Source organism: Diplodia seriata (genome assembly GCF_021436955.1).
Source record: "Diplodia seriata strain FDS-637 chromosome Unknown scaffold_8, whole genome shotgun sequence".
In the NCBI taxonomy this organism is placed as follows: Eukaryota; Fungi; Ascomycota; class Dothideomycetes; order Botryosphaeriales; family Botryosphaeriaceae; genus Diplodia; species Diplodia seriata.
In genome coordinates, this window is record NW_027117315.1 from 2,551,278 (window position 1) to 2,766,881 (window position 215,604).

Below are 215,604 nucleotides of genomic sequence, written 5' to 3' on the forward strand. Positions count from 1 at the left end.
AGCCATTTAACCTATTCTTCTAGTTCTACTACGTCTCCCGTAGAAAGCGTAATAGAAGTCGAACGGGATTTCGAATCTTTCTTAAAAGAACGGGCGAAGTGTATAAGTTCCGTCTTCTTTAGATCGAATTCGATATAGTTTTCCTTTCCTCGCGTATAGAGTTTACCCGCCTTCTTCTCTAAAATCGTCTTATTGCGTTTCCAGCTACCGGAGCTAGCTATAACCGCAATATCGTCGATATAAGAGAGAAAAGAAGCTTTAGAGGCGGGAAATAACTCTCGAAGATAAATTAAGAAGAGAATAGGCGAGACCGGGCTTTCTTACGAAATATCCGTCTCTATCGGGCTAAACTCTTCTTCTTCTTCGTTAAACGCGAGGCTTAATGTTCGTATAGATATAAACGATTTTACCTACGCGAGTAGGTTAACCGGCATGCTAATTCGAGCTATTATAGCTAGAAGTTATTCTTCGGCGACGTGGTTAAAGGCGCTTTTAACATCGAGAAAGAGTACGGAGGTCTTACGTTTAAGACGGCGGTTCTTCTCTACTTTACTCGATAATAGTATTACGGCATTAATTACGAATTTCTTTAATCTTTCTCCGATTTAAGTGTAGTGTAGAAGGTCGGAGGTCTCCGCTAGATAACCTAGCCTTTTAGCCGTAATCCGTTCTAGTACTTTTCCGAGGCAGTTAAGTAAAGAGATAATTCGATAGAACTTCGGGTCCGCGGTATCTTTTTTTTCTTTACTTAGAATTGCTTCGGTAGCCGTACGCCAGCCTATAGAGTGATACCCGTAGGCGAATAGCGTAGAGAAGACCTTATTAAAGGCGCCGGGCTCCGCTCTAAACGCGAAGAAAATAATTTCCTACGTAATAGCGTCTAGTCCCGGCGTTTTTTCTTTAATTTGCGTAGAGCACGCGTCCTCGACTTCCCTTAGACTTAGCTCTAGCTAGTCCTAGCGTTTAGGGACGTAGCTTTGCTAGTTAAAAGGGGCGGCAGAAGGAGGCGGCGGAAAGAGCCTCTTTTTAAGGGCTAAACACTTTCCCTTAAAACTACCTTCTAGACGTTTTCCCGCATGCGTCTCGTGGCTAATCTCGGGGATTCTAGCATGCGTTCTAGGCTTAGTATAAGCTATAGCCTTAAAGATAGTCTCGAGGGTCTCTTTTTCTAGAAAAGAATTTTAGTACTCGCGTTTAGCTCTTTTTACCGCTTCGAAGTAGGTATTTCGGCTATATAAGTACCGCCGCTTATTCTCTTTCGTGCGTAGAGATTTAAAAGCGTCGGCCTCTCTTCGTACTCTTCTTCGTTCTTCTAAAAGCTCGTCCGACTACTAGGGTTTAGATCGAGCTCCTAGTTTTAATTAGGAAATAGAAAGGTCCGCCGCGATAGATATAGCCTAGTTAAGACTTACCCCTAGGGCATTTAGCTCGGATATTTAGCGGATCGAACCTTCTATTAAGTCTCTAGAGATATCTTCGGGTAGGGGGTTTAATTCTAAGCTTTTTAGGGCCTCGAATACCACCGTCCCTACCTACTGTCTAAAGATTTCTTAAAACTTAGGCCAGTCGGCCTTTCTCGTATTAAATCTAGCGGTAGTGGCTACCGTAGAGGGTCCCGAATATTCTACCGGTTCTAGGCTAAATAGAATTACCTTATAATCGGAACCGAAGTCCGCAATCGTTTGCTAGTTAGTAATTCTATTAGCTAAGGCCGGTATAGCTAGCGTAAGGTCGATAACCGTTTCTCTCTCTAGATAGAGGCGGTAAAAGATACCCTCTTCTTCTTCGTTTAAGAGAGATAGGTCGTTTTCTTCGAATTATTCGACTAGCCGGTTAGCGCTAGACGAGGAGGAAGATTCCGGATCCTACTAGAGATAATAAATATTAAAGTCCCCGGCAACTATAGCCTGCGTTCTAAGGGGTTGCTATTATAGAACGCGTTCTAGAGTATATCGGAGATCGTTACCCGTTTAATCCTTCTAGTTATATAAGTTAAGTAGCTTAAACTTAGACTTTCGCTGCTCTATACTTAAAACTATTAGATCGGAACTTTACCGGGATCCGGCCTCTAAATTTACCTCCGTTCCTCTAAGAAAGCGGGAAACGTAGGTTAATATTTAAGGCCTTAGATCGGAAGGATAGACCGGTAAAATTTAGACGAACGAGAGGTAATTAATCGATCGAAAGCCTAAGTTCTCGTAGGGTAAGATATACGGTTTCTAGTATAGAACTAGGTCTATCTTTAACTCTACTGCGATGTCTAGAATAGATTCCGTTACCGGAATACTTCTATTTAAGTTGGCTTATAGAACTCGTAAAGAACTTATTTAAAACGGATTTAAATAGAGTTCTTTAGGCTATTTCTCGACCCCTTAAGCTTTTCTATCTTATAGAAGACGCTAGCGAGAAAGAAGTATCTCGAAATAGCCTAACGGGCCTCGTCTTCGATTTCGAAGGCTAGAACGAGCGAGAATCTCTATCGTTCTTCTCTTACTACCTTAGGCGTAAGCTAGTAAGGGGTGCCGATAATCTTAAACCCGAGGTTAAAGGTCGTAACTTCGGACCGAATAGTCTCTCTAAACTTCTCGCGGAAGAAGATAGAGAAGGGCCGCGTAGACACGCCGTGTACTACTACTTTAAACTACGTACGGTTCTCTATAATCGACCGGGTAGAAATAACCCGATTAATTATAGCCGTATTCTTTAGAAGAAATTCGGCCGAGAAGGGCTCGTACGCGGTAAGTACGAGGTTCTTTTTCGGGGAAATAGAAACCGTAGTAACTACGGGCTCGTTCTTATTTCGCTAGTCCGAAAACGCCTTATTAAAGATATTTCGTAGGCCGTAGGGCGAGAGGTCTTCGATTTCCGTAGCCGGGGAAAGAACTATCTAGCGGGTAGTTCTTTTAGACGCGGGGTTCTTCTACACGGGGTTCTTCTACTTTTTCTCTAAAACGAAGGTAAATCCTTTCGCGTTTATTGAGGCTCTTACCGCCGCAGAGACGTACGTAGGCGTAGGTTAATTCGATACTACGGTAGGCCTTTACGTAGGGCGGGTCGACTACGTATTCTCGTACGTAGACCCCTACGAGGGCTACTTCGAGGGGGAAGTAATAAAAGGCTTCGAGAAGATCTTCGTCGTCTTCGCGAGGTTTACCGCGGTCTTTTCGAGGGCCCGTACCTACGTAGCTAGAATCGAGCCGGCCTTATCTACGGCTTTACCGATTTCGGTATATTTCCGCATAATCTTAATTAGGTTTAAGATAGACCTTTATTCTTCTTCGATCTTCGAGAGGTTCGCAGCCGTAACGAGGAGGCTAAGAGACCGGTCGATAGCCTTCTACGTAGTTTTTAGGGCTCCGAGAAAGGGGGTTTTCTCGATAGAAGCCTCGTAGGTAAAGCGAGAGTATAGTAGGTACGAGGCTTTATTCTTCTTAGCCGAGAAAGTCGAAACGACTATCGAGGCGCGCCGTTTAAGTATTTTCTCGCGGGTAAACGGGTTCTCCGTAGGTTTAGAGGCCGAGAGTTCTAGCGTGTCTACTATCGAAAGAGAGGTAGGCGTAGCCGGAGGTTTCTCGAAGTTTTCTATAGCCGTATCTATAGCCTCGGAGTTCTCTACCTGCGTTACTAGTAGTATGGTAGGGTCCGGAGGAGGTAAATCCTGCTTCGAAGAAGCCATCCTAGGTCCGAATAGGGATTTTTAAGCTCTTTCTTAAAGGAAAACGTGCTAGGGGGGTGTAAATAAAAGAAAAAGACTAGAAAATAAATTATCGGCTTTAGTTTCGTCTAAACTAAGCCGTAAATAAAAGAAACCCGGGCCGAAGCGAGGATTTTTCTTAATTACTTACTCTCTAGAAGTAAACGAAGGGGCCGATAGGGCCGACACGGGCGTTAGAAGTTTCGAGGGGCCGAGAGAAGTCTTAGCGTTAAGCTCGGGCCGGTCGAGGTATCTATGCACGCAAAACTCTTTAGTAAGGCCTAGAAAAGAGGCTTTTAGTAAGCTTTAAAGTAGAATTCCCGGGCGTAGAGAAGAGCTATCGTAATATAACTTCGAAAACGGATTTCTTAGTGCCTTACGGTTCTCTATACGAAGTTTAGTGCGGATTCGAGTGGTTTTTAAGGATAAAGAAAGCTGCGGAGCTCTAGCTAGCCTAGCACTATCTAGGGCACCTCTTCTTCTACGTACTACGTAATAGCGCGTACGTCTACGAAGCTAAGAATCGAGATTCTAGCTAAGAGAATCGAGGGCTTTCGAACGGTACCGGTCTTAGCGTAATTCTCGAGGGTCGAATTCGAAGGTATTATTATATCGGTAGTCTTAGCTAATAGAATTACCGACTAGCAAACGATTGCGGACTTCGGTTCTAATTATAAGGTAATTCTATTTAGCCTAGAACCGGTGGGCTATTCGAGATCTTCTACGGTAGCTACTACCGCTAGATTTAATACGGGAAAGGCCGACTAGCCTAAGTTTTAAGAAATCTTTAGATAGTAGGCAGAGACGATAGTATTCGAGACTCTAAAAAGCTTAGAATTAAACCCCCTGCCCGAAGATATCTCTAGAGACTTAATAGAAGGTTCGATCCGCTAAATACCCGAGCTAGATGCCCTAGGGGTAAGTCTTAACTAGGCTATATCTAACGCGGCGGACCTTTCTATTCCCCGATTAAAACTAGAAGCTCGATCTAAACCCTAGTAGTCGGACGAGCTTTTAGAAGAACGAAGAAGATTACGAAGAGAGACCGACGCTTTTAAATCTCTACGCACGGAGAAGAATAAGCGGCGGTACTTAAATAGCCGAAATATCTACTTTAAAGCGGTAAAAAGAGCTAAACGCGAGTACTAGAATTCTTTTCTAGAAAAAGAGACCCTTAAGACTATCTTTAAGGCTATAGCTTATACTAAGCCTAGAACGTATGCTAGAATCCCCGAGATTAGCCACGAGACGCATGCGGGAATACGTCTAGAAGGTAGTTTTAAGAAAAAGTATTTAGCTCTTAGAAAGAGGCTCTTTCCGCCGCCCCCTTCTGCCGCCTCTTTAAACTGGCAAAGCTATGTCCCTAAACGCTAGAACTAGCTAGAGCTAAGTCTAAGAAAAGTCGAGAACGCGTGCTCTACGCAAATTAAAGAAAAAACGCCGAGACTAAACGCTATTACGTAGGAAATTATTTTCTTCGCGTTTAGAGCGGAGCCCGACGCCTTTAAGAAGGTCTTCTCTACGCTATTCGCCTACGGGTATCACTCTATAGGCTAGCGTACGGCTACCGGAGCAATTCTAAGTAAAGAAAAAAAAAGATACCGCGGACCCGAAGTTCTATTAAATTATCTCTTTACTTAACTATCTCGAAAAAGTACTAGAACGAATTACGGCTAAAAGGCTAGGCTATCTAGCGAAGACCTCCGACCTTCTACACTATACCTAAATCGGGGGAAGGTTAAAGAAATCCGTAATCGATGCCGCAATACTATTATCGAATAAAGTAGAGAAGAACCGCCGTCTTAAACGTAAGATCTTCGTACTCTTTCTCGATGTTAAAAGCGCCTTTAACCACGTCGCCGAAGAATAACTTCTAGCTATAATAGCTCGAATTAGCATGCCGGTTAACCTACTCGCGTAGGTAAAATCGTTTATATTTATACGAATATTAAGCCTCGCGTTTAACGGAGAAGAAGAAGAGTTTAGCCCGATAGAGACGGATATTTCGTAAGAAAGCCCGGTCTCGCCTATTCTCTTCTTAATCTATCTTCGAGAGTTATTTCCCGCCTCTAAGGCCTCTTTTCTCTTCTATATTAACGATATTGCGGTTATAGCTAGCTCCGGCAGCTAGAAACGTAATAAGACGATTTTAGAGAAGAAGGCGAGTAAACTCTATACGCGAGGTAAGAAAAACCATATCGAATTCGATCTAAAGAAGACGGAGCTTATATACTTTACCCGTTCTTTTAAGAAAGACTCGGAACCCCGTTCTATTTCTATTACGCTTCCTACGGGAGACGTAGTAGAACCAAAAGAATAGGTTAAATAGCTAGAAATTTACTTCGACTACGGGTTTATCTTTAAGATATACGTATCTAAAAGAGTTAGCTAGGCCCGTTCGGCCTTCTATCGCCTCTCTAGGCTAGCTAACGTCGAGAGAGGGCTCTCTTCCTACGTAGTCCGCTAGTTATATCTAGCCTACGTTACTACGGTTGTAGACTACGGCTCCGAAATCTACTAGAAAAACTAGGGGCGGTTTACTCGTTAATTAAGAGTTCTTTAGAATCTTACCCTACGGAAGATTCTAGGGGTTTTTAAAACCGCCCCTATAATTTCTCTAGAAATAGAGAGTGAAATCCTACTAGCGGACATTCGTCTAAACGAGCGGTTACGGAAATACGCTCTTAGAACGAATTTACTCGGAGGATCCCACCCCCTTCGAATCGAACTAGAGAAGATAAATCTAGACTAACGGAAAATAGAGACGCCTACGCAGTTAGAGAAGATTAAACTTCTTCTTAGAGAGTAACCTACTCTCTTAGAAGAAGTCGACTCCTTCTACTTTCCGCCGTAGGCTACCGACCTTCCCTACGCGGCTACGGTTAGCCCTCTAAATAAAGAGAAGTAGGCTTCGGCCTACGCACTCGATATTAAGAAGGTACTCTCTAATCGAATAGCTATCTACTCCGACGCCTTAGTTCTATCTCCGGGTAGAAATATAGGCGTCGGAGTAGTAGTTTTCGACTTTAGCCAATCTAAAGAGGACCCGACGCGCTAGATTTATAAGAACCTTAGTTTAGAGAATCTAGTATATAATGGCAAGGTAGAAGAACTAGTAATAGCCCTTAACTTCGCCGTTAAAAGTCGGGTCCGCGATAAAGATATAAGAATCTACGCGGATAACTAGGCCGCGATTCTTAGGCTAAAGAAGCCCTCTAATACGTCCGAATAAGGTCGATAAGTTCGGGCTATTAGTCTAGCGGAAAAGCTAAGGGATAGAGAAAATATCGTCTCTCTAGAATAATACCCCGGCTATAAGAACGTTTTAGGCAACGAATACGCCGACCGGCTCGCTAAAAGTGCTATAAAGTACCCTATTAGAAGGGCTTCTACTTCTCTAAGCTTCTACCGAAGCAAGGTTAAGTAGAAGACCTACGAAGAGTAGAAAACGAAGCTTAAATCGGCGGCGGACTCGTCCTATAAACGTACCTTCGGTTTAGAGATAGGGCGGCGGCTTAAATCTTCTACGAAAGTAAGAGAAATAGCCTCCGCCTTTTACTAGTTAAAGATAGAATACGGCTACTTTAAGTCTTATCTTTACCGCCTCGACCACGCCGAAAACGATTAGTATAAGTGTAGCCGTACGGCTAGATAAATACCGCGCCATCTACTTTTAGACTGCCGCTTATATAGAGGCCCCCGGGTCTCTATTAAAGACGGCCTAAAGAAGTATCGACTCGAACTTTCGAATCTCTTCTCGTTAACTCTAGAAGCTAGCCTAACGGCTAGATTCTTAGAATAAATAAAGATTACTACGAGGCGGTAGTAATTAAACGAATTACCTAACAAGGTTTAAATACGTACCGCCGGACGCTTCTTTTACTTTCTTTTATTACTCTTTTCCTACTATACTCGCTTTTAAGCACGCTATTTCTAGTATTCTTCTAGAAAAACCCTCTAACACGCATGTATATAAGATATATAGATAGAAGCGGACCCTCTAGAGAGGTCCCGTCTCTAATAGTCTTAGACTCTAGAGAGACGTTAAACTAAATAAATAAATAAATATTAGCTAAGGTCGGTATAGCTAGCGTAAGGTCGATAACCGTTTCTCTCTTTAGATAAGGGCGGTAAAAGGTGCCCTCCCCTTCTTCGTTTAAGAGAGATAGGTCGTTTTCTTCGAATTATTCGACTAGCCGGTTAGCGCTAGATAAGGGGGGAGATTTCGAATCCTACTAGAAATGATAAATGTTAAAGTCCCCGGCTACTATAGCCTGCGTTCTAAGAGATTGCCATTATAAAACGCGTTCTAGAGTATACCGGAAATCGTTGCCCGTTTAATTCTTCTAGTTATATAAGTTAAGCAGCTTAAACTTAGACTTCCGCTGCTCTATACTTAAAACTATAAGGTCGGGGCTTTGCTAGAATTCGGCCTCTAAATTTACCTCCGTTCTCCTAAGAAAGCGGGAAACGTAGGTTAATATTTAAGGCCTTAGATCGAAAGGACATACCGGTAGAATTTAGACGAACGAGAAGTAATTAATCGATCGAAAGCCCGAGTTCTCGTAGGGTAAAATATACGGTTCTTAGTAAAGAACTAGGTCTATCTTTAACTCTACTGCGATGTCTAGAATAGATTCCGTTGCCGGAATACTTCTATTTAGGTTAGCTTGCAGAACTCGTAAAGAACTTATTTAAACCGGATTTTAAATAGAGTTCTTTAGACTATTTCTCGGCCCTTTAAGCTTTTCTACCTTATAGAAGACGCTAGCGAGAAAGAAGCGCCTTAAAATAGCCCGTCGGGCCTCGTCTTCGGTTTCGAAGGCTAGAACGAGCGAGAATCTCTGCCGTTCTTCTCTTATCGCCTCGGGCGTAAGCTAGTAAGGGGTGCCGATAACCTTAAACCCGAGATTAAAGGTTATAACTTTAAATCGAATAGTCTCTCTAAACTTCTTACGAGAGAAGATAGAGAAGAGCCTCGTAGACACGCCGTATACTACTACTTTAAACTACGTGCGGTTCTCCGTAATCGACCGGGCAGAAATAACCCGATTAATTATAGCCGTATTCTTTAAAAGAAATTCGGCCGAGAAGGGCTCGTACGCGGTAAGTACGAGGTTTCTTTTCGGAAAAATAGAAACCGTAGTAACTACGGGCTCGTTCTTATTTCGCTAGTTCGAAAACGCCTTATTAAAGGCATTTCGTAGGCCGTAAGGCGAGAGGTCTTCGATTTTCGTAGCCGGGGAAATAACTACTTAGCGGGTAGTCTTTTTAGGCGCGGGGGCCTTCTATACGGGGTTCTTCTACTTTTTTTCTAAAACGGGGGTAAATTCTTCCGCGTTTATTAGGGCCCTAGCCGCCGTAGAGGCGTACGTAGGCGTAGGTTAGTTCGGTATTACGATAGGCCTTTACGTAGGGCGGGTCGGCTGCGTATTCTCGTGCGTAGGCCTCTGCGAGGGCTACTTCGAGGGGGGAGTAGCGATAGGCTTCGAGAGGGTCTTCGTTATTTTTACGAGGTTTACCGCGGTCTTTTCGAGGGCCCGTACCTACGTGGCGAGAATCGAGCCGGCCTTATCTACGGCTTTATCGGTTTCGGTATATTTCCGCATAATCTCGATTAGGTCTAGAATAGACCTTTATTCTTCTTCGGTCTTAGAGAGGTTCGTAGCCGTAACGAGGAGGCTAAGAGATCTATCGTAGTAGTAGATAATACTATCTACTAGCTAACTACGCTAAGCCTACTCGAGTATATTAACCCGCGGTAACCTTAAGAACTAAATATATCTATTAATATACTAATTAGTATAAGTTACGTTAATATAGCGATATAGCCTTTATTTAGCTATATATATATAGTACGAGACCTACGTTAGTAGTCTTAATTACTCTTTACTAAATTCTTTACTAAGTCGGTCGATATTCTATAATTAGCAAATAATATAACATCTAGAAGCCTAATCTAAAACATCGACTAAGATTTTACGTAGGGCCGGCGCTAATTCGTGGTAAATAATATTTAGAGTTACTTAATCTTATAGAAAGGGGCCTTAGAGGTTCTAGCTACTATTAGAAGAAGAAGAGGACTTAGCGTACGGCCGGATTAGAGTAAGCTTATATAAAGATAGCATATGTAATCTAGTTTATAATCTTAGTAGTGCCGGTTACTGCTTACAATTAAAACCGCCGTAAGAGAAGAGAGAGAAAAGTTACGTAGAAGTGGACAATGATTGGATTACTACGGCTTATGTAATCATACGCCCCACCTTTTGGCCACAGCTGGTAAGCCTGGACCTGCCCTGCACACCATCCGCGCGCCACCGCCATCTCCCTTGCTTCTCACGGCGATGCCACAATCTGAGCTCGCCAAGCGATCCTGCAGCCGATGCCATTCGAAGAAGATCAAGGTTCGCCTGGAATTCCTAACCACGTGACGTCGTGCTGACCAAAGGCGAAAAGTGCAACAAAGAACTGCCGCAATGCTCGCCCTGCCGTCGGACCCGGGAAAGATGTGTGTACGAGCAGCGGAATAGGACTCCGCTGACCAGAAAGTGAGATCACGTACCGCTGGCGACGGATATGACCCTTACACGTCTCAGATACCTCACCGAAGTCGAGCAGCAGCTGGCAGAAGCCCGCGCACTCGTGCAGCAGTACGCTTCTGTCCCCATTCTGAACTCCAGTCTTGCCATCGCAGATACAACGGGGTTTGATGCCAACAGTGCGCTGCCGAATGCCCCCTTCCCGCATCTGGCCGAGGCCCGAGTTGCACCGCAAGTACCCAACCCGGCGAGCGTGTCTGCGTCATCGCCGTCCAACACTTTTGCAGTCGCTTCGAGCCATGAGAGCAGTAAAAACCCGCCCTCGTCGGCGGGGGAAGTCCCAGCTACCGATAACCTGAACGACAAACCACAAAAGCCATCCAATTCAAAAGCAATCACATTTCCTCTTGAGCCAACACCCGCATCCGTCTCCGGCAATCTGGAATGGGATGAACGGAGTGCCGCCAAGAATCAAGCACCGGCAGATGGAATGGGCAACTTGGTCAATGGTGGAAATGAGGGCTATCTCGGTGGGTTCAATCAATCCCCTTCCAATAATCTTGTTCTTGCTGATGTATTTTGACCAGGCGTGGCATCGGGCGCGTCTTTCTTACATCTCACTGACGCAGGCCCGCTCGATAATGAACAGACTGATGATCTAGGTCTATCAAACGCTACAAGCGAACATGTGTCTGCTCCCTCCGTACAGCAGAGTCTCCCACCCTCTCGACTCGACCCCTTCATCGATGACTACTTCAGCATCTACCACCCTTCCTACCCTCTCATACACGAAGCAACCTTTCGAGCCGAGTACATGGAAGTTATTCCGAGGCCACCCGGTACCCTTTGGCACGTCCTTCTATACGTCGTCTCGGCTCTCGGCGCGTGCATATCTGGGAAGTATCCACCGGGGACAGATGTTGCGCTCTTTGAAGCGGCGAAAAGCAGACTCACCTTCGACATATTGGAGACAGGGAGCATGATGCTCGTGCAAGTGCTCGTCCTCGTCGCCAACTACGTTCAAAAGGCCAACAAGCCGAATTCCGGCTACAACTACCTTGGCCTGGCCAAGCGTGTCGCCGTGGGCATTGGGCTCCACAGGGAGTATTCCGACTGGACTGTCAGCCCCTGGCAGATGGAGATGCGCCGTCGGGTGTGGTGGGGCCTGGTCATCTTCGACACCGGCGCGTCCATTACATTCTCGCGGCCCATCGATTCGCCCACAGGTGTAGACGTCGGATTGCCCAGGAACTTCCGAGACACGGTGTGTGTACCTTGCTCACATTTATAAGTCTACGCGACTAACCTCCAGCGGTCCAGGACCTGACGAGGGCATCCACACACTTCCCCGCCGAAGCCGCAGAGACGACCATCTACACCAGTTTCCGCTGCCAAGCACTCTTCAACCTCGCCATCCAAGACATCTTCGCGGCGCTCATCAGCGGGTCCTATCCTTCGCCCGAGGCGCTCCTCCAACTCGACGACTCGCGCATCGGGAGCTGGCTGGCCAATCTCCCCCCATACTTCAACCAAGACGCAGTGCAAGCGCCCAAGTTCGCCCTCTGCCACGCCGTCCTGCACCTGCGCTGCCGCAACTTCAAGATCATCATGTACCGGCCATTCGTCATCCGGACCGCGGTGCTCCAGAACCGTGCCCGCGCCGCCACCGCCGTCGCCAGGTCTCAGCAGCAGCAGCAAGAAAGCGACGTCGACGAGCAGCCCTCCTCGCAGCGCACCGCCGACCCATCGTCCCCCATCAACCTCGCCATCCAGCGCTGCCTGCAAGCCGCCGCCGAAACCATCACCGTGATGTCGGCGTTCTGGTTCGGCGAGGGCGCCACCACCAACCGCTCCCCCATGGCGTGCTGGTACGGCATCTACTTCGTCTTCCAGGCCGTCATCATCCCGATCGTGTCGCTGCGCAACGAGCCGCACGCGTCGTCGGGACGCGCGGACGAGTGGCGGCGGCAGGTGCGGCAGGCGGTGCGGACGCTGGAGGACATGGCGCGGGTGAACGCGACGGCGACGCGGTGCTTGCGGGTGATTGCGCGGCTGTGCGGGCCGTTCCTGTTGGGTGACGATGGGGTCATCGCGACGGAGGAGAGCCCGCAGACGCAGCTGAACGAGTTGAATTCGTTGCTGTGGCCCCTGGATTCGGAGCAGTTTGGGTACGGGGCTGTGCCGTAAGTGTCTCTCTCTTTTCTTTTCGGCTCTTGTTGCTGCCCGATGCTGCGAGAGTGGAGCTGATATGGTGGCATGGCAGTGGCGACGGGGGGATCACGGATTTCTTCAATCAGCTCCCGGGATTCCAGTGGGAGTGACCCACTCTGTGTGTACATCCTTCGCCGTCAAGGTGAGTGAATGGTGGAGTCCTGTCGGAGGTCGCTACGGCGCGGTGGATCTCTCCGGTGCCCCCTGCTTTTGCGGCGCGCGGCTCAGCTCTTCTTCTCCCGTCTCTATATTCGGAACTGTCGGCTGCCAAAGCCATGTTGTTTATATCCCTTGGCATCGCCTTTCTTTTTCTCTCTTCCCAATCCTTCTGCTCATCTCAATCCGTACCTCTGAAGATACACAATCCGGGATCTCGGCTGTAGTGGCGACGCCCCGCCCGTCAGCAGGGGGCTTATCTTGTGAAGACCTACGATGCGTGGCCGGAGCTCGCTCCAGCTGCCACCACGCCCCCTTCCATTTCACCGCAGCCCAATTGCAACTCGTAGCTTGGCACACAACCAACGTATCCGTAGCAAAATACGAAATCCTTCTTCCTGTGGACGACAGCAATCATTCAGCCGCACCCCCCGCCCCGCATTATTCGCGATTCTCGTTCGTGCTTCATTGGCCGGGGTCCATCGGAACGCGTCGACGGCGATCCCGATACAACTTTACATACCTGCTGCTCATCAGCCGCTTTGTCGGGCCTGGCCTTGCTCCGTCCCAAATCGCGACAGAGGATCCGCACTGCATTGCTCATCATCACCATCCGTCATCTCGCCTCGCTCGGATAGGTGCACTTCCGCTCCCCATGCCACGGTGCCGGGAAGGGAGTGCGGAGATCGCTGGCATGCTGCTGATGTCGGGTTGCTTGTTGTCTCTCGTTCTGATGTTGTGGCTGCGATGTTTTTTTTTTGTGTGTATGTATGTACGTGCCAAAGGTCGCGCCCTTTTTTTTTTTTGACACCCCGCCCTAATTAGCAACCGGATGGCTTGGTGCCGACGGTTTCATGCGTTGGGCGGGCGGGCGGGCACGACCCCACGGATGGATGCGAGGATGTGGGCAGCTGAAAAAAGCGCAGATCTCGGCTCGTTAGTTCTCGACGTATGATTGCGCAGGGGAGGGAGGAGCCGCTTCGCTGATGAGCAGAGGGGCGTTGTGGGCTACGGGAGAGGCTTGCAGACGAGAAGAAAACCAGGGGCCAGGTGGCACAAATGCAAATCAATCCATAGGTACCCGACGACCCCACCCGTGCGCGCGCTATTATTACGACACTCAGTAGCGGAAGATGCGGCCAGCTCGAAGCTATCATGGCGCTAAGCCGACGCGCCAGCACGAGTCACGCCTCTCGATAGCGGATTGGACGGTCGATATCAATAATGCAACGCTCAGATCTGCGGTGCGAAGGGAGAAGGAGAAATCGTTGCGATGGATGGTACGAAAGTACTTCAGCGGGAATGATGGCGTGAATGATGCCCAAGCAGCCGCCCGCCTCCCGCAGGATTCCAAGTCCCGGCCGGTCTCGAACGCCTTGCCGGGGATGGAGGTGCTTGTCAAATTTTGCGGCCGGCGCGTGATATGGTAGGGATCATGGCCGCAGAACAGGCCTTTGCGGACCGGTTTGCTCTCTTCCCCCCGAAAGCTTATTGCGTTGATCATTCCGCATTGACACTCCCGGCGCGTGATCATTGGCCGGACGGGCTGCGGGAAAAAGCAGGCCACTCGGAAAACGGGGCTGCAGACTTCGCGGTCCACGGGTCTACGTCAACAAGCTCGGCACTTGACTACTGCGGGCGCGGCTGATGACAACAGCAGCAGCAGTATGCAGCCACATACACCTCTTGTTTGGCCCCCTCCCCGGCAGAGGCGGTATTATTCGTGGGACTACCCAGCAGCGACGGGGAAGCGAATGCTAGCATGCTGCCGGACGTACTTCCGGGGTACGTGCTGCGTCCACCACCAACTCTAATCTTGCGACGCTAACCCGGTGCACCCGCTCTTTCCCCCCGCGAACGGAAACCAACACGGACGGCGTTGCCTTGGCCGGCTTGCTGCTCCGCTGCCCTGTATGAGTCCCTGTACTGCTCGTCTCCCACCCCTGGAGAGGGCAAGAAAACGGGGCGGAAGGCTGCTACAGCTTCACGCTACGTGACGCAAGCCGCGGCCGGCATATGTAAAGATGGCGTCCAACCCATTGCTTTTTGCGTTGCTTTCGCATCCCTGTCCCCGTTCTTCAGCGGCCCGCCGGGAGTCGTTTCTTTTTTGATCTCTCTCTCGTCCACTCCTCCACCCTGTCCCCTCCTCTCCACTCGCTGCGACAGACCCTGGTCGTCAGATCTTGTCGATCGTTTCATGCAAGAAGGGACCCATTGATATAACACATCCGTGGACCCCGATCTCCTCTTCCGCTCACACCCCCGCCGCCCTGCGTACTGCTGCCGCGGCCCCCCCTTTCCATTTACAGGCACCCTTTCCGCCGGTGCAGCGTCGACTACACAAACCTCGCACTTCAACACCACGGCCATGTCCTGCGTGCTGTAGGCCCGCCGTACCGTACCGATGACTTCATTCAGTGACAGCTACCAGCTGGACGGCAGGCAGAAGGTGCTCCGCGCCGTCATCATCGCCTCCATCTGCGTAACTGGCGTTTTCGTCGCGACGAGATGTTGGATCCGCGTAAGGCTGCAGGCAAAGTTCAGCAGCGACGACTACCTGCTCGTCGCCGCGCTGGTACGTGTCTTTTCTCTTTTTTGGGGGGGGCTGTGCAATATGGGAGGGACGGCATCTCGCTGACGATGGGAGAGGGGCGATACAGGTGGCTTTTGCCGTCCAGACGGGCTTCGGTCTGTACTCGATGGACCACGGCGGCTTCGGGCGGAAGACAGCTGACCTGCCAAGGGACGTGTATGTCTTGGGCTTGAAGGTGTGTGTGTACCCGCAATCTCTCTGTCTCTCTCTCTCTCTCCATGACAACGCCCGACTAACAGCCGCCGTCCCCTTCCCGCCCTCCCCAGTGGATGGTCCTCACACAATGCACCTACACCCTCGCCCTCATGTTCGCCAAACTCAGCATCGGCCTCCTCCAACTGCGCGTCATGGGGCTCTCAACGTCGACCCTGCGGCGCATGCACCACGCCACCATCGCCCTCACCATCCTCGTCAGCATGTACGAGTTCTTCACGCTACTATTCCAATGCTACCCGGGGCCGGAAGACAACAACTCCGTCTTCCAACCCGTCATCATCGCCACCGCCGATCACTCTTGCCAGGCCCGCCGCGCCCCCATCCTCGTCAGCGTGTACGTGTATTCCGCCGTCAACATCGCCCTCGACTGGTACTACTCGCTCGCCATGGTGCCGCTCATCACGGGCTTGCAGAACATGAAGGCCGTCGTCAAGGCCACCGCGATCGTCATCCTCGGCATGGGCGTCTTGTGCGTTTTTTTTTTTCCTTCTCTCCCCTCCCCCTTCTGCCTGATCCTCCCTGCCTCCCGTCGTCCCCAAGGACGCTCGGTCGGTCGTTCGAAACTGACACCGGCAACGCAAAACAGCGCATCCATCGCCACCATCATCCGTCTCAAGTACCTCGTCGGCTTCGCCGACTCGCGAGACCCCCTGCTCGCCATCGTTCCCGTCGGCTTGTGGTCGTGGGTCGAGGAGTGCCTCGGCATGTGCGCCGCGTGCATCGTGACGTTTCGCCCGCTGACGCGGTTGATTCCCGGGACGGATCGGAGCGGGAGTACTGGGGGCGGCAGTGGTGATGATGGCGGGTTGTTCGTGACGTGGAGGAGTCGGTTGGATTGCGTTGCTGATGGGGAGAAGGGGATGGGTCGGCGTGGGCGGAAGAAGGGGACCGGCGGGCCGGATGGGGTGGGGATGGAGGTGTTGGAGGATGAGGATGAGGAGGAAGATGAGGAGGAGGAGTGGGATGATGGCGTTGGTGATGAGGAGTGTGGGGGGAGGAGGGCGGCAAGGGCGAGGGCGGGGACGAAGACGGATCCGGGAGTGGGCGGAGGGGTCGTCGAGTACGTTTCCGACGTGGACGACGGCGGCGGCGATGTTGCTGTCCGCTCGGATAATCGCTTCCATCACCACCATGACGGTATCGACGACGGAACGACGACTATAATGACGACCCGGACGACGAGCAGTGGCGGCAAGGATAATGTCGACGTCCAGACCGTGCTGAGCGATGCGGATAGCCAGAAGAGCTTTCTGCAGCAGAAGTCTGCGGATTCGTGGCGGGCTTGATGTTTTGGTTTGGTTTCGCGCTTGCCACGACTGACACTGAACGTCTGCTCTCGTCTTCTTTAAGACATGTATAATGGACAGAGGTGTGTGTACAAGATCTTTTATTTGGGATACGGGCGGCGTTAAGCATCATATTGGCACCGGAGTTTCAGCGTCGGGATCTCGAGCCGTTGTCCACGTCTGTCGCATTGTTTCCTAGATACCCCATCTTCTGCAGCTGTAAGCTACTCCGATGAACCTTTCTCGTAGTCCATATCGATCTGCATGACTTGCTGGGAAACCCCGCCATGGTCAATATTGCCCAGTAGTTCCATTATTTGAAACCAGACTCGTATTGATCGACATGGCCGCCGAAGGAGCCGGCGCTGTTCTTAGTGTGTGAGTGCTAGTACGTAGGAGCCGTCCCGTCCAGCCGCTACCCGTACCGCATCGCCGTCTGGACCGAGCGCCCAACGTCACTACTAGGTACTTGGGCTTTTAGCTCTCCCCTTTTGACGCCTGGCCGCCGTAGTAGTGCTGCTGCACTTAGCACCTGCATATCATGAAACCTTGAGTAGTAGACGAGAAAACTAGTCATGGCGTCGTCCTACAGAAACATGCCACTTCCACCCCATAACCAAGTCCCTTCACTATCCTCGCTTTCCATGACTGCGCGCCGTCCAGTTCGACATTGCTCGGTATTACGCCCCCGGCGTCCCGTCGCATACGGATAAGATGAAACGACACAAGGACCACCACATCGTCACAACCTCCATCCGTCGTCCTCGACATGGCCACGGCGGGGGAAAAAAGAAATTGTCCACTGGATTTACCTCATAGAACAATTCTACATGGGATAGGCAGTTGAATATAAGATCCGGATGTAAATGTAAGTTTTGAATTCGTGCATTCACGTCTGGATCTTGTATTCAACTACCTACCTAAATACTTTGTTTCGGAATCTGTATGAATGGCACATGGGGGTGTGCAATTTCCTTTGTCACCCACCGTGAGGCCATCGTTCGTACCTTGTACGCAGGGCGCCTTCCGGAGAAGCAAGCAAGGTTTACGCGTTCCCCGTTCGGTGGGCGCGCGGCGCAACGCCACGCCACTACATATATACTTAACGCCGACCGCCGCCCGCTACGTTGTTCGATGGCGTTCGCAACCGCAACGTACGCAAGCTCAAGCTACAGTGTGAGATTGCCTCCCGCCAGTCAATTTCCTTCGATGATCCCACCGACGAGATGAGGGCGGAGATCGAAACCATGACCTTGCGAGACTCCTTGACTGGGTCAGCCCGTGTTTACTTCGAAACACTCGTCGGCAGCGATGACATGGACCTTACTACAAAACTACATTCCCGTCAATCCTCGGCCAGTATGCGTACCAGCGAATGGGGATGGGACTGACTGGAGCACCTGCCACCTACAGCATGTTAAAGGACCTTGTTATGGGCCCGATCCCGGAACCATATTCGGAACCTGGGCTGTCCTCGTCATCAGTTGTCACATCGTCCATCCATCGGGTCGGACCGGGCAACTGAGTGACCTTAGGCTTGTCGGTAAGGTACTGGTTGTAACGTGGGAGGCTGACAATGCGGCCTCGGTCGTCCTCGATCTCCACGGATTGTCCACCATGCCTTTCCGTAGCCCTCACTGAGTTGAGCCACGTTGAAGCAGAAGGGAATCTCATCGAAGTCCCAGCGAGAGGCCACATCAACAACTTCTACACGACCTCGGAAGTGAGGAACAACGTACCGCTACTACTCGTCGTCGAAAGTCATTTCGCGCCGAGACGCGCCGAAAAGAAATCACCCACCTACATCTATCTCATGTAATTTCAATACGGTATGGCTAGTTGAATACAAGATCTAGACCTACGTAACTTCGTAATGGATGTCGTAGTATCATATTCTGGATCACACCGACGTAGTAGGGGGTAGAAGCCGCCTCTACGGAGGTGTCTTCGGGGAGATATGGGGACCGCCTTAGACCCGAGCTGCTGCGGCACAGCTGTTTTGCATCGTTTGACTGAAGTGTTGTTTAACTGCTCACGCACAATCGAGGTAGTCGCATGCCTTTTTGCACTCCTGGGCTCAAACTCGAACTGTTGGAGAGATGCATGAGACCGCTCAGCTCGAAGTCGAAGCCAACGGCTCGAACGCGAGCCTCTGCCGATGAGCACGGCCAGTCGGTAAAAGAACGCAAACGGTATTCTCAGCCTCGAAGCCGTCACCCATCGTCAAAAGCCCAGCCGAGAGATCCAGCCGCAATGCGAGAGAAAAGCAGGAAAGGAAGAATAAGGCACACCATCGCTATCTCTACAACGCAAGACGAATCACGATTGTCGAAATCGACCTCGTCATCGGAGAACAGCGCACGCACTCGACTACCTTTGATATCTGCAGTCCGGAGCCAGTGGAACGACATGCTCGGCGGAGATGTCCGCTCCTTATGGGCGACCCATCGCGGAAACCCGACGGGGTGGGGTTGCAACGTGCATCGCCCCGCGACAAATGAGAGCAAAGCTGCATACGCAGTGTAATAATGCGGCAGGCAGATTAAGAAGGACACGAAAAAAAGGCCTGCGTAAGCAGCCGACGGCCGTCCGTCCCTTTGCCTACTTCAACACCATTGCCACCACTGCCCATCAACCCACTCTCACTACCAACCGCCTGCCACCCTTCCATCGATCCATCGCACCTCTCCACCCCCCAAGCCCCGCTACCCAACATGTCCGCCACCCCTCCCAGCTCGGGCCCCGGCCCGCTCACCTACACCCTCACCCCCACGCCCGCCCTCGCCCTCGCCATGATCCTCCTCCTCCTCTTCCTCCTCCACACCCTCTACACCCACGCCTACACGACCGACCACCCCCGCATCCCCGGCATTCCCGAGCCGGCGGGCGCCGTGGCCTTCTACGGGCACCTGCGCGCTCTCGGGGATGACCACCCGTCGGCGTTCCAGCGGTGGGCGGTCGACAACGGGTGGGGAGTGCTGCAGGCGCGGCTGGGGCGGCGGCGGGTGCTGGTGCTGAACACGTTCGCGGCGGCGGAGGGGTTCATGAGGAAGAATGCGGGCGCGACGGTGGATCGGCCCGTGTTCGAGACGTTTCATGGGGTGGTCAGTGGGTCGCAGGGTATGTTCTTTGGACTCTCTTTGTTTTTCTGCGTTTGTGGCTTTTTTTTTTCTTCTTTTTTTTTTCGGAGAAGGGGAGGGGGAGGGGAAGGAGGAGGAAAAGGCGAGGCGGAAGAAAGAACGTCGGGAGAGCAAACAACCAAGCCCGCACAGTACAAGCCCCAGCCACGCACCAAACAGGACTAACCCCCCCTCTCCATCCAGGCGCCACCATCGGCACATCACCCTGGGACCCGTCATGCAAGCGCAAGCGCACCGCCGTCGGCGCCTTCATGACGCGGCCCGCGATCCAGTCCCGGGCGGCCCCCCTCATCGACCTCGAGACGCGCGGGCTCATCGCCGGGCTGCTCTCTGCCTCTGCCTCTGCCTCCACCAACAACGAAGTCGACCCCCGCCTCCTCTTCCTCCGCGCCACCCTCAACTTCACCACCCTCCTCTGCTACGCCGCCCGCTTCGACGACCCCGCCGACCCGCTCCTCGCCGACATCCTGACCACCGCCCACGCCGTCTCGACCTTCCGCAGCACCGCCGGCAACGACCACGACCACGTGCCCCTGCTGCGGCACCTGCCGAGCAGCGCGCCGCGGCGCCGGCTGGCGCGGGAGCTGGCGGCGCGGCGCGACGTGTGGCTGGACGCGTTGCTGGGGCGCGTGCGCACGGCGGTGGATGCGGGCGCGGCGGTCGAGTGCATCGCCGAGGGACTCCTAAAAGGCGGGGACGTCGAGGGGGCAAAGTTGACGGAGGCTGAGATTCGGTCGATCAATGTGGGGTTGGTGAGCGGGGGGTTCGAGACGTTGGCGACGACGGGGATCGCGGGGCTGGGGTTCCTGTGCTCGGACGAGGGGAGGGAGGTGCAGGGTAAGGCGTACGACGCGATCATGGAGGCGTATGGCGGCGATGTGGGGGAGGCGTGGGAGGGGTGTTTGAGGGAGGAGAAGGTCGAGTATGTCGTCGCGCTGGTGAGGGAGATGTTGAGGTATTATTGTGCGATTCAGCTGTTGCCGCCGAGGCAGACGTTCAAGGAGATGGAGTATGAGGGCGTGCGCATACCGAAGGGCGTGACGGTGTATGTGAATGCGCAGGCTGTTAACCACGGTGAGTGAATCGGCGGATGGGGGGGAGGGTGAGGAGATGGCTGACTGGCTGGTAGATGAGACGGCGTATGGACCCGACGCCCATGTCTTTCGTCCGGAGCGTTGGCTCGATCCCGACAACAAGTTCAAGGTCCCGGCTCCGTACCACTATTCGTACGGCGCTGGGTCGAGAGCGTGCACCGCGATTGCGCTTTCCAACAGGATCTTGTATACCATGTTCGTGAGGCTCATCATCCACTTCAAGTTCACCGCTAGCAAAGAGGCACCGCCCACCACCGACTACATTGACTTCAATGAGAATCGGAAGGATGCTTCGGTCCTGCCGAAGAGGTATAGGGTTAAGCTAGAGGAGAGGGAGCCAAGAGAGGTTCTCGAGAGGAATCTGGAGCAGAGCAAGAACGCGACGTCCCACTTGGTTCTGGCATGAGGAATCTTACTCGGCAATGATAGATAGTCAATCGAACTAAACCAAGATTCCGTGCTGGCTGTGGTAGCTGGACGAAGCTCTTCTTTGTAGAATACACACAGATTCCGAAACGAAATACTTTGGTAGGTAATTGAATACAAGATCCGGACGTAAATGGAAATTTTAAATTCATGCGTTTACGTCCGGATCTTGTATTCAACTACTTACCTAGATATTCTGTTTTATGAGACAGATCCGGGTGGATTTTCGTAGAGCATCTCTGCAAATGCCTCCCAAGCCTGCAAATAGTTGCGGCCAGGCTTCCATCGCTCGGCGAATGATGCCAACAGAGTGGAACATTGCAGCAGAGGCTCCATCAATGATCCCGACCCTGATACATTGACAGATCGAGTCTGGAGGAGGTTGGATTCGTCCTGTTTGCTGAGGATCAAATAAGCACCCCACACTGCGCCTGCCTGAATAACCAACTCGGCGGTCGTCCAGATGCTGATGATGCGGTGTTCTTTGTTCAGCTTCGACGTACATGCTATGAAGGCAGAAGCAGCACCAGCAATGTTGCTCAAGAGCTCCGGGGAGCAACTGTGAGGACCGGCAGAAGGTGATGTGAAGAGAGGATGGAGAGCGAGGTAGATCTGCGCCTGCGCCAATGACATTTCTGAAGGATGCGTGCTCATCGGGATACGGAAGGCTGGGGGTATGAAGGCTTCCACTGCGACAGGGGAGGGATCGTGGTCCAAAATGAAGTGCTGGTTGATGGAATACATTGCGCGGAATACCTGGAGTGATGGCGAGAGGAACTCGTACTCGGGCGAAAATGCGCCGAGGCGAGATGGAGCGGAATTGCAGAAGAGCGAAGGCCGATGGAAGTGGCAGGCTAACGTGCTCTCAATTACAAAGAGACAGAAGCCTATGCGCTGGTGATCATCATCAAATTTATCTGTCTCCTCACACAATGCGGCGTAATTGCCTGAGGCGGAACCAATGATTTCCCAGGCCGAGCCTCTGGAAGCGCCCGGCGAGATCAGGTCCAACAAGACAAGAAAGCATTGGGTTAGGATGGTTTGTTTTCCGGCAACGGCTTCCAACGCAGAGGGTGAAAAGGTGCGGTTGATATGCTCGAAAAGCTTCTCGGTCCATAAAGACGCGGCGATGGTCTGGTCCCTGTCCAAGTCACGGGCAACCAATTGGGAAGAGACAGCAAGCATGCCGTGGATCGAAAGCCTTTCAAAATCGTTGGCAGATTGACGGAGGGGGTTCTCGTAACCAAGAAGGAGCCTGAGCTGGTCGGGGGACAGCAGTGGGAAGCTCGGCTGGACGGCCTTGGCGTAATACTCGACAAGGGCGCGCTGGACTTGAGGGTGCTGCAAGGATTGGGTGTCAAGCTTCCCTGGGTTTATTTTCAAGTTTAGAGCGGGAAACGCGAGGGTATGCTCGTCGTTGCCATCGCGAAATGTCGACACGAACTTGGGCAGGCGTGCATGCTCGCTTGACAACTTGCGGCGCACTAGAGTGGTGAGGAGGTTGTCCAGGAGCTCAGCCGAGCTTCCAGGACCAAGATACGAATCGGACGAGGCATATCGCGGGCTGGCGGCGTCTTGCTCGCGCGGCTGCAAATTGTAGTCATCGAGCAGTTTCACCGGGTTGTTGGGCTGCGGCGATCTGAGAGCTCGGATCTCGGCCTCGAGCTCCTCCACCTTGACGTTGAGGGCATGCAAGTAGCTGCAGGCACATCAATTGGCGTCACTGAGCGCTTCCAGAGGGCCGTCCTTACCTGCGCGGCACCTCGTGGCCGAGGGAGTCGTCGAAGAAGAGGCATTCGGCATCGGCGAGCTGGCACGAGCTGCACGCGGGCAACTGCAGGTCGCACTGACGGCGGTTAGCGCAAGCATGGAGCGGGGACGGCGTGGGCGTGGCACCTTGATGCGTCTCTTGCGACAGCGCTTGCATGTCTGGAGCGCCATGCGGAGAGAGCAAAGCGGGCGGCGATGGAGACGAGAGCCGATGCCGACGCGGCCGCGCGAGATTGCGATAAGGAATGTCGTGGCCGCGCCGTCCCTACAGCCCCCAACCTTCCTCCACCTCGCCCGCCCAGACATGCCTCCCGTCCGCACCTCCAGCACCAATCACCGCATCACCAAGGCCTGCTACCGCTGCCGCCATCGCAAGTCCAAATGCGACCTGCGCTTCCCCACCTGCAGCGCCTGCCAGCGCGCCAACGTGCCCTGCGTCGGCTACGATGCCGTCGAGGGCCGCGAGCGCCCGCGCAGTGACGTCGCCTATCTCGAGGACAAGGTCGCCCAGCTGGAGATCGAGCTGCAACGTCTGCGCGCCGAGCAATCCGTCGACTCGTCCAAACTCGTCGACACCGCCATTTCCACCCTGACCCAGTCGCTGGCCACGACTATCAGCCACCCTCACCACCCACCGACCCGCGCCCTCTCCCACTCTTCACGCACTGCCGCTCTGGCCCGTCATCCCCTCGTCTCTCTTCACTCGCCCGTTTTCCTGTCGCAGTCGCCTGCTCCTCCGTTGCACGCGGTAGCGGAATCCCCGCCGTCTCGGCCGGAGAACACGCGGTGCAGCACCATCGCTCTCATCCCCCGCCATGTCATCGACATCATGCTCAAGAACTATACCGACATCTACCTTCCCCAGGCTCCTTATATCGAAGAGTCTCAGCTGCGTGCCTCGTGCGAAATGGTCTTTGCTCAGAACGGCGCCACAGCTTCTCATTTTGACATCTTCCTCGTTGCCATCTGCCTGGCCGTGAGCGTGAGACCATCCTCCCTCGACCATTTCGGTCCGTCGTTAACTCTGCTAGGCCACCACGCTCATCCGACATGATGAGGGGAGAGCTACGGCTGCTGCTGAGGAGTTCTGGAACACAGCCAAGAGCCACCTGGTCTACATCAACGATGAACAGCCTTGGCAGCGTCTTCGCGCTCTCCTGATGTTGACCCACTACGGCTTTGTGAACCCACGCGCTGTCAACTTGGTGAACACGATCGGTGCCGCCCTTCGCTTGGCTGTCCAGCTCGGTCTCCACCAGGAACTTCCCGTGCAAGAACAGGCAAAGCTTGACTGGAAAACCATTGACGTCCGCCGGAAGCTGTTCTGGGCCATTTACAGCGTTGACGCGTGGGTGATGCAACTCCATCTTGGTCCCACAAGGCTAATGACAGACCAGCGCCTGCCATTTCGTTCTATATCGAGCCTTTGTCTTCCCGCGCAACACCATTACCGCAAAAGTAAGCAGTCCATCCAAGCCTTTGACCTTCTTGCTGACGTGATCCAGTACCCCGAGTCTATATTCAGCCCACAGGATCCTTCTGGTGCGGAACAATCGCCTGTCACGCACATATGGCCCCTGCGTCAGTACGAGGCTGAGGTATCGGGCATGTTATCCCGGAACGGCTCCTCTTCACTTTCGCCGTGCCCACTTCCTCTCGAGGTCTGGCGGAAGCGGGCTGTACAACGCATCGAAGAGTGGTATGCCGCCACCCACACCAGTGGCAATGGCCGTCCTGGTGAGAGGATCGAATTCCGTGAGCTGATGTACCAACACAATATCTTTCGCCTCAACTGCCCATCCATCAGGTTCCCTGAACCTACTTCGGAAATGAGGAAAAACTCGCTGAACGCAGCCATTGCCATGGCCAGCATCTACTCGCGCAATACTCGGTTAGGAAAGTTGTTCTACATCTGGCACGCACTGTTTCAGCTTTTTGACGCGGGCGTATGTCTCCTGGAGACTATCATCTTTGCAACCCGACAAGCAGCAATAGGAGAGCCCTGTTGCCTGACTGGCTTCGATTCAGCCGTCCTTACACGTACTGTTCGGACAATCCCGCAACTCCTTCGTGGGATATCCCAACGGTGGCCCAAGGTATCTATGCATGCGAGGTTTCTAGAAGACCACTCCCCGGTCGCGTTGGAATGCATCTCGCATTGGAGCAGTGGCAATGTCCAAGCCCTCCAGGACATGGATTTGAGCGCCGAGACTGCTCTTCGTCGGATCATGGTACCGGCAGAAGGATCGCAGCAACAACAACCAGTGGATTCCATTACAGACCTGCTTGCTTCTGCGGCCACTCCAGCCCCGCAGCGTGTCACTCTTGATTCATTCCAGGATGGTCAACTGCCGCCAATCTTGGAACGTGTCAATATGGATGAGATGCAAAGTATCCAAACTCCCATTGATACCTCGTGGAACCTGGAACTTTTCTGGAATCAGTCGTCTAGTGGTGCTGCCCCCAGCCTCAAAAGTGATGAACTGAGCTGGGATTTTCCCGGTGTAGATCTTGACCAGATTTTTGCTGCTTTCAAGGATGGTCAGAGCCTTTGACTGGCAGCCTCGGTCATGTAAAGCATGTCTACTGCTTCAAGGCTTGCTTCTTGATACAGCCCCCGCTTATTTCCTTGCATCATATCCATTTGAATCGAAGATACCCAACTATATCATGCCGACAGCCTCTCCGTCTTGCTTCCAAACCTTTGCGTCTTTCATGACAAAGCTGACCCTCCTGAGCGCGCCGAGATCTTCCCGCGGATCACCGTCCAGTGCAATGATGTCGGCCCTGCATCCAGGCTCGAGCCAGCCAAATTTGACTCCACACCAGTCGCCCCCGCACGCTTCCCAACCTCCAACCATGCACGACTCGAGAGCATCCTCAAGCGGCATACCGGCCTCAATCAACAGCTCCACCTCCCTTATATTCTCACCGTGCGGAAACGTCCCAGTATCACCACCCGCCGCGAACCTCACGCCCATCCTGTACGCAAGCCCGGCATTGGCCAAAATCTCGCCGAACCTGTGCTGATGCAGCCTCTCACAAACCGCCAGCGTCGGCACAAACACGACCTTCCTCCGCACCATCTCCCCGTACAGCTCCTCGCTCCCAAAATACCCGTGTTCAACCGTCGTCGCCCCCGCCCTCACCGCCGCCAGCCCGGCCTCGACCGTCCCGCAGTGCGCCGCGACCGGACACCGCGCCAGCCGCGCCTCGCGCACAATCGCCTCCATCTCCTCGCCCTCAAACACCAAGACATCCGGATTCGGCGCCTCGGGCGGACACAGCACGCCGGCGACGTACGGATGCTGCTGCGCCGGCGGCCAGCGCATGACGCGCCGCCGGTAGTCGGCGTAGAACTTGACCACATCCGCGCCCGCCGCGACGCGCCGGCGCACCGCCTTCCGGCACTCGAGCACCCCATCCACCGCCTCGCCGCCCGCGGGGAGCGTCACCCCTCCCCCTCCACCGCCGCAACACGACCCCGCCCCGTTCTCCGTCCTCAACTCATACGCCCCCGTCCCCGCCAGCGCCCGCGTCGCCACGAACAACCGCGGCCCGGGTATCAGTCCCCGCGCGACGGCGTCGCGCACCCCGGCGTCCGCCTCGCCCATCCCCTCGGAGCCGAGGTCGCGGTACGTCGTGTACCCCGCCAGCAGCGCCGCGCGGCAGTGGTTCGCCGCGCGCAGGATGCGTTCCGGCGCGGATTCGTCGCGCTTCTGCGTCGATCCCGGCGTCTCGGTGTAGGCGTGCAGGAATATGTGGGTGTGGGCGTCGACGAGGCCGGGGAGGGCGACGAGGCCGCGGAGGTCGACGATGGTGTGGGTGGTGGGGGTGGAGGCTGGGGGCGGGGGGATGGAGTGCGATGGGCGTGTGTGCAGGGTGGTGATGAGGCCGGTGTGGCGGCAGGCGGTTAGGGTGATGTTGGGGAGGAAGGTCTTTTTGCGGGGGCAGAAGAGGAGGGAGGTGTGGATTGTGATGGTTGAGGGGGCGGGGGCGGGGTCGGGGTCGGGCATGGTGGTGTTGGTCGGGTTTGGTTGGTTGGGTTTCTTTTTTTTTTTTTTTTGGTCGGCGTTGGAGGGTGGTGGAGGGAGGGAGTCGGATGAGTGTGTGTGTTTTATGTTGGAGATGTTGTCGTTTAGATGTGCGGTTTGTGCGTGTGTATGTGTGTTATATTCTCCCTCGCTGCGAGAACATGCCCGTCTTATTGATGTGACATGCTTAATCTTCTCCACTCGACCATCCGGTATCATCTGCAGCTGTGCCGCTCCTCCAACAGCACATCTTTTTCCGCATCGACGCATGCTCTTCTCCGCTCGCCGTTGTCGATCGGAGATGTGCTATCAGGTCCCCGTCCTCGAGCGGGGTCTTCCGCTCCAATGGATTCACATCTAAAGACAAGGGAAATGATTCCTGTATATCTCTCACACACTCTCTCTCTCTCTTCTCCGCCGCCGTCATGCATGTGATTGAATGGAGCGAACATCACGCCGCTGCTTATCCCTAAAGCCGATATGCGTTCATACTTCTCCCGTCTTTTTCCACTCGTGATACCCCGGCAAACAAACAATCGAAACCCTCCCCGCTTCTCCGATGATGATTTGGATGGGTGGAAAAGAAAACAAGATATTGCGATCGCGACAACTGCTCTAGTTGGCTGTCTCGGTAGAGCCGTTGCTAACAGCCTCCCAATTCAGCATTATGCTAGTCAGAATCTGCATTGGCACTCTCCACAGCCGCATACATGCTAAATGGCTTCCAAGCAACTTAAGTTTGATGACGAACTGCTAGTAGAGCAGCAGTGAGATGGAGAAGATGGTTGAGAAAGGCTCGGGATGGAGTTGAAGCGTACGCTGGGTAGTGCCTCGGTTGATAGATGGATCGCAACTACAGCGTTCCGATTCTCTTCCCGACCCCGGGCTAGCACTGCAGACGGCAAGCACGTCGGCGGGTGTCGGATCGCCGAATGTGGGGAAAGGGTTTGCGTGATGGCGGCTAAAAGAGAAGCCGAAGAAGTGGTGGCCGGGCCCTCCACCACCGCTTAATCAATATACCGTCGTCAAAGCTATTTAAATCAGTCGACTCCATCTCGACTGTTTCTCTCCTCACAAATCCACCATGTCTCCCTCCGCACTGCCGTCGCAGCCCACCTACAAGATCGCGTCCATCCCCGCCGACGGCATCGGCCCGGAGGTCGTGGACGCCGGCATCGAGGTTCTCAACGCCCTGGCCAACACCCTCGGCACCTTCAAGCTGGACTTCACCCACTTCGACTGGAGCTCCGAGACGTACAAGAAGACCGGGAAGTACATCCCCGATGGCGGTCTTGATAAGTTGAAGAAGCACGATGCCATTCTCTTCGGCGCCGTCGGCGCACCAGGTATGCCCATTCCCAAACCCATCCCTCTCCGGGTGACGTCGCAGTTTCCTCCATCTTACAATTGGGATATTCCTCATATCATTTTGACCATTCCACAACCACGCATTTCCGTCCTCTCTCCCCCCACCACCTCCCTCCCCCCCACAAAAAACCTCCATCCCCGCAAAACTAACCCCCACCACCCGACAGACGTCCCCGACCACATCTCCCTCTGGGGCCTCCGCCTGGCCATCTGCCAACCCTTCCAACAATACGCCAACGTGCGGCCCACCAAAGTCTTCCGGGGCACCTCATCCCCCCTGCGCTCCTGCGCCGCGGGCGATCTCGACTGGGTCATCGTCCGCGAGAACAGCGAGGGCGAGTACGCCGGCCAGGGCGGCCGCTCGCACCGCGGCAAGCCGTGGGAAATCGCCACCGAGACGAGCATCTTCACCCGGCACGGCGTCGAGCGCCTGCTGCGTTTCGCGTTCGAGACGGCGAGAAGCAGGCCCAGGAAGTTGCTGACGGTGGTCACGAAGAGCAATGCGCAGAGGCATGGGATGGTGCTTTGGGACGAGGTGGCGAGGGAGGTGGCGCGGGAGTTTGAGGATGTGAAGGTGGATAGGATGTTGGTGGATGCGATGACGGCGAGGATGGTGATGAGGCCCGAGAGCATTGATACGGTTGTGGCGACGAATTTGGTGAGGGCCCCGCAAACCCCCCATCCCCCCGGGTCCGCTTTTGTGGCGCGAGTGAGTGTGGCTGACTCTGGCTTGTGTACTGCAGCACGCCGACATCCTGAGCGACCTGGCCGCCGCCCTCGCCGGCTCCATCGGCATCGCGCCCACGTCCAACCTCGACCCCACCCGCGAGAATCCGTCCATGTTCGAGCCCATCCACGGCTCCGCGTTCGACATCACCGGCAAGGGCATCGCTAACCCCGTCGGCACTTTCTGGACCGCCGCCGAGATGCTGGCGTGGCTGGGCGAGAAGGACGCCGCCAAGGCCCTGCTTGACGCCGTGGAGAATGTGTGCGAGAGCGGTGTTGTTACGGCGGATTTGGGTGGTAAGGCGACGACGAAGGAGGTGACGGAGGCGGTGGTGAGGGAGGTTGGCAAGTTGGGTGCTGGGAAGAAGTGAGGAAAAGAATGGTCGTTCTGTATATACCTACTTTCTGGAAATGGTCTAGATGTGGCATTGATTGCTAATGTTTTCGGACTTGGAATGTATCATTCTGTAAGAAGTATTTGCTTTCCACGCGGATCTGAGAGAGCCCTTTGCGCTCCTTAACTGGCTTCCATCCTCCAACTTCTGAGCTGTTCCTCGGGCTGAACAATGTCCCAGATCATAGTTCCTGGCACACTATCTCCAGCCATCCACAGCCAAAACCCCTTGTTGGAATATAAGGGAGGTTACCGAGTTCTGCATTAAGTGCAGTCGGCTGTGTTTTTTGTTCCAATACCCCTCCAAATCCCTCCGACCGCTAAACGCCACCAGCCCCTCCTCCTCCTCCTCCGGCCTGAACCCTCACCCACCTATCCCTCAGCAACCTCGCACGCCTGCCAGCGTTAAGTACAAGACCTTATTTGCATAGAACTGTATATATGTCGCTTCGCATGTGCGGGATGTGCTTCGTCGCAGCCAAGTATTGCCAAGACTCATGTCAGTTGGTAAGGATTTTTAGCCCGTCCAGAGTTGTATAGAAGCCAAGCCGTCCATCTGGAACACGTTCAAAATGGTCTGGGTAGGCGCCATCGAACAAAGGAAAGCACTGGACACCATCATTGTTAGCATAACTTAGAAAAGAGTGCTGCAGTTCAGAGGATGATCGAAGTCGTCTCATGATTCCTGAGGGTTTGTGAATAATTGCCTGGTGAGCTCGTTCTGGATGTTCGGCTAAGGAAGCGGGGGAGCGGCAAGCGATAAGGCACTAGTCAGGGATTGATGTCTTGGAAGGCAAGCTTCAACAGCAGCACGTTGCTCAGCTGCGCACTACTGCTAGTTGGAAATAGTCTTCGTGGGAGCCTATACCAAGGCTTGGTTGACACTGCCCCGTTGTCATGTAGTAGTGTGATTACTCTGAATAAATTTAAGAATGACCACTACTGGCGCAAGCAATGCTTAGCACCATTATTCCTTCGCAAAGCTTATCAGGAAATACTGCTATGTTTAAAAAAGATCTGTAGCGTGTATTCAGGAAGCACTAGATTGTCTTGATAGCAGGTTTTTAGACATGGTCATTTCAACCCAGTATGCGCTAAGGTATCCCGTATATTTGCGTCGGCCTTCCGTGTCCCTTCGCATGATAAATCGCAGTGTGCTGCGCGTTACAGTGGTTGGCGGCGGGGAGGATACGTTTGGTTCTATTGTTAAGGTTGGTCTCGACTTATTATGGCTGCTCATCTGCCGTTCGTGGATGACGAATCACGTAAGACTTTTCATTTGCGCAGCCTATCAACCCCGCACAGCCTCATTCTAGCATGTGAAAGCAGCCAAGCTCAATTTACAAGAACCGTTGTTCCGAGTGTCATGGGCGGAATCTTTGAACGGGACAATAGATCCTTGCAGACAGCACTAACAGCCTTGGCACTTTTCAGCTGGGGATATGAATCCATCATACCCAAGCGGTGCCAGACGATAACGACGGTCATTCTGTCTCCATCGCCTTTGGATGTTTCACACCCTTCACTCAGCCTTCAACATCGCAAGCGTCCAGTTTCAAGATGGAGAAAACCCGCGAGAGCGTCGATACGGCCTCAAGCAGCCTTATGCAGACCATAAGCGAGGAAAGTGAGTATAACCTTTAACTTCATCCGAATTGTCGACTAAAGTTAAGGATCACGGTGTAGACTTTGATGAACAGGTCCTGAAGCGACAAACCACTGCGCAGGCCAAAACTCTACGAGAGTCATCCCATTCCCTCTTCAGACGACTCTTGCCCCACGTCATTATGGTCTTGTTCCCAGTATTTTTTCTTGGTAGGTCATCTCTACCGTTACAAACTCATGAAGTTGCTAAGACAGTATCTTTAGCTCTCGGTTGGGCGATATATCGCCTTGATCAGCAGGAGACAGTCGCGGACGAAGATGGCGACGCTGTTTCTCAGATCATCAAGGTCACAGCTTCGGCATTTCCCATTGCCTTTGCAGCCATCTTGGGGTCATTCCTTCATACCCTGGCACTCTACAAGGTCGAAAGAGGCACTACTTTCGGAGTCAGTCTTCATGTCAATACAAAGCAGCACGGTTACTGATCGAGCAGTAGATACTCGAGAAACTGTTGACCAGCAACACCTTGGGTAGTGCGATCAAAGGAAGCTTCAAACTTCGATTCCTTTTCGGCTTGTCGGTTGGTCTTGTTCTCCTTTGGAGCCTCAGTCCTGCCGGAGTACAAGGACTTCTTCGTGCAATAAAACCGATGACATCTACCCTGGATGAGCCGATCCAGCTGTCTTTCTACCCCAACGCAAACCTGTCTATCGCAACAGACGTGGGCAAGCTGTCACAGGATGACACAGAATCCTATCTCGGAGCAGACAGGGCGGATCTGCTGTTCAGCGCCGCAGCCTTTGCACCATATGCGCCTCTGCATCTTATCGAAGTTAAGAGCCTGACCTCCAACGACACAGATGTCAATGACCCGGTGGATGCTCTCGGTGGGCTGACTGAGGCCGTGCGGATAGCGCAGAGGGATCTCTGGGGCGACATTCGGATACCATACTTGGAATACCTCTCCGAATACGATGCTCAAAACCCCTATGCATGGGTAAACGTTTCGGATTATGAACTTACCGTGTACGAATCCCTTGTGGGAATGAAGATTACTGGTTTGAACAACAGCCAAATTGGGAATACGACCGTGCAGGTTGAAGCTTCGTATCCCACACTGAATGTGAGTAGCAAACAATACCTACAGTACATCACCTTCTTGACACAAAGACGCAGTGTTCCGAGTGGGTCGACCTAACCGCGTGGCTCGAAACCCACCGCGCCGAGCTACGCTGGCTCGCCAACACAACAGACGAACCCTCCATGTTCGAGTCCAACGGCCGCCGCAGCACCGTATTCCTCGACGTCCACAGCCCCCCCTCGGGACCAGCCCCGCGTCTCGCCGTCGGCTACTCCGGCGAAGCCAACGCCACCACCACCACCACCAACAGCCTCATCAACCTCTGCGACGTGCACACAACCCACCTCGACCTCACCATCATCTGCGTTGGGAGCTTCGAAACCGGCGCCTCCACCTGCAACGCCACGCGCGCCCGCCACTCCGCCCTCTACCCCCTGCTCGGGACCGAAACCCTCGACGCCGTCTTCCACCACACGCCCTTCCGCAACATCCCAGCGCTACTCACCACATCCCCCTCCTCCTCCCCATCCCGCTTCGCCCACCTCCTCACCAACCTCGGCCTCCCACCATCCAGCACCGCCTACAACGCCACCGCCTCGCCGCCCCTCCTCCCCCACCGCCTCCTCAACGCCCGCCTCGCCTACTTCCTCAACACCTACTGGCGCCTCGCCCTCCCCGGCAGCGCGAGCCGCAGCAAATACGCGTCCACGTCCGCCTCCACCGCGGCGCCCTCCACCCCCCCATTCTACGCCCCCGCCCCCACCGCCACAACCACCGTCCTCCTCGTCGACGTATACGCCGTGCGCTGGGCGTGGCTCGGCCTGTACATCGCCGCCGCGGGCGTCATGCTGGTGTGCGCGGTGGGCGCGGCGGCGCTGCGGGCGGGCGTGCGCGTGCCGGATGTGTTTGGAGGGGTCGCGGGGGCGGCGTGGGAGTCGCGGTGGGTGGGGGGCGAGGAAGGCGAGCGCGGGGGGAGCGTGTTGGATGCGGCGGAGCGCGCGGGGAGGTTGAGGGCGAGGTGGTGCAGGGTGCAGGATGTGAGGCCGTTTGAGGAGGTGGGCAGGATCGCGTTGAGTGATTGGCGGCGCGGGTTGAGGGCCGGGGAGGTGAGGTGGGATAGGCGGTATGAGTGATTCGTGGGGGGATGGGTTGGGCGGGGCGGGGCTTATAGGTTTGGGAGGGAGGTGGGTGGTCGAGCTCAGATTGTTGCGGAACGCTGTGTGGGGCGTTGGCGGTTGTTTGGGTTCGGGTGGTAATGGAAGCAAGCAGCTCTTTTTATTTTTATTTTTTATTTTTTGAGGGCAAAAAAAGGATCCAATGGCAGCATGTGTAATCTGTGCCGGGTACCGTTTCAATAATTGGCTACTATCAAAGGTTGAAAGAAGGCGCCGTCATGGAAGGAAAGGGCTGGGCTGAAAGCGGAGGCGAAATGGCCTGGTGTGACAGTGTTACCGAGCGGCTTACATGCATAATCTGACGAAAACCGGTGTAAAGCAATGGTGCCGGTATAAGAAAAACAGAAACAAGGCCATAGAGCCAATGATAAAAAGTTAGAAAGGTTGTGGAAACTATCTTCTCTAATTACGGTTGATCTGTGAATAGATAGGGTTGAAACTGTAACTGTTCTCCAAATAGATGTCAGCCTCAGTGTTAGGAACAACATTTAAAGGCCGCCTTGGCGCGGAGAATACTTATCGACAAGATGCTAGAGAAAACACCGAGGTGCATTTCTAGGGTCGGGATCACACCGTAGATAGCGGTGTTCCTTCTACGGACGTGTGTGCAGCCTTATGTGATAAGTGTTGCCTTTTAGGGATTAGTGTGGCGATTTCAGAATGATTCATCGTGAGACGCCGCACTCTGATTGGCGCAATCGTCGCTTCTATTCTCGGACCCCATCTGCACGTCTCGATATAAGAAAGCAGCATCGTCACGACATCAGTCCGACCTCCAGCTCTACATTCCTTTCCAGGCACTTGGAAGACCCACCGACTCAAATGCCAACTTCATCCACATCATCCACAACCTCATCAACATCCACCACCATGGCATCCGATCAAATCATCACCACCGCGACACACACAGTCCAATGCGCCACCGCCTCCTCCCTCTCCAAAATCCTGTCCCCAATGACCCTCGGCGCCCTGGACCAACAAGTCTACCCCATCGTCCCCATCGCCGTCGTCTTCATCTACCCCGGCACGCCCTCCACCACCTGCACCTCCCCCGCCATCCCCATCCCCGCCCTCAAAACCGCCCTCTCCCACCTCCTCGACGCCTACCCCCACCTCACCGGCCGCCTGCACATCTCCCCCACCACCGGCACCCGCAGCATCGACCGCCTCGGCGCCGGCATCCACCTGCACGGCGCCACATGCGCCTCCACGCTCTCCTCCCTCACCCCGCCCAACGCGCGCCTCACGCTCCCCAACCTCCCCGCCGGCGGCAACGCCCTGCTCGCCCCCTACGAGCCCACGCTCGCCGCCGTCTGCGCCGACCGCACCCCCATCCTGTCCGTCCAGCACACGGCCTTCGCCTGCGGCGCCGTCGCGCTCGGCCTGCGCGCCCTGCACACGGTCGTCGACTCGGACGCCTTTTTCCAGATCGTCCGCGACCTCGCGGCGGTGTACCGCTCCCTTTTCCCTGCTACCACCACCACCACCTCGATGACGTGCCTCCGCCCGGCCGACGACGCTCCTCCTGCCGTCCATCCTCCGCCGCCCCCGCCGATTCCGCTGACGCCGTACCTCGCGGCGGAGACGGGCGGAGGCGGCTTGACGGCGGAAGAGAGACACGAAGCGCTGGCGTTCCGCCCGGCGCTGTTCGCCGTCGAGGACGAGGAGGGCAAGGAGGCGGTACCAGAGCGCTACGCAGACAAAACGCAAGACGCGACGCCGACGCCGACGCCGCCCGTCGAGGGCCGCGTGATGCGCTTCACGCGCGCGCAGCTGGCGGCGCTGAAAACGGCGGCGGCCGGGGACGCGGCAGACGCGTGGGTGTCGACGTACGACGCCCTTTCAGCGCTGGTGTGGACGCGCGTGCACGCAGCGCGCGTGCGGCTGCTGAAGCAGCAACGCGGCGGGAACGACAAGGACGAGGGGGAAGGGGAGCGCTTGCCGTCCAGGGACTACCTGACGTCGGTCAACTACCGTGCGCGGCTCGCGCTGCCGGCGCGGTATCCGTTCAACGCCGTGTTCGCTCCGTACACGCGGTTGGCGCATGGCGAGCTGATGGGGCCGGATGCGCTGCCCGTGGCGGCGCGGACGGTGCATGGGTTGACGCGGAGTGTGGGTGTGGAGGAGGCGAGGGCGACGGCGAGGTGGATGGCGGCGCAGCCGGACAAGCGCAGGGTGAAGTGGGGGTTTGATGGCGGGTATGGCAGCACGATGATTAGTGCGTGGAACAAGTTCGATGTGTATGCGGGAACGGCGTTTGTGGAGGGCAGGCCGCCGGTGCTGGTGGCGCCGCCGTTTACGCCGATGTCGTTGGTGGATGGGTTGGGGTATTATTTGCCGACGGAGGCGTTGGATGGCGGGATTGATTTATATTTGGCGCTGAGTGTGCCGGTTTGGGGGTTCTTGGAGGAGGATGAGGTGTGGAGGAAGTTTCGGTGATAACTACAGATTCAAGTTCTTCGAAAATGACCATCGCCACTAAACCCCCTCGTAAGTCGGCAAGCTACAATATATCTTGCGATATACGCCGATATGGCGGAGTTCTTCCAGCCACGGATGCTGCAACAGCTCCGCCGCCGTGTCCCGCTGCTCGGGCTGCCAGGCCAGCATGCGGCGCACGAAATCCACGAAGTCGTCTCTGTCCTTTTCATCCTTGTCAAGCACGCACGGCAAACTTTCCAGCGGGCGTAGCGGTAGTGGATGCGGTGGATACGCTTCCCTCTCCGTTCCCGCCAATCCGGCAATCTTCGTCCCACCCCAGTCGCTTGTCGATCCTCTTCGACCGGCATACAAGGCCTTCTCGACGGCATCGATGTCCAGTTCTGTGGGGGTGATCAGGCGACCTGTAGCCAGATAAGCTTTTGACGGCGTATGAGGGTTGATTCAGTATGTACATACGGGCATTGTTGAATAGAAGAGTCGAGAAAGGGCTTTTCGCAAGCAGGTCTCGCGGCGGCGGGCCGAGGAGGGATATCATTTGTGCCAGGTGGAGGTAGGCGGAATAATCGTCCGTCTCGCTATCGAATGGCCAGAAAAGTCGGTCCCACCGAAAATTCCATGAGCAGACCTGGTTTGATACGTTAGCCTTAAAACTTGGTCTGGCGATACATTAAAGGCATACGTAGCACCCAAGGTTCCATATGTCGATTGCATGGGAATAATTGCGGGTCTGCAGAACAACCTCTGGAGCTCGAATGGTTATTCTTTGGATTGGATCTCTAGTAGTTGCGTCAAGAGACCCAACGCGTGCTTGCGTAAGTCCGGAGAGGGTTGGGAGGTTGTAGGACGCCTTGTCAATCTGGACCCCTTCGCTATAGTAAACAGGATAGCCCTTAATCAGGAGAGGGCGATGAGAGTCAGAAGGATCTATGGCATCGAAGACTCGCTCGTCCTGAACTCCCCGCAGTACTTCATTAATAGCTGCCCTGTGATTAGCCGCACTGCCTTGAAATCTTACAAAGTCTCTGTATCAACGTACAGCAGTGGGTCATATTGGCAGTATGTAAGAAGTCCAGCGCCTGAAGGGCCGAGTACACGTCGCTTTTTATATCGGTGTGGCCCCGGATCCAAGTCACGGTTGACGGATGAACCATGCATCTGTGCAGTTTGCCGTCGGACCGCGGAATATCAAATGTATCAAGGAGTGGGAGAATGAAGCTCCTTCCGGGATGCGTGGTATTAATCGATTGAAGATAGCGGTAGTTCCGTAGCTCCCGGGTAACAGGGTGGTCATCGAATTTCGTTAATGTAGCGGTCGAAACTTTGAGAGTGATGTAGCGGTTCGTTCTAAAAGCCCATGAGCTACCGAATACGAATGAATATCTCAAACAGCGACATACTTTTGATCCCGACAGAACCAAAAAGTCCAAGTGTTGCTCCAGTGGACTTTTCGTACTATCTGGTATCTGTCTTGAAGGACCTGGCCGAGCTTGATCGGACAATACATGTTGTGAAATCCAGGCATGTCGTCCTCCTCCATTCGCCCACTGTCGTCATCTTCCGTGTCGTACTCAAAATTCTCGCTATCACCAACTTTTTCCTCTCCCACCATCCCGTGATATTCGTAGCGTGTCATGTGGCGAAGGCGGGTTGATGGCGAGAGCCGCGGCAACGAGGTAACGCGCAACCTCGCACCAAGGGGCCGAAGAGCCAAAACGGAAAGCAGCATTAGAAGGTAGCAAGTATCACGGTGATGGACGGCGGAGATATGGGAATACTAAAGAGTTTTATTGCAAGTCCCCGATCTACGTCACTGTACCGAGGCACTGCTATTTGTAAAGCCCTGGTTCCCAACAACACAATCCAATAATAGCTAAAGACGGCCCTAAATTGCGCACCCACATCCGTTTCATGGAGAAGACTACATAGGATGGGTAATTAAATATAAGATCTAGACGTAAAAGCAAGCTTTAAATACCTACTTTTACGTCCGGACCTTGTATTCAATTGCCTACAGAAAAATTTTAATGTGGCATCTGTAAGGTAGATGCGGATGGGCAATTTCTTTTGTCACCCGCCGTGCCGCCACGTAGCACCCCCTACATCTATCGCAGCCCAAGTGTTGGAGGGGCTCAGGCAGTTGCTACGCACCCTGCGGAGTGCTAAAGACAATAGCGAGTCCGGTGTCGCCGCTCCAGCCACTTGGAGGGATGATGTCGTGGGCCCGCGTGACTGCCAACCAAGCGATGCTGAAGAGTTGTTTCGACGTGTATGGAATAATTCCCTCACCACGGAGAGAAATTTGGCCTTATCACGGGCGAACTGTTACGCCACCAGGTGCACCTGTACAAAACCTTTAACCATCCTTTCCCGTAGGTCCTTAACTCTAGTCTCTCTTTAGTAGCTCCGCCTCTGCAGAGTGTCGCTAGGCTGGCTGGACTTGAAATCCGGTATTACATTTGGCGTTGCATGGACGGCAATCTCATCTTCCCTCTCTTCAGCCTCCAAGCCCAAGCACAGGCAAATAGAAGAACATCGAAGAAACTAAATACAAGAGATCCGCCAAAGACTATCGAATGATATGTCCAGGCGTCGTTGGGTGTGATGCCCACCTTACTCACTACGATTGCCCATGGTAGCACCCAGAGTATATTTGACACCAATGATTGATAGAGATACCAGAGCGGACGAGTTGCCAGTAAAATGGTGGCGATCTGTGTACTGAGAGCATAGAAAATATACGTCCAGTCTATAGTCTTTTTCATCCAGTTAGTTGAGCGGAGGAAAGATGGAGAAGCAGGTTGCACGTACCCGCCACATCTTCTCTGTAATGGCTGACACCGCCTCCGTTCCAGACAGATAGTACGCGAAGCGACGGGCCCCCCATCGGGAGAAGAAGATGCACAACGGCACCTCAAAAACCAGGGCTATTGCACAGGACAATAATGCTGGACGCGTTATGCCTAAGATACCGTTAACATCGAGTTCGTTTGCTCATAGTTCAGGAGTTGACAGACCAAGTAGATCCTGCGGTGAGACACTCGGCCGTTGCGAGGACTCGCCAGCTCTCGTTCTCCATGCACCCCATAAATGGCCAACAAACGTTAAGGATGTAGCTTCCAGCGACTGAACGGGGACCATGACGAGACCCCATCGGATAGTCGTGAACACGCCCCAAGCTGTTGCGTAATCATTCCCCATCGCCACGATCCCACTCACTAGCCACAAGTACAGCGAATTTCTGATCGCCGACTCGAGAAAAGTCAACGAGCCAGGCGGGAGAAGAATCTTTAGTGCAGCAAGCGAGATTCTTGGTCGCTCTTCAATCGCACTCCCTGTCTGTACTGCTTCATCCTCATTCGTCTCCCAAGTGCGCAGGCTGCTTGCAAGGAAATATATCAGCCCTCCTCCGGCGGCACTGAGATCGCATACTAGGCGTATTGTGCCTTGCGTGTTGACCGTTGGTTTGTGTGTCCCAACATGGAACCGCGAGATGAGCAGCAGATCAAGCGCGATGTTGACGATGAACTTGATACTGCTGATGACGAGTGGGACGTCGGGCCGGTCCAGAGCTCGCGTGCTAGCTGCTACAGCCACTTCGACGGCAGAAGCGAGCGCTGAGAAAGCGCTGATCCGAACGTACTTGACCGAGGCGGCGCGGGTCTCGTGCGGCACAAAGGCGGAAGTGAATGAGGGCGCGATGGAAAGGATGATGATGGACACTATCAATCCTAGGCCGGCTTGAAATACGACCAACGTGTAGGAGAGCGTGAGACGCTCGGAAATGGTGCGCGATGACAGGTTACCAATGATCAGCCACGATGCGCGTGGGAGTCCTTCGTTCAATACCTCGGCGACAACAGAGACGTATGTGTAAGCGTCGGTGGTGGCAACAAGAGATGTTGAGATGTTGGCAACCCAGAGCTTTGAGAGGGTGGCGTACAAGGCGGGAAGAGTAAAGGAGAGGAGATTGAACAGGAGTGCGCCAGAATAGCGCTGTCGACTCAGTGGTTTGAGTAGTGTTGAGTGCGGCCGGGTCGAGGAGATGGGACTTGGGCGGATGTTGCTGTTAACATCCCCGCGTCCCACTTGAATTGCGGTATCGGTTCTTGATGTTGACATATTGTTGATGTGGTTGCCTGAAACCTTGGTCGTCACTGATAAGGAGTCGTGTTGAAAATGCAAAGCGGGGGTTGTGCATCAGCCAACCGGATGAAGCCCCGTACTGCCGGGCGATTCGATGACGGCATCCAGAGGCTTAACGAGCAGTTGAGCGCTCGACAGGCCAATAATCGCGATAACGAAGACATCTCAAACGTAAGTCGTAAAGTGAACAAGAGGATGCTTGCGCACATAAAGAATCGGTATATCCCAGCCAAACTACACTTGCTCACTTTTCGAGAACTGAGAAGTTCTGAACCAAAGGTACAGAATTTGCCTGTGTAACACTGAAACGAACGCGGCTCGCCTACACAGGCTCGTCCAGCGTGTCAAAAAGCTTGTACCCAAGCGAAGTGCCAGTGACAAGAGACGTGCACGCGCCATCGACCACCGCACTGATCTCGTACCCACCAATCCGCTGACCCAGTGCAAGATGTTCTTGCGTAACAAACGCGTCAATGCTATACGTGCCGCCCAGTTCGACCTCGACCGCTGAAGTGGTTTCTCCGTCGTCCATGGTCCAATACGTCTCGTTGCTCCCATCAAGCACATTAATATCGCCGAACCGCGCCCAATCAAATGTCTGCACAGTCTCCGACCTGCTCGCGCCATCCAGCCGAACCTCAAACAGCTCTTCCACATCCCCCCCGTCATCGAGGTCATAATCTCCACCAGCTCACCCAGCCGCGCCGCGTACAAGTCGTTGCAATCGCCCTCCTCCTCCGCACTACCGTCGTCGACAAAGACCTGCATGCGGCTCTTCGCCACCGCCGCGTCTCCCGATGCATGTCGACTTCTACGGCGACACATACACGCCGAACGCGATCGATCCCGCCGCACTTTCGCGCCGACGCCGCCGCGCCCCGCCGTGCCGATCTCCCGCGGCGGCGGAAGGCGGACGCCCAGCACGTCGTCGGTGGAGAGCGCGGATCATGGCGGCGAAGACGGACGGCGCCGGCGCGGCTGGTCGAGGGCCGCCACTCGGTGTCGGTGAAGGTGTTGGGGCCGAAGTGGACGAAGGCGTGTTGTTCCCGGCGGTGCTAGGCGAGCTGGGGGCGGGCGGGCGGAAGCGGCGGCGGGTGCAGGCGGTTGGGCGGACGTTGTTGATGGCATGGATGCGATGGTGAGGAGCGGTACTGCCAGCCGCAACTATTTCGTTCCCATTGCGTAGCAAACTAACCTGACCGGCTTGGGGAATATTGACGTCGCAAGTGATAGGTGTGCGCCACAACGCTACCGGTAGGCGGGGACTGTGGCCTTTGTAGCCGGCCGAAAATTATAATGGTTGACATACTTGTATTTGATAGGCTTGCATATTTCATGTGGGGCTGGGATTTGCTTTAATAGGCAGGTCGGTGCTAATAAAGACCGTATTGGGAGTAGTGGGAGCGGGGTTGACATCTGCCGCTGTACATAGTAAAGCCCCAATCATGCTTCGTGAAATGCCATGACAAGTTTATACCCTGATCATGTGGGTGATAGCGATGCATTTCACTGTTTCAGCCTTGCATGTCGTGGAATGGATGTACAGCAGGTCGTACAACAGCGCGGCAAAGCCGAGCCTGTTATTTCACGGGCAATCAGGCAGCAGCCAGCCTGATTCCATCCCTTTTGCTGAACACCTCAAAGCATATAAGCTCCTGGTTTGCTTTTCGTAACATCAGCCGACACGGCAGATGCTCACCGATTTCTCTGCTTTGCTTACTGCCCCATGCGCTCGTACTATGGTTCCAAATCATCGAACTACATATCGTCTTCGTGGCATACCTCTGCGATGGGGTGAAGCAAAAACGATAAACACGCTCAAGCATGCGATGGACCTCCCGGATGACATCGACGTCATGGTTTGGTCTCGCACGCAAGACCCTCAGCGGCGGAAAGAGCAGGTCGCCACATTGAGCTTTTCCGAAACACCACCTGATATTTGCGACAACAACGGGCCTTGGGCGTTCCCCATCGATGCTGAAAATCAGAGCCTAGCCGAGAGCGGCCGCAATATACGCACCATAACCCTGGACATTGATTTCGATGGACTTACGCCTCTGCATAATACCCGCGATGAGGAATGCATCATCGATTGCATCGCGGTAACGGGTCTGAATGCGCACGCTTTCGGTTCCTTCAAAGTAAGGGGCGGCTCTTTCATGTGGCTCCGTGACAATCTTCCCCATGACTTCCACCAAGCCCCCATCTTCACCTATGGCTACGACACACAGCTCGTCGACTCAACTTCGTTTCAGAACATCTCCGACTTGGCCGCTGCATTCTGCCATATCCTACACAACATGCGGTCCCAACCGGGCGCGTCTACCCGGTCAATCGTACTGATGGCACATAGCCTGGGCGGTATCCTTGTGAAACAGGTGTGCGAGTTCGTTTCCCCATTCGTCCCGCTGGCGACTGACTAGGGCACTAGGCTCTGATCCAGCTGTCCGAGTCAACCGACGCTTCCTACAACAACATCCTCGGCTCTCTCAAGGGCGTCCTGTTCTTCGGAGTACCCAACCAAGGCATGAACATTGAGAGCCTTTTACCCATGGTAGGATCGAATCCATATCTCCAGCTCCTGCAGACTATTGGCGAGAAACTCAACCCCGCCTTCCTTCACGATCAAGCACAGCGCTTTCAAATGATCCTAGATGCCAAGGAGTTCCCGATTGTATCCTTCTACGAGACCAAAATGTCACCCACCGCAGTATTCGTTGATGGTCGTTGGCAGATGTCCGGGCCGCCTGAGGTTCTCGTCAACCCGACATCCGCAAGGCATGGCCGTTCTTTCGGCAGTGATGTCGTACCGGTCAACAAATCGCACTCCGATATGGTCAAGTTCGATGGACCCCAGGACACGGTGTACTACTTGGTGCTACACAAGCTGCAGAATATGCGAGAAGATGGCTCGTGGGATCAGTTCCATGATCGGACCCGACGTGTGATGAAACGAATCGGTAAGACCTATGCATCATTCTTTCAGCTGCGAGAGGAAAACCCAAATCCTAATGCGAGGATAATAACAGGGAATACCGCTATGAATATAGTATTTGTTCCATGGGTAGGCTTTACTCTAGTCGTGTTCTTCGTCATGTTCTGGGGAGGCGTATTCTATGGGGTAAAGTCTTTGGTCAATGGCACATGGACAGGTCCACTTGGGGATGCGTGATTTATCGAGTAGAGGTACTGACTAATTTTGAATACTCAGGTCCACTCATGGGTTAACTGTACCGGTGAGGCGGATGGAGCTACACTTCGAATAGTAAGGTCAAAGAAACCAAGTTTGAATGGAAAACTAAATACCTTAGCAATATCACTATCTGGGATGGTTATGTTGGCCAGCTTTACCGCTCCGTCATCGGCGAGCCTGGTCAAGAGCACTTCGCCGAAGGCTTTCCACTCTTTGGTAGCCGAAAGGCTTATCCACCCCCCCGAGTCGTCTACCAGGAATTTTTCCACCAGGACCTCTCCCACCACGGCGCGCACCAGGATTCATTCCGGATCCACCAGCGACCGCTTCCGTCAGCCCATCCATGAGCAGCCCGTTCCATTCGCCACCGAATCAAACGAGCTCGCCGCACAGTCGCTTCCGCATCATATACGACACTTCCACCTGATACAACAACAGAACCCTCTTCCACTAGACTCTCCACTCGTTCAGAAACGCGATCCCGCGACCGCGGATTCGCAGGGCTTCCCAAACGGAAGCGTCAACAGAGTCCACCCGGCAGGGCCCCCCCCTTCCCCAGTCCCTACCCTTTCCAACAACAACGCACCTTCCGCAGTCGCAACTCTACGAAGCCTCTTTCGCTGTTCCCCCTCTTCACCCTACTACAGCTTTCCTGCTTACTTTCCTACCACCCGATCCTCGAGGCATCACACGTCTGCTTGTCTCTCAAGGATCTACGGTCATTTTCCTCAGTGCCTGCGTCCAGCACTCTCGCGTCAAGAATCGGAAGTGGAATCTTGGCAAAATGACTTGCAAGGTATTAGTCGGAGAATCCAGATCGCACGACGTCCCCCTTCAACGAGCGGATATCGGTATGTGGTGCAGCTCGTCGGATGCCACGGCGGGGGCTGCTGAGTCGACATCCGTCAGCTGCTACAGATTCCCAGATAAAATATCTAGGCAGGTAGTTGAATACAAGATCTGGATACGAATGCACGAATTTAAAGCTTACATTTACATCCGGATCTTGTATTCAACTGCCTATCCAAAGTAGGATTATTCCCCAGGCAGATTCTGGTGAGCAATTTCGGATGCTTCTCGATCGATCATACGTTTCAACCTCGATGAGATCGGGCAGCTATAGTCAATCTAACATTAGCATGGAAAGAACAACAAGTTGTACATTCAAAAGCCGCTTATATCTCCAGCGGCACCTCTGCGATGGTCTTTTCCACCGCAAAACGCCACTTCGGACCACACCAGCTCGGACCGGACTCCTCCAGCCAGGACCATTCTCCAATCCGCTTCAGCTCGCGCACGCGAGCGGCAGACGTCCCAAAAGGCTGGCGGGCGCGGAGGGCATTCGGCGGTGGCGGCGACGGCACACGCAGGGAAGGAGCTTGGAGGAGGGGGAGCGGGAACGGCGCGGCGAGCCTGGATGGCTGCACGCACAAGGCGCGCACGCGGAAAGGGTAGCAGGGAGCAAGCGAAACATTGTAGGGGGTGCGATGGTGGTCTCGGACGTAGTGCTTTGATTGGGTGAGGGTGTGATTTTTAGGCTTTTTGCCCTGCGCCGAGCGATCCTGCCAAAAAAATCACCCTCGCGATCATCTTCTCGTCTTTCTCCGGGTCTTTGTGGGAGATATGCGGGGCGGACCTAAATATGGCTGGAACGCCGGGTGCGAGGGCGATCTCTTACTCAGCGACCAGTTGATGTACCCGGCCTTGTATCGAGATCTCTGTTGCTGATACTCAAGACTTCTAATGGCATCCGCGTCCTCCCGTTCGAAGTCGATGGCAAAGTCGTGCTGGTATTCACTAAATGTGTCGGGACTGAACTTCAAAGTGTGTCCCAGTCCGTCGGTCCTAAGCTCCGGGACCAACCAATACTGTAGCTGGCGAGCCGTATCCAGATCGTGCCCTGTAGCGGCGACGCCGTGCGAGCCGACGAAGGCGTACGGACCGTATGTCGCGTATGCAACTTCCCCGTCTGGAGTGCGCACCAGAGCAGGTGCGCCTTGCGGCTCGACGGTGTTCAGCGGAAGGCCTTTGGAACTGTAGTTCGCCGGCCAATATTTGGCCAGCGTTCTCATGGAGAAGACGCTGGTGGATCACGGGAGTGTTTTCGTGTGGGTGTGAGGAGTGGATGCGGTGGCCTGTGCCTGCTCGTTGCTGGAGACCAGCAAGCAATATGATGGTTGTAGCAGCGAGGGGCATATTCAGTTGGCATGTTGATCTCGTCGAGAGCTGGGTGAAACGGCGGGGATTTGCATGGTAGTCGACTGCCTCTTCGCCTCCATTATCTGGTGCTGGACCGGCGGGGTCGACGAACGGGTTGTTGTTCCAGGGGCAAGCAAGCACGGGTGGAGGTGGAAAGAAAGACGGAAAACAGAGTGAGCGGCGGGCCGCGTTCCGGGCATGGACCTAGCCAATCAATGACGTCATGCATTTGACTACACAGCACCTTCCGCAGCTGCCCTTTATGCCACCCATGTCCCGTCAACACCCAATTCCCCTCTCCCCGCGTCACCACCATGAGCGAGTACGAGGCCCGCCGCCTGGCCAACATCAAACGCAACCAGGCCCTCGTCCAAGAGCTCGGCCTGGAGCACTCCACCGCCGCCGCCGCCGCGCAGCCCAAAACCCGCCAACACCGCCCCCCAAAACGCAGGAAGCTCGAACCCGCCGCCCCAACACGCTCGTCCGCCCGCATCGCCCGCGCAGGAGGGACCCGCCCGCTCTACAACGACGAGGACGACGACGACGAAGCGACGGACCGATCGAGCAAGCCATCCCGCCGCCCCACCCGCACCACCACCACTGCGACAACCACGATCTCCACCTCCCCCTCCCCCTCCCCCTCCGCCGTCGACGTCCCCGCCCTCCGCGCACGCTGGACCGCCTGGACCCCCACCGCGCCGCCCCCCACGCGCGACGCCCACGGCACCTTCCACTTCCCCTCGCACCCCACCTTCACGCCGAACAAGTCTCCCGAGGAGATGCTGCGCCAAGGCTGTTTCGGCGGCAGCTACTTCCGGCCGCTGTACAGCCGCGCGCTCGCCACCACCATCGCCGACGACTGGCGCGAGCTGCCAGCGTCCTGGACCGCGGGGCTGGACGTCGCCCGGTACCTGACGCACCCGACGTACGACGCGGCGGCGAACAAGTTCGGCGTCGCGTGCGGGCAGAGCATCGAGGAGTGGGAGGCGAACGGGTGGATCGCGCACGAGTGGGATGTAAGGGGGTGGTTTCAGTGGTATTGCCGGTTTTGGATGGGGCGGAGGGGCGAGGATGACGAGAGGCAGGTGGGCAGGTGGAGGAGGTGTGTGGGGGAGACGGGGAGGTGGCGGAGGGCGTTGTTGAGGAGGTATGTGGCGCTGGGGATTAGGAGCGTTTTTGATGACGGGGATGGGGGGGATGGGGTCGGGGATGTGAGTCCGGTTGTGCATCAGACGTGCCATCATTGGGCGTATGAGGTCAGGCAGGAGGCGCTGGATCGGTTTTGGGCTGAGGGACGGTGAGGGGTAAGAGCTGGTGGCCTGCCTTGGATGAGGCGATGATTCCTGGCCTGGTTATGATCGAGGTGCCTGGTAGCTTGGTCCTTGGCTTTCCGTGGCACGTCGGGAAGCCCATTCAACTGGAATAAGTGGATGAGTAGGACCGCAGCCTTCAATTCGCAAGATGTTGGATCAGGCGTCGAAGCGTGCGAGGCATCGCCTGCAGACTCACCGCAGTTTCCGCATGTTTAGAAGATGATCCACTAAGGGTATTACCACGACGACATCGAGCTGCGTTTCAAACACTTCAAAGAAAAGAGAGAAGGAAAAACATCCCTAACAACCCCACCCCTTTTTCAGCATCGCCTTGACCTTCCCCTCCGCCTCGCCCATATTCGACGCCGCCGTCCCCGGCCCACTCGGCCCGGGATCATTAAACGCCATCACCGCCCTCGCCCTCCCCTTCGTAACCTCCACCACCGTCCCACCCTCGATTTTAATATCCTCCTCCTGCCCCTCTCCCGCATACACCCCAACAACACCCCCCATCCCCTCCCTCTCCACCAACGCGCACATCACCTCCGCCACCTCCTCCGGCTCCACCCACACATCCCTGCTCTCATCCACCATCGCCAGCTTCTCAGCATCCTCCGTATACAGCGGCGTGCGCACCAACCCAGGCGCGACCGCCACGACGCGCACGCCCACGGCATCCTGCAGCCCCGCCAGCGCGCGCACAAAGCCCGACACGGCGTGCTTGCTCGCGTCGTACAGCGGCGTCGCCAGGCTGGTCGCCTGCGCGCTCGTGCTTGACACGAGGAGCAGCGTCTTCGGTCCCGCCGGCTGTTCGTCGTTCAGCCACCGCGCCAGCGCCATCTGCGCCGCGCGGATGGGGTGCACGACGTTGACGTCGAATATGGCGTAGCGCGAGGGGTCGCCGGGGTCGTCGCCACTCCCCCGCGTCCCCGGCGGATGCCAGAAGCTGCTGGACGCCGGCTCGTAGACGCCGGCGCCGGGGCAGACGAGGGTGAGGGGCGCGCGCGGGAAGTGAGTCGAGGCGGCGGCGAAGGCGCGCGATAGCTGCGGCCAGGAGCGGACGTCCGTTTGGACGAAGACGGCGGCGCCGGGGGGCGCGTGGCTGCTGGGGTCGGATGCTGTGGGGGAAGGCGGGTGGGCGTCGACGACGCGTTGCGCTTCAGGCCGCAGGGATTGGTCGGCGAAGATGACGTTGCAGCCTTTGAGCAGGAGGGCGCGGGCGAAGGCGAGGTTGATGCCGCTGCCGGCGCCCGTGACGAGGGCGGTTTTGTTGCGGACGGACTGCGCCATTGGTGTTGTTGTGGTTGTTGTTTTGGTGCTGTGGTGGGGTTATTGCTCGCTCTCTTCTTCTGGTCTGGGGATAGGGCACGCGGTGGTGGTGGGTTGAAGTGCGGGGTTGATGGTCCCCTGAACGCATGCATGCAGTGGATAAGCAACTCGGCATCGCACCCTTGTTGCTCGACTGCATCTGCCAGAAGTCGGGTAACCCATAAAACGATCGAAGTATTCTGAAGTGGGGGGAAGAATCAAGAGCTGGCAAAGATCACTCTCCACTTGTCTGGTCACTTGCCAAAAGGCTCAGCTTCTTGCAGAAGAGGCAAGTATAAATGATTCAAAGTCTACATGCACGCCCGTTACCAGCCCTCAAAAGAAAGACTACACTATCCGAATTCACCATTCCAAATCCCCATGCTCCTTGCACCCATCTCCTCCCCAACTCCTTCCTTCCCAGCCGCCCAGAAAGCATGAGGAATTAGCTACTCCTTGCAGCAGAAGACCTTACGGTCATCACCCTCGCACTTTTCGTTGGGGGTGTCACCGTACTTGCTCTCAGTAATCTTCTTGGTTCCATCCGGGCACTTTGCGTCGCACTTGGGCGCCGTGCCATGCCACTTGCACTGCTTGCCCTTGTAGTCCCTCACATCCACCGGCATGATCTGGTAAATCTCCTCCGGGTTCTCGTGGCTGACCTGGATGAGCTCCTCGAGATGATGGCGCTCGATCCTATCCCTCAGGATCGGCTCTTCGATGTCGATCCACCAGCTCTGAGTGCCCGCCGGCACCTTGCCGGCGTCCTTCCAGTAGAACCACGCGGTGCCGCGCGCCTGCTTGGAGTACTGCTCGACCCACATCGACTGCACCTTGTTGGGGTCCACCCACAGCGTGTGGTCTCTCAGCTGCTTGTCCGTGTCCCACACGGTGATGGTGTCGATGTCGAGCCGTTCGTTGGCCCAGTCTACCGCTGGCTCTTTCATGTCTCCGACGTAGAAGACGAACTCGTTTTTGTCGTTGTCCCATTTGTCCATCCGCTCTCTGATTTGCTTTTCCGTGGGTGTCGCCATGTCGCCGCGGGCTCGGATCACCCCTCCGACAGCGAAGCTTGCGCCCTGGAGAGCGAGAAGTGCGGCAGACAGGATAGAGGGGATCATTGTTTCTGGTTCTGTTGTTCGAATGGAGTGTCAAGCCGAGTGTAGAATCAAGCGTGTTTGAGCTGAGACGTATGGGGAGAGATGGAAGGTAATGTAGATAATATGAGCTGGAGTAGATGATTTGCTGTGGAGGCTGTTGCTGGAGTTGTTTGCTTGTGCTGCTGATGTGCTCTTCAACCTTACTCCCCAGACCTTTATATCTTCGAAAGAAACTGCGACTCTTAGCATTTTCTGCGCTGCAGCCTCATTGCATTTGGTATCGTCCGTCCGAAGGCACAAGATGTTGGTGTTGTTGTTGGTGTCGGAGTTGCTTGTGCTCTCCTCCTACAATCGGTCGGACAAGATGGATTCTTCAATAGATCAACACGGTCTAATCGGGCCATTACGAGGTATGGGGAACATGAATAAGGTTCATGTAGTTCGCCAGCCAATCACGCCGTATTTCGCTCGCCGATCTGGGTCCGTGGGCTGTGGGCGGCACAGCACTTCTTCCAGGCATCAACGCCCGGCGGCTGCACGGCCAAAATAGAAGTCAACTGTGCCGCCATGTATTAAAGGCTAAATACGTCGCTCTTTCGTTGCTTCTCTAACGGTGTCACCTTGTCTCTCTCTGACTTGATCCTCTAACCTGATTCCACCCCGTGCACAGCCCCCATCAAGCATCAATGTCGACTAAAGCCGAGGTTCTCGAGGCTTGCGTCGATCAGCCTCTTGAAACGATCCTTTCCCTCGCTTCAACATGCTCTGACAAGCAGTGCGAAAGATACATGTCCAGAGCGGCAGCGGAACATGGCCGAGCCGATCTACTCGACTACCTCTTGCACAACGCCACCACGTCGCTGGAACCCCGCGGCATGCTCCTCCTGCGCTCCGCCGGCAGCCGCTCAAAGGCCTGCGTGCAAGTGATGCTGGACCACGGCTACGACATCAACATCGTCGACGACATGATCGGCGGCGTCCTGCACCGCGCCCTAGGCAGCAACGGCTGCCCCGCCGACTTCCTCACCTGGCTGATCGCCCGCGGCGCCCTCGTGAACCACCCGGCCGACTACACCAACGACCAGGTGCACTGCCTCTGCGCCGCCGTCTCGCACGGCTCCGTCCCCCTCATGCGGCTCCTCGTCGCCGCCGGCGCCGACGTCGACGCCTCCAAGGCCCTGCACTACGCCGCCTGGTGCGGCTACGTCGACCGCGCCGTGTACCTCGTCGACGAGGCCGGCGCGGATGTCGACGCGCCCAATGGGATCCTCATGGACGCTTACTACGGCTTCTGGGCCGCGGACCCCGGCAGCACGCCCCTGCACGTTGCGGCCGCGAACAGCCAGGTCAAGGCTGCCGAGTTCCTGTTGGAGAGGGGTGCGGATGTCTGCGCGAGGAATGCGGCGGGCCGGACGCCGCGGGAGGAGGTCGAGTACCTGGCGGAAATCGCGAAGGCCAAACCCATCGCGAAGAGGTGGCCGCGTGGGCAGCGCTGGCTGGCGTGCAGCTTCCCGGAAGACCATCAGGAGGTTTTGGCTTTGTTGAGACAGTGGGAATCTCGAAACGCGTAGGCGTCACTGCGCCTTTGTAGCATGAGTTAGCCACCTCGAGTGCGGGATTCTTTTATTTTATTTTATTTGACCGGAGTCACCCATGATTGGGCTGATTCGCTATGATAGGACAACAATTGCAATGTAGCATAAGACTTTCTCAGATGCCTGGTGGCGTAGAGTAGTAAGCGCTCTCGGCTTTGTCGTTCTAATGACGTGATCCTTGACTGCAGCATCAATGTCTCGTCTATTTCAGAGTAACCGGAAACCGGCAAAACCTTCTGCTAAGGACATGTGCACAGTATTATCTCAGTCTTTCTTGTACATACCTCGCGGTGCAGTCTGAAAGTCTCTGCTCCGGGCCACCTGAGATTTTATAGAAGAGTAATACAGAGTTGCCATCACCGCATGAGATTGCGCATCGTAGCGTTCCCGAGGAGCAGACATGTCAAGGATCAAAACTGACTTCGTCGGGTAGGTTGCTGGTAGATGTCGGAAGCGATTGTTTACGGCGATGCTGGTGCCAGGCATGGGCTGGAAACCAGTAAGTAGATTCAGTCACCGTAAGTGCGTAGGACTAATTGCCTGAAAGTGAGCCATTCGTGCTGAGATGCGATGGGTTACGATTGAAACGGATAGCTACTCCGTGACCTCTGGTCCGAATTTAGCCGATTACATCCCAGAAGCAAGCCGCAGCTTACATGGGCCATTCTGAGTTTGATGTGGTGGCCATTGTTGGCCTGGTTCTCAAGTGACAACTCCTCACTGCGATAGATGATCGAGGGACGGTGTGGAAGAGACTGAAAAGTACAGGATGGTCGATCAGGGCGCCAAGTACAGCCCGGTGCTTGGCAGTTACGGCTATCGCTTTCGTTCTGCAATGGGCAAAACTACATCCATCGAGCAAAAATGCAAAAGGCCAAGGGAACTCATGTGTACAGCCGAAGAACGACTTTCGGTGAGTTACTACTGCTTGCAAACGCTGCAAATTTTTCTGCTCACGCCTTTTCAGATTGACCTCACATCGCCATGCTCGGTACAAGTAAGAAGAGGTAATCTTCCAAGCTCGAGTTTCCCGGAGTAAGCTTGGCGTAGCTGGTTCGTCCTGCTTGCACGAAAGCTTGGTCGGGTTTGGGGGCCACTCCATACCATTCGCCATGCAATACCCAGCTGGCTGCACGATGACGACACGGCTGAAAGAAGCAAAGAAAACAATGCATAAAGTCGCTCATTCCCTCCTCCGCCCGCTAGTCTCTCACTACATGATTTATCCCTCTACACCGTCGAGTCTGCCAGAAATAATGGATCGCAACCAGACAATCCCGCAAGCCCGTGAAGACATATGCAACCTCTGCGACACGGTTATAGAAGAGCTGGTTCTGGGAAACCCCGACCCGAAGATAACTATTCGACACCAGCCGTCGGAAAGGGCACTGAAAGAGTCTGAGGCGACCTGCTGGCTATGCAAACTCTTTCGAAGAAGCCTTGCAGATGCGCAGTCTTTAAGCAACGACGAGTGGTACAGCACCAGCGCGCTCATGACCAGTGGTGATGATCCCCGAAGAGATCAGATCGAAATTAGAACGGCGACATCGCATTCATTGTTACATGATGGATTTGCATTCAAGTTTTTTCGCCCGGTGCTAGGCTATGGTTCAAGTGAGCGCAAAGGGAACGTAGTGGTCATTCTGACAGAAAACAACTGTAAGTCCATTCATGCATGAAAGACACACCAAAAGCATGTCTGAGAGGGTACTAATTTTGTTCAGCCATGAATCGCATCCAAGATAGAGAAATCTGGAAGGCTGCGGATGTTCAGACGCTGGACAACGGAAGACGAACACCTGTCATCAAGCACTGGCTTTCCGAGTGCCAGCAGAATCATGCCGCGTGCGTGGGCCATTCAACGCAGAAGTCCCAAGCGAAAGTGTTGCCAACCAGAGTCATCGATGTGAAATCCTCTCCGATAACTCTCCATGAATCAGTCGCAGACGAAGTTGGTTCTTACGCGGCTGTGAGCTATTGCTGGGGGCCTCCCGGTACCGCCAACCTCCGCACAACACAAGGGACTCTGAAGAGCCGCAAATCTTCCCTGTTCTTGGATGGAGAAACGATTCCGGGAACGTTACAAGATGCCATCACAATCACCGGGAGTCTCGGCATCAGATACCTGTGGATTGATGCTCTCTGCATTGTGCAGGATGACGTTGAAGATTGGGAGAAAGAAGCCGCGAAGATGCAAACTGTGTATGCGAATGCGGAGGTCACGCTAGCGGCGACTGATTCCACCGATTGCAACGGCGGCCTTTTCCACGACACGAAGCCGTCTTTGCTGCAATTTACTGAGAAACACACGTACCGCTCGATGAAACTATATGCCTGCCTCGAGAATGTGGAGTCGGAACTTTACCGAACGCTTGACAGAAGCCCCTTGAACCAACGAGGATGGACGTTTCAAGAAAGTCTTCTCTCCCGACGATTGGTGCACTTTTCCGACGTCCAACTCGTATGGGAGTGCAAGACCCACGTGGCGACCGAATATGGCCTGTTGGCATGGGGAAAAGGAGAGCAGAGCAAGCGGCCATTCGCGTTACTACCCACACGTGGGCCGCGGTCATCCGATGGCTCGAACGCCCCTCCTCCACCAGCACCTGAGGACTGGGACGCACTTGTGGAGAGCTTTTCTAGCCGGAGGTTCACTGAGAATGAAGACCGGGTGTCGGCAATGGCCGGCGTCGTCTTGCTGTTCGAGGCCGCGTTGCGGGACATTCCACTTGCCGGACTGTGGAAGAGGGACCTGGCTGCCGGCCTGCTGTGGTATCTCGACACCCCTTCTGAATCGGACGCTCCCCCTGAGCTGACACACGTGCCGTCTTGGAGCTGGATGTCTTTGATGGATGGCATTCGCTATGACCCGAAACGGCGGCGCTCCGTAACGCATGGCGACAAATCCTGGAAAAGGCTCGAGATCAGGAACGTGACTCTCGATTGGACTGGGACGGCACTGACGTCCAAGATTGCTTTCGCATGGCTTGAGCTCAGCGGGCTGGTTCTGCCATATGGGAAGGTGGCTTCGGAAGGAGGGTACACCCAGTTCCTTGATAGGATGTCTGAAAAGCCGGATCTTGCTTTATTTGTACAGCAAGCCAGTGAGCGGTGGGTCAGAGGTGGTGATAGAACCGGGAGAGCTTCCGAAGCTCCTGTGTTTACATATCACTTCCTGCTCTTGTCCCGCAACCTTGAGGCTAACCAGTATCGTCGAGTTGGAGTGTTCACAGTCAAGAGTTTGTTTAGGCCTTCAAGCATTCTTTCAACTGCTAGTAGGCAGACCCTGGAGTTGATATAGCGATAGTCGGCTTGTCTTGTGGGGATCCAGTATGCCGAAGGCGCCCATGTAATGAATTGCGAATCTCAAGGCGATGGGCAAGGTTAAATCAATTCAACTCTACGTCTAATTCTGATCGAGTATCGACCATGTATGTACAAGCACATTAATGACACGCAAGACAATACTTGTACCCCATCAAGCATACTGTCCACCACCAATATACTGCCCCTGTCCCTGGTACCTCCATCGACTCACGTACGCCTTGCTAGTCCCATTACTCACCGCGCCATTAGTCGTGGCATACACGCCAAGCAGCGCTCCCGTATACCCACCGCTGACGAGACTCCCCTCCGCCGCCCCCACCACCGCCATCCTCACATCCCCATCCGCCTCTTCCGTCACCGCGCCGGCCGAAAAAGTAAAGTGCGTCAAATTGGCCGCCTTGACCTCCAAGCGGAGCAGCCCGCCCGCCTCGGCGCCAACCGGCAACGACGCCGTCAGATCCCGCGGCACGGTAACGTTGTTGGTGCTGAAGAACCGCATGCGGAGCCGGCGCCCATCCTCCCCGTCCCTCACAATTCCCAGATCCACATGCTTCCCCTCGTCCACATACACCGCCACCCCCGCCTCATCCTCCTCCCTCTCCGGGTCAAACGCCACATCAACGCTATACGTGAACAACGTATCGACCTGCCTGCGCCCCACAAACGTAATCTCCTTCCCGACGTCCGTCTCGCTCGTCAACGGCGCCGACAGATTCCGCGGCGACGGCGTCAACCGCAACGACCCCTCGCGCACCTCGTACGCGGCCTCATCCGGAAACCTCACGTGCAGGAAGTGCTTCGGCAGCTCCTCGCCCGCCGCGAAATCCACAACATCGGGCGCATCGTGCCACGCGCCCTCGCCGGGCATGTCTTCGCCGCGATTGCGCGGGGGCAGCGGCCCACGCATCGCGCCCTGCACATCTCCCACGACACGCGGCCACCCTCCCTCGCTCCACTCCACGGGAAACAGCACCGTCTCGCGCCCCATGGGGTAATTCTCAAACGCGGGGCCAGACCGTGTCGCCAGGGCGACGCCCCACCAGTTACCTTCCGCGTCGTGGAAGAGGTCGGCGTGGCCGACGCTCTGGACGTAGCTGGAGTTCGCGTCGGCGACGGCGACGAAGGGGTTAGCGGGGTCGTTGGCGTAGGGGCCGGCGACGTCGCGGGACCGCGCGACGGCGCCGCGGTGCGCGCGGTCCGAGCCGCCCTCGGCGACGAGGATGTAGTACCAGCCGTCCCTCTTGTACACGTGCGGGCCCTCGGACGTGCCGATGCCGGTGCCGTTGTAGGGGTAGCTGGTGGTGTTGCCGATCAGGCGCCCGGTGGCGGGGTCGATGGCGGAGAGCGCGATGGCGGTGCCGGTGGAGGTCGCGGCGGCGCCGACGAAGTAGGTCGTGCCGTCGTCGTCCCAGAAGAGGCTGGGGTCGTAGCCGAGGAAGCCGGGGACGGCGGTGGGGATGCTCCAGGCGGTGCTGTTGTAGGGGTCGGTGGTGGTGAAGATGAGGTTGTCCATGGCGAAGTCGGCGTAGGAGCTGATGGCGACGTTGGTCGTGATCAGGTAGAAGGTGCCGTTGTGGTGGCGGAGGGTGGGCGCGAAGATGCCGTCTTGGCCCGTCGGCGCGTTGGCGAAGGAGGGGAGTTGCTCCCGCCGGTTGAGGACGTTGCTGGCGAGCTTCCAGTTCATCAGGTCTTTGCTGGCGTGGATCGGGATGCCCGGGAAGGCGGTGAATGTGGATGTGGCGCAGAAGAAGGTCTGGTCGAGCTCCTCGACGTAGATGCAGCTGGGGTCGGGGTGGAAGCCCGGGAGGATGGGGTTCGTGTAGTGAGAGGTGTTGGTGGCGCTGCTCGCACCGGCGAGGAGAAGGAACGCCACAGTGAGGAGTTCCATTGTAAAACGAGTGTGGGGGCGCTTCTGGCTGGTGGGCTCTGCATGCTCGGGTATCTGAGGGTTAAGTACTTTGTTGTTTGGTGAAAGGAGGCGGAATTATCGTATTCGGTTTGGGATTTCCGTAATTGTCGGCCTTTCAGCCGGCCATGAGAACGTAAACAACAATGGGTTATTCGTATAGCCTGAGATCGAACTATCGTCCGATCCGACGCGTAAGTGTTTCGAGAAGCTGGGAAACATACCACTGCTCTATTCACCCCACCACCGCGTAGCTATTCGCAACCCCTGAATCCCAACTCGCACACAAAGCTGTTCCCAACCGCAACCACATGGAGGCACAGACTTTTGGTTCCGGAGAGTATCAGTCATGTAGGAGTCCGCCACTGGAATGCTTGCAACGACCATCACATTTGCCCAGACTCTAGTCGAAATTAATGTTTCAAGCATCGGGGCGTGCAAATAGCAACATACACTTGAGATCATGTATCCTTTTCGAACTCCGTTGTTTTCATTGAAAAGGAATTGAATAGTGTCAATACAAAGTAATTGGCGCTGGTTTATCTGAACAGACGCTTCTGCATTTGTCTTGATACGAAATCTTCTGACACAGATATCGTTTATTTATCGAGAAAATGAAGTTCACAAATCAAAAAAGTATATACAGGATAATGAATTGAAACAATTGATCCTCACGGCTGACTATCAGGCACTTTCAGTGAGAATGATGCGTCTATAAGTCGTCAAAGCCATGTCCCTCTTATCTTCCACAGAGAGAATGACGTGCATGGTCTAAATAGTCAGAAAAATGTCAAGAAAGTGAGCCGGATGCAAGACTTACCAAGCCAAGGCTCGGAGGAGTAAGCCTCACAACACTTCCGCGCTCGTCCAAGTTCGTAACGGTGACGTTGGGGAAGATATCGGCGCGGGTGCCATCCATGACCGCCGTGATGTCGCGATATGTGAGCCAATTAAATGTAAGATCATCGTTGTCGGGGTCCCAAGACTCGGAGGCGTCGAGCACCACGGAATCCCCTGGTTTGTAGCCGACTTCGAAAGCCGAAGGACCGCAAGTGCTGTTGATGATGGCAACGGGGTGGTGGTTGCTTTTCGTGTAGTTGGAATTGACGGTCCACTGCATACGATTGGCGAAGTCGTACTGGTACGCCTGCCTCCAGCGCCAGATTGACGCAAAGCTGCTGTAGTAAGGGTCGCCGCTCTTGCCGTAGACGTAGTCTGCCGTGTTGGCGAAGGTTTGTGTCCGGCCCGAGGATTCGGTAAGGGTATAGCGGCCACCCCAGCTGCCCCAACTGGGCTGACTAGGGTCGCTCAGCCCGTTTTGGATCAGTTGGAGAAAAGACGGGGTGTCGCCCTCCATGACGTAGGAGTAGTTGAGATAGTAGGCACCAAGATCACCGATGCGGATGTGCTCCTGGAGCCAGTCGTTGGTGACCAGAGAAGTGTCGGGCCCGCCCTTGTCGAAGTGCCTGTAGTCCTCGCCGCCGATGCCGTTCCATGTTGCCTGGCTGAATTCTGTGAAGCCATGCAGAGAAACAATGTAGAACAAGGCTGGGAAATGTTGGCGAATCCAAGAACCCGCATCGTCCTGGTCCGAAATGGAATAGACACGCAGCTTCTTGACAAAGGCCGATGTGTCGTCGGAGCTTCTAGTGTTGGAAACCATGTTGAGAGCCTCGGCCAGAACTCCCATTCCACCCCATGCTGAAATCCATAGAGGCTTTTCAGAGTCATCGACCGCGTCGATCAGAGCGAGGGCAGCCGCACTGGCATTGAGCTTCAGCGACTCCAAGCCGTAAACCGAGTGGCCACTGTAGACCTTGCTCAAGAGTTGCTCGGCACTCGGATATGGAGCGCTGCTTGGCGCATTGGCGTTGAGGTTTTCCGTGACGTTTCCGTACCCGTTGATGACATTGCGGATCGTGGGGGCATCGGTGGAGTTCAGGAGGAAGGCGGAGGTGACAGCAGCGATGCCTTGAATGTCCATCTCATTGGCGTAAGTCAAGAGGCGGACTAAGCTCATTTGATCGTCAGGCTCGTTGCTGATGTCCGTGAGGACAAAGACGCGATGTTTCGAGGCATATCTTGCATCCTCGCATTTGGTGTCGTTTGTTGTTGCGGTCACGCAGAGTGCAAACAACGAAACAGCAAGAAGCTGCCCAAGCACATGATTGAGAATCATGTTTTCCGTGGGGTGGAGCGAACGTGGGGACAATGCATCTACCTAATCCGGGAAACGACACGGATACTTGTATCCCTTAAAACCCCCAGGCCCAACGAGAGCCCGGATACTGTCGAGGTCTTTAGAGCCGAGCCAGAGCCAGCGGTAGGCCTTTTAAAATGAAAGGGGGCTTGAGACTCCCGCAGTAGAAAAGAATATTCACCGCAGGACGTTGGTGATCCATACTGCACATTTACGTATTCTTCGCGAATACGCAAAATGGCTGCCGCTAAAAGGGAAGGGAAATTATACGTATCGCCAGACTAAAAACAAACTATTGGCTGCGAACTGAACGATATCCCCGCACGCCGGGGTACTGTCGTTACGTCACCAGAGTTAGGCACTCATAGTTTAGGCAAAAAAGGGGAGCAGCCTTTAATGGAGATGAGGCTGGTCTACCAGGATTACTAGTTGAGAACAGCTGATCCGACCCCGTAAGCAGCCATGAAAATTCCCTCACGGTAGAATTTAACTATCCAACCTTTCAGGATAAATGTATAGAAGTGCTTCAAATAATGCAGGAATTAGGTCGGTTCAATAATTGTAGCAACACCAGCCATGTTCAATCGATAAACTCAGGAGAACGAGCTTTTGACTACCAAATTCTGCTCGGCAATCAAGCCAAGAGCGAGCGAGAGAGCACATAGTGGTCGGTGTTGGCTGTTTCCGCTTGATGGTAGCTGCACCGCCCAACTCGTAATCTAGAAACGCGCAAACCTCGATTCGGCATTTCCCCGGAGGTTCGGCAGGGGCGTGGTCCTCACGACCCAGTCTGTGTGTGTGCGCGCTAGAGGGATCGCCTTCTTAAGTATGAAGCACCTCTCTCGGCTTGCAGATGCAGCTTTGCAACACCACGCTCATTCTCGACACTCGTTTGAACAGACAGCCCGGAGCTCAACACTCCTGCTGCAAAGCAAAAATACAACATGAGCTTCAAAATGCTCGTCAGTCTCGCCCTGGCCTCCCTCGGTGTTGGTGTCTGCAGTGCCACAGAGGACAACGCCTTTTCTTCGCCCGATCTGAAATATCGCCCCAAATTCCGCTACTGGTTCGTGTTTTCAGTCCTTCACCTACCCCTACCATCACCATATTGACCCGCCCCCGCTATCAGGATTCCAGATGCCAGTGTATCCAATGAAATTGTGCAGAAGGACATTGCGACGATGGCAGATGTCGGGGCTGGCGGCTTCGAGCTGGTGGCCTACTACCAGTATGGATTCCCCGAGAGCGACAGTGGCGAGGCCACGCCCACCGACTGGGGCGTGTATGGCTTCGGAACAGACGCCTTCCGCAAGACCTTCCATGCAGCGCTGGAGGCAACCGACGAACATGGCCTCTTGATGGATTTTGGTCTGGGTGCAAATCAAGGCCAAGGCTGTCCCGCTGAGGCTGGATCTTCGGGACTTGCAGTAGAACTTGTGAGTCCAGCCGTATTGATCGAATGAGCCTCCCTCTTACATTTCCGCAGGCCTACTCGAATGTCACTGTTGCCTCTGGGGAGAGCTACAATGGCACGCTACCCTTGACAAGGCAACCGGATAACCTGCTTGGTAGCATCATGCATATGCTTGAGGACTGGGGCCAGCAGAATCTTTCTGCGGTTGTGGCCGTGGAGATCAAGGACGGTAAGAGATGCGTGAATAGCTATCTGTCCTCGAGCTGACCCGTTTTAGTGCAAACATCTCCGACCACTTACCCCACCAACGTCGTTGGCCAGATCATCGATCTCACTTCATCCGTCAATGCTGACCGGTCTTTGTCCTGGACGGCTCCGGCTGGGAACTCGACCTGGAAGGTCATGGCTTGGTACGAGCGGTTCACGAACCAAAAGTCCCAATCTCCGGGCTTGAATGCTACGAACTTCATCCAGAACGGATCTTGGGTGGTTGATCACTTCAGCGCCGCCGGCTCCAAAAAGATGACGGACTTTTTCGATGAGCACGTCATTCCCGACGATGAGTCGAGGAAGCTGCTGGCTGCAGTCGGCCAGCACGGTACGTTCGGACAACGCTTTACCCCTGCTCGCATCATCCACTGACGAATTGCAGGCTGGGAGGATAGCATGGAAATGATGACGTCCTTGTTTTGGACGCCCTCTTTCCAGCAAATGTTTCAAGAAGGACGCGGTTACAGTGTCACCCAGTGTTTACCCTTCCTCATTACCACGCAAAACTACTGGATCCAAGCAATCGCTCCCTACGGAGAGATCTTCACCTCTTCCAACGAATCGCTTGCCAACAGCTGCAACGAGGACTACAGAACCACGCTGAATGAGGGTTACCAACAATACCTCTCGCAATATGTCAAATGGGCGCATAGCCGAGGCATTGAGTACTCGGCCCAACCTGCTTACAATCTGCCCTTGAACATGGTAAGCAGTCTCAGCCTAGCCGTAGTAATGCATCTACTCACACTGACCTTCACAAAAGCTCGATGACATCTCGATTCTTGATGCGCCGGAAGGCGAGTCTCTCGGGTTCGAGAACATCATCGATTCCTACCGGCAGATGTCTGGTCCCGCTCATCTTGCCGGCAACAACTACGTGTCTTCCGAGTGCGGAGCGCTGAGTGGATCGCCCTTCTCCCAAACTGCCAACGACCTGCTCTGGTCGGTTCGACGCGGCCTCGCCACTGGCATTTCGATGAACATCCTCCATGGCTTCGCCTACTCGGGTCCGTACGTTAACACGACCTGGCCCTCATACACCACCTTCACGTACCGGTACACGGAGATGTGGAACCAGAACCAGCCGATGTGGCGGCACATGAACGACACCATCATGTATATTGCCCGCAACCAATACGTCTCGCAGATTGGAACTCCCAAGGTCGACCTAGCCTTCTACTCGTACAGTGCGCCTTGGCATGCCACGGTGAAGTACCAGAACGATAACCTCGAGAGCCTGGGATATACCTACGAGTACCTCGGCCCCGGCTCGCTACAAAGCGAGGATGCGGTTATAGGAGATGACGGCCTGCTCGCCCCCTCCGGCCCCGCATACAAGGCTCTGATCTTCTCGAACGAAACTTCCTTGACTCCTGAAGCCGCCACCAAGCTGAAGGAATTCGCTTCGTCAGGCTTGCCCATCTTCTTTGTGGGTACCTCGAACTTCACGAGCATCGGCCGCAAATCCGGCGACGCAGCCAACGTAACATCCACGATGAACGCCATCCTCTCCAGCAGCGGCGGCAACATCCACACCGTCGCCTCCGCCTCCGAGCTCCCCGCCGCACTCGCCGCCGCATCCATCACCCCGCGCGCCGCCTTCCCCACCGCCATGGCGGATATGTACACCTTCTGGCGGCAGACAGGCGACACCGACTACGTCTACATCTACAACGACGGCAGCGAGCCGCAATCCGCGTCGATCGCATTCAACGCCTCGGGCACGCCCTACGTCCTCGACGCCTGGACCGGCGCCATCGCCCCCGTCCTGCACTACTCGCCCAACGCGACGCACACCACCATCCCCCTCACCCTCGCCGCCAACCAAACCACCATCATCGCCTTCACCAACAGCGACAACACCGCCTTCCCCGCGGCCCCTTCCGTGCACGTCCAGTCCACCACCGGCGCCGGCCTCACCGGCCTCCGCTACAACGGGACCGCCATCCTCGCCCAGCTACGCAGCGACGCATCCCTCACCCTTTCCGACGGGCGCAGCGTCAACCTCACCACCACGGCCGCCGCCGCCGCCGCCGCGGCCTCGAACCTGACGTCCTGGTCCATCGTCGTCGACGACTGGCACCGCACCAACGACACGTACAGCATGGACACGGCCGTGACGACGCACGCCTACGCGAACGCATCCCTGGCGTCGTGGAAGGACCTCGACGGCACCGCGCTGACGGGCGTCGGCGGCATCGGCACCTACACGACGACGTTTGCCTCCCCCGGCAGTGGTGACGCCACCGCCGCCGGCCTGGGCGCGCTGCTGCATCTCGGCCCCATCGCGAACACGGTGCGGGTGTGGCTGAACGGCGCGATGCTGCCGCCGGTGGACATCACGGATGCGGTGGTCGACGTGACGGGGTTTGTGAGGACGGGGAGGAACGAGGTCAAGATCGAGGTGGCGTCGACGCTGTTTAACAGGATCAAGGCGGATGGGAATGGGACGTATACGGCGGGCGTGACGGCGAATGAGGAGAATAGTCGGTACTACGAGGTCAACGAGTATAAGGATTTTGGGCTGTTGGGGCCGGTGTGGGTGGAGTGGGTTGAGGAGAAGGTTGTTCGTTGATGATGCTTGAGGGGTGGGTGCGTGGCTGTTGGGGCTTTGAGACTGGACTGGTTGTTGCGCGGGTCGATGAAGTACGTGTAGATACTTTCGAGGCGCTGCGAATGCTGGTCGAGGGATGTTTGGCTTTTCTGTATATCGGACCGTGACTGTTTTGAAGTGTTCTTAGGCTTACTTCACATCTACATGGACAAATGTTTGCAAGCATCAATAGCCCGCCCTTATCTACTAGTTCCCCATTTAAGACTTTAGAGGCATCGAATTGTTTAAATCATCCGATTAGCAGACCTGGCTGCTCTAAGACATGGTCACGGGCGGTTGCGCCGAGATACAACCCTTGCCCGATTAGAAAATAATCATCTCCTAATTCGGTAAGGTTTCTGACTGCGCCAAACAAAAAACACCTTAGCTTGTGCCGTTCCACTACTCACTCACTCACCCCTCCCCAACTTCTGCACAACAACCTCAACCATCTCCCGGACTGTTTCCGCATTCCGGCCTTCCACACACGCATCTCAAAGAGCTTGGGCAGAGGCCGCAGCTGCCTCTTCCTGCTTCTTCACCTTCTCGCCGTGCTCGCAGAGAAGGATCCATCTTGGGCATAGATGGCTCTACATGCCCCCCAGCCGATAAGACGGAATGTTTCGTCCATGGCAGACGGTGTGAGATGCCTGATACGTAGTACGAGCAGTGGGGGGGTATTGTAATGAGGGTCGTATTCTGTATGAGAGAGTAGGGTGTACTGGGCCAGGTTGTGTTGATCTCAATTACAATACAAGATTCTGGAGACTACAACTACGAAACCATCATGCGCCGCCCATGGCGGCATCGCCGCCGTCGTCCTTCTCGACGGGCTGCACTTCGACACCACCGTCGGCCTTCTCGCGGGGGCGATCCTTGGACTTATCGCCGCGCTTGCGACGGGACTTCTTCTTCGGGAGGCCGTTCTCGGGGCCGTCGGAGGGCGGGGCGGGGGCGATTCTTAGACTTGTCGCCGCGCTTGCGACGGGACTTCTTCTTCGGGGGGCCGTCCTCGTGACCCGTATGACGAGGCCACCACTTTGGCAGATTTCATGCAGGCTCTCGTCCTCCCCGATGACGCGCTGCTGAACCAGACAATTCATGTCGCAGGCCACCCGCCTAAGTTCTTCCCATCAGTCCACCACTTCGAGACCTGGCTCATGAGCCACCGCCACCTCCACCGGGGGCGAGGAGGTCGCGCAGGAATGTGTTTGAGACGCCAAACACGAAGGCGCCGTTCGGGAGCTTGATGGCAACCATGATGCTGCTGATGCTGCTGCTGCTGCTGCTGTTGTTGCTGCTGGTGTTGCTGCTGCTGCTGCTGGTGCGTTGGGTTCCAGGCTGCTGAACGACGGGTTCCTGGCCAACTGTGATGTTATCCGTGTCTTCTTCTGCCTCAGCTATCGCAGCTGGTATGCAACGTGGCCGCTCCTTGGTCTTGGAGGCTTGCTGCGTCGGCGTCCTTGGGCTCGGTCGCGCGCGATGGTTCCTGGGACGTGCTGGGATCAACCGTGGCCTGGATGATCCTTGTTCGACCCGCGTTGGGCTCCAATGTGAGATGCCTGATACGTAGTACGAGCAGTGGGGAGGTATTATAATAAGGGTCGTATTCTGTATAAGAGAGTGGGGTGTACTAGTAAGGGAGGCTACGGGAGTGAGAAGACGCTAAGACCCGCTCTCGGCTAATCTTCAGCCCAACAACGGCTGCTGCTCGGCGAAGCTTGAGGTCGTGGAGATGATGGAACGCGGAGAAAGAAGCCGACCGAGGTGTTTCTTAAGTGTAAGAGAGCTTTCGTCCTTGTGGCGGTATGTCATTCTGAGAGCTGTTGTTTGATCAATGGAAAATTAAATCTATAATGCATGATCTATGGAATGTTCACAACAGCTTCGAGTCCGAATCCTCCTCGTATTCACACTGCTCACATCTGCTCTGCTTACAGGGGTTCTCGAACAACTGCCTCTCAAAAGTACCCGTCACTTATTCTTCCGCCGCCTTCGTCACTTTTCTTTTGGTTGGGCTGTCTGGACCAATTTGGTCCTCGAACGACGCTTCTTCAGGCGTGTTGCGCACTTGGTGATCGCCCAATCGGGATTTGAAGTTGAGGTACATAAACCTCTGTCGAGGGCGGCAGTCGTTGCGAAACTCGAGGATGGTGCCATCGAGGTCCCCCCAAGTCGTAGAATCGGGTGCCTGGACCTTGACTAAGCGGCGCTTTTCCTCGAGCAGTACGAGCTTGTAGTCGGTTTTTCCTCCTTCCCCAGGTGGCTGGACTGGAACAAGCACGAAAGCACCTTTGTCGAAAGCTCTTTCTAGAGGTTCCCAGAGGAGTAGGCAGTTTCGCATGTCGAAAAGAACCTCTGAACTTTCGTCCTCACCGAGGATCATCTGTAGGGCTTCATTCGTTATAGAGTAGGGGAGTATAAGTGCGCGGTACGAGTATAATAGTTGGGAAACGTGGACAGAAGTGCAACAAAGGTTCGATGACGCATATAGTTAAAAGTTGAGGAAGGAAGGCGTATTGGCGGTAGCGCTAGACCCTAGTCGCCGCATCATAGGCAGTTGAATACAAGATCCGGACGTGGATGTAAGTTTTGGATGCGCGCATTTACGTCCGGATCTTGTATTCAACTACCCATGCCAGGATGTGCGCTTTTAAAACTGGTACTAACGTTGCGATCTTGTATTCAACCGCCTATGCAAGTGCTTAAGTAATGGCATACACATGAAACAGTAGCCAAAGTCGACATAAGATTATCAACGGAATCTAAGACCTGCGGGAGCTCTATAGAATGCCATAAAATTGCTTATCAACAGCGCTTCTCCCCCTCCTTCACCTGCGGTTCATCCCGATCCTCATCCCTCCCCGGCCACAACACCATCCCGTTCACAACCGCTCTAACCTGACACCCCGCAACAAACAACCACATGACCACCAACAGCACTGTCATGGCGCTCCCGACCCACAGAATCGCCTCACTCCCCAACTCCTCCCCCAAATCCACCGTCGCCACCGTGAAACCCACATTCGGAAAAACATACGCCCACCACGTCGGCGTCCACCTCGCCCCCCTCCCCGCCCCCATCGCACACGCCGCCACCGCCAGCCCGAAAAACCAAAACGCCAAGCTCCACAAAAACACCGCCGTCCACGTCGCCAGCACGACCAGCCCATCCCTGATCGCCCCGGGATGGTCGACGGCAAAGTACGCGTGCGCCTCGGGCAGCGCCTTCGCGTTCGCCACCAGCGCCAGCGCCGTGAAGCTCGGCGGCCCCACCATCATGAACATCGCGGGGCGCGCGTCGCGCGGTAGGAGGCCGGCGCAGAACAGGCGCTGCAGGAACAGCGAAGCGACGAAGCAGAACACTAGCCATCCCAGCCCCTGCAGCGACACCCCCGCGACGATCATGGAAAGCGCGGCCGCGGGGTCGTCCTGGTGCGGCGCGAGCAGCCCGGATAAAGTGCCGCACAGCATCGCCGGGAACACGGGGAGCACCCAGTTCGGCGCCGCGGCCGCGGGGGTGCAGGTGGCGTGGACCCGCGGCGTGGTGAAGAGCGTTAGGTAGAGCAGGATGGCGACGAGCAGGGCGAGCGCCGTGTACAGCCAGAAGACGACCCGGAGCGCGGCGGGCAGCCAGGACGCTGCGTGGGGCTGCCCGTAGATCTGCGTGTTGCTGATGATGGTCGAGATGCTGAGCATGAAGGTCGGGAAGAAGAAGGCTTCGGTCGGGTCGGTCAGCGAGGCTTTGAGGGCGCCGCGCGGGCTGACGGCGAAGCGCGTGGTGATGGCGCCGACGAGCAGGAGGAAGAGGACGAGGTCGAGGATGAAGACGGCGGTGCCGATAGTGTCGAGACCACGGAAGCGGTGCGGCGTTTGCCCGAGGGCCAGCGCGAGACCGCCGGTGCTCATTGTCGTCGTGAACCATGCCCAGGTTAGGTGTTGGATGCGGTCTCGGATGCTGATTTTGCCGTTGCCGTGCCGTGGTGTTTGCTGGTCCTTGGTGGGTTTCTGTGGCTGCGGAAGCGATTCGACGCTGGAGTTCTGTGAGGTTTTCGCCTTGGGTGGGGTGGAGCCTTGAGAGTGGTCCCAGCCGGTCAATAATGTGCCGTCGTTTCTACTGGTGCTTCTGGGGGCACTGGATTCGGTTGTGTTACCGGACTCCCGGGTAGCGGTAGGCAGAACGGGGGCCCCATTGTGATCTTTTGCTTGTTGGCGACCCGTCATGGTGGGGTGGCACTGTTCTTCTGTTTTCTGACGTGCCAGTAAGACCGTTGAGAGTAATCATATCGGGGCTGGGGAGTGGATTGGGGACGATAAAAGACCATATGTAGTACGGCGGTCCTAGACGTCACAAAGTGGGTCAGGGAGAAAATCATGGTATAGTGTGGAGCCACAATAAGCTTTTCGTGACGCAAGACCTGCTGTCCTGAGCGTTGTGCCCGGCTCCTTCCGAGTTTTCCGATGCGCCGGCGTCGGCCCGTACCCGCTATTCAACGGTGGTCACATCGTTCAAGCAATTCGGTTAGGATGTCGGTGTTGGACTTCGTGATATTGATGGATGTCTTGACGTTGCTTTTATCTGGCTACTCTCTACCCAACTTTTCTTACATTCAAAGTCATGTACAGCGGAGACATCCTCCGCCAAACTCATTCCGGAAACATAACAGTTCAAATGGAGAATTTTCCAATCAGTGCATCATTCTCGACGAGTGCACAGGTTTGCATGAGAAGATGGTGTCTCATTTTCTGAAACGCAGCAACGGATATGCGAACACCAACGCGAGAATCCCGGTGTGGCTCCATTCAACGATCCAGCCCTACAATCTTTCGCGAGACAAGCAAACATGTGTGAGATGTATGCAGCGAATGGAACTTCCAGAGCTAGAGCTCGGCTGCTGACTGCAGGTGAAAGCATGCTCATACATCATTTCCCGCAGCCTTGCTTTGAGAAAGTACGATACGTATCGCCCTTGCATAGGCGAGGAGATCCCACCTCTGGACGTCGTGAGCCAAACCGCCCCCTTTACCTTTGAAGCTGCTCATGCTAGCTTCACCACCAGCTCCAACGCTTTGATGAGCCAGAAATGGAGACGGACTGTTTCTAGACGATCTTTTAACTTTACAGCTCTCGAGAACCTCTCCGCGTTATCACTTTCAACTTTTATCCTGCGCATGCCTGAAGACGGTTCCATCATACAAAACTGTAAAAATGAAAGGACCTCCCTATCGACAATTTATGCCCAAGCTCTTGCTGCGGCAAGATGGTGGCGTTAATGTACACGCGAAAGTAGCGGATTACCCACCGTCGTATCGCTTCGGTGTTCGCGCTCGGGCTTTTTCAGGCATCAAGTACTACGGCTTAACCTGGCCTAATTTTAGGTCAAGGTCAGCTCACACATGAAAGCTCCCGTACTGTTACACCAAGCCCTTGCATCACTAGTCAGTGCCAATGAAGGACAAACTGGCCGCAGGTGGCTGTGCGACTACCTTCTAAAACAGTTGCACTCGACGCTGTCTAAGTATAGAGATATTTTTAAATAGCATTACGGTGGTCGCAGCCTTGTTCTACAGTGTCCTTCAAAGATTTAACCAACAACCCCCCCGGAACCCAACGGACAAGGTCGGCAACTGCCTAGATTTCCACCATCATGAGCGGTATTCCCGACACGTCAAAAAAGTCAGCTAGCACTTATGGAGATGACTCTGCCTTGTTTCTCGATAGGCCCAACACAAGTTTCGAAGGCGGCGGTCTTCTCACAGGGGACGTACAACCGTCGTCATCAACGATCATCGAGGAGCTCTCATCGGATACTATCAACACCGTCTCGGAAAGAAGTAAGATGATCAGGAGCACAGAAGCCGCGTGTACTTCATCCACTGATAGCGCCACCGCGATTCGGAAAGTTTCTTCTACAACCGAACAGCAGTCAATCTCAATTGATCCCGGCATTGCCCAGCCTAGTCCAAAGACCGCCTCTGAACGATACCTCGCAAACGGCTCTCAAGATCCAAATCCATCGGCCGGCCCAAATGGACATATGCCGGACAACCAAACCTTGGAAGTGCTCCAACAAGCAGAAGACAGCCATCTTCGACTACATCTTCACCAGCCGATTTTGCTTGGGTATGCTGGCATTTTCGCAGTGATGATTGGGACGCTGGAGCTTCTACACTACTTTTCTCAGCGCAACCAAGGACTGTCCACTGTCGACCAGAGCTGGCATTATCTGTGGACCTACGGCCCAACCTTTCTCCTAACCATTATTGTCGTCTGCTGGGGACAGGTGGAGTACCGGTTCAAGCAGATGACGCCGTGGATGATGATTAGGAGTGGTGCTCCCGAAGCATTGCAAGCAATTTCGCTAAACTACACGACTGCATCAATGCCCAGTGTCCTCTTCAAATCCGTGAAGATGAGACATTTTTCAGTCGCTCTGGCCGTATCCGGGATGCTCCTCTTGCGAGTCCTTGTCATCGCCTCAACCGGTCTTCTAAGTCTGGAATATCGAAGCATAGATCAGCCAGGATCTTTTGTATTACTCGACAAGTTTGATTTTACAACTGATAATGGGGTACCCGATTTGAAGGGTGCATTGCGGTTCTGGGCAATCAAACGCTTCAACACCTCGTATCCCGCTGGGACGACACCGGAGTTTGCGACACAAACATTCTCTTCTTTGGAATCAGGTCAGTCAGTTCGGATATGGATAAGCGTGTTGAAGCCTAGGCTGATAAGTGGCAGTAAGCAATGCAACATCATCCGTCGTTGCAGATGTCTTTTCCGCAAACCTGCACAATTGCGAACCTGTTCAGTGGGAATACTCAGCACCCTTCAACATCACGTCACCTGATCCATATGCTATATCTGGCAATAACACCTGTATTGCCATAGAAATCTATTCTCCGTCTTGCTCTATCCAGAACTATTGTCTCTGGTTCGAGAAGAGTATCAACGTCTGGTCCGGTGATACCAACATCGACAGTCACCGCAGTCAAGTTGACCACATGAGGTGTACCGAGCATTCAACTACAGGAGTTTCGGAACGCATATTCATCTATCTGGCATGGATTAACGGCGAGGAGCTGATCGATGCCGGATTTCCCCATCAGATGTATTCGGGCTTAAGCAATATCTTCGGCATCCTTTGTGAACCAGAATATTCATTGACCCGCCGCTGGGTCTCGAATTCAACTTCTGGAGCAGGCGACCCCGTTAGTGTTTCGGAAATTACAGGAAGCTCTCCAATTCGCTCAGTGGACAGTTCTTCAATCACCAAAGGAATCGTCGAAGCTATGAGTGGACCCTACATCGCCTATGGTGATATCAAATATGACGTTGTCGTTGATGTCAATTACGAGGGTGACGAAGCATTAAGTCCTTGGTTCAATCTCCTCAACATTACGGACCCTCATGTCGATATCGGCGCATTGAACGATACAACGCTTCTTGATCGCAACTCCCGGGAAATTTTCCCCGCCTTTGCGGCTCAATGGGCGAAAGCAAGTCGGACATCGGCACACAATGAGTCTACTCAAGGGCTTTTCAGCAAAACTGAGAGCAGGCTCTGTGTCCAACTCTTTGCCTTGCGGCTGATGGAAGCTCTTTGTGTAATCTTCTGCGTCTTGTGCGTTGTTTTGAGCCTTTCTCCCGCCATACCGCGCCACGAAAGCTCGGAAGGACTGCTTTACCATGCAATCCACCTGGCTCGAAGTGAAGGACTCGAACGAGCTCTCAGAGAGTACGATTGCCTAAAGGCGAGTTGCAAAAGGAAAAGAGGGATCAGATTTTGGAGGATGCCGGAGAACTTGGATGCCAAACCCCCGGCCAGATCTGTGTGGTGTCCGATTTCGAGCCGCAGGTTATTTTGCTCGAGCATGATAGCCATCTCGCTGCTCAGTATTGCAACGCTCGAAATTTTGTTGCAGTTCTCGGCTAAGAGACATGGAATTGCCAATGTTTCAACCAATGGTTACATGAAGTAATCATGGGTAATCATTCCTTCGCTCGTGTTGTCTTTAGTGGGATATGGCTTCGATACATTGAGCTTTTCCACGAGGGCTCTGCACAGTTTCCAACAACTTCGTTGTAATCCAGTCGACATTAGAACGATGCTCCTTGACCCGCTTGGCGAGACCACGGTCACTCTATTCATTCGATCTCTGAAGCTTCGTAGTTTCGGACTATCCGCTATGTTAGCCGCTTCAATGGCTACGTCGCTGCTTGGTATCACCAGTAGCGGAATCTACGTAGCCGACAAGTTACCTGCCGAGGAACATGTGAATCTAATACTTCAAGATTGGTTTACCTATCAAGAGGAGGAACAATTCGGTGTTGTTACTGCCAGTCGCGACTACATAAGCAAAGCGATTGAATATGGAATAGAGACCGGGGGGGACCAATGTGTGGCTATCTCCGACCTCATACATTACGACAATATATCTTTCCCCCAGTGGACCTACGAGGGTCTGGCTTTTCCAAAACTATCACTGAATGCGAGCGACGGTATCCAAAATTCCAGGTTCATATTGAGCACGAAAATCCCTGCTCTTCGGGCTCAAATGAACTGCAGTATCAACAGCTTTCACAACGATACTGTCCCTTTCGATGAGTTTGGCATTGCTTACCTGAACCCATCTTTACCATGCATTCCACACTACGACAACGGCACGATCCAGAGCATAGCACTCCGGATCGACGGCTCCACACGGTCGAATAAGACAACCAGCGATAGCTTTATCGCAAAAACGGCCTGGTTGGTGGATCGAAACGGGTATGGTAACAACATTGACGGCTGTGTAGATTCTCGCAATTGGTTAGCAATTGGAAGGAGAACTGAGCATAGTGTCCATGATGTTACACTATTGGAATGCTGGTCTTACGCCGAAGTCCTCGAAGTCGACGCAAACTTCATTCTCCCCGATTTCCAAGTCGATGTGTCGCATCCACCAAAGGCCATTGAAGGTTCCGCCCAGGTTATTCAGGAAAGCTTTCGTGGGCTCATTCATTGGCTTCCGATGTCAGTTTTCTTCGGGAACGTTAGCTTCCAGAAAGACATTGATCCAATATTCGAGGCACTGATATGGGGTCGTGAAGGAACGCCAGAAGGGGAACTACTTGGCGAGGAAAACGCTCCGAACTTGGTTCAGAAGATGGAACATCTCTACCAAACGACACTAGCCCAGGACTTACGGCTGTTCTTTATGCCTTTTCCATCGAACTCATCTATTATACCTGAGGGACTCCATCTTTCCAACCTGACCGGCACCGTTACCAATTCCGAGCGTTTACGCCTCGTTCAAAGCGCCATTTCTACCCGTATCTTAGAGGGAATACTGACCTTTCTAGCTGCCTGCGTTATTGTGTCCTGGGTCTTGACAGAACCACTGGACATGAAGGCGGAAGACGTTGGAAGCATAGGAGCGAAGATGAGACTCTTCTTAGGAAGTGAACTGCTAAACAAGGTGCCGGATGGAGCCGAGTTCTGGAGCGAAGAGGAACTTCTACGCAGCGGCATTTTCAACGAAGATAGATTTAGCCTACAATGGTGGCCAACAAGAAAGGGGGATGGAGAGCGTAAAAGATCGACGGAAGAGGACAAGAAAAGAGAGACCAAAGAAGAACATCTTTCGCGAAGTGAAGTAGGCGATAAGGAGAAGAGAAGATATGGTATTGATATTGTTACGGATTTATAGAAGGCCGCATTAGTTTGTACTATTTACTCTGGCTCAGTTGGACGTTACTTTGATTTTCAGGAGTTACTGTCGGTTTTCGGCATGAATAGTACTTGCTAGATTGCTAAGATATAGGAGAGTAGGAAACAGAATGATCGTGTAAATGTACGGAGAACAAAGCACCCGAAAGAAAAAGAGAACGTCCCGATTCATCCCGTTATGCGCACGTACCCATCTCGGTATATTACCATCTGTTCGTCATCCCCTTACGATGAGTTCAACACATAAACATAGGATTCCCCAATCGTGTATACATCATCCCCTTGCGTTCCGCCGGTGTTGGTAGCCTTCTGTGAGATGTTGCTCACCTAGATATGTTAGATGAATTACACGCCGTGATTGTGAGAGGAATTCTTACAGGCTGGCTATAAAGAGCACATCGAGTGCCTTGGGCAATACCGTTCTTGAGAGGAATGTACGCATTGAACGTGTTCTGCGAATGATCAGCTTCGGCATCCCGAAAACAATGAGTAGGCCTACGCAAGTTGTGTATGAGCCACCGCCAGAATGGAGTTTGTTGTAAGCAGTGTTGTCCTGGCAGTCCTTCGCGCAGATAGTGGGATCAAACGCAGACTGGTCTTCGTGGTCCACAAACATGTAGTAACTGTCATCCTGGATCGCGGCGCCATCGATGTTGACCGGTGTCGCAAATCCCGGCACTGTCTTTGTCGGAACGTTGTCGTGCATCCTGTTGTATCCGTTGGACGCAACGACGGCAACTCTAAAGCTTGCTTGCCAGGAGCCATCGTTGGTTGCGTTGGCTCCATTGATGGGGTAACCCCAACGCGTGCAGCCGTAAGAGCCGGTGGATGGAGGGTCGGTGCAAACACTGTAGGCAGGGCGTAGCGTCGGATCGCGCTGGACGAAGAGGTTGAAACCGCGACAGGAATCGTCCAGGTTGCAGAATGCAGCACACTCGTCGGGGTCGTAACTGTTCAGCTGCGTGTTTCCACGATAGCCGAACGACTGCTGGATGCTTCCCTTCGCGTTTGTAAACGCGTTCGTATAGCCTGTCGGAGTCGGCGCGTTGGCGGCGAGGCTTGCGAAAGACGGATTCGCCACGAACGCGTCGGCCGTGTCTGGTGTCGGGGCAGCGACCGGGCCACTGGTCAATGGACAGCAGTCCCAGCTGTTCTTGCTGCACATTGACGAGGCTGCCGAAAGATAGGAAGAATCGGTGACATCGGCGCGCTTGCTCTTCTGAATGTGTCAGCTTTAACGCCTTACGCAAAAGTGAGCGGAATGCCTACACGTTGAATGTATGTATTGGCCAAGGATACTTCAGTCGTCTCTGGTGTTGGAGCAGCCCCGCTGCTGATCAGCTGCCAACAGCCGGCAAGGCGGCGGGCGCATCTCGCGTGGGGAACGAAAAGATCGGAAGAAACGGCCGCTTCGGTACGGGTAGGGAGAACACTGAAGGTGGAAGCGTCGGTGGGCCGTGGAGGACGTACATGGACAGCGGCAGCCGCAAATCCCACGGAAACAAGGAGCGAGAGAAACAGCATGACTGTAAGAAAGGTTCGGTCGAAGGTGTAAGCCTGTCTACTTGGAACGGCTTCAACTCAGTGCTCAACACTACTTATACCTTCTCAAAAGACTTGAGGCTTTTGCATCAGTACATCGACCCATCCTTTGGGTGATTCAATGAAAGCCTCAGACGCCTTCGATATCTCTGTTTGCCACATTGTGTATCGTAAAAACTGCCTCTGGCTCCCATACGGGCAAGTGTCGAGAATAAGGCATCCAGATCTTCAGTGTAGTGTAGCGTCTGGAACGTACGGGGCCGAGTAGTCGTGATGGAAGGAAGTGCTTTTGTGTAACGTGGCGGCATCTCGACCGCGTGGCTTGGAGTCGCTGTCCATTTGGCATTTGCCGGACGTGGCAGCCGCTCTGGCAAAACAAGATTTGTTCGGCCATCTCGGCATTGCTTGGGTGATTCCGTCCACACAGCCACATATCCGATGTAACGTGGACAGGTGTGCGACCTTACTCGACAAGGATACCCGTTAGCGTACAAAAGCAACGGTAAAAGCAAAAAAGGACAGGTAGGGGCCGTGAGCTGAGTGGGGCAAAAGAGAGAAGTCGATTCTCCTCATTCTTGCGAACGACGCGGCCAGTCCGTAGTTGCTGACAGGAAGAGCGGTGCGTTGTAGAGTTTTCCTATTGCGATACTTCCCGCACAGTGATGATACAAAAATGCTCTTGGTCCCATATTATTGAAGTCACTTGTCGCAGTCGGACGAATATGGGCCCATAAGCAATGGGGTGGGGTCAGGTAGACGGTTAGGTGCGGCTAGACAGACCGCATCCACACAGACTTGTGTAACTAATCATACAGCCGTGGCTCCGAATTGCCGTCCTTCCCGCAACAGAGGAGCCCGAGATACCTGGCAGCTCGAGAGAAGAATGTGCATGGGTCTTGCTCAGCATCCAGCTCAATCCATCCTTTGATTTGTTTCATGTCAACGGGGCGCACGTAGAATCATACAGCTTGGACTCGGTGGTTCTTGGTGGTGTTCGCCGAATGTGTTGCCGATCAACGGAATTAGCTCGTTTCTCCTTTTCTAAACAGCCCAAATCTGCCTCGAGTCTGCCTCGGCCCCCTCCAAAACCGCTTTCTCCCACGTAATTGACAGCTTCGGAACTAAACACCGCGGAGAAACTGAATCATCCTGTCGCTTCGATACCATCCAGCAGACCGGGAAATGGCACCCACCGCTCGTGTTTAGACTTCGTAGAGATCGACCGACTCAGTGCTGTGCAGCTATTCAGATGCAGACGAATATGCCTTGCGCACGACCTTAGCCGCAGCACAATGTCATACCAGACTCATGTGTGATGTTTCCGTGCTATCCACCGTGAGTCGCTATAAAAGAGCACCTCTACTAGAGAGATCAGAATAACAACACACTCATTATCAATCCACTCGTTCAATCAATCACACTTACCACCACCGCTACAAAATGCACTCCGCTCTTTTCGCCCTCTTCGGCTTCGCCACCGCGGCCTACACCGCCTCCATCCCCCGCGCTGCTGCCCCCAAGCCCCTTGAGGTCTCCGGCTTCAACTTCACCATGGGTGCCCAGCCAACCGACGTTGCCAACGTCTACTTCTACATCACCGAGCCCAACACGGGCGACACCACCATCTGCGGCGACGACAGCGTTCGTCCCAACGAGCTGCGCTTCTGCAACGGACTCCCGCAGTACGTCTTCGGCGACAATTTCAAGACCCTCTCCGTGTCTTGGACCGTGTTGCCCGACGGGTAAGCAAATTCCGACCCCCAGTGTTAAGAGCTGCAGCTGACGCTTCCTTCAAGTTCCGGCAACCAGAGCTTCAATGGAATCAGTGGAACGGGCGATGTCAAGCTGAACTGCGTGGATGGCGATGACCAGTGCCACATCGACGACCTCAAGCTCACCACCACCGTTGTCATCTAAACGGCGGACTCTGAGCCTGTCAGATGCGTCCAGTTAACGGGAGGGCGAGGGACGCGGTAGTTTCCTTTGCATTTGTACATATTAAAAGTCGCTCCTTACTACTTTACAATCGTCACCAGACTCCTCAGTCCCCAAAATGCTGCCTCGTGATTTTCTTGCTATGCAGAACACCCCTAAAGCTCCGGTATAATTGAAACAAATAGGGCCAAGCTAGCATCCATTCTAAACCCCGATGATGTACTCTCGGGACTTCTCTCCCATCTTAGCGCCGATGAGTCCCACCTTCTAACTGGATACAGGCCCCCTGTTTCTACCAGTCTCCGCAGTTGTGACATGGTAAAGGAGAAAAAGCATTAATTTAGCAAATATCACATTACTGGTTTTACATAATGTGAGGGAACTCGTAGAGCCTACCATGCATCACATAACAATTACGAACTTCCTCTTCTCCGCCACCGCCTTTCCATACGCATCGACCGCGTCCTCTAAGCCCACCCTCTCCCAACCTAACTCCTGTAATGTCACCCCCTTTAATCCATCGAAAGCCCCACTCTCCACCAACCCCCTCAGCCTAGCGCCCATCGCCTCTACCGTCTCATCCAGCGAGTTACACCCAACAAGGCTCTTCCCCATCCGATAAAACTCCCTCATCCCAACCCCCACCACCTCCCCCTCCGCCGCCGCCAACAACACCGCCCGCCCACCCCTCCCCAATCTCCTCACCGCCACCGCCGCCAACTCCCCCCTCCCCACCGCATTAACAACAACATCCACCTCCTTTCCCCCCGTCGCCTCCACCACTTCCTCCAACCCAGGATCCGCAACCGTATCCACGACCCCTTCGCCCTCACCCCCCGCAAAACCCGACACCCCCTCCCCCGCGCAACCTCCACCACCGCCCACCCAACCGCCCCGTTCGCCCCTAGCACGAGCACGCTTTGCCTCTCCCCATTCCGCCTCTCGCTCTCCCTCTCTCCGCTGTCCCTCTCCCCGCCGCTCCTCTGCCCGCCCTTCCCGCCTCCCGCCGCACCCGCCACCACACCTGCCCCAGCCCTCTCCAACGCCAACCCCGCCGTCCGTCGTCCACGGCACCCCCATCGTCGCTGCCACCTCCTTCCCCACACGTACCCTCCGGCACGCGCGCAACGCCGGCGGCTGGCACGAACGCGTACGTAGGCCGCGTGTGCGCCGTGCGCCGAGAAGCCGAGCGTGGCGCCGGATGTGCCAAGGATGGGATCACCGACGGCGAAATCAGGCGGGGAGGGGGCGGTGGTGGTGGTGGGGGAGGAGGAGGAGGTGGTGGTGTCCCCGACGGCTACCACGATCCCCGCGAAGTCGCGGCCGGGGATAAGGGGGTATGTCGTATGCGGGAAGGAGCCGTGGGCGTTGAGGAGATCGGAGCGGTGGATGGCGGAGAAGGCGATGTGGAGGAGGAGGTAGTAGGATGGGGGCGGCTGGCCGGAGTGGGACTGGGGAGGGGTAGGATGGGAGGGGGTAAGGGTGAGGGTTGGATGGGTGGAGAAGGCTATGGCTGGGCGGGTGAGGAGGAGGGCTGACATGGTGGCTGGGATGGGGGAAGGCATGGTGTTTTTGTTTTTGTTTTCTGAAAACGGGGGTGGTGGTGGTTGGGTTAGGTTGGGTTGGAAGTTGGATAGTGAATTTTGGTAGATTCAGTCGGACGACCCTTTTATGTAATGGATTGTTCGAGTAGAGCGCGATGGTACGGAGCAGTGTCAAGAGTTTTCAGACTTTATATTTTCTGGTCGGCGTGCTAGTGCCAGTAAGCATTGCATGAACGGAACGGGTTTTTGCGGATGTCTGCGGAGCGGAAAGCGGATATTGCGGTACCAGAGCGGCTATTGCGGAGCTACCAGTAGAAAGTACTGTTGTCAGCATCCCAATTCGGACGTATATAGACCCTCACCAGAGCAGGCACTGCGTAGTATTCTAAAGGAGCTTCCATGCTTTGAGCTTCAACACATCCCTTTCGCCGAATTCCATCCTGGAGCCTCCATCCCACACCCCCAAACCCCATCATGACCCCAACGCCAACCACCCCCCTGCCCACCGACCCCGAACCCCCCGTCCCCCTCGCCCGCCGCACAACAACCCTCTCCACCACCACCCGCTCCACCTTCAAACCCCGCGCCTCCCCCGCCCGCGAAGCCCTCTTCGTCGGCATCCTCTGCACGTCCCAACTCCTCACACAAGCCTCGCTCGCCCAAACCATCGCCATCCTGCCCACCCTCTCGCACGCTTTCGGCGGCGCCAGCCCCGGTCAACAATCATGGTTCACCGCCGCCTACTCGCTCACCGTCGGCATCTTCATCCTGCCCGCCGGCCGCATCGGCGACGTCCTGCACGCCCACAAAGCCCTCTTCGTCGGCGGCTTCGCGTGGTTCGCGGCGTGCTCGGCGGCGGCCGGGTTCGCGGGCGCGTATGATGCGGAGCGGGAGGGCGGGCTGGTGGTGTTTAATATGTGTCGCGCCCTGCAGGGTGTGGGACCCGCGGTCGTGTTGCCCAATGCGATTGCGATTCTGAGCCGTGCGTATGACGGACCACGGATGGAGAGGAGGCAGGAGATGGCGTTTGCGGTGTTCGGCGCGACGGCCCCGGGCGGGTTTGTGTTGGGTGCCGCCGGCAGCGCGCTGTTTGCTGAGACGGCGTGGTGGCCTGGCGCGTTTTGGTGTCTGGCGGGGGTGTGTGCGGCGGTTGCGGTGGCCGGGGCGGTGGTGATTCCGAGGGAGGAGAAGGAGGAGGAGGAGGAGGAGTGGGTCGACGATGGCGGGCTGGAAGATGGAGAGACGACGGGAAGGCCGGCGGAGGAGCAGTGCGGGCTGCTCGAGCGCCTGGACGCGGCGGGCACCGTCGCCGGGCTCGTCGGGCTGGTCCTCTTCAACTTCGCGTGGAACCAGGGGCCCGTCGTCGGCTGGCAGACGCCGTACACGTACGCCGTGCTCATCGTGGGCGTGCTCGTCCTGGCCGCGTTCGCCGCCATCGAGGCCCGCGCCCGCTTCCCGCTCGTGCCCGTCCGCAAGCTCGGCAGGGACGTCGGGTTCGTCCTCGCCTGCATCAGCGCGGGTTGGGCGAGCTTCGGCATCTGGGTCTACTACTCGTGGCGCTTCAACCTCGTTCTGAGGGGTATCACGCCATTGCTCGCCAGCGCCCACTTCGTCCCCGTCGCCCTCAGCGGGCTTTGCGCCGCCCTCACCACCGGCGCCGTCCTCGGCCGCGTGCCGCCGAGCTGGGTCATGATGGTCGCCATGCTGGCGTTCACCGTCGGCAACTTCCTGGTCGCCACGGCGCCCGTCGCGCAGACGTACTGGGCGCAGACCTTCGTCGGCTTCGTCGTCATCCCCTGGGGCATGGACATGTCGTTTCCGGCCGGCACCATCATCATGAGCAGGTCGCTGCCGAGGGAGGAGCAGGGGCTGGCGGCGTCGCTGCTGAACACCGTCATCAACTACTCCATCTCCATCGGCCTGGGCTTTGCTGGCACCGTCGAACGTCAGGTCAATGATGGTGGAAGGGACTTGCTGGCGGGCTATAGAGGTGGGTTCTATCTTGGGATAGGGCTGAGCGGGCTCGGGCTTGCTGTTTCTGTCTGTTTTGCTTTGGTCCAGTATGCCGAGTCTGTGAGGCGACGCAGGTAGCCGTCAGATGCTTTGGTCAATGGCCTTTTATGATAGACTATATACGAGCATTTACGATCACCAAGGTAATTTATTAATTTTACACTAGTTAATAGTTAAGACCATAGAGATAACAGAAGATAAAAAGCTAGAAAAATACGCCCTACGTGAAAGTATAATTATTAATAGTAAACGCTGATACAGATTATTACCGGTGATGTACACTTTTAAATATGTCCAATCGCACTAAGCGCCCAATTCCGTATCTGAGAATGTGAAGGGAAAAGGATCATTGAGGAAAAGATCCCAGTTAAGACCAAGGTCCGTAAGCTCCTGTGGCGTGGCTGTATCATTTCTCGGGTTCGGCTGTGCATTCCCGGGGATTTCGTTGTGGTTGCCCACCGCCTCTTCGAGGAAAGCGAGTTCCTCCCTCTTCTTTGCCATGGCAGCCTTCACAAGCACTCGGGCAGTGACCAGTGCTTCTTTGGCCAGATGCGTGTCAAATGCGCCGGCAATCGCCTCCAGTGTGGATAAAGCACGATGCAGGCGGGCAAGACTGCTTTGCGTATCGAGCGCCAATAGGACGCATGTGTATTGGAAGATGGCTCCCAGAATATTCCACCACGACTGTTTTTGTCCAATGAGCTCGTCGGCAGCACCGGTTGCCTCGTCTCCGATGCCGAGTAGCACGTCGACGGCATTGGTGGGAATGTTGACTCCGAGCTGTCGTAGTCGTCGGAAAAAGCAGAAAGACACGTCGGCTTTGGTCAGCCGGAGCATTGGGTGGCCGGATGCGATTCCGGCCAGCTGGTGGAGAGAGTCCATGAGAGATTCGGGCGAACTGCGGTCTGGTATGGTTTGCACCAGTTGGATCCAATCGGGCAAGAAGTTTCCGACAATGGGCTCGACTGGGTGGCAGGTGACGTTGGGGATCAAAACAGCGGTCCGCGAGTATTCGTAGGAGATGGTCTTGTTCAGAGCCCAAGCACACCAGAAGATGCGGCGCAGGCGGTCAGATCCTCCTATGGGAGCTAGTAGATGCTCGGATGTACGGTGGACGGTGGCGGGGTCAATGTGCAGACCAGTCGCCTCTACAAGATGCATGGTAGTACTTGAAGCAAGCCATGCGTTGTTCGGTCTTGTCGTGGCACGTAGATATATGGTGCGCAGGATCCAGCCAACAACGTGGTCAGCAGAGGGGCGCCGCGTGCATTTCGCGTCCTCGAGCGTATTCTTCGCGAACTGCACAATTTCGAGCTCACGAGAGTGTGGCTTGAGGTGGAACAACGAACCGAGGGCAACGACGCCGGCGATGATGGATGCAGTTGCAGAGTCGCGGTGGCGTCGGTCGTAGAGAGCCAAAGAGCGGGCCGAGAAGGATTCCTGGTCGACAACATCAAAAATGGGGGCTAGAAGGGTGAAGAATGTGCCCGAATAAAGATCCAAGTCTGGCCTTGAGACCAGAGTAGTGAGCGACGGGAGGTCTGGCGACTTCTCTTCAGCCCGAGAGCCGAGATTCCAGCCGAAGGAATGGAGGGCGAGCGGCTGCTGAGATCCGAGGCTCTGGCCGAGACTCTGCGGAAAGGCGACGGCTGAGCTGGTTCCGACGAAGCGCGATCGGGACGGGTCAAGGACTCCTCGATCAATGGATGCTGATTCATCGATTCGCAGGGGTTGGATGGACGACGCTGTCTTTGCTACTGTAGCAGGACGGGGCGTGAATGCAGCAGCCGGGCCGTCATCTATGGGAAACCGGCAATCGTAGCCATAGGTCACGCACATGTCACATGGGTAGTTGGCATCGCATTTCCGCTTCCGCGAGCGACATGGCATGCATGCCTTGCGGGCTCGTTGACGCGTTCGTGTGGGAGGCATAATGGAGCGATGGACGGAAGCGGCGGTGCTATTTAACTACATCGCTTAGACACTAGTGCGAATGCTTATAGGTATGCTTATGTGTGTTACCACTAGTCTCGATTTGTTATCAATGCCTCCATCTTCACAAGCCAGTAACCCCACCAAAACTGTCATGTCGTTATTCATGCTATGGGACTTTTCCTGTTCTCTATGTCTATGTAGCCCAAGGCCGTTCCAGCAATATCAAATCTCATGCTAGATGAAATTACCGTCGCTCAGCATGCCTCCATCCATTACCGAATAAGAGAATCCAGCAGGCTGAGGTCTCTTCAAGACAAGGCGGAGTACGCAGTAAGCCGCGACGACAAAAGCCTCCCCGCCATCTCAGCCCCCCTCCTTCCCCAAAGAATACACATCTTTTTCAACTCCTCCTGACTCCTGCTAGCGTGCTGCCTCTCAACATACCCATGCATCCCCTGGGTAAACACCACGGGGCGCGTGGGGATGAAGTGCGGGTCGGCTGTGATTCAGCTTCGAGTACGTCCAACCGGCCAAGAATCTTCTCGAGGTCGCGGACGATGACCACTTCGGCCCCAGGCGTAATGTATCTCCAACACATCTATAAAGACTGTTATCTTCTTTCTTGAGCAGCTTTGCGAACGGCTTTGATGACATAACTTTTATTGATCTTGGCCGCAATAAGAGTCGCCTTCAAGTCGTTGCCAGCTTGGTCCAGGGCTCGCTTCCATAGATGTTCCGGTATCTCGGGAGGGCTTTGAGCGCCTGTCGTGGAGTCTTTCGCCATGTCATACGATGTTATGTCGAGTATCGTTAATGATGGGGGGAGGAGCGGCTTTTCATATAGACCGACAATCAAAAGACGCTCGCGTTGTGCAGGGTGGATGCGGCACAGGTGCCTATCTACGTGTGGGCCGCCAATCATCTTTTGGCGGAAGCGGTCCTACATCCCAGCCACTGAGAGAGCCGGCCACAGCCCCGCTCGAGACATGCCTTGGAACCCTTCGGAATCGCAAATTGATCGAAGCCACCTTTCAGCGCTGGTCGGCGATGGAAAATATTCGAAAGACTCCGCCGGTTTCCCTCGATAGGGATGGCGACGTGCATCTTTTGGCCCGGGACCCGCATGATGGCGCAAACACAGGTCACTTCGTCGTCCAGTCACGCGTGCTTGCCCTTGCCTGCGACGCGTGGAAGAGCATGTTTGCGCCCGACAGTCCGTTCAAAGCCCCAGCGAAAACCGAAAATGGCATGGCGGAGATCCTGCTGGAAGACAATCCCCAAACCCTGGCCCTTCTCTTGCGGATTGCCCACCTGCGCTTCGACGAGGTCCCTCGGCGCCTCTCGCTGGAGGAGCTGTACATCATGGCGATACTCACGGATAAGTACCTTGCAACAAGGCTGGTCAAGCCGTGGGCCGGGCTTTGGATCGAACTTTTGAAGGGCTCGGCGAAGGACGGCAACCGTGGCTGGTGCTGTGGATTGCGTGGGAGTACGGCGAGGAGGCCCTGTTCGAAGAGCTGGCCACTGCGCTGGTCACCGAGTGCGCAATCGATGCAGAGCAGTATCGGCTGGTCCATGACGGAGCGCTCCTGTATGAAGACGCAGTGCCTCCATCCGCTCCTTCAGACATCCTGGGTCAGCAACCTGCTTGGCGGACTATCGCCTGCGTGCGCGGTACTGACCTTGCACAGTGCGAGTCTTTCTGGTGCGGAACCGCATCATCCATGGGATCTTGGACGTCGTCTACGATGAGATGCACACCGTATACGTTTTGCGCGCCGCTGAGATGCCCGATTACCTGAGCGGAGACTACTGTTCCTTCGATGTCAGGTGCTCTGTCGCTATCAACCTTCACCCCGCCGGGCTCCGTGCGAAACGGCCTACAAGCGAGACTATCATCTGCAGCATCAATGAGTTGGTCAAAAGCCCGGAGGCGGTCGAAAGATTTTACCCTGTCGCGGGAACTTGTGGCTTGAGCATGGTCATGGCTATGATTTTGTCGAGTACACCTTCTCCTGTCGGAGAGTCTCACCGCATTCATATGGAGCGGCAGAGGAAGACTCTTAGTGTATAGGAGCGAAACGGAGGAGGCTGTACACAGTGATTGTGGTCGTTTACGGGATTGCTCATACTAGCTTGATATTCAGTTGCTCTTTATTGTCTGTACCTTAACGCTTCTTCGCTCTCCTCCTCCAAGCTGCAATTTTTACTGATGCGTGTCGCTCCTGAAACAGTAGGGGATTACTAGCTGCAGCTTGAGAGCTCTACTATCAAGTACAAACAAACAATTTCTTGAGCGACCGAATGCTGGATACAAGCTGCTGCTTTCGCCGGGCCTTCTGCTTTCTTTTCTTGGCTCTTTGCTCCTCTTTCTGCAGCACCAGCACAGGCCTCCACGAGGGGCCCATGAGGGAGGTCTCGTCCAAGTTGACCCAGGGATCTGCTCCGTGCCGCAAAAAGGCCATGAACATGTCTTGCGACACTTCCAATGGGTTTGCAGCGAGCATTCTCCACGCCGACGGCTTACACTGAGTAGTGGACAAATTTGGGTCCGCTCCACACTTAAGCAGAAACCCCAACAGCTCTTTCACGTCCCTCCAATTATGAAATTCCCTATCCCATGACCCAGAGCCGACTAGGTTCATAGAGCACACAGCTTCTTGGAGCACCGTGCGACCTCCTTGGTTCTTCTTCTTGTGTAGCGGCCGCCTTGTCAGGCAGGCCTCCACATAAGGCATAATGCAAAGGGCAATAGCAAGAGAAAGGAAAGGTCCGTCATCATGGTCAGCAGGACCCTGGCACCAGCAGATGTCGTCGACTAACGTGCAAGGTTGCTTACGGTCCAAATGGAATTTGGTGGTTTTTGCGAGCTCATCATATAGCTGCCATTGGGCATCGCCAGTCTCCATATAAACCCTGTAGGCGTAGATTATGAAACCCGATAGTGTATGAAACAGTACGATTGGTATTTGCCCGTGCAAGAGGGAATCCATCGATATGTGTGTTGGTTGGAGGTCACCAACCATGCACTTGAACTGCAAAAGATGGGACCGGCACAACGCCCGCGCTGGATGAAACGATTTCGGCGCAAAACCCTGGAGCTTTGACCAGATGTCGTCGCGGTAGAGGAAATCTCTAACCGTACGGTGAAGGAAGTCGACAGTGCCTTCGGACAAGGACGACCTATCTGCTTCCAAGAGCCCTGCGCAGTGACTTTTGAGGCGTCGGCGCATTCGTCGTGACCTTCCATCTCTTTCTTCAGGCGACAGCGGCTCAATAGCTCGCTTGAGAGGAAATTCCGGCTCATTCTCATCAGCCCAAGCCAGAGCCATCACTGTTGGGGGTTGGTCGGCAGCTCGCACGATCTGGAACAGTCTTGATGAATCTTCCCGGTCATCGTCGTGTATCTGGTCCAGCATCCTTTGGAATAGCTGTTCAAGATCGAGGGGCAGGGAATCCACGCGGCTCCTGAGTTTTGAAAGTTTTTCGCCGTTCATCAACCCTATGAGCAACGACCTCACCACAAGACTGACCCATAGGAAGACTCCAGATGCTTTTGACGCAACTGCGTGTGAAAGATTCTGTGCTTCCGATGGGGTCTCCATCCGCAGCTCATCATATCCCGGGCTCTCGTCAAAGCTCGATTCTATGAAGCGGATGACGTCCGAATATGTCAGGTCTTCGACCCTAAGGCTTGGTGTACTCGCAAATGCATCTTCAAAAACGTTCCACGGTCGGCTTGAGATGCAAATCTTCGTGTTTTCGTTATCCGAAAGCCGCCTGACATACGCAGCCAGGTCCGCATGGTCTCCGACGAATTCGTCAAGGCCATCAATAAAGAAAACGAACTGTGTTGATGCGTTGGCCTTTAGAATCTGGTCGAGTTGGCGCTGCAATTCGACGTATTGTGTTGGTCCCGAATCATAAATTCCGAAGAGTCGGAAAAGCTCCCAGCGATGTGGAAAGGCCTTGATGGCAAGACATTCGCGTTGTTCCAGAATATCGTGAGTGAGCGTCCGCAGAAGACCTTCTTGTCTCATTTGTAGTTCTGTGCCGGAGTTCCAGAAGTAGAACCGAGCAATAACGAGCGGGCGATCTCCAGCCGAACTCGTGAGTATCTCGTTGGTCGTTTGGTGGTTTCCGATGAACTTCATCAGCGTTGACTTCCCCGCACCCGCTTTACCGGTGATCCAGTACATGCTCGAGTCGCTTCCCAGCCATTTCCCAAAGTCGGCCCAGGGACGCTGGTCTGCCCTTGGGGGGCGGAAAGCCCATTCGAACGTTGCCTGATGTGCGGTTGGTATCTTGTCTTCCCGATTCGAAATTCTCTGGAAATGCAATTCTCGGAGAAGTAGCTTCACGAAGCCGGTTTGGGTCGAACTATCCGGTGCAACCAGAGGCAACGGAGACGCTCTGATAGCAGCCATCACATCCTGTTTCCAAACATGGCTCTCGCTAACAAGACTCAGTATCTGTTCCCTGGTCTGTTGCTGTTCATGCGCAAGATCCTGTAAGCCACGTTCAAGCTGCTTCCTGTATCTTTCATCAGCATCTTTGGAGCCGTGTGCCTTGCTACGGTGTTATACCTCAGACCCCAGAGCATGTGCATCGATATCTGCCCGCGATAGGCATTCAGACGTCGCTCGAGCCGGTCTATGGTCTCGCCGCTCCAAATGCTCTGCAATGCGATCCTGAAGCTTTCCCACGCTCGTCTTTTCCTTTTGTCGATGGTGAGTTTGTTCAACGCATCCAGAAGCTCCTGCGCGACATCGTTGCATCCGTCACAGAGCGTGCGTAAGTCCAGAAGCTCTCGGGCAAAATCTTTGCATTCGTCGTCACTTTCATCTAGAGTAACGGTCGCGGTTCCGATGGCCTTTTCGCTGGATTTTTTGATCGCCCCATTCAGGTTGCGCAGAGCCTGAGCTATTGCGACCCCTCGTGCCTCGTCGCAAAGCTCTCCTGAGTTCGAGGTGCAAATCTTGTAGCTCCGTGATATGAGCTTGGTCGAAAAATCAACAAACTGCACTGCGGCTGCGACCACGCCGAGGACGGTCGCGGGATCCATATTAGACGAGGCTGATGTAGAGAAGAGGACACGTCCTAGAGAAAAGTGCCAGTTCAGCGTGCAGACAAGGCGGTGAAAACCCCCCGGGTTATTCATGAATCGTGGTCAGTACTTGTCTCCACCGCAGATCTGAACAGTATTGGCCATTGGTCGGTGGAGTCCCAGGAGTACGGGTCGAGCATTTCAACCGGGCAGTGCAAATCATCTTTCTGCGCCTCAAAGTTCGTTGGCCTCCGGCCTCAAATCGCTTTTTAATAAACACTTTATAGAAGTAATGTATAGAGAACTTTTAGGTAGAGGCAAGGAAAATCTTGTATTCGTATTATTGATACGAATTGCTCTATATCTTTAAGCTGAAAAACAAGAAGAGTATTTTACTATTAGAAAGGTTCAACCGCTTACACCCAGACGCCCAAACAGCTGGTAGATATCGTAAGAAATCATGTAGCTCATGCGAGTTGTTCGGGAGTCAAGACTTTCTTCTCTTCAGATCTGTCTCCCTGCTTCTCTTTTTCTAATTCAGTTGCGATTTCTGCAATACGTGTTAGCGGCAAAGCTAAATCATAACAGTGCGTGAAACCCACCGAAATATGACACAATCCCAGAAATGATGGGAGCAGCCAACAAAATCATAGGAAGGATCTGGCCAAACCCCCACTTCGTTCCTCCAGCCGAGAGGTCACACAGTTCCGGATGGTCGGGAGGCTTGTTGGACATCCTCTGCAGAAGGACATAAAAGAGCGAGACGGAGAAGAACAAGATCTGCAGGCAGTATGCTTCGCCCGAACTTCCGAGAGCCAAGAACAGAAACGTCTTCTTGAGGCCCCTCCGCAACGACTTCCAGAAGTTTCCGGGCCCGAGGCTGTCCAGACCCGTAAACGCTTTTCTGATCCAATGCATTGGCAGCCATCTGCTTTCGTTCTGCCAGAACCGCTTGAAATGGGCGCTCAGCTCTTCGTTCCAGCTCTCGAAGGTGTTGATGATGGCGATCCAGTAGGGGTATAGAATGGCGACGACGGCGACAATGTAGAAAACAACCAGCCAGAAGCGGTGCAGCTTAATGTCCTCGCAGGGTCCGTAGCTCTTCCTCCAGATCTGGCACATTCTCTTCTCCGTCTCGAGATTCGCTTCGATGGAGAGGTACAGGATGGTCGGCGGCCCGAACGGAACGGACAGACAGATGGTGACGGTGAGCAGCAGGGCGAACAGCACGATCAGCGCCAGCCGGAGGAAGGCCAGGACCTTGTTGCCGATCAGATAGCGCTTCAGCGTGACGACGGCGGCCAGGTGCGAGCTGCTGGACAGGCAGGCCAGGTAGACGATGAGGAAGAAGTGGTTCTCGACCAGCCGGTAGCGCCAGCGCGAGTAGTCCTCGACCATTGGAGAGTGGTTCTGCATCGCCCGGCTGTAGCCGCTGATGATGATGGCGATGCCCGTGAGCACCTGCTGGTCGCCCAGCGTGATCATGACGCGCGTGAGCACCTTGCGGTAGAAGTCGCTGCGCTCGCGCCCTTTCTGGCTGAAATTGCTGAACAGCCATTCGTTCATCCCGCGCGAGAAGACGCCTTCGCAGCCTTCGAGCCCGCCTTTGAGGCCGTAGCCGGCGATGCCGTCCAGGAATGGGGCGCATATGGCCAGCAGCGTGGTTGCAATGGCGGTAACGACGAGGGAAGCTACAACCTGCACCGCTGTTAGCCCTATACATTTAAGAGTAGAGATGAACTACTTACACCTCTGCCGGCAACATCGCCGTCGAAGGCCTCATCGCAGTTCTTCTCATTTGCGCCGTAGAAGTCAAGGGAAGTGAAGATGACGAAGTAATCCCGTAGCTGCATTTTGCGCTTTACTGGCCATCGGTACGCAAAGCGCAGACATGAAGGGGGGGAAATCGAGCTTGTAGGCCGGGCGCTCCATCGCTTTTTAGCATGTGTGTTGCGGTCAGCCTCATGTGGCCACCCTTGCTTGGCGTGTTGGGGGCCGTTGGGTTTGCGTCATCCCAAACCTTGACTCACATCCGCCCTTTGGCGGACGTCAAAGAGCGGACGTCTTTCAAGCGGCTGCCCAAGACAGCTGTGCGATCAGAGCGACCACCGCCAGCCCATTCGTGTGTTGCACCAAGGAGCAGGCGCAGCTCTATTTGAGGCGGAGCCCGGCCTATATTTAGGCCAGCCGTGCGATCTTGGCCCGAAACGGTCGCTAGAATAAGCAGACAGAGCCCTACCTGGCCAGTGCCCAGGGCGGTCTGGCGACGCTATCACCCTTCAGCCTTGCGGCGCGCTGCTCCCTCTCGTGGCATCCACACTTTATTACTGTGGCAACGACCGGCCGGACACCTGATGCACCCAAACCCACGTTCTCGGGCTCCCGTCGGTCTCATGCTGATGTGAGATTTCTGGCAATGGAGCTAATCCCTCCAGAGTCCTCCGAGCACCCTACATGTTTGTTTGCAGAGCCGCACAAAGCCAGACGCTTTACGGCTTCCTGGGGCGGGTTTGCAGCGTGCGAATACGTCGTCGAAGATGAAGAGCGGCTGCCAGAAATCACTGTGTTGAAATTTCGCAGATACACCCTGATCGCCCGTGGATATTCATTCGACGATCGTTCTACGAGGATACCTACCTGAAACAGTACGGATTCTAACGATATCTGCCGGTCGGGTTGTCATCGACGGGTAGGCTCGCTGTGGATTTCGCAACAACCCTATGCAAACCTTCATACCACGACTCGGCTTAAAATGCTTCGACTGGAGAAAAAGATCGACAGAGAATCATGAATGCCGAAGGATCATTTGAATTGCGCCCTACCGCTGGCGAGTGTTAGCTGCAGGATGCGGATGCGGATGCGGATCGTCAGCAAGCGACCCGACGACCCGACCACCGAGTGCCTGGGTGTGGGGAAATCGTGGTCGGTAAGCCTCGACTTCGACGCGAATGATGTCAAGCTGGTGCAGCAGAAAGGGTCCTTGGAGTGCTAGGCGGCGGTTCAGAAACCATCGGCAAACAACTTCGACCATTGCGATCGTCCAGCCTTGCCCTGGCAATTAATACAAATTGCGGGCCAGCAAATGCGTTTGTATAGAAAACGGAAGATGGTAGTGGAGCAATGGTGGCCTCACCGCTCCAAAGCCCCTTTGGCGACCAAGCCATGGACAACCCCGGCCCCGAGCGTCCTTCAGCTTCAACAACAAGCCTTGCGGGATCTGCACATTCCAACCGCATTCTGGGATTCCAGCCCTTGCCCCCACTGATTTTTTCGACTGTCGTCATCTTGGGAGCCCGGCATCAATAATAACAGGAGCCGTTGGCTGCACAACTTGGCTGCATGCAGTGACTGGCGGGCGCCGAGATGGGGGCCAAATGCACCGACAGGCACTGGCTGCTCGAGGCCAGGAGTCCGGACGAGAGGTACCGCAACGCTTCGGCCACATGCAACCCACACTTCCTTGGCACCGCTCAACGGCAATACACATGACGATCGCCTTTGCACCATGTTAAAGCTGCGCCCCCTCCGCCCGCGCGGGCAACCCTGCTCCTCCGCATCATCGCCCACGTCGCCAGGGACACGCAATGATGCGGGGACTGCCATTGCTGCTTAGTCTCGCTGGTGCTGCCCGGGCCTCGTCCACCACTCCGTGGGGCTTCGAGTTCAACAACGATGGCAGTGAGTGAAGCTCGTCCCATGTCGCGACAGACACGGCCACTGACGCCCGCCAGCCGGGCCCGACGGCCCATGGGCCTTTGTGAGGGCCCCCGTCGACGCTCCGGCCCAGATCCTGGGCTTCTATCCGTCGCTGCTGGAGACGAGCATGATGGTCAACGCGAGCTCCTGTCAAGCCCAGTCCGCCCAATGCGTCATTCCCAACATCCCCGCCTGGGCCGGCTCGCCCGCCCACGACCTGTATCTCAACGAGACCAGTGCCGACTTCGACGCCTCGGAGCTGGCCACCGTCAACGGCGGCTATGTCACTGACCTGATGGACCTGCAAGGGAGCCTCCGCTACACCACCCAGCGCCTCACCCTCGGCTCCTACACTCTCGACGGCCAGGCCATGGCCGTCGCAGACAACGTGACGGCCAACTTCCCGAACGGGGATTCGTATACCGTCGGAGTCGGCTACGTACCCACCCCCAGCGCCCAGCAGCCAGACCAGGCCGTTCGCTGACCATGGCAGTTGTCCCTGTACGGCGGCGACACCTTCACCTACAACATCTCGTCGGGCACGCAGACGCTGCCGCTCACGCTCGCCCTCGGCTACCAGCAAGGCGCGTACGCATCCATGAGCTACGGCGTCCACGTCGGCTCCGTCCTGCACAACATCACGGGCAAGATGTTCTACGGCGGCTACGACCGCGCGCGCATCATCAGCGCCCCCATCGCCGCGCACTCCAACTCGACCTTCTCGCTCGCCGGCGTCTCGCTCGGCGTCGCCGCCGGGGCGCCCGCCCTCCTCAACAACACCTCCGGCGCGACCTCCATCGACGGGCTGCTGCAAACCAGCGACACGGCCACCGACCCGCTCCCGCTCTCCGCCCAGCCCGACCCGGGCGTGCCCTACATGTACCTCCCCGCCGCGACCTGCGCCGCCCTCGCCTCCCACCTCCCCATCTCCTACGACGCCGGGCTGGGCCTGTACCTCTGGAACACGTCCGCGCCCTCCTACGCCTCCCTCCTCGCCTCCCCGCACCACCTGACCCTGCACTTCTCCCAGTCCAACTCGTCCACCACCACCCCAACCACCCCCATCGCCGTCCCCCTCGCCCTCCTCAACCTCACCCTCGACTACCCCATCCGCTCGACCCCAACCCCCTACTTCCCGTGCCGCCCATACACCCCCCCATCGTCATCGTCGTCGGCGGGGGGAGCAGACGTCGTCCTCGGCCGCGCCTTCCTGCAAGCCGCCCACCTGGCGCACAACTGGCACACGGGCACCTCCTGGCTCGCGCAGGCCCCCGGCCCCGCCTTCGCGGCGCAGGACCTCAAGACCATCGCGACGGGGGACACGGAGCTGACGCCGTTGCCGGGGGCGCAGGCGTGGAACGAGACGTGGGCGGGGGTGTTGGCGCCGTTGGATCAGGATGGCGCTACGGCGGCGGGAGATGAGGGTGACGGGGGGGACGAGGGTGGTGGTGGTGGGTTGTCCGGGGGCGCGAAGGCGGGGGTCAGCATCGGTGCGGTGGTTGGGGCGATTGCGTTGGTCGGGCTGGTGGGGGGCGTGGTGTGGAGGCGGCGGAGGGATGGGAGGGGGAGGAGGGGGAGGAAGAGGGAGAGGGAGATGCGGCCGGCGGAGTTGCCGGTGGCGGGTAGGGAGAGGTTGCCCCCGGTCGAGTTGGAGGGGGGCGAGGTGCAGGAGTTGCCGGCGGGGGCGGATGGGGAAGGCGTGAAGGAGTTGCAGGGGAGGGAGAAGCCGAGGGAGTTACCGGGGGGGTGATGGGGTGGGTGTTGTGAGAATGGCGAAGTACTTGATATACGGGACTACCGGATAATGCATAATAGATAACTCTTTCTTCTTTCTTCTGTTGGGGTTGTGTCAGTGGTTGTGGAGCCGGATGGCTGTGCAGTTTCGTATGCTGGCAACTCTTGGAGGCTCATCGAGTAGTACTGCGTCCCAACTGCCAGTCTCACTGACAGGGAAAAAGGGGAAGGTGTGAAGAACACTTACATGCGTTGCGACGTGTACTGCCGTTTCACTGCCGATACTGTGCCCGTGAAACAATGTCATACAGGAGATATGCAGCCAAGGGTTGGCGTTGGGCATACATAGGAGGGCGCCTTGCTGTGAACAGCCGCAATTGACAGAGCGGCAGACATGAGACCCGTGATCCGAGGGGCAATGAGGCGGTCGAATTCCGGGAGAGAAACACCCGATTGATAGTGGGAATGGACGCCAAGGCCGATCCGAAGATTGAAACAATCCGAAATGCGTCCATGCGGCTTTTCGGACTGGAAACGCTCAAGATCGTCGTCATAGCTATCGAGTTTCGCCGCTCGGTGCTGCGGCTGTTAAGGGGCAGTGCTATTGTTCAGGATAACCCATGCGAATCTGAATCCGGCCGTTTCTACTGAGTGACTAGTGGTGCCCACACGTCGACTGCGGCACTAACACTGGCTTCAAACAACCGGTTTCGTTCGAATCCTGGACTTCGCCTTCTCCCGGCCCGTCTCACTGTGAATTGACAGGCCTCTCTTGGGCAACACAGCATGGCAAATTCAATATCGAGGTACAGCACATGTACGTTTTAGCGCAGTCGATCACATCTGACCAGAGAGGTTCTGGAAAAATAGAGGAAGATCAATTAAGCTACGCACAAGGGCCGCGCAGGGACAGTAAGACGTTCCGTGCCAAGCAGATGCCGGCTTCCGAGTTGAGTGTTCCCCTGTTCCTTTCGGGACACTTGAGCCACCAGGGAAGCCAATGGGAAAGAAAGGAAAGTGTCTGACAGGAATTGCGGAGGGAAAGGTGGGGAAGGTGACGCTTGGGGCTTTCGGTTGTGCAATGCGAGATACGAGCGTATCAAATGCTCTCGTTCTGACTGGTCGGCGCGCAACGAGTACGACTCGTGTCATTCGTAATCGCACCGTCGTATACTGGCTACGCAGGGCTGTAAATGTTTAGAGATATATAAGAACGCTTTTACTTTGCACATTTGGTTGACATCAACACGCTTGTTCTCTTGTCTACATTCACTCTCTACACCTCTTTCGCCAAACATGAAGCTGTCTCTTTTCGCTAGCCCTTTGGCTTTCGCTGCTTTCGCTCTGGCCTATGGACAGGATTCGGTCCACTACTGGGCTCCCGGCGGCCCCAACGACTGTATGATGGCAACCCCACAACTCCAACTTCATACGATGCTGATATATATACCACAGTCCGGGGCCCCTGCCCGATGATGAACACGCTGGCGAACCATGGCTTCCTTCCGCGCGACGGCCGTAACATCACCAAGGCAAATGCCATCCGTGCGCTGGGGGACGGTCTTAACTTCGATGCCGCGCTGGCGACCATCATGTGGGAGCAAGCCATCATCGCCAACCCGGAGCCCAACGCCACCTTCTTCACGCTGTAAGCTAAATACAACCACCCCATCCCCACCACCAACACTGACAAGACGATCCCCGCAGCGACCACCTCAACCGCCACAACGTGCTCGAGCACGACGCCAGCCTCAGCCGGTCCGACGCCTACTTCGGCAACAACCACGTCTTCAACCAGTCCATCTTCGACACGTCGCGCAAGTACTGGACCGACGACGTCATGACGCCGGCCATGATCGCCAACAGCAAGATCTTCCGCCAGGTCGAGTCGCGCGCCGCGAACCCCGACTACGCCTTCAGCTCGACCGTCGAGTCCTTCAGCCTGGGCGAGATCGCCGCCCCCTTCATCGTCTTCGGCGACCACGCCTCCGAGACCGTCAACAGGACCATGGTCGAGTACTTCTTCGGTGAGTGATCACACATGTATGCGCAGACGAGGAACAGGTGACTGACGTGGGGTTGTTCTGAACAGAGAACGAACGCCTCCCCAGCGAACTCGGATGGGTCAAGCAGCCCGAGCCCGTGGACCTCAGCGTCATCTTGCACTTCTCCGAGGTCGCCGGCAACGCCACGAACCTGCTTACCGACTCCAACGCAACGTCGTCGGCGCACAAGCGTCGTGGCGATTTGCACGCCGGCCTGTCCTGGAAGTTGTAAGGGACCGAATGCGTGGTCGTGCTGAAGGGTTTTGCTGCAGCCAACGCCCGGACGGACGGACGGACGAACGAACGAACGAACTCTCGCGTACGCTTCTTCTTCGTATGTGTGATGTACAAAACAATTTGACTTCGATGTATGTAGATATCAACGATACTTGAGAGAAAAGAAAATGCCGCGTCTCGTGTGATTTATTACTTGTTGTAGGTGATGTGACTTGAACCTTTTAAGACGATTGCTCGGAGTCTCGGCTTAGTTCGCCATGGAACAAAGCCGGCTGGGGTTTTTCTTAGCATGGATGGCAACTAACTACTATTACCGCTTGTGAAACAACTCGTCCGCTAAGGCCGTGTGTATCTCCTTCCGGAGCTCTCTCCCACGACAGTCCGTCATGTCTCCTACATTCGAAATGGCCGAAAATCCAGGATTGTCTAATCATTTCTAACAATTGAAACAAAAGTATACGGTGTCAGCAAAGCAAGGTACTTGGCTATACCGAATTAACGGCAAGGATCATAGATTGTTCCACGATAGTAGTCCGTCCCACGTTCTTAGCAAAGAAAAGGCAAACAAAAAACATTCGAAAATGCTAATGGGGAAAACAAAGAATGGGCCTTCAACTTTGATTGTATTTAATCGTTGCTGACTACCTTCCCCCCGCCTCACCTGGTGATACCGTGTGTTACTTCTGCCACCCTAACAGCGTAATAGCGTTCCAGCATCGGGTACAGCACACTATTCAAATCACATTTGACCGACACAACACTCGCGGAGCAAGAACAAACAGTCCAGTTCGGGAGATTCAGGCGATAGGGAACGTATTTACAAAGAGCGTAACCCTGGCGCAGCAGTATGTACATATATACACCACCTACAGACAACCGCTCTCACCATTTCCCGAGAGAGGTTGAAATTTGGATGAAAACGAATGAATCGTACTCCTGTTGGAGGAGCGATAAGGGGAACCGGGTGGATCGCTTATAGACCCTGCTCATCGCTGACTGAGCTATTTACTGCTGCAACGCTCATATTGCAACAAGAGAGCTCAGTTCGCCGGGAAGTGATCGGCGTTGATCTTGACCGCGCCCGTCCACGTCTTGCCCTCGTCCGCCGTCGTCAGCTCGCCAGAAGCGCCGGTCAGCGACAGCGTGTTGCCGAAGGCCTTGTCGGCGGCGCTGAGGGTGATGGTGATGTTGGACCAAGCTGGTTTTTGCGCGGTGAGCATCAAGGCTTTTGAGCAAACGGGAGTGGGGGGAGGGAGGAGCTTACTGTAGCCGGCGACGCTGCCGCACGTGTCCTGGTAGCATTCGTTGCTGGAGTAGAGGTAGGTCGGGAGCCAGCCGGCGTCGTCATCCTGCTGGCTGACGATCTTGTCGTCGATCCAGACCTTCTGCGTCGTCTTCTTGTCGGCCGTCGCCGTGATCTCGAAGTCGATCCGCGTGTCCTTCGGCACCTCGACGTACGGCTGGGCGACCTGGCCCGAGGCGAAGTACGTCGACGCGTCCACGCACCACTCGTCCGCCGCCGCCGGACATCCCTGCGACTCCTGATCCGGCGACCAATTCAGCAACGGCTGCACCAGCGCCGTGTTCTCGTCCGAAATCGAGTCCGACACGCCGATCCACAGCGACAGGAACGGGGGGTCGCTTTTTTTGTTCGTGGCATCCGACGGCACCGCGGGCGGCACGACCGACCACGTCGCCTTGGTGATGTAGGACGAGCCGCTGGCCGGGCCGACGGTGAACATGTTGCCGAACGCCCACGCCGAGAAGTCGGCGGCCGAGGCGCCCGTTGTGGCGGCGGCTAGCGCGAGGACGGCGGATGTCTTGTACATGTTGTCGTGGGGACTTTTAAACGAGAGACGGATGGGTTGGATCGGTGGTGAGGGACACTGGATGGTTGGCGGGCGTTGAATGCTTGCGAGGGGAGTGCTCCTCCCTCCGTCTCCTTATACGTGAGGCCATGGGCACGGTGGGGCGGTGTTCCTCGTCCGATCAGCTGTTTCAGGCCCGCGTGCGTGGAGATTTTGCAGACGGAAGGCCCCGAGATCCCGCGGGGGCGCCGCCGCGGTGGGTGTTTCAAGTGCCATTTGTTTCGTAAAAGAGCGGGAGATGATGGTACTTTTGGGAATATTCACAAGGCGTCCAGATGCAGGGGCCAAATTGCAGGCTGGCCGAGCGTAGCCGAGGGGCGCACTCGGTTCGTATTGGTGGACGATGAAACAAGCTCCGGAGAGACGTTTAATGTATTCAAGCGAAGAAGCTTGATCGTCGGGAATTCTTGCCTCGGGGATTTCGGACTGTTCGTCGTGTTAAATGAGAGCGCGCCGCTGTGCTGAACGGTGTTTGTTGACCTTTACGCAAGCGAATCATGGATTGAAGAGAGAATCGACGACACTACTCAGACTTACTGGCGCGCCAGGTCAAGCTGTTTCCGCATCATCATGCCATTCACAGCCTCCAGAGCATGACTTCGACAGGATGCGAAGGGGCGGCGGTGCTGATGCGTAGCGTTTCGCCGGGTAGCAACGACGCAAATGAGCAACTGACTCAATTGTAGATGATGAAATCAACGTTGTCGGCCTACTTCCTTACCATGTCCCCATTACATGTCAGGTTTGTGCCAAGGCGAGGAAGCAAGGTTGACAAGCGTTGACGCATGGCAGATGGTCGAAGTGCCGGGCATGGCGGCAATTGGGTGCACTAGCTCGGAAGACAAAGCTAGTTGGCTGACTCGCATCCCGTTGATGATTGGCAGCAGTCCAGTGTCTTGGCTGCACAACAGTATCTCTTAAAGAGGAAGTGGCTGCAGGCGATTGGAGACATCAGCTGAAGGTTCCCCGCGACGGCCAAGTGCTTTGGTGTTACCCCGTCAAAATGAATCATTGGCCCAGCCCGGCGATGGTCAGCCTTAGGGTTAGGAGGACCCGCGTACAAGCACGGTGGAGTTCCTTCTCAGAATGATTCACTCCCGCCCCATTGGCCGAGCTGACGACGATTGGATCTGGTGCGCCGATCAGCGGGGAGAGCGAGTCCACAGCCTCGGGACAGATGGCTGGTATAAAGGTAAGCGCGGTCTGCGACTGCACTGCACGGCATCAATCACAGCGGAACCTCGTCCGCTCTCACCACCCACCATTCCCGACCTTTCCAAACCACCGCCAAACGAAGACTCCGCCATGGCAAAGGTACACGGCACGTGCGACAGCCGGTTCAAGGAGGTCGAAGCCCTGTTCCAGTCGTTTCTGGACTCGGGCGAAGAGCTGGGCGCGTCGTTCACGGTAAACATCGACGGGGAGGACGTGGTCGACCTCTGGGGCGGCTTCGCGGACGCGGGGCGCACGCGGGCGTGGGAGCGCGACACCATCACGACGGCGTGGTCGACGACGAAATGCATCACGGCGCTCGCGGTACTAGTACTCATCGATCGCGGGCTGGTATCCCCGACGGATAAGGTGGCGGCGCACTGGCCCGAGTTCGCGGCCAACGGCAAGCAGGACGTCGAGGTGCGCCACCTGCTCGCCCACACGTCGGGCGTGTCAGGCTGGGAGCAGCCGCTGTCGCTCGCACAGATGTGCGACCTGCCCGCCGCCAACGCGCTCCTCGCCGCGCAGCCGCCGTGGTGGGAGCCCGGCACCGCCTCCGGCTACCACGCCTGGACCTACGGCCACCTCAACGGCGAGCTCGTGCGGCGCGTGACGGGCAAGTCGCTGCGCCAGTTCATCGCCGAGGACATCGCCGCGCCGCTCGGCCCCGCCGCCGACTTCCAGCTCGGCGCGCCCGACGAGAGCGGCTGGCACCGCATCGCGGAGATCGTGCCTCCGCCCGGCATGGACGTCATCGCCAACCTGCCATCCCACCCCGCCGCCGCGAAGACCTTCGCCACGCCCGCCCCGACCGACGCCGCCATGGCCAACGGCGCCGTCTTCCGCGCCGCCGAGCTGGGCGGCGGCAACGGGCAGACCAACGCCCGCGGCGTCGCCCGCCTGCTGTCCGCCATCGCCCTCGCTGGCTCCGCCCATGCCCCCATGGGTACCGATGGCAAGACGCCGCTGCTCTCGCGCGCCACCGTCGACCGCATCTTCGACGAGCAGGCCAACGGCGTCGACGTCGTCTCCGGCCAGCGCGTCCGCATCGGCATGGGCATGGGGCTCGCCGCCAAGGACACCGTCGCCGACTGGCTGCCGGCCGGCGAGGATGGGAAGGGGCTGTGCTTCTGGGGCGGTTGGGGCGGGTCCGCCGGCATCGTCGACGTCGCCAGGCGCATGTCGATTGCCTACGTCATGAACAAGATGGAGAACGTGGGCTTCGGGAACGAGCGGACGAGGGCGTTGGTGACGGCGACGTATCGCGCGCTTGGTGTTGAGCCTTGAAGCGGTGCGGGTGTGCTGTGTTGTTGTCGTTGTCGTTGATGTTGTCGTGCGGAGTCATTGCCTCTTTTCGGCGTCTGTGTAGGGCGAGTACGCGAGATTGGTCAGCAGTAGTTAGTCTGCAGGAGCCGAGCCGAGAGATGGAGACCACCTACCCACTCGTTCCATTGTAACACCAGAATTTGACCTGTGATAGTATAGCAAATGTGCCGTGTCCATCCATGGTGGGGTAGGATAGAGAGGGGAAGCGGGCCAAGAGTCTCCGCCAGCTGTTGCTCAGCGTCCTGCTGCTTGGCTTGCTTACAATAGCGCTGTGTGTCCTGCTTACCAAAAGCCCGGTTGCTGCTGCTATAAACTCGAGCTTTTCTCTCGCATGATGCAGAACCCGCAGTCTTATTCCAACCTCAATTCCCGACAACGGCCTCCGCAATGCCAAGTCCAATGCTCACCGTCATCGGCGCTGCTCTGCTCCTCACCCTCGCGGCAACCACCACCGCGCAAGACCTGCTCCCATGGGACGACTGGCCGCACCAACGCGTCCAGGTCGGCCAGGACGTCAGCCTGCACCTGCGCTACGCCGGCTCCGGCCCGCCCGTCGTCCTGATCCACGGAAACCCGCAACACAGCGTAAGCATCTCACCACCACCACCACAACCGCCACACATACTCACCGGAGAAAAACATAGCTCTCCTGGCACGCCATCGGCCCCCTCCTCGCCCAAAACCACACCGTCATCGTTCCGGACAACCGCGGCGCCGGCGACTCCACCATCCCGGCCTCGGGCAACTACACGGCCGCCGCCCACGCCGACGACCTGAAAGCGGTGCTCGACTTCCTCGAAATCCCGTCCGCCTACGTCTTCTCGCACGACAAGGGCGCGGGTTTCGCCGCCGCCTTCGCCGCAAAGTACCCGGCGTCCACCCGCCGCGTCGGCTTCTTCGAGTACCTCCTCCCGGGCTTCGGCTACGAGGACTTCTGGACCCCCAGCTCCGGCGGCGGCATCGGCTGGGACCTGTACAAGAACTGGCAGCTGGGCTTCTTCTCGGTGCCGGACGCGGCGCAGTTCTTCATATCCGGCCGTGAGAAGGAGATGTTGGCGTGGTATTTTTTTCATGCGTCGTACTCGGGCAATGAGGCCATCTCGCGGGACCATCTCGACCGCTACGCCACGAGCATCGGCAAACCGGGCTTCCTGCGGAGCATGCTGAATGTTTTCTCCGTCTCGACGGTTACGCAGGATGCGAGGTTCTTCAACGAAACGATTCGCCGGTCCCCGCTGAGCATGCCCGTCCTGGCGCTGGGCGGGGAGGCGAGCTTCGGCATGCCTGCGCTCGAGCAGGTGTGGGCGCCCGTCGGGGAGGATGTCGTTGCTGAAGTCGTGCCGAAGGCGGGGCATTGGGTTTGTACGTCTGCTGCAATTTTTTTTTTTTTTTGCCTTGTGTTGGAGATCGCGTGTTTGCTAACTCGGCGGTTCTTTTAGTGGATGAGAATCCGACCTGGGTCGCCAATCGCATTGCCAGGTTCATCGCGGACGACAACGATACTTTGCCGGCTGCGGATCTGAGCTGGTTGACGGATAGGGTGACGCTGCAATCCTCGTAGTCCTGCTGCTTGTCAGTCTTTCTATGCCAGGCAAGGGATCGCAAAAGCCATGATGATGTGTTTGGGGGGACGGAAATCAGGGGGGCGGTTGAGCTTTCGTTGAAGTATTCCATTCGCCGGTGTGTACAGGCCAGTTGTATGTACGCTGGTCCCGAGCCATTAACAGGGTATTATTTCGTAAACACAACTCAAGACCACTTCTCGCGATGCTGCACTGGCGTGTCGCCCGGCAGCTCGGCCACGAACTGGTTGCTCGCCGGCATCTCGGCAAAGTCGGTGACGTGCCCGGCCAGCTCGTGCCGCGTCTCGGGCACCTCCATCTCCGCCGCATGTTCTCCGCCCGTCGTCGTGCCCGCCGTGTCCGGCCGCGGCGTCAGCGGCGATATCACCGTCGACCCTCCCCACGTGCTCGAGTTCCACGTCGTGCCCTCGGGCGACGCCAGCTCCGTCGCCTCGCCGCCCGACGTGCTTTCCCGACCGCCGACCTGCGTGTCCTGCAGCTCGCTGAACCCCCCTTTTTTGCCTCCCGCCCCGCCTTTTCCTCCCCCTTCTGGATTCGTGTTCACCAGCTCCCGCCCGTTCCTCGACCGCCGCCGCCACACCAGGTATGCCAGAATCCCCAGCACCACCGCCGCAACGCCTATCCCGACACCCAGCCCGATCTTGGCGCCCGTCGAGAGCCCACTCCCGTCGTCGTCCGATGATGATGGTGATGATGATGCGGTGCCCGTCGCGCTTGCGGCCGAGCCGGTCGATGTCGCTCCGGCCGTCTGGTCAGACGTCGCCGCCGCTGCTGACGTCGGCGTCGGCGTGATGGTCTCGCCCGATTTCGTGGGATTCGTCTCGAGCGCGTTGAGGTCTGACGCCTTCCAGCGCACCTGGATGGCGTAGACGAGCGGCGTCGTGGTGTAGGCCGACACGGTCGGGTAGGCCAGCGTGTAGGTCGATGCCGTGGTTTTGATGCACTTGCTCCACACGTACTCGTCCGTGCTCGGCGAGCCCATGCATGTGTAGCCTCTGTTGGGGTCGCTGTTGAGCCTGGGTTGCGCGGTGCTGGTGCGTGCTTGGACTTACGCTGGGCAGCAAATTATGGCGGACTCGCCATCCTCCAGCGGGCCGCCGATGAAGGGCGTGCCGTTGCTCACTGTTGCTGCGCTGGTGGGCCAGGTGCATCCCGGCGTGTAGCTTTCAGGACATATGCCTGGGCTGTAGAATCTTTGGAGGCGTGAGCGGAGAGTGTGAATTCGGGTTTCGAGAGAGATCAAACCCGTATTTGTAATTCCAATACGTCGTAAAGCCGTTGGGCATGCATATTGAACTTGAAAGCGCGGGTGTGTCGTAGTTGTTCCTTTACAGTGCGAATTAGGGTGAGGTTGGGTCCAGTGGCGCGGCGAACACATACCATGCGTCCGAGGAGCAAAACTCGGGAGTTGCTGGCCGACTGTCAGTGCACTTTCTCAAGGCCCGGTGAGGGATCGGAGATGTTACTGAAGACGGTGGTGAGAGGCCCTGCGCCTCGTGGGAGGGAGGTTGAGGAGACGTCGTTGGTTATTGTGCTGGTCATCGGCCTTGGAGTTCGCCGCGGGAGGGGCGGAAGAGACAGGAAACGGGCAAAAAAGGGACAGCACGTCTAACGAGAGCGGGAGCGGGCAATGTTATTACGGTCGACGGACTACGGGCAGCGCTTGACGTCAACGGCGAGGACTAAGCGAACGGGTAGAAATTGGGACGAAGGAGGTTCAACACCTCCCCTCGAGCGACGGGCGTTGCAATCTCATCGCGGCTTCGAGGCACGCGCACACGTGTTTTGGCCGTGCGCTAGCGACTCAGGCCGATCATGCAACAGAGACCGCATGCTGGCCCGGATGAGACGAGCTGGTCGCGGATCTGCGGATGCCGACCAACAAGATGCGGCTGTCCGCTTTCAAAGGGGAAGCTGCGCCACAAATCCGACTGATATGCTCCGACAAGTGTCCTTGTAGTGATATGCCGACGGCGTCAAGGAACTCGTCGCCAGGTATGCTTCGCTCTCTCGCCATGTCGCTCTGCTCAAACACCAGGTCGAGTCGGCAGCCACGGGGAGAGTTCCCCGGGAAGGGCTTCACGGGAAAGGCTCCGCGGGCGCGGGACGCGGTTTCGAATACGGATAATCGCTGCAGCGGAAGGGCTCGTATTCCAGGGGGCGCCATGACGACACGGCGTGGACGATCAGGAAATCTTCAAGAGACCGGCGGGTGGGTCAGAGGTGCGACCCGCGGCAGGACAGCCGATCAATGGAGCATCGGCCATGATGCGCTCGACAGGAAGAGTGGTTGTTGCGAAGAGGCCGCTGACGGGCGGCCGTTGGGTCCATGGAACGGCCCGGCAGAATGCGCTTACGTCACGTGTCGGCCCGGGCGGTGAGGCTGACTCGCCAGCTGGAATCGGCGACTCCGACCGCGACTTCCTCGCGCCCAACCGCCCAACCTCCGCATCATCTCCCCACCCACCACAACCCTCGCCGCACGCCCCCCGCTATTCTTCCATCTCTGCGAAAGTCGCTCCGCGTCGCAGCCATCGAGACACCGCCATCTGTCCCACGGTCGGGCGTCGAGCGACACGCACGTCCTGGGCCCTGCACGGCGGCCGTCACCTGCAACCGCTCCTGCCTGGCCTCTGCGACCGCGCTGGCCCTTGACGCCGCGCCTGGAACTGCCTCGCCTGGTCCTCTGCGGTGGTGGTCCTTCGGCCTGAGTACCTGGAACTGCTCCGCCCAGTCCCCTCGTCAGCGGCTCTTCGGCTCGTCCTGGAGCTGCTTCGATCGGTTCTGACGCGGTGGTGGTCCTTCGGTCTCGGTGCCTGGAACTGCCTCGCGAGCTCCTTGCCGGTGGCGGTCCTTCGGCACGATCCAAGACCTCTACCTCGACAAGCCAAGGCTGCTTCGAAGCCTGGGAGGGCGGGTAAACCTGCACACTGCAGGGGCTCAGGTTTGTTGGTTGCCCGTTAAATACTGATCGTCTCCAGACCCGGCGCCCTTCTTCGAACATGCCTCTCCAGTCTCCAGCCCCAATGTTGAAAGAAGTTGTCGTGGCAGCGTGGCGGAACAACGCCGAGGATTTGTGCGGGCTTGGATGTGCCACGGCCTTCAACGAACAGGACCCCAACATGATGTTCACGGTATCGCTTGACGAGGACAAGGAACGCATCTTCGCAAGACTGAGCTTGTCTGTCATGGTCAAGGGAGGAGGCAGCCGCAAGCAGAGGTGTTTTGATTTCCTGGTGCCCCTTCACTCGTGTAATGCCGACGGCCCGTCAATCAGCTTCCGCTCCATCGATGCCTCTGAAGTCGAAGATCAGTCCATCAAGTCCGCCATCAGTGATGCGCGATTGGCCAAATCTGGTAGACTGATCTGCGTCGATTTTACTCTTTGCCAGCACGGTGTGGTAGTTACGCCTCGGAAAGAAGAAGCCCGTTTTTCAACCTGCTCCGACACTTCGCTCGATCTCTTGTGCGGTCTTTTCTCCCTCTCTGAGTCCAAAGAGTTTGTTCTCTACATGTGTCCGAGCGGCTACGCCGAAGCAGGCCTGACCGTGATCAAAAATTTGCTGCAGGCTGAACAGCTTCAAGAATGGTCCCCGAAAGCAACGGGCGTTTACGGAGGTCGGGATGTGATGACGGTTCGCCGGGAGCATGTCGAGAGTGGTCGGAAGCCTCGTGGCCGTGAGAAGGACCGAGTCACGGCTGCTGCTGTCGACCACGTCTCCACGTCGACCGAGGAGCCCCCACCATATGATCCGTCCAAGACTCACGTGCCGCAATCACCACCTCCCGACCTCTTCCAACGCCTTGCCTCTCCCACCAACTCTCTCTTGGCTGAGGAGTCGGTCCTGTCCGATCCAGGATTTGCTCCCGAGAAAGCCCAACCAGCAAAGGTCGCTGCTGTCAACGGCAAACGCAAACGCTCAGACGAAGAGCAAGAAGCCGTTCAGCAGGCCCTCACCCGCCGCCTCGAGAACTGGCTCCGTCTCGCCTTCAGAGAGAACGACCGCGTGTACGATCACGTCATCCTCAAGCCGTTCTTCGACGAAACGATCCCGGCCTGCGTCGACCAGTGCGACACGGACAGGTTCAACGTGGCCATGGCCTTCGCCACCGCCGTCCTCGCCTGCGACCCCCTCGGCCGCTGCGATCTGTACTGGGACCACAGAGACAAGTTCTTCGAGCTCGTCGACGACATGCGGGCCCTGATCCTGTGGTCCCTACAGCGGCACGAGAACAAGGAGATTGTGCCGTCGTGGCGCAAGCTCATGGATTTGGGCGCCGCCGCCCGCACGCTGTTGCGGACAGGCGAGCGGGATGGGTATGATGGGATCAAGGCTCAGGTCACGGCTGAAAGCGTTTTGAAGGGATTGGGATGATAGAGGAGATGTACCGAAGTAGAACTTGTGATACCCGAAATATGACCATGTTTATCCGTCTTTGTGGAATGAGTGTTTTCCGGTCGTAGTGCATTCTGTTTTCCCGGCTGAAGCTGCATTGTTTTTATGATGTACCGGATAGTTATAAATACACGAGCCTTCAACGCCCGTGTCACGGCGGGTGACAACGAGAAGTTGCCCGCCTGCATCTGCCATATGACATAATTATACATGGGATGGGTAGTTGAATACAAGATCCGGACGTAAATGTAAGTTTTGTATTCGTGCATTTACGTCTGGATCTTGTATTCAACTACCTACCCATATTGTTTCGGAATCTGTATGTAAGGCACATGCGGGTGGGCAATTTCCTCTTGCCACCCGCCGTGGTGTCATCAATGACACACCCTTGTCCACCAATTCCATCACCGGTTATGAACAGGCAAATCATTCTCACCGGATTGATCGACAGAGGCCAACCTACTTTGCTATCAACCATCACCGATCGAGACGCATGCGGCGCGATAGGTATGTCCGATCCAATACTTCCATTCCGATTCCAAAAACACAGAGAACCGATATCTCCCCCGCGACGCTGATTGCTTACTGAGATGGGGTGTGCAGGGGCGCCAGCCTCGGCAGAGGAAAGCACATGTACCCGTGAAACAGTACTAGCGACAATAGCCTGCGGGCCGTGCAAAGGTAGCTTCCTTCCATCAGCATGGTTCTGGTTTTTTCCCAATCAAGAGGTCAGTGTAGCTTGGGGGTTTTGCGGTTCATGCCAGCTCGTTCGCGGCAATCGGGCAGTTCGTCGTCGTGCTGGCGTCGCCCGGGTATATTCGGTCGAGGTGGTGGCCGCGGAGGCCAGGAGACCGAGAGCAAAGGTGGAGCGCTTCATGGACTGGAAGGGCAAGGTCCGGATTGGAAGCTGGTAGGGGTTTCAAGGGGTTGTGTAGCTCGCGCCGTTCGGCAAAAGGCGAGAAGACGCAGCTGCGCGATGGAGGCCGTCCAACAAGACTTAGGAGGTAGAGACGGATGCCGAGACAGGACCGTAGGTGCCTTTGGCAATCGCGGCCGCCGGACTCGATGCTGTTGAGAAACGCATATGGAGGAATGGCCTTTATGATCACTTGCACTCGAAGCCTCCCTATGCCAATCCGCAAAACACCCACAGGTCTTAATCTCATTCGATTTGCAGACTGTGGAGGCTTAGATCTTGTAGCAGTGTAAGATGCTGCTATCTCGGACACTTGGTAGGTAGTGAATTAATTGGTAGATGCTACCAAAGTGTGAAACTGGGTATGGGAAGCATTTCCTTGAGCTGTTCGGTACTAGCTATGTAGTAATTAAACGAATGTGGCGGGCGAAAAGAGTCGCCAGTATTTCCGTGTTGCTAACGCCCTCTCGTTCGGCGTACCTCTTCATCAAGCGACCTTGGTACTGCGTGAACCACAGCCACAGAACCGCTGGGAAAGTAACGACCGAGTGTGTCTCTATTCTCGGAAGAGACGACCGACATGATGCTTTTCAACCATCAAGAGCAGCGCCACGACGTGACCTGGTCGTTGAATCCGCTCGGGAAGGATGCGTAGTTTTGCTCAGTTCCTCCGAACACGCTTCCCTGGCAATTGTCGTCCCTTTGATATGTTAGAAGACACAGTGTTTGTTGCTCTGGGATGAATTTTACTTACTTCCAGTACCTGCAGGAATGTCCGGCGGATACGACAACCGAGCTGGCTCTGTCGTTCCAACCATTCGGCATATTCTCTATATCATTTTGGGATTTCTTAGCAGCGGGTCCAAATCAAATCCACGACGACATCTGCTTTCCCACTTACTACATAGCCCTGTCCCTTGGTTCTCCAGACGGATGTTTTCGCCACTCCAGTTTATGTCCGCGAAGAACGTAATCGTGTAGACAGCTCGGGCCGTAAGACTCCCTGACGTCATTATCCATCTCGTGGATTCATCGAGAGGTACACGTACATTGAAGTGTCTGCTGCCTCAGCTTGGTGTACAGGAACTGCAAGGGCGCATCCTGCCATGGAAAGGCATGCGGTCGCAACGTGAACGAAATGCATCGCGCTAGGCCAGAGGTAGTCTTTGAAAACTTGAGATTGCACAATATTGTGTCGTTGGGAGCTAGCTTACAGGTATTTCAGTTGGGGGTCCTGCGTGGTTTATATAGCAAATATTAGCCCTGGGGGAATTGAAGGCTTGCGCCATGCGCTACAGATCGTCTCCCAATGTTTGCACGCTCATTCAATTTGCATCGCATGGCACTCGGGGCCGCCTAATCCCACTGCAAGTCTCAAGATCCACCCCATGAACGGGAGCCAATCCAGACCTCCAATCCTACTTCGGCTGGTTTCTTTTACTCAGCCTGAATGGATTGCGCGTACGAGGGCTGTCTTTGCCTTCAGCTTGATTTGTTTTCCAAGTCTAGACTGATGTAAGGCCATAGAAGCGAAAGTTCTTTTGCTCGCTCTTGCATTCTCAAAAACCAAACAAATTCTTGCCGCCGTCTGGGCGCACAACGCCACTGGGCCTGATTCAATTGTTGTGGATGCATGTCTACCTACACATGGTAATTTGTGGCGTTAGGCCGAGTTCCTTGTGCAGCGTCTTCGCGTTAGTTTCGTACTTAGCCGAGAGCGCTATACAAATGGTGGTACGTCAGAGAGCAGCGGGAAAGCATGACCGTGCAGCCACGGCGGCAAAACAAAACTTCATGGTGACACATTTACGCGATAAAATCATACGATGTTACCCGCATCTGTGTTGAGAGAGCGGAATCGGGTGTGGAAAGCGTCTTCACTGCCATTGATGTTACATTGATTGGATTTGAGGTGAAGCGGGTGCACGATATGGAAAGGAACAATGGATCAACGCTCTTCTGACGCACTGAATCAACTACGTCCTCATCGCTGTTACTAGCATGGCCAGAGCTGGAACTCTTGAAGCCGTGCATGGCAGGACAGGGCATGGTCTGAATCTTGCATTCCACGTGCTGATGGACGATACGAAGAGCGGCATACAAGACGACTGGGGCGGAGGCAACGGGCTGGCGGGCGAGAATATCAGTGTGAATGCGGTAGGTAGCACAAGAGCAGTTTGCGGCAAAGGTGCTTCGAGGATGCGTGCCCCTGTTCATTTTCAGCAACCGGTGGAGGCGAAAGAGGGTAAATCAACACAAGGTGGAATGGCCTCGTCGTACCACAGGATACTTCTTGTCCCCTCTGAGCGATCGTGACGCGAACGGGATGGTCCCGGGTCTCGAGACCGCTTTCGTGACAGTCTCCCATCCGGATCAGCACACGTTGCACGTATCAAATCGAAGACAAACGAAATGCACCTTAACGCCGCATCGCGCCGCACCACCGGCCGTAAGAAAAGATACAGTATTAAAACATCACACAAAGTTGCCATGTATCTTACCATTCTGTTTCGATCTTTCTTTATAGTTATTCAAAGGATTCTCCTTTAAACGTTCCGCTCTCTCCATCTTTGGGTGGTTTGAAAAACATGCTCTTCTGTGACGTGTGAAGACGCACGCCAGAAATGGCAGCATTTTAATAAGGCGGCCGGAGGAAGCAAGGCGGTAGTACACTCTTTTCGAGCGAGAGTGGCTGAAACTATATATGTAACATTATAGATGATCCCACGGTATACAGCGTACTTCGGGCTTTACGCTGCGGCCCTTTCCATCCCGCGACGGCACACCATAAGCTGTTGTGAAGTCATGATGTATGCGCATCGCGTTTTGCGCTTCACGGCGTAAAGATGGCCCTGGCGGAGGTACTTGTGAACCCAGGACACACGCACATGGGTTGTCCGTCATCAACGGTTCCGGGGAAGCTGCCGATCATATTTCCAGACCTGGCTGAAGCTCCTGAGGACATGTATAGGAATCCACGGCGGGTGACAAAAGAAATGGCCCACCCGCATCTGCCTTACATGCATTAAACGACTTATGTGGGTAGTCAAATATAAGGTCCGGATATAAATATATATTTTAAATGCACGCATTCATGTCCGGATCTTGTATTCAACTGCGCATAAATTCATCTGTGTAAGGCGGATGGGGGTGGGGTGGGCAATTTCTTTTGTCACCCGCCGTGACCCCCGCAAGTCGTTGTGCTCGAAGATTCAAATTAGACTTTCCTCAAGTTCCTGACCGAGCAATAGAGCATCACAAAGGCTCATGGCCTGTTCCATCCGCTTGTAAATGGACTGGTACTCGGGCATCTTCGACCACGGCCTCTGATGCTTCTCTGTTCCGTGCAGCTTGTACCTCTCCATCAGGGTCATGAGGGTACCTAAACCTTTCAAACTGCCCTCGAGAAGCTTCCGGAAATCGCGCACCAGGTCCTCGCTAACCTTCTTATTCGTAGCCATAGCCTTCTCCAGGGCCTCCTCGCATACTTGGACCATACCGCTCTCACCATCAGCGTCGTCTGACAGGGCCTCAGCAAGTTCGAAACGCAACTTCAGGACCTTCTCGTCGGCGTCGTCTCGTCCGGGGGACGAGTGCAAATAGTAGTCGATTGCGCCGTTGAACAGCTCCGTGGTCGATGGTTCCAGCTCGCTACCTTTCAACCTCTGCTCCGCCGCGTAGCGAGCCGCGGCCTCCTTCATCTCGAGCACCAGGCCGGTCTGAAGGTTCGAAGATGATGACGCCTGAAGGCGGTTTGAGCAGTCGATCAGCATCCGTACCGCTTGGGACCACTTGCCCCGCGTGGCAAGGTGCTCTGCAAGCGCGAGCGCGAGGTCGGGCGAAGGAGACTCGATAAGGTCGATGATCGAGTCGAGAAGCTCGTTGCTGGGATAGTCGATACGTGATAGTAGTGTGGCTAGCGTGGGTTCGGGGCAGTAGTCGGCATACTGGTGCATACGCTCGACATGGGCGAGAGCTTGCTCGTGAGACTCTTCCGACGTACGCTCCCAGAAGATAGCGCCTAGTGATGTCAAATCCTGTAACGTATCGTATTTCCAATCCTCTTCGTCCTGGTCGGTCATAACGGCGGGTTTTAGGGTGGCGCTACCGAAGTTCAGCAGCTTAGGGACGCCGTGCTGGATGAGAATGTTCTTGGGGCGGATGTCACCGTGGCAAAGGCCAGCATCACGGTGTAGAAGATGAAGCGTCTTGGTGACTTCGTTCATGATCTCATCTCGCTTCTCTAACGGGAGAGTCTTGATAGCATCCCCGAGTGAGACGCCATCGAGCTTTTCCAGTAAGACGGAGCATGGTGGGAAACCGGTTACGCCGTAGTAGCGCGGGACTCGATCGCGTAGCTCTTCAACGGTGGAAATGCGGTCATACGCCGCCGTCTCAGCTTCGCATGCATCGTCGTCATGGATCTAACTGTGTCAGCGGTGAAGCGTATGCTGTGGTGAGGAGTACATGCCGTTTTCATGGCGAGAGTGTCGCCGTTAGCATCAGTGACTTCGTACACCTTGCTCGTCCCACCACGACCGATGACGCCCCCCACGCGCAGATCGCCTTGTTCCATTATGGCTGTGTGTGAGTTGGACGGGGAAGAGAGACTGGAAGCGAAGGAAAATAGGGTTCATAGGTTGAGGCGCGAGTCCGTGCACCCGTTACCAGCGGGCAAAACTCGAACCTCATTCTGCCAGACACCAAAGCAAGTCAAGCAAGTCAATCTTTGGTTTTGTGGAGAGATTGTGGGACGGCGGGGTAGCGGGGCAGCAGATAAGATAGTATCTTCAGGGTAGATACTAAACAGATGCAGAGCCAAGTCTGTTAGCAATGGTATCGAGACGGTAGATGCGGATCCCTGCATGTGCAGAGGAGTACTGTGACAAGGGTGCGATGGTCTGTCGGAGCCTGAGGGAACCCTTGCCAGGGCGCTTATGCACCTCCAAGTAACATGCTGAATCGAGTAGCTCGTCCGCAACAATGATTGCAGATGCAAGCAGGCAACAGTTTCTATTTTGGAACGTAGTACCACGGAACAATCAATAAGTAAAGCCCCATTATACCTTCGCGTCCCGTCGCTGCATCTTGCGCGCGCACCATGGACTCTTCCTCTTCGTCCGCTGGCGCCGGGCTCACCGGAGACGCAAGAACGCACGCCATCCAGCACGCGGGCAAGATCGCAGTAGTCCCCTTCCAGATCGGCATTGGCGTCCTCACGGGATCGGCCATAGTGGTGGTGGCGCTGCGCTACGTAGTCCGCCACCACCACGTCCGCAAGCTCTTCCTCGACGACTACCTCCTCCTCTTCGGGACCGCCTGCCTGGTCGCCGCCACGGGGCTGCTGTACTGGTTCATCGACGACATGTTCATCTTCGAGGCCCTCATCGAGATCCCGGAGCAAGTGACGTTCGCGTCCGTCCTGGCCAACGGCGAGGTCGGCGCGCTGCTGGACTCGAACAAGATCATCCAGTCGTACCTGTCCATGGTGTGGACTGCCATCTTCGCCGTCAAGTTCTCCTTCATGGCGTACTTCCGGTCGCTCGGCGCGAGCTTCTCCAGGCCCATGACCGTCTACTACTGGGCCGTCGTCGCCCTCACCTTCGCCTCGTGGGGCGTGTGCATCGGCGGCGGCTTCATCAACTGTCCCTACTTCGGGATCGAAGGAGGTAGGTGACGTGGAAAAAGCAAACGTGCAACTGGTTGTGTTGGCCCAATGCTCACATCGATCCCCCAGTCAAATGCCTGCCCAACGACACCATCCCCCGCTTCACGGCCGTCACGGCGGTGTTGACGGCGCTGGACGTGCTGACAGACATCATGGGTAAGTCCGCCCCTGGGTTACATGCGCGAAAGACTCTCCTGCTAACGCGGCCTCAGTCGTCTCCATACCGATAGCAATCCTGCACCGCGTCAAGACCGGCACGAGACAAAAGGCCGGGCTGGGGGCGCTGCTGTCGCTTTCGCTGGTCATGGTCGTCGTCGCTTTCGTCAGGATGGCCGGCATCATCCAGCCCTCGCAGAAAAACTTGGACGTCACGTGGGAAATGTTCTGGCAGCACGTCGAGGGCTGCGTGGCCGTGGCTATGGGCTCGCTCACCGCTTTCCGCTCCCTGCTCAACCGCGCGGGCAGATCGGGCTATGACGGCGGCGAGGCTGAGAGGAGGTCGTGGGCGAAAATACTGCTTAGAGGGAAAACACGGGGGAGTGGAGGTTCGACATCGCGGGACCAGTCGACCGAGACGAAATCAGCATCCTCTCAGATGACACCGATGGTGGAGGCATAGCTATAATGACTGAATGAAATGCGCCGATCTCCTCCAATCAGAATGTGTGTCGAAGCAAGAGAGTCTAAGCCATCCAAAGAAAGCGTCCAAAAACATATGTCAAGGCCTACAAGCGGCAAGTTTTTTTTCCAAACATGGTTGTGAGTTTTGAAGAACAGCCCCCACCATCATACGGATGCTTGCACTGCGACGCAGTGAAAGCAATACTTCGGTTATGCACAGTGGCGTAAAGGCTTCTTTGGTCATTGGATGTGCGATGGGTAAGCGATGCATAAGCGATCCAACAGCCAGCGCATGTGTGCTGACGCGGACAACAACGCATGAGGAAGGCTGGGAAAATCCGACCCGGCAGCGATCCGTACTGGACCTTTTGCGTCTTGCATCCGGCCTCTTTGGGCATCAGTTGCGATGGCAGGTGCCGGGACTTTGGGCCCGCGGCTGAAGGATTGCAGCTCAGCCCATGTCGACATCCTTGCACGGACGGAGAAGGCTTCAACCCCTTCACGGAAGAGCCCGAACACCAGCCAAGGCAACACTGATCAGATTCACGAGCTTCGTCCGGGGAGAGGTGGATACCGATGCTACCAATTTTAGACTTCGACGGCAGCGCAGGTAATCGCAGCGCACCTGTCTAAACAGAAAGCATTTGCATTAGTTGGACCACAGCTGGCAGCTGACTCTGATGAGAGGGCCAGGAGCTTGAGTGGGGAACGGAAAGCCTCATTGAGCCGGCGGAGTCGCAGAATGAGCAGACACTTGTGCACAGGGGAAAAGAGCGTTTGAGTATTCACTTTATTTGAATCTATCTCATGGTCGTGATCGCGGGTATGTGCCAGGAAAAGGAAATCTGCACAGGCAAAGCAAAGCAAATCATGCCGCTTGCGCGGAACCATCACGACGCGTGATGCGGACGTAGAAGTCTTTCTGGAAGAATATGCCGTAGCAAATGCTCGTCCAAGGCCGGTGGGGATTCATCACCTGGACATCAAACCGCCTCAGCAGCTATCGAACCGGAACAGCGTCAGCATCGGCACGGCCAAGACCACGAAATCCAACTCACCTCGACAAAAATCTTATTCAGGGTCATCATCGCGATCGGTATGCCCAGACACCTCGTGGTGCCGTGGCCGAAGATCAGCTCCTGCACCTGGGCCATGCGCCGCAGCCGATCCTGGTCGTCGATCAGCCACCGCTCCGGCCTGAACACCTCGGGGTCGTCGCCGAACACCGGGTTCAGCTGGAGCCCCCACGCGCTGAGCCCGACGAAGGTCCCGCCGGGGATGTGCTTGCCGTCGTACCAGTCACCCTCGGGCGGTACCATGCGCTCGCGCAGCTGCGTGATGGGCGGGAACCGACGCAGCCCTTCCTTGAGCACCGCTTGGAGGTAGGGCAGCCGCTTCGCCTCTTCCTCCGTGATGGGCGAGGAGATGTGGCCGCGCGATGCGGCGGAGTCGATCTCTTTCACCAGACGGGAGTGGACGTGCGGGGTGGAGATGATTGAGAGGAGTGTCGAACGCATGGCCGTCGCGGTGGTGTCCGAGCCGGCAACCCTGTCAGAAACATCCGTCAGCTGGCTTCACCTGGGAGGACGGTGTGGAGGGGACGGACAGTGAAATGGAGATTTCCATCTCTACCTCGCTGGCGTCCAGGCCCCGGGAAATGAATGAGCCAAGCATGTCTTGCTTACGCTCCGCTGAAGGCCCGAAGCGCTTCTGGATGACTTCGTGCGAGATCTGCGGGCGGGTGATTAGTTCGAGTTCGTATATGGTCGAGGGGCATTTGAGGAAGCGTACGCCCATGATCATGCCGATGCCTTTCTTGTCCTGCGAAGAAGGTACAATGAGCCTCCTGAGCCATTTGAACTTGGCCGCCCAAGCCAGCAGATCGTTGAGCTCCAAGATGACCGAGAAGTGCTGCACAATCGGAAGCTGGGTCTCGATGGTGGCGAGAAAGTTGAACCGGTCCGAATCGGACTCCCCGAAGCCCAGTGGTTTCCCAAACGAGAGATGCGTGATAATATCGACAGCCAGGTACTGGATTCTCTTCGCAATGTCGAAAGCCTTGGTGGAGTCGGGTGTTGACAACCAGTTGTCCTCGATGCGCTTTACGAAGGCCAGTATACGCTCGTTGACCGTGGCCTCCAGCCCGCTGATGTCCTTGCCGGCGTAGCCTGCGGACATCTGGTAACGGAGATGGTTGTGCCTCCCCGGATGTCTCTCCGACACGATGTTGGACACGTGAGGGTCAATCTTGATCGAATCGAACCACGGGCCGCGGTTGTAATGCGACCGCGCTGCGAGTATCCTCCTCACATATTCCGGGTCGTCTGTAACAAGGTTGTTCGGCCCAATGCGCGCCACCGGCCCGTATTTCTTGTTGACGTCGACGAATATCTGCGCCGAATTGCCCGATGCCAACGTCTTGCAAAGCCACAGTCTTGTGTAGGCTGCCCAACTGGGCCCCTTGAACACGCTAAGGTGGAAAAAGCGTGTCCGAAGGGTGTCAACTGTGTACAGGGCAAGTAGGAGACATACAGCGCCCAAAATGGTCTCGAGTGGATGGTCCATGAGCTTGTGAAAGACGCCTTCGCGAAGCGACCACACGACATGATCGCTCAAATTGGACAGGGGGTGGGGCCCGGAGGATTCTTGCGTCTGATTGGGAAGCATGGCTGAAGGGAAGAGAAGGTCGCGACGGGAACAGTGCAGAGGTGATTGCGGAGGAGGGTAGAGGTACATACGGTACTGATATTGATAAGACTACCTGCAATGTCTGGCATTCTGCGTCCGTCTCGGACCCACATTCTACCAAAATCGCATATGGAAAACCCCTACCAGTCGAACCGAGACACCAGGCAACAGTGGCTTGTCAACGTCAGCATACGGTCGAGGCATTGTCTTGGGGGCGGAAGCTTGCCTGATCCCACGATGTTCGCGGCATTTCCTAGCCTGGATCCATACTCCGAAGCCCGTGAAGGAAGCAAAGCTACTAAATGGCTGAGTTTAAAAAAAGCTATGTGTTGATGCCTGCGTGTGTTGGTCGTATTGGACAGGCGTTTCCATGTCCAATACGTCTATGCGAGATACTCCATGTTCGGTGTGTATGGATTATTTAAATGGACTTTCCAGACCACCCTTAGTTCAGAAAGTCATTCGATACATTCAGACGACATGTGGACTTTCACAAGCGAAACATTCATCCTTCCTCAACCGGGTAATCCAGCCTTTCTCTTCAGGTTTTCAATGGGCTAATTGATCGGATGAAGCATCTGCCGAAGAGATCCCAGGGCCCTTCGCCCTAGCAGCCGCCGGATGCTTCTTGATTTGGAGGCTGAACAGGGTCTTCAAGGCTTACGTGGAAACGAGCTGAACCCGACATGAGGCGTAGCAAGGCGAAGTGGGCCTGAGTGCGGCGTTCCATGTGTCCACGAGCGGGAGCCTGGGTGTTGCCTCCATTATCTTACGAATGCGGTCATACTGGACCCCAAATAGGAGCCCTGCATCCTTCTGCATGGTAGTTGATAAGACGGTGTTGAAGGATTGTATCATGCATCAGCTTTGCAGCAAGTGCATACATCTGAGCTCTGGGATTCGATTGGTGCCGCACACACGTGCGTCAACCCTGCATCTACCACACCAGTAGCTGCCTAATCCAAAGCGGGTATTCCGGGGCATTGTTCTTTTTTTTTTTTTTGGAAACAATCATGTAACGTACCACAATGGAGTACCAGACTTCTGCATTCGCTTTTCTCTTCGCCGTGCTGCTCGCACGTATTCTCTACTCCGATTTCAATCATTGGCCCTGCTCTCAACATTGTCCGGCATGATGTACCCTACTACACAAACTACAGGTATAACACAGTCTCTATCAACAGGCAATTTGCATGAGTCTGACCTCCACCTTTCCAGTGCGACGTGCACTCGATGCATCCCGTTCTTCTCGGAGCCGGGATAGATCCCACGAATAAAAGGATAATTGGGTTCCTGAAGCACTCGGTGGACGAGCTGGCTTACCATGGCGACAAACGGGTTGATTTGCACATTCAGTGCCGACGTGCCATCACGGTTGCACCACCGACGCAGTGTACGGCTCATTGAAGCTGTACAAGTTGGAAGAAATCCAACGGGCACTCTGGTCAGTTCATCAATCCTTGGTTGCATCACCCTGTCACTTACAGAAATACCAGGACCTTTGAATCAAACCTCACTCCGCTGTTAATGAAGATGATGCCGAGAGTGACTGCGAGAAAAGCATTCAAGGCACGAGAGAGGTCGTGGAGGGGTATGGAGAGAGTAATACGAAGCACATGGGCAGCACGACTCGTCCGATCTGGTATACCACCGATTGAAGGTGCAGAACGATGCCAGAGCACGCCCCGAAGACATTGCAAAGCTGGAAGCGGCGGCAGGAATCGGCAGCCTGTCCAACACGGTGCCGTCCACCTTTCGGACCGTGTTCGACATATTCTCGCGGCCGGAGCTGCTCGAGGGGATCAGGAACGAGGAGCGGGACCGGGCGGTGGTGGTGGGTCGTGGACCTGGCGGCCATCCGGGAGATCTTTCGTCACCCACCGTGGCGGGCTCCTCGTCGCGAGCTTCTAGGAAAATGTTGCGCCTTCGATCGAACGGGGCCCCCACGCGCATGCTGACGAAAGGCGTGCTACTCAACGACCAATACCTCCTCAAGGCGGGGTGCGTGCTGCAGATGCCGGCTCCGATCATCAATCGCCACGGCGTGGCCTGGGGTCTGGGCCGACCCGAAGCTCAACTCCCGGTCGAAGAACACCCCTGGTGAGGCATTTGACGTCAGGATCGCGGAGCGGGACGAGTAGAAGAGCAAAGAGTGGGGCTTTCGAGTGAGGGAGGGCCGGGGGAATGGTGGGTTGATATTCTCAGCCGTAGCAAGAACAGGGTAGCTAAGAGAAAAGAAGCAAAAATGTTCCAATCCGTCCACCGCCGATGCAAGTGATAAAGATAGCGCTGGTATCGGTGCCTGGTGGGGCAGCGTCCCGGACAGGCAGTTGCAGTATGACGGGCAAGCGAGCTGGGCAGGCACAGTAGGGCACAACCTTCTCTCTTTTCGACGAGGGTGGCACGAGGCTGACGCCTTACTGCGAGCACCGCGCGGCGCCTGCCCAACGATTCTCCATTTCTCGACCAACGTATCTCGCCCATGGTTCCCGATTCGCCTTGGCTGCGCGCTGGAGCTGCTCGATGGAGCCGACGTCAATCGTGTCGCTTGCGGGGGCGTGCCTGACGCTGGTGGTGCGCACGACGCGCGACCTGAACGACATTGCGGCCAAGTTCCACAAGATGGAGCAGATGGTGCGGCTGCTGGTCGCGCAGCTGAACACCATCACCACCACGCTGGCCCAGCTGGAGCGCTGGCTCAACGGCCAGCCCGACCTCGGCAGCGACGTGTCGGGTGCCCTGGTCGGCGCCATCGAGGCCTGCACCACCGTGGTGAACGAGCTCGCCGGCTTTGTCGCGAGGCTCAAGGGCGGATGGCTGAGCTCGCGCCTGCTGTGGATCTGGGACGAGGGCCAGTTCGCCCAGTACCAGCGCGCCCTCGACAGCCAGATCACCGCCCTGGGCCTGTTCCTGAACGTGATCCTCCTGTACGTCGACCACTCACCTCTCCCGTCTCTCGGCTCACGGGGTGCGCAGCAACTCCCACACACGCCGCCACTCCGTCCTCGACGTCGCCACCAACCGAAACGCGCTGCGAGAAGCGCGCGACCAAGCGTCCATCTGCACCAATCGTCGGAGAAGCACTGTGTCTGTCGGCAGAAGCAGTGCCGACGGGCTTGGACGCGATGCGTCGTCTTCGTCCACCTTGGCCGACCCCGCCACGCCGCTGAGCCCGGCCGCCGAAGCGCTGTCGACAGAATTCTCGCCCATCGCGGCCCTCCCTCCCCTCACCGGGCCCGCCGGGCGGCGCGACAGCGATGCGGCGACGGTGACGACAACGTGGACGAGCTCCACCGGCTCGTCGCGATCGTCGGTGTTTGAGCTGGAGAAGCTGGGGCGGCCGCGGAGCTGGAGCAGTCGGGGCAGGCAGGCGCTCCTTGCACAAAGCCTATGTGCCGCGGCCCGGGCCGGCGACGACGCGACGATCCGCAGTCTGGTGGGCCAGGGCGTCGACGTGAACAACAGCAGATGTGGGCTGCAGCCGCGGGACGACGGGCCCGAGAGGGAGAGGGAGCGGGAGAGGAGGCTGAAGTCGGTCTTGCAGCGCAACCTTGAGCCCACGCCGCTGCACTACGCCGCCGAGGAAGGCCATGCCAGCGCAGTCGAGACGCTCGTCAGCTGCGGTGCCGATCTGGGAGCCCGCGCCCGTCGTGGCAGGACGCCGTTGCACGTTGCTAACGGCGCTGCCATCGCTGCCCTGATCCAGCTCGGCGCCGACACATGCGCGCGCGACGAGGCCGGCCAGGTGCCGTTGCACCGCCTGGCCGCCGACGGGCTGCTCGCGGGCGTTGACGCTGTGCTCGCCGCTGCCACCTCACCCGTCGATGCGCAGAACAAGGCGCGCCAGACGCCGCTGCACCTCGCCTGCCAAAACGACCACCACGACGTGGCCCACGCCCTTCTCCGCGCAGGCGCCTACGTAAACGCCGCCGACCGCGACGGGCTGCGGCCGCTGCACTACCTCGCCAGGCACGGCCGCCCGCCTCTCGTGCGCCTGCTGCGCGACGCCAACGCCGACGTCGAGGCCCAGGCACTCCATCTCCTGCGCCCACTCCACGACGCCGCGCGCACCGGCTGCCCCGCCGTTGTCGAGGCCCTGCTGGCCGCAAGCGCCGACGTCGAAGCAACAACCGACGACGGCTCGACGCCGCTACACCTAGCCGTAGCCGCCACGAACGACGCCGCGGCAACCGTCGCCGCCCTCCTCGCCGCCCGAGCAAACGTCGCGGCCTCGACGGCCAAGAACGAGCAGCCGCTCCACCTCGCCCTTCGCCGTGGATCCGTCGCCGTTGCGGCGCTGCTGCTCCAGCACGGCGCCGACGCCAACGCCCGGCTGCGCGACGGCACCGTGCCGCTCATCCAGGCCTGCAGCAGCACCGCCGCCGCCCAGGACACGCTGTCGACGGTCGAAATCCTGCTGGCCCACGGTGCCGACCCCAGTGCCACGAACTGCCCGGGCGTCTCTCCGCTGTCGGCCGCCTGCTCGCGCCCGGAGCTGGCCAGCGACCTGGTGCGGCTGCTGGTCGCCAACGGCGCGAGTCCACGCCACCAGGACTTCCGCGCCCTGTGGAGAAACGGCAAGCTGAGCATTTGGGAGAAGCGGGCGGCGCACGCCATCATGACCGAGGCCGCCGTTCCGGAGCTGAGGAAGAGCGAGGTCGAATGGCTCATGGTCGCGCGATGATGATGATGATGATGACGATGATCAGACGAATAGACAGCAAAGAAGAAACGAAATGTGATTATTGGCACCCAGCTAGCTCGCGTACATACAAACGCATCTTCCCCTCCCTCCCCTTCTACAGCATCGTCTCCTCCCTCCCCCCTCCCCCCTACGCCTCCGGCTTCCTCCCCACCATAAAGTACATGGGCGTAAACAGCCCCATCTTCCCGCCCTCGACCAAGGCCTCCGCGCCCCTCGCCAACTCCTCCGCCGTCTCCGCCGTGCCCCTAGGCGCGACCCTCACCGCCTCGAGCGCGCTCAGCAAGCCGCCCATGGCCTTGCGGCCCACCCACGACATGCGCACGACGCCGAGCGCGTCCCACAGCGAGCGCGCGTAGCGCCACTCGCCCGCGAGCGGGTACCACCACGGCACGCGGTCCGGGCGCGCCGGCGCGGCGAGGTCTTGCTGCAATTCGAGCTCGAAGCCGGCGGCCGTCATGGCGGCGGCGGCGTGCGCCCGCGTCTGCATGTGCGCGATGCCGCTGCCGCGCTCGATGCCGAGGCGGACGGCGACGTGCGAGGGGTTGGTCGCGTCGAAGGCGTCGGTCATGACCCATTCGTACACGCCGAACTTTCCGCCCGGCTTGAGGACGCGGTGGATTTGGGAGTAGACGCCGGCGAGCGAGGGCGCGTGCACGGTGGCTTCGATGGCGTAGATGGCGTCGAAGGAGTTGTCGGGGAAGTCCATGTGCTTTTGAGGACGGGGCGTTGTCAGATCGATACGGCACGGTACGGGCTGGTGTTTGGGATTTGGGGTTTCGGGGGGGATCATCATCATACCATAAAGTCGCCCTTGACAAACGACACCAGGTGGGCGAGGTCCTCCTTCTCCGCGTACGCCGTCGCGCGCTCGATCTGGTAGCCGTTGTTGTTCAGCCCGACGACCTCGCACCCGGCGAACAGGGCGATCTCGCGCGCCGGCCGCCCCACGCCGCAGCCGACGTCGAGCACCCGCATGCCCTGCCGCAGCCCCAGCCGGTGCGCCATGTAGTGCTCGTGCCGCGCGAGCGCCTGCAGGAAGCCCTCGCCGACGCCGAACCGGCAGAAGTGGAACGACTGCGCCCAGCCCTCCTCGTAGAGGTCCGTGACCAGGTCGTAGTAGCTGTTTTTTATCAGTTCGTTTGTCTTTCGTGCATAGGTAGAGGAGAGGAGGGGATGGACGCGTACTTGTTGACCAGCCCCATGTACTCGGCCTTGCGAGCTTCGCGCGCCTCGTCGGCCGACGCATACTTGGAGTCGTTGGACCACCGCTGCACGTACGAGTCCGTCACCAGCCGGTGCGCCGAGTCGTCCTTGTTCAGCATCGACAGGAACGCGTGCCGCGCCTCGGCCGACTTGCCGTGCATGGCTTTCTGGAACGCCGCGTCGCGCTGTGCGTCTTCGGGGAGCGTGGCGCCGGGTGCCATTTTCTTTTTGCGATTGAGGGTGAGGAACGAGTGGAGGGAATGGATGGGTTGTGGGAGAGAAGGTGTGGGATGAAAGCTCCTGTTTGTATGTAGAAAAGCAGGCAGCTGCCTGGTGAGTGGAGGCCCGGCACTGCGCGCCATATCAAGCGACCGACGTCAAACGAGGCTGCCCCTGCATAAGCGACATTGGTGTTCATGGGTCTGCGTGGAAGGATCGTGTCTCCCCTGGTCGAATGGTTGCCCCCAGTCCGAGTGGGCCCAGACTGCGCCGCAGCTCATGGGGGCCGTTTGCCTTTTTCCTTTGACCAGTGTTGAAAATGGTAGATGGTGGCTGTCGACTCTACAGCTCCTTCGCGCAGCCGATGGCTAGCGTGGATCTTTTTTTGCTCATGTCATGGGTAGTTGAAGCCATTGTCCGGACGTGTATGTAGAATTTTTAATTCGACATTCTCGTCCGGATCATAGCTTTAACTACCTATGTAATTTTTTTTTTCTCTAAGAATGAGCTAAGGCATAGTTACGCCATGTTCTGCTATTCTTCGCGCTAGCCATCGGCTGCAAGAGGGGGCTGTAAGCAGCTCGTTTCTTGACACTTCCACTACCGTCCTTTCGTACCTTCGTTACCGCTTTCATGCCCTCGAGCCACCTCTCCGGCTTTCGTCCAAATAGCAGTGCACCCGTAAACACCAATTCCAAAGGTACCGCAGCAGCCCAGAACACCCAAAACTTATCCTTCCCTGGCAAATAGTCATCCCCCATGGACAGTAGACTTGTGACAAGCGTTGCGGGGAAGATGATGCTGGCGAAAAGAGAGAGACGCAGTCCAAACTCGCTGTCTTTGACACTCTTAAACGCCATGTGCAAGCTCTCTAACTCGTTGGCCATGCCGCTGAGCCCAGCAATGCGGTCGCAGAACGGGCGAAGCCTCGCTTGGATTGTGATGAAGTTCATTTGCGCATCCCTGATTGCTTGCGGCATGTCCTCGTTGACGGCTTCGGCACCAATGATCAGGCCGAGTCTTTCCATGTTCAAAGTCATGGCTCGCTCGAAGTGGTAGAGCTGTTTATTCATGTAGTTCATGTCCATCGTGGACTTCGTGATTTCCAGCAGCTCTTTTTTCCACTCGTTGCCGGTCGTTTCGAAATTAATTGTCTGTTCATGGTCGTCGGCAATGTATTCGCTTTGTGCTACGCCGCGCTCAATGAGATCAAGCTGGGCCGTCCAAAGAGTTGCCAGGTATCCGAGGAGATAGTGGGCTGTGTTGACAGAATGCTCTCGTTGCCGATGAAATCAGACCTTGGTCTGCCAGCTTCGTCCAATGAAATACAATCTCATCCAATGGCGAGCTCAAATTCCTGTCTGAGGAATGTTTCAGGATCTCAGCTCTGACGTTGTCCTCGTCGGATGCCAAAGATGTCTCGGCTAATGTCGAACTACCGCCGTGGTAGGCTGTACTAGAGTCCGTCCCAAGCTCGTATTAATCGTCGTCTCGAGCTCCCCACAGGTCTTGAAGGCCTGGTGCATCTGGGGATCTTGTAGGATCATGCAGCATGGCAGACATGGCGGAGGGCTCGATTAATTCGATCATATTGACACGGGAGCTCGAGAGGTCGACATTAAGATTGTTTGAGTTATTGAAGTCATTTGCACATATCATGTGTTCAACTTCTGCTAATTTTATCATGTATACCACATTTTGCTGCACTTACATTACCGAGTCCGTAGTTCATCAGATTGAGGACAAATGTACTCTCAAGGACTGACTATCCGGCAAAGGTAAGCTGCAGAAGGCCGCTGCTATAACTGTGGGGAGGGCACTGTGGAAAAAAAAAAAGTAATGGTCGTAGCACCTACCGACAGGTATAAGGTCGAAGTCCGTGCATCGCCACGCTCTCATCACAAATAACAGGCACAGCGACTAGGAGGAGCTCGTTTTTTCAATTATGTGACTCCGTAGCTTAATCGGTCCCGGGCGGAGTTGCTATGCTGGAAAACCCCACCTGGCAACGGCAAGCCGCGGACGGACGCTGCCAAGCCGTGCCAGCGGCACTCCCGGGAGAAAGGTAAAAGCTGTAGCACCTAGCAACGGGAGCAAAGTCAAAGTAGACACGTCTTGCTTTTGGACGCTATTAACGTTAGCAGGCGCAATATCGGCGTGGTCGAACAGAGCATCCGGTCCTCCGTTTGGGCATCGATTCGATCGACCCTACTACGGCTACGCCACTGGTCGGAAGCAACAGGCACAGCGACTTAGAAAAGATTGTTCCTCCATCACACAAACTGCCGCTCGGAAGGCACACTGGGAGGTGGACATAGCGTAGCTCAGCACACCTTGAGGCATTCCGCGACCTCCTTCTTTCTATTGATGACTTCAGTAGCATACCAAGCAACGGCGCGGCGAAATCCATTTCGATCCTTCTATCTTGCCGCACCCTCTACAGCTTCTTCCTTGCCCTCAACCCTACTGCGCCGCCGTTGCACAGTGGAACCCACAGCATCCATCTCACCGCACCCGTCTCACCACCGTATCTCCTCAGGCGCCGCCTAACCCAAACCGGTACTTGCTCACTATGCCCTGTACTACACAACTTGTAATACACCGTAGCTACTAGCGCCCGCAAGATGTCAGCTCTGTGATAGGCAGCTAGAGCCTAGAAAATTGCACGCAGGCGGTCTTCAGCTGGCTGCACAACTCGGACGATTTTACTTCTGACCCGCGTCTCAGCCCAGCTGCACCTCTCCACATGGTTGAGTCACGGCATACCACAAGATTCCGTGCTTGTTTGGTAGTTGCTGTGTCCTCAAAAGCAAGAGACTGACAAGAATCAGCCGCACTGAACACGCTACAAAAGCCCGCGGGACGCACGCTGTGAGAATGAAATGATTCGCCGGCACCGCGCTGGCTGCTCTCTGGAACAATACGGTGGGTATTTTTTTTGATGTACTGATTCGCTGCCAAGCCTGGTAGACTGCGTATCGAAGACGAGTGACGCATAACCTCCAGGCGCATCCAGAGTTTCCCGGTGCTATGCGAACAAGACATTTTTCAGATGCACAGCAGATGGCGCAAGGCGTCCATCAGCCTGAGTTGCCCGATGGTGTTGCGCGAACACGTCACTTGTAAGATACACAGCAGATTATGCCCCGCCCTTCGAGGCCGCCTTGTGAGGCCGCCCCGCGAGGCCGCCCCGCTGTGCAACCCACTAGTCCTTTGGCAGCTGAATTTGCCGACTGTTCAGCCTCGAGACGTGCAAATCTGTGGTATCCCCCCCAAGCGACTGCCCGAGTCCCCGATCTTCCTTCCCTTGGCCCCGTTTTCAGTTGCTGTATCGTAGTACAGATCTCGATCATGCCGCGGGATGAGGAGCATGGCTGCCTGAAACCGACGTGTTGGTACAGCTGTATCCGCCTTGTACGTTGCTTTCGTTACTCTGGCTCATGGCTGAATCTGTAAGGAGCCTCGTGGCCTAGAATAAGGCAGCTGAAGCAATTACGCTTTCACATGTTCGTAACTGGATATTTTATGAAGCTCAGTAACGATAGACTCTCTGGGAAGTTGGCTGGTTGGATTAGCAAAGTGTTTTCATTGTAGTATGGGAGAATTCGCAGGTCACTATAACCCCGCGAGCTTTTTTTTTTTTTTTTTTTGGCTCGATTGCGGTGATGAAGTAATGAGATGCGCTGATAATGGTAAGAACCGGTGAATGTGTTGGCCACACGTCTTCATCCCAGACTTGGACAAGCCATATGGCATTTTAAGATTGAACGTTTTGACGCGAAATCTGTACTTCAGTCACGATAATAGCAATGCAGCATACGTCCTATATATTTCAAAAAGAGAAAGCTAGCATTATGGCACCTACGCCTTACAAGCACTCAATAGGTCCAAGACATTTTCGGTGTACTGCTGGGCGAAAAATAAGTCGCCCTCCTCATCATCTGGGAGATCAGACTTGAGCAGTTTCATAACTGCAGTCTGATACTTGGTTCCCATCCTCCAACCAAGATCTGGCGCCACTTTCTCCGTCATGTGCTTCCGCCACCCCTCACGGTTCACCGGTAACTTCTGCATCTTGTCCTTTGGCACGTCTACTACCATCTTCCAACGCCCAATTTCGCACAGTACGACGCCCAAGCTGTACAGGTCACGCTTCTTGGAGAAGCCTTGGTCCGCGTCAGGATGGTAATAGTGTTGCAGGTTTTTGTCTTCGAGTGGGCTTTGCGAGAAGGATTCCGCTTGCAGCGGGCGGGAGTATTGAAATCCGGTGATGAAAGGTTCCGTGACCGTGATGCCCCGATTGTCGGTTCGCTCGAGGAAGACGATGCTGCCGCTATGGAGGCCCTTGTGCAGCCACTTTGCAGCGTGAAAGAGGCTAAAGGCCTGTGCCAGAGTACACGCTAGCTGGAAGCGGTCGCCAAGTGAAGGTATCGGCGTGTTCCGGTAGTCCTTGATGAGCGCACTCAGTGTCCTTGGGGGATGGTCGCGTAGATTCCCGTCGTAGAGGGTCTGCGTTTGAACCTGCGGAAGCCCGAATACGTAGCCAATGCGCTTGACTCCATTGTCCCTTTCGTATTCAAAGTCCTCGTAGACTCCATGGCAAGGTGGCAGGCGGAGTGACGGCTCGCTAACTTGCTTGAGGAGTTGGCCCAATGAGTCGATGCGCTCAACGTATTTCCTTGATTCGGAACTTGCATTGAAAGTGTTCCACTCAACCCACACGGCATGCACACTTCTGTCCGGTCCGGTTAAGTACCCAAGAGTTGACGATCCCGCAAGGAACTCCAGCCGCTGAGTGGTTCTGGCTGAAGGTAAGCGAGGGGCCAGAAGCGCATCCTCCGGTTGCAACAATGATTTCGCCCGAGCCGATAGTGCCAGACCCCGATCAAAGTTGCCTTCGGGACTATACAGTATCTTGAGAAGCCCAGGATCGTCCACTGACAACAACACATGCGATGACAGGGTCTTCTCGAGTAGCCGTGGCTCATCGCGGTCGAGGCTGAACTTTTCCAAGTCTCCGATGAGCTTTTGAAGCTTCGAAACAATATCTTCAAACTCCTTCTTTCTCTTTAGCGTCCAGAGGAACCTTGCCGTGGGTATTACTGAGATTCTTGCAAGTGTTCGAGCGAGAGCGCCGCGTGTATGGAGGTTGTCGTCTATGTCCAAATCCGGGAGTGTCGCCATGTTGATGTTATGCTTCTCTACCAGTGCATCGGCCTTTTTGTTCAGCTGGAGGATTTGGCCGAGGATACGCACTATGATTTCTTTGATTTCGTCTGGTTTGTCTCGAAGCGTGCATTGCCACGGCTTGTCCGCATCATTGGCTTTGCAAAATTTGCCCCAACGCTGTAGCCGTGTCTTCTCAATGTGGTAGCTGAGTGCAAGGTATCCAGAGCTTGCCGTTTCGTCGTCAAAGAAGCTTCCAATCCACAGTGCTGTATCGACAGCGCCTTTGAAGGCGAGAAGGATCCCGACAATGCCGACGACGGGGTCCATGGTTGATGCGATGGACCGGTGGTAGTGAAAAGCCTTGAAATGTAAAGTAATGGCAATGGATGAATGCTGTTGATATAGTGGTAGTGGTTGCTGAGGGAGAGGCTTAAGGCGTCAGCTCGAGGCTGTTATCGACCTCGGCAGGTGATCTTGTGACCGCGGATGAGCTAAGATACTACCGGTCTGTTAGTGAGACATCTTGTACTACTTTCAAATGCACGCATGATCAAAGTGGTTAGCGCGCCTTGGTAGTGACATGTGTCACAAAGCAAGGCGGTCGAAGGTGGGTGCACGGCGTTGCATGCATGATGTTGCAACCCGCCACGGGCGTATAGGGCGGCGTGGTCTTACATCTGGCCCCGGCAACACAATCCGTGACTTCAATGCTGACAATACGCTGCCCACAAAAAATCATCTATAATAAGTGGTTTGGTCTGCTCGCTGAAACTCCTCTTTCGACCTCGTTGCTCGTTGCAATCAATCCGAGTATTCTCATACCCACACCATGTCCTCGATCTCCTTGGACCGTTCCAGCAAAACGGTTAACCAAGGAGACACCCTACCTGGGCTCAAGAGATCCCCACCATCTGGTGATGGCAGCAGCCGTTCTACTCAAGGGAGTGACTTCAAGGCCGTCCTTGAAGCAGCCACGCAGTATGGGATTCCCTCTGTCCATATTGGCCACGTGGGCATTGGCGAGGGCAAGAACGAGGCGCTCGTACTTGGAAGTGGGATGACTGCGCAGGTCGTCCAGCATGTCACCGATGACACAACAGAAATGGTGGTGCCGCCGAACTCAACTGTTGCCCTGAAGATTTTCCGCCTGCGCAGGAGTGATGGTCAGTCAGCAAGAACGGCTCGTCAGAACGTCTACGACAATATCCTCAGAGAGATCAAGGCCTTTTGCCACTCCTCCTTCTCCGGACACCCCAACATTGTACGGCTCCTCTTTGTTGGTTGGCGCATGGATGATCCGCTCCCAGTCCTTGCCATGGAGCTGGGAACTCATGGATCTTTAGACCACGTGATAAAAGAATCAGGGCCAGGTCTCTCGAATTCGCAGAAACAGCACGTCACTGTCGACATTGCACTAGGTCTTTTCGCGATTCACCATGCCGGATTCCTTCACGGCGACCTCAAGCCGGACAACATCATCATATTGGGCCACTCCGACCCCGATCGTCAGGTCATTGCGAAACTCACTGATTTCGGCGGCAGCCTTCAAGCCACCGACCAGGCTACTGGAAAGCCCGTTCACATGACTCCCTTGTGGTGCGCTCCAGAGGTGCTCAACAAGGATTCGGACATTGATTGGAAAAAAGCAGATGTGTACTCATACGGGTTGATTGTGGGTAGCATTTGGGCTAGGGCAGATGCTGGCTTCGGTTTTGGAAGACTTGAACAACCAAGCTCAAGCTTCCTAGCAGCTTTCATACCAATCAGTATGGAGGAGCGAGACATCAACGACTTACTGTGGTGTTTGAAAGGCGACAATACCATCGTGTCCGCCTTATCAGAGCGCCTCGCCAGGTTAGGAGTGGATGATGACGAGCTACTCGATATGTTAACCTCTACCCTACAATCGCATTTCTGGATGCGACCAGACACAGACAGCCTGACTCACAAACTCACGTCACTTGCCGCACGGATTGGACGAAACATGCAGTAAGTAGATCGTTCCCTACATTCTCTGCCTAGTTATCTCTCTCTCTCTCTCTCTCTTCAGATCTCTCTTCCACACTTGTGTTGATAGAGTTTCGTAACCGCTGACATCGAATAAGTGCAGAGAAGGATGCTACTTTACGTGGTTATGATCGATTGAGCGCCGACGCATCTCAGGTATGGGCTCTAAGAAATATACCATGTAGGATTCACAGGCTAACACCGCATTAGCCCTTAAGATGGCTCACCGGGACAACGTCATTTACCTATCTGGCTATCGTCATTCGACAGCTAGAGTTGGAACTTCGAGAATTGGACGAGTCAATTGAATATGTGCCCATCACCGACGATATTCCCGATCAATTTCCCGAAGGATTATCCTCCGTCGATTTCGTACGGGTGTTGAAGAAATTCATGCTCCGGGCTCTATCTGGTGGCTCTAAGGACGTTGCCGCCAAGGGTCATGTATCCTATGGTCTAGGCCTGGTTAAATTGCTTGAGCCAGGCTTGTCCTTGGATCGCGAAAAGGGCATCGAGTACATGCGTGCGGGTGCACTTCACGGAAATGGCCCTGCAATCTTCGATGCCACTTTGATGCTTGAAGGCACGCACCTGGAGTCAAACTACCCTGTCCGGTTCTACCTCACCTTGCTCGCATTCTCCCACTCAAACAGGGCAATGCAAATTCTCTCCGTACGCTGGCCATCGCTCTGGAACATCATACGGAAGTTCATTCGGGAAATGTCCTTCGCATACGTCCAGGCGGGAGGCGAAGTTAGTCCAGGCAGTAACGATTTTCTGGCTTCGAGGTTCGCACTGTATCTCCGCCATCGACAGCCTCTCGAGAGGCAACTCACCTTGCATGAAAGCCTCACGTTTGGAGCGGTTGAAGAAGTTGAGAAGGCCCTGAATGGCTCCATCCTTGTTTCTGACTGGGATGAGACTCTACCCGGTCTTTTGCACAAACTCTCTTTCCTTCCCGACGCCGAGGCTTCCTCATTTGCGAGGGTTGCTTACGAGAAAGGTGCTAGGCTGGATTTCTTTGCTCCATCCGAGTCCCCTATCATGGAGGGGGGGAAAGGACTAGGTCATTTGCAAGCCTCTTGCTCCCCCCTGTCTTCAGCCATCCGACGCGGCAAGCCAACTCTCGCTTTAGCAATCTTCTGCATCCACATCGAGTTTGATGCGCCCATCCCGGACCTTTTCAGGGCTTTGCAGCTCAGCTTCGCACTTTTGTACCACGAGATCAGCGAGATCCTTCTCCAGCTATTGTATCAGAACCCTGAAATGTGTCAGAATGGCCCAAACAACTCTACGGCCATGGGAGTCAACCTACATCAGATCATGTCTGTCACTCCATCCAGTACCAAAATCACAGACGCGGAACTTGAGAGGCGAGCCCTGCACGGTGGCCAGTACGATAGTGCATACGCCAAGACGCTTCAAGTCATCCTCGCCGAAGGTTTTGATCCGACTGAAGGATCCATTGACACTTGTCCCCTCTTTCTGGCCTTCCGCCACGATGACGTGGTTGGCGCCAGGACATATGTTCAGCATATCCAGAGCAGAGGTCTAGATGTTGTGGCTCGTCTGAACAATCCCGGGAATACGTCAGAACGCAACGACATTACGGCCTTGTCAATGTGCATCTTCTACGGTTCTCTGCGCTGCTTTGAGTTTCTGCTCAAAGAATATCCGCAACTACTTACGATGAATGACCAAGTATCGGACACCGGAATACTACAGGAAGCTTGCTCTGACCAAACGGATACACGTTTCATCAGCTTGCTTCTAGAAGCCGGTTGCGACGTCATTACCGGCGACAGAGGTCATGTTACTCCACTTCATGCAGCTTTGAGGCACATGAATATTGCTGCGGCAGACATAATTGCATCCCACTGTTCAGATGAGCAGTTAAGGACGCTACTTGGCCGCGACCTAACAACGGGCTGGTCGATATTCTCTTATCTCCTGTTTTTCCGCTACGATTGCAAGGGACAGCAGATGTTTCCACCGCCTAGGCTGATCGCTAGTTTCCAATGGCTTGCCGACCATGCAGGTACGCACTTTTCCGGCCCTCGGGATGATCCCTGCTTCAAATTCATCATTGGCAAGGCAAGGCCGTCTTCCCGAAATGATCAAATACTCGACCTGGAGCTATTTGGGTTTCTTCTTGAGTTGTATTACAACAAAATGAAATCTAAGCGCTGGGAAAGCTCCATAGTGCACTCAGCATCGAGTAACGGCCATGTCGAAATTGTCAAGCTGCTCATTTCGCAGGGTTTCGACGTTGATGCTTGTTCGGACGCAACTCAGTTCCCGCCTGAACTGAACACGGCTGAGGGATTCACAGCGCTCGATCTCATATCTCTGTTAACAGCTAGACCTGCAATGCCCATCAACATTCGTCAGGGGCCTTTGCATGGCATCAAGGAGTGGATTGCTGATATGGAGGAGATCAAAAGCCTGCTTGCGGCAAAAACTAAGCACTCCAAGGCTTCCCGGGTCGAAAAGCTTTACTGCTACCTGAAACGCGTTGATGAGCTCATGCTCAATGGAGGAATTGACAAAATTCACGAGGTTTTGCGCTTGGACGATACAAGGCGTGTAAAGTTCAACGATTTCAATACGCAGTTGCTAAGCAGAGAACCACCATCCTGGCCAGTACCGGTACCGAGCCATCAAAATGACTCCCCGACAGAATCAGCGCTACCGCCTCTAGATTCGCAAGATGCAGCGGAATTCTGGACCAGGATGGTCAGTGGCACAGAACGGCATCAGAGGAGGAACAATACCGGGAAGAAAGAGGAACAGGTGAATGCCGGATTTCTCCAGCAGAACAGAAGAACTGCCCGTGAAAGGAAGCAGAGGTGGCGCCTTCCCCCGGACTGGGACTTCATTGGTTTTATCAAGATCAAAGAAGATTACGGCCAGTGGAGAACCCTCTTCCAAGACTGCAAGTCCGGCGACCTCACGTTTCAGAAACCCGAACTTTACCGTGGAGAAAAAGTGGCACTTTCTACGAGTAGATCTCTACCTCCGGCATTACCACAGCGGACACCTACCCTTCGGCTGAGGGAAACGGAAGATTGCGTCATCGAAACACACACATCACTCGACTGGCACAAGATTCAGAAGCTGATTCAACCACTGCGGATTTTTGGTATGAAGACACGCAGGATTCCTGCGGAAAGTGCCCTTGATTACGTCGATGACAAAGGCAACACACCGCTTCATATATATGCCAGATTGGGAGTAACAGAGGGCTTGAAAGCATTCATTCAGGCAATATCCGACATTGAATGTGAGAATAACAGTGGTCTGACTGCCCTGCAGGTCGCAGTGGCCTGCAACAGGCTCGAAGTCGTGCGGATATTGCTGGATCATGGTGCACAGTCAGAGAGGCTGGATGCGACGACGGGGCTTCTACCACTTCATATCAGCACTCTGAACAGGGCCCCTGATGTGGCACGACTCCTTCTCAAGGCCGGTGCAAACCCTGATGGGGAAAGCGTAGAGGGAATCCCCGTAATCCACTTCTGCTTGTCGAACTGCGACAGTGCTGAGATGGTACAAGTCTTGATCGATGGTGGGGCCGATGTAAACTTGCTGGTTGGAACGGATACGCCTCTTTCTCTCGCAGTCGCCAATTCCAGAGAGGATTCACTCAAAGCATTACTGTCAGCAGGTGCAGCAATGAACGCCACCCGCGATCCGGAAGATGATGAGAGTTTGCTCCACATTGCTGCTCAGGAGGGCAGTATGGGGATTGCAGAGATCCTACTTGATCATGGCGCCGACATCAATAGGAGGGATCGCAGCTTGAAAACTCCTATTATTGATGCCATTCTGTGTGGGCAACGGGACATGATCCAGTTTTTTTGCTCCCGGGGCGTGGATCCGAGTGTGATTCCTGAGTTCCAATTCTTCCGAAGAACAAGAGAGGACAAAATTGAGCAGCTGTTCATTCATGTAGGAGACGGTGAGCGAGTCTCTCCAGAACGGTTAGAGGAAGGAGAAGGAGATCAATATGGAGGGTGGGAGGAGTGGGAACCGGTGACAGTCACCGAAGCAGAGCAGGGGACCACAGAGTAGTGTTTGGAATAACTGCATCCATTAACGATTCTCAAGTTGCACGTCTTCTTTAGCATGATGTTAGGCACGTATGTATTCTACGAGAAATTGCTAGGGCTAGGTAGTTCCGCTTGAAGTCAAATTGTGTGGCCAATCCTACCGTCGCATCCGAGGCCGAGCGGAAAGGCAGCGGCCTCTTCTTTGGCGAAAGTGGGGGGCGGGAAAGGAAATAGAGCGGCCAAATCTGTACGCTTATATGTTGCTGACCAGGACTCTGTCCGATCTATTCGATGAAGAGATTATTGCCGACAGCAGATGGTTTTGGTACTGTCCCATCCAACGGAGGGAGTCAACCTTGCAGAGCACCACGCCCGTAGATTCTTATTTCTCACACATCTGCGAGAGGACTTCCTGGATAATTTACACTTCTTCTGTGCACACGGAAGAGAGTTGGAGGTGCTCAAAGTTACAGTAGATCTGAGACAAAGTGGAGACGAGACTGGCCCAGCTATGGATTGAGAGCAGGCAATTCCTTTCTTCATTATGCAAATCGATCCATCTACGCCGCGCAGAACCTTGACTAGTGGCCGGAGGGACCAGGGAAAAGGCAAAAAAGAATCATGGATGCAAAGTAAAGATGTGGGTTTTGACAATAGAGCGGTTCCACGCCTGCCTTAGGGCGTGGTCATTGCGAAGCTTGAGCGCTGGCGGCAGGGCCTCGATCCAACATCTGAGCGAAGAAAGCAAGCATGTCGCCGGGAGGTAACCTCATGCCAGCATATTACAAATTCTTCGATTCGGCTGAGCTCCGCGCACAGCTACGTCATATCACAACAGGCTATGGCCGAGTCGTTTACTCGCTCAAATCTCTTAGTTCTGACTACCTGATGTCCCGTACCGACACGGAGATGCCAAGCTCGTTGAAGAAGACATCCAACAGCGCTTCTGCAGCTACACTCGGTGGGGATTTCAGGGCCGTTCTGGAGCTGGAAGCCATATCCACCTGGCCGAGAAGCAGGCAAGTCTCTCGGTGGGTGGAGTTGTAGCAGGAGGGTAGGCCAGAGCTCAACGATCGCCGATGTAGCCACACAGGACTTGGTCACAGGGAGGAAGGAATGCTTCGGGAGATACTATGGCTTGCTGACTGTCTGGCGATCGTCCCTTGTGTATGTCATTTCCAGCTTGGCGGGACACTTGCTGTCCCAGGCACGATGACTGTACCGGTTTCTTCAGCCGCTGCTTCTGACGTGGATACAGGCGAGTTCAAGACTCATCTTCAGACCTTTTTCGAGCTGATCACTGCTAAGCCATTTTACATTGGCGCACGCAATACCGACGCCTGGAGAGTCCACTCACACTTTAAATTTCAGCCAGAACAGAAACACCTTTAGTGATGAGACGCCGAAAGCGTATGGCAACGGCATTTTTTGGTGGGGTTGATGGTACAACAAATCCCACGTTCGTATCGCTTGCAGGGCTCCAACGCCTTCCATGATCAGAAAGCGACCCAGATCATCAATTTTGACCCCAAGACTGGGCAATCAAGAGTCGTATGAGGTGTAAAGAAGGTGTGCCAAAGGCGGCTGAGGAGCACATGAAGCGGGTGACCGGCACAAGGCGAACGACAAAAATTCCATCCAGAGAATCTGTCATGTGGAGGTCGCTGCAGTTTTTTTCTTCGAGGAGGCTACATGATGATTTTCGCGTTGATCTTAGCAGCGTTGAGCAGAGATCTACACCTCGTTTCCCGCACGAGGGAAACGTAAGACATGGATGTGTGCCATGATCGCCTGGGCCGCTCATGGGTAAGCAGGCATCTTGTCTTCCAATAAGACGCAAAGGGAACTACACAAACCGCAAAAGGAACTGTATCCACAAAATGGATGTGTGCAAGGGCTTGTGATGGGCAGTTGCTCGCAAGATCGACCTTTGCTGAAGTGGGGCTGCCGTTCGCGTGTGGCTCGGAACGGGACTTCGTACAGCTGGGAATTATGTGCACCAATAACAGTCTCTCTGCCCCTTCCGCCAAGCAACCCAGCACGACGGCGGAGTTAAGCTTCGTACAAGATGCCAAGGATTTTCTGGATCAACAACCACACCTGGAACATTTTGTTGCACGTTATCTAAGATAGCAACTAAGCCAAGGATAATGAAGGTTGCTCTCGACCATAAGACTTGGGCAGCCGGGTGACCAAAACTCGAGATGTCTTGATTTTGAATTGTACGCGGCAAGATTGTACTTCGGTCTTCTTCAAACTTCATCGCCAGCGTCTGTCAAGTTGACTGAACGCCAAGCTGTGGAGCCACACGGCCACCCGTAACCGCCTTGGCCTTCGTATTCCGTCAAGAGTCAGCTGCAGAAATCCCGTAAGGGATCAGCAGAGAGCCATTGGAACAACGGATTGCAGATCCAGACGTACTCGACACTGGGATCCACACGCAGTGGGGGCCAAACTCTATATGAATTCAGTCTAGACATGTGACTACAGACGCAGGTATCCACGACTGATTTTGAAGTCGAGCTGCGAGCCATTGTGCAAGGGCTTGCGGCAGACTGACTGTACGGCCCGTCAGAGTGACTCTCACTCCTATGCCCCCTTGAATAATACTTGATATTGACCAGAGTCGTCTGCTTTTCTAGATTGGGCATGAAATGCTGGGCCGGCAGGGACCGACATGAAGCACACCACGGGAGTCACTTGGCGCAAAACTCTTCGATGACACTCTGACGCAAACAAATAGCCGGCCCCGGCCAAGTGCGTGCGTAGAGCTTAGCCTCGTTGAGGAACGAGTGGGACATACGTGGAGAGATCGGCCTTCACGGAAGCCTCTCGATGCTCTTCACACCTCCTCAAAAGTTGCAAACGTAGAACAATACTCCTGTATGTTGTTTTTGCAACTTTGATTGTCCGCACATGAACAGGACTGATAAGTGGCAAAGTAACTGATCAGTTTCACCGTCCACGTTTGTTACCACTTGGTCTTGGAAACCACCCTCGCTTCCTACTAGTAGACCTGACGTGATAGACAACCTTGTCCTACGCCGAACCGAAGATGCAGTCAGCTTATATCGATAGTGTAGCATGCATGAGGGTGTGAACGACTCCTCCCTCCTCACACCACCAGACCGGATCCACAGTCGGCTTCCGGCTACGGACTTTGCACGAAAGAAACCAACGAAGGGAACGGCCTGACTCCAGCTCATCTATAAAAGACAGACAGATTCCCACGAAGCTGCTCATCATCCAGCACCGCTTCACTCCAGCTCAGGACGCCAAGGCAATCCAGCAACACTACACCCAATTCTTTTCCAGCCCCTCACTCCAGCAAACATGCACTTCACCGGTCTGATTGCCTCCGTCCTGGCCATTACGGCTGCCGCTGCGCCGAACGGCTGCGTCAAGAGGCAAGACAACACTACTCGTACGTTGCAGTAACTTCCCCCATACTCCTCATACTGACTCGTCAAGTGGTCAACGCCACCCCTGAACAGCTCGCTTTCGCCGTTCAGCAGGCCGACTGCGATGTCTGGGGCTGCCTCGGTGTGGTCGGGGCCGCTGCTTGCATCGCCCCCAAGATCATCGACGTCGACGTCCAGGGGGTTATTGACTGCGTCTCTGGAAACAAGGACCAGGTGAGTAGTGCCCCTGCGCTGTGTGGTATGAGCTTCGCACTGAGAGGTTACAGCTTTGTGGCTGCGCCAGTTGCATCGAGCCTCTCGGAGAGTTCCTTGTCAAGTACGACATTTGCGACGCTTGAGCGCGCAGGCAGGCCAGACTAGTCCAGTACCTCTCTTTGGTTCAATTTTCGGTTTTTGAAATTGTTGGTATCAACATCGTCACTCGCTAAGTTCGCTTGTCAAGGAGGCTCGAAGGGAAAGAACTGGGTTTGGGTTCGTTCTGCTGTAGTCACTGAGCTGGTCTCGTAAATCTGTCGTAGCAACGAATACAGACTCTACAACCCCACAGTAACTTTTCAAATTGCGTGAAAACGGTTCAAGTCAAGGAGAAGTCATTACTTTAGGGTCTGAATATTTACGAATCCACGCTGTCAGGGAGAGAAGACCCGGGCCAGAGTCTCAAGCGCCAAAGACATCGACACCATCCGCCATAACTCGCTCACGCTGTGAAACAAGCTGCTCACCCTCGAGTTGAAGACGGCGGCAGGGATGGCGGTGCCCGCAATCACTTGGAACACGGCCCACTCGGCCACCGACGAACCGGCGTCCAGCGTCGTCAGCAAGCCCGCGCCTACAGCGAGCAGCGCGTACCCGCCCACCATGATCGGCTTGTACCGGCCAGTCACAGCGATGGCGACGCCGCCCACGATGCCGGCGGGCATCAGCGGGATGACGATGGCGAGCAGGTCGACGCCGGAGCGCAGCGGCGAGGACAGGAAAATGTGACAGGTATTCATAAGGGTCCACCTTGTTCCTTGTATTTTGGTGTGGGGGAGGAGGATGAATTAGTATGCAGCACGCTGGTGTGTGTTTGTGCTTTTGGATAAAGCAATCACTACTCTGGTGGAGACGTTTAGGACGTATGAAGAGCTACTGAGCTGTACAATCGTTGCTATGTTGTACATGTGCCGGCTATCATCTGAAAGCACTGCATCGCTAAGCGAACACAGTTTCCCACCTGGGGGCCTCAAACCCGTTAATCCTGCTCAGCTGGTTTGAAACCTGATAGGAGACACCGGGCTTCATTTTCCGTACCTCCTCGGCTTTTGAGCGGATCCCAAACCACAAATGGATTGGCTTTGGATGTTTCTCGTAGCCATCGATGGTGACCACAGCGCATTCCCGAAAGTCGAGGTGCGAAGCGAGCATGGCTCCCATTGGTGCCGCAGAAATACAAATGGCGCGTTCATGTCTATCCGCAAGCGCAATGAACCACTCAGTCATTCTTCTCCCATTTCCTTGACGCCAATAAGCCGGATGCACTGCTATAGAAGTAATTTCCATTGTGCCGCAAAACAGTCTGGGAGGTTGAGAATCGTCATTACTCATCAGGCACTTTGGCGCAAGTGAGACTTACTTTTCTCTTGTCCTTTCCTCCCGACTCTCAAACGAATGCTTGAATGTTTCGGGGCAGTTATCACGACCAAGATCCTCAGGGTCGTGATAGTCGTCCCCCGGGCCTGCTCCTATAGTAATTCTCAGTCGCCGCAATCTTTCCTTCGGAACAGCATCGGACTCTCTTACCGTCCGGCAAAAATTGACCTGAGAGGGCCGGCACCGCTTTAAGGGAAAGAGAAGCAACTCCCACGATCACTCTGCCGGTTCCCGAAGAGTATCTTGGACCTTGTTCGTGCAGAGGAGGGTACGCAAGTTTCAACCCAGCAAAGACCGAATCCGATTCATTTTGCTTGAGGATGTCTTCAGCCACAACGACAACGGTGTCTGGGTCCAGGATATCTTTCGCACAGCTGGCCCGATAGCTAGCCACCGTATCTTGGAGATGAGTCTTGTACTCGGGTCGCAAGTAATGGAAGACGGGAGAATTGAAGAATGCCGCCGTGGAGACAATGCCAGTGCGAGACAAATCGGAGAGTCTTGCGAAGCGGAGATTCTCGGGCAGAGGTGGAAATGACATTGCAATTGTGAGTCTTATTGGAGATTGCATTGCAGGACTGAGTGGCTTTATAGAACCTTATGGGTATCTCCGGATGCGAAAGGCTCAGGCAAACATTGCTCGTTCGGCAGACCATTCCTTAAGATTCTAGCGGCGTTCAATCTCAACGCCATTAATTTGTCTCCCCGCACGACGTTACGCCCCGTTGTTGAGGGTTCAAGTGAGCATGCGCTGCGGCTGATTTGGAATTGACCAATGAAAAGGCTCCATTGCGTTCACTTGACCGGTCAAGCCAGCTGCACCAGTCAGCGAAGCTCTAAGAATGTGCGTTGCACAACGCGGAAGGTGGGGTCGCCAATTCCGGTTGCCTTGCAGATAAGCTGAGGCTGATCCGACTAATCTTCTCAAAAATGTGCCTGCGCGAATCATCATACGCCAAGAATCATGCACGGATGTGCTGGCAGCTCCAGGCAGCACAGCCTCGCTGTTCTGAGCGGGGTAGTTGCAAGCCGTCCCTCAGGCTCGCGTTGGGATTTGAACAACGTTCGTACTCTTAACGGCCTTGTGCTGTGAAGAAGCCATGTCCGTCATGCGTACACGACAAGACTTCTCCTCATCCGGCCATGACGTACCGTCCCATCTCATCGATGACGTCGATGGCCTCTCCAACGAGGCTTTCTTGGAACAGTCAGCGGCTCCGTTCAGCGGCGGACAAGAACGACAGGCGGCTACCACATTGCTCGAAAGCTACTCCACGTTTGACCCGCTAGGAATTATCACCGAAGACAGTGCATCCGCATCGCTGGACTGGCTGTTCGACGGTCTCTCTCCCATCAGTATCAATGGCCTTCAGCACGGGCACAATCCCGATAGTCAGTTGCACACATCCGATTACAACCATGCCGCAACATCAAGCGAGCATCTCTTCATGTCCCAAAATGATCTGCCGGACCTAGCCCTGCAACCCCAAGTGGACGAGACCGTGAGCGAAAATGCTCAGAGCAGTAGCTTCGACGAAGGCCAGCTTTCCGACCGACAAACGTCATCTATTCCCAGCTTCCGTTTCGACGACTACCTCCACCCCACGCCATTTGGCACGCCGAACAGCACACCAGAAGGAAACCGATCAAGCAATGGAAATCTGGCCGTCACCCCGGAAGGCGCTTCTTCCTGGTACATGGTATCCCCCGACGGAAGCCTAGCTGCATCGCGGTCAATCGAGAACAGCGAACGGAGCACGCCCAATAGTTTCGTCGTCGTTCCAAGCCCCGAGTCTGAGACGAGTCCTGCTGATAGAAGACTTGCATGCATCGTCCCCAAGCGGATCTTTCCCACCAGCAACAATCCGGACGCCCACACCACGGGTGCTAATGGGATACCAGACATTTTTGTGGAGAGTGTAGCTTCGCATCCGGTTTCCGAACCGATGACCCGGGACTGGAACTTTCAGGTATCGGCAACAAAGCGAAAACAGGAGGATAGTGCCAAAGCATCCCGCGCACAGGCAAAACGAGTCAGACAAATTGGGGCCTGCGTCCGATGCCACATGTACAAGTACAAGGTATATATCATTCAAGGAAGAGATGGCCAGGAATGCGCTGATTCGCAGTATACAAGTGTGACGACGGCACGCCATGCAGGAAATGCTGCCACGACCAAACAACCCACCGTCTCTTCTTCCAGCCCTGTTCACGGCAAGACATACTCGATGCCATCCTAGTGCGCCATGGTGAGTTCCGTACTTCTCCCTCCGTCCGTGTCTCTCGCTGACAGTTTGCCGCGCAAAGGAAACGGAAAGTTCGGCCAGGAAAGAGTCTCCTTCCGGAAATACCTCTGGACCAACCCGAAGTCCGGGCCACGGACGGTCGAGATGTGCTGGACGCTCCCCGGCAACATCTCGCGGCCGATCGAAGGTCTGCGAGTGCCGTGCCACGAGTTCCTCCCGTCCAACGGCGACATAACAGCCGAGAACTGGCAAGTCGGCGGCAAAGTCACCACCGTCGACCTGCCCCGCTTCGCATGCGCGGACGAGGACGCTCTCGGCAAGATCGTCGACAACATGGTCGAGCGCAACCGCGCTGCCGTCGACCAACGGATTGCCCAGAGCATCACCGACCCGCTCGTCCGCGAAACGCTCGCCGAGGCGCACAGAGCCGCGCCACGGAGCACCATGGTCCGCTTGGCGCTGCGCATCCGCTCCACTGCGGCCTTCTGTCAGGGCTGGGGCAGCATCACCGGCGCCGAGACGCTGGGGACGCCCGAGGTCGACAACGCCGAGCGCGGCTACTGCGGCAGGAGGCCCATCTCGCCGGCACTGTGCCATCAACTGGACGTCGTGTTTTTGGAGATGATGGAGCGTGACGAGAAGGCACTGGTCAAGGAGTTGAAGAAGGCCGTGTTTCAGAAGAACCCGAAGCCTTGGTACGACATCTTCTTGGCTTATTTTGTCATCATGTGGCATCTCAAGTACATTCACGGACAGGCCGTGGGGTTCATGAAGTCTCAGGAGCGGACTGTAAGTTTGTCAGCCAAGATCCCTGGGGTGGTTTGCTGACCGTTTAGAAAGAATACAGAAACCAATGTCAGGTTTGTTGTGAGTTCGATGGTCAACGAGTGGGAGAACTCGGCGGGCAACATGCTTTACCACTTCCGCTATGTCCTTCGTGCGTTCCTCCCGTTTCAGAAAGCGAGGGAAGATATGGCCTCTGTCAGGAAGCAGGGAAACCTGGACGAGCAGGCCGTTCGTTACTTAAAGAGAGCAGTAAGCTTGCTGGATGAAAGAGGTAAGGATATTTCCATTCTGGTATTAACGGTGAAATACTAAATGCATCTACAACAGACTGGCTGACGGAGAGATCCAACAACACATTCAAGGAAACAAGCGAAGAGGCGGACGACAAATGGATTCGGCCACTGTTTGAGCCCTGATCAAACGTTCGTCGACTTTCGAGAAATGAACGGGATCACAAAAGGAGGTAAGAAACAAGAACTCGGAAACTCTACACGACCCATATAGTACACACACCGAGCGGCAGCAAGTTACCCATGGTTCGCGTCCTCCGTCGTCGTCTCACCCCAGGCGTCAAAATCCGTCACCGGGATCGTCTGCTTATCGCTCGGAATCAGGAATGCCTTCCCGAACAGCTCCTCGTAGCGCGGCGGCATGCTCCACGCCTCGCTGGGGTCACGCAGCCCGAGGCGCAGCAGGTGCCGCTTGCGCGACGGCGAGTCCGCAAACGCGGAGCGCGTGTGCAGGATGGCGAGGTTGTTGATCACCTGGATGTCGCCCGGCTGCTGGTCCAGCCGCATGCAGTTCTCCTCGGCAAGTTGCTGCACCGTGTCCAGCGCGAGGCGCTGTGCGGGGGTCGCCAGGCCCGGGTTCGCGACGAACGGTGCCCACACGAGTTGCAGGATTATGCGGCCGTCTTGGTGGAGCAGGGCGGGCATCCGGTTCGGCGTGCCTGGCGGAGAGCTTGCAGGTCTTTGTCAGTGTCTGGTCGGGCTGAGGCGGAAACGGGAGGGGGGAGGTACTTGTCTTCGGGAGCCCATTTCCACTCCCCAGCAAGGATGCGGAGGATTTCGGGGGCTTGCTGCATCAGCTTGTTGTAGATGGTCCAGGAGCTGGCGATGTACTGCTCGCCCCCGACTGCTGCCTGGCCCCTGATGTAGAGACTGAGCATGTCGGCGTACATGCGGTCTGCGTGAAATCTCATGCCGCCTTTCCGCTTCGACGGAGCGAGCTTCTCTCCATCTGCTATGTTCTTGGGCCTCGCGTCGTTTGTGGCGTCGCGGATGTGAACTGCATCCGGTTAGCTCGTGATTAAAAGCTCTTCGGAAATTTAACCCTTACCCATGGCCATGCCGCGTGAGTTGGCGCTCCTTTGAATTCCAATGTGGCTTGCTACCCCGCAATACATGATGGCGTTCTCTTCTTCGCTGTACCTTTCGGGATCTAGGCCACGGAGGACGGCAAAACCGATCCCGGTGTGAACGATTTTGCTCACGACACGAAGGCGGGCAGCAAGCTCGGTGGGAAGGTAGAAAACAGTTGGGTCCAAAGACGAAAGTGGCAGCTCCAGGTCTGGTGTTATATGTCAGAATAAATATTGTCCCAAAGGTGAATGAATGTATCTTACTCTTGAAGCCCGCCATGGCGTTTTCGAGTGCTGCAATGTCCTCGGCACTGAACTGAATCAGGTAGTGCCTGGGCTCAATGTCGGCACCGGTCCAGCAGAGATCAGAATTGTCGAGATGCGAAGGAAATCCTTGAAGCAGATCTTTTCCGGGCCTTGCAGCTTCGGCGCTCGAGGGGACCTTGCCGGCCAAAACTTCAGAACTGAAGTCCGGGACAAGGAAAAGCTCTGGAATGTTCATGTCGTGAGCTTTTGAGATAGCTGAGAGCGCGGTGCTGTAGATGGTAGACTTGGATGTCGTTGAGTGATCCGCTGGAGACGTACAAACCCTTCATTTTATGTGGCACTAGGTGGTGAGCCTCAGGTTCGTTGTTGAGGCTGACGGCAACTGGAAACCATGGCCCCGGTTGCCCTGCAGCGTCTGAGGCAACTCATAGCCACACTGGCTTGGCAGGCCTCAGTGAGTAGTGACTGGCCACGATGGACCTAGGTCCGTCCTTTGGAAGCGTGACTCTGAGGTTGACTTGGGCATTGCCACAAGATTAAGGAGAGCGAAGCGGCTGAGTAGCGTCCTTCGCCACACCAGTCATACTGTTATATCCAAGGGCGGTGTGGAGGATGACTGATGGTATGGGCGGGTTGCAGGCATGATTGGTTGGTTCAAGATTGTTTTAGGCTTGGGCAGCGTAAAGGGACTGTGTTCACCTGAGCATTTCAGTTAGTGTGTAATATGACGGAAGTGCGCACTTGCGAAGTTAGGAGTGAGGCGGATCTGATGTGGGTTTTTGCATTCCGCAGCAGGGCGAAAGTTGCGTATTGCACCGTTGCGTATTTCCACACCGACGATATTGAGCGCTGCCTAGCTTCGCGCGTCAGTCATAGCTCTGCTTAGGGTGAAACCAGGTATTGGCTTACCGGAGTTGCCCGACAGGACGTCCAAGAATATGTAGCACCAGCAGGCATCAGAGCTCTCGCACTTGAGCGGGGCGGGTCGGTGGTGATGTGGGAAAAAACACGGAGAGCAAGGAGCGATCACATGATACTACTCTTCAGCTCTGGATTCCAGTTCACATGCAATCGTTCCAAACCACTATCACCGTGGGAAAGTCTGCCGTGGCATGGGAGAAGGACGGATCATGTGTTGTCCGAGTCCCTGCGGCCACCAATCAGGGCTGACCGGCGAATATCCCAGCTCCCTCCGCCCACCACTCAGAGCTGACCGGCGAGTACCCCAGCTCTCCCCATTCGCCAATCAGCGCCGACCGGCGAGCAACAGTTCCTGGCCCCTGGCAGCTCACCCAATCAGTGCAAACCGGCGAAGGGCATTGTTGCAGCCGCTGTTGCCTTGCTGTTACGGGGAACGCGGTCGCATTTTGCGAGCATAAAAGAGGAAAAATTAGAATCATGTTCCGTTTTTTTTAAACTTTCTGAGACACATTCTCTTCACCCCAAGGCTGGCCCTTTGTTACATCGGTCAGCGACCGCCTCTTTACGATACCAGCCACAGTTCACGGAGCACCTGTTGTTTCCACCAATCCCCCCCACGCTACCTTATTTGGTTTCCGCTTGGCCTTGCAGAGCCTGCCTGCGCGCATACACTGCCATCTTATTCGCCAGAAGGCAACATGCTGGTCCCCGCAAGCGCATCCCGTAGCGCCCACAGCACTCAGACGCCGATGGAAAGATTCATGCAGGAAGGGGAGAGAGAAGCACCTTTTACCCAAACTCTCCTCCGACTGAGCCTCTCAAAAGACACATCATCCGCCAAGGAGAGCCGCGCTACATCCGATCGGCCCAACAGGGCTGGCGCAAACAGAACATACTGAGGTAAACAGGAGCCATGTACTGTGTGCGCACGAGGCTGACCTGAACAGATGGTTACAAGGCTGTGTAAAGTGGTAATTATGGCAGATTGTTAGATACTTAATTTAATTCATTACATTGAAAAGGCTGATCATATCCGGCTACATGCTGCGCGCCCGCATTCTGTGCCACCTGATGACGGAGGCCGCCTCTGCGGCCTCCCTGAGCGCTGTACCACTGATCATCGTCGACCACGCGTTACAGCGGTAGTGCCAATCGAGTGGATGGCTCGCAGGAATGCGGCCGGGCGGCTTCAGGCGTCGAGGTCGCCGAGCCGCTGGAGGGACTGCTTGCGCAATGTGGCAATGGGGCAATTGGTATCACGTGTTGCGCGAAGCCAGAAGTACGGACACAAGGCAGCGTGCTAACTCTCACAGACGTCAATATCGGCGCTTCAGCACCGTCGGCGCCGTCTTTGAACAGTGCTTTCAAAGTGTATAGTGTTACTTTATTATGATGTGAAAGGGATACCAAATGGAGAAGATGGAACTCAGAAGCAGATAATAAATCACACATTATCTAAGCTGCCCTGCGATCTGCCTGATGGTAAACGACATATATAGAGGCCGGGCCACTCTTCCAGAATATTCAATAAAGCCATGACTGATTCCCATCGCTTCCCTCGCTTACTTACGCGTACGACGGCGCAGACTCGCCCTCTGCGCTCTCGGTCTTCCCAGCCTCAGCACCATACGACGGCGCAGACGCGGGCTCCCCCTCGGTGCTCTTCTCGTCACCGCCGCTCACGAGATGCGTCGCCGGGGGGGTGGAGATCGGGCCGGTGGGAACGGTGCCCACGCCGTAGCTCGGCACGCTAGCGACGGGGACCGTGTCCGGCTTCTCCTGATCGTCGGCGCCCTCAGCGCCACCCTCCTGCTCCTCCTCCCCCTGCTCCTGCTCATCATCGTCGTCTTCGTCGTCGCCGGCCTCAGACTCCGCGTCCGAGTCGGAATCGGAATCGGAGTCGGAGTCGGAGTCGGAGTCGTCAGACCCGTAGTCCGCCTCGCTGATCTCGCCATCCGACGCGCCATCATCCCCCTCCTGCTCCTGCACATCTCCGTACGAGGGCTCTTCCGCTTCCTGAACATCGCCAGTCGTCGTCGGCGTCGTCGTCGTCGGCGGGGCGACACCGTAGTTCTGGCGCCGGGCGACGGCGGGGGGCCCGGCCACGGGCAGCCTCGAGATCGGGCTCAGGTCGACCGAGACGTCGACCAGGTCCTCGGTGCCGCGGGCGGCGAGCTCGTCGGGCTTGTTGTTGGTTATGGGTAGCCCGGACACGGGGCTCAGGTCGACCGAGACGTCCACCAGGTCCTTGCGGCCGCGGGCGCCGTTGAGGGGCGCGGCGTGCGAGGTCGCGCTGAGGAAGAGGAAGAGCTTGATGAGGGCTTGGGTCTGCATTTTGGTGGCGAGAGTAGGGTGAGGTTTGTTGCGGTTGTGATTGTGGTGGTGTTGTGGTGGTTGCTTGACGCAGAAACGAGTGTGGGTTGTTCAACGAAAGTGGATGGGTGTTTTTGGTAACGAATGGAGGTTGTTTAAGAAGCTGCGAGGAGGTCTGGGTCTTTATTAATTTATCGAATTGGTATTTGCTACCTTGGGTAGTCCGTGATGTTGGCGATCCCCCTATCGGACAACGCCACCGGGGGAGCACAGGCATCCGTGCTTCCGCCCCCAATCAGCATCCCTCATACTAGCACAACTAACCTTAATAAACTAACCTTAACTACGATGCATGACAGCCAGGTACGCCGTCTGGCGCGCGGCGCTACGGTCTTGGGCTGCCGCTGCCACAAGCACGTGAGCAAAGGCCGAGGGGGACACCATGCGCGGTTTGGGCGCCGTCGTCGTCCTACGCCGTACATGGACAAGGAGCATCTGGTTCGAGACTCCTGATATTGACGCCATCATCTCCGGGGATAGCAACACTTTCTGCCCACGCGAGTTCGGGCTAAGAGTAACTATTGTCTCGTTATTGAGTATCTTTGGATGTATGCGGACCAGGGTCTAGAAGCTGGTTGCCGCGGCGGCGGCGGCGTGGTCTAGCTGTATAATATCCTGGATACCCATACAGCCTTCTGCGGAAGCCTGTGGCCTTCGTCCACTATTAGCACCTAAACAAGCAAGGGAGGGTGCTGTAGATGCACGGCAGCGACCCCGCGTCCTCGAACGACACACCGTCCGGGATCTTCTGGAACATGTCCATCTGGTTTTGCAGGAAGATGCGAAAGCAACCAAGGTGGAAGGTGATGGTGCGGTCGCTGCCGACGTGGGTGATGATGCCGCTGCATTCGACGCCGACGTCGGTGTCGGCGATCTGGCCTATGGACACCATAACGTCGTGGAAGTTCATGCCGACGGCCTTAACGGCGATTTCGACCTCGTGGTCGCCGAGCGGTTGGGCGTGCTCCTCGTCGTCGATGAACTGGAAGGTGTCGAGCATGCCGGGCACTCTGATGGCGAGGGCGAGGGCGCGGCCGGGCTGGCCGAAAGGAAGCGGCACCGGCTGCGACTCTGCCGTGCTCGCCTCGAACATGTTGTTCAGAGTCTCGTCGGGCACCATGCGGAGCGAGTGGATCGCGCAGCGCGTATTCCCAGTCCGCCTTCTCCGCGGTCCCTGCTCCAGTGGCCTATTATTAATATGTATAGAATAGGGACCCTATTCCCTATATATATAGGGGAAGGCACTAACGGTTACGCAGTATTAGGTAGCAAGAGTCGAAACGCAATGTCGTTTGGAGCCGAGGGGCGATCATCTATGGTGATATGTAGCCAGGCCCACAGTGGGTTGCCGATGTGCCGAGAGCTCACTGCCAGGAAAATGTACCCATGAGCGGCTGAATAAATGTGGGCATCCGCTCAGCTCGCCGGCGATCTGCGTCAGCTTTTCGCGTGTTGCTGCACATCCTCTTTGTCCGGTATCGACGTGCCCGGCAGCTGAAGCCCGTCCACCCACTTTTCATGTAAAAATTTTTCGTTCGGCCAGCGGTGCTGCAGCCAGATGTGGCGGGCGTGAAACCACTGTCTCGGGCACGGATCTCTCGCACAAACGCTGTTGAGGCTGTCGCCTTGGATGAAGAAGACCGGGAGCCGATAAGCACGTAGATTGAAGACACTAACTAGTGACCGAATACCCTGCTACGGCGGCAGTGATGGATTCAGCTCATGCCATCGCAATCCTCTTCTCGCTACTCCGGAGGGCCAACCGCCATCCAGTTGATTATCACCTTCCCTTCGTGTTTTTCATGGGACCGGATCCAGAAGTGGGTTTTATCAATGCCTTGTGTCGCTGCTTGGCCGTGAGGACTGGCCCATGAGAGCACGTGGATGTCTGATCCGCGGTGCCCGTTCTGCGCCGCGGCATAAGTCGCGGGGGTCATGATGACGATGGGAGGCTCCTTGAACTTCAATCCGAACGAGATGCAAACATCATTGCCGTCGAGGTGCTTGCGTTCGTTGGTTGGACTGGGGTATTCCGTTCTCCCGTACAGTGTAATGTGGCCTCCGCAACTATTAGCCATTTGTAAGGTCCAAACTTCGTCTCGCCGAACTGTAACTCACCTTTACCGTGGTCATCCACGAAGGAGCGGTCGGGCGCCATAGCGTAACAGTAGATATATGGCGGTTGCAGCAAATACAGGACGATTCGAGTGTGGGAGGATAAGTGCAGTGGTAAAATGTCCACGAAACAGCATGGGTACGTGTACATTTATACGCCCGGAAAGCTGGCCGGTGCGCACTACTGCCGCCTTGCCGTTACCGGCTTGCGTCATCCGCGGGTCGTCAAATGGATGATGAAAGTTAGGCTGTCAGCCGCAGTCATGTGCTCAGCAGACCCACATGGCCTCGTACTAGATGCTGCTATTTCTAAGAGCCGGTATCTCAGTTTATAAGTGGCTGTCTAATCATCGTAGTGTTCTCGTCGGTGCCGGTCCCACCGTACTTGGTGAGATCAAATGTCGTGACCTGACGATCCACAAAGCCATGGCGCTTGTACAGGGGCCTACCAGCCTCGCTGGCCTCAAGGAAGCAGATCAAGCCGTCCCGGTCGGCGTGCTCGGTGCCCCAGCGGATGAGCATCGAGCCAGCACCACGGCGGTAGTGGTCGGGGTGGGTGACGAGAAGGGCCAGGACTGCGGTCCCCAGTGTGAGCCTGTGCGACATTCAAGAGGTACGTGGAGAAGAAAGAGAGAGCCACAGGCACAGCCATCGTGCAGGGAATGGAGCAGGGAGTAACGCACAGTAGTGGGGCGTCTTGCCGAGTTCACGGTTGACGCGGTTCAGGTAGTTGAAGAAGTCGCGTTGGACCTGGCCGAACCGCTCTCGCTCCTCCTCGACTGGAGGCTCGTACGGCTTCTCCATTTCCTTGAGTTCCTCGTCCGACCGGCCTTTGTCGTAGATCTCCCAGTGCCCAATGGCAATGATCTCATCGTTGTTGTCCGTGTCGACGACTTTCAAGACGCGAGCGGTGGGTTTGGAGAGGGATTTGAGGATGCTTTCCTTGTGATGCTGCGTGTATGCGGGGTGTGGCGGATCATCATGCTTCAGTCGAATGACACCGGTAGAGCCCAGGGCGGTGGTGGCGATGTACGCCATGGTGTCGGCATCGGCCGGTTCCACGGGCCGTATTTCGAGTGGCATTGCTGATCGGGGGAAAGCGGAGCCGGCAGATGCGAGCAGTGAGCTGAACTGTGGGGTACAGAGAAAGGAGTATCGTGGGGATGGACGTGTTGAAGTAACGGCGAGGGGAGAATTAAGTGGGGCATGGTGGGGCGCAGTCCTCCAGGGATTCGTCATCCTGCAGGCAGCAGCGAAAGCTCCGGCCTCTGCTGCATGATTCGATACAGTCACATCATACCAGCAAGTGCCATGGAGCATCTACCGGATGCGCTCACAAGGCCATCAGTTGGCGCTAGTCCATGCAAAATGGCGGAGTAGGACGCCTGGAAGATTCCAGGTCCAACGGTGTAAAGATGCATTGCCTTAGAAAACGTATGAACTACCTACCGCCGATAATCGGCAACAGTGTTTCGACTAAAAGAGCAACAGAGCGATCACGGAGAAGTATGTGGAGGGTTGGTGATTCTGAGGGTAGTATGCGTCCCGCAGGATGGAAAGGTTTGGGCTACGGAAAGCCCGCGTGGTGGGTGATTAAATAGTAGGATGTATGTTGTTAGATTGGCGTGAGTTGCGGAGCCTCAGAGGCAGATACACTGCAGCGGAGCGATATGGATAGATGCATGACGCGATATATGTCAATCATGATACCGTACATCTTTGATTCAGAGAGGGTATTTGGTTGCACCGGGACCCATTTTCTTGTTCTCACGAGCCAATATGAATCGCAACACTGTCCCGGCCAAAATTGCTATAACAGCAGTGCCTGTGTTGACGCCCATCGCGAGGACTGTTGCAGATTGTCAGCTTAGGTCCCAGTAAAGGCTTCGTTATAGAGCTACTACGTACTGTACCTGGGAGCGTGAGACGGAGGATACAAGTAGCTTCCAAAGATATTGGCGCAGTTGGCAACAGAGTTGACCATGGCCAGTGCCGCAGCACGCTTTGCTGCTGGTCGCGGGATGGCATTGGAGGCCCAAGCGAACACCAGAGACCAGCTGGAGTAGAAACCCGGGATCATGAGCATGATAGAGATGTACCGCGGCACGATTGCTGTGGTGGACGCCGCGAGGACGAAGGCCACGATGGCAACGTACAAAGGCGTCGTGCAATGGAAGTACCTCTCGCCGGTGCGGTCTGAATTCCATGCGTTAAAGCACGACGTGAACATGCACAAAACCTGGGACAAGCGTCAGTGCGGCGATTGTTTCCTGGAATGGGGAGCTTACGTATGGCGGAGCTGTCAGCAGGAGGGTCTCAGTGCGGCCGTACCCCAAGGTCTCGACAACAGTGGGAAAGAAGTTGAGGACCGAAGCTGAGGATGCTATGCAGAAGAGCATGATGGCCACGATGTATACTTTGATCTCTTTGGCAGCCATTTTGAACCCTTCGAGCAGCGAAGAGTTGTCGTCCTCACTCTGATCTGTCTCTCCGGCATCTTGCTCCAGTCTCCACATAGCAAGCTGGCGTTCTTGCTCAGACAGCCACGCCGTCGTGTGTGGAAAGTTTGGCAGCACTGGTCGCGCGTAAGCAATGTGCCTTGGTTGGTCAATGGATGCTTACTGAATACTGCAATGACGGCGGCCACAACTGTGGCCATACCCTCGAGAATAAATAGCCACCGCCTGGGAGAATTAGCTCAAGGGCTAGAAACTAGGGCACATTTTAACGACGACTCACCATGAAGCCAATCCACGTACTCCTGCCATTCCTTCTAGGACTCCTGCCGCAATCAGGCCAGAGAAAGCCCCAGACAGTAAGCATCCTTGGAACAAAATGGCGAGCCGAACGCCCAGTTCTTTCCGGGTGTACCATGAAGAAAGATAGAAGACGCAGCCGGGCTTGGTATTGTCAGGATCAATTGAATTACAGCAGTCGAAGGGATGATTACCCAATAAGCAGCTTCCAGGATGCCCAGCAGCACGCGGCATGATACGAGACCAGCAAAGTTGTGTACCGCTCCGGTGGCACCTGAGACGACTCCCCAAAGTCCCATTGCAGTTGGGAGATACAGAGCTGGCTTCCCAACGGATTTCAGGAATAGGTTTGATGGAACTGCAACAATTAGCATTGACATTTAAAAGAACTCCACGTTGCCGGCGCCTACCCTGCATCAAGACATATCCGACAAAGAGGATGCTCACCGACGTCTACGCAGTCATTAAAAATAAGCCATGTGTTGATCCGGGTCGTCTCACCTGATATTGAGAGCCGGTCAAGTTCAAATCGGCTTCCATACCCGCCAACCTGGCAGCTGCAATATTGTTTCGGTCGAGGTAGTTCTGTGCTAGTTAGTCTTTCTTCACTGCAGGTAGAGTAGGTGTAGCTTACCAAGATGTACATGATGATGACCAACGGCAGCATTCTCAGATCAACCTTCCACACCATCTTTTTCTCCATGGCCCGGAACTCATCTTCACTCAGGTCTTGCAGACTAGCTGGTAGCTCCGGGCAGCCCTTGTCTTTCAGGTTGTCGATGTGGTGTACCTCGGCCATAGAACTCTCCTTGTTCTTGGGATCATCTGTCTCCCGCCCATAAGCGGTGCTCTCTTTTCGTTGCGGAGCCATGGTAATGTGTCAGGTGATTGCGGAGGAACAGACGGTGGCCGCACAATAGTCAATCGTGTCAAAGCTTATATAGCAGAACAGAGGACGGCTCCCTCTTCTACTATACATTGCTTGAAACACAGATCTCAGCTTGGTAGGTGACAAGTGCGTGGGGGTAAGCTGCGGGGAAGTGGGCCACTCAATTTGCGGGGTGAAGATCGATGCGGAGTAAGCGCCCGGGGAAGTGCGACAACCGGGTTTGGAGGAGGAAATGATAGCCGGACGGTCGGAAACTCATTCGAGGCCGAGCAATCAAATTACACCACCGCACTGGCTGGGTACAGGGTTTCTCACCAGCAAAAGACGAGATTCAAGTGTGTCAGCCGGTGGTTGGGAGAAACAGGAGGACCGAGGTAACCATCCCACGTCACCTCCGCCTCTTTTCCCAGTCAAGCTGCCATGCCTACGATCCCCCACGCCCCCACGGCCGAGTTCATCCAGACGTGCGTCGTGGCTTCGATGCCCAGCCGCACGGGGGAATCTACCGTGCTGACGTCGCACCGACCTGTGCGGCAGCAACGTCGGTAGATCAGTCCGATGGAGACATTGGTGCACCAATACGCTGGACTCATGGAAACTGAAATGCGCACAGGAACTCGGCCATGAAGTCTGGGGCGAATTCAACCCCCGGCCCTTCACAATCGGACATGTAGCATCCGACGTCTCGCGGGTAATTTATTTTGAGTTGGGGAGCGAATCGGTCGTCGTCGACCTGGTCAACCGTCTCCTCGAGCTCTCGGAGCAGAAGCTCATATGGATGGATTAGCTGTGCATACCGCAGAAAGAGGGGGAGGCCATAGTCACGCTCGCTAGCTTCCCGGCCATCTACCGCGCCTTTGAAGTGGTTGTTCTGATTCCCGGAAGGCCCTGCGGGTGCCTGCGGGAATACCTGCAGCTGATGGGGCGGAAATATCTCCACTTGGAGACAATGACGCCAGCAGCACCATTTCAAGACGTCATGGACCAGCTCCGCGCGAACCACAAAATCATGCTCCTCCGCTCCCCAAGGTCTTTTAAAACCCTCGTACTATCTATCTTCCCTGGAAATCTTCAATTCATCGTCAGTATACAGCCCCATATCCCACAAGGGCGTCTAATTCAACGTCAACCGTTCACGGGAAGTCTACCCAAAGCAGGTGCAACCCCAATACCTTCCCCTGTCCGTCGGGGCCAAAGCGTGGTGCGCAACATTGGAAAGCATCTCCACAGAGCCGTCTAACACCCCACTGATCCAGCTCTTCCATTCCATCATCGCACGCTGGGCGCGCAAAGGACGGGCGCCGCCGTGTTCCGCATGACCGACAAGCAGTTCTACGCCAACACCTTCGACCACGCCACATCGCTTGCAGACGGCAACATAGTGGACGTGCCCTTCCACCTTGGCGTCTGGCTCAACGTCATGTCTCGGGTTCTATCGTCAAAGGCTATCGACCGAGACGAGGCGGTTGTAGCCGAGACGGCATCTACTGCAAGCTACGTCTTAGCCCCAACCGTTCCTGAATTCCTCACGCCAGTATGGCGTGACAGATCTATCAAACCAGGTGGTCTTCGACACCAATTCATGTGATGGTGCACACTAAGCCATGCGGTCTCGGAGACACACGCTCTATAAGAATCTGGGTGGTGTATTGCAGTATTGCCTGCAATTTCTCCATTCGATACTATGGACGGTAATGACAGATGGAACGAAGAGGACGAGAGGTACTTCTGTCCAGAATGGCACACAACCAGCCTCATTGGCCCCCCGCCCTACCCCGACCCGAGCGTTGAAGTCGAAAGCCCGCTGTTCGAGTGCGCACCAACGCAATCTGGAGACACATGTCTGGGGTTACCACCAACGCAAGTACGCAAGCTCCACGCCGTGGACACCGCCAAACGCTAACGCAGCACTTACTAGATCTGCGCCGACTATTTCTACACGCTTCACTCGCTCTTTCCGGAGCAGCGGCCATGGACGACCGGCTCCGAGCAGTCTTCTCCCGGCGTCGGCGACGAGCGGAACCTGACCGGGGCAGTACCATCCTCCTCGGCATCGGCGTCGAACGTGCAGCAGCAGCAGCCTCTGGCGCTCGGCTGCGTTGTGTCGTCTTCCTCGCGCATCCCGCACAAGGACATCGAGAGGAAGTACCGGGGCAAGTTGCAGACCATGTTCCAGCAGCTGCGGGCCGTCCTGACGGGCGCTAAGGTCGTCGTCCCCGCACCACCGGCCTTGAATCCGTCAGCATACGCTCCACCTCGGACGAACCCCTCCAAGGCGCGCGTCATCGAGCTGGCCATCGTCTACATCCGCCAGCTTGAGACCGAAAGAGACTGCCTGAATGCCGCGTGCCAGCATGCTTTGGAGGAGAACGCGCGGTTGAGGGCAGCCCGTACTGTGGACTCGTGGGTGGACGGGCGGCGCTGACGTCCGCGTAGGGCGGCAAGAAGGAGGACCGGGCTATTATGGCTGGAAATGATCGAAAGGGCACGTTTTCTGGGTTTGGTATGGAAATTGAAGAAATTCAAATCGAGAGCTTCGTTGCTACAAACACGCGAGCTAGTCTTAGTGGTTTTCAGTTATAGAGACTGTCTTGGTACGCCGTCCCCTCAGGTCATTATTGTCGATCGCAGATTATAGAACGTGGGCTAGATCCAGGTCGGGAAATCACGGCTTCACGAGTTGCCCCGCCCAGTCGCTGCTACATAGATCTTGGCTATGTCGTGAGACAACAAACCACGCCATGATGCGTGTCGGCACGTGGCAGACCACGGCCATGATGGTTCCTATCATAAAGGGTGCGGCTGCCACTGCTCTCCCCCGTTCTCTAAGCAGACAATTTCACTTCTTACCCTGGCTTCTACATCTACAGAGCTCGAGTCTCAACCAACATGGCGACAACCACAACAATCCATTCCACGAAGACTGGTGAAGAGGCGCTGGTCGACCATAGGGCGGCGCTCCTTGGCCAGCCAGACACAGGACGCCAAAGGAGCAACAACGATGGCTTCCCTGCAGGGTCTCTGCTGAGCGATCCTCACACCGAAGACGAGTACATCCAAGTCCACCACAGCCGCACGGGCACGGCCCACGCGTTCAGGGTGCTGTGCAAGCACTGCGGAACCAAGTGGGAGCACAGCTGCAACGTCATCGTCTCCGCTCCTCACGAAGCCGGCTCGCTGCGACCCGGGTATGGCGACCACGACAGCATGACGAGGGACTGGTATAAAACGTGGCTGAGGGACAAGGCCGCAGAGAAGACGGATCCGTGGGGCTTCTCGAGCACAGGAGTGTCTCGGGCCGCCAGCCCGGCACCATCTGATCCATATTGTCAAAGTGGAGGGGTGAACAGGACAGATCGATTTTGCCAGGTGTATCGTAGCGCATAAAAATTCAGCCGACGATGATTTTTTATTTTCAACTTTAGCTTGCGCCATCCATCTGCGGGGCCGGGTCAAGGGGCGGAAAGAGGGGTAGGGCGTTGTCAGCATCAGGAGAGCTGAAGGTAAGACACCGCTTTAGGTAAGGCGGCAACGCGGGAACTGAGCTTCAAACGGCAGATCGGCACTAGGCACGTTGATCGGGATTCAGGTAGCCCCGGGCGTGATGGAAGTGGCCCTATAAGAAGCACCAAGTCGTCTGCCAAGCCGATTTGGAGAGCGTGGCCAAGAAAGCATATAGGAATCTGTCCACCACGCTGCTCCTCCGCATCTCCGAATATCTCCTGATCTGCGAAAGTGGCCGAGTCGAGAACCATACCCTCGTTATCACTTGCTGCCAAGACTTTTGCTCGGCCCATGGTCCTGTTCCGCCATTTTCTGTGCGTGGCTTCTGCTTCTTTCCAGTGTCTCTGGAACACGCCATGCTGCGCGGTGATCAGTCAATGTCCGTGGCCAGGTTTGTCGTTTGGATTAGGGCACCTCGGGCTTTGATAAATGTCGTCGGTTTTGGCGAAGCTATCATGATCCCGTTGGTGAAGCAAACCGCCGCCGCGACTCGAGAGATCACAATGAGCGCCGCCATCATCTGGCCTGAATTTTTGGCACTGAAGAAGTTCTTCAAGGTATCAATGCAGCATCTCCCACACCCACCGCCACCGGTGCTAAGCAACTCAGCAGCAACAGCCATGGACTCCTCGCCGCACACATCCTCTTCATCCTCCTTCTCTTCTTTGCAATGCACCGCCGGCGAGACAATGTACTACGCCAGGCGCACGGCCGAGAAGATTGGCGGGCTCGTCGCCGGCCGCCGAGCCGCGGACCCAGACCTACAGCGGCTGGTGCCGCTCTGCAACATGATGGACTTCGTATCAGCCCGGATGCACGAGGCGGTAGCGGAGAAGATAGGGACATTTATACAAGAAAAGACTGAGTCCAAGGAGGAAGAAATCATTTATGAGGAGGAAGAAATTATTTATGTTTAATGGTATAAGATTAAGTATGCATTGTTAGTAGTCGGTCAGGCGAAATCTATTAATGGGGCCCCCGGCAAAGCCGAGGCGCTATCTCTATTAGAAGCAGTTGTCACGTTTTTCGAACCCCCTTAGCGAATCGAAGCGTAGGCGGTGCTCGCTACTACATATTGTTGTGGGGTCGACTCACCGACGGGTTAATTGTTGCAACAACATATTCTTCAGAGAGTCGAGTGCAGTCGAGCACAGGATTTCCGCACATGAAGAAGGCAGAAGCTATTAGCATGGAGCTACGCTCTATTTTTAAGAAGACTTCATTAAGGAGAAAATCGAAGGTAATGAAATGGCCTGCTTTTAGGTGCCTACAAATTTGACCCCCCCATTTCTAAAATTTGACCCCCCCACCGCCATTTATTGACCCCCCCCCCGGAAGAGTCACCCACTCTCCAATATTTACTACCAAATAACTAAGTAAATCCGAATTAGATAAGATCTTATCGCCAGCAAATCTACCTGTTAACGCCCTAATAACGGTAGGTAGGTAAGTAGCTATTACAGGCGGAGGTCGGTGGTCGATAATCGGTAATCAGATAAGATAACGCTGGCGACGGCACGGATGGACGGGACGGGAAGGCCGCGCCGGCCGGAATATAGATAATCCGGTTACGCTAAGCTTATCTTAGAAAGCTTCCGTACGGATACCTAAGGAACACCACTTTACTCTAATAGTAGGGCGAGTACTTCTATTAACACTACGCCTTATATATAGGTCGTATCGCGATGCAACTTCGTACATGTTAAAAAGAGCATATATTAATGCCTAGAAAAAAGTTTCGTAAGAATTGCAGTCGATTTGGGTGTGATGCATGACTAGGTAGGGAGGGGGGGTCAATAATCGGCGAAGGGGGGGTCAAATATTGGAAATGGGGGGGTCAAATTTGTAGGCACCTGCTTTTATACACGAAAGTAAAAAATATAAAATTGAATTTTGCTAAAACAAACAGATTATTGCGTCGCACGAATTACAATGAATTCGAAACCCGGAATTACAAGCCTCGGTATCTACGCCATCTTTGTCGCCTTCAATGGATCTAGATTGGCAGTGAAATCCGCCTGCCTCGTCTTCATATCTGTCGGGAAACTCAAGTGCTCATGGATCCACTTCCACTCTCCAGCCTTGTTCTTGCGTGCGACACCCGTGCGTCTGAACGCAGTATCAAAAGGCACGCCACCAGCTGTTCCCCACGTGTGCTGAACCATGGTCGAGTACGCAAACTCCGGGGAGAGCGCGGTGATCTCGATGTCCTTGAACGCCATGTTGCCGTCGTTCCAGTACGGAAAGATGCTTTGGAAGTGCCCGTCGAACTTTGTCCGCGCCGTGCTGCCGAACATGTCGTAAGACAGCATGTCGTCGAAGTCGTAGAAACGCCGCGCGCCGACCATGCCGTTCTTGAAGTCTTCGCGCGAGTCGTGGTTCCAGTAGTGCAGCCAGCCGCGGTAGAGTTGGTCGAGCACTTCTTGTTCCTCTTTGGCGAAGGCGGGATTGTGGTACTTGGCGTTTGTCAGCGAGCGATTCCACGGAGAAGAGGCGCTGGCCTCAGACCTTGCTCGGAGACATGTGAAGGAACTCGTACTGCTTCTCGGCGGAGCTGTACGAGGCCTGTGAGTTCAGATTAGCCAATTGTTCTATTGCACCCAGCAGACTTCGTACATCATCTTTGACGAATCCTTTTTCGTCCATGCTGTATTGTCGCGTTTTCTTTGGGCTTTCTTGACACTGTTGTGGAGACTTGCTGGTTGTGCCGGATCTTCAGAGAGCCTGTGCGCTCCGTCTTTTATTCTCTTTCCACGAGTCGCTTACCCCGCACTGGGTGATGCCACCGGAGTGACTCGGCCTGATTGCGGACCATTTGCAAGGCTTGAAACAATTCCACGTGCGGCAAGAAAAGGGTACCAAGATACTGTACCATGAATCAGCCCGCAATTGATCCGGTATGGTATTGTGCAATTCCTCCTGCTGGCCTGGCATCAATGTTTCGGACGATTCGAGTCTGAAGGTGAGAGCCGAGTATATAATCACCTTCGAGATCCTTCCAAGTAGTCAACCATCCTTTCGTTCTGGAATCTGCTCTACTCGCCTTTTCTCTTCTACATTTGTTTCGCCCCTTCTCCGCTGAATCTCGCACACTGAGTTTGTATCAGCATGGGCTCCAAGATGGATATTCCGACGTACGATGCCATCATCGTTGGTGCCGGCTTCGGCGGTTGCTACATGCTGCACAAGCTGCGCGAAAGGGGATTCAAATGCCTGCTCATCGATGAAGGGGCCGATCTGGGTGGAGTGTGGTACTGGAACTGCTATGCCGGTGCACGCGTTGACACCAAAGTCCCTCTGTATGAGTTCTCCGACGCAAAAGTGTGGAAAGACTGGGTTTGGACGGAAAAGTATCCCGGCGTCGACGAAATCAAACAGTATTTTGTTCACGTCGAGTCCAAGCTGCATTTGAAGATGGACGCACTTTTGAGTACGCGCATCACATCGGCAAGCTTCGACGAGGACCAGTCGCAATGGAGGATCCAGGCAAGCGACGGCTTGGAGCGAACGGCAAGCTACTTCCTCCTCTGTACAGGCTTTGCCTCGAAGCCGAACATTCCAGGATTCAAAGGATTAGAGACTTTCGCAGGACCTTGCTTCCACACGTCCAAATGGCCCCAGGGCGGAGTCGACTACCAAGGAAAGCGCGTCGGCGTCGTTGGCAACGGCTCCAGTGGGCTCCAGGTCATTCAAGCAATTGCTCCGGATGTGTCTCATCTCACCGTCTTCCAACGGAGCCCAACCTACGCCCTGCCCATGCGCCAAGGCCCCCTTACCGTACAGGATCAGGACAAGACGACATACGCCGCGCTCCATGAAATGCGCCGAAAGACATTCGCCGGGATTGACATCGAGTTCAACCCCAAGAGCGCCGTCGGCGTCTCGGACGAGGAGCGAGCCAAGTTCTGGGAGAATATCTGGGAAGAGGGCGGCCTGTCCTTCTGGCTCGGGAACTACCAGGACGTCATAAAAAACAAGGAGGCCAACAGACTCGCCTACGACTTCTGGCGCAGCAAAGTCTTGCCCCGCATCAACGACCCGGAGAAGGCAAAGCTGCTGGCTCCCGCAGACCCGCCGTACTTCTTCGGCACCAAGCGCGCGACGCTGGAACAGCGGTACTACGAAGTTTACAACCAGGACAATGTTGATTTGATTGATGCAAAGGCCAATCCGATTGCTGAAGTCGTTGCGGACGGCGTCGTCACCGCGGATGGAGCACTGCACAAGTTCGACGTCTTGGTCTTGGCTACTGGCTTCGACTCCGTGACAGGCGGCATCCTGTCGATCGACATCAAGGGCCAAGACGGCAAGTTGCTGAAGGACAAATGGGCCCATGGAACATACACCAACCTGGGCCTGATGACGGCAGGGTTTCCCAACATGATGTTCTTGTATGGGCCGCAAGGGCCGACGTCCTTCTGCAACGGCCCTACCTGCGCTGAAGTGCAGGGCGATTGGATCGTCGACGCGCTGTGCTACATGAGAGAGCACGGGAAGCAAAAGCTGGACACGATGAAGGAGACCGAAGATGGGTGGCGTGCCCATGTCAACCATGTCGGCGACGCCACTTTGCTGCCGTACACCAAGTCTGAATACATGGGCACGAACGTTCCTGGGAAGCCGAAGGAGATGCTCAACTATCTTGGTGGGTTGGTGGATTACACCAAACGCATCACCAGTGTTGTACGCAATGACTTTCCTGGGTTCATTGTACAGTGATAGGCAGATTCGTTGCCTTTTTTTGTAGTTTCCAACTATCGAACTCGCTCTGATTGCTTCGTACAGCTGATATGAGTGAGCTCCAAAAAGCCTTTCCATTGTAGGGCCTGTGCGGTCATCAACAGGCGGAGAAGAGTCCGGGTGACGTCGTCGTCGGGGCAATTTGATGCGCGGAGCATTTACCGGACCAATTACCGGACCAACTCGAGATGCACCGCCGGCCGGAGCAATGACCAGACTTTGTCTTTAAAACAGGGAAACGGGACCAAACACGGGCCCTTTCGGTTGCAAGTGAGATTGATGAGACGCGAAACCGGGTGCTGGCCTCGCATCGAAAGCCACAATGGAGTTGCTACGCTCTGGTGGTCTGGCCCCTGTCGACGACGAGGGAAAAGTGGAGAAAGGCGCGCCGTCGTTAAAGACGAAAAGCGCCCGCATCCCCGTTTCGTCTCGTCAACTCACAAAACATGAGCACTGCTGACACTCATGCTGCGGCCCATCACTCCAGCTTAGCATGCGAGCCATGCCGCAGGAGAAAAGCACGATGGTGAAGGCACCCTGTACACCTCTGTCTGCCCGAGCTAACACTCCAGTCCTACCCAGTGATCGCACATTGCCCCACTGCGACGTCTGCTCACGATCCATGCAGACTTGCACATGGCCAGCTGGACGGCTAAAACCCGGCCCACGCCTCGGTTCGCGCATCTATCGTCTGTTGATTAATCTATAGGAGCGCTGAGCAGATCTACAGGCAGTACGCGCCGCAACAGAGTCAACAAGACCGCCTGCCGCCAGCGCTCGTCCTCTGTTCACGATGAAGACCAAGACGCTGAAGGTCGGCCGCGCACGAAGAGACGGCGGACCGCCGTTTCCAATGGCATGGCCAGCGACAATGGTTTTGTCTGGCCGCAAAGGCCACAACCCCCGCAAACCACGCTCAGTCCCGCTCGAACGCCGGTACTGCTTTCACCGGATGCATCTATTGGTGTCGCCGCCTCGGCCACGGGTTCCTTGAACGACGTCGATCTTACCAACATCATCCATCCCTCCCATGAGACCCAAGCAGCCAGCCCCGAGGAAGAGAATTTTGACAACACCTCCGGCTTCTTCCTCACGCTTCCCGCTCCGTCCGACATGATTCTGCGTGCTTGTCGGGAGCTGGACATCTCGCTCTCAGTGCTCCGGACGCTGTGAGTTCCCGTAATTACCCATCACCAAACCGTAAAAAGTTGACTGTTTGACTGGCGATAGTCTCGACGCATATTTCACACATATGACCACCTTCTCGCTTTTCCACCAGCCTTCGTTTGGGGCCAAGATCCAGAACGTCAAGTCTCTCTCCATCCTCAAAGCCGGATTCGCCGCCATGCTTGCCTATGCCGCCCGCTTCGAGACTCCGCCACCAGAGCGTGTTGAGGATGGGTCCATGGGCGGTGTGCTGGTCGGGACCCCAGACCACTCTCAATTCCACCGCCACTCCCTGAAATTTCTCGACGACGCCATTGCCGAGTGCGCTGACGAGCCGCCTTCGCTCTGCCTCGTCCAAGTGCTGATTGTCATTACCTTCAACCAGCTCATCCAGGGAGTCCGAGGGCGAGCGTGGAGGTCACTGGGCCTCTGCGTCCGCATGGCGTATGAATTGGGCCTGCACGAGGTTGATTCGGGCGAACCGTACCGGCAAGCACCCCAGGGCACACACAGACTTACCCGGTGGTGCTTTGACGAGGAGCGGCGACGTGCTTGGTGGGCGATCTGGGAGATGGATGCCTTCGCAAGCACCATCAGGCGATGTCCACTGGCCATAGACTGGACCGAGGTGGAGACGTATCTCCCAGTCCTCGACAACTTCTGGTTCGAACGCCAATACCACCGCAGCTGCTTCCTGAAAGCAAAACCCATTGATCGTGTGAGAGCACTGAGAGAGAGCAAGAACGAGAGTCCAGCCGCGTGGCTTGTGGTTGTCATTTCACTGATGAGAGAAGCGCACTTGCTTTCTAAGCCAAAAGGACTCCGAAACGAGCCTTACAACGATATCGAAGGGAAGCCAAGCCAATTCGCAGCTCATTCTAATCAAAACAAATCTGCTGATGTCTCGGAGCGTCTGGCAATCATCAGCCATGCGTTACACTGTTACTCGTTGTCTTTGCCGAAAGGACTCCGCTACCGCCATGAACATCTCAGCTTCGAGCCTGCACACCGCACACGTGCCCACAGCTCCATATTTAACATCAATTGCACGGCACACTTGGTTACTCTCATGCTGTACCACAATCATCTTGGGCCCAAATTGAAACAGCAGTTTGGCCAAGGACACACCACGGACGACACAAGTAACGCAGATACCCAAGGTCTCCGAGAATGTATCGAAGCATCGGACGGAATCTTCACAATCATCAAGAACAGCGCCCCGGAACACGTTCGCCATGTCAACCCTTTCCTCTCCAGCACAGTCTGGTTCGCCGCGGCAGTGCAGCTTGCGTACAGATTCATCGCCCCATCCGGGACAAACACGGAGCTCGTAGAGTCAAAAGTCGAGCTTCTCCGAATGAACTGTCAGCAATACGCGGATTTCTGGTCAACTCCGGATGCGCTCTTGGAGAACTTGTCCATCCTGGAATCCCATCTGGAGTCTCAGCTTGGCCAAGATCAACTCGCGTCGGGCAATCCAGCTCGTCATTTCCGTGGGGAAGATGGAGCTGGGCAGCAGTCAGGAGGGTGGGGCCATCAGGTTGACGCATCGTTGCTCTCGCCGGACCCAACGATTCCTTCTGGATTCCATCACGATACCACAGCCGCCAACACGACCAATCCGTCCGAGTCTGAGAATTGCTACTATTACGGCGGCCAAGCTGGAACTGTCGACGCCGCTCTGGGAGACTTGAGCATGGAAAACATTGGGATGGAGCTGGACTTTGCCCTAGACACCGGGGAAGCGTCCTTGTGCTTGGACGACTTGCTTTTCGACAGCCACGCAGCATAACTGTTGGGCAAAAAGCACAGCCGACTGCACTTAATGCAGTAGTCGGTTACCCCTCCTTATATTCCAACAATAACCGCACGCACAGAACCTCGCCAACAAACCCGCAATCCACTTCCGCCCCGCCCCAACCGCGAGAGCCGCTCCGCCCACTCACCAGCTCACCCCAGCACAAAAGCCGCCGGAACCCCGCTCCCAAACATAGCCGCGACACTCACAAAGGTCGCCCAGCAGATCATCTGTCCCTCATGGAGAACCCCGCACTTCTATTTTGGCGAGTGTCGGATTCTTATCCGCCATTCTTACTTTTTATCTGCAGAAGCAACTGGTCATAATGTCATTACTAAAGGTTAATTGCCAGTACCGGTTTTAATAGTAGCAGAATGTTCCCTTGAATATGTACGCGCTTAACTGTCTCTTTGGCGTGCGGGATATGCCTCGGCCATCCAGACCAAAGCGGTAAGACATATTAGGTACTTGTACCGCATGTCCTTCTATAAGGAAATAAGGCGGATAGGGGCTTTATCACGTATTGCATTGAGTTCTCTTACACCGAACGACTTGTCGAGCCAGTTTGTGAAAAATCTCTTCGAGGCAACAGGATCTCTTTCTATCGTACGTGTAGGAGGAAGCACTCAAAACAGGAATGTCTCGATTCAGAACTAGACAGATGCACTTGTCGCCACCTTCGCGTCTCGTGGTGATGATTAGCCGACTTAGGTGTCAGTAAGGCCGGACTGGCTGCGGGTCATTCGAGACATTCCCTCATGGTACCCAATACATCTACAAACTCAACTTCATTGAGGGTGAGGCCGGCATTGAGTAGGGCGTGCTGGAAGCACTTAAGTTGTTCGGATTCGTCTCATTACCGGCTTGTTCGTAACTTAATAGCATTCCCGGTGAATAGATCGGGCAACTGGCCTCTTGAGCACTACGTGGATCAATGGCTGAGACACGCCACTACCACAGATATCAGAATTGCAACCCGTCGATAAAAATTTTCAGAGCATCTTTTTTAGGCCGGTGTTTTCGCTGCCGTTACCATGTTATCGATGCTGGAAGATACGCCGTTGACTGCGGAGGCTGCGTTGGAACACAGAATTGCGCAAGCAGGGCAAGTGAAGTCTTGGTCTGACCATACAGTACGACCTGGCTTGGGCTCATGCGAGAGTTCTCCATTGGCACATCACTAACAGCATGCATGCAGTACATGGGTGCCATCTGCGGATTTCCCGGCCAAGAGACACCGACTCTGGATGGCACAGTCCTGAACCGCAAACATGCTCGAGGCGATGAAGACGCACGAGGAACAGGCAAACTACTGCACATCGTAAAGCGTGCCTTACGTTATCTGCGAGACGAATTCCGTTGCCGTAAGTCCTTCCACTCTTCAAGTTAACTCTCAATGACCACCCGGAGTAAAGCCAAATCCAACGTCTGACACCACCGCAGTGCCAAGGCTTCGCCGGCGCATCCGACGTCTTCGGCGCCGCCCTGCACTTCCACATGGGCACGCCGTACCGCTACTCAGCATGGCAGCCCATCATCCAAAACGGCACGGCTACCCGCGCGAAGCCCGTCCGTCTATCACAGGAACTTGTTCGCTGCGGCTGCGCTGGCGGCTGGCGGAAAGAACGTGGTAGATGTTGTTGGTGAGGAGTTCTTGTCCGTGTATAGGGTTTCTGCGGGCGGTGGCACCGGTGGCACTAGGGTACCAAACGTAAATGGATTACCCATTAATAACAGTGGATTTACCAGTTGCCAAATCTATTATTACGTAAATAAATTATCTACGTATATTAATAGTATTACTATTAATATAAATAGTATTTACATTATAAATAAGAGATATTCTATTAATTTTAGTAGTATATTCGCGAGATCGTACGGTAATACCGCTTATATTAATAGTAAAACTACTCTTATTAATAGTAAATCTATAGCTACTAGTAGCGATTCGCGAAGCGACTCTTTTAATTAATTAATATTCTTTCTCTTTCTCTTTTCTCTCTTCTTCTTTAATACTACTAATACTCTATATACTATAATATATACTCGATCGGGCCGACTACTATATATATAAGTTTATCTCGTATATCTATATATATTATAATATTAATAGATAATACGATATCGTTTACTAAATAAAAAACTCGTTCTTCGCTGCTATTTATATATTTAGTAGATAGTAATCTTCTCTCTTTCTTACTCTTTTATATATTTTTAAATTTATTAATAGAAGCGTAGTAGCTATAACCGAAAATATTAAAGTAATATTAAACTCGACCGTACTCGTATTAATTAAACGATAATAGTAACTTATAGTAGATTCTACTACTATCGCGGCGCCTACTACCGTCGTACCCGCCTACTAACACGCTAAGACCGGTACTAATCGATTTCTCGCAGTCTATATAGCTAGAATCTCGATTCTTAGCTACGCAGCTAGCCGCGCTATTACGTGGTAAGAGAAAGAAGTTAGGTTTATTAGGTCTTAGACCTCCGCACCTACCTCGCACTATTATCTCTAATCGGATCGCTCCGAAACTTTACACACGGAAAGAAGGCATATAAAAGAGCTCGGAAATAAAGTTACATTAATATCGGCCTAGCTAGCGTCGAGTAACTTATTACTATTTTCGTTAAAATTACTTTTCCTTTTCTCCGCGACCGCTGCGCAGAATTTACGCGTCCGTATACTAAAACCTCCGCAACGATCCGCCTAACTTAACCGCGTATCTTACGTGACCCCCACATTACTCGTTTACGAACGAGAGCCGGAAAACGACTACATGCCTAAGAAAAAGCTACTACCGGTTCGCCGACTAAAGGGCCCGGACGACCTAGCGGTATATACTACTTTTAGTAGTCTCCACTATATCGTCCGGTAGTAGATAGCCTATAAAATCGTGTATAATCTGCCCTATATAGATTAAACATTCGATTACTAGACCGATTACTGCGGGAAAGAAGTCGACCTTTTTATATTTCTTTATATAAAGAATGCGATCTCTATTCCGATCTCTTTCGAATCTATAACGCCGCCCTCGAAAAGTAGATTTTTACCTATCGCCCCTTCGGAAACTCCTCCCCACGCCTCTACTTCTACGAAAATAGAGGTAGACCCCCCTCTACCGGCCCTAGAGCTACGTTCTAAGGCTAGAAAGAGGCCCGCACCTTCTACGCCTAGTATTAGAAGCGAGAACTCTCTTTCTATCTTAGAGATAGCTCTCTACTCTAGAATTTCTACTCCTCCGAAACCCGCCCCTCGACCCCTAATCTCGACCTCTACCGCGCCGCCTACGGAACCGACTACGGCCTCGAACGCTATATTTCTAGCCCGAGACTATATTCGAAAGGCCGTAGACCTCTCGAACTCTCGCCCCGAAGAATCGCGGCTTCTAGATCTTTTAGAAGTCTTCCGCGATTATACCGAGAAGAACCGTCTCTCTTCTAGTAGTATAAAGCCTCGCTAGCCTACTAGCACCTCGAACCCGCCTACTAGTACGCCCCAAACGTCTAGTAAATCCTCCTAAACCTACGCCGCGGCTACGGTAACGAATCTTCCGCTATCGGCCCCGAAAACGACTAGACCTTTTAGTAAGCCCGCCGCTAAAGCTATTCCGATAGCTAAGCCGCGGGTTTCTACTACTAGGTAACTAGTTCTACGCGACCTCGTCCTTCCGCCTCTCTTTAACGCTAGAGAATTTCGAGACGTTTTTAACGCTCGCTTCTCTAGTATCGAGAAAGAACCCGTTCTCGCCGCAAGTACTATTTTTTTTAAGAAGAACTTAGTACTTACGACTATCGTCTCCTTCTCTAGTAGTTTTCTACTAGAGAATCGTCCTCTATGGGATAACCTTATTCTGTTTAGGGCGGTAGAACGGCCTAAGACGTAGTTTAAGGTAGCTGCCTATAGCCTCTCTACTAAGAAATATGTCTCTTCGGAGGCACTTTTCTCTATTAGAGAGGACGTAGCTGCCTTTAACGACGGCTTAGAAGTAGCCGGTACTCCGTACTAGCTAACGCGAGAAGAGAAGCGGGTAAATTAGTCTACAGGCTCGATTTGCCTTAGCTTTTCTACTAAATTCGAGGCGAATAAGACTATAAAAAATAGTCTTTATATCGCCGGCCTTCGCCTACAAGTAGAAGGCCTACGTCCTCGACTCTCGTCTCTTTTATCGTAAATTCTCTTATCTTTTACTTATATTTTCTCTTATTTTTTCTTTTATTTCCTACTGTTAAGCCTTTAGTTAATGGGTTTTCTCTTCGGAGTTTTTACCTTAACTTTGGGCGCCATTCCCTACTTTTAAGCATACCGTTTCTAGTACTCTTCTAGACTTTCCCTCCGACATGCATATATTTAGACATATAGCTAGAAGCGAACCTCTCTAGAGGGATCCCGTCTCTAATAGTCTTAGACTCTAGAGAAACGTTAAACTAAATAAATAAATAAATACTACTATCGCGGTTATCTAGTAACTTTCTTTATAAAATAATACTTCTATACGTCTTAATATTCTCTACGACTAGATATCGCTTAAATCTAGTATATTTCGCTATAAAATAAGCTAGTTAAGTATCTAGATCGTAACTACTTATTATATAGTATTATAGAAGAACTCGCCTTAGAAGTATCTTCTTATTAGAACTTATTATCGCTTTAGATATTATTTCTATTAAATATAGCTACGATTCTTATAGTTTAGTATTATTATAGGGCGTAAATAGATCTAGAAGATTCTAATATTTATATTTAATAATCTTATTTATTATACTAGTATCTAATATCGCGTTACTATAGACGAGTTATTTAGTAAGGCTATAGAGACGTTTAAATAAAAACTACTACTAGTATCTTACTAAACTATAGTCTTCTATAGTATTAGCGAGATAGAGAAGGCTATAAATCTATAAAATATATATTAGAAGACACTTATCTTCGTTATTATAGTAAATACTCTCGTACTTCTATATAAACTACTTATAGAGGTCTTTAATCTAGATAATCTAGTATTAAGATACGTCTCTTTATAAGTAGAGAATAAAGATCTTATATAGTACTAATAGATAGTTATAAGGTCGCTCTCGTAAGTAACCCGTAAGATAGAAAGAACTCTAAGTAGTTAACTAGACCTACTATTTAGCTACTTTAAAGTACTTATAGTAGTTAATAAGATCTCGTAGTAATACGTTTACTAGAAAATAGAAAAGAATTAATCGTAGGCCTTTATAAGTAGCCGATATCTTTTTCTAATTTTTAGATAATAGTATATAGTTATTAAGCGTCTAGAAGTTCTTCTTAGTACTTATTTAATTCTTTAAACTACTTCTAGTATTAGTTTAGAGGCCTATAAGAAGCTTAGTAAGATTAAGAAGTATATTATATATAGTATTAATAAAAAAGCTTCGCGGAAAGTAAAGCGATTAAAGTTTTAGTAAGTAAAATTCTCGCTTAATATCTATCTAGTAGTTAGTATATACGATTTATCTAGTAGAAATAACGCGCGTATACGGTTATTTTTACTTATAAAAACGCTAAAATAATACGAAACTAATACGTTTTTCTCTAGAATTAACTTCTTACTATAAGTACGCTTTATATCTAGGCCGAGAATTATAATATTAGTAATATTTATTCGTAATATCTCTCTTTAAGTATAAGAAAGACCTTCTCTACTAAGCGGATAGTAATACTTATTATTAATATATTATATTACCTTAATCTTATAGTATCTATACGGTAAAATAGTATTATTAGAAGTCTTTAAACCTATAACCTCTATAATAGTAGGCTCGTTATTTATTATAAGTAAGAGAATAGCTCGTAGCTTAAAGAAGATATCTATTAGAGTAACTAAAACGTTTTATATAGTAATTTTAATAGACTTTAGCACTCGTAGTTTCTTAATAAGCGGTAATAAATAACTATCTAGATTCTTATACTTCTTTAGTCTAGATATAATAGACGTTATAAGTATATTACTACGCTTATAGCGAAGCTATAGAGATAGATTAAGTAGTATAAGCGCGACTAGTATACTATAGTAGTAGTATCTAGTAGTAGTAACTTATATACCGTCTAGTAATAGCTATAAGGCGAGATCGATAGATTATTAAAGCGACCTTTATTATTATAGTTTATATAATAATCTACTACTCTAAATATTTTAATATAGTATTAAGTAGGTCTTTAGAAGCTTTACTTACTTTACGTAGCGATATTACTCTATTAATCGTAGTATAATAGATATATATACGAAGAAGTAACGAAGGCGATAGAAGTAGATCTTAGAATAGAATTATTTTTTATAATAGTATTTATAGCGCTTATTATTACGAAACGACTTTATAAAGACTATATAGCTATTTTTATAGTAGTTAATAAAGATCGAATAAATATTTATAAGATTTTTAAGCCGCTTTAAGACACGTCTTCGTATTAAAAGAAAATTTAGTAGTAAGTAACGATATAATTTATTATATTAAGCCCGCAAAAGAGAGTCGCTAGTCTTTAAACTATAATACTAATAGAGAAGAATCGAATCTATTTTAATTTTATTAGTAAATTATATAAGAATCGCGAATTATATAAGCTAAAGGGCTACTCTAAAAGATCGTCTTTAATAGTAAACTACTATAAGTATTAATACTTACGCTAAGATTATTATTATCGCTATATTCTTCTTTAGAATTATTTTTAAATACTATTAGAGAATCTTTCTTATCTAGCGGTAGGGGTTTATTATCTAGAATAACGTCGTTATCGTCGTTATATTCTTATATAAAATATTTAGAGTTCTAGAAAGTTTTTAAGATTCTTTTATATACTTATAATCTATTTCGTACTATCTTACGCCTAGTACGGGCGCTAGATATAATCGAAAGAGTAAGAAGATAAGCTAGTAACGTTATTATATAGTATTCTTTATATTCTAACTATATAAATATTTTTTATAAGCGTAGTAAAGAGTCTCGCTACTATATTAATATAAGATTCTATCGTATAGTAATCTATTTAAACCGCGCGTATTCGTCTTCTTATATAAATCTATACTAAAACTACGAAATACTAGCGTCTATTACGATTACGATAGACTATCTATTTTTTATAAATCTAAGCTTTAAAGAGGTACTTATTTTACTATAGGGCGTTAACTTAGAAGTTCTTAACGTTCTAGAGAATAGTATATCTAAATCGAACGTTAAACTACGATAAAAGAATCTTAAGAAGTATCTAGTAGATACTAGATATTTTATATTAAATACTAATTTCGATCTTCTAAAAAGTTAGACCCGTCTATATATACGTTTTACCGGCTAGAATACGAACGAGTAAACTAAGAGGCTTTAATCTAAGCTATATTTATTTATTTATTTATTTAGTTTAACGTCCCTCTAGAGTCCAAGACTATTAGAGACGGGACCTCTCTAGGGAGGTCTACTTCTAGCTACATATCTAAATACATGCGTGTCGGGGGGAAAGTCTAGGAGAGTACTAGAAACGGTATACTTAAAAGCAGAGAATAGCGCCTAAAGTTAAGGTAAAAACTCCAAAGAGAAAACCCATTAACTAAAGACTTAATAGTAGGAAATAAGAGGAAAAACAAGAGAAAATACAAGTAAAAGATAAGAGAATTTACGATAAAAGAGACGAAAGTCGGGAACGTAGGCCTTCTACCCGTAGGCGAAGGCCGGCGATATAAAGGCTATTCTTTATAGCCTTATTCGCCTCGAATTTAATAGAAAAGCTAAGGCAAATCGAGCCCGTAAGCTAATTTACCCGCTTCTCTTCTCGCGTTAGCTAGTACGAAGTACCGGCTACTTCTAAGCCGTCGTTAAAGGCAGCTACGTCCTCTCTAATAGAGAAAAGTGCCTCCGGGGAGGCGTATTTCTTAGTAGAGAGGCTATAGGCAGCTATCTTAAATTACGTCTTAGGCCGTTCTACCGCCCTAAACGGGATAAGATTATCCTATAGAGGACGATTCTCTAGTAGAAAGCTACTAGAGAAGGGGGCGGTAGTCGTAAGTACTAAGTTTCTCTTAAGAAAAATAGTACTTGCGGCGAGAACGAGTTCTTTCTCGATACTAGAGAAGCGAGCGTTAAAAACGTCTCGGAATTCTCTAGCGTTAAAGAGAGGCGGAAGAACGGGGTCGCGTAAAACTAGTTACCTAGTAGTAGAAACCCGCGGCTTAGCTACCGAGATAGCTTTAGCGGCGGGTTTACTAGAAGGTCTAGTCGTTTTCGGGGCCGATGGCGGAAGATTCGTTACCGTAGCCGCGGCGTAGGTTCGGGAGGATTTACTAGACGTTTGGGGCGTACTAGTAGACGGATTCGAGATACTAGTAGGCTAGCGAGGCTTTATACTACTAGAAGAAAGGCGATTCTTCTCGGTATAATCGCGAAAGACTTCTAGAAGGTCTAGAAGCCGCGATTCTTTAGGGCGAGAGTTCGAGAGGTCTACGGCCTTCTAAATATAGTCTCGGGCTAGAAATATAGTATCCGAGGCCGTAGTCGGTTCCGTAGGCGGCGCGGTAGAGATCGGAATCGGGAGTCGAGGGGCGGGTTTCGGAGGGGTAGAAATTCTAGAGTAAAGAGCTATCTCTAAGGTAGAAAGAGAGTTCTCGCTTCTAACGCTAGGCGTAGAAGGTGCGGGCCTCTTTCTAGTCTTAGAACGTAGCTCTAGGGCCGGTAGGGGAGGGTCTACCTCTATTTCCGTAGAAGTAGAGGCGTGGGGAGGATTTTCCGGAGAGGCGATAGATAAAAACCTACTTCCCGAGGGCGGCGTTATAGGTTTAAAAGAAATCGAAATAGAGATCGCATTCTTTATATAAAGAAATGTAAAAAGGTCGACTTCTTTTCCGTAGCAATCGGTCTAGTAATCGAATGTTTAATCTATATAGGGCAGATTATACACGATTTTATAGGCCATCTACTACCGGACGATATAGTAGAGACTGCTAAAAGTAGTATATGCCGCCAGGTCGTCCGGGCCCTTTAGTCGGCGGACCGGTAGTAGCTTTTTCTTAGGCATATGGTCGTTTTTCGGCTCTCGTTCGTGAACGAGTAATGCGGAGGTTACGTAGAGTACGCGGTTAAGTCGGGCTAGTCGTTGCGGAGATTTTAGTGCACGGACGCGCAGATTCTGCGCAGCGGTCGCGGAGAAAAGGGGAAGTAATTTTAACGGAAATAGTAATAAGTTGCTCGATACTAGCTAGGCCGATATCGATATAACTTTGTTTCCGAGCTCTTTTATATGCCTTCTTTCCGTGTGTAAAGTTTCGGAGCGATCCGACTAGAGGTAGTAGTACGAGGTAGGTGCGGAGGTCTAAGGCCTAATAGACCTAACTTCTTCCTCTTACCACGCAATAGCGCGGCTAGCTGCGTAGCTAAGAATCGAGATTCTAGCTATATAGACTACGAGAAATCGATTGGTACCGGTCTTAGCGCGATTTTCGAAGGTCGATTTCGGTGTAATCTAAGCTATAGCGTAAGCTACGCGAGTATAAACGTATAAAGATACTTAACTAGTTTAAGTATTACTTAAAACTCGCGTCTCTATAGTACTTTTAAGATAACTAAATAACTATTACTATAATTAAGATAACTATCGCTACCGCTCGTAGCGAGGCTAGCCGCACGATATAGCGTAAGAGAAAGACTAAATTATTAAGCGCTAAAGAAGCGAAGAACCTCTACTAAAATAAAACTAATTTAGTAAAGAGTTCTCTAAGTAAGCGCTTAATCGCGATTAGTAGTAATACTTAGATCGAATTACTAGATATTTTAGCTATAAAGAATTCTTACTAAAACTCGTCTAATTTACTAAAAGATTTTCTAAGCGTTAGCTTCTTAATAATAGTAGATAATTTTACTATAAGTAACTCGATATTAAGTACTTTATCGTCTATATTACTACTATTAATTAGACCGCGTAAGTCGACCGCTAAGGCTTAAAATTCGTAAGAGTAGTTATAAGAGAAGTAGTATACAAAGATTAATAAGTAGTAACGTAGTATAAAAAGATATTAAAAGAAGTAGACGGCGAAGGCTACTATAGATACTCTTATAATATAAAATATATAAGAGAATATTAATACGCTTACGAAGGTATTAATATCTAAGTAACTATAATAGCTATTATAGTAGGCCGTAGTAAAATAAAACTAAAAGAAGTATATACTCTTTTCGCCGCCGCCGCCGCCGTCTCTTACTAAAGATCGCCCGCGAAAGAGGTAGAAGAAGTAGTAGAAGTAGTAAAAGTAAAAGAAGTAAAAGAAGTAAAAGAAGTAGAAGAAGTAGTAAAAGCCTCGTAAAGATCGTCTATAAAGAAATAAAAAGACGGCGTAAAAATCTTTTATATATTAGTAGTATTTATCTTACTAAATTATAATATATCTTAGTTATCTATCTAACTATTTACTTAATACTATAAAATTTATACGTCTCTTATAGTAAAATCTAGCTAGATACTCGTATTAGTATCGTATAAACGACTCGTCTAGCGTTTTACTAGGCGTATAAAGACTCTTTAGTATCTAATAAAGCGATCGGCGGCTATATATTAATAGTAAAACTATCTTAATAATAGTAGATCTATTAGTAATAATATTAGTTAATAGATAATTTATTAGAGCGATCGCTACTTTATAGATAAACTATAACTATTCGTCGTTATTAATAGATTATCTAGATAACGATAGTTCTACTATTATTTATTTTAACTACTAGCCCCTATTTTACGATAAAATATAAACGTTATAATAGCTAGATATAGTATTACTAGGTATTCTATTAAAAAGTACAGGCGCTAGGTATTCTAGTATAGAGAAGACTTCTAGAGTTAGAGTAGTTAATAAATAAGTATATTTATAAAGCTTTAATTATTTTAACTAATTAATTAAATAAAGATCGTAGTTCTAGCTAAACTAATTAACTAAAGATTATAAGGCGTAGTTATTTACGAAATACTTATTTAATTATTTAGAAAGAAAGAAGAAGAGAGGAAAGAAAGACGGTTTAGTAGCCGGCTATAGCTATATACTATATTTAATATATATACTATCTAAGCTATTAAGCTATATTACTACTAGTACTACTAGTACTACTAGTGCTAGCTGCTAGCGGCCATTTAGAGAGAGGGAAAGAGTAGAACGAGGGTAGAACGAAGGCGAAGCGGGTAGATAGATAGATAGATATTATCTAATCGAGGTAAAATACTATAAAAATCTTACGATAGTAGCCCGTATATATATACTAAGTAAATAAGTAAAGATCTTTACTTATTTATAAAGAATTTATAATTAACTAAAGATTTCGACCCTTCGCCTACTAATTAACTAAAGATCGAACTCTATCTTTATCTTTATTTATTTATTAATTATTCTATCTAGAGTATTGTCGTTATAAATCGAGAATAAATAATACGACGGAGGCGAATAGTTAGCGAAAGATTAGTAGAGGTAGTACTATCGTTATAAGCCTCTAAACGTAGGTTAGGCGTAAATAAGGTTAACGGCTCTAGATACGAATATAATAGATAGAATAACGTAGTCGAGAAGAAGAATAATAACTGGCGATAAGATAGTATAAGAGTTAGTTAGAGATAGAGTCTAGGTTTAAATAGCAAGGCTATACTCGTTACTATCTCGGGATAAGCGGATTCTAATGCTTCTATATAAGTACCTAGTGATAAAAGCTTAATTCTCGGCTGTCCGAGTTCCGAAATAATATACACATACTATTTGCCAACGGATGCGGCTGCGGGTATTCCCTAGTCTCGGCCGGCATTTACTCGACTACAACCGGTAAAAGACGTAAATGCTTCTTCCTAGTTACCTCGAAGATAACTCGTTTTAGTTGCAAGCGATCTTTACCCAGTTCGCCTTTTAAGCAGAAATAAGTGGGTAGTACACGAAAGTAGGACGACCGCTTACTGCCGGAAACAAGTGCGTAACCGAATTTATCGTATTCTTATAGGCGGAAGGTCAGTTTTGTGGGGCTTCGCAATCTCTCGGCCGAGACAATGCGAAGTACTCCCCCTACTCTGCCCGCCGGAACAATAGAACGCCAAGCATTGTATTTCTCATCCTCCGCCGGAAGCCCTCCGCCGGAACTCGTGACTACGTCTCTGGAGTGCGTCCTCACCAACAAAACAATTCTTCCATGGACGATCTCTGGACGGCTTACTACTCAAATTGAACCGCGGGGTTTCTGGTGTCATTCGTCAGCATCTTGTCAGCAACTTTGATAGCACTTGGCATGGTGAGTGCCTTATGTAGGTAGCCCTACCATCTATTGGTCAGGTTCCTAATGCACCGGCACGGGAAGCGCCGCCAGTCCCCCGCACTATGTGGCGTCTTGACTCTAGATATGTCAGCTCCCTGTATCTTACGGCTTCACGGATCAAACACATCCGGTGCCGAAAAACATAGACTCTCCCTCTCACCTCTGTGCTTGAATACTGGTACTTAAACCTCAGATTCTCTATAGAACTTCGGCAGATAATTCAGCTTGCACTATGACCGTCGACATGAGCGTTCTTAGCGATTACCGCATTCTGGCCGTGCCCGCCATTCTTTACACCGTGTTCTGCACGTTGCAAGCCGTTTACAGACTCTACTTCCACCCACTGGCAAAGTTCCGCGGCCCTCGCGTTGCTAGCATTTCATCGAGCTGGCTTGACAAGCAGGCGGATGCAGGAAATCCGGAAGAGGTTTTTGAGAAACTGCACCAAGAGCTTGGTGAATCTCCCTAACCCCAAGGAAGTGTGCACTCACACTAACTGAGCGCAGACACGAGAGCGCTTCGCATCGCCCCCAATGAGCTGCACATCTCCGACGTCAGCCTCTACAAAGTCATCTACAACCAGGCCAAACCCTTCCCCAAGCATCCAGACTTTTACAAGCAGTTCAACACTCCCCACACACTGACGACCGAGAATGACGAACGGGTGCACAAGGAACTGAGGAAGCTTCTGAATCCTCTGTTCTCGCGTTCTGGCTATACAAAGCTCGAGCCCGTCGTTCTGGAAAAGATTTACGCAATGGGTGCGAAGATCAAGCGAATCGCCGCCGCCGGGCCCATCAACATGGACAACGCTTCCCGGTGAGCACAACCCTCCCAGCATGTCCAGCTGTGCTGACCATACAGGTGCATGACTGCCGACATCATCTCCGAGTTTGCCTTCGGCCAATCCTTCAACCTCATCGATGAGTCCCCGAATTCATTCGACTCCAGAATCCTCGATGCTCTGAACCAAGGTTCCAGAGGCGTGACCGAGCTGTACCATCACACTTTCCAGCGTTTTGCCGCCCACTTCTTCCCTCGTGCGGTGACGGGCTTGTGGAATCCTACCATCAAAGCTTTGGCTGAGATATTGAACGTGCGTGCTCTTTCCTACCACCCCCTGCATGGCTGACTTTCCCCATATAGCTTGCTGCAAGATGCGTCGAGGCACACAAACAACGCAGCAAGACCGCCTCCCACCCCGTCATCTTCGACAACCTCGCCTCCGTCTCACTCCAGATTCAAAACAACCAGGCCCTGGAAATCCTCATTGCGGGCTCCGACACCACCGCCCAAACAATCACCATGGGCCTTCACTATATCCTGGGCAACCCGCGTATCAAGGACAAACTCACAGCGGTTGTACATGATGTAGTCAAGGACCCCGCCTCTATCCCAACCTTTACGGAACTGGATCAGATCGAGTACTTGGTGAGAACGCCTGTTTTTTCCCCTTTCGCCAAAGCCAAAAACACTAAAAAGCCCCCAGCGCGCCGTCGTCAAGGAGTCCCTCCGCATGGCCATGCCCGTGCCCGGCATGCTGCGCCGCGTCGTCCCCAAAACACCCACGCCGTTTTCCGTCGATGGACAGGTTGTTCCGCCCGGGGTGAGTCGCGTGTTGTTCCTGCAAACCCGTTTTCTAGTGCCGTCCATGCTGAATCTTTTGCTCCCCGCAGACCGTCGTCGGCATGTCGGCGTACACCATGCACTACTGCACCGATGTATGGGGTCCGGACGCCAAGGAGTTCAATCCCGACCGCTGGCTCGGTGGCAAGGCCGCGGGCATGGAGACGTACTTTGCGACCTTCAGTAAAGGCGCTAGGAGCTGCATTGGCATGAAGTACGCATTATTCCACATCCCCTTCCTGTGATGTTGTTTTTTGGAAACGCACTACTGATCGCGTGCCTTTGCAGCGTTGCGCAAGCCGAGGTCACCATGGCGCTGGCGTATCTTTTCCGCGCGTTCCGCATGGAGCTTAAGCCGTCGGTGATGAAGTACGAGGACATGTTCACAACGAGGATGGTGGATTGTGGTGTGATGGTGAACTTTGAGCCTTTGTAGGAGGACAGCATGGACAGTCTTCCTATTACCATTGCTGGATCCTGCTTGTTGCAATATAGAAGGCAGATAGCTTAGTCACACGAGCAGGGTATAAGGCGACTATAGGATCGCCTCCCCTCCGCTCCCCATGCTAATAGAACTCCCCCCTCACCGAACACTACCAGATCGCAACACTGCTCTAAATGCGGGGCCGGTGGACTCTGTTGTAGCTGGACCAATTCGTCAAATAATCTATATTCGACAGGGTCTTAGTCGTCGCATAGTGGGTAATTGTAAACACGCATCTGCCTTATAGAACAATTCTACATGTTGGATATAAGATCCGGACGTAAATGAAAGTTTTGACTGCGCACATTTGCATCTGGATCTTATATCCAGCTGCCTATATAATTATGACAAATGATGATACGGCGTCTTCGTCAGGCCGATGTGGGTGCGCAATTTCTTTTGTCAACCGCCGTGGTGCCAGTTGCATACTTTGACGAGCCGGATTTCTACTGCCTTAGGAGCTCGGTCGGGCCAAGAGTTGGCTGTATTCCGGAGACGTTCCAGTCCTGGATCTAGGAAAGATTGACTTGGGACAAAGCAGAGGATATAGACATAAACGCAAATCATATGGGCTCGTGGAGAAACGTTGATGTACACTAGACTTTCATTTACAGCATCTGCGTGGAACTTTGATGGATGCAAGGTGTCTTGAGAAGCAGCCTCAAGGAGAAAGCTTTCACGAGACTACTGCTTTCATACTAACGTACAAAGATGAAAAGAGGAAGTTCTCCGCCATGACTTTACAAAAGTAGCTAAAAAGGTTAGAATGAAGGAAATGCAAAGCTTAACAACTAGTTCAAGAGTCATATATTAAGAGCTCGACTAGCTGATAGATCTCCTCAAACAAACTGCATCGCGGCAGCAGGATCCCTATCCGTGCGAAGAAACCGCAAGCCACGCTCAGCAAAGCGTGGTCCTCCTTGCTGCACCCGCTGTCCGATCCTTGGACGATGTCAATAGCCAGCAAGCACAACGCCAGCTTGGTGACATACGTATGGTTGCTTCGTTGGTCAGCAGTTGGAGAGAGAGAGAGAGAGACAAAACAGCAACGTTGGTTTGCGCGCACACTTACACATCCTGCAACAAACTCTCGCACGAGATACCATTCGACGACGCGATGACCTCCCTCACCGACTCCCCGCGCAGCCCCCGGCTCTGCTCCGCCCCCGCCGGCACCCGCTGGTCCAGCGTCAGCCCCAAGCCGCCCAGGTGCAGCAGCGCCTCGTGGTAGTGGTTGAACATCTCGCGCTTAACCCGGCCGGCGGCGGCACCGCTCTCGTTTCGCCCGCAGGACGCGGTGGCCGACGCGTGCCAGTCCCGCAGAGCCGCCGCCAGCGCCACTGTCGCGTTCGCGTGGTTCCGCGCCGAGCCCCCCTTTAGGCTCCCGCGCAGCTGCAGGATGTTCGAGCAGATGCGCGCGTGGCGCGAGCGGATCTCCAGCCAGTCGACCGAGGAGGGGGGGATGGCGCCGGCGCCGGACGCTTTCATCCTCGGCGGCGTCGCCGTGGGGAGGAAGTCGTCGCCCAGCATCTGTTGTTGTTGTGTGTCATGTCAGCTCACCGACGGCTCTGGGTTGCAAATGCCCAACACCACTACTCACGGAGAATGTTTGTACTCGCAGCGCGAAGGATTTCTCGATGCAGTACAGCATCCACATGGCGCGCTGGACCTGGACGACCTCGTCGTCGCCGACACACCGGTGCAGCGTGCTCGGCTCCAGATGCAGGCCGAGCGCCGCCGCCGTCGAGGCGCTCTTGACGAGCAGCGTGTACGTCATCTCCGAGCCCGTCTTCTCGACGAAGCATAGCTGGAAGCCGTTTTGTCAGTGCGAGGTTTCCTCTACCCTCTGTTCTGCACGGTTTACGTACGGTGGCGACGAGCGACTGCGAACGTACCCGGTCAGCCATATATGCTTTGCTCGCAGCATGCAGCAGACTCGAGTTCTATGTGGACGTGAGTGACCCACCAGGAATTTTCTGATCGTGTCCTTTTGATGGAACAATGCTTTTGATGCGTCGCAGGCCAAGTTGATCAATGCCATCTTGGTGCCTGCCTCGATGCTGTCGTTCAGCAATGCTCCCCAGGCCAGCGTGGAAACTAGCAATGATATGTCCGCCACGTGGATGGAGGGCTTGGATGGAGATTGCAGGTCCGCCTGGATGCTTCGGATGCAAGAAGCTTTGATGAATGTGTTTAAGCTACGTATCTAGATGTGAGTTTCGATGGTAACGAGACTGGCTTTGCGCAACGTCACTTACCCTGCTGGCTCTTGGAAGGCGGCTGATTCAAGGCGTTAGCATGTCTGTCGTACATCCAGGGCAGTGAGTGACCTACTGTTTATCAGGCTGTCTGTCGGGAGCGATGCCAGGTCCAGGTCATGATGTTCTTGACCGGGGCCGGCCGCGTGCGACAAAAGCGAGGAAAGGCAAAGCGGCGGGTCGGGGGACAGCAGTCGTCCGACCTTCTCCACCACCACCTTTTGCCTGCGGTTGCGAAAATCTGTCTGTTGGAGCAGCATGGTGGCGGCTGGCTGCTTGGGCCCTATGTAGAGGTTGTCCTGATAGACGTGAGTGCTGCTTCCTTCCCGTTCCTTGATGGGGGCATACCTCGTTGTCCTCCTCGGCGACGATTCTAGTGAGGAGGGAGCCGAAGACGGACTGGGAGGAGCTGCTGCCTCGCCTGCTTGTCGATGAGATGGTCATCCAGTCTTGCATCGAAGCGTTCTGGTCGAGATCCCAACTCAGCGTCTCGAACGTTGGGAAATCGTCTTCTTGGCCACTGGTCAGGATCATTTCGCTATCAATGCCTTTGGTTCTCATCGTCAGCGTCCTCCCTTCATTGTGACGGGGGTTCTCAAGTTACCTGCTGCTTCGTTCGCGGTGGAGGGTGGCGTTGGTCCGTAGGAAAAATCGCAGTCCTCCAAGGAGGCTGTGTTATCTGATGATATTTGCGAAAGAAATCCGTCCAGCATCGATGCGTTGGCGTGGTCAAGACTGTAACTGATGGAAATATGTGAAGGATCGTCTCGGCCTGCATTCTCAGCCGCTACGTGGATGTCTGCTTGGGGCCCTTCGGTGCGTGGCGCACCCCGTGTAGGAAGATATTCGCAGAAAGATCCACTTCGCTGGCCTTGCTGTCAGAAGTCGAAACCGATTGCAATTATCGGCGGGATGAACAAACGTTGCAGTAACTACACGGACGTCCTCCGTTACCTTGGTGGATGCCTTAGTAGTAGTCGCGAATCCGGGACAAGTGCACTCACATCGAACCTTTTTCTGGCGGCATCCTTCGCAAGCTCCTCTCCGGCGAGTAAGCCTCGGACGGCCGGGTGCGATTCTGGTCAGGGTCTGGGGCTCCATCACCATTGGGACAAGTGGAATCGAAAGCTTTGCAGCGAAAGGGTATTATCGAAAACTACAAAGACGATGCATGGAAGGCTTTAAAACATCAAGGGAACTGCTGCGGTGCTCGACGGAAGCACATATTGGAGGCATCATGAAGCGAAGGTTGTCGGGTTGGACTACTTGAGACAGGGAACATCGACGCTACCCCAAAGGCCCCACGGCGAGATGAGGGCAGGGGTGCTGCGGAGCGTCCGGGGTTCAGATCATGCATGGATTGCAGGAGGGAGCGGAGCCGTAAAGATAGCTGGACTGCGAACTCAAGGCCTAACGGATCGACTCGTCGCTTAGCCTTTGACCGCCAAGGTTCCTTTATCTCCGAAGCTCCTTTGGTAGATCTCACAGTTCGTGCCTCGGCCCCTCTCCGTCAGGCAACCTAAGTGCTGAAGTTTATGGGTGCAAATCGACCATTTCGCTTTCCGCTTACAGCAATAGTCAACGCGTCAAAAGAGGATCATGTAGATATTTGCGCCTGAGCTATAATGATGGATGGATGCGAGAGTGACATGCAAGAAATTCTCCGGGCGAGCGATGGGCGGGCGATGGGCGGACGACCGCCCGCCGGGTAGCAAGGGGGCGAGCAGGCGGGTCGGAAACCTGGATGCGACTATCTACAGGCTGCGTTTCCCCGCACACCGATGAATCGTTCTCTTGGAACCTGTTCCACGCTCAAACAACCGTTATTTCTGAGCCCTGCTACGAACTCCATATCATACATGTTTGCTGTTGCGTTGTCGCAGCGTCCGACCACCACGCCCGTCCAGATTAAATCGACGCCAACGACGGGCCGCGACGGGCCGCGGCGAAGCTTTGGCTGGTGGCTTGTCAGCATTGGCAGAGGAGCGCATCCGCCGCCCCGAGCGCATCTGAGACATTGATTGGGCTGGCCCGAGAGCCGCTTACTCGTACCACGGCGACGGGAGGCAAGCCGACTTGGGCTGCAGGCGATCTCCAGGACGGCGGTGACGGGTTGATTGCGCGTTGCGTGGCCTCGTCATTGGCTACTTATCGACCCCTTAGTCAGACGCAGACGCCCCCCGGCTCGTCAGCACCCTATCCGCACACACCACACCACGCTACTTTCCTCTTCGGGCCACGGCATGGCAAGCGCTCACGACGAAAGCGCGGCGATCATGCCATCCACCTCCGCCCGCAGCAGCCCGGCTATCAACCGACACGCCTCGTCCTCCTCCCCCGATCTGCCTCGTCCCTCTCCCCCTCCGTAACAGTCGCGCTGACTCGGCAGCAGCAGCAGCAGCCCGTCCAGCACCGGCACTATCTTCTGCGCCTGCAGCGCGATAATGCGCCGCGCAACCGCCGCCCCGTCCTCCCTGTCGGCCACGGCGTACGAGCCCAGCGTCACGCTGACTCGGCGCCCGTCGGCGTCGACGCAATCGACGTGATCCGCAACCCCCAGCGCCGCCACCCGGCAGTTGGCCAAGATGTCCTGCGCCAGGTACAGCAAAAGCAGTGCCGGCGTATCGTGCGGCACCGGGCATTCCAGACAGGCGCGCGCGACGTCGAGCGCCGCCGCGTTCAGCGCCAGCAGCTGGTCCGGCGACGTACTGCTGCCGCTGCTCGTTTGCCGGTGGTACTGGTGCTGGCGGGAGTGGTCGCGCATCGTCGCCAGCAGCGCGGCGGTGCAGCTGCAGCAGCAGTCCGTGTGGTGGTGGTGTGGGACGCGCGGGGTGGTGGTGGTCTGGTCCCACGAGTGATCCCGCGTCGTCGTCGTCTTGGTGTCGGCGGCAGCGGCCATGGACTGCTCGTACAGCAATGGTGTGTTTGATGACGCTAGGCTGTGATGGGCCGCCGCCGAGTCGAACCACAGGTCGTCCATGGTGGTGTCGGTGGCGGTGGCGGCGGCTGCAGCAACATTATTCACGTCCACCCCCTCCAGCAGGGAGTCGACGTCGAAATCGGCAACGTATCCCAGCCCCTGATCTCTTCCTCCTCCTCCTCCTCCTGCGGAACCCGGGTCCTGGTCGTGGCAGTGGTGGTGGTTGCTGACGTCGTGCACCGCCGGCGATGCCGACGACGCCTGGTCCGCCGCGGTTAAGCCTGGACTGCTGCTGCTGACGCTGCTGCTGATGCTGCGGCCGCTAGCAGTGTTGCTCATGTCCGCGCATGCTGCCGATCCGCTCTGGGCCGCCGCCGCTTGCTTCTTTCTGGAACCTCGCGCGCGTCCGAGCGGCTTCGAGAGGCTGCGGCCGCAGTCTCTGTTCCGCTTTTGGCATCGGATGCACGCGGACGTCGTCGGCGAGTCGTCGAACACGCACTTGACCTTGGCGCGGTGGCAGTCATTGCACGCGGCTCGAAGCGCCGTGACGGGCGGCCGGTACTCGTCTTGGCGCAGCGGAGGAGAGCGGTTCGGCGAAGTGAGGGGGGTGGTGGATGGAGATGTGGTCTTTTCCCAGTCTGTCGGGCTGAAGCTGCCGCTGCTGCTCCGGCGGCTGCTGCTACTGGTTGTGGAATGCATCGTTCGTTCAGGAATGTCGAGGATCGATGATGATGATGCTACGTGCGAAGCGTCGGGGAAAAAATACCGCAGCACTATATCTGGTGGGAAATACGGAGTTGAACGGCGGTGGGAGTTGCAAGCATTGCACTTCCGTTTCCGACTCGGAATTCGCGCATCCCCCGCCTGCACTGTGGGCAGAGTTCCGAAGCTCACGGATAAGTGAGACAATGGGAGACGAGTGGTCGAAAGGAGTCAAGGTGTTTGCTTTGCACAGCCATTAGCCTGGCGTCGATGCGGATGACCGGAAGGAGAGATGGTGAGTTGCATCTACTCAATATACTTAACTCCAGAATTGGGTTTAACTGGCCAAGCTATCAACGATACATTAAATCTATGCTTCTAGAGTTGTCCTTATTGTGGCCGTTTTGTCGGATCCGCCGCTATCATTCCGAAGCACGATTGTCCTGATCCGCCGTCCCCTCGTCCGTGCTCACTGCTCACGGCGCCCGCAGAGTCAGTCCGCTCAGGCAAAAGCGCGAGGCCAGATAGCAGCACGCGCCGGCCAGCATCATGACTCCGGCAAAGATCTTCATATCGTCAAAGTCGTCGCCCCGCACGAGGACCGATCCGATCGGCAGGCCGGCGAGGGCACCCAGACCCGCGAAGCCGAAGACGGTGCCGGCCCGCACGCCCAGCTCGTGCGGCGCCGACACGAGCGAGATGAGCATGGGCATGGCGGCGATGACGGCGTTGGCGGCCCAGCCGAACAGCACGGCGAAGGCGACGAGCGGCTGCGTGCCGGCGGCGGGTATCCACAGCGCCAGCGTCAGCACGCCCGTGGCGACGCAGCACGCCGCCGTGATGTCGAAGAAGCCCGTCTTGTGCCCGACCAGCCCGGGCATCACGCGGCCGACGAAGGCGCCCGCGTTGTACATGCTGACGAGGTAGCGCGACAGCCCCGTGTCCAGCCCCTTGGCCACCGCGTTCTGCGTCATGTACGTGATGGGCAGCAGCACACCCATGGTGAAGAAGAAGAAGGCGGCGACGAGGAAGACGAAGGGCCCGGACAGCATGCGGCGCGCGATCTCGCGGTTGACGGGGCGCTTGGCCGGGCGCGTGGGCAGCGTCGTCGTCGCCACGGCCAGCGTCATGGCGGCGAGGATGATGAAGGCGCACACGCGCATCGCCCACCCGAAGCTGACCGAGTCGATCAGCCGGTTGACGACGATGGGGTAGATGACGCCGCCGATGGGCGCGCCCGTCGACGACAGCGCGATGGCCAGCCCCCGCCGCTTGCTGAACCACATGGGCACGCTCACCGTCGCCGGGTTGAAGATGAAGCTCGTCCCGATCGAGCTGCACACGCCCTGTGACAGTACAAACTGGTAGTATTCCTTGCTGATGGATGCCATCATCAGTCCGAAGACGTGCAGCACCGCGCCGGTGATGAGCAGGTACCTGGGCCCGAAGCGGTCGAAGAGGAGGCCGACGAAGGGCCCGCAGAACTGCAGGAAGAAGTTTTGGAGCGTCGCGATCCAGCCCACGTCGAGCGACGAGTACGAGCTCAGCGCGACGTTTTTGTAGTACTCTTGGAACACGCTCAGCGCGCTGCGGCGTGTCAGTCAAGCGAATGGCCGTGGGGGTGCGAGAGTGGTACTTGATCCAGCCGTACGAGCAGAAGTAGCAGGCGCCGCAGCCCAGTACGCAGAGCCACGCCTTCAGCCCGCCGTCGGGAGGCTGCGATGTTTGCTGCGGCTGTGGCTCGTCCTGGCTCTGGTCCTCCTTCGTCTGTCCCTGCTCAACCGAGGAATGTTCGTCACTCATGGTCAAAATGAGTCTGTACGGTCCGTTTCTGCCGTTGAGAGGCTGGATGGAGTCTTAAAAGAAACCAATCGCCTCACCGTACTGCTGTGCCTCTCCCTCCCGGCGTTAAACCCAATTTCCGAACACCCTGGACACCCAGGCACGTGTGTCGGAACTGCTTACCTCCGCTCTAAACTCCGTGCGACTGTGCACTCAACCGGGGGGTGCAGGGCTGGCGTGACTTCACAGTGCAGTGCCAGGCCGAATCATTGCCCACCGGAATTGCCTCCGGCAGACGTCTTCGCTCACTCTTCCGGAAGGTGGCCCATCCATCCCCTTTTCCCAGACCGTAACGGCACACAAGCGGGCTTTACAATGGGGCGGACTGGGGATGTGTTGGTGCATTTCGAAAGGATATTACACGCGCATGACAGGAGGAAACGCGGCTTGGCAGAGATTATGCACATTGGTCTGTTCGGAAATACGGTCTGGGACAGGTGCAGGACAACAACCATTTCAGTGACGTGTTGGCTATCTATGGCTAGCTACTATCGCTGGGATGACCAAACGAGATGACTGCCTCAGAGGCGAGAGTCCTTCACCGCCCCTTCGTCCGGCCAAAAGGGCTGGTACCAGCGGAACCAGTTGTCGGGGTCGTACTGCCTCTTCAACCCTCGCAGCTTCCGGAGCCTCCACTCGTCGTAGCCATACATGGCCTCGATGGGATCGTTGATGTTGGTGCCGTGGCCGTAGTTGGAGTACTGCTGCAGCCGCCCGTAGCCCGACACCTCGATCAGCTTCTTCTTCCAGCGGTTGAGCCACTCGTTCGAAGCCGCCTCGCGGTCGAGGTTCTTGGTCGACACCTGTAGCAGCCTGCCAGTGCGCCGTCAGCGCAAAACGAATTTCTTCTTATATCGCGATACTCACAGGAAGATGTCGGAGCCGTGGCGCCAGGGGAAGGCGGTGGCGTTGTCGGGAATCTCCTTGCTCCGCTTGTGGGAGAAGGCCTCGAACATGACGAGGATGCGCGTGTCGTACTTGCGCTCCATCTCCTTGACCTCGGCGTACAGCTGCTCCAGGGCGGCGGGGTCGAAGCGTTTGGCGCTGACGGCGGAGAAGATCTTGTACGGGTAGACGTTCCACGTGTCGGGGTTGCCCAGGTACTGTTGGTTCAGGCCCTGGTACGCAACCCACGGCAGCTCAGACCATTCGACCGACTTCAGCGTGGCCGGCACGACGGGCCCGACGGCCTCAAACTGAGAGATGTACTCCTTGGCCTCGTCCTTGGGGCCCGACCAGACTGCGTTCAGAATGATGACGCCCTGTCTTCATCAGCACGGGGCGGGAACGGAAGCCCGGACGAAACGCACCTCGGCGCCAGAAGCAGCTTTCTTGGACCAAATGAGGAAGCAGGCAAGGTTTGGGTGCATGTCGGGCACCAGCCGGTTCATCAGCTCATACAGCGGGCGGACCTTGTCCAGGCCAAACTCAAAGTCCCAGCTGTGGTGGATGCCGCCGTGCGGTTGCGGATAGACCCTGAAGGTGGCCTCGTACACGATGCCGAAGTTGTGGCCCGCCCCGCGCATCGCCCAGAACAGGTCCTTGTGCTCCGTCTCCGACACGGTGATGATGGAGCCGTCGGCGAGCACCAGCCTGCACGAGACCATGTTGTCGCTCAGGTAGCCGTACTTGCCTTGAAGCCGCCCGATGCCTCCGCCGAGGGCGACGCCGATGAGCCCGGTGGTGGGGCAAGAGCCGATGCCTTTGCGGTCAGCACGCACCGGGAGGGTATATCACTGCACTTACCGAGCTCCCGCTTCCTGTCGTGGATGAACTTGGCAAAGTCGCCGCTGTAAACACCGCCGCCGGCCGTGACGAGCTCGTTCTCGGCATCGTACGACAGGTGGTTGACGAAGCGCATGTCGACGACAATGCCGTCCTGCAGCTTCTTCATGTAGTTGGTCACACAGTGCCCGCCGCTCCTGGCAGTGCAGCCGATGCCACGCATGTGCGAGTACCGCACGGTGCTGGCCACATCCTGCTCGTTGGCGGGATGGACAGCAGCGATGTACGTCTGCGCCGAGATGAGTGCTATTCTACCCACAGGTGTGCGAGGGACATACCGGACGGCCGTACTCGGAGAAACGGGCGTTTGAGTAATCGAATTGCTCGGTTCCAGGCAGGTAGATCTCCGCCTTATCGGAAAGCAGGCGGCTAAGCTCAGCCTGGACTGAGGCAGCCTGGTACTGCTTGTTGTTCGCGAGGGCCCGAGACATTGCTGGACGCAGCTGGCAGAGGAGAGTAACAATCGGGGAGTTTTGCTTAACGATCAGCCTTGGTCGCGACCCTCTCGCCCACCCTTGAAAGCGACTTATAAAGACGCGATCCGAATCCCGTGCCCTTCGGATAGCCAGCGCACTGCATGTTTTCCGTGACCGAGCTTCACGTGACAAGACATGATCTGCATTAGCTTTCCGAGCCGGATCGCCGGACTTCGCGGCTCCAACCGCTGCCGTTATCAGTCATCTATCATCCGGAGCGAAGGAGCAATGTCCTAAAGCAGTGTTTGCCACGAGTCCCGGCGTTCCGTGTTTCGGAAACCATAGTGTTTGATCTGAGACCTGGAGTCCAGCCGGTATGCGTTCCGAGACGGTCACAACCATTCCGTGGATTCAACCGCGAACCCGCGGGCTCACGTGTCGCGGCCCTTGAGATGGCCTTGTACACGTCCGATAGGGAAAGCGTTTTAAGATGGGAGAGCTTCGCCATTGAGTGGGACAATCCTCATCGTCACTACTTTGCTTCTCTTTCAACAAAGACACAGCATCAATTTCTTCCCGGGACACCATGGACATTGCTATTATCGGGATGGGGGCGAGGCTTCCCGGGGACGCCTCCACCCCGGAGGGCTTCTGGGACCTCCTTACCAAAGCTCGCTCGGCGCTCACTGAAGCCCCCAAGTCTCGCTACAATGCAGAGGCATTCTACCATCCAGATCCCGACAGGGCGGGGACGGTGAGTCGGAGCCAAGGCCGCGAAGGTGGACACTTCTGACGGGCATAGGCAACTACCACGAAAGCGCACTTCCTAAGTCAAGACCCCGGCGTATTCGACGCACCCTTTTTCTCCATCACACCAGCCGAAGCCAAAGCCATCGATCCGCAGCAAAGACTTCTCCTGGAAGTGTCATACGAAGCGCTCGAAAACGGTAAGGCATTCCCCGGCGAGTTCGCGGGCAGTGCTGACGACCAGAACAGCCGGACTTCGAATCGAGTCGCTGAAGGGCTCCAAGACGTCGTGCTACGCCGGCAGCTTCACTGGCGACTACCGCGACCTGACGATGCATGACAACGAGGGTCACGGGCTGTACACGGCGACGGGCACGCACACCAGCCTCGTCGCCAACCGCGTGTCCTGGTTCTACGACCTGGCCGGCCCGAGCGTCACCATGGACACGGCGTGCTCCGCGAGCCTGACTGCCTTCCACCTCGCGTGCCAGGGCATGCGCAACGGCGAGTCCGAGCTGGTGAGTCCCCTTAGTATAGCATGTTTGCATGTTCAATGCGCTGACGCCCCGACAGAGCCTCGTCGCCGGCACGCACCTGATCCTGGGGCCCGACTCGACGCTCCTCCTCGGCGCGGGCCGGATCCTCTCGCCGCAGGGCACGTCCAAGGCCCTCGACCACCGGGCAGACGGGTACGGGCGCGGCGAGGGCGTCGGGGTGGTCGTGCTCAAGCCGCTGCAGGCAGCGCTGCGCGACGGCGACACGATCCGCGCCGTCGTCCTCGGCTCGGCCGCCAACCACAACGGCCGCACGCCCAGCCCCAGCCAGCCGAGCTCGGACGCGCAGATGGCGCTGATCAGGACCGCCTACGAGCAGGCCGGCATCGAGCCTGCGCGCTGCGGCTTCGTCGAGGCGCACGGCACGGGCACCGCGGTGGGCGATCCGCTCGAGACGCGCGCCATTGCCGAGACGCTGGGGAAGGACCGCACGACCGACCTGTATGTCGGCTCGGCCAAGACGAATATCGGACACTTGGAGAGCGCGGCGGGCATGGCGGGCCTGATCAAGTGTATCTTGGTGGTGGAGAAGGGCATCGTGCCGCCGAATATCTGGTCAGTTGCCCTGTTTCATATCCTGTTGCTGTGGACTGGCTGACAGTGCTGCCATAGGTTCGAAAAGCTCAACCCGAGGATCCAGCTTCCAGATCATGTCAAGGTATGATGAGTAGCCAGGCGCTGGTTGATTTATGTGTCACTGACTGACTTGCTGCAGGTGCCCACCGCGGCCGTCCCGTGGCCGGGCTCTGGCCTGCGCATTGCCAGCGTGAACTCGTTCGGTTTCGGCGGCGCCAATGCGCATGTCATCATCGGAGATGCGTACCACTTCCTCCACGAACGCGGGCTGTCTGGCCTGCATCGGACGGAACTGCACCCAGCCGTCGTCCCGACCAACGGCGTCAACGGCCACGCAAACGGGCACACAAACGGCATCAACGGCTCCGCCAACGGCACCAACGGCCACACCAACGGCGTCAACGGCTCCACCGGCTCGACGCCTCCACATCCAAAGCTCCTCGTCCTCTCCGCCCAAGACAAGCAAGGCCCAGAGCGCCTCGGCACCCAACTCTCCGCCTACCTGGCCAACCCCTCCCACCCTTCCTCCATCCTCTCCGACCTCGCCCACACCCTCTCCCGCCGCCGCAGCCGGCTCCTTTGGAAGTCCTTCGCCACCGCCTCGTCCTTGCCGGCCGCGCAAACCGCGCTCTCGCATCCCGCCCGCGCGGTCTGCTCCGCCCTCCGCCCGCGGCTCGCCTTCGTCTTCACCGGGCAGGGCGCGCAGTGGCACGCCATGGGGCGCGAGCTCTTCTCTTACTACGAGCCGTTCCGCGCCTCCATCGCACGCAGCGACGCCACGCTGCGCGCCCTCGGCTGCGCGTGGAGCATCCGCGACGAGCTGTCGCGCCCCGCCGACGCGACCCGCGTCAACGACGCCCAGCTGAGCCAGCCGCTGTGCGTCGCGCTGCAGGTCGCGCTGGTCGACCTGCTGGCGCACTTCGGCGTGCGGCCGGCGGCGGTCGTCGGGCACTCGAGCGGCGAGATGGGGGCGGCGTACGGCGCCGGCGCGCTGTCGCAGAAGGCGGCTGTCGCGCTGGCGTGGTGGCGCGGCGTGTATGCCGCCCGCGTCGAGCAGGCGAAGGACCTGGACGGCACGATGCTGGCGGTGCGGGCGGGCGGCGATGCCGTGAGGCCGCGGTTGGAGGCGTTGCGTAAGGGGATGGCGGTGGTTGGCTGCTTCAACTCGCCGCGCAACTGCACCGTGTCGGGGGACCGGAAGGCGCTGGAGGAGCTGCGGGCGCTCCTGGAGGCCGAGGGCATCGGGGCCACGCCGTTGAAGGTCGGGGTCGCGTACCACTCGCCGCACATGCGGCGCATCGCCGACGAGTACCGGGAGGCGGTTGCGAGTGCGGTAAAGGAGGCTGGTCCCCCGCCGGAGACGGGGACAGTGCCGTTCTTCTCGTCGGTGACGGGCAAGCTGCTGCCGCCGGCGGAGCTCGGGGCGTCGTACTGGGTCGACAACCTCGTGTCGTCGGTCAACTTCACGGGCGCGGTGCAGATCATGATCCGGAGCGCGCGGGACGGCGCGGTCGACGGCGCCGCGGCCTTCGTTGACGCCTTCGTCGAGGTGGGCCCGCATTCTGCGCTGCGGACGTATCTGAACGAGATCTGCGCCGCGGAAAGCGTCCCCGCGAGCATTCCGTACTCGACCGTCTTGCGCCGCAACTTCAGCGCCGTGGACTCGCTCTTGACTGCGACGGGCGAGCTGTGGTGCCTCGGCGCCGACGTGGATGTGGAGCGTGTCAACTTGACGGACGAGGGCGCCAGGATGTTGACGGACCTGAAGCCCTACCCGTTCAACCACTCTTCCTCGTACTGGGCCGAGTCGGCTATCACGAGGCAGTACCGGTTCCGCCAGCAGCCGCGGACTGACCACCTCGGCGTGCGCTTTGACGGCTCAGTGACGCCGCAGTGGAGGAACTTCCTCAAACTGCGGGAAAACCCGTGGTTAGAGCACCACAAGGTATGCAGCAATCGTTGCCACGGGAGTGACGGAGGCTGACATATGTGTGCAGATCAAATCAGAGATTGTGTATCCGAGTGCTGGGTTGGTAGTGATGGGTAAGTAAAGCGCTGGCACATTGATGGGACAGACGTTGCTGACAAAGACAACAACAGCCATTGAAGCAATCAAGCAACTCGCGGACCCCAACGAGCAGATAGCGGCCTTCGAGCTGCGTGACCTCACCCTCAACGACCCTCTGCGCATCCTCGACGAGGAACGCGGGGCCGAGGTCATGACGCAGGTGAAGCCGTCAACCACCGGGCCCTGGGCCGATTTCGCCGTTGTATCGCGCTCTGAAGACGGCGACTGGAGCAAACCGCACTGCCAGGGCAAGGTCCGCGCCACGTACCAGAGCCAGATCACCGCAGCGGCGCAGACGGAGCTGCGATGGGAGCAAAAGAAGCTTGCCGAGCTCTACAACAAGGCCACCATCGACTGCGACAGGCCCGAGGATGCCTTCTACGAGACACTCGAGTCGGCTGGCTGCGAGTACGGTCCCAGCTTCCGCAACCTGAGCAGCCTGTACTTGGGTGACAGAGCCGGCCGCGGCATTGCCCGAGTCCCCGACACCAAGAGTCTCATGCCATGCAACTTTGAGTATCCGACCGTCATCCATCCCGCGACGCTGGACTCGTTCCTGCAGATGGCGTTCCCGGCGCTGACAGAATCGGGCGCCGCGCTCAATGCCTCGGCCACTGCATCGCCTGTGGCGGTCGACCGCGTCTACCTCTCCGCCGACGTGGCATTCAGCCCCGGCAAGGAGTTCGACGTCTTCTCCCGGGGGAAGAAGACGGGCGGTGCCACACAGGACGTGTCCGTCTACGCACTGCAGCCGTCCTCGCCCGCGCCGGCCGTCGTCATCGAAGGCATGCGCATCGCCGGCGGGACGGAAGGCGTCGAGGGCAGCCCGAGCCTCTGCTTCGACACGCTCTGGCGCGAGGACGTCAACCTGCTCAACCAAGAGCAAGTCGCCGACGCCATCTTCTCGCGTGCCGAGCCGGACCCGTTCGACAGTGAGCACTACGCCATGCTCGGCATCGTGGCACTGCCGTACATCCAAGACGCCGTCGACTGGCTGCAGCACGAGGGCAAGCAGCACGCGCCGGCGGACGGCTTCCTCCAGCTCTTCTACGCGTGGATGGTGGACAAGCTGCGTGAGAACGCGGGGCTGGTGGCGGACGCGGCGGCGCTCAGGACGAAGGCCGAGACGGCGGTGGTGGAGCTGCAGAACACCGAGGCCGGCGCCGTTACCGTCGAGCTGATCCACCGCGTTGGCGAGAACCTGAAGGGCATCATGAGCGGCGATGTCGAGCCGCTGGAAGTCATGCTGAAGAACGGGCTGCTTTACGAATACTAGTAAGTGATCCGGCCCGCCCTGTCACCGCAAACACTGATCCACTCACCCTTTCCCCCAGCCGCGTCGGTCTCGGGACCAGTTTCAACAGCAACGTCGCCGAGTACATGGGCATGCTCGCGCACAAGGGCGCCGGGCAGCTCCGCATCCTCGAAATCGGCGGCGGCACGGGCGGCACGACGCGGCGCATCCTCGACGCCATCCGCACGCCTGGCGTCGCCAGCTACGTCTTCACCGACGTCTCGCCCGGCTTCCTGGGCAACGCCGCGACCAACTTCGCGCGCGACGCCGGCGTCATGCAGTTCAAGACGCTCAACATCGAAGAGGATCCGGCGGCGCAGGGCTTCGCGCCCGAGAGCTTCGACGTGCTGGTCTGCGCCAACGTCCTGCACGCCACCTGCCGCATCCGCGACACCCTCGCGCGCTGCCGCTCGCTGCTGAAGAGGGACGGCAGGCTGGTGCTCGCGGAGCTCACCGACAACCCCGTCTTCATGGGCCTCATGATGGGGCCGCTGCCCGGCTGGTGGCTCGGCGAGGACGACGGCCGCCATGGCGGGCCCATCATCACCGCCAAAGAGTGGGACGCCGCCCTCAAGGATGCCGGCTTCACCGGTGTGGACATCCACATCCGCGGCGACAAGAATGCTCGTGATGGGCTGAGCCCGACGGCCTTGATCGTGTCGACGAGGAAGGATGAGCGGCCTGGTACCAGCAACAAGCCCGAGTTGCGCTTGTTGGTCGACGACAGCGCCGACGCCAAACGCATTGCGGACACGCTCCAGCGCCGCCTGGCCGCCGACGGAGAGGAGGCGTCGGTTCTGACGTGGGGCTCGTCGAGCGTGCTCTCGGCGTCTGCCGTGCGAGACTGCTACTGCGTCTGCCTGGGCGGCCTGCGTCGAGCAGACAAGAAGCTCAACGACCTGCTCGCCAGCGCAGCGGGCGTATGCTGGGTCTCGCAAGACGCCAGCTCTTCCAACCCCCAGCCCTCCAGCCTGGCAGCCGCAGCAGTCGGCGAAGGAAAGGTCACCACCGTCGACCTGGACCCGACAGCATCCGCAGTCGATGACGCGGTGCCCACGCTGCATCGCCTGCTGACCGAGCTGCTCGTCTCCAACCCCGACGCCCCAACGGAAACCGCGTACGCGATCCGCAACGGCGTCGCGCACATCCCGCGCCTCGCGCTGAACGACGACGCCGCACCGGCACAAGGACAGCCAGACACGATCCAGCTCTCCCAGACAACCGAACCGCTCCACCTCGCCGTCCAAGCCCCCGGGTCCCTCGCCTTCTCGCCCTCCACCACCACCACCACCCCCCTCCCACCAACCCACATCGAGCTCCGCATCGCCTTCGCCGGCGTCAACGCGCGCGACGCCTTCGCCTTTTCCACCAGCTCCCCCGGCTCCACCCTCGGCCACGGCTGCAGCGGCACCGTCACGCGGGTAGGATCCGGCGTCACATCCCTCAAACCCGGCGATGCAGTCGGGGCCCTCGCCCCCTCCGGCGCGCTCGCCACGCACGCCGTCCTGCCCGCCACGCACGCAGTGGCGCTACCAGACGGCGTCGCGTTGGCAGATGGCGCGGCGTGGGTGCTGCCGTACGCGACGGCGTGGCACGCGCTGGTGCAGGTAAGCCAGCTGCGCAAGGGGGAGAGCGTGCTGGTGTGCGGGGGCGCGGCGGGGGGCGTGGGGCAGGCGGCTGTCGTGCTGGCGCAGGCGCTGGGGGCCGAGGTGTATGTGGCGGTTGGGTCGGAGGAGAAAAGGGGGTTGATGGTGAGGGAGTATGGGATCCCGGAGGAGAGGGTGTTTGGGGGGAGGGACGCTGGGGCGTTGGGGAAGAAGGTGCGGAGGGTCACGGGGGGAGCGGGTGTTGGTGAGTTGCTCTTTTTCCTTTGCCCCTTTTTTCGTGCGGTGATAGGGTGGGATGGGATGGTTGGCTGACTGTTTGTGTTGTAGATGTTGTGCTGAGTTCGGCGGTGGGCGAGGCGAGGGAGGTGGCGTGGCGCGAGTGTCTGGCGGATCTTGGCCGCTTTGTGGATATTGGTGAGTCTTCATGGGTTGTCGACCGGAGATGTTTGAAGGTGGGACTGACGCAAGTCGTCGGAACAGGGGACTCGGACGGCGTGGACGCGCTTCCTTTGCGCAAGAACAGGTCGTACTTCCGCGTCGACCTGTACGAGCTCGTCAAGAAGGAAAGCAAGGCCCTGGAGTCCATTATGGACGGCGTTTCGGAATTGGTGCGCAGCGGCGCCCTCAAGACTGCGAAGCCATTGTCGATCTATGGAGCCGGGTATGTCATGTCATGACTGAGTGTAAGGACAAACCAAAACTGATGTTAATGGCCAGGAAAATCGAGACGGTCCTTGGCTACATGCAGACGGGCGAACACATGGGCAAGACTGTCATCGACATGTCAACGGATGACCAGGTCAAGGTACGAAGCATTCAAAGACGTTTTGCATCATGTTCTGACCCATTCCACAGTACACGCCACGGCCTCCACGCATCACTCTGCATCCCGATGCCACATACGTCCTAGTTGGCGGATTCGCTGCCGGCGCCGGCCGCGAGTTGGCAAGATGGCTCGTTTCGAGGGGTGCCCAGCACCTCCTGATCCTGTCCGAAAGCGCCACCAGCCACACGATCGACGAAGGTCATGCTCACAGCCTCCGAGACGACCACGGCATCCAGGCAGCCGTCATCTTTGCCGACGGGCCCTCCTCTCTGGACAAGGCGATCCAAAGCGTTCCCAAACCCATCAAGGGCGTCATAATCGGCGACATGAACCAAACGTCCCAGCACCAGCCCTCTGTCGCATTCTACGACCTACACACGGCACTTCGCGCCACCCCTGTCGACTTCTTCATCCGCCTCTCCTCGGGCACCAACACCAGCGGAGCGGCGGCAGCCCTCCCGCCAAACCGGAGGAGAAGCAGCACGAAGAACCTCACCGTCACACTCGGCCTGGGCACGAGCCTTCCCGGCGCCCCTTCCCTCCGCGCCGTCGAGGCCGCCATCGAAGCCGCGCTGGTGCGCGACAGTGACACCGCCGCCAGCAGCAGCGACATCACCATCATCACCCCGCCACCCACCTCCCACAGCGCCAGTACCGCCGCCATCGAGGCCGACCCCCACCTGCACCCCGCGCGCTTCGGGCCCCTCAAGCAACACCTGCACCGCCTCCTTACCGCCAGCACCACCGCCTCCACCTCCTCCTCCGCCGACCCCACCGCCACCGAAACCCTCAGCGCCGGCCTCGCGCGCCTCACCACCACCACCGACACCCCGCCCACCGCCGCGGCCGTCGCCGCCCTCGTGTCCGCGCACCTCCGCGCCCGCATGGCGCGGCTGATGATGGTGCCGGCGGAGGAGGTGGACGCGCAGCGGCCGCTGGCGGCGTACGGGGTGGACAGCCTCGTCGCCGCCGAGCTGCGGAACTGGCTGGTCAAGGAGACGGGGGTGAATGTCGCGGTGACGAGGCTGACGAGGGGGGATGTGGCGATGGTGGAGGTGGCGTGGGAGGTTGCGAGGGAGAGGGTGGGGGAGGGGAAGAAGGTTGTTGTTGTTAATGGTGGTGGGGGTGGGGCGAAGAAGGTGTAGGTGGGTGGAACGGGTTGGTTTATGTGTGTGTGTGTGCTGGTGCGAGGGTGTCGTGATTCTTCTTCGTCGTCTTGGACTTTTTCTTCTTATGTTATGGTGCTTGTTATGCTGTAGACGTGGTTTCGGCGTGCGGCGTTGGTTCTGTTCTGTGCGTTTTGTCTTGCTGGATTTTTCCCTCTCTTTCTTTCTTTTAGCAGCCCTATCGCTTTGAAATTGATTGGTAAAGTTTCGGCCTGTGCTGCGCTAGATTCGAGGTTGGCGTCGATGATGATGATGGTGATGTCGTTTTGGCTGATGTTTGGATTCGCGCTCGTGCTCAAGTGTGGCCTACGTGACGGACTGCGGCGCGACGGAGACGGTGGGAACGCTGATATGCATAGATCGAGTATTCCACTTGTCTCTCTACAATCCTCCCTCCATAGTGCTAGTTGCGAAAAAGTACGTGTCGCGATTCCCCAAAGAAAGGGGTGGTGCAATCGGCGACCACACTAGTCCCCATCGGCGACCAACGTCGATTCGGCGACCACCATCGCCACCCAAACCAACCCCCGAGCATTCCGCCGTTCCGAAATGAGACACCAGACGATCTCGATAAAACAGTCTACAAGCCCAGCCGGCTCGAAACACCACCACCACCACCAAACCACCAAACCTCCAACCATGCCGCCCCCCCTCATAGCCGAATACACCGCGGGCACCCTCTTCGGCGCCGCCCTCGCCACCTCCGGCATCTACTCGCCCGCCACGATCCAAGCCCAAATGCACCTAACCGACTTCACCATGCTGCAGACCTTCCTCGCCGCCAGCGCGTCCGGCGCGTCAGTCCCCGTTTTCCACCCCCCTCCTCCTCCACACCCATAACTAACACGTCCACCCAGGCTCGCCGTGCACCTCGCAGACCGCCTCGGCTTCGCGCCCCTCAAGCCGCGAGCCCCGCAGTCGCTCGGGTGCTTCGCGTACGACGGCAACGCCGTCGGCGGCGCGCTGCTGGGCGTCGGGATGGCCGTGACGGGCGCGTGTCCGGGGACGGCGCTGGTGCAGACGGCGGCGGGGCTGCGGAGCGGGGTTTACGTCGTTCTCGGCGGGCTGGTCGGCGGGCTGGTGCACGAGGGCGTGGTTGCGCCGCTGTTGCTTGGTCGTAAGACGTCGACGTCTTCCCCTGCGTCTCCTCGTGCCAGTTGTACCTCCTCGTCCCCGAGTCCGAAAGCCGACGACGACGACGGCAGCAGCCCGCCACCTCACCACCCCAAGCAGGAGCAGCAGCCAGGCCCAGCCACGCTGCAAGACTCGCTGCGTCTGAGCACGAACGCGCTGCTGCTCGCGTGGGAGGTGCTGTGCGTGCTCGCCATCGGCGCGGCTGAGGCATTCCGGCGCCGCACTGCCACTGCGCCATCGCCGGGCGGACCGGGCCTCGTGGGCCCCGTCGCCGGCGGCTGCTTGATCGGGCTGACGCAGGCCGGGACGGTGCTGCTGACCAGACACAGCATCGGGGTGTCGGCGGCGTACGGCAGCGTCGCGCGAGCGGTGTACGGGAAAGGCGCGGTCGTCACGCCGTCCGTCGTTTTCGCGGCGGGGATCCTCGGCGGCGGTGCTGTTGTTGCGTCGCGGCTTGTTGCTGGTGGTGGCGGGGCGCTTGGGGCGGTCGGGGCGGGCGGTGCGGATGGGGGTGTTGTGGCGGCGGTTGTGGGCGGGTTCGTTATGGTTTTTGGTGCGCGGTTGGCGGGGGGGTGCACGTCCGGGCATGGGATCAGTGGCCTGGTGACGTTCTCGTGGGCGAGCTTTGTCAGTGTTGCGGCTATGTTTGGGAGCGGGATTGTGACCGCTTTCGTGCTGGGTTGAGAAATGCGGAGCGGGTGGGCTGGGGATCGCGCTGCTTAGGGAGGCTGAGTTGATTTGGTGTTTGCGACGAGGTTCAAGGTTGTTGCTTGCGTGCCGGTATGTCAAAAATAGTGCGGCTTAGAAGGCTCTTAGGTATCAGCGACGTATCTAACAGCAAGTTTTACAGCACGTACTATGATCCGTGAGTTAGATGAAGGCCGCTTGTATTGCGGAAACAGGCTATAGCAACGTCTTCATGCTCGTCCTCGGCACTAAATTACACCCACTCCTACAACAAGACGCAGAAATGTAGGAGACTCTACTGTTGTGTGATTGTGGAGAAGTTGTATTGACAAGTAATGGCACCATCATGGTTGGGAAGAATAGGACAAGCCTTTACGAATCAGCCGTGGCTGAGCGCTTTGCCTTTGAATGATCTGGCAACGACGTAGTGTCAAAACTCGATCAGGACAGCTCTTTCGCTTCGTGTGCGGGGAGCCTTGCCGCCTATCAGGCGGTGGCGTCTGCAGTCATCTCAACACGTCACTCAGCCTTGTACGACGGTGGCTTATTCTCCCCAGCCCAATCAGCCCTTATCATTATGTCGCTCGGAGCCGATGCGGGGTAGACTTAAGCTGATGCCTCTCCCCGTCTGTTTCTCGTCGCCCTTCTCTTCGCCTGCTCTCTACTTTCTCGCCTGCCCAAAGGCCCCCTGTCCTCCTTCTCTCTCGGCTTCAAAATTCGCAGCCTCGAGGGTCTCAGCCTGAGGTCCTCTTGGCTGCGCACCGACACTCTATCCCTGGGTTCCTTGGAAGTGAGTTTCTCGCTTCGAGCCGTCATTTGAATCATTCATTCTGACAGGGTCTCGAGACAGACTTCGGAAACTGTCGTCCATCGGAATGCTCTCGGTACAGTCAAGATGCTGTGTGCATTCTGCCTGTCGATATTCCAGAAACCTGAACGGGAAGGCGTGCGGGCGAATCGTCTGGAACACATTCGGAAAGCTGCCAAGTCCGGATGCAAGATTTGTCATGGTCTGGTGATAAGACTACATGACTGGGATGATATGGAAGGGTTTGACTTTGAACTCGATGTGGAATCTACGACCATCGCAGAGCTTTGGATCTGGGCCAAGGGGCTGGGCTATTCGGAGAACTTATCAGCGCGATTCAAACTCTTCCGCAATGAAACGGTTCACATCCCAGAAGGTTATCAGGAATATCTCCAGGTAGCTATGGCCGACTTGACCAATGATCCTTCCTGCGTTAGGTCCGACGGCTTTGAAAAACCAATACCGAACAACACTGGCTGCGTTGAAGTAGCTGAGTTAGCCTCGCAATGGTTAAGCTCCTGCCTTGCTTCCCATCAGACTTGCGCACATCCATCCAAGGGCCAAAATCCTTCGGCATATCCCATGCGGTTGATAGATGTTAGCGGTCCGGAAGCCAGACTTCTCTTATCAGAGGAAAATCGACCGAACGGACCATACGCTACATTGAGCCATTGTTGGGGAACAAATCCAGAGTTCTTTACTTTGACCACCGCCAAAGTAGATGCTCTCAGGCATCGAATCCCGGTACACGAGCTCCCTCAAACCTTCCAGGACGCAATCACCATCGTACGGCGACTCGGTATCAAATATCTTTGGATTGACAGCCTTTGCATAATCCAGGACAGCAAGCAAGACTGGCTATACCATGCACATCAAATGGAGGCGATATACGAAGGATGCATTCTCAACATTGCTATCGATCACGCCAACAACCCTCACCAGGGAGCCTTTCGGTCACGAGGTACAACTATTCTTCAAGGATGTCACCTGCTTTGGTGTCCAGTGCAGGGGGAAAATGCCATATGGTCCGTCTTCGATGAGGCAGTTGACGCGTTTTACGGCAAAGCCCATGATCGCCCACTGGGGAAGCGAGCCTGGGTTCTTCAAGAGAGACTTTTATCGCCTCGTGTCTTGCACTTTGGAATAAATTCAATATTCTGGGAATGCAAAGAGGTCGATAACTGTTGCGAGACATACCCAACGATGCACCATATTCCCTATCCCTCCCCGGAAATAAGTATGTTCTCGGTAATACCAGACCCACCTACGGCTTGGACTAGAGAAAACACCGAAAAGTATGAAGGTCTAGTCAGACAGCAGTGGCATAGCATCATTAAAGAGTACTCGCGTATGGGCCTCACAAAGCCGGATGAAGACAAGCTGGTAGCCCTGGCAGGCATTGCGAGGCGCTTTGGAGAGCTCAGTTTCTACGACCACAATTATGTAGCTGGGTTCTTCTTACGAGACTTGCCAGCAGACCTACTTTGGCTCAAACCTTTTCCTCCAGCAGCAAGAAACGAGCATAGTACTTACCGTGCGCCGACTTGGAGCTGGGCAACCGCGGACGAGGAAGTACATGTGCAAAGTACTCCATATTGCACCCAAGATGGTTCCATGCTTGCGACTGTTTCAAGCACTCATGTGGAACTGATGGATCCGGAGAACAAGTACGGGCAGTTGAAATACGCTGAACTGAGACTCGGTGGCTACCTCCTTCCATGTCGTTTGGGTCGTGCTGGACACTGGCCCACATTGGAATTGTTAGGAGATTCCAGCACTGTGGTGGGAGTTTGTAAACCGGACGTAAGAGATGATCCATCTCATCAGGGAGAACTTTTCGCGTTTCCAATACTTGAGAAGCTCTTACGGAAGTCATTTCAGACTCAGACTCAAGGAATCATTCTGAAAAGGCAAGGAGAACACATTTACGTCAGGGTTGGATACTTTGACATTCTCAGCGCTTTTACAGCGGTAAAAGATGCGTTCGATTCTCAACAGCCCCAAGGGTTTACAGTCATTTAAGAGAGCAGCTTCTAAGGTCTCTTTCTCTTGTTGTTCTAAGCCTTGGGGCGCCGGTCATACATTTTGCCCAGATAGCACAATCAGAGAATTCAGAAGTGAATTAGCGAAGTCAAATGGAAGAAATCATATCCTGTTTACCACCGAATGATCCATATATTGAAACACCTCTCGTCAAGGCGCAACCAGGTAAGGAGTGCAATGGCCCAAAATATATGATTGCAAGGCGCCTCGGCATAGCTATCGTGGTGGTTCTCGGAGGTTAATCGCGAGTGGCCGCAGCGCCCACCGTAGCTCACGGTCGGTACGCGCCTGCACGCCCTACCTGCGACCAACAGTGCAGATTTAGTTTTTTCGTGATGCACTCTAGATACGTCTATTAATCCCGTCTCAAATTCCGCATCATGTATGTTCTAATCTTGGCCACGATCTTCTTCTCCTTATCTTCCGGTCTTGTTTATCCAAGCACTGACTTTTCTACCGCAGAGACGTTGTGTCATGGTCATGTATTGAAATTTTAATATTACAAAATTCTTGGGACAAGTATGTCTCTTGAAGACGGTTTCTATGGATTGCTGCTTAGTGACCCCGCGTCCCTCGCAAGGTTGCAGCAGCCATCCACGGGTGGCAGGCACCACGTATACGCATCACATCCGGGGCTAGCCACGGTCCTCCATGGATCTTCCCACCGCGTACGCTCATAGCAACGCCGACGACGAACCTGGCGCTTCTCGCTTCCCCCACGGCCATGCCGTCCAACGGACCGCACGGCCGGCGCGACAAGCTGCAGCGCGTCGCCGTCAAAGTGCGATCGATCGACCAGCAAGTCCCGGACGCACCCAGCCCCATCAACACCGCAGAAAATTCCATCTCGGCATCACCCCGCCCCGCCCCCTCCCTCACGTCTCCCACCAATGCCCCTTCTTAACCCTCCCCACGGCCCCCGCGCCCGCGGCACCCCTATCCGTACTCCGCGCGGGCCTATCATACCCCCACCGCCCCCTCGTCTCCCACACCCACCACTCCCCCAGCCTCCGCGCCAGATCCACCCACTCCGCCGCGTCCGCTCCATAACTCTCGCGCACGGCATCCACAACGCCGTGCGCGCTCCACGCAACGATCGCGTGCGCCTCCGCCTCGTGCGGCGAGGTGGACGAGCTGTCTGTGAAGCGCAATGGTAGTGTTGAGCAGAGTGGCAGGAGCAGGCGGAAGGGCGAGGCGTGCTGCGAGATGGCGAGGAGGGAGCCGCCCGGGTTGATGACGGAGAAGTGGAAGGGTTGGGGGCCGGTGGCGTTTGCGAAGGAGACTGCTGCGTTCTCGCCTTCGCCGGGGCCGGGGCCGGGCGAGGAGGCGGTGGTGACGGGCACCTCCCACGCCAGCTTGCGCGCCATGGACTGCCCCTGGTAGCGCGGCAGCAGGGCGTCGGCGACGGCGGTCTCGGGGGCGGACAGCGAGCCGGTCTGGACGAGGATGTCGAGGACGGTGGGGAGGATGGAGGTGGGGCTGGTCTGGACGTGCTGCAGTTGGACAGCAGGGAGGCCGGGGTGGATGAAGGTCAGGGGGATGGCGAAGTTGGAGTGGTGGCCGTTTTCGAAGGTGGACTTTGACCCGTCGGGGGCGGTGAAGGCGAGGCCGTGGTCGCCGACGAGGACGATTAAGGTGCTGTTCAGGACGCCGACGTCGTTTAGCGCCGTCATGAGGGTGTCGAGGTAGCGGTCCTGGTATTTCACGGTGTTGAGGTAGCGGTCGAACTCTTCGTCTTCGAGGCCGGCGAAGCGCCGCTTGGACATGAATGTGTCCGTGTTGCCGGCGGCGGCCCAGGCGGCGGGGACGGCGTAGGGATGGTGCGTCGTGCTCGTGACGTGGCTAGCCCAGAGCCGGCGGTCGTGCGCGGTCGCGTTGGCGAAGAGGTCGCGCAGGTACGGCAGCGATTCGGTTTCGGGGTAGCCGAAGTAGTTGCAGCGTGGCTCGGTGGGCGGGTAGTGCGCCGAGGCCGGGTCTTCGATGGTCGTGTCGAGGATGACGTTGGCCGACGAGAAGCCCATTTGGTCGTCGAGCGTGTACTGCGAGTCCCACTGGTCGGTGATGCTTTGGACGAGCGCGGCGTCCCAGGCGGATGATGGCAATGGTGATTCTTCCTCCTGCTGCGCTTTGTTGAAGAGGTTGACGATGTGCGGGAAGCACGGTGCGTACATGCGCGCCCGCACTTCTTCGGTGAAGTCGACCGGCAAGGGGTCGATGCCGCAGTGGCTCGTCACCAGGCTTTTGAGCGTGAAGGCGCTGCCCGTCACGGCCTGTTGCACGTTGATTCCTCCGCGGCCGGCGGCGAATTGGGAGGTCCAGGGCCCCAGTCCAACCCGAGCATCGTCGTTTTCGTCGAACCCGGTGGATTCGCCTGTGAGAAACGCCGCTGTGCGCGTCAGGTTGTTGAGCTTCTTGTCCAGCTCTTCGACGACCGAGGCCGGGGCGTTGCTGCCGCCGTAGGAGGAGAGGATGCTGTTGTACACGGCGCTGCCCTTTTTGATCGGGAACAGGTCTTTTCTCGTGCTCTCCATGGTGACGAGCAGGACGTGTTTGATTAGTGGCTTGTTTTTCTTGATTTCTTCCACGAGCGGGTCTAGGGGGCTTGAGTGGATGTTGGACAGCTTGAGCGGGTCGCACGTCGGGTCGTAGCCGCCTTGGTGCTCGTGTTCGTGGTGTGGTGGCGGCGGCGGCCCATGTTCGTGGTCTCGCCGTGTTGGGATCGAGTGGGCAGCCTCTTCGAAGGCTATGTGGTGGATCGGTGAAGGTGGACCATCGCGATGGCGGCATTCATCGGTGAGCGGCTTCCAGTCCGCCGGCGGCGTGTAGCTGGATACCTTTGCGTATTGCTCAAACGGGAAGTCGACGTGGTGCGTAGGATACGGCAGGCAAAATTCAGGGTTGATCGGGCTGAAGAACAGTGATTCGAAAAGCGTGACCGGGAGGGATCCGCTCATGTGGGCGTAAGGCGGGTTCCGTGGACGGACTGTTTGCAGGATGAGCACGGTGATGACGACGGTCAGTACAGTGACGCAAGATGCGGCCGACTTCCGGAGTGACGGCATAGCCTTGCGGGCGGAGGTGCTAAGCCCGTTTGTCAGCACGACGCGGGGATGAACAATGCGTGATTGACCTCACCTCTTGTCGGAACTATCGTCCAGCGGCTGGTAGTCGTTTGGCAGCCCTCGGAGACGAAGGTATATCTTGCGAAATGAAAGGCTGATGTGCTGGCATACATGGCTTGTTGCGGCATCAAAGCGAGGCGCAATCAGCCACGAGACAAGAAGGAATGCGCCGATGGTGATGAAGAACTTGGGGAGCTCGGATAGAAGCATACGCAGGCCACCGGGATCCGCCGCGAGATTGCCTGCTGCCATCCATTGTACTTCACCACCAGTCGTCATGTAAAAGGAGATCTGAGATGCTGAGGCAGCGACGGTGACCATGCTGGAATACGGTCAGACATGGTAATCACTTCAGTTCATCCCCGTTCGCAAACTTACGTGTAAAGCCCGCCGAAGATCTTCCATACTTTCCCTCTGTTTTGACGGAACACGAACTTTGTGAACAAGAGAAGGAGGATATCGGGAAGTAGGAAGGTCGGGGTGTAAAGCACGATGAGCAAGATGGGAAGTGAAGATCTATGGCTGTAGAGGTGGATGAGTTTCGCAGCAAATGAAGAAACAAAGCACAGGGTGAGCTGGCTCCTGGCCCTCAGCTGCCAGAACGAAGGAGGTTCCATGTTTGCAGAGGTCCAAGGGGGGCGCGCACAGGCGGACGCGAGATGGGAAACGGGTCGCGTGCCTGGGAGGTCGCGCCGCTATATGTGGCCAGCAACACAGGCCCAACGCCATCATCGGCCCCCGGCCTAGGCACCAGAAGCCGTGCCCCGTGCATCGTGTGCAACCGCCCCCGTTGTGGACTTGGCAGGATTCGAGGGATTCGACCGAGAGAGCAGCGCCACAGGGAGCACCAACAGATCGACAAGCTCGGACCCACGCTTCCTTATTCTTAGGTAAATTCGAAACTCCTGACTCGTAAAAGGGCTGCCCGCCAGTATTTTAAGTATTCATCCGGCCAGATGAGTATTCATCAAGCCGAATCAATGGTGCTGTGTCCGATTCCACGCCCATCTCTCCGCGGGGAAGATTTCGCGGAGCACTGCATCGCTTTTCATCTGCTGCGCGCACTTTCCACCATTGTTTTGGCCGGCAGGATTAAGGATTGCGCCAAGGAACAGCCTCACGACAAGGCAAGCCAGGAATGTCTTATGCGTGCTTACACTAGTCTTGGGCTTTCTCGGCGGAACATTCCACTCAAACTTCACGTCTACCAACAATCCCCTGCAATGGCGTCAGCTCTGTAGGACTCGGTTATCGGCACACGAATGCCCGGCTACCCGGAGTCGGCAGGGCCAGCAAGTGGTATTGCAGTAGTGCTGCGCATCTATATAAGCCAAACGGCCAACGGTATGCTTTGAAACACCGACTCATGTAGATGTTGATTGGCTCGCTCTATACGGATCCGACCAGGAATAGATGCTACGCGAGCAAAAAAGGCGTGCAAGGGAAGGCAGATCGAAACAAAGAAACACGAGCCAGAGCGGCGCTAACTGGCTTGAAAAGGGGGGCCACTAATTCGGCGCGTGGCGCGCTCTGAAAGCTTAGCAAAGCTTGAATACGAGCCAGAAGTGCGGTAGCTGGCTGATGCGCTACATGCACCCCTGTCTAGACTGCTGCTGACTGCTGCCTGGCCTTCAGCCCCGTGGGCTGTGCTCCAGTAGGGCTCACCCCGCCACCACGGCATGACACGCGCTTACTATTCTTGTTGTTTTTCCCGAGCTCTGCCTTGGGCTGTGCATGCCGGTTAAATGCGACACTTGATGCATCCTACGCCCGTAGACGCTTGTTTCTTTTTTGTGGATAGGCAAAACTCTTGCCAATTTCATCCGCAAAATGCTTGACGAGTTGCCGAGGTCCACCGGTGTATAAGGACCTAGCCCCATCGCTTGCATGCCGCGGATTCCGGGGAAGAGCATCCCGGAACCTTCCGCCGCATTGCTCGGTGCCTTGAAATAATCATTGCTTGCCGTGATGACTGAGTCGCCTCGAATTCACAATGGCTCATGAGAACGCTTTGCCATCGAATGGAAACGAGGGCATTTCCAGCCGAACAGTCTTTAAACTCGTTGGAATCTGCCTTGGACGCCAGATGCGTACCCGCAACCTAAAACCGACCCAATCCGGGCCGATGCACGTGCCTTCGTAGCTTGATGTCCGCTTTCCTCTACAGAAAGGTACAGCCGGATCCGTGTGGAATTGCTGCTGGCTACATGAGAGACTTTCGTTCGCGGTATCTCAAAAGTTCTTCTCCACTTGCCAAAGCTCATCTTATTCATGCATGTGACGTAGTGTATGAATGAAAAGCTTTCCGCACAGAGCCACGAGCGGCCCGCTTCCCACACAAATCTGGAGCTGTCCATGGTACGACCCGCTCGCGGCAGACTCGGGAATACGATAACCGCACCACTCGTGATCGAGCAAGTACATTGCAACAATCTCATAAATGCCTCGTCTGGAAGCGAGTGTCCCACTTCCTGGTGCACTTTCTTCTAGCCGAGTGCTACTTATCGACACCATTACTAAACCTTGACATGGCAGAAACCCGCCCATTGAAACCGTATAACGCCCTCAACCCTCGCACCCCAACAACCCCCGCCCGCGAATCCCACCACCTCACTCGCATCCTCCGCCCCGCCCATGCGACACGTACGTACACGCCGCATGAAAAAACGACATTGCAGCCCTTCTGGACAAAACGACCAAATCTTTCCGTCGCTAGGTCTTTACCTCGGCCGTGCCGGGGAAATACTTGTCGCCCCCTCGCATCGGCGCGGCGCGGCGCGGCGCGGCGTGGTGCCCTCAAATCTGCCTCGTGCGCCTGGAACGCGGCAAACGGCGACGGCGCGTCGGCCTGGTCGTTCTGCGAGTAGGTAGCCGAAGTATGCAGGCGGCGGGCGCGATGCCGTCGGGCCGGGTTCATGCCAGCTGGTGTTGACGGCGACGCGGTGCGAGGTGCCGAAGAGGATGACGGTAGTCGGTCAGGCTCTGTCTGGAAGATGACGGAGAGCGGGCCCGAGGTGCCGAGGCGGTCGGCGTCGTAGTGGGGGCGTGGCGTTGTTGGCGAAGCAGCGGGAAGTGTCGGGCGGGGTGAAGTTCTGGCTCTTTTTGAAGTAGTTGTCGAAGATGTAAGTAGCTGTCGTCGCCGAGCCCACCGTGCCGGGGTGATCTGCGCTGGGGTTAGTGCGGGCCGGGCCATGCCGTAGTCACAGTACGTAGTCGATATAGAGTTGCGGGCGGAATTACCACAAATCTCCCATATCGGGTCACTTCCTGCGGGGCGGTGACAAAAGCCCCATTCAATGCCCGGCTGCCAGTCATCCACAACTTTGCCCGCGTACTCAACGACCATGGCGGGGATCTCGCTATGGATGCTGTTGGTCAGCTCGTGGAAGGTGCCGGCTTCGATCACGCGCACATGCAGGGACGCATTCTCCGCTCGGCGCGTTGCTACCGTAAGACCGGCCTAGCCACCACCCACTACAATGTGATCGAATGTGTGTGGTCGGCGGGGCTATCCAAAGTAAGACCCCAGAGGTGGCAACATGGGCGCGGCGGCGGCGCTTCCTCAGAGGGCGGCGAGGATTAGTCGCCGGGTATTTATAAATCGGTGGAGATATTGAAGACGTAGCGACTGTGCGCCGTGCGGCAAGAGAGAAAGAGGGTGGCTTGTTATAAAGGTTTTGACAACAACAACTAGCCTCTAAGACGTGGATTAGCTGCACAGTATCCTCCTCTATAGTAACGTATGTGCTGAAAGTGTATCGCTAATGCTTATGACTGTAACCAATGGACTACTGGATATGTGTCGCGTAATAGACGAATCTTTAGCAGGCTTGGCCAGAGCATATAATCATAAAGATAGATCCCGCACTGTTAGTTTGTATGTAGTGTGCGCGGGTGACTACGGTGGGCGCAGCGGCCACTTACGATGAACCTCCGAGGACCGCCGCGTTGTGCTTGGAGAGCTTACGACCCTCGTCTCCCTCTCTCCGATCCTGGGCGTAGATCTACTCACCGAGGTTCAGATGGAGGCAAACACCACTCAAACACCCGCTTATAGTATGATCAAGTGTATCACCCAGTTGGAAATCTTCGCCGTGATAGCTACCCTATTTGTCCTATGGAAGTCTATTGTACCCTTTTTCAAGATACTTACCAAGGAAATAGATGAGAGTATCAAAAAGTCGCAATCGAGAGCAGTGGCCCCATCGTAGGACATGCCACTTACATGGCGTTACTGAAATGCCAACCCTTCTTGTCCTCCACCCTCAAGACTACACGTCTATCGCGCACCTCCTTCAGCAGTTGTCCGTCTGAATGGATGCACTCTGTACCTCCATCATCACTCTCAACAGTCAACAATAACGGCATGATCGGGGTCCCTTTCCAAGTAAGCGTGGCACCTTTGGCGGCCTGCCAAACGGTCACCATGAAATGGATCCAACCCAGCAAAAGCATCGCAGCAGGGTATACCAACCATACCCAGCGAACACGGATGAGTGTTTCCATCGACGTTGCCGTGCCAGCGTATCGCAAATCGGAGTCGGCCACGTCCACCGTCGTCCCATTGGTACGTATAACGTTCGTCATGGCCATAGCAAGGTTCTTGGTCCAAGCATCCAGGTCCTTTCGTGCGTTCCAAAGGCTTTGTACGTTGTCAGAGTCGTATGCGAACGCGCCATAATGTCCGCTATACGTAGCATTTCCGACAATCTGTTGAGAAATGCTGGAGTTGATGGACCTCACAAAATCGTTCGTTGTTCCGAATACCATGGCGTCACCGATGTTGAATTCCGACGGTATGTTAGTAAAGTTGCGTCCCCCCATTGACCCCGCTCCGACGAATTGCGCAGGATCAAAGGGCGTTGCAACATCCCATTCTGATATCAACGTCTCGTTTCGAACTCCCGTACGGACCGAGGTATTGTATGCTCGCATGCAGAGCCAGAGAGCGCATTCAGTGGCAACCAAGCTATCTTCCGGTGTGATTTCCGAAATCCAAGTGTTGATGGTTGAGAAACGGGAAGTGTAAATTCGACCGGTTGTACCAAGGATGTCACGATACACTTGACCATATGGAGGTATGCCGACATGGAACAAGTTTAGCGGAAGGTCTGGCAGATGAGTCATGGACACACCTGCCTCCGGTCCCAGCATGCTGGTGCCATCTGGTAGATGGTACAGGGACACGTATCCTCTACTTTCCTTCGTAATCGTCTCAGTAACATCCGTACATTCGCCGCACATGGCCAAGCTCGGCACCACTGGCCATGAGCAGTTACCAGTCGGACAGGCTGGTAATGGTATAGGATTACTCCCGCCGAGGATGCCGTTCGAGATAGCAGTCTTTAGGTCGAAATTGAGGTCGTATGTGAACCAATCTTGTATATGATTAGATGCGGTGTACATCTCACTACGTGGTATCGTCCCTACCCCAACACCATCCGGGTGAAGGACAGGATGATTCTCCAAGCCAAGGATATTTTGAGCAAAGGTATCGAATCCTAGGGCAAGTATAGTGACCAGTGCGCCCAGCGAGGCGATGTGGTTGTGTTTGACGGCCCCAAGAAGCTGGAAGCTACCAGATACCCCACGTGAGGCGTTGTCGAAGGTCTCCAGCTCCTGGAGTTTGCGGCCGCGTCTATTGGAGGGTGAGAACCACGTCCACTTGTTTTGGCTCAGCGACACGGCAACAGTAGCGAGCAAGGAAGCTCGAGTGACGGTAGAGATGGCAGCGATGACTGTGTTGCGGGTAACGTAGTGGTAACTCCACTCCTGCTGTGGCTGGCGATCGAAACTGTGCAGCGTCGCAACGAGGCAGGCGAAGCTGATAGCGGATGCCGTGACCGCAAGAAACTCGTAGGACCAGGATTTCCACATGCCCTCATGTACTGTTGTTCCGACCGTAGATACGTCATTGTCGTCCGCAGTCAATCGCTGCGAAGCATCGGAAGGGAGAAATTTGCCCGCCATCAGTGATGGTGAAGAGACTCGGCGTTAAGAATGTTGAAGTTCCCTTAGTATGGTCGCAAAGCAGATTGGGGCAAGCTCGTCCGTCAAAGATTTATACCCCATTTCAAGTTCCAAGCAATTTCTCTATTTTATCTCGGTTCCCCGCAGAACGGGGAATACGGGTTCGTGGCTTGGTGGCGTTGTTCTTCACCAATACCATCTCTCGCTTACCGTTGCCCTTTTGCCTGTGATAGTGCCATTGTAGTACAAATTTCCCACAGCCTTGTTCATGTGCAGCTTATTTATTTATATGTGGCCCATCTATTCGCTCGATCGCAAGTCCTATTTTTGTTATGCCAAAGCCCGTCGCTGACATGCATTCAGGCAAGGCGCAGCAAGTGTGTTGTCTACGACTGAATAGTCTGGGCCTCTGGACATCCTAGCAATGTTTGTCACAGCCTCTGTCTGTGTGGACCAGCCAGGTGAGCCGAGATCAATGGTCAAGGCTCGACCATGCAAACGGCTGCAAGGCTGCCTTATAGCCTTCCTTCCTCCATCAAGTCTCTTCAACACGAACTCAATGGCACTACCGTATTCACCGTGCTAGGGGTTTGTCGCTTCTCAATGAGTGAGCTAACTTTCATGCAGTCCACGCTGGGTGAGTGCGCAAAGGTGTAGTGTTGCTAGTGGCGTGGATGAGGCGCCGCGTTGGCGGTGTCGTTACAAAGCCTTAAGTACTTGAGCTTGCCCCTCTTACCTCCAAGCACTGTATTTACGCTGTTATCATGTTGACTCGGAGATCTTAACATGCGTCATAAGTCTGGGTATTCCCGGCACGGTAATCTGATGCTATTCGTGTGCTTGCGGCAGCGTAGAGGCGTGTTGAAGCAGTCACTCTTGGAACGAGCACGCTTCTACGCTGCTACCCTGAAAGACAAAAGCTACTTCTCTAAGGCAATCTCCGTTGACAAGGAAAAGTCCAGCATTGAAACTCTCGGTATCAGTGGAGTTAACTGTCATGCTGACATGATTGTTAACGGCGACTTCCATGACAGAAAATCCAGAGAGTGAGAATAGTCCTCTGGCAGGATATCTAACAGGATTTAGAGCAGCCCCGTTCGGATTCCGGTCTGAATGGATAAAACTTGTCATGCTGCCAAGTTGGATTGCTCCCGTCCAGTCACGAGTGGACGCGAAATCAGGTGATCAACGCGCACACGCGATTCAGGTGCCCGACGAAAAAAATAAAAAAACGCGTCGCGTGTGAGCCGACGCGATTGCATTTGTCACTATCTATGCTTGGGAAAGCGCCGTTCTTCTTCAACTCCACTCGCACTTCTCTACTTTACTCACTCGGCAAAGGGTTTTCTTTCCTTTGTTTCGTGATATCGAAGATGGCGTCCCCCGCTCTCCATCACGCCATCCACCATGCCCATCTGGAACGCCTCCAATCAGTCCTGTTGACACTCTGCAATGCCTCGCCCATCGCGCTAAATCTTCTGGAGCGGGAATTGCTGATGGACGAAGAGCCTGCGAGCAGCGATGAGGGCAATGACAGGAAAAAGGCGCTCGACATCACGGCACTGACGGCCAAGAAGAGGCAGAGGTCACGTTACGTAACCTGCAGGAACTGTCATGAGGAGTTCGACCTGGCAAACAACAAAAAAGATGGCTGTAAAACTCATGGCGGTGCGTGTCAATCTTCTCTTCCCCGCCTGTCTCTCTGTTGCTTGATTGTCGCTGAATGTGAGTCATTGACGATTCTCGGCAGGCGACCTCGAGCCCATCGAGGAAGAGTGGCCCGACCATGATGAGGACTGCCACGGGCCAATTGAGACGCAAGAAAATCTGGAGAAATACCCCGAGGGCTTCCGGTGGGATTGCTGTGAAGGTCTGGGGAATGCGGAGGGGTGCGAGGCCGACTTCCATCAAGAGGACGCTGATTTCAAGCCCACGACCAAGAAGAGGAAGATATGGTGGCCGGAATGAGTACAAAATGACATTCGGTTCCCGCTTTTAAGTGTACAGTCTTCCTCGCACCTTCGGCTTATCCATGAAGCTCTCCAGCATAGAGCCCCTGGCCAGGCTCGTCGTTCATAGCTTGCCAAAGTGACCTCACATCCAAGCCAGCCAGCAAATTCTCAGCTCACACTGTTTTCCGTGTCGGACAATGCATTCAGCTTCTGCCTCAATTAATCCAGATCCTCGCCGCGTATAAGCCATGCCACCGTTCCAGCAGCACCGTCCGGCTGAAGCGTTTGCCTTCGACTCAATAGAAAGGCAACAAGTCCCGTGATCCGCATGTTGCACAGCATCAGCCATCAGGCAGCAAGGGCGAGCCGCTGCCGCTTGTTCCAGAACCCCGCTTTGCAGATGCCTTGACCCAGTCCCCCTTCAGAATCCACGACGTTTCCTTGACTCCCTTCATCTGGCTTGCCTGTTCTTCACCATGTCGGTCGATGCCCTGGTCCTCGCAAACACTGTGGCGTCGCGGAGCCACCAGCAGCCAGCAGCTCGAATACCTACGATCGTGCGAGCGCTCCTCGACCACGAACACACCCGTCAGCTGGAGCTGAACGTCTCTTCACATCAATACGACGATGGCTTCGAGCTTGCGGGGAGCGAGCTCGGTCTCGATCCACCGACGGTTCTCTGCGCACCCTGCCGAGAGTTGATGTGGAATCCGCCAAAGCGAGAATGCTGGACCGAGATACCTGGAGCCCGGCCGGGATTCGAATTGTTGCCCGATTCTTGGGTTCCGTTTCATTCTACCTTCTTCCAGCTCATCGACTGCTGCCACAGCTCCGGGGGCAAATGTCGTCTTTGTCAGTTGTTCTGGCATGGGTTTCGAAGAAAGGTTGTCCGCCAACGAGAAGAAGGAAAGGCGTGCAGCATCACCTGGTACAAAAGCGCACTGGAGGCAAACTTGGTGGATATCAACCATACCATCTTTCGTCTCTGCCTCAACTTCACCCTATCTCCAGAATGCCTCTTTTCCGATGAGTTTCACTTGATTGTTGTGAAAGGTGAGGCAACCAGCGCTTAGATCTGGACATTCACATGCTGACTGCTCTTGCAGACCCCAATCGTCACTCGTTTGGTCCTGCATTGATGGGCGATACTAGGTCCGACGAAACTTTCTCTCGAATACACCACTGGGTGAGAACCTGCATCAGCGACCATGCCGAGTGCAAGCAGGATCCGGTGTCAAATGACGGCCACCCAACCAGGCTGATCCGTATTGAAGCGTCAGGCAAGCGTTTCAAACTTGTCACCAAGATTCAAGGTGACGTCGAGTACGTTGCTCTCAGCTATCGTTGGGGGAGGAGCAGTGGGGGGAGCTACATGTTGACGGAGGCTACCGCACAAGCAATGATGGAGGGCGGCTCGACGACGCTTCTTCCCAGGACTCTTCAAGATGCCTGCTCCATCACCCAGCGCCTAGGACTCGCCCACCTCTGGGTTGACCGGTTATGTATTCTTCAAGATTCCCGTGCGGATTGGGAACATGAGTGCTCGAGAATGGCACAAGTCTACAAACGGGCATTCTGTACAATCTCTGCGAGTGGCGCTACAGACGAGCATGGTGGCATTTACCGGATGCGAAACTCTCTCGGAATCCAGCCTTGGAGTCTTACATCCAATCCACTTTTGGAGGGAGCCATATTCATCACATCGGCAGATCCTGTGGACGGTCACAAGAACGGCAAGCTAGGCCATTTAGCAGCTCGCGGATGGGTATTCCAAGAGAGAACTCTCTCCAAACGTATTCTCCACTTTGGCGAGGAGCAAGTGGTGTGGGATTGCATGGGATCCGAGGTCAGCGAAACAGGCTCTTTGATGAAGAAGCACTTCTATTCCACTGGAATTCGAACTGAACCCGGCCCTACTCGTTATTCTCACCCAAACACGTCCCCAGCTAGTGCTTGGAGGAACCTTGTCGACAATTACTCGACCACGAAGCTCACGTATGACGACGATAAGCTCCATGCTCTATCGGGCGTGGCTCAAGAAATGCAGGGAGTAATGAACTGTGAGTATCTTGTTGGCCTCTGGCGAAAGACCATCATGGAGGACCTTTGTTGGAAGACTTTTGATACAAAGCCAAAGATCCCGACCAGGTATCGCGCGCCTTCCTGGTCTTGGGCAAGTGTGGACTCACAGGTATCCTACTTCAACCTTGAAAGTGGAGTCGAAGGAGCTCATAACCTGGTGGACTTCAAAGATGCTGCTGTTGACCTGGCAGGTGCTAATGCGTACGGAGACGTTCGCGATGCATGGATCGTTCTGTTTGGATACCTCAAGGCCGTAAAGCTCAAACATATCCGAGATGAAGTAAGCAATTGGGAGACGCACACCCTCGTAGGCTTAGGCGGAGAAGCCTTACCATTTCGTCCTGGGGCAACACTCTGGCTGGATGTCGAAGCAGCTCAATTAGGCAGTGAAACGCCACAGGTTTACTGCTTGCCACTGTTTCGCAAGGTCCGGTACGTTAATAGAGGTCCCGTTATCTGCCTCCTACTGGTGCACAGCGGTTCAGTCGCTACACGCCCGAGGAACAAGCTGCTTCCATCCCCAGTATCGAGCTACAACGACGAATATCAGAGAATAGGTCTAGCGGAGCTGGACTTACGCGTACGCTACGATGACCAGTTTCTGGCATGGCTCTCAGAGAGCAAAAAACGGGACGTCCTCATCCGATAAACCATTTATCTTTCCACGCATCTCGCCATATCAGTCTCTGACCGGTTCCCCGGTGGTATGACGGCTACGAAAATGGCTTCAAGGCCACAGGCCCGCTTGTTCAATGCAGAGGCCATTCTGGATGTCAGACTCCGACCGCGACCATCTTCACCATCGGTCCAAGTTAAGCGTGAGGGCATGGGTCCCCTTGGCCACGAGCTGGGCGACCTGCAGGCGGGCGAGGATGATGGTTTCGCGCGATGGTTAGGTGGTGGGGCAGGCATCGCTTGGCTGGTGTGCGTGGCTGTTGCCGTACGTGGTGAGTTGATCAGTGTTCAAGCGGAGAGTAATTTCGGTTGGAGCGCAAGGTCGGCAGGGGCGGGCATGAGGAAAAGCCACGGACCGAAGCCATCGGTACTTAGACCCCCAAAAAAGGTTTAGCTGGACGCTTTCCGGACTGTGGGCTTCGCCGGTGAGATGGTGCATGTAGCTTGTGGCAAGCGTCTATTGCAACAGCAATGTTTACTATTAGGTAGCTGAAGATATTGGAACGTTCCTCAAGCCAGTCAACCAGTACTCCCATATCAGCTCGTGTGTACATATAGTTGACAAGTAAGATTGTTGACGATGCTGTATAGCGTCGAGGCAAGGGCTTGTGCTTGGAAAACAAGCGCGGACCGCGCGGACCGCGCAAACCGCGCTGTGGGGATATCTGATAAGGTGGAAGATTCAGCATAGCCTCGGTTCTCGGATGGATTGAGTAGATGCCGAGTAGGATGGAATCAAAAAAATCTAGGCTCCTTGAGGGTCTGTATCTAGCTCTGTTCGATGGTGGAGTGATCGATGCCAAAGCGCCGGGTTGTCCCCACATGGTCAACCTCATCGCATCTCCAGTTGCTATAGACCCGATCCCATCAGTTCTCCGTCCCGCTCACCATGCCGGTGCAGAGGATATCGCGTGTCAGAACGGGCTACCTCCGATGCCGTGGCAGGAAGAAGAAGTGTGATGAAACACGGCCGGTCTGCCGCGCCTGCGAGCGCAACAACCTCGCCTGCAAGTGACCTCCTCGCCCGCCGTCCACTCCGCCACCGACACATCCGCAAGGGCAGACTTCCCGAGCCGCGACACCGGTCCAATCAGTTCTTAGCGGATCTGCATCGTCCCGGCCGTCCCTTGACGTCGGCAGCGCCTCCAGCAGTGCGGCTGCACAAGACTCCTCCCGACAGGACTCGGTGGTGGCCAGCGGCCAATTGCTCCAAGAAGAGCAAATCATGGCCGATTTTGAGATGCCGCATTTCAGCCTCGTGCCCAACATACCTACAAGTCCAGCATGGAGGCCGGCGGCAGAGAGCAGTGACTTCAACCACCACAAACCCGCTCTGCTGGAGCACTACCTGTGCCGGACGGCCGAAAGCATGTCCAACGGCACCCACCCCGTCAACGTCTTCGTCACCCAGCTAGTCCCCGCAGCGCTCTGCAGCGACGTGGTGCTGCACCTGATCCTGGCTCAGAGCGCCGCGCACCGAGCGAGACACGCGGGGGACAACAACGACGTGGCGCTTTCGCTGTACTCCAGCTCCATGAAACGGTTCCAGCGCTACGTCGACAAGTACGTCGTCGATCCAAAGACAGACGCCCTACCCCTAGCCCTCGGCACGCTGGTCATGTGCTACACTGAGGTACGTACGTATGCTGACATTGCATCGCATCGCATCGCCGTCCATCCGCATTTGACTAAAGCGATCAACCACAGACCGCCCGCGGCGACATCACTGGCACCATCTTCGACCACCTCCTAGCCTACCCAGCCCTCCTCATCCACTGCCTAAGCAGCATGCCGACGGGCATCCGAGGCGTCGGCGGCGCCCTGCCCGACTTCCTCGTCGAGTACTACTTCTACACCGCCGCCGTCAGCCTCGTCTCCATCCAGGGTGGTCAACAAACAAGCATGTTTGCAAAGCTTTGACTGTTTTAACCAATTAATCAAACAAAGGTCGCGGTTCCAGCTACACCAATCAACCAAAAATCTTAAGGCGTGGTTGTTTGCGAAATGCTTGTTTGATTGTTTTTTTTTTTTTTTTTGGGGGGGGGGGGGGGGGGGGGGGGGGGGGGGTTAGTTGGAGGGCTTTCCTTGCGGGCGCGGTTGGGGAGAAGGGGGTGGGGACGTGTGGGTGGTCCGGGTGGGTTGGCTGGATGCATGGTTGGGCTTTGCTTACCCGGATGCACCGGTGATGATGGCGTTTTTGCCGGAGAGACGGCCGGTCAAGGTGGTGATGGGTTTGTTTTGCTCCGTTATGTTTGTAGCTTTGGGCCCGCGGTCAGAGATGGGCAAAGTGTTGTGGTCTTCAGGGCTGACGGAGAAGCTAGCTTGTGGGCTTTTAATATCGATTTCGACGCCATTGTTTGCCGATCGACTACGTGGAGTGTGGCATGCGTGATGTGATGTTGCGCGGACTACGCGGACC

General features: G+C 55.0%; 58 protein-coding genes across 58 annotated transcripts; 32 read left to right on the forward strand and 26 right to left on the reverse strand.

Annotated features, from left to right (window-relative positions):
- Positions 1-11,374: 11,374 nt before the first annotated feature.
- Positions 11,375-12,420, forward strand: SLS55_008379 (uncharacterized protein; the record flags this gene model as incomplete). The annotated part of the gene is made up of 2 exons (XM_066779790.1): positions 11,375-11,381; positions 11,546-12,420. 2 exons carry the CDS (start codon positions 11,375-11,377, stop codon positions 12,418-12,420), a joined length of 882 nt encoding a protein of 293 aa, XP_066630594.1.
- Positions 12,421-15,498: 3,078 nt separating this feature from the next.
- On the forward strand, positions 15,499-16,695 carry SLS55_008380 (uncharacterized protein; the record flags this gene model as incomplete). The annotated part of the gene is made up of 2 exons (XM_066779791.1): positions 15,499-15,878; positions 15,996-16,695. The coding sequence occupies 2 exons, from the start codon at positions 15,499-15,501 to the stop codon at positions 16,693-16,695; spliced, it is 1,080 nt and encodes a 359-aa protein (XP_066630595.1).
- Positions 16,696-19,791: 3,096 nt separating this feature from the next.
- SLS55_008381 (uncharacterized protein) lies at positions 19,792-21,335 on the forward strand (the record flags this gene model as incomplete). The annotated part of the gene is made up of 4 exons (XM_066779792.1): positions 19,792-19,799; positions 19,959-19,966; positions 20,019-20,909; positions 20,965-21,335. 4 exons carry the CDS (start codon positions 19,792-19,794, stop codon positions 21,333-21,335), a joined length of 1,278 nt encoding a protein of 425 aa, XP_066630596.1.
- Positions 21,336-21,556: 221 nt separating this feature from the next.
- Positions 21,557-23,282, reverse strand: SLS55_008382 (uncharacterized protein; the record flags this gene model as incomplete). Its single annotated transcript, XM_066779793.1, has 2 exons — positions 21,557-23,054; positions 23,107-23,282. 2 exons carry the CDS (start codon positions 23,280-23,282, stop codon positions 21,557-21,559), a joined length of 1,674 nt encoding a protein of 557 aa, XP_066630597.1.
- Positions 23,283-29,110: 5,828 nt separating this feature from the next.
- On the forward strand, positions 29,111-29,624 carry SLS55_008383 (uncharacterized protein; the record flags this gene model as incomplete). Its single annotated transcript, XM_066779794.1, has 2 exons — positions 29,111-29,116; positions 29,271-29,624. 2 exons carry the CDS (start codon positions 29,111-29,113, stop codon positions 29,622-29,624), a joined length of 360 nt encoding a protein of 119 aa, XP_066630598.1.
- Positions 29,625-32,245: 2,621 nt separating this feature from the next.
- On the forward strand, positions 32,246-33,466 carry SLS55_008384 (uncharacterized protein; the record flags this gene model as incomplete). The annotated part of the gene is made up of 2 exons (XM_066779795.1): positions 32,246-32,249; positions 32,400-33,466. 2 exons carry the CDS (start codon positions 32,246-32,248, stop codon positions 33,464-33,466), a joined length of 1,071 nt encoding a protein of 356 aa, XP_066630599.1.
- Positions 33,467-34,462: 996 nt separating this feature from the next.
- SLS55_008385 (uncharacterized protein) lies at positions 34,463-35,947 on the forward strand (the record flags this gene model as incomplete). Its single annotated transcript, XM_066779796.1, has 1 exon — positions 34,463-35,947. One exon carries the CDS (start codon positions 34,463-34,465, stop codon positions 35,945-35,947), a length of 1,485 nt encoding a protein of 494 aa, XP_066630600.1.
- A 6,446-nt stretch (positions 35,948-42,393) lies between these two features.
- SLS55_008386 (uncharacterized protein) lies at positions 42,394-43,265 on the forward strand (the record flags this gene model as incomplete). The annotated part of the gene is given in 4 exon segments (XM_066779797.1): positions 42,394-42,398; positions 42,447-42,454; positions 42,472-42,479; positions 42,525-43,265. The coding sequence occupies 4 exon segments, from the start codon at positions 42,394-42,396 to the stop codon at positions 43,263-43,265; spliced, it is 762 nt and encodes a 253-aa protein (XP_066630601.1).
- A 3,833-nt stretch (positions 43,266-47,098) lies between these two features.
- On the reverse strand, positions 47,099-48,088 carry SLS55_008387 (uncharacterized protein; the record flags this gene model as incomplete). Its single annotated transcript, XM_066779798.1, has 2 exons — positions 47,099-48,038; positions 48,081-48,088. The coding sequence occupies 2 exons, from the start codon at positions 48,086-48,088 to the stop codon at positions 47,099-47,101; spliced, it is 948 nt and encodes a 315-aa protein (XP_066630602.1).
- Positions 48,089-48,555: 467 nt separating this feature from the next.
- On the reverse strand, positions 48,556-49,227 carry SLS55_008388 (uncharacterized protein; the record flags this gene model as incomplete). Its single annotated transcript, XM_066779799.1, has 1 exon — positions 48,556-49,227. One exon carries the CDS (start codon positions 49,225-49,227, stop codon positions 48,556-48,558), a length of 672 nt encoding a protein of 223 aa, XP_066630603.1.
- A 665-nt stretch (positions 49,228-49,892) lies between these two features.
- On the forward strand, positions 49,893-50,777 carry NFKB1 (Nuclear factor NF-kappa-B p105 subunit; the record flags this gene model as incomplete). The annotated part of the gene is made up of 1 exon (XM_066779800.1): positions 49,893-50,777. One exon carries the CDS (start codon positions 49,893-49,895, stop codon positions 50,775-50,777), a length of 885 nt encoding a protein of 294 aa, XP_066630604.1.
- Positions 50,778-52,639: 1,862 nt separating this feature from the next.
- On the forward strand, positions 52,640-54,102 carry SLS55_008390 (uncharacterized protein; the record flags this gene model as incomplete). The annotated part of the gene is made up of 2 exons (XM_066779801.1): positions 52,640-52,646; positions 52,748-54,102. 2 exons carry the CDS (start codon positions 52,640-52,642, stop codon positions 54,100-54,102), a joined length of 1,362 nt encoding a protein of 453 aa, XP_066630605.1.
- A 177-nt stretch (positions 54,103-54,279) lies between these two features.
- SLS55_008391 (uncharacterized protein) lies at positions 54,280-56,421 on the reverse strand (the record flags this gene model as incomplete). The annotated part of the gene is made up of 2 exons (XM_066779802.1): positions 54,280-56,070; positions 56,416-56,421. The coding sequence occupies 2 exons, from the start codon at positions 56,419-56,421 to the stop codon at positions 54,280-54,282; spliced, it is 1,797 nt and encodes a 598-aa protein (XP_066630606.1).
- Positions 56,422-56,824: 403 nt separating this feature from the next.
- On the reverse strand, positions 56,825-58,054 carry SLS55_008392 (uncharacterized protein; the record flags this gene model as incomplete). Its single annotated transcript, XM_066779803.1, has 2 exons — positions 56,825-58,018; positions 58,046-58,054. 2 exons carry the CDS (start codon positions 58,052-58,054, stop codon positions 56,825-56,827), a joined length of 1,203 nt encoding a protein of 400 aa, XP_066630607.1.
- A 1,136-nt stretch (positions 58,055-59,190) lies between these two features.
- SLS55_008393 (uncharacterized protein) lies at positions 59,191-59,697 on the forward strand (the record flags this gene model as incomplete). Its single annotated transcript, XM_066779804.1, has 2 exons — positions 59,191-59,196; positions 59,401-59,697. The coding sequence occupies 2 exons, from the start codon at positions 59,191-59,193 to the stop codon at positions 59,695-59,697; spliced, it is 303 nt and encodes a 100-aa protein (XP_066630608.1).
- A 187-nt stretch (positions 59,698-59,884) lies between these two features.
- Positions 59,885-60,290, forward strand: SLS55_008394 (uncharacterized protein; the record flags this gene model as incomplete). The annotated part of the gene is made up of 2 exons (XM_066779805.1): positions 59,885-59,888; positions 59,926-60,290. 2 exons carry the CDS (start codon positions 59,885-59,887, stop codon positions 60,288-60,290), a joined length of 369 nt encoding a protein of 122 aa, XP_066630609.1.
- Positions 60,291-60,522: 232 nt separating this feature from the next.
- SLS55_008395 (uncharacterized protein) lies at positions 60,523-62,493 on the forward strand (the record flags this gene model as incomplete). Its single annotated transcript, XM_066779806.1, has 2 exons — positions 60,523-60,528; positions 60,682-62,493. The coding sequence occupies 2 exons, from the start codon at positions 60,523-60,525 to the stop codon at positions 62,491-62,493; spliced, it is 1,818 nt and encodes a 605-aa protein (XP_066630610.1).
- Positions 62,494-65,319: 2,826 nt separating this feature from the next.
- SLS55_008396 (uncharacterized protein) lies at positions 65,320-66,735 on the reverse strand (the record flags this gene model as incomplete). Its single annotated transcript, XM_066779807.1, is given in 2 exon segments — positions 65,320-66,710; positions 66,729-66,735. 2 exon segments carry the CDS (start codon positions 66,733-66,735, stop codon positions 65,320-65,322), a joined length of 1,398 nt encoding a protein of 465 aa, XP_066630611.1.
- Positions 66,736-72,597: 5,862 nt separating this feature from the next.
- SLS55_008397 (uncharacterized protein) lies at positions 72,598-73,696 on the reverse strand (the record flags this gene model as incomplete). Its single annotated transcript, XM_066779808.1, has 2 exons — positions 72,598-73,440; positions 73,691-73,696. The coding sequence occupies 2 exons, from the start codon at positions 73,694-73,696 to the stop codon at positions 72,598-72,600; spliced, it is 849 nt and encodes a 282-aa protein (XP_066630612.1).
- Positions 73,697-75,074: 1,378 nt separating this feature from the next.
- SLS55_008398 (uncharacterized protein) lies at positions 75,075-75,512 on the forward strand (the record flags this gene model as incomplete). The annotated part of the gene is made up of 2 exons (XM_066779809.1): positions 75,075-75,083; positions 75,288-75,512. The coding sequence occupies 2 exons, from the start codon at positions 75,075-75,077 to the stop codon at positions 75,510-75,512; spliced, it is 234 nt and encodes a 77-aa protein (XP_066630613.1).
- A 2,753-nt stretch (positions 75,513-78,265) lies between these two features.
- On the forward strand, positions 78,266-79,336 carry SLS55_008399 (uncharacterized protein; the record flags this gene model as incomplete). The annotated part of the gene is made up of 2 exons (XM_066779810.1): positions 78,266-78,270; positions 78,328-79,336. The coding sequence occupies 2 exons, from the start codon at positions 78,266-78,268 to the stop codon at positions 79,334-79,336; spliced, it is 1,014 nt and encodes a 337-aa protein (XP_066630614.1).
- Positions 79,337-79,561: 225 nt separating this feature from the next.
- Positions 79,562-81,097, reverse strand: SLS55_008400 (uncharacterized protein; the record flags this gene model as incomplete). Its single annotated transcript, XM_066779811.1, has 2 exons — positions 79,562-80,890; positions 81,092-81,097. The coding sequence occupies 2 exons, from the start codon at positions 81,095-81,097 to the stop codon at positions 79,562-79,564; spliced, it is 1,335 nt and encodes a 444-aa protein (XP_066630615.1).
- Positions 81,098-86,819: 5,722 nt separating this feature from the next.
- SLS55_008401 (uncharacterized protein) lies at positions 86,820-88,112 on the reverse strand (the record flags this gene model as incomplete). The annotated part of the gene is made up of 2 exons (XM_066779812.1): positions 86,820-87,946; positions 88,106-88,112. 2 exons carry the CDS (start codon positions 88,110-88,112, stop codon positions 86,820-86,822), a joined length of 1,134 nt encoding a protein of 377 aa, XP_066630616.1.
- Positions 88,113-90,306: 2,194 nt separating this feature from the next.
- On the forward strand, positions 90,307-91,686 carry SLS55_008402 (uncharacterized protein; the record flags this gene model as incomplete). The annotated part of the gene is made up of 2 exons (XM_066779813.1): positions 90,307-90,312; positions 90,430-91,686. 2 exons carry the CDS (start codon positions 90,307-90,309, stop codon positions 91,684-91,686), a joined length of 1,263 nt encoding a protein of 420 aa, XP_066630617.1.
- A 1,280-nt stretch (positions 91,687-92,966) lies between these two features.
- On the forward strand, positions 92,967-93,705 carry SLS55_008403 (uncharacterized protein; the record flags this gene model as incomplete). Its single annotated transcript, XM_066779814.1, has 3 exons — positions 92,967-93,069; positions 93,126-93,318; positions 93,378-93,705. The coding sequence occupies 3 exons, from the start codon at positions 92,967-92,969 to the stop codon at positions 93,703-93,705; spliced, it is 624 nt and encodes a 207-aa protein (XP_066630618.1).
- Positions 93,706-94,992: 1,287 nt separating this feature from the next.
- Positions 94,993-95,694, reverse strand: SLS55_008404 (uncharacterized protein; the record flags this gene model as incomplete). Its single annotated transcript, XM_066779815.1, has 2 exons — positions 94,993-95,649; positions 95,686-95,694. 2 exons carry the CDS (start codon positions 95,692-95,694, stop codon positions 94,993-94,995), a joined length of 666 nt encoding a protein of 221 aa, XP_066630619.1.
- A 1,431-nt stretch (positions 95,695-97,125) lies between these two features.
- SLS55_008405 (uncharacterized protein) lies at positions 97,126-98,319 on the forward strand (the record flags this gene model as incomplete). Its single annotated transcript, XM_066779816.1, has 1 exon — positions 97,126-98,319. The coding sequence occupies one exon, from the start codon at positions 97,126-97,128 to the stop codon at positions 98,317-98,319; it is 1,194 nt and encodes a 397-aa protein (XP_066630620.1).
- A 438-nt stretch (positions 98,320-98,757) lies between these two features.
- SLS55_008406 (uncharacterized protein) lies at positions 98,758-99,797 on the forward strand (the record flags this gene model as incomplete). Its single annotated transcript, XM_066779817.1, has 2 exons — positions 98,758-98,766; positions 99,003-99,797. The coding sequence occupies 2 exons, from the start codon at positions 98,758-98,760 to the stop codon at positions 99,795-99,797; spliced, it is 804 nt and encodes a 267-aa protein (XP_066630621.1).
- Positions 99,798-100,107: 310 nt separating this feature from the next.
- On the reverse strand, positions 100,108-100,923 carry SLS55_008407 (uncharacterized protein; the record flags this gene model as incomplete). The annotated part of the gene is made up of 1 exon (XM_066779818.1): positions 100,108-100,923. The coding sequence occupies one exon, from the start codon at positions 100,921-100,923 to the stop codon at positions 100,108-100,110; it is 816 nt and encodes a 271-aa protein (XP_066630622.1).
- A 2,143-nt stretch (positions 100,924-103,066) lies between these two features.
- Positions 103,067-104,317, forward strand: SLS55_008408 (uncharacterized protein; the record flags this gene model as incomplete). Its single annotated transcript, XM_066779819.1, has 2 exons — positions 103,067-103,075; positions 103,097-104,317. 2 exons carry the CDS (start codon positions 103,067-103,069, stop codon positions 104,315-104,317), a joined length of 1,230 nt encoding a protein of 409 aa, XP_066630623.1.
- A 4,149-nt stretch (positions 104,318-108,466) lies between these two features.
- On the reverse strand, positions 108,467-109,565 carry SLS55_008409 (uncharacterized protein; the record flags this gene model as incomplete). Its single annotated transcript, XM_066779820.1, has 2 exons — positions 108,467-109,497; positions 109,559-109,565. The coding sequence occupies 2 exons, from the start codon at positions 109,563-109,565 to the stop codon at positions 108,467-108,469; spliced, it is 1,038 nt and encodes a 345-aa protein (XP_066630624.1).
- A 790-nt stretch (positions 109,566-110,355) lies between these two features.
- Positions 110,356-111,541, forward strand: SLS55_008410 (uncharacterized protein; the record flags this gene model as incomplete). Its single annotated transcript, XM_066779821.1, has 3 exons — positions 110,356-110,923; positions 110,992-111,078; positions 111,153-111,541. The coding sequence occupies 3 exons, from the start codon at positions 110,356-110,358 to the stop codon at positions 111,539-111,541; spliced, it is 1,044 nt and encodes a 347-aa protein (XP_066630625.1).
- A 1,021-nt stretch (positions 111,542-112,562) lies between these two features.
- On the reverse strand, positions 112,563-113,060 carry SLS55_008411 (uncharacterized protein; the record flags this gene model as incomplete). The annotated part of the gene is made up of 2 exons (XM_066779822.1): positions 112,563-112,999; positions 113,057-113,060. 2 exons carry the CDS (start codon positions 113,058-113,060, stop codon positions 112,563-112,565), a joined length of 441 nt encoding a protein of 146 aa, XP_066630626.1.
- A 34-nt stretch (positions 113,061-113,094) lies between these two features.
- On the reverse strand, positions 113,095-114,149 carry SLS55_008412 (uncharacterized protein; the record flags this gene model as incomplete). The annotated part of the gene is made up of 2 exons (XM_066779823.1): positions 113,095-113,995; positions 114,145-114,149. The coding sequence occupies 2 exons, from the start codon at positions 114,147-114,149 to the stop codon at positions 113,095-113,097; spliced, it is 906 nt and encodes a 301-aa protein (XP_066630627.1).
- A 3,207-nt stretch (positions 114,150-117,356) lies between these two features.
- Positions 117,357-118,915, forward strand: ANKRD16 (Ankyrin repeat domain-containing protein 16; the record flags this gene model as incomplete). Its single annotated transcript, XM_066779824.1, has 2 exons — positions 117,357-117,360; positions 117,429-118,915. The coding sequence occupies 2 exons, from the start codon at positions 117,357-117,359 to the stop codon at positions 118,913-118,915; spliced, it is 1,491 nt and encodes a 496-aa protein (XP_066630628.1).
- Positions 118,916-119,063: 148 nt separating this feature from the next.
- ERG6_2 (Delta(24)-sterol C-methyltransferase) lies at positions 119,064-119,911 on the reverse strand (the record flags this gene model as incomplete). Its single annotated transcript, XM_066779825.1, has 2 exons — positions 119,064-119,690; positions 119,906-119,911. The coding sequence occupies 2 exons, from the start codon at positions 119,909-119,911 to the stop codon at positions 119,064-119,066; spliced, it is 633 nt and encodes a 210-aa protein (XP_066630629.1).
- Positions 119,912-124,219: 4,308 nt separating this feature from the next.
- Positions 124,220-125,854, reverse strand: SLS55_008415 (uncharacterized protein; the record flags this gene model as incomplete). Its single annotated transcript, XM_066779826.1, has 1 exon — positions 124,220-125,854. The coding sequence occupies one exon, from the start codon at positions 125,852-125,854 to the stop codon at positions 124,220-124,222; it is 1,635 nt and encodes a 544-aa protein (XP_066630630.1).
- Positions 125,855-127,511: 1,657 nt separating this feature from the next.
- On the forward strand, positions 127,512-131,608 carry SLS55_008416 (uncharacterized protein; the record flags this gene model as incomplete). Its single annotated transcript, XM_066779827.1, has 2 exons — positions 127,512-127,516; positions 127,753-131,608. The coding sequence occupies 2 exons, from the start codon at positions 127,512-127,514 to the stop codon at positions 131,606-131,608; spliced, it is 3,861 nt and encodes a 1,286-aa protein (XP_066630631.1).
- A 7,098-nt stretch (positions 131,609-138,706) lies between these two features.
- SLS55_008417 (uncharacterized protein) lies at positions 138,707-139,714 on the forward strand (the record flags this gene model as incomplete). The annotated part of the gene is made up of 2 exons (XM_066779828.1): positions 138,707-138,714; positions 138,934-139,714. 2 exons carry the CDS (start codon positions 138,707-138,709, stop codon positions 139,712-139,714), a joined length of 789 nt encoding a protein of 262 aa, XP_066630632.1.
- A 485-nt stretch (positions 139,715-140,199) lies between these two features.
- Positions 140,200-141,014, reverse strand: SLS55_008418 (uncharacterized protein; the record flags this gene model as incomplete). Its single annotated transcript, XM_066779829.1, has 3 exons — positions 140,200-140,641; positions 140,692-140,959; positions 141,011-141,014. 3 exons carry the CDS (start codon positions 141,012-141,014, stop codon positions 140,200-140,202), a joined length of 714 nt encoding a protein of 237 aa, XP_066630633.1.
- Positions 141,015-143,786: 2,772 nt separating this feature from the next.
- Positions 143,787-144,554, reverse strand: SLS55_008419 (uncharacterized protein; the record flags this gene model as incomplete). Its single annotated transcript, XM_066779830.1, has 1 exon — positions 143,787-144,554. The coding sequence occupies one exon, from the start codon at positions 144,552-144,554 to the stop codon at positions 143,787-143,789; it is 768 nt and encodes a 255-aa protein (XP_066630634.1).
- A 703-nt stretch (positions 144,555-145,257) lies between these two features.
- Positions 145,258-145,981, reverse strand: SLS55_008420 (uncharacterized protein; the record flags this gene model as incomplete). Its single annotated transcript, XM_066779831.1, has 3 exons — positions 145,258-145,767; positions 145,809-145,816; positions 145,978-145,981. 3 exons carry the CDS (start codon positions 145,979-145,981, stop codon positions 145,258-145,260), a joined length of 522 nt encoding a protein of 173 aa, XP_066630635.1.
- Positions 145,982-147,314: 1,333 nt separating this feature from the next.
- On the reverse strand, positions 147,315-148,053 carry SLS55_008421 (uncharacterized protein; the record flags this gene model as incomplete). Its single annotated transcript, XM_066779832.1, has 2 exons — positions 147,315-147,834; positions 148,046-148,053. The coding sequence occupies 2 exons, from the start codon at positions 148,051-148,053 to the stop codon at positions 147,315-147,317; spliced, it is 528 nt and encodes a 175-aa protein (XP_066630636.1).
- Positions 148,054-148,608: 555 nt separating this feature from the next.
- SLS55_008422 (uncharacterized protein) lies at positions 148,609-149,476 on the reverse strand (the record flags this gene model as incomplete). The annotated part of the gene is made up of 3 exons (XM_066779833.1): positions 148,609-148,947; positions 149,331-149,336; positions 149,468-149,476. 3 exons carry the CDS (start codon positions 149,474-149,476, stop codon positions 148,609-148,611), a joined length of 354 nt encoding a protein of 117 aa, XP_066630637.1.
- Positions 149,477-152,192: 2,716 nt separating this feature from the next.
- Positions 152,193-152,778, forward strand: SLS55_008423 (uncharacterized protein; the record flags this gene model as incomplete). Its single annotated transcript, XM_066779834.1, has 2 exons — positions 152,193-152,201; positions 152,272-152,778. The coding sequence occupies 2 exons, from the start codon at positions 152,193-152,195 to the stop codon at positions 152,776-152,778; spliced, it is 516 nt and encodes a 171-aa protein (XP_066630638.1).
- A 3,046-nt stretch (positions 152,779-155,824) lies between these two features.
- Positions 155,825-156,478, reverse strand: SLS55_008424 (uncharacterized protein; the record flags this gene model as incomplete). The annotated part of the gene is made up of 2 exons (XM_066779835.1): positions 155,825-156,365; positions 156,474-156,478. 2 exons carry the CDS (start codon positions 156,476-156,478, stop codon positions 155,825-155,827), a joined length of 546 nt encoding a protein of 181 aa, XP_066630639.1.
- Positions 156,479-156,756: 278 nt separating this feature from the next.
- Positions 156,757-158,576, forward strand: SLS55_008425 (uncharacterized protein; the record flags this gene model as incomplete). Its single annotated transcript, XM_066779836.1, has 2 exons — positions 156,757-156,764; positions 156,965-158,576. The coding sequence occupies 2 exons, from the start codon at positions 156,757-156,759 to the stop codon at positions 158,574-158,576; spliced, it is 1,620 nt and encodes a 539-aa protein (XP_066630640.1).
- Positions 158,577-159,468: 892 nt separating this feature from the next.
- Positions 159,469-161,556, forward strand: SLS55_008426 (uncharacterized protein; the record flags this gene model as incomplete). Its single annotated transcript, XM_066779837.1, has 3 exons — positions 159,469-159,476; positions 159,828-160,513; positions 160,730-161,556. The coding sequence occupies 3 exons, from the start codon at positions 159,469-159,471 to the stop codon at positions 161,554-161,556; spliced, it is 1,521 nt and encodes a 506-aa protein (XP_066630641.1).
- A 12,517-nt stretch (positions 161,557-174,073) lies between these two features.
- SLS55_008427 (uncharacterized protein) lies at positions 174,074-174,664 on the forward strand (the record flags this gene model as incomplete). Its single annotated transcript, XM_066779838.1, has 2 exons — positions 174,074-174,296; positions 174,348-174,664. 2 exons carry the CDS (start codon positions 174,074-174,076, stop codon positions 174,662-174,664), a joined length of 540 nt encoding a protein of 179 aa, XP_066630642.1.
- Positions 174,665-175,363: 699 nt separating this feature from the next.
- On the forward strand, positions 175,364-175,712 carry SLS55_008428 (uncharacterized protein; the record flags this gene model as incomplete). Its single annotated transcript, XM_066779839.1, has 2 exons — positions 175,364-175,369; positions 175,518-175,712. 2 exons carry the CDS (start codon positions 175,364-175,366, stop codon positions 175,710-175,712), a joined length of 201 nt encoding a protein of 66 aa, XP_066630643.1.
- A 6,595-nt stretch (positions 175,713-182,307) lies between these two features.
- Positions 182,308-183,634, reverse strand: SLS55_008429 (uncharacterized protein; the record flags this gene model as incomplete). The annotated part of the gene is made up of 2 exons (XM_066779840.1): positions 182,308-183,398; positions 183,631-183,634. 2 exons carry the CDS (start codon positions 183,632-183,634, stop codon positions 182,308-182,310), a joined length of 1,095 nt encoding a protein of 364 aa, XP_066630644.1.
- A 902-nt stretch (positions 183,635-184,536) lies between these two features.
- On the reverse strand, positions 184,537-185,280 carry SLS55_008430 (uncharacterized protein; the record flags this gene model as incomplete). The annotated part of the gene is made up of 2 exons (XM_066779841.1): positions 184,537-184,939; positions 185,273-185,280. 2 exons carry the CDS (start codon positions 185,278-185,280, stop codon positions 184,537-184,539), a joined length of 411 nt encoding a protein of 136 aa, XP_066630645.1.
- Positions 185,281-185,288: 8 nt separating this feature from the next.
- On the reverse strand, positions 185,289-186,037 carry SLS55_008431 (uncharacterized protein; the record flags this gene model as incomplete). The annotated part of the gene is made up of 2 exons (XM_066779842.1): positions 185,289-185,709; positions 186,033-186,037. The coding sequence occupies 2 exons, from the start codon at positions 186,035-186,037 to the stop codon at positions 185,289-185,291; spliced, it is 426 nt and encodes a 141-aa protein (XP_066630646.1).
- Positions 186,038-186,460: 423 nt separating this feature from the next.
- SLS55_008432 (Type I Iterative PKS) lies at positions 186,461-191,095 on the forward strand (the record flags this gene model as incomplete). Its single annotated transcript, XM_066779843.1, has 8 exons — positions 186,461-186,628; positions 186,677-186,821; positions 186,871-187,139; positions 187,195-187,730; positions 187,788-187,833; positions 187,891-189,696; positions 189,749-189,794; positions 189,852-191,095. 8 exons carry the CDS (start codon positions 186,461-186,463, stop codon positions 191,093-191,095), a joined length of 4,260 nt encoding a protein of 1,419 aa, XP_066630647.1.
- Positions 191,096-191,388: 293 nt separating this feature from the next.
- Positions 191,389-193,032, forward strand: SLS55_008433 (putative secondary metabolism biosynthetic enzyme; the record flags this gene model as incomplete). Its single annotated transcript, XM_066779844.1, has 2 exons — positions 191,389-191,393; positions 191,451-193,032. 2 exons carry the CDS (start codon positions 191,389-191,391, stop codon positions 193,030-193,032), a joined length of 1,587 nt encoding a protein of 528 aa, XP_066630648.1.
- Positions 193,033-193,307: 275 nt separating this feature from the next.
- SLS55_008434 (putative secondary metabolism biosynthetic enzyme) lies at positions 193,308-194,691 on the forward strand (the record flags this gene model as incomplete). The annotated part of the gene is made up of 3 exons (XM_066779845.1): positions 193,308-193,316; positions 193,520-193,525; positions 193,576-194,691. 3 exons carry the CDS (start codon positions 193,308-193,310, stop codon positions 194,689-194,691), a joined length of 1,131 nt encoding a protein of 376 aa, XP_066630649.1.
- A 5,568-nt stretch (positions 194,692-200,259) lies between these two features.
- On the reverse strand, positions 200,260-202,446 carry SLS55_008435 (uncharacterized protein; the record flags this gene model as incomplete). Its single annotated transcript, XM_066779846.1, has 2 exons — positions 200,260-202,291; positions 202,442-202,446. The coding sequence occupies 2 exons, from the start codon at positions 202,444-202,446 to the stop codon at positions 200,260-200,262; spliced, it is 2,037 nt and encodes a 678-aa protein (XP_066630650.1).
- Positions 202,447-214,719: 12,273 nt separating this feature from the next.
- SLS55_008436 (uncharacterized protein) lies at positions 214,720-215,105 on the forward strand (the record flags this gene model as incomplete). The annotated part of the gene is made up of 2 exons (XM_066779847.1): positions 214,720-214,727; positions 214,880-215,105. 2 exons carry the CDS (start codon positions 214,720-214,722, stop codon positions 215,103-215,105), a joined length of 234 nt encoding a protein of 77 aa, XP_066630651.1.
- Between the last annotated feature and the right edge of the window lie 499 nt (positions 215,106-215,604).